This window comes from Myzus persicae, unplaced genomic scaffold (genome assembly GCF_001856785.1).
Source record: "Myzus persicae strain clone G006 unplaced genomic scaffold, MPER_G0061.0, whole genome shotgun sequence".
Lineage (NCBI taxonomy): Eukaryota > Metazoa > Arthropoda > Insecta > Hemiptera > Aphididae > Myzus > Myzus persicae.
Genome location: NW_019101158.1, coordinates 1 through 223,151, shown reverse-complemented (window position 1 = coordinate 223,151; position 223,151 = coordinate 1). Strand labels below are relative to the sequence as shown.

Sequence of the window (223,151 nt, the reverse complement as noted above, 5' to 3'; positions counted from 1 at the left end):
GCATGGGCGCCCGCAGGCAAATGAATTGTAAGAATCAAAAAAAAAAAATTATATAAAAATATAATAGAATATAAATTTAAAAAGAAAATTGGGAAGGGGTGCATGGGCGCCCGCGGCAATGAATTTTAAGAATCAAAATAAAAAAAAGTTATAAAAAAATATGATAGAATATAAATTTAAAAATAAAAATGGGAAGGGGTGCATGGACGCCCGCAGGAAAATGGATTTTAAGAATCAAATAAAAAAAATGTATGAAAAAATGTACATAAAAAACAAATATTAAAGACTGCAGTCTTCAATATCAGTGTTCCTAAACTCATAGCTTTATTGTCAATAATTAGATATTGAAACAATGAATTTTTATAAGGTACTAACTTGTCATCAAAATTTTAAAAATGGGTATAAAAAATTTAACTATAGTTAAATAATTGAAAAACAAAATTTGAAGGGGATTATGGGCGCTCGCGGGCAAATGAATTTTAAGAATTTAAAAAAAAATGTATGGAAAAATGAGCATTAAAAACAAATGTTGAAGACTGCTGTCTACAATATCAGTATTCCTAAGCTCATAGCTTTATTTACGATAGTTTGAACATAAAGCAATCAACTATAGTTAAATAATTGAAAAAAAAAATTTGAAGGGGATTATGGGCGGTCGCGGGCAAATGAATTTTAAGAATTTCAAAAAAAAATGTATGAAAAAATGTTCATTAAAAACAAATGTTGAAGACTGCTGTCTATAATATCTGCAGTATTTAAGTATACTAACCTAAACTCATAGCTTTATGCTATTTTATGCTGAATTATGGAAAAACGTGAAAAAATATGATCAGAGTTCTATTGACTTTACCTCAGTACAATAAAATAATGTGTTTATTGAATGAAGGTTATTATGGATACAAGGAATTAATGTTAAAGAGTTCTAAGGGCTCATTTACGTTAAAGCTATTTTTTACTTAAATAGTTTAATGTTTGAATTAAAATAATATTGTGTTTCAAACTTGTAACTAGCATACATTTTGAAAAAGTATACAAAAAATTCAAATATAGTAATATTTGTATTTTTGTTTTGGTCTTAATTAATAAGTTAGAAAAAATAGATTATTTGCAATGTGGAAAGAAGTCTGAAGAAAACATTTTGGGAATTCTAAGTCAATATGATTTTAATAAACTAAACCTTATATTAAATTAAAACTAATGAATAAATAAATACTGATGACCTCACAATAACTCCTCATACCGTCAACTCTCATTATTTCTGAAATAAGTTTTTGTTTTATTTTTTGATACATTAGAATTTTTAAATTAGGTTTTATAATTTGTTGTGATAGGCAAATCACTAATTAGTGTTGACTGTATTTAAGTTATTATTAATCATAAGTACTGGTACAACGCTAGCCGACTGGCTTTAAAACTGTGGATACAAATTATGATACTTAATTAGATTCTAATTTATCTTGGTAATATTTATATATTTTCTTTTATTGTTATGCTTATACAATATCGAATACCTTGGTAGTTAGTAGGAAAAGATCATTGCAATGCACTCGACCAGGGATGATAATAAACTACCACTAGCCTAATATCATCACCACAGCTTCAACTCTCCATAGCGCTTAGGCGTACTAACCTTTGTACGACTTATTTTAACCCTCTGTCTTAACAGCATAGTCGCGCGAGTTGGGCAGTATGGGGGGTGCTAGTTTAATCACCCCCGTTTGGCGCGCGACTAACAGAGGGTTAAGTGGGACCCTTAGAATAAAAAGATCCTAATTTTTTTTTTCTATTTTTGTGTCCGCCTATCAAGTTGAACCAACTTTTTTTGTTTAATTATTACAACTTGAAACAACTTGAAGCATACAGCATATGCGAAAGGCGATAAAGACTTTTATATGTGCATCAACTTGAAAGTATGATTGGATGTACATTTAAGAAGTAACTAGTTAGTATTAATATTTTATAAGCATGTGTTGGGCCCGTGTAACAAGTGCTCATCAATGTGAGCAGATCTCATTTAGCAATGAAAGTTTCAATATTAGAGTGATTATTTGGAATTAATTATAATTAATAATTATTATTTGGAATCAACGAAGATGAATGATAACTGCTTAACTAAAATTTGATATGTTTCACACTTGTAAGACGCATTTGAACAATTGGAGACCACACATTCAGATGAAGCGTCTTTCTGAAAGTAACATCTTTTTATTAACTATTTAAGCTTCATATGTTTTGTAGAAATTCTAGGAAGATGTCTAGATTTGAAGCAACTGAATAACGTATTGGAATAATTTTATTTTGAAATTCTTTGAGCATTATCTGGATGATAAACTTTCTCCCCTTCCACTGCAAATAACTTGCTAAAATAATCGTAATTTGTAGCGATTCTATAAACCATGCACTATATGGCTAACAGCATCTTTTGTAGGGGTCACGGTTGGATCCGAGTAACACGTGTTTATGTGGAGCTAGGATTCGTCACTAAACATCCAGGTGGTCACCCATCCGGATACTAGCTACGCCGGCCGATGATTGACACCCATTAGGGACTTCAGCCAAGCACTCCGCCACACCAAGCCCCAACTGCAGTCTTCTTATTTTGTATTAATTGTATATAAAGTATTATTTTTGTGTGCACATTTGATTGTAAATAAACCGCGCACTATGGCTAACACCATTTTTTGTAGGGGTCACTGTTGGGTTCGAGTAACACGTGTATATGTGGAGCTAGGATTCGTCACTATGCACCCAGGTGGTCACCCATCCGGATGCTAGCTACGCCGGCCGATGATTGACACCCATTTGGGACTTCAGCCAATCACCACACCACACCAAGCCCCAACTGTATCCTTAATATTTTGTATTAGTTATTTATATATATTATTATTTATAATATTATATTTCCTATTGCTACGTGAGAAATTGGCTTACGAATAGTGTTTCAACCACGCCACAGGAAAATGACATACAGATACTTTAACATAAACTATTACACAGCCACACAGGTAAAAGAGTATCCGTACCTACATATATTATACACCAATTACAGGTGTATTTTTTTTTTTTATTTAGATAATAATTGCAATACGTATTTTACTATTACTTTAATATAAGTTCACGTGATGATTTCATATAACTATTAAAAGAAATTATTGTAATCATTTAATACTATTATTGTCTTTCATTAATTTTGTGTATCAACTTCAGTAGGTCAAAAATCTATAATAATACTCCCCATCCAACAACAAAAAGTAAATTTGCCAATACTTGACATAAATTTAAATTACTAAGAGTCATACTTTACTAGAGAATTCGTCACCTCTCCAAATACTACTTTACTCCAAATATTAAAGATTTGAATTAGTTAAATACGTAAATATTACGATTAGTTGCTTCTAATCTTGTAACACCATGTTTATAGGGCCTAATCACAGTTTTTCTCTGATCTCAACAAATTACTAAAGGACTAGTTATTTCATTTCGTTTCTTAGAGTAATGTATAAATTGAATGTTATCATTCATCTATGTTAAATAATGTGCTGTGATTAATTTATTATTAGGTATCTAAAATCTTTTAACTTTTATTAAACATGTTACATGTTTATCGGACATATTTTGATATTATTTGTTATATACCATTATTTTTTATCCTTGACAATCGTTTTTTTAATAAAATATCATTTCAGTATACTAATTTTGTCTAATTTCTATCGAAAAGACAAATTTACAAAAATTTATACAAGGGTAAAAATTGCCTAATTATTATGAATGAAGTGTAACTAGGGTCATAAAAAAATTGTTGTTAAAGTTATTTTTTATGGCGTGATAAATTTAATGTAAGACAATATCATTATTTCATTATTTTTTTTTTATATTCTAAAGCAAAATATTTTTTGGAGTACTTATTTAGATTACAGTTATCAAATTTCGGACAAGTATGGGCAGGTTTTTTGGCAACAAGTTGCGTCAATCGTATCGGCGATAAGACCAGTAACACGAAGTTAAAAGTAATAATTAAAAATGATTTCTGTGTCGACGATTGCCTCACAGGGGCAGATTCACTGATGGAAGCAATATTGAATTGCGTGACGAATTAATATCAATTATGTGAGGTGGGGGATTCGAATTATCAAAATTTACTACGAACCACACGGATTTATCTCCGAATCAAAACAAAGATGAATTAAAGACCGTACCAATGGATAGAGAAAGCGTGAAAACTCTAGGTTTATACTGGGAACCGAATAAAAGTGATTACTACATGCGTACGTCGTACAAGTACCTAAGTAAAAACTGAAACAACAAAAAGACATATTCTTGTCAGCCTCGCAATGTTTGAATTTTTTTTGAAATGTATAAATTTAAATTTTTAAAAATTATGGTATATTGAGTGTATTATACCCATACTATTGATTAAAAGAAATACAGTCAGTGGAATCAACATAAACATATATCCCCTGAAATTGATAGCCGGTGGAATCAACAAATAAAAAAGCTTTTCGGAATCAATACAAACAAATATCGGGCGGAATCGATAGCCGGCGGAATTGATATTAAAACGGCGGAATCGATAAAACTCTGTTATTCGAGCCATTCGGCTTAGTAGGTCTGGTAATATTGGTGGGTAAAATATTGTTACAAAGTTTATGGCGTGAGAAAATCGGTTGGAACAGCCCAGTTCCACCACACATACAAGTACAGCGGGAAACGTACAATAATTGTCTAAACGAGCTCAATTCATTTAGTATACGTCGTTAGCTGGGCTCCGACAAGAAGAAATTAATAGAGATTACACGGATTTGCTGATACATCCACGAAAGCACAAGGTGCGTGTAAATATGTTACGAGCAATGTAAACCACGAATTTTTTTTTAACCAAAGAATATTATTTTTTATTATTATTACCTATTTATAGTATTGATTTTTTTTTAAAATAAAATATTAATATATTAAAATTAAAACAAAAAATTTTTAAAAAATATTAAAAAATTTTTTTTTATTTTAAAATCATTATTAATTTTAATCATTTATCATAATACAATAAACTATGAATTTTTTTAAACATTGTGTATAAACTTATTTTTGTTGTGGTACTGGCCTATATAAAAATCAAGTATAGAAAAGCAGACAGACTATGTAATTCTAAGTGCCATATGCTTCTAAAACTTGTTCAAATAAATACGTAAAATTATAAAAATAAAATGATGATACTTGTTATTTTTTATTTCTTTGTTTTTCCATCAAAATATTCGTATTATAGTACACGAATAAAAATAATAATGATTGTTTAAAAAAAAAAATTATACTATAAATATGTAATGATAATAATTTATAATAATAATAAATAATAATATTAGTTGGTTAAAAAAAATTCATGGTTTACATTTCCCGGGCAGGACCACATTGACTGGGCAATGTACACATTGTCGGGTATTCGACATTGTCCGTAACATGATATATATGCACACAACAGATACGGATGGCATCGTTAAATCGCAACAAGTAGGTGCTAATAACTTAAGTCTCGTATCGCGCCATTAAAGGTTATTTCAGTGCGTTACATGTTTCAAAGCACAGCCAAAAAATGAGTCGCTTGTAATAGGTAACTGCTCACGCTCCGAAGTAATTTATATATATATTTTTAATATTAATAGTAACAGCCATACTACATTTTAAATAAAAATACGTTAACTGGTTCAACTAAAGAACATTTTTTGTTATTAGATGTGTTACCATTTGAGTCTGTTTATAAGAAAATAATAATTGTATATATAATTAAAAAATTTGAATCATATCTGGATATTAATAAGGAAGAGAAAATAGAGATAAATTGATGTTAAAATGGAATATCCTAAAAAAAACGTTTGGTCAAAAATGCATTGATTATCTAGGTCCAAAAAATTATAACTTAATGCCAATAAATATAAAAAAGGACATATTCTTTACAGAAGGTAATCGTATTACTACAGGAATGAAAAAAAATTCATATTTGGTTATTTTCAATACTTTAATAAATTATAACGAAATATATTTTAACTTTGTAATGTAATATTAGTAAAAGTATTTTAATTGTATATATTGATTACTAAATTCTTGTAAGTTTTTTTTTCTACTTATAATTATGTTATATAACTCTCTACCACCATCACAAGCATGTGCTTAAAGGTGGTAGATAATTTTTGTTTTTCTTTAAATAAAAAAAATAAAAAAAACTAAAACATTGGGTTGGTTTTGACGCTAGGGTAAAAGAGATCAAAAACCTGACTAATGGTTTGACATGGAAATACGTCTTTTCTTATTTTTTTGTTCAACTTGATGACACTTTTGAGAGGATGTCTATGCACTATTTTTTGCTCTTTATGTCCCACGCGCAACAAAGCAAATTTATGTTTAGCAGAACCAACCATTATTAAAGTAACAATATATGGTTGGTTCCGATACATAAATTGCTTTGTTGTGCGTGGGATACAGAGAGCAAACAAACAGTGCTCTGACATCCTCTACCGATCTTTTTATTCTATCCCACAAGTAAAGGTTTTCAACCTATCACTAGGTAGTTTTTCAGCTGATTGGTCTAGTCGGCAGTCGCCTTTGCAATTCAAGAACCTTTCCTACGTATTCGACATTGTTAACCTAACTATTCTACCTCCACACTTCCTATTCTCCCTCCCTACAAGTCTCACTCTCTCTCTCTTCTACCCCCCCCCCATCCTCCTTCCCACCCACAGTCTTTCTCTCTCTCTCTATTCTCCCCTTTTTTCCATCTCACTACCCCTCACTCTCTCTCACACACACACAGTCTCTATAGTGCCTACAGGTCATCGTACCTGATAATAGGTGAAAATATTTAAATATTACAAAAATAAGTTTAAAACAAAAAAATAAAATAAATTTCATACCTGACCAATTTCCTAATTTTATTGATAGCCGGAATAGCGTTATATCAGTAGTTGCAATACAATTAAATTGAAAAGTTGGGGGCAATACAAACTCTGATCATTTGACAATATTAAACAATTCTACTGAAAAATAAAAAGTACATACCACATGTTTTCTACCATACAACCAAGTCTTTGAAACATTCACGTCAACACATTTCCCACTGCATAATAAGACATTGTATTCAAAATTGGCAAATTTTCACAGACGAATACCATCTCTAAAAAAAAGCAGCCTATATAGTAAAATGTTCAACAATATACGTATGAGCTATTTGTTATTAGAAATTACAGATATTATATAGCTAAAATAATCTCTTTACGTTTTAGCTTTTATCTTACCTATACTTGTTATTATGTGTTAATTTGGGTTTTAACTATTTTATTCAAGAACGTATAAGTTTTATACCTTACTAAAGTCATATTTTTTCATTAGGCATCACGGCAAATTAGTTATCTACTAGAACTCTACTGGTTCATTTTTATTTTAATAATAATACAATACACAGGGACTAGTTACCATTACTGATTAGCAAGTTTGTTTATTTTATTTCAATATTTTATAAATATCGTTTAAATCAATTATTTTTATTATTAATTAATGTAAAATATATTAATTCCTGAAATATTGTGTTTAAGAAAATAAATAATTATTGCAATAAATCAGAGTTAGATAATATGTTATGTCAGTACCTATATGTAAAAAATAATTTAGTATAATAATAACTGCAAGCCTGGGCTGGTTAATGAAAATTTTTAACTGAGTTAAGTTAAGTCGATTTGAAACATTTCAAAAAGTTTTAAGTTAATAGTTCTCCTAATTTTATTTTTAATTCAGTTAAGTTAAAATTGATTTGGAAACTTACAACTAACTTTTTTTTTTTAATGTACATTAATAGCCAGTTTTCTGGTTTTAGACCTCTGGTTTTGGTAGCATCATCAATAATAATAATTTTTACTATATTTATTATTTTATATTTTATAAACAAACTACGCAACTAGGACTTGATTAGAAGTAACTCTTTATTTAATAAATGTTTAGCAATAAAAATCAGTTAAGTTAAAAATGTTAAGATATTGAAAATTATATTTTAAAAAAGCTGGTATGTGGAGGTCACTCTGCTGTACATAAGGTTAAATTAGGTCACTGAAATGGATGGTGTTAAGTTTGAATTCAACGATAAAAAATCATTGTATACGAAAAACGATTCTGAGCGAAGACTGCCAGTCTATAATATTACTTTATAATTTAGTATATTCGATGATATTATTGTGATTAAAGTAATTTATTTTACTAGTAAGTATTAGTACTACACGTATTAGATTAAATTCATAAACAAAAAAGTACATTTGAAAAGTCATTGTGGGTATAAAATATAATAATATACTTTAAAAGTTTCAAGTACCCACGAATAATATTTTTAATTTACAACAAAATAACATAAATTATTATTCTTGGCAATTAAATCATTAATTTAGTTCACATTTGAACATAAAATATCTACGGTAATATTTTTTTTTGATTTTTTAATAACAGAATAACCTACTTGCTTGGAACTTTGTTTTGAATTTTTAACCCTAACCTAAAAATATGAATATTTCAAAAATCTTAAATTATAAAATTATTTGTACATTTTAAATGATATGAATTTTGTTAAAATTAACCCTACGATCAGGGAGTAGAAAAACGACGACGAAGAGCGGCGTTTGTATATTATTTGATCTCTCGTATTTTATGCATTTGCTCTCAGAAATAAAATAATATGTGTGTACATAGGGGCAGCATATTTTTCATGAAATTAAATGTTTTATTTAAAAAATAAATTTAAGCACCAAAAAAGTATGAAACTAAAATTAATTACTTTAAACATTGACGCTTTCGGGCTTCGGCAGAATTCCTGATATTGTGTGTGCACTGCGGAATAAATCAGATATACGACTGAACTTAAGTCTGAAAATATTGAGATTTATTATGAAAAAAAAACCGTACGGATCGCTTCATGTTCCTTGTTCATGTCTGCAGCTTTGCTAACTGAAATTTTAGATCGATTGCGTCTTTGCAACTACTTTGACAATCGCCACGGATTGCATTATAATTTATACTACGTCAATATGATAAAACCATAGATATATAGTATATTACAAAATTGTATATCAAGGAGGTCCATGCTTGAGATTTGATCATTAAGATAATGAAATGAGGTATGACAATAACCATTTTGGTTTATAAATTTAAATTACAACAATATATAAAGTACCTATGATTTTAATAATTAATTAAGGTGGTGTTTAAATATTCGAAACACAAGCATATTTTTTTATGAGTTATTAAATAAAAATCTTATTGTAAATAAATGTGATTACTACTTTTTAGATTTAACATAAAGTAATTCAGTGCCCAATGCATCACATTTACGGTACATCGACTATACCCACTATAGTTTGTGAAATTCCAAGTTAAATCTTTTCTCTGAATACAGAGAATGCTCTCTGAATGCTCGACAGGAGCACGAAATTAATAATTAATATTTTTTTGTATTAATTTTGAGTGCATTGGTTAGGTATATTTTAAGCTATTTGAGAATATTTAAAATTTCCTTATTTAATTTCCGATAGATATTCAATAACCAGCAGAGCGAACTTTCCCAGCTTTATAAAATAATTTGATGTTTGATGTACGACGGCGTTACTTTAATTCGCGGTTCGACCTCAAGCAGACGGCATAGTAATATTCATATATTTCTTAACATTTATATAAACTAAAAATAAAAATTGTTGAATTTTGCGGGACATAAGAAAATGTACTGTACTACTGTAGTATGACTAGTATGTAGGTACAATCCTATTTATATCTATTTAATTGTATAAATACGTTATTATTCTGCGACCTGGATATACCGTCGTGCTATAAGCGTATTTTTTTGTGTTGCGCGCTCGGGAACAAAAAATATGCCCCTACTTTACCCGGGTAGTAAATTGTCTGTGTTAATAAATTTTAATTTAAGACTAAAAAGTAAAATATGTAAGCCCCAAAAGAATAGGTAATCAAACTTACGTATGCTCCTCGTATATCGACTGTTCGGGGAGTATATAGCTGCAAGGACATATCTGGAGTCCAGACGCCATATCGAGGAACTTCTTTCTTCATCTAAATCCGAACTGAAAAAATCGAGATTTTTTATAAAAATTACTTGAGTAGAATGAAATATGTGAGCAAATGTTTATTGTTGCCTTACACATTTCTCTTTTGTTCAATGAAATTATTAGAATTGTGAATCGTCTCCGACGAGTGACGACGATCGGCTTTTGCCATAGATGATAGATATAATGTAATATGTTGTTATCAGTTTTCGAGTTTTTGAATTCTTTGGATGACACGATACATTTTTTTTTCAGATTCCGAAACATAATATTATTCGAAGTGTTTAAATCAAAACAATTCAGAACACAGAACTCTGCGTATAGGACATTTAGATACACTACTGTCGCGAGTTCATTTTTTTGTCCGGCATCTCACTATATTGTTTTTAGTCTTAACGGTTAAACTATAACTTAATATAAAACTCTAGAAGTGTCGAGACATGAAAAAAATTCAAAATTAGGCTTTGAAATTTACAGAAGTAATAAAAAAATGGATACTTTAATCGTGCCTATAATATTATCTCTGGGCTCCGCATTAATATGTTATCAGACAATATTATTCTATAATAGTATGCAGTATTTGCTCAAAAATTGTGTGATTATATTATACTACTACACTATAGTGTAATAAATAATGTAATATGTATACAGCTGTGTAGGTACCTAACTAAGGCTCTCACATAAAGGTAAGTGACGGGGGAAAAAACCTTATGACCTGCAAGGTTCGGGACTTATAACATTTGCATACTTTTTTTATTTATTGTAAAATGTAGCAGAGTGCGAAATAAATTCATACCAAATCTAAAATTTGAATGTGCATATTTTGCATACATATATCATTATACATTTTGCCGGAAATCGCTTATTTGTACGTTAGTGTGCTTAATTTGCATATTTTGGAAAATTTTTCGAAATTTCAACTTCACAAATTTCACCCCATCTAAAAAAAAATAGTAATGCAGCTTACTCGCAGTCTTATGTGCCTATTTGCTATATACAACTCACAACTCCTTATAATTTTCGTGGTTTGAAAGTGTGCCACCCGCCGTTGAAAAACGACTGTGTTTCAACTGTGCTACGTCGAAAACTTACCAAGTCCAATAATAATTTCTAAATCATCATTCATCATTCAGCAATCTCAATGACATGGAGTTTAGTTTGAAAGAATACAGTGAAGTAAAAAAACTAAAATGCACAGAACTAAACTGTTTGGAATTTTTAAATGTAACGAGAATTCTAGTAAATCATTTATTTATTGAAACAGATTTAATTACTGAATATCAAGAGGACTCATTGGCTGACCTGCAGTGTAGTCTGGCAATTGAAAATAACAGGTATTGTACCTATATAATTATTTCAAAATAATATATTATTTAATTAATTGTTTTAAATAATTTTTAGATATATATTATCCGTAGCAGTTTTTTATGGACATGATCATTATAATATAGCGTATGTAAGCCGTGTAAATAGATGGGAAGTGCACAAAGATTTGGCAAAAAAAATTAAAAGTGCCACTAGTTCAACAAAAATAAAACCACATATAATTTTATATGTGAAAGAGTAAAAAAAAAGAGATGTACATTGGTACAAAAGTCAACTATAGAAATAAGAGATGCGTTTGTTACAAGATAAATAAAAGTAATAAGAATCAATTATTAATTAAATCAATTTTATTTTTTTCAATTTTCCTTTTTCCAATAATTCTATTATAGTGATAATGACTCCAGGATCCGGCACCAAAATGAGAAAAAGTCCGCAAAGGATTGAAACAGTGGTGGCGAAAAATATTTTTGATGTATCGACCCGACGTTTTATAATAAATGACGAAAACCATGAACCACGATTTCTAACTTTAATAATTAAAAATGAATAAAGTAAATTTAAAATGAATAAAACATATTCTATTTATTAGCAAAACAAAATAAAAATTGTTATTAATTAATGTGAGCTCTTATTTGATGACCATGAGCTTATAATATTCAATAACCCATGTTATGTTCCTACAAATATAGAGTAAAAAGAATTAATAAATACATTTAAAAAAATAAATTATTTATTTATGTTTATTGTAATATTGCCATGTATTAAGGCTATAAGGGTATTAAACAATTATTCTATACTATATGTTATATGTATATTATAATGGACAGTTTATGTGAAAACAAATAGCAGGGTACATCATTGACATTTGTTTGATGTATTTAATAATCTATTTATATGACCGTCGATGAGCTTTCCTGTAACTATTTCACATTACATAGTTGCAGAATTATTTATACTGCATGAAAACCAGAAAAATTATGCTGATTTAAAACGTATGATATCTTAGTTATTTATTAACAAGATTATGAAATTAAAATATACCAATATGTTATTGATATTGTAGAAAAAAAGAGAATTATTAATTTATTTTATTTCATTTATCGGAAGTATGTTTATATGTACTTTAAAGTTTTGATTTATCGAGTATTGTAGGTTTATGTGCAGGGGGGTGTGGGTGGCTCTGCCCCCCACAACTCTGTGATGCATTCACAGATTTAGCGCCCTGCGTTTTAGAGGTCTAGTTGCGCCATTGTAAATAGATAACTTAGAAAACGATAGTTTCGTTGAAGAACCCATAGGTTCAGATACTGAACAAAATTTATAAACAGTTGAACAAGAAGTGATTTCACAAACAATAGTTACTGAAGATGCAGAAAATGAAAAATCTAGTAATAAACTATTATTTAAAAAATCAAGAACAAACCGAAAAATGTTACCTAGTGAAGGAGTGGTGGAACCGATATTGGAATTTCTAAAGACAAGAACTCAACCAAAAAAAAATAATGAGGATACACCTGAACTTTCTTTTTTTTAAAGTATTATTCCAGATTTTTTTAAATTAAATGATAAAATCAACGTCAATTCAAAAAAATTGTATTAAATACCATTGATCAGCTTCTCGACAGCCAAGAAACGTCGTATGAAATGCCAAGATACAATAATGCGCCCCATTCCAATATTATACCTCATTTATCATTTAAATGCAAATCATTAACCGCAGCAATTTAATGCGATTCAATACATTGCGAGTTCTCCAGATTTCTCCTCGTCGGATAGATCAAGTTCTTATATTTTGCATTAGGTATTACAGTTGATTTTTCATTATTATAAATTATCATTTTTATATTGTTAGAAATTTAGTATATTTAAGTATAACCTTATTAAGTATTAACTCATTTTATTATAATAATATTATAACAATAAAAAGTAATACGTTCAAGAGAATTCGCAAGTCTAAAAGAATTATTTTTATACTACCTGCTATTTTGAATTCTGAGAGGAGCGAAAAAATGAAAATGTAAAAAAAATTGGACAAGTGGGTACTGCTCTGCTATTCAGTAGTTGTCAAGCATGTCGTTGTAATGGTTATGTTATAATTTAATTCAACGATAAATCATCGTATAAGATTCAAAAAAATTTTTTATTAAAAACTCATCATTGTAAAATCAATACATTATTTCGCTATGCTCTGCTCAGAATCTAATATCTAATTATTTAGAATTTGTTATTAACTTACCTCAATGTCACCAATAATATCTCTTCTGGAGTGATACTTTTTCTGAAATTAGTATCGGGTTTTCGAATTCCATCGTTAAGTATTTCTAGAATATAATCAAACCATTCGTACTCATTCGTGTAAAATTTCTAAATGTACATTCGTCATTTCGAAGTTCATGAATAAAACATTTAATTGTATTATTTTCAGTTCGTTTCAAGTTCAAAGGATGAGCCCAAAGTTTTTTTTTATTTTCTTCCTGTTCAATTTCTCTTAAAAGAGACCATAAAATAGGAATAGCAACGTCCTCCTCGTTGGACGCCATTTTGACGACTACTTGATATACTTTGAATTGACTAACTATGTTTTATCTGAGCGACAACAATGCTTTATTATGACTAAAGCAAAATGACTAAATATGACTGAAATTTCTTCAGTCAATTTTGCTTTACCAGTGTGCGGTCACCCTTACTCTGACATTCTAGTGTATTAATGGCCACAATTACACGATATGATTAAATACTATTCGGTAAGTACGCCGTATAGTTTAATTTGGATTTTATATCAAACTAGATAGGTACAATTAGTTTGATCAAACACAAAGTATGAGCAGGACTTTAGTAGGTAGACAATATAATGTTAAGTTCGTACAATTTTATTTTATTATTTTTTTTTTTTATTAGAAATAAGGCTTCAACATCTTCAATGTTAAATAATTCTATAGTTCTATACCCTTTTTGACTTTTATAAAAAGTGTCCATCCAGTATCTTCTTTTTTTGAAGTTCTTGCTTCATCTTCATTCTCAGATGAGTAATTTTTTAAAAATTCATCGCACACGATAATATAATATGCTGCTGCATTACCAATTTGTTGTTGTTTGTCATCCATATTCCGTAAAAAATATAGATTTAAATAATAGTACGAGAGCATGGACGAGAAACAGACTAGGAATGGATCGGCAAACAATGCCGAGTTCTAGAGAAGTGCCGAGCCACGCGGCCGTGGGATTGTCGTGTGGCGTGTAGGCTCGGCTCGTCTCTTGGTTTGGTATATGAGCGAGCCACGAGCCGCGCAACGAGCCACGCGCCGTGGGATCCCGCCTTTATAAGTTATTCGAGCTGAATTTGAAGAAAGCGTTTTTATGTGTTTAAGCTTTCCTTTCAAATAAATTACAAACAACGTACGAATAAATGCTTACAAAAGTTATTTTAGCATCTATTCTGAACAGGTTGAGGTTAAACCAGAAACTATAATTATTGATTTTGAAATAGGAGTTGTAAATGCCATTAATCTAGTTTTTAGTCGAGTAAAAATTCAGGCCTGTTTTTTCCATCTGTTTCAGAGCGTAGGATGACAAATACAAAGTTAAGGATTATCCAAAGTTTATAAAAATAATTTATTAACAAGTTTCAAAACAATGTAAAATGGTAACTTCTTTAGCGTTTTGGCCAATTGAAGAAATACCTAATGAAATAGTTAATATCCATTTAACTTTTACTCAAGAACTATTTCCATAATTCCATTAATATCTTATTTTGATTCCACACATGTTAGCGGAAAGAATAGTTAATAGTACACCTAGATTCCCTCTTCAAATTTGGAATATCAGACACTAAACGATAAATAATCTACTGAGGACCAATAATTTTAGCGAAGGTTAGAACAGTTCATTCAATAAATTAGTTAGATCAGCTAATCTCAGTTTCTGGAGTGTTTTGCGATCTTTGCAACTGGATGAATGTGCTGGTAATTTAAACAAAAATATAAGAAAAAAAACCGAAATAAACTAAAAACAATTCACGAAGTCTGTACACAGCACGAAAATAAAATAATAACTAATACACAATTACTTCAAATAATTTGACATACTTTTAATTTTTAAATTGATATATTATTATGACTTATAATTAACAGTGAATTTTTAAAAAAATCACCAAGCCTGTAAATAGCACGAATTTATTATTATAAGTTACAACTATTATTATTATTTATATCTGTTAACTACTGGTGTTTTATAATAACAAATTAGGTATGTGAAATGTATAAATTGTTTTCTATCTGAAATAGTACAAACTGTCCGCGGTTTTAATATTTTCCAGGTGACCGTATAAAATGTCCTACAACCAGCCATTACAGATACTATGTACCTTAAATAATCCCTTTAAGTTATAGCTTTTAATTTTTATCTTACCTATACCTAGTTATTATGTGTTAATTTGTGTTTTAATTAATTTATTCAAGAATATATTAGTTTTATACCTTACGCAAGTCATATTTCTGCACTAAGCAAGTCAGTTGTAGTTGTCTATAACAGGGATTCTCAAACTGTGGTACGCGTACCCTTTAGTGGTACTCGAAATATTTTAGGGGTACGAGTCTGGCCAACAAACCAACAAGGAAAAAATTCTTTAAAAGTCTTTACATTTTTTTAATATATTTTTTAGTTTAGTAACTAAGAAAGGGGTACTCAAAAAAATGTATTTATAAAAAGGGGTACAGCGTGTTTACAAGAGTTTGAGAATCCCTGGTCTACTAGAACTCGGCTATTGATTCATTTTTATTTTAATAATATTATAATACACAAGGACTAATTACTATTACTGATTAGAAGGTGTGTTTATTTTATTTCAATAATTTATAAATATCGTACCAATTAATTATATATTAATTTTTGAAAATATTATGTGTTTGAGAAAATAAATAATTACTGCAATAAATTAGAGTTTGATGTGTAATGTACCTACGACCTATATGTAAAAAATAATTTAATTTAATAATAACTGCAAGCATGGGCAAGTCAATTACAAATTTTAACTGAGTTAAGTTGAGTTAAAATGTTTTAAGTTAATAGTTATCTAAATTTAATTTTAACTCAATCAAATAAAAAATTATACGGAAACTTACAATCAACTTTTTTTACATGTACATGAATAGCCAGATTTTTGGTTTCAAATAATAAAAAGTAAATTTTGATGTAATATTATCAATAATAATTGTTATTATATTTATATTAATTATTAATAAAAATTGAATTTATCTACGATATTTTTTTTTAGAGTTACATCAAAAACCAAAGTCGATTTTGTCAAAAACCAAGTTTCCGTAAAAATTCTCTTTTTTTTAAATTTTTTGGTTGTTTTTTGCCGCTTTTGAAAACTACTGAGATTTTTTTACTTTTGACAACTCAGAGTACCAAAAAGATGCACTCTTCTACCACAAAAGATGATGTTGAAGAAAATTGAAGCACTTTTACTATCCCAAAACTTGATGACGCACAAAAAATAAATTTAAAAAAAAATAAAAAAACACACATCATTGTAAAATCAATATATTCATCACTCCGCTCGGAATCTTAAAGAAGTTAAAAAGTTAAAATTAAATTAACTTTAACTTTTTACTTGTTCGCACCCAGTTTTGAAGAACAAATCATAAAGATATATCTATAGTCTATACGAGTATAAAGTATATTTTTCAGAAACGCGATTAAGGCGTTGTTAATGGATAAGGAGTTTAACATTAGGTGAACATTTTTTTTTTGGTATAAGTATAATATAATGTAATATAAATACATAATATAACAATGAAATATATATACATTACACTGAACTAATAGTGTCCTGTAACTTCAAACTTAGGATTTTAAAAAATGTACTATTATTAAATTAAAATTGTGTCTTATGAATTATCAGTTATAAGGTCTAGTTACGCCTACGCGTACCTAACATGCCTAACGCCCAAATCTACGGTATAATAATTGTAAATTATTTACTCAGATGAATTCCTGGGTGAAAATTTGATAATTTAAGCCGTTAGTATTCAGCAACGAATACTGTATACTCAACATTGTTTAATCGATTAAATCCAAATAATCTGACCATTATTATAATTGCATATTGTTAACAAAAGAGATGTCAATATCATGCTATTGAATGCGAATACATTACAATTTCTGTAGTTGTAAAAAAACTAAAATATTTTGCATTATGCAAAGTATAACATTAAATTTAATTGATCTCTATTAAATACAGTTTATTTATTTAATATATATATATATTTGTAGCTATATAATTAAGATGTAGGTACATGAATATATTAGCTAGGTAGGCTATTTTCAAACTCTACAACTTTCCTCTGAAATTCAATCATATATCTTTCATGGTAATGCAGAGTAAAGCGTTTGTAAGAAACGTTTTTGTTCAACCGTTTTTTTCCGGCTTACTGTGCAAATCTGTGAAAATCTTTTCATTTTTTGGGTTAATATATAGATTATAGGCTTTGACATTCACAAATAATGTGGCTTACTATTGGTACAAGAATTTTCAAAATCGGTACAGTAGATAATGAGTTTACCCCCTACAACCTCACAAACTCACAAACTTTACCTGCTTATAATAATAATATATAGTATAGATAACATTAAAAGTATGATAGATAAACTCTGATTTCACCAACATGTTGAACATACAAACAATAACTTATCAAAAACAAAATTGAATTTTTGAGATTTTAAACTAAAAAACCCTAAGTTTTTTACCAGAATTAACAAATTAAGTTAGACAGATTTATTTTGAAAGTTTATTATTTACTTATGTGGTTAATACTTATAACTTTTAAGATACGTATATTACTGATGTCAGATGTATTATCTACACCGTGGTAACAACACGAACTAAGATCCTTTTTCTATAATAACTAAGATATTATCTTAGTTCATGGTAACAACCATGATAAAAGCGATTATTTCTTATCTGTGTTTACAACTATTTAGTACAACTGCTTTGTCACAGAACATAACAATATTTGACAATTATTTTAAATATCAACAATAACATATTCAATAAAATAAATATGATTTCTAATATCTGTACTTACCTTGTTGTTGTTACATTCACTATTATTTAAGTTTTACTTTAGCTTAATAATTATTAACATATGATCACTAAACTAATGTATACTTATTACAGTATATAAATGTTATTTCAAGTATTTTTACGTTTCAAGTTCAAGTAAATATGGACGATCAAAACATTATGGAACTTGTAGAGAGCAGTGATGAGGAAAGTCCATCATTGACAAAAATAATGTCTGTTGAAGATATTCTTTTAGGCAAAGGCAGGCAAGAAAAATCGTTGGGCAACTTGGCCACTAAGTTTGCTGACCTTCTTCGAAACTCTCCGGATGGAGTAATGCATTTAAACAAAGTAATTGACTTGTTATTTTTTTGTTATCAAACTCAAAAATGAAAAAAAGAATGTAAAATGATTAGATTATGTAATACATTTTTCAAATCTAGTTTTTCTTTAAACACTCATACTAATTAAATAATAAACCACACTACCAATTTGGAGTTTTAAATTAACTATGTGCTCCTTTTAGGCCACTGCCATGCTTGCTGTTAAACAAAAGAGAAGAATTTATGATATTACAAATGTACTAGAAGGTATTGGTTTAATAGAAAAAAAGACCAAAAATCAAGTTAGATGGAGGTAAATAAATATTTTAATAGAATATATGGACTTTTTGAATAAAAATTGACTCTTATTCTTACATATTATTAAAATTATTATTTATTTATTAGGGGAGTTGAAACAAGTGAAGATGATAAGACTGCTGCAACCAGAACAAAACTTCAAGAAGAAATACAAACCTTAAAGTGGCAAGAAGATATTCTGGATAAGCAATTAGAGGTAAATAGTTTATTTTATGATAAACTTAAATTAACTTTTTGGGTTTATGCTTTTATACCCCTTTTAAAATAAAAATGCAAATTGATACAATTTCATCTCTTAATTTTTATGAAAAATTTAGGGCTATTTAAAACAACATCTTTAATTTGAGGTTGAAGATGAAAAATATTTCTGTTTACTTATTAGTTATTATTGAGTTATTTTTTTATTTTTATTTTGGATAATATTTAAAATTGTATACCTACATAAATGTAGCAACTAGCAACTTTCAAATTGTCCCACCTCAATGTTGTGGGTGGCCAAATTAAATCCATCTTAAGAAAAATCAAGACTATCCAAGGCAACACCCATCTGTCCCCCTCACCAAGTCAACCATCTGTACCCTTGCTGTGTAGAAAGGCCAGCATGGGAAGAGCATCTTGCTACTGGGGTTACTTTTTATGTTGAACAGAGTAGAGACCTATCTATTTGGGATTCTAGGTAACAAATTTATGTTCTAATTTAGATTGTACTAGTTTACAAATTAAGAATTTATCAATGTTCCATTTGATGATTAATAAAATATTACTATGAATTTCGTCATATCTTATATCAATACAAGTTAACAACTTGGTTAGGTTAGTTTACAACTTGCATAACAATAATAATTAAATCTTATGACATTATTGTTTATAATATTTTTGAATTAAATAATTTTAATTTTATTATGATTTTCAAATCATTGAATAAGGGAAAGATACAATTATATTATGTATTTATTCAGATCATTAAAGTTTACAATCATCAATATCAGGTATATAAGTCTTATAAAATAACAATAAATCTGATCCCACCCCATAGACTTGCTCTTCTAGGCGGCTGGACAGTAGTCGTAGAATTGTAATTGTCTGCAAGTAAAGTGAACTGTTTATTAATTATCTAGGGCATGATGATGACTAAACAAATTTATCAAAGTCAAGCCAATAACTAAAAATTAAAGCTCAAGAATTTATTAGTTAATTATATATAAAGTGCTGTTATATACTTATGTTTCTATAGCCTATGTTGATTCCTCCTCCCATTGTTTTTATTTAATACATGTTTAATTAAGTACTTATTTTATTATTTTCATACACTTAATAAATAATACCTAAGTAATATGCATATTAATTTTTGTTTCAGATTCTTAGTCGTGATTTTAAAGTGCTTAAGGAAGAAAAATCTTTTGCTCGTTACATGTATTTATTGAGCAGTGAAATCTCCAATAAACATGAAAAACGATCGGTTTTTACTGTACAACCTATGGAAGCACTTAGAGGAGCTAGCATTTCCATTCCAAGAACCAAATTTAATCGAAACTATAGTATTAAACCCTATGATAACAATATGCCCTTTAGAATAAATTTTAATTCTAAAACTGTACCAGTTATCATGAATCTTATTTCATTCAAAGCATTTGGTCAACTTGAGGTATATTTTTATATAGTTACTAGTTCCATATAAGATTTTTGGAAAAAAATTAATCTTTCACAAATTTAATATGTACATTAATAATTGTATGTTTAGAATAAACGATGTGTTTCGGAATCCATTAGTAAATTAAGAAAAATACCTCGCACTAATTATTCTGATGATGTAAAAACTAGTATTATACACAGTAAGTACTATTATTTAAAAAAAATTTTAATTTTGTAACTTTCCAAATTTCATCCAAGTGTTGCCACATCTACCTTCAAACTAGACAATGAGATTTAAAAGTATTATATTGAGTAGTGCATGACACATACCCACCTTTCAGCAGAATTTGTAATAAAGTAACTGGTAAATGAAAACTGAATGAATTTTAACAACCATTATCTTTCATTACTTCATTGGAAATTAAAATTACACATCCCGATTAGTGGCCAGCAAATGTTCAACAAATCTCCCCCCACCATAAAATATTACTTGTGCACTGTATAAAAAAATTTTAATTTTCAAACTATAGCAAATTCACTTTTTTCACTTTTTTTGAATTAGGAAATATTTTGCTCCTATGTTTTCAGTGGCTGAATAATGTATAATAATATAATCAATAGAGAATTACATGATTTAAAAAAAAAAAATTAGATTTAGTTCTGCTTGGTAGTATAGTTTAAACTAGGCAATATCTTTTATGTAATTGAATATTAGCTTTAGTATATGTATAATAAGACAAATACATACTATTAAAATACGAGGTTTAAATATATAAAATTTGAAAATGTATATTATTTTTAGATAATGAAGAATCTGACGATATGGAAGAAATTATTGTACTGAATAAAGAAGGTAAACAGGTGGAAAAAAATATTAGTAAGTAATCCCATATAGCATTATGATTATATACTTTAATTATTTTTTTTTTTTATGCGCAATTTTCTCTTTTTTTATGAGCATATTTTGATTATTTTAGCTTCTTTAATAGTTATAACTGTTTGCTTATAACTATATAACATGCTGAACAATTTAAATACTATTTTATTTTAAAATTACATGATACATAAAAAAGTTCTATATTTAGTACATTAATATTTATTTAATGAATTTTATTAAATGTCTGTAGCTTTTCTAAATATCTGTATAATATACAGATTATATTATAATCTATGACTTACTCTGCAATGTATGAAAATAGTTTAGTTTATCAGCTACCCACAGAAATATAACTTGAAGGGGGCAAACAAAAAATATTTTATCCTTCCATAGATAACATATATTAAGTATATCTTCTAAAGTGGGAGAGCACTGCTCCATCACGCCCTTTTCCCCTGCAGAAACCTTTGCACTGATCCATCAGAATCCATTAAAATTAATTTCAAGACCGTATTTACTTTTATTATTTTTCTTTTTATTGATCCTTAAGCCCGGCAACTATGGCCATTAGCAGTTTATAGGGTAATTGTGGTAGTGGTAGGGTTTGGTATGGTGGGTTTTTAACACATGTGTTTGTTTGGGCCAGAGTTTTTATTGGGCACCCTTAAGTTTTGGCCATGCCTGATTGGTGGATGGCGGCCTCTCTCCAGGCAGATCTCTGCCTAGAGAAAAGTACCGCCCATGTCCGAGGTTTAAACCGACAACGGTGCACTTTGCTACTAACGCCTTAATCCGCTCGGCCACTCCATCCCCCTTTTTTATTGTAGAAATTACTAATGAATACATAAGTTTTCAATTTTAAGCTGTATGCAAAGAATGCCAGTGTGTGATATATTATAATTATTTTTAATGAAAAAATATACTATTTATACGATTATTAAAAAGCTTCAAATACTTATTTTTATTTTGTAGATTGTGATACATTAGATGATAATGGAACTAAGTCCTATGCTAGAGGTATGGTATCAAATACGAATTTAATACTTTATTTTTATTTACACAAAATATAATTTATTTATAGTCATTATTTAAATTTATTTTAGTTTCTCCACGCTATGATCCAATCTTCAGGTTGAGCCCACCTCCATCAGTAAATACTTTTCCATGTTTAATTGACCCTTCTGAAGGTGCATTTGAAGCTTTCGATATTAAGCCCAAGTAATGAAAGTTAATATCTATTCAACAAATGTTTCCAAATATTGATTACATCACTTGAATGTTTTAATTAATATACCATGTTAATAAATTACCAAGATATTGTATTTTTAATTTAGTTGTGTATTTTATTTTGTATTATTGCTTTTCTTCATGTCTTATGTGATAATGAAAATAATACTAAAGGTACCTACTACTTTTATGACAGGCATCAAAAATATTTTTAAAGTGGCTTTCTAGCCGTTTTTAGTAGATTTCTATCATTTTTTTAGGATAAGTTATTTACTTATCTGCCTAATGGCTATTATAACTTATTGCTTATAATAATGGTTCCCAACACGGTTTACGCAAGATAAAGTAAATTTTTGTTCATTAAATAAGTAAAATACTAAATTTTTTTATTACAAAATTAATACATTATTTCATTATATTACATTATTGTTATTTCTTATAAGATGTGTGTTAGTATGTGAAGAAAAAGTTATAAAGAAAAACACAAACTAGCAAAATATTTAGGTGAGGGACATGGAAGAAGTGAATGGTTAGGAACTGCTAACTAATAATTTGGTCTACACACTATACAGTACCGCACAATAACCCACTGCAGCCTCAGAAACAATGTCTGTTTAAAAAAAATTATATTTTTTTATGTAAATAGATTTACATAGTAAGGTATATGTCCTAATGTCCTATGACACAAATAAAGATTTACCTTAAGGTTAAGAGGACGCCTCACTGTCATTTTTTGTCTACATACTACAAACGTACATGCCAAATCGTATGTTCATAGAAATACATTTTAGTAATTTCTTAAAATTGCAGTGAAATTACCTCTTATAAAATTTAAATGTAAGAATCTGGGGCATTTCGGAGGAATTTATTGATATTATTTTTAAGTAAATTATGATCATTTCAAAATGTACAAATAATTCTTAACCAATATTCATTTAATTTTGGAGAGGAAATTTTTTTTCTTTTTTTATTAGAACAAACAAGATTAAACCGTAATAAAAATATTTACAATAGGTAATATAGGGGGAGGGGAGTGCAAATATACAAGACTGGAAGACATGATGGTAGGGGGGTCCAAATAGTCCAATGACCCTCTTCATTATTCTAGGCTGTTTATTTTTTTTAAATGTTGAGGTCCATGGGCCAATTAAGCTTAAGACAGCGAGGAGGGTTATTAAGAAGTGTAATGTAGGATAGGTTTGAAATTAGGGGATTTGATTAGTTGAATGTGTTTTTGTGAAATTATGTATAATAGTGTGGGGCTAATAAATGAGTGGTTGGGATTTTGAGGTCAGAGTGAGGGAAGAGATTGCTGATGTACGAGGAGGCATTTATAATGCAGTTGAAAACGTTTGATAACAGAGAAATTCAGACTTACATAGACCTCAAAGCATAACCCTTAGCATGACTAAATTAAATTAGTCATGGACCTTACTTTATGTTCAATGCAATAATGTAAATGTATCATTAAATCATCACTGAGTGAACGGAAGAATTGAGATGTTGCACTCGAGTGATTCACTCAAAAAAATCTGAAGATAATTTTGTACCTATATTTCTCTCAGAAGTACATGTCAAATAATCCCTTAAATATTCTGATGTCTTGTGGAAATAACCAAATTTTTAATACACTATTTAAGTATCATTTAACACTGGTTGTTACATAATTTTCTCTAATATTATTTTGTTCAGATAACTCCACTCAGTCCCCCACTTAAAGGTTTTATATCTATGTAATCATTAATTTGTATAATTATTTTATTCCTTATTTCCTTGTATTGTACTACTCATATTGAAATACATATTTGAAAAATGTGTTAGTTGTCAAATATTACTATACTATTATTGTTATCGTTATTCTACACCTACTACCTACAATTGGCTACGGAATCACTAACTACAACAATTCACATAATTCAGAACTTGGTAGCAGCGATTGAATTGGGACAACCAATAGATAAGGCATGCAATTGTGCAAGTATAAAAAATAAAAACTTGTGTACCGAGGGGCCGAAGGGGTACGCTAAAATATTTTTTAAAAACTTGTAGTTCACTAGTCCGTCCCTTTATGACCTCATCCAATTGAAGCATTGCTTGGTAGAGGGCAGACTAAATAGATCATTAATAAATCAGTATTAAAACATTTTTCTGAAAGTATTATGACGTATACAATCAACTTCAATGTAATACACTAATACATAAAATAAACTGAATAAAGATGTAATGTATAAAAATAGTATTGCTATTTGACATTCGGTATCCATTTTGAAAAAAAAAATGTCAAAAAAATGATTACCAAGGTTACAAACCTACTAGTTTACCACTTACCAAGTACCAACGTATTTTTTATTCGATTATTTCAACTGATTTCGATACAGAAACATTTTAGAATTTTGCCAACAATCGAAATAATCGCTTACATCAAACAATCGAGAATTTCAAGCATTTTCTCTCGATTGTTCCCATCACCAGATATCGTTCATCGTTGCAGTTGCAGCTTTGAAGTTTGAATAATGTTAATTGTTGATAGAAGAATAGAAGATTTTAAGATTCTGTGTCTTGCCGCTGTTTCTGCGATTATTACTTAATACTTATTAGTTCAGTGATTTGTGAATTTTAGGGAGTAACGTAAGATAACATAAAGTAAACTTAATAATCAATAGAACTTATAGAACATAATTATTATACATTGTATTAATTAATAATAAAAATAAAAAGTGTGTCCGTGTCAAACATGAGTTTCAATTTCGGGACACCCAAAACCACAAATCAGCCTTCAATGTTTACGATGACTGCACCTGCCCCTTCGTGTAAGTTGATAGTTGATTATTAATTAGACTCAGTGGCGGCACATGGAAGTTTGTAAAACAAACTTCGTAGGTTGCTACTTTGCAAGGTAGGTAGATCTTTAAATGTTATTTGTGTTAATGTTAACTCCCCTCCTGATAATTGTTTATAATTTCAAGGAAATCCTAGTCAATCGTCCCCTGATAATTTTTACTTTTTAGCGATGGCAGATAATTGCCACTCAGTACGAGTACATTATGACAAGCATATAATAAAGTTATAACTACTTGAAATCGAGTTTCCCAAATTTGTGATTTCAACTTCTCCAAAAATAGGGAATGATATAAAAATATGGGAAAGTCGATTTCAAGTAGTCGGAATGACAAATTTAAATCTGTTTTTAGAATTCTTATCTCTTCATTTCATCAACTGTTTGGCAAAGGACATGTCTAAAGTCCTATGATGCTAGTGTGTTAGACGTCGACACAAAATCACGGAAATGAACCCCCTTAAATCTTTTTTTAGACTTGGATAAATCAAAATTTTCGAAAAAGTCATCTACTTAATAATTGACAGTTAAAAGTTTGGTTCTCATGTAATATAATGTATACATTTATATTTTCACGGGACACTCCTTTAGGCTTAAATGCTACAAAAAAGTCTCTATAATTTAATATTTGGGTCTTAAGTAAGAATGCCTAAAATCAGAATTTGAATAACACCTTTTAATTTGGCTAACATTTTGTCTAAAACAGGAGTTCAATAACTTAAAGTTGAGAAACAGGCATTGCTAGTTTAGTAAAATTAGTTGGTATTTAAATTGCAATAGCTGTTACTCCTTTATTACACGTATAGTGTGCAATATTATGTTTTGTTATTGCAATTGATTTATTAGCCAAGCTGTATTAAATAAATAATTAAAATTATTTTGGTATCTCGGCAGATAGCATCATAGGTTTTGCTTTATCAGCAACGCTTAATTTTCAAGCTTTTATTGTTTTTCACTAAGCATAACTTAACTGTTTTATTATTTAGGGGGATCAACTCAAGCTCCAGCTGGTTTTTCCTTAGGGAGTAATGCCCAACCAACTTCTACTGGTTTCTCATTAGGTGGTACCACACAAGCAACAACTGGTTTTTCATTAGGTAGTACCACACAAGCATCAACTGGTTTCTCGTTGGGTGTTACAAACCCACCATCTAGTGGCTTCTCTTTGGGAACAACTTCAGCAACTACTGGATTCTCATTAGCTACAACTCAAGCATCTAATGCTTTCTCATTGGGCACAAATCAAACATCAACTGCTTTCTCTTTGGGTGCAACTCCAACTGTTTCTACTGGTTTCTCATTAGCTAGTACCACCCAAGCATCTGCTGGTTTCTCAATGGGTACCACACAAGCATCTACTGGTTTTTCATTGACCACTACTCAAGCATCTGCTGCCTTACCACTGGCTACAGCTCAAGTATCAAATGCTTTCTCATTGGGGACAGCCCAAGCATCTACTGCTTTCTCTTTGGGTACAACTCCAGCAGTTTCTACCAGTTTCTCATTAGCTGGTACCACTCAAGCATCTACTGGTTTCTCAATGGGTACCACACAAGCATCTACTGGTTTTTCATTGACCACAACTCAAGCTTCTACTGGGTTCTCATTAGCCACAACAAAAGCATCAACAGGTTTCTCTTTGGGTACATCTACAGCAGTTCCTACTGGTTTCTCATTAGGTACAACAAGCAATACTGGATTTTCATTGAGCTCTTCTGGAACAACCACAGCCCAAGCTACTACAATACAAACAACTGCAGCAATTACTGCACAAGCTCCTCCTGTTACATCTCAGTATGTATAAAATTCAATATTTCAATTACAATTTACAGTAATAATAACAAAATACATTTCTATAACAGATCAGATAGTCAATCCAGTGCAGTTCAACCGACTAATTTCCAACAGCTTATTGATTTAATTAATAACTGGACTGTCAGTTTAGAAAATCAAGAAAAACAATTTCTTAATCAAGCAAATGAAATAACTGTTTGGGATAATATGTTAACAAATCAATCTACTAAAGTAATTTGTATAATAAATAATTAAAAATATTAATTAATCATAACAATTAATTTGTAGTTGGTAAAACTGTATGATATTCTGGAGCAAAAAGAAAAAGAACAGGTGGATATTGAAAATGAACTTGACTTCTTGTTATCCCAACAAAAAGAACTCGAAGATTGTTTAGTTCCACTAGAACAAGAATTACAATCTGCTGAAGTATTAAGTAGCTTGAATAATGAAAGAGAACCAATGTATGTCATTTAAAATGATTGGTATTACTATCATTTTTAGTTATTTTTAACCAAAACCTATTTTATTTAGATATAAAGCTGCTCAAGAAATCGATAACCAAGTAAAACAAATGTCTGGAGATATAAAAGAAATAGTAAACAATTTAAACAAAGCCAACTCCAAAAAAGATTCTGATGATGATGTAAGTATTATAATAAATTAATTAATATAAATAAAAAAATCACATGAAAAATATATTTGTACAATGATTGATTTAACTTTTGTTTCAGTTGGATACTATTTGTCGAATATTAAATTGTCATATGACAGCATTACAGTACATAGAGCACAATGCAGAAAATTTAAGTTCAATGGTATCTGAAGTGAATGAAGAACATTCCCGCTTCTTAACAGCTGCTAATGATAATTCTTTTATGTCTTTTAGAAAATAAATAATAATATTATAAAATCGATGTGATATTTTAATGAAATATTGCTTCAGTAAATTATCTTAATACATTGTTATGTGTAATCGTTAAACAGTAAAATATTATGTAAAATATGAAAGGATATAAACATGTATTAAATAAACATGAAATGTGTGTTTGTAATAACTAATAAAAAAGTGGCAAGTTATCATTTGTACTATTAGTATTTCGTATAATATAAATGCTTATGTAATGACTTAGATTTTTAACCAAATATTGGTGATATGATATACCTATCTTGAATTTATAGGTTCAAGGGGTACAATAGAACTTTTTGGATGTTTAGTCTAATTCATTTATCAATACACTTACATTATCTTGAACTGCATTTCCTATAGTAAAAATAGTATTGAAAGTATTCTAAATCAACACTTGAAGAATATTGATTGCAAATATTAAACATTAAATTGTTTTCTTATTTGTATCTATTGGGTGGACAATTCAATTGATACATTAAACATCTAAAATAAGACAAAAAAAAAACTATATAGTATTGTTGCTTGTGACAATTTCAAACACTAATTATAATGAGTTTTATTTCAAAGTAAAAATAGAAAAGTGCATACGTCGTGTATGCATGAGATGTATTAAGGTGCTCAGTAGTGGCACCAAACTTTAAAAAAAATATAGGGCAGTTGAAATCAAAATTCAACAGCCACAATTATTATGTCCAGTTGCGTGTAGCGTAGGGGAAAAGTTTTGCTCAGGCTACACCTTAAATATGGATGGGTGGGTATTAATTGAAGAAAAATAAAATATTTTATGTGTGGGTTAAATCAATTTAAGCACTATAAACTATACAAATTGAACATTTCATAAATTGACGTTACTGTATATTCATTTATAATTTGTCATATTTTTTTTTTTTTTCATTGAACTTAAGCCCAGCGACTAAGGCAATTAGCTGTTGTAGGGTTATGAACTGTAGTAGGGGTAAGGTTGGTACGGTAGATTGTTTTTATGATTGTTAGGGTTGTTACGGTAGGTAGCAAACACGTGTATGTGTGGCAAGGATTTTAACTACTACGAACCCGGGTGGTCACCAATCCGGTAGCTATAGTTGTGGCCGTTACTTACTCCCAGTCGCATTCTGCGACTGGTAGCAGCCAACGCGTCATGCCAAGCCACTGTCATAATTAAATAAATAAATAATAATAAATTTTGTCTTCTGTTATTTTATCATTCCAATTTTAACACAATAAAATTCACATCAAGAAAGAAATAAAAAAAAAGTTTTTTATAAATGAAATTATGTAGATAATAAAATTAAACAGTACATAATTACTGTATCAATATTATAATTATACCATTGCTATAGGGAGACCAGAACACAGCAGCAAATTGCATTAAAAAAATTAAATGTACAATTTTATTGTATACAAATATAGTAGCAGCTAGAAACTGCAGTCTATTCTAATTTTTAATATCATTAAATGAATAACTATTCAATTCATTGTAAACGATAATTCAGAGATCATTTGGAGATAGCTATTATAACTCATAAGTATTAACTATTTAGTATACAATTATATTAGAAGAAAAAAAATCGTGAGAGGAACATCAATGCTATTATTAAAGTCTTATCGAAATATCGAATCATTATTAACAAAAAAATTCAAATAGGTAATTAGAACCCCGCGAATAAAAATAAAAATTCAAATAATGGAAATGTTATTTTTTTATAATAGTTTTTAACTAACAAATTTTTTAATCATTATAATCCGCTTCAAAAAACGGCCAGACACCTTAGATGGCAGATAATAAGTAGCATGTTTCGAAAAACACATTATGTATTATTATACTGAATTTCTTTGGATTTACGGTCTTTCTGGTTCTAATTATGAGTCTCGATGACAACCAATTGGCAATTACATCGAAGTGTATTATTACATATTATTATACTAGCTGATCCCCTGCACTTTGTTGCTCGTTAAAAATACCAACTACATGAGACTCGATTGTGATAATGCGAGCAATACCTATATTAGGTTGATACCGAGTTGCGGTCGAGATTATAACAGGTAAAAAAAAAAATCCGAGTTGCGGTCGGGATCAAAACAGGTAAAATATCAAAATAAGTAAAAATCCTAGTTGCGGTAAAAAAAATATGATTAATAATTATTATGTTTTAAATATTGACGAAGTTCCATATTATTATGCTAAATACAAAAATGAAACGGTCAAAATTTTGGCAACATATTCCATGCTCAATTGTGTTGCTAAAAAAGGATACTGATATAGGTACTAAATACTGCTTCACCGTTGGATCGTGAAATTATTGACGTGAAAATTGGATAAGAGCATCGGATAATCGATAACCGGATACTGACCGCAATTAAGACGTTAATTTTAGCTTCAATATTATTAAGACCGCAATTCGTCTATTGCGACCGCAACTCGGACAATACCCTATATTATGCCTACCTACTGTGGATTGAGGACCCCGTTTGATGAGTACTTTATATGAATAATATGTTTTATTTTTATTTTGATCGCGGACACGCTGATGATGAGCGGCTATAGGTTCAATTCAGTCACCTTGGTAGGCAATGTGCGAAAATTCAATTGTATGCATGCTTAATGCTTATACCTGATCTGCCCAATACCCACTCCAGGCAACCCAATAAACAAAAAAAGCACCATTTTCTACTAAATATATTTATATTTCTCCTATAACCAATAGTAAACAAATATTTCCTTCGTAAATCTTAAGATCCCTGTTTAAGCAACTCCCTGGGTTGGACATGTCGGGTCCAATTATTGTTAATCTAAACCACCCAGGGCGTCACCCAAACGCATACAAAAAAAATTCATTCAAATCGGTCTAGCCGTTTAGGAGGAGTTCAGTGACATTTATATTTAAGAAAAATGTTTAGTTGTGGTGTATTAAGGGTATAGACTACGAAAAATCAATGAAAATACTGATAATAATTACGTGTATATGTTACGGGCAAAGTGGAAAATTCGGGCAATGTATACAATGCCCGGGCATTGTACACAGTGGCCGGGCATTGTATACAATGTCCGAGGTATATTGGGCAATGTAAATTGTGAAGTATTTATATAAATAATCTGCATAATATATTTTGTTAGATGATCCTGATAAACTAATATGAACTTATATTCGCCATCTGATTGTGTTTGCATGTCGATCAAGTCAATTTGATAGCGAGAATTCATTTCAGAAGATATGATTGGTTTTACAACCAACCCTTTTTTAGTTGTACTTCCCTTCTTTTTATACGATTCACAATTATTTAAGTATAACATTATTACATCTCTAGTTATATTTTTGTACTTTTTATTAATCTCTTGTTCCATTCTATTTCTACCTCTATGTCCAATTTACAAATGAACTTCATGTATAATATCATATAACTGAACATTATGCACATAATATTTTATTGCATTACCTTTAAACACATTTAAAATTTAATTAATTTAAAAAAAATTGTAATACTCTTATATAAATAACCATATAAACGAGTATAATTAAATTAGTATATAATATCATTGATTAAGTAAAATAATATTATGCAGATTATTTGTATAAATAGTAAATACTTCACAATTTACATTGCCCAATATACCTCGGACATTGTATACAATGCCCGGTCACTGTGTACAATGCCCGGGCATTGTATACATTGCCCGAATTTTCCACTTTGCCCGTAACATATATAAAATATATTATTATTATATTGTTTTAAATACTTGGGGTAAATCTAAAGGTGCAGTTGCCAGGCGCATAGTGCAGGCAAAATAATAGCATAAAGAAATATATCATTTGTGACATTGATGCAGAAGACCGTAGACGACAGATGACAAATGTGTACACTCAGTCTTCACTCTTCAGCCCTACAGTATATTTAAATTTTAAAGAAAAATGTAGATCAGAAAGTTTTATTTCAGTAATTGACCAATTGGTAGTATCATTAACCGTAATAATAGCTGCTTACGAAACAATTTGCCAACGTTTTGGTTTTTTAAATCAGTTTAAAATCTTAGAAACTTATCATCTACAATATGCTGCAAATTATCTTGTTAGCATTTACCCCAATAATTTCGAATCTACGATTGGTAATGAATTGATACAGTTCAGTTAATTTATCAAAATATATAAAGAAACACGTAAAGATAATGAGAAATGGGAAATATGTTTATATAGAATTGTCGAAAAAAAAATTTGCAGTATACATTTCCTAATGTAGAAGTAGTGCTGCTTATATATTTAGTTTTGATAGTGTCCAACTTTATAGAGGGACGATCATTTTCAAAAATGAAGTCAATAAAAACCTACTACGATATTCGATGACACAAAGTCGACTATCAGGCCTTGGCGCCTTGCACCGTTAAGCATCGAAATTGACAGTTACTTAGATCATTGAATTTTTCACAAATTGTTGAAAAATTTTGCAACGACAAAATCTCTCAGTTATTATGTGATAATAATAATTATTATTTAAGTTCTGTAAATTTATTTTGACAATTTACAGTATATATTTTAATCCAATATATGTAATTTACTATCTTTATTTTTTTATCACGACAAATCATTGTTCATTCCTAACCAAATTCTGGTTATTTGGAATTTTGGTTATTAAATTTATGTAATCGAAAAAAATATCTACTTTTAAGGGTGGGCCCAGGGCCCCAACATTCCTAAATCCGGCTTTATATGAGTGGTACCTATTGATAAATGAATTAAAAACTAGACATCCAAAACGTCCAGTTGTACTACTTAAATCTGTAAATATTAAATATAGGTAGAAGGCCATAGGTATATAATTTCGGCAATATTGGAAACAACACTATCGACAAAAACTGTTCAGAAATACGTAGAATAAATTAAATTATTGTCTAATCGGCATTCGGCAAATGCCTACCTACGAATATGAAACAATAGAACGGTTATTGTTACAAATTACAATAACAACACTTGGGTCATTAGTGGGTGAGTGGGTCTGCACATTTGATCCACCTGCTGCTAGCCTACCATGTTGTTTCCATACCCTAGGAGAGATTGTATTTATTCGCCATAGCATTAATCTACCATAACTTAGTTTAGGTCGCATCCTAAAATCGCAACTTGTATTTATAGTCTAGATCCCAGTATTTTGTATCGTAACTAATTTATCGGGTAGAGACTTTCGTGTTGTCCTCACACTTGTAAGTCTTAACCAATCCTTGATTTGGAGGGGGATGTAGCAACCCTTTAAAAAACAAATATTTTAGTGTACCCCTTCTGATTAATATTCTTATCAAAAAGGAGTTTAAATATTCGGGTACTCAATTTTTTTTACGTGAAACATCTTAAGTGGTGGGTGAGACACTGAGACGGACTGTTGGCGTGGCGAGAGGTGACTCGAGAATGCGCTGAAAGAACGCTCAAAACATCTAATGCCCATTTAAAAAAAAAAAAAAAATTTCTTAAAAAAAAACTGAATATTTTTTTTCGAATTAGGTACCCGGGCCATGATATTTATTTCATTTACCTATTAAACGGTCCTTTCAATTTTCATGCATATTTTCTATACAAAATAATTTCGACGTTTCACATCTGTCAGACGTCCTTTGACGGCTCACTTTTTTCTATCCCTCCTTTTATTTTTTTCCATATTTAAGTACTGATTTTAACCAGAATTAAACAAACATCAAACGACGAACGTAAAACCAAACGAGGTCCAGAACTATTTTTTTATACGTTGGTGAAAGATCCCTTTGTAATTTATAGAGTCAGGTGTGGGGTCACCTGGGAGGAGTATTTTGGTATTTAAGTATCGAACCATTCGAACCCAAAATCAAGTATTCAGGGAGTAAAGTACCTAACTGGTAAGTTGACAAAGGGCACTAATGGCTTTTTTAAATAATAAATCCACCTCGGTTTATACCTTATACCTTGGTATAAGTATTATCATCAGCTGATTCCCTTCGTAAAATAGATTAAACATATCGGTTACGTCATAGTATTGATTATGATTAGTGATATAATAAACCTTAGTGTTTGAATAATTTAATTACTGATCAAAATTTTAATGGATAATCAATTAGCTTAGAGTTCGTTTATATTGTTTGATTTACTCTTTTTTTGTTTTTTAATTTTTATTACTCGCTAAGATGGTCCAAGAATACCAATCGCCGGTGCGAGTTTACAAGTATCCATTTGAAATCGTAATGGCTGTAAGTACAACAGTGCATTGCAGTACACAAACCTGCACAAGAATTATAATTTTTAGAAAAAATACTTAAAAATTGTAAATTTGTTATTGAAAATCATTATGTTTTAATAATTTTTGATGTATTGTATTTTATTTTACTGTAATTGTTAAGTTATCATAGTCATATACTCAGTCATATATTAGTGGCTTTAATATAAAAATAAAAACATTTTTTCGATATAGGCATACGAAAGACGATTTCCGACATCTCCGTTAATACCGGTCTTCGTTGGAAGTGAAGTAACAGCCGACGTCACAACAAATGATGGTTCAGTTAGAACCACTGAAAGAAGATGTAAACTCGTTGTAGAAGCTCCATATCTATTAAAAAAGGTTTGCTATACTTAAAATGTGCTAATTAATATTCATGTACGTGTAATAACATTTCTTTTTTAGATTATCGGCGTAGATTATGTATATTTTATTCAGAAAAATGTGCTAGATTTGAGGGAACGTTGTTTAAATATTGAAGCAACAAATGAGACATTTTCAACTCGTGTAAATGTATTAGAAAAATGTCGTTACTATGTAAGTCAAATATATCAATATTCAATGTTATTATTGGCATATTATTTACTGCATAAATATATCAATTTAATGTAACAAATTAAATCAATTATTTAATACTAATAGATTTAACATTGAGGATGCAGTGTAGGTTATATCAATAAAAATTTAATATGTTATGTAATATGTATTCTTTTAATCTGAATTATTGTTGGACCATTTTAGATTCTGAGCGGACCAATGAATATAATAGTTTAACAATTATCTTTTGTATACCTAAAAAAATGATTCAATGTTAAGGGTAGATTCTGGTAGAAAATTTGATTTGGTTATTACTTAAGGGTCAAAAGTTTTTAATTCCTACAACTTTTCAAAAATAATTGTGAAACTAAAATATAGATATTTACTTATCTAGTTTTTGACACAGTATTTTGTTTTTTTGTTGAAGGTTAGTTATGAAGGTTATTAATGCTGTTAATGAAAACCAACCATTTAATTGTTTTCCGTATAATTTTATATTAATAAAATTGTAATAAATTGTTTTCTAAATTAACTTTTAATGATGTATAATATTGTATTTGTTAAAATATTATTACGTTGTATAAAATAATATTTATTATTTTATTTTAAATAAAATGACACATTAAAAAAAGCTATTGAATAAACTATTATAAATAGCCCATTAGATAGGTTTGAAGTATAAAATAATTTAATATGCACACTGATTGTCACAAATCTTGATAAATGATAAATAGTATGTGAGTTTAACAGTTCTTTGTATTTAAATAATTTTTTATGCTTTTATCCTGTGGCTTTATTTTTTTAATGTTAGTATTTAAAATTTAAGTAACTGAAATGTCAAAAGTACAGGGATCAAAACCTTTTTAATTTTCCAGTTTTATGAACAGTTTATGAAAAATTTAGTTTTGGTTTGGATTTTCTGATTGGTTGTTAAAAATCCTAAGTTTAGCTTCTGTGAATATGTTTTTGAATTCTTCGACCTTGATTTGGGTTTGAGAGTTTTTAGTTTTGGTAGAAATAACAGTGTTGAACAATAAAAAAACAAGATATTAACTTGTTTTGAACCCTGTACAATTATGTAAATATTTTAAGATGCATTATTTAAAATTAAAATGTCATATTTACATTTAGTGATTAAAATAGTTATAAATAACACATGCATACTTCATTTTATTTGCATGTTTATCAGGTTCATCCAGAAAACTCAGAATGGACATGTTATGAACAGAGTGCACTATTAGATATAAAATATTTTTTGGGTTTTGAGTCAACCATGGAAAAACTTGGAATGAAACAATACATACAGAATATTTCCAAGGGTAAAGAAATAATAGAATTTTATGTTGATGAATTAAAAAAAGATGGAATAACTGATATTCCGCGTTGGATACCTACTGGAGGTGATCAATCTTGGTTAGTCATATTTCATTTATTTACTCACTTCATAGTTTTATTTTTCCATTACAATAAAAATAAAGATAAGTAAACCAATATTTTTAACTGAAATTACTTTAAAAAAATTACCTGACTTTAATTGCATGCTTAAATAAAAAATAATATATATATTTTTTAACGCTTTGGTTTTATTGAAATTTCTTCTATTATTTTATTTTGTAAAATATGAATGAAATATTTATTTTTTGTTATAAATTCAAGTTTACATTCAACTTTGTCTCACATAAGAATAACCCTTGGACACTGTTTTCTGCGATCAGGGACAGAAATGGATGTGGTTTAAACTTGCCAAGTTCCGCACTCTCAATTTTAACAACTTTTAAGATTAACACTGTAAAATGGTTTTTAAGTAGTGGGCGATAGTCAAAATTAAAACCAAGTTATCGTGGGGTGTGGTCTAAATCTGATGAAAATCAGTCACTGCCTGTGGATACTATTATATAAGATAGTATTTATAATATTGTAATTCAAATTTGTTTTTATAGTGACTTGAATAACCAAGAAGAAAGTCCAATTGGTTTGAGTAAAGATAGTCCAACTACTGCAGGTAAAGTATATAAATTCATGTTTCTCATTCTGACAGTCATATTTTCTCGTAAACCATATTCTGTTTTCAGTATCAATCGATAAGAACGTGGTGGCACAATGTTTGTGCTTGAGTGTTCAGAATTTAAACCCTACTCTGTTATTTTTTCATATAATTCTCAATGCATTTTCCTGAATGGTGTACTCCTTCCAGTTATGTACACCATAACTCAGGGCCAACTTGAGGGAGAAACCAATTCATCCCTATTTTTTAATATACTGTATTACAATACAATTTAAAATCTTTACTAGAAATTAATTACCTTTCTCTAAAAATGTTTTATTAGCTTACAGTTTTTAAAATATTTTCATTAAAATCACATCTTAAATATTAATTTCAAATTGTTATAAATTAACCAATTACACTGGAAAATGTTGCCGAGTCAACATGCTGCTTATAATACAATTATTCTCTTATATTATATTGACATAGTTTTTGAATATTAATGTTGTATACTTTTCAGTGAATTTGTAATTAATATTTCCCATAGTAATATTCTGAACACCATGATTTTGTTATAGGCTATAATAATTATTGTCTCAATAGTTTTTTGCTTGAGCATACATTGTTTGAAGAAAAATAACTTGACCCAAAAAATAAAATATACATATATATATATAATATATACTTATTTAAGTAAAAAGTGTTTGATTAGTATTTCTTTTGTTTGTTAAAATAATGATTATTTGCATTATTCTATTATATATATCACTTAATGTTTAGATACTTTAAAAATTGTATTATAAAAGAAGTTTTCTTTAAGGTTTGTATACTATGTTCTATGTATTTTTAGATTCCCAGTCTAAAATATGGTTAGAAGATGAGTATATTAAAAGATACATTGGTGAATTGACACCATTACAAGAATCAAAATTAGTGCAATTCAAGAAACAATTGTCTCAACTACAAAAGTCTAAGGTAATTTTTTTATATTAGTTTGTATATTAAGTACATCCTTATTAAAAAATACATGTTTCTTTCTATTAAAATGGAGTTTTAGCATTTGCTCAAAGCAAGGGTTTTGCTTTTTATTGGAATACATTTTGAAATTTTAATTGTCCATTAATTTACTTTTGATTGTTTTTAAAATTAATAAATGTTTATACATTTTAACTGTTTTATAAATAATTATAATGAAAAAGACTACTTCGTAGTTTAAAATGTTGACTATCTTTAAATATACAGTTAACATTTTAAGTAAATTGTTTATTATTTTTTACATGCAACAACAATTATTTAATCATTAATTATTGTGGTTAAATCGATATTTTAAAATTTATATTTGTATACTGTCCAGAAGTATGACCATAATTTGAGAGTAGTTTCTATTTTATAGAAGTTTTTTTATACAAACTCAATGAAGTGAGAACCATAAAAATACATATGCAGTCAATACGTTTAGCGTTAACAAACTTTATTTATTATAATTTATAACAGTTCTATTAATCTTAGAAATGTGTGTGGGTATTTGTTTAAAAATATAAGGAAAAAAAACTTCTATTTTAAAAATAATATTGTTTCAGTTACCAAGTGATACTACATTATTGCGGTTTTTACGAGCTACCGATTTCAATATTGAAAAAGCTAGAGAAAATTTATCCCAATCACTTATATGGCGAAAAAAACATAATATTGACAATATATTATCAGAGCATGAGTTTCCTGATGCTATCAAAAAATATTTTCCTTGTGGTTGGCATCGCCATGACAAAGGTAAAATGTAAATTAATTAAATATTTTAAGCTCAAGTAATTATTTTTAGCTCTTAATGCATAATTATGCTGTTTTAGATTCTAAGTAAAGCAATCAATGATCTTAGTTTTAAAAAGTGTTTTTTAGAGTTGTTTGTATGGTTAAAGAATTACTGTATGAGTTGAATAACCCTATAAATTATATGGGAATTGAACCTGGCTGCCAGCTTATTAAAACATTTTATAAACTTAAACTAAAAAACCAATAGATTTAACATAATTGATGATATTATTTAAAAAATAATTTACATACGATTTTTAGTAATTATTTGACCTAGGATATATAAATTAATACTATAAACCTATTTAATCAAATATAGTTTTTATTAAAATTTTGAACTATTTCATTGGCCAAATGATTTATATTCTAATGAATTTGATTATTTTTACAATCATTGACAATTATAGATTCTGAGTGGAGAGATAAATGCATTGGTTTCACAATAACTTGTTTTTTGTGGGTTATCACGTTTTGAAGTAATAAGTATGTTACAAATGTCAGTGTTAAGAATGATTCATAGAAAAAGGAACTAGTTCGTACTTGATAATTTAAGAATAAAAGTATGAAATTCGCACTACTTTTGTAATAATTGGGGAAAACTAAAAACAAAAATATGAATAAACTGGAATATTTATGTAACACTGAATTTTGAAAAAATAAAAATAAATCTTTTCTTATAAATCAAAAATAAATAAATATTTTTCCTGAATAATTTTCTTTTTGTAAGTCAAAAAAGTTTAAAATTTAATACATGGCTTCCCATACGTTGTTCTCACAGTAATTTAAAATTATAAAAAACATAGCCAAAGTATTTTTTTGTAAGAGTTTGATATTCAAATTTGACGAAACATGCCAAAACAAGAAATTTACTAGTTATTTTACAGTTAAAAATGCATACAGTTTTAAATAATTTTATTAACTAAGACATAAAGAATTAAGGTAAGATTACTCGTAAGTTTTTTTGACGGGTTTTATGCAAAACTTTATTTTAAATAAAAAAAGAGTTTAATTTTAATTTTTTCTTTTATATATATATATTATAGAAGGACGTCCATTATATATATTACGTTTAGGTCAAATGGATGTGAAAGGTCTTCTTAAATCAGTTGGTGAAGATTGTCTTCTTAAACAAGTAAACTATAATTTTATTTTGAATAACTAATAAAATATCTTTATTTATTGTTCGTCAGATATTGTATTTAATACAATTAAGTTCATACTTTTATGTTATTAATCATAGTGAACTAATAATTCTACTATTTAATTTAAGATTATGAATTCAACAATTAAAAATACTTTTTTTATTTCTTGACATCATTTGTGTTAACCTTATATTATTATTTTGTGTTTAGGCTATGCATGTATGTGAAGAAGGTTTAAAATTAACAAAAGAAGCAACTCATACATCTGGCAAACCAATAACAACTTGGGGTTTATTAGTTGATTTAGAAGGGTTAAATATGAGACATTTGTGGAGACCTGGTGTTGGAGCATTGCTAAGAATTATTGAAATTGTAGAGTCTAATTATCCAGAGACACTTGGGCAAGTCCTTATAATTCGTGCACCAAGAGTATTTCCAGTTTTGTGGACTTTAGTGAGCACATTTATCAGTAAGAAAATTATTTATTAACTCTTATTACATAATCCTTACTATTATAAGTTAATACTAATTAAAATTTTTTAGATGAGACAACGCGTCAAAAGTTCCTATTTTATGGTGGTAATGATTATCAATCATCTGGTGGTCTCAATGAATTTCTTACCGAAGATAATGTGCCTGATTTTCTAGGTGGCCCCTGTAAAGTATGTTGTTTTTAACTTTGAAGTAATGGAGTTTACGTTTATGATATAAATAAACCTTGTACTATCAAAAATTAGGTTAAAATTCCTGAAGGTGGTTTTGTGCCCAAAAATTTGTATCTAAAAGAAGGAGAGTTAGAAAAAGAAGCATGTACGATTACTGAAGATAGTATATATCAGTCTGTTACACTGACTAAAGGACAGGTAATTTACACTTGTATTTACTTATATATATCTAAAGTAGATTCACCTAGCATGGTCACCCCCATTTTTCTTTTAATAATAACCTTATACAAATTCTAATTTTTGGAATTTTTATGTATATTAACCATATTTTCAAATACTTAGATTATTAATGTAATTTAAGTAGTGTTCTGTTACATACAAATAGTTATATTAGTTTATGAATTATATAACTATATCTACTAAAGATAATAGTCCTCGGTAGACGGTAATAGATTTAAAGATATTGTGCTATGATGATTTGAAAATTATAGTAATTAATTAAAATTATATAATTTATAAAAATTATCAGAATATAATATTTCATAAGTATTTGAAATTAGTTTTTTATACGAAACCTGGGTCATTTATTTAAACTTGTGATCCTACCTTATATTCAATTTAAGTCTTTTATTTTTACGTGCTTAGCCTTACAAACTTCATATTACCGATGACCTGTATTATATATATGTACACTAAATTAAAGTATAAGTGATCTCCCTTGCTCTAACCTTGTTCATCATGATTTAATTTAATTTTTTATGCTGGCTTAATAAAAAAAATAACAATGTTTTTTTTTTTTAAGAAAATTTACAATCTATATACAATTTATATAATAAGTAAATATGATGAACAATATTACAAGACATGAAAATCTTGAGGAAAGGGAGTGTCCAGTGACACTACTTCCAATTTAAACTTAGGGGGGAGGTAACATATTAAGTATCACTAGGCATTTTTTAATAAATCACGCGGCCATTTGCGTTTGAGGCGACGAGAGGGGTTATCAGGAATTGTACAAGAAGAAAGTTTAGATATGAGTGGGTTTGGATGGTTAAAGGTATTTTTATGAAATTTGTTATAATGATAAGAGGCAAGTGTGGATATTGATGGTATGTTGAGATCATCATGATCTCAACAATGTTTTTTTATATTTTTAATTTGTATAATTATAATTCTTGTATTAGGTATAATATATTATAGTATTATTGTTTTTAATACACTTTATTAAGTATAATTATTTTAAATCTTACCTAAAAGTTTAGTAATAGGTCAAATCACTCTAATATCAAAACTGCTATTGAAACTAGTGAACTAAAATTTGCCATGCCATACATGTATAAGACAGGAACAACAAATGTGTAGGCAGTGTTCTCTGAAACATCAGGGTCCATAAATTAGTGTTTATGTTTATTTTTACCCTAAAACCGTAGTATATGTTTAGACATTTTGAATAATGTAGAAATAAGTGTAATGTCTTAATATTGATTATCCTAACAATTTTGGCTACTGGCTGCATACATATATACACTTGTAAATCAGATTCAATATAATATCTCTGATTAAACAAATAAAAACATCAATATAAATATTTAGATGAAGAAGTACTTGAATATTTTCCGTTATCAATCTATAAGTTAGCTAAAAGATCATCATGAAATATCAATAAAATAATAATAATGTAAGTGTCAAGGAACATTTTTTTACTTAGGTAAATTATCCATAACAAATACCAAAGTTTGTATTACCACTAAATACTGCTTAAATAGTAGAAGCAAATGTAAGTATTTGAAAATATAGTCCTTAGATTCACTTGTAAATTCAAAAATCATAATTTGAATTATCACATTACTAAAGAATAAAGGTGATGTGGCATCATGCTTGTGAATCATCCTGTATAGATATACATATTATTTTTTTCTACTATACAATACTCGTATATTCTATATATGTATTATTGTTTAAGGCTCACGAAGTTTTTATTGATGTTGAGGAATCTAGTTCAGTAATAACATGGGATTTTGATGTTATGAGACAAGATATTAATTTTAATGTATTAAGATTACTAATTGAAATTCAGCCATCAACTCTTCTCAGTTGCGCTAGAGGTATTTATAACTATATGTTATGATATAATAATTCATATGTATTTTATTTGTTTCATTGTTTAATGACCAGTTATTATTTTAAATAAATTTAAAAAAGTTGATTATTAATGATGTTTTAGGTAATCTAAATGTTATAGAAAAGGGATGGAAAGAAGGAGAACATTATGAAAAAGTGGAACAGACCATATTATGTCATGATGGTGAGAGCGTTCAAGGATCTCATCTTACCACTAAACGTGGAACATATGTATTACAATGGTACTGGTCGTCAGATAGCTTGAATATTAGCTCAGGACATCACACTAAAGCTAAAATTATGTATTATTATGAAATGCTGAAATCTGCTGATTATCGGTAATTATAAATTAAATATGGAGTGGGAAATATTATAACTAAAACAATGTATTTTATGTTAATTATATTATGTATACATTAATAACCAAATTATATGATATTTTTATGAATATCTTAACCTGGTTTGATTGAATTTAACTAATTACTTGATATTACTTATTAGTTATTAGTTAATAACATTAATTTTTTTGTTAATATTTCACAGGGGTTCAATGTCAAGTTTGATGTCAGCTAATAGTAAATTTTCTTCTCTTAGTAATAGATAATTAAATAACCCTGTATTTTGTTTAATATGCAATTTTAATCGTTATATCTATGTAATTAAGAGTTTAAGACCATACTTTAGAAAAATGATTCATTGAATGGGATATTTGGTGTGTACAAAATTAATGAATATCCTCTTACTGTCTTTTAGTTTTTGTAATTACCTAAGGTTTTTAAATTAAACTTTTTCATATTTATTAGTTTTTTAATTTTGAATTACATTCTTTGTTACATTTACCAAGTTGTTATGAGTTCATAAATTCAATTTTTAACCTGTAAATACTTGGGGGCAAAATTATAAATCATCAATATTTAGAAATATTCAAATACCCTTAATAATTAATTTTAAATATTAATTTAATTTTTCATAACACATAAAAATCTATTGGATTTATTAAGAGAAATTTGTTATTTTTAGCATGGTCCTATGGATGTTTTAATTGCCTAATATAATCGTTATGTTCGTATTTAACTATATAACTATTTGTTAATATCATCACATAGTATATATTAAGTTTAGATTTTGTTATTTTTTTAGTAACTTTTTTGGTATGTTATGATCTGATAATTATTTGAACATTTAATGTACTATCTTTATGTTTCCTAAAATATCAACTTTTTCAGTTGGCTGTTTTAGTTAATTTTTCTTCTATTTTGATTATTATTTGTTGATTTTGTTTTTATTTTATTTTATTTTTGTATCTGTGATCAAAACATGTTTTATCTGTTTAAATTTAATAAAAATAATAAATTATTTAGGTTATGTAATTATTGTACACCATAATTTAACTAAATACATTTTAGATAAAATAATGTTTTCACTTTAATGATGTAACTCATGTCAATTGAATTTTTATGTGTCTTGATGGTACAAAATTAATATATCTAATAATAATTTGTTATTGGATTGTATGTCAGCAGTAATGCAGTATTTGTGTTTATTTGATATATAAATAAAATGTGCTGTGTGAATGGTATCATGAATTTCCACAACTTACAATATTTTTAAGTCTTATGAGTAGTGACAAACATAAAGTAATTAATCCTTACAAATACTTTGAATTTAATAAATATACTAGCTCTCCGATAATATATCCATGTACTCAAATTAAAGCTACATATTTTATTTATTCATGACTAACTAATTATAGACGGTTTTTACTTATGTCCAATATCTTATTGTAATCTCAATTAAGATGTATGTTATCAACTATCATAATTTACTCCATATAAATTAATTTAATGTATACATGAAATATTTATTTCTTTATTTTAAAATAATAATAATTGTGTGCAAAAATTAAAACTATACATTTTTTCTACTTAAACTGATAAATTTCTAGCAAAGCTTTTATTTTAATTTATAAAATACCAGTGCTCAAGTAAAGATATTTCAATTACCTTTTTGAATAATTTATTAAAAACAGGTGTTTTTACCACAGTGTATAAATAGTGTGATAATTTATTTATGTTGTACACAACCGTTAAATGTAATACTTATTACCCAACTTTTAAAAATATAATAAATACAATGTAGAAAATATTATATAACCATTTGTCTATACTAAAAAAAATTTTAATTATTTTAAAAGTTAATTGTTATTTGTTAAGAGAACAACATTACCGCATGTGTTATCTCTGTCTTGCAAACATACAACATAACAAAAATTTAAATAGAACCACTCAAGCTGTAGTCCAAGCTAAGCAATCAAATTTTTACATTATAACCAAGGGAAAATTTACTGTACAACATAATTTTTATTTTTTCAATATCACAAGTACAGGAAAAATTCTTATTGTTTAAAAATTGATTATTTCAAACTTGAATAACTTTTTTGGCATTTGTGATATCGAAAAAAATAAAAACCATGTTGCACAGTAAATTTTCTCCTCTTTTTAGTATTAATTACACAATTTGGTTGCTTAGCTAGGACTGCAGCTTGAGTGGTTCTATTTTGCGCAAAAACAGTTTTTGCTGTGTTGTAAGTTTTTAAGACGAAGACAACACATGCGGGCGTGGTGTCCTCTTATGATTATATATTATCGTATAATATCTTCTTATTTGAAATACAATGTAAGTATAATGTTCTCTTTTATAAATTTTAAAAAATTCATAAATATTCATGCTGGTATGATCTCGTTGTAGTAGTAATTAAAATGGAGCATTCATCTTAAAATTATGAGTTATTTTGTGAGATAGAATAGATTTTGGAGAGTTGGTGTATGACAACTTAATAGCATCATATTGTAATACATTTATTTCAATCAATAATTTAATAGGTAATTATATTATATTTATTATTGTTTATATACATATATACAATGTATTATTATTATTATTGTTGTTAATACATATATCTTATGTTTTATTATTATTATTATTACCAACGACAAATAAATTATACTATTATAAATAGTTTTTGAAAAATACTAGTAATTTACTTAAGCTTATTTAAATAAAAATGTTAATATATATAAATGTATTTATTATAGTTTTATTATCATTAACGTCCATGTCAATAAATACTCTCAGATTTGCATTATTATCTATAAATTACTGTTGTTTGTATGTACTGTTAAACATGTGTATCAAAAATTTGAGGTGCCTGAAAAAATATTTTATTTTTATACCATAGTTTCTATTGAATATTTTAAATGGTTCGTGTAGTCAAATATTTGATATTTGAAGAGAATAGGAAGTTTAAAAGTATTTTTAAAAAAAGATATAAACCTATTACCTATATGTGCACTTCAAAATAATAAAATATCATTCCGACCTATGCTAATTAATTAATTTTCTGTAAAATTTACTTTTATTGATTTTATTTGATGTGAATAATGCTTAGTATAGCTTAGAATACACCCATTAACCAATAAAATATAAATATAATACATTAAATAAGTCCACATAAAGTATCTTTTTTAGCAAAACATTTCTCATACATTTTTCTTTGTTGAGTTCATACCACAAGAAACCAACAGTTATTGATAAATTTGACAATTAAGTACAAGGTTCCTCATAAGTTTTTATTAGTGCAAAATAAAAAAAAATAGCTGACCAGTAAATTCACAATATTTTTTATGTGCGTATATAGGTAATTAAAATGTTGGCAACATTTGTCAAATTCACGAATATATACAGATTATTATAAGTTAGGAATTCATAAAAATATTTCTTCTTATACCAATCTGCGATTTGAAAATGTATTGCATGATTGAAATTTCCTCATACGTTTCAACTGCTTTAAGCAAAAAAAAAGGTTAACGGAAAGTTAAACTAATTTTTTATAAACGTTTGACGTTCTAAATTGTTTGATATTTGATATTTGCTTATAAATATTAAAAAATTATTTTAATGTAATTTTGTTCTAATTCAAAAACAAATTACCGTAGATACTTGAATTTCACCAAATATTTATTTTATCTTTTTGTGTACATGATAAAATGTTCAAAATATTTTGACTTGTTTTGAGCTATTTATAGTCTATAAACATTTTTAATTTTATTTTTTTAGGTTTTTTCTATAAATGTTTCAAAATCCTTGAACATTTATACAAGTTTCCTCGTAAGTTTTTATACTGGCAGTTGAAAAAATATACTAAAGATATTTTGACATGGTTTGTGCAATGTATTTTAAACTTATTTTAGAGTAACCAATATAACTAGTATTTTATAGGGGTGTATAACATCAAAATGAGCTGTGTAACCAATATTAGCTCTTAGGTACCTTTTGTAAAAATTTAAAATTAAATGTTAGAATTTATATTAACATTATTATAAAATATAACAATAAATAATATACAACAGGGTCAGGGGCCCGGGCCCAGGATTTATTTGCAAAACGCGATAGAGAAACTTTAATTCCGATAATCTGGTAATCGAAAAGAATATATTACCTGTTCTATTATACCTAATATGAGAAGAATGGAGAGCATAACTTCTTGCTTAAAAAATAGACTGCGAAGATAGAACAGAAAATCATTCGAAAAATTCTGTTGATCCAACTATTGGGGTTCACACACAAACAATTAAATGTTCATGGGGAGTATTAAAAACTAAAACCCTTCAAAAAATGCATGGAATATCAACTGAAATGTTGCCACGTCATTTAATTAAGGTATGATACCTTATACTTTTAACAAATGTACATTATTTTAATTTTTTATATACTAGAATAGTAGATATTAATAAATAATAATACCTATATAACTTTACCCGTCAATAACTTCATTTCCAATGAAGTGTCAAGTGGCTCCTGTCTAACAACCTCTCAAAGTCAGGGCCTGATTAAGGTTTTTGCCGCCCATAGGCTGAAATAAATTTACCTCCTAATTTACATAGGTATTGATATTTTACTAATATCTCAACGTACTTTTTGGGTCATAGGTCATACCAAAAAAAAATTTGACGCCCTAGGCTTTAGCGGTAATACGGCCCTGCAGTCAAAAATGAGTGTTATAAGTTAAAATCTGTTTCATAATAATTGTTACATACTGTATAGTATACGTTGTTTTCGATGGTTAACTCAGATTGGGGTCCAAATTCCACATGTTCTATAAATGAACTAACAGACACTTTTTCAATTTTTGCTTTAATAGTTTAATCTGCATTTTTTTTCTAACGGATATGGTCTTTCCAGAAGAGATGAGACTTCGAGAGTTAAGATGCATTCCAATGTGTTTAGCCAAATTTTTTTGATAGGTACAAATGAAAATAAAGATTTTCAAGTGGTTACCGCTTTGTTATGTTCATTACCAACCTAACCTAACCTAACCTAACCTAACCTAACCTAACCTATGAACTTCATAGTACATTAGCCATTAGGCGTGTTGTGTATAGCAGCGTATACAGTATAGCGTGTCTAAGATTTATCAGGGGGGGGGGATATAAAGATTTTGCATTGTGTACAAAATGTTGTCTCCGAGGAGGGGGATATGATCCCCCACAGTATATATGACTCGTAAATTGGTCACTGTTGTGGATGTGTTAAATTTGAATTCAATGATATAATGTCATTGTATACGAATAACGATTCTGAGCCAAGATGGTCCTTATTATTATAGTAAATATATTTTATAATATATTTATATTGCCACTAGAGTAATTAATTGTACTACTAATAGTAATACTCAGTAAGCTGAACTTCTGAACTAATTTTGAATAATATACATTAAATGTTTGAAATACCTAAGAAAAATATTTTTAAATTACAAACAAATAAATGTAAACATTATCTTTTGACCTTTTTTTACATACCTATCTAATTTAGTCCAAATTTAAATACCCATGAAAAAAATTTAATCCGTCTCGGCCCTCGGGACCTGACAGACGTTAAACATCGTAATTTATTGTTCTCGAAATATTATTATAAACCTTTTCCCCGCTACTAACTCACAATACATGGGTTCACCAGAGATTTCAAAAATTATAAGCCTGTGTATTATTTATTTGCTGTTGACACCTCTCCCTCCCCCACTACCACAAAAGATTTTGAAGTAAAAAAATCAAAGCTATTTTACTGCCCAAAAAAGTGAATTACGGACAGAAAAAAAAATGTAAAAACATTATAAAATCAATACATTCATTGCTCCGATAAAAATCTGAAAATCGTTTTGTCATAGCTGCAGGTACAGAAAATATATAATAACTCATAAGTAATTACTCTATACGTACCTTTTTTTCCCCCGTTCAAAAATCAGGAACAGGTGGAAACTGTTTATCACAATATTGCCACCCGTTTACGTATCGTTTATTCACCATCAGAATATAAGTTATACATAGGCGGGGGCCTCTAACCACCCGAAAAAGCTGGCCCTCGGCCCACAGAATAACAAGACTTTTACCCTACCCTACCCGTCCACGGTCCACCTTTGCCTGCCTGATGCGCTCTGCAACCTCCTTTTGCCACTCTATACGTACCTATAACACCATTTCAATTAGGTACGAGAATAATTTACACTTTTTTTAATTATGTACATAGGTAAATGGTAATTAGTAATTACTAATTACAGATAATCATAAGCCTTATCTCAATTAGATACGACTTATAGCTTTTTCGATCACGGATAGCTTAGGTAGGTAAGAGTTAAAATATACATTTTTTTATTTATTCAGGAATAAAGGATTTCAACAACTAGGTCATTACTCATTAACCTATGTTTACAGTATCACAATTTGTTACATTGTATCGTAATGTGCGAATTAGTCACTTAAAAATTAAAATTAGTATAGCAAAAATAAATTGTACAATGATATTGGGTTTGGGTATTTGAAAACTATTTGAATGGAATCTTAAATTTTAGATTTTGAAAATATATCCGATGGCTTTAAAGAAGAGATGAATCTGATTCTGTTGTGTTCACCGAGTACTGTTTGCATTGTGGTTGGATTGTTAAGGATGGATCTTGACTGAAGATTTCGGGCTGTGTAATATAATGTGTTTAATTGTTAGGTGTTTGTTGCATTGGACACACATGGGTAAATACCCATATACGTCTTCGTGCTTGATTAGACGGATGTGGGTAAGGTTGGTGGAGACATATACTAGTTGTGGACAAATAATTCCGATCAATATTATAATACAACAATTGTGGAAACGAATTTTGTTGTCATAACTCATAATTCTAATTGCGTAGGTACAGCATTTTTTTGAAATAAATACTACGTGAGTTGCGGTCACAAATATTTCACAATCTTTCACTTCGCTATGTGACAAAAACGGTAGCCAGAAAATTTTTTTTAAAAAGTTTCCCTTTTCAACTTCAATGCTATATACTTTAACTAAACCCAATGTGACTGTATTTTTGTATACCAACCCTGTACGAAATGGAACCGACATCCTTCTATTTTTCTCATTGGTCATATTAGACGAACAGTTGAGTGAATGATAGATTGCTTAGAATTAATATGAAGAATGTTTAGTAGTATTGGTGAACGTTTTTTCGAACACTCTAGTGCTGTTCAATGATCAGTAGCTACCAACTGATTTACCCACAACAAACAGAAAAAATAATGGTACGTAAATACTATTTTTGCACCATGAACTACGAATGGGTAATTGATGAAATAGAGGTATACCTATCATCCATTAAAACATTATCACAATTTTGAAAAAAATGTACGATGTCACTCTTACGAGCAGTGTGAATATTGTTTCGGATTAAATGTATATCCTTTGTGTCACTTATATTTCAATCATCTGGCGCACTCTCAGTAATGTAAATGCATATAATTTTGCAGGGACGTTCACATAGCGTTCTACCGCTCATTTGCGTTTGACACTATTGCATAGCTTCTGTCGCACAAGTAATTGTTTCTCAAAGGCCATGTGGCTATGTTCAAGTTTATTTTTTATTTGAACACCATGTGTTATGTGTATTACATTTTAGAAATGCATATACGATTTTTGTGTACACTCCTACCATCGAATTTCATTGCACATTATGCGATAATATATGGGAATTAAAACAGTTAATCACATGTAACTTTAAGTTTGTCACTATACATTTTTATACAAAAACGACAATTATTAAGCAAGCACGAGTAGGATTGTCGTTAAACTGATAAGACATATTTTTTGACAGCCGTCTTAAAAGCACCGGCTGCATCTAAGTGCTGATAAATATTCAGTCCAATAATGTCAATCGTCATTTATATATATATATCTATATATAAAACCGTAATTTCCCAACGTCCACAATCGTTGTATCAAAAATAATAATTGGATATTTGTCCGCAATTAATATGTTATATTTGTGTCCGCATTAGGTATGGTATACCTTTTTAGGTTTCGTCCGCAACTCCGCATGGTTTTGTCACTTTGTCCGCAATCAGGAAACAATTGGTGTGTCCGATTCTTGCCCTAGTAATTATGATGTCTTCTTGGTGGGATAGATTAGTGAGTGCATGCCACTTACTAATGCTTTTTTAAAATTTCTTTTAATTTGTTTGAGGCTGATATTGCGCCCGGAGAAGTTTGCCTTGTTTCAGCTGAATGTGTATTGTTTTTTTTAATATGTCCTGAAGGTAAGTGTGTTTACAATTTATAAATGTTTTAATCATGTATAATAATATAATAAAACTAAACTATGATGTACAAAAAAATTTACTTTTGCAGTATTTGGTGTCTTAATATTCGTATACAATATCAAACACATGTTTTCAATATCTACTCACAATTTTATGAATTAATTAAAAATTTGAACTGTTAACATAATTTTATGAATTTAACATATGATGATTTTTTTTTATTAAATGTTTCTGAACACAACAATTATTAATTTCATATCTGTCATGATTCATGATCATACTTACAATGTTATTATTTTAGGTTCTGAGAAGAGCAATGAACGTATTGATTTTACAATTGAATTTTTTTTTTGTCTGTTATCGCATTTTTTGGGGGGCAGTAAATCAGACTATGTTTATGGTATATCTGAGAATTTGGAAATTCAACACAAGATTCCCCAAAAGTTTTGCTTCATTTAACAAAAAAAAAAGTTTACAGGAAAGTCAAATACATTTTTTATGCAGAGCGTATCTGATGATAGACATTGGATATTCACCCATAAATCAACAAACTCTCATAGAACGATTTTCTTATTGTATTGTAGTTCAAAAACTATTAATCGAAGACGCTTTCTATTTTCATTAAATGCTTATTTTATCATTTTGTATACTTGATAAAAGTTATTTGGAGCTATTTATAAACATTTTCAATTTTTTTATAGGTACAATAAGGTACCTTATAAGTTGTTGTAATAGTAGTTCAGAAAAAATAAACATTCAAGATTTTATTGTTATAAGTACTAAATTCAAGTTTTAACAAAATTCATTAAAATTTTTCAAATTATTTTGTATTAAAAATATATAAAATGTTCTATTTTTATAACGAAGGATTGAACATTTAAAACAAGGATTATCATAAATATTTTATACTGTAATTAAAAAATCTAAAAAATATATAAAATTTTTTTTTTTATAGACATTTTAAGTTCAAATTTGGACAATATTTGGATATTTAAATAAAGAATAACGATTTAAATTATTTTGTTTTAATTTAAAAATATTATTTATGGGTACTTGAAACTTTTAAAATATATTATTTTATTTTATACACAGAATGACATTTTTGAAATACAATTTTTCAGCATTAAATATTTAATCTACAACTGTGGTACTATAAGTATGCCTATAACAATAAAATAAATAAAATAACTATTGCGCATGTTAACAAACACTGGTAAGTGTCCGCAATGTGAGATATTTGAAATAATTGATAGCATTCACCAAAATGATCGGTAAATGTCAACATACACCGATAACTGTCAACATTCACTGCCATGTGGTCATGCACCTTAACATATAGATACAACGATTTTATATAATTGAATTCGAATTTAACCCATCCGTTACAGAGACGCCTCTCTAGACACCTACTATGTATTTAGAGTGACTTCCCCGGTTTTTTTGTGGTACTTAATCGTCTTCTTATTTTATTTTTTTAATACAATATGAAGGAAAACTAATAGTCAACATTTTGATCAGTTTGGTCCGTGGTTCTTACGTATTTTATTTTCAATAATCGTAGATTCGTAGATACACAACATTTTTAATTTGGATACACATATTTATGTACATACCTAATACCTATATATAGTATATATATATACAGTTATACAGATATACAGTGTATGTATAGTAATGCCTGGCAGAGTTATAATTTTTAATTGATGTGGTAAACCTAAGTATATTTATCGGTGACAAGATAATTATATTTGTATGCGTTGCTGTACAATTTTCTATATATTTAATTTAATAAAACCACAACTATACCTTCCTATATTATGTATAGAATACATTTTTAAGAGCGGTAAAAATAACTTACAGTCCATGTTATAATGCCTTCAGACTTTTTTAGTGTAAAATGTCCTTGTTGATTAAAGTATTAAAAATTGATTAGATTCATGACTTACGAGTTACGGGCCATACAGCAAGACCACATAAATTAATCCATGAAATATCACACGGGATGATCCAACAAGTATTCTCACCCCCCTTTTTATCTTTAATAATGAAGATTTTCAAGATCTGATTTTTGGAATCTTTATATATGCTCAAAGACCATATCTTCATATTCTTGAGATTTTTCGTACCACTTAAGGAGTGTCCTGTGGCGATACAAACTTTTATTTTTCAAATGGGAACCCCACGTTTACTGAAAAATTATTTAGCAAATAATTTTTTTGAGAATTTTGATGTATTTAAATCAAAATTCGAATGAGTAGTTTTCAAGTTAGTGCTAAGGGTTTTGTGACATTTTGAGACATTTTGTGCTAAGGATAATATAATTTATAACTGCAGGGAAGAAGGATATGCTTACACAGTATAATGTTATCTATAGTCTATACACATAATATATAAAATAATACATCATTTTATATTTATTTAGACAAACACTTAGATAAATAGCAAGTAAAATCCTTCTCGATCTATAACTTATTTTTCTATAACTTATTTTTCTTATTCCATAATACGTAGAACTGTATAAGCCTATCCCTATTATGGACTATTATCCTTAGTATAAATTGTCCAATAACTATAGGAAACCACTCGTTCGAATTTTGATTTCAATACATCAAAATTCCCAAAAAAATTATCCGCTAAATAATTTATAGAAAAAAAGTGGGGTTCTAATTTGAAAAACAAAGGTTCGTATCGCCATTGCACACTCTTTAAGAGGCTCAAAAAATATCAAGAATATGAAAATATGGTCTTTGAGTATTTTTAAAGATTCCAAAAATCAGATTTTGAAAAACTTCATTATTAAAGAAAAAAAGGATGGTGCAGAGCATACTTGTTGGATCACCCTGTATAGCGGTATAGCTAGTATATATCAGGAGAAACGAACCTATGACACAAGTGCCAGAAATGGCATGTTGGCCAAATTTCAATAGCACGTCAAAACTTATTATAATATTTAACTTGATAAATTTTTTAATATTTCTTATGAATTTCATAAAACAAAACATAACAAATAAACTCATATAATAAGATGTATATAGTAATTATTGCTATTTTTTTTACTCACAATAAAAAGAGTTGTTTTTTTTTGGGAGGAGGGGGGGCAATTATATTTAAAAAATTTTATTTTTAAATGTTTTCACTGGATCCGAAAAAGGTTCGCCACTCCCGGTACATAAGTACGATGTTACATATTAGAGGGATCAATTTAAATAACAATTTATACATACCTACTATATTAAATTGTTCTTGCTATTATTATTATTTTTTTAATGACTTGGAGCAGTTGGAGCTTTATCATTCAAACCAACTCAAATGTATTTATAAATATGTTTAATAATTTTATATATTTTACATAGGTAATAGGATTGAGTATAGATAGGTTAGGTTAGGTTAGGTTACATTACTTAATGGTAATAGTCAACGGATATATGTTATATATATATATGTTGATGGATTTAATCTAAAATCTTAGAATAAGTCATACATGGTTTCAGACGCACAAGACGTTTAATGTCCTTGGAGTTATCTAATAATTGAATGACCAATGATTTGACATGGTGATCAAGCCTCCTCTCGTGTTTGCGAGCAAACCTTGGATTTCGTCTGCTATTGTTGGCAGTATATTATGGTGAATATCGTTGTTTGTCTGGAACCGGTAGGCTGCAGTAATGGTCCGAAGGGGCGATGTTTTGACTGTGTTGTTGTACATAGATGTTAGACTTACTGGTACAACCCCACACGCAGTTGCATGCTGTAAATTCAGATGGGTTTTATAATAACTACATTTAGTAGACGTTTGTTTTCGGCGGTTAACTCGGAGTGGGGTTTGACTAACCAATAAAGTTTTCGCATTTTTTTTCTAGCCTCGTTCTTATTAATTATAATTTTTTTTTAAATGTATTAATATTAAATGTATTATGCTATAATTTAAGAGTAAAAATAACTAAAAATCAAGAGAATCGGTGAAATTTATATACAATCATTCATTATAATTGATGTGCAGTGTGCACGTATACTATTTGCTAAGATTTTTCTTATTTTATAAATATTTTTGTTATAAACAGGACTCGGAACTTTATGCGCTAGAAAAATAATGAAATATGTGCACACATAAGCACTAAAAAAATGAAATAAGTATGCAATAGTATACAGTAGAATGTGAAGTTATTTTTAAAATAAATATATAAATATATAGGTATTTACATATTTTAATAAACCTAAAAAGTGAATAATTATTTTTTAATTAGATACCTATACATTTTTATTTTTGGTTTGTAGATTTTGTTAGTAGAGGTTGTTGTAGAAAAATTCTTCAATTGTTCACAGTTCTAAATATAAAAATATAAATCTAACAATTAATACAGCAAATATCAAATCATGTTATATTATGCATTTAAAATCGATTGTCGTTTCACAATATTTGCAAAACAATACTTTAGAATTAATACTGAAAACATTTCGACCAAATTCAGCCCCTAACGTATGTAAAGTAAACGACCACTAAGATGTTTTCTCTTTAGGCATATTAGGTTATTTTAAAATATCGATAGAAATTTGAATTACAATAATTATTACTCGGTAAGCGATCACTGTCGCGAATATGAGCACACTAAACACATACACATTTTATCAAACGATAGCTAAGCACTCAAATATTAATATAAGGTATAACCCGGTCGGTCATTAGGAAATACTAACTAGTAACAACTACCAAGTATCTACACAGTTCTTGGTAAAAATAAATCGTTTTAACGGGGTCGATAAATTGCAATCCATTTTTGGTATAATACCTATAATTCAAAATATAGACGAAATGTGGCGGCTCTTTATTTTAATTTTTTATAACTATGATTTACTAACATAATATGTATTTATATGCTTCAAATCTTTAAATATGCAAAATCATGTAAAATTATAGTCAAATATGCAAAAATATGCAAGATAAATTTTTGTTTTTAGATTGCATGTACTATGAAACGAATTTGTATCGAAACAGACTTTTAATATGCAGCTTCCTAAGGAATATGCAAATGCATACGGTTCCGAGACCTGGTTATAAATAATAGTGAGTTGTTATATCATAATAAATTCAAATGTGATATTTTTTTTTTGAGTAACTAAAATCATGTTTTCCAATTTCCAAGTACTGAAAATCTTTTTTTTATAACAGTGAAGCCTGTACTCTATATTGCACAAAGCCACAAAACGATGTACTGTACCGTTTACAATAATGATAATTTTGTTCATCATGTTTATAAATGGTTATTAAAATTTACACGATTCCGCATTTCCACAATTATGTATTGTTTCTTTATTTGTTTGTTCTCTATACCAGTAACTTAAAGTTACTAGAGGGCCAATTTTTAGAAAATTAAAATCTAGCGGACCACAGCATGGAAAGCAAAAAAAAAGGATTGTCATTCAAAATATACGTTTTAATTAGTATATATTTTGTTTATAATGTAATTTTAAAATGTAGCACGAGCCGTATATTTAAAAAAAACGCATCTTAAAATCAAACACTTATGTACACAATAAACTACAGAGATACTTTTATATGATTTGTTTTCTTAATTCTAGACATATTTTTATGTAAACACAATATAAACAGGAATATAAATTTTAACCTTGGATGCAAGTCGGCTTTTATAAGCATTCGTTGAATTTGTCACTAGTTTTTTGTATTTAGGTGCATAGAAAGCATGTCCTGAACTAAAGAAGTTGAAAATTATAAAATTAAACATTATACTTATATTAGTTATGTTTGTACTATATATTTCAATTCAGGTGAAACATAAAATGATTAAAAGGTAGATTTATCTAGTGTTTGTCTATTTCGACGAATTTGGGACACTACCCGTATAATATACGCATATCATCTCTGACCTACTGCTATATCTCATGCTCCTATAGCTGTGTAACTGATCTAGGGTTTATTCTTAGTAATGTTCTTGATCCACATTGAGGCGTTGAGCATATTTGTTGAAAGGCTTTTAAAAGTTTGGGGTTTGTATTAAGATTATATAGAGAATTTCGGTTAGGCTTAGGTGTTTTATTATGCACTTGCGTTCGCCCTATTGTTATTTGTTGAATATGGTGCTGATATTTGGAATCCTCATGACATCAATGACTCACTTAGACTTGAAAGGATTCAGCTTACATTTTTGAAGTACGCTAGTTTTAGATTGAATATTCCTTGTGAACCCCATAACTATTTACCTGTTGCATCTCAACTTGGTCTGGTTTCGCTGGCTGTAGCCCATTTGCGCTCTAGATTAGCCCATTTGCTCCCATTTTGCACGCAACATTGCCGTCAATTATCTTTAAGATCGTTTAAATAGTAAAATTGTACGTAAAATCAAAATTAATAATCATTAATCATTAAAAGTAATCGTTTTAAAAATAATGATAAATATACATATATACATGACAGTATACATCTAAGTATTATTTATATTGCATTAAATTATTAATTTCAAATAGTTAAATTTTTAAGTAAAATCAAAATAATTAATAAATACAATTACAATACTACACAAATATATCTAATTTTTTATTATATATTAGTCAATAATACAAAATTTAAGTAAGTTTAAACCTTCTTCCGTTTCCGGATCATGGATATAACTCTTTAATTTCGCATAACTTCGTTTTTGAATTATTGGTTTTGCCATATGCACCACAGGTTTTTCTTACACAACGCCAACTTATTTCTCCAGAAACAAGGTTTCTACTCACTTGATATTTAAAATAACAAAAAACTAAACAAAGTTTTAGATTAGCATGGGAAACGATCAAATATTACTTTAGATTTAGTTTCACGCCAATATACTCAATAAATGGCAACGTTGCACGATTTTCACCTTATCTGAATCGAGAGCATATGGGCTATGATTTGGGGCGCAAATAGGCTACGATAAATGGGTTGCACCGGTTTCGCTGGCTGAGCGTAGAAGTATCTCGGGCATTAAGTTCTTGAATAGTTTGTTACAAGGTAACATATAGACTCTCTTGATTTGCTTTCCTTAATTTGTTTTAGGGTACCTCAACGACACTCCCGATCTGTTGATCCTTTTTATGTTCCTTTTGCATTCACTAATCATCCTTAAAATTAACCAATTGCACGTATGATGTCAAATGTAAATGTCGACACTTCGTGTTTTTTATACCTATAAATTACTGTCTAGCCATTAATTTAAATATTTAAATCATAAACTGTACAATCAATGTGTATATAATATTATGTAATATGTTTAATGTGTATATATGTTAAAGGGTTTATTCCGTATAGGAATATTTAATAAAAATAAAATAAAATAATATACATCAATTGCGCCGGTAGAAAAAAAAATGCATCAATTGCGCCATTAAAAATAAAATTAAAATATCAAAAAAATAAAATACGAAAACCGTTTTAGTTTGTTTAATTTTTATAACTATATGACTGCTGCACTGTCTCGAATAACACATCATCATTTATACTATATATTTAGTCTTTACTCGTACATAAATTTGTTTTCTCTTATACAGTTATACATCGACCGTATATTAATTTTAATTTTTCGTTATCACGGAGTTTATGTTTAGTGAAAAGAGTACTAGTGGTTGATTATTGCCAATCTTAAATTTAATATATTATATTTTATTATTTTTATTTTGTGTATTTAAATGATGACTAGTTGACTGACTTCCACTTCAACGAGCACTAAGCGCTAACGGGCATTTTAAATTTTAACCAAGCCTACTTTAAAGTTGGCAGCCCGAAACCTGTAAATCTGCGAAAGAAAATGTTGTAATTTGACAGGAATCAATTCTGCTTAACTTAATAAAATTCTTTTTTAAACGGGAACCTTAAAATAGCCGGACTCCTATACTCCAGGTCCTACTGTCCCCTCCCCCTCAAATCACGTGAACCCGGGATATACCACATAATCATGATTATACACATATATATACCTATTCCAAATCAAACGGTTCATATATGTGAAAAAATTTAAATATAAAATCTATAAACTAATAATTATTTTTTGTTTAACACAATGACAATTAATCGCATATTATTGGTTTGGTATTATAAATATTAAGTACCTACTTATCAAATTATAATTATTAATTATCATGATCGAAATGATCTGAAATGCTTGATGAGCTAATATTAATAGTAATAAGACATAAGTTTTAAGTACCCGACAATTAGTGTGTAGCCGCCTCCAAGGTATAGTATACCTTGAATATTACCCAAATTAGATGACAGATATTCGGGCATTCATTTCAATACATTTATAATATTACTACTATTTAATATTCATTCATCATTATTCATTAGGTATACCCACGGCATACGTAGCTTGATCATTCAAAACGCGGCTAAATAATAAACAAACTCGTTTGTTCCATGATTCCGTTGAGCTGTCGCCGGCAGAGGAGGCCGACGACCATCTTGTTTAGGCTTTGAAAAAAAAAACACTTGCGCCCGCGCCCTCTCGTCTATCGGCACCGTGGTCTCGGTACGAGATGACAAGGTACAATAGCGGCGGACACCCGCTGTGGCGCGGCCGTCGCTAATCGCTTATCGCTATCGTCAGCCTCGCGGCCGCAAGCCGGCATGCATGCCTGCAACTTACTATATTATAGTTACTGGCTCGCTCGATAACGAGTAACGTTACGCACAATGACGTCACGTGACGGCCGCGATTCGCGCGCATCCAACGGCAAGCCGTACCTTTGCTCGTAACACGTCGTGCATTGTCGGCGGCGGCCGGCACCGTCGGCTCGGCGGGCCAGCAGCCACCGCCGACCGCCATCCAGCCAGTGGAGTACAACGACAGAGAAGGTGAACATCAGGCAGGAGTTTGCGTTGGGGTAATTTTTTTCCATCTTTAACATCATAGTTCGGGCCGCCGTCGTCTTAACAACTAAATGGCGGAACAAGTCGGCGAGAGAAGGACGGAACGGCCACCGCAGAAGCCCGTGGCCCAAAAGCCGGTCATATGTGAGTAAGCCACCGCGCGCACGCTCTCCGCAGGGGGGTCAGTCGTCCCACTCACAACGGTCGTCGTCGCCATTGACGATTAGGAGGCGGCACGTACAATTCACGTGCTTTGTCCCAAGCGCGCTTAATGTCGCCACGGCGATTGTCGCAGGACGCGTTTTTTCGCCAGACGCGAAATCGTCATCCTTCGTCACGTCCCGTCCCCCTCCCCCCTTGGCATCGGAAATGAGCGTCCCGGGATGATTGTTGTTTGTTTTTGTTTGTTGTCTTCTCGCCGCCCGCCGACGCGCCGAGACTGCCAGTGTGCGCGTTGCGTCCACATCCCCGCGCGATCGGAAGCGTCGAAAGTGACTTCGGGCAAGTCTGAAATCAATGTAAGTCTACGTCCGGTTTTTGTTGTCGTTTACGTTTTATATCATTATATCGTTCCCACGCGCATCGGCATCGTGTCCACCAAACCACCCACACCTCGATCCAGACACTGTCGCTGCTATCACCGCCGATCGTGTTATTAATGGTGTTCGCCGCTCTGATCGACAGATAAAAGCTTACATCATTTCTGTTGTAAATGTACACAGTCGTTACTGGCTGTGCTTATTATATCCTTTTACCTTTGTTGTTGTTATGGGTTGTTTTGTTGATAATAATGATGATGATGGTGATGATAATAATAATAATAATAATAATAATAAATAATAAATTGCCCCTACAACAATACCCTCTTCTCGGAAACTGATAATGCAGTCAAGAGTATTTATAGCAGGATCGCTCGTTATTATGACGGATTGTCGACGGGTCTAAAAGTGTATCGTCCGTAAATAAATGCGCATATTTTTATTCACCCCCCCCCCCCCATTCATGAATTATTAACCTCCGTTACCAATGTCGTATTTACGACAAATTTTATGCTACTAATCGGGAGTCGCGCGGTTGTAGAAAAGGCGCATCGAGCTCTTACATTTACCCTTTTTTTGTTTAGCCGTGAAAGTCACCGGCGTAGTCAAGTGGTTCAACGTCAAAAGCGGTTATGGTTTTATCAATCGGTAAGTGCTATTTGGATTGTTGGTATTAAAATTAAATGAAATATATTATGCATTGTTATGCTTACTACATATTATGTATCAGTTTAATCTTTATATTCACACATATTTTTGTTGAGCTATTTCTAATTTCTAAAATTTTTCATATTGTTATTAGTAATTTGCAATTTCACTTAAAATTGTATAGTTATTAAACAGTAGAATAGTATACTACAACAATCATAAATATAAAAGGTATTTAATTACCATTAAACTTAAATATTTTTTTATATTTTTATTATTGTGAAATTGTTTGTTTATCAAACTTATAAAATCAATCTCTAAATTAAATTTACACCCAATCTTAACTTTTATCTACCTTTTCATTAAATGTTAATGTCAAATACATTTAATAATTGTCTATGTTATGTTGTTTTAGTAATGATACAAAAGAAGATATATTTGTCCACCAGGTAATAACATATATATAAATATTTATTATTATTTTATTATTTAAAAAAAAAACTAAAAATTTACACAAAATATATTGAAGTTACACTTATATGTATCAATATATAATCTTAAACATCTAAGAAATCTTTTATACATTTATACCTAATTAAGATTTATTATAATATCAGTATACAAGTGTATCTGAATGATTTGAAAAATAAACTAGGGTAAGCAATTGTCAAATCCTCCATTTACCCCTTAATGTATTAAATAACAAACTAAATGATACATCAAACCTAATCTCAATCCGTGTAATTTATTCAAATTCTATTTATTTTTAAAACATTCAAATTGCAATTTTATAAGTATTTACAATACTTACATAATACTTACACTAATTAAATATTGTGAAAACTATAAAATATAATAATTACGTGATACTAAATTATATTTAGTTCTTATATAACAAAGTACTATAACATTAAAAGTTGTTTTAAACAATACAGAATTTATGTTGTATCTGTTAAAATACATTTTTAATAAAAAAAAAAATTTTATTTGGTCAAAGTATTGAGGGTATTTTGATTTTAGTTATCTACCAACTATTTATTGGTACCAGGTATAAATTCTATTTTTTAAGTTTTAATGGTGTCTATCTGATATTATTTAAATTAACTTTGAAGTATAAGTATAAATATTTTTTTTATATACATACTCTTATTTCAGTCTGCTATAATCAAGAACAATCCAAAAAAAATTGTACGCAGTGTTGGTGATGGTGAAACCGTAGAATTTGACGTTGTTGAAGGTGAAAAAGGTCATGAAGCAGCAAATGTTACTGGTCCAGATGGAGAAGCTGTTAAAGGATCTCCTTATGCTGCTGAAAGAAGGAGAAACAACTATCGCCAGTGGTTCTATGGACGCCGTCCTAATACCCGTGGCAGAAATGGTGGCCAACCTCCAAGAGATGGTAGTCCAAGTGGTGGTATGTATTGATGTTATCTTTTATTTATTTAATAATTCTATATTTATATGTTTTTTATAACATATTCTGTAGGAGACAAGGAAGAAGTTGAAAATGAAGTAGGAGAACAACCAAGACGTTACCAACGCCAACCGCGTCAACAGAATTGGTATAACAGCTATCGGGGAAATCGAAGAGGTCCACCACCAAATAGAGGAGAAGGTGGTGATTACAATGTAAGAATTATTTTTAAGATTTTAATAATTTATAAAATATTAATTATTTCTATTTAAAATAGACAATTTTATTATTAATTTTCGCAGTACATAGTTTCAGTTGAGTTACGATCTTAAAATTATAAAATTATTTTAGCACATAATATATTCAGCTTCTATTAGGATTTAATAGATTAATACCTAATATATTACATAAGTGTCTGAAATTAAAAAAATTGCATTTATTGTGTATTTTAGGGTGGAGATAACTATGGATATGATAGTTCACCTCCGGGTAGAGGCAGAGGTCGTGGAATGGGTGCTCCCAGACGTTTCTTTAGACGAGGCAGTGGTTTTAGAGGGAGTCGTGGAACAGGAGGTCCACCTCGAAGACCATATCAAGATGAAAATCAGGTATAAATATGATGTGATAGTATTGAAGAATTTTTAATTCATTAATTATTTATTATATTATTAGGACAACGAATATAACCAAAGTGATGAAAATGGAGCAAATAGACCCCGTCCTCGCTACCGCCGCCGCAATAATCGTTCTAGAGCAAGAAGTGATGGTCCTCCAAGAGCCAACAGCCAAAGTGACACCGAATCCAAACAAAAAGTAATATTAACATAATTTTATGTCCAAATATTATAGAATGCTTGAGATCAATAGTATAATTAAAGTATGGATTACTTAAAAAAATTTATTCAGACCATAATATTATAATGTGAGGTACCAAAAGTGGTTTTGCCTGTAACAATAGGCATAGGTATGGGTGGGTATATTGTGAAATAAAAAATAAAAATATGTGCATTGGGGCCTCTTAAATTTGCTTGTCATGCACATAATTGTTTCGAAGAAGATTATTTTTGTTAATGTGGGTTGGTTTAATTACTTAAAATAAAATTTTATAGGTATTTCAAAATCCATCAGTGCCCCTAATTTTAATGAAAACTTGTTATTAGATATTATACATTTACATTTACATCTCTTTTATACTTGTGCTTACATTATGCAAACTGATATTGTAAATTTATTTTTGTTTTTGTTTTCAGAATTTTGGAGGTGAAACGTTGGAACTGGATGAAAGTAGCCATGCTTAAACATCAGATTATGTTGCAAACAGTATATTTATCATAGAATCTTGTTTTAATTTTCTCTTACGCATTTGTGTTTTTCATGTATCTAATCTCGGACGTTTTATTTGTTCCACTCGCCACGATTATGACTCTAACAAGTTCTACAATAATCAATTTGGTTTTTTTGATTGCCTACATCTTTTGATATGTATTAACTCTTCTATTACAATCCAAACAAGACCTGGATTGTCGGTTATCTTGCTTGATCTTGATCTGTAAATCATACATCTTTAAAGTATATTGCATGATAATTTTTCCTATTTACTTTTTTTTTTTATAATTATTACAAAGAAAAAAATAATTTTTTTTATGAAACATAAATGTGTTGAATACAATAAAAATATTGAATAATACTATATTTTAGACAAGCAATGTGTGCATGAGTAAATGGAGGAAAAACGAAATATATATTTGTATAATTTCGTATATATTAGAATTGTTTTATTACTATGTCAAACCTTATTATTTAATCTAAAAATTAAGTTAAGACAAAAAAAAAGAGGTACATGTAATTTATTACCTTGAACTTAAATCATTTTTGTACTACAGTACACATATCAATTTATTAAATTATTTTCATACTAGTTATCAAACATTTGTAATGTGTTTGAAAAATAATTAGCAAAGGCAATATTTTAGATTTAGAATAAAATATATCTGTATATTTCGATATATAAATATATATTTATAAATTATTATACATTTTGTCAAACTAAGATATAATTTTCATACTAGTTAAAAGTTTTTTTTAACATTTTATACAAAAGTTGTTTTAATATCCTAAATAATATAGTAAGATCGGTAAACCAGTACCTGTATTTTACTGTTTCGAAATGGAACTGACGCTACGTTTTAGAACAAACATTTTAGTATTGAATTTTATCTTACTTAAATGTGGAGGTGAGATTTTTATTTATTAAATTTGGTGGTTATTTGGCAATATTAAATTAAAAAGAGTGAATACAATATTTAGTCATGGATAATATTTGTATGCCAAAAGTTTTATTTTATACACTCATCACTTGTGTCAACCTAAGCCCCGTTTGCAATTCATGATAATATTTAAATAATTGTCAGTTTGGTATTTACAAATTTTTTTTTATTTAGTTTATTTTAGTAACAGATACTGAGGAAACGTGTATTCATTTTATTAACTGGTTTTTGTTACAAATTGTTTTTAAAATTTGATGTATCACTCATATTTGAAATTGATACTTAATAGTTTAATTATTTATAAAATCATACGATCTTGGCTAGAAGCGATAAAAGTTATATAAGACTACTGATCCACATTTAATTTGTTCAGATTTTTTATTTTTAGAAAGAATATAAAACAAAATTTTCTTCACGGATAAAAATTAATTTGTTTTCAAAATAATTGTGAAACATAGACAAAAGAAAAATTGGTGTTTTACTTGAAAACATTGTAAAGTATATCCAGTTTCTCATATATTTTGTCTGTTTTTGTGCTGTTCAATGACATTTGAAATTGTCTTGATTTCTTCGAGTTATGTTAATAAATCGAACACAGCCAAAATGCTTGACAATTATACAATTATTCTTTCGCCATTGCGTACTTTTATAATTATTGTACTAAGTTATATTCCTATTGACTATAATGTATTATTTTCAAGATATTTGGTCTAAGTCTAATGATAAGTCAACTGCTCTTATTGAAAGTTTAAACTACAGTACGTGGAAAAACTAAATGACAATAATACAATGTTGATTTTAATGATACTAAAGGGTGAAAAGGTGGGCAAGTGGGTACTGCTGTAGTGCTGTACAATATACTATCGAGTGGGTCACTAATAGATGTGTTAAATTTGAGTTCAATGCTATACGTCTTGCAAGACACGATTCTAAACGAAGATTGTCAGCCTATATTAAGTGTATTTTATTCAGTGGTATACTAATTGGGAGAGAGGGTTTTGGGATAAATCCTTTCCCCAAGAAATAAAAATTCCAGTTTTGAAATGTTAAGAATGAAAAATATACACGTCATGAAAATTTTTTAATGTGTAAAAAATAAAGTAGTTGTCAATTATTATGACTTGGAATCACAAAAATATACATTTTTCGCCCGTGGAGGTTATACTAACAAATAAACGTTTAATATTTACCTAAAAACTACTTTTGTATAGGTAGGTAATAAATATTGTAAATCATTATTAGTAAATTGTCTGTGCAGTGGTCCGTGGATGTGTTTTTGAGAGTGTCTATTTTTGTAATCGTATACTGGCGTCATCGAAATATTATTTCAATTTATAACTGTATTCTCTATTCAGTTAAGGATATTTTGTTCTTTCTGCAATATCAGGACTATCATTTATAGGTATTTACATTTTAAAATTTATACATTAGAAATTGTAAAAAATGGCCGAATATCTCGTCTTTTCCTACTGTTTTATTGTTTATAATTGAATGAATAATTAATTATAATTCTGCAATCTGCATTAATATATTGTAATTCAATATAGAACTTATTGGTGTTATGTTTTATATCTAATTACCTATAGTTACTTAATATATACATATATAATATTTACAAATTCTATAATTTGTTTAAGTAACTGCCCCGAGAAAGTACGAATAATTTAATAGGACTACTGAAATGGAAGATATTTAAGGTATTATATTAATTATTCATATTTACCTACTAGGTACCTGTATATCGTATAATTCAATATACTATACCACGTTCCTATATTCACTATCTAAATTTTCACATTTTATATTATGTAACAATAACATGTGATCTATATACCTAATATTATATACATACGGTAGTTATGTTGAATATTGATAACTTTTTATATAATTTCGCGGAAGCAATGCGAAAGCAGTTTCCGTGGCGTCGTAGGTTCAAAACCGAAAAAAAGAAAAAAAAGCTTTTTATATAATTTACCCTAGGCACGTGATCAATTTTATAACAATAGATAAGTGTCAACAACTTTAAACTGAACAAATATCTCATTGAGAGTTTTTGTAAGTACTAAATTTTATTTCAAATAGGTAAATTAAAATCATCCAAATAGGTTAAAAATACCTTTCTATTTATATCATATATTGATGAATACCTATAGTCATATCCCCATACATATTAGTTGTTGGTATTTGTGGTATAGGTATTAGGTACTCACTACTCATGGTGGAAATCAGGAAATCCTTATAAATTATAATTCAGGAGAAGTCCAACAATATGAATGGACAACAAAAAGGCCGTCTGTGTTTCGGGGGCTAAGCTTTTGGGAAGATTATTATATACGATTAGATGCGATGAATTATCAAAAAGCTAGATACCTACCTCACCTACATAATACTTACAATAGCTATAGGTTACTAAACTATGTCTTAATAAATCTCGAGTAGGTATAATATAAATCATAACTTATATATAATGTTTGGCAATTTTAGCAATTATTAAATAATGCTTATTTATAAATTATTTAAAGAATCACAAAAATAAATTTCTCATACCACTTGGCACTCAGAACCTAAAATCAAATAATATGTATACAGCTGAAACCTACTCAATAAAATCTTAAGATAAATAATACGTCAAGATTCCAGATATCCAATCGTCTAAAATATAAAAATATATACTCTGATACGTATGTTTCATTCCTGTATATATTATGTGGGTACTTTTATAAATTAGATACAATGTCTATTATAAAAAAAGAAGATTAATTTTGTTCGCGTAAAGTGGATTGTTTGATGTGAATAAAAAAACGTTATTCTTTCATCACTCTCAAACTACCAACTATACAATTTATTATTCACCACAGGCCACACAACCAATAAAAGTCGACAAAAAAATATATATGTAGACTTTTAGTTAAAAGTTACCAACTATTATAAATACACATTATATTTTTAAATACAATTTTGACTTTAATGCAGAATGCAGAATGATATAATATAATATTTTATAGGCTTTTGCTTTATGTATAGATTAGGTACCTACCCGGGAATCAACTCGTACGCAGCCAACTAAACAGGATTTACAAAAATGACGGATTAAAAAAATATATATAATTTTAACTTTTGATTTTGGTGCTAAAATAATTATGTTAGGTACCGGTACCCACTATTAGATAATATAGTCCGGGGAAATTTTTGGAAGGTTCTTACAAATTCTACGAACTTCAGTAGTCGTATCATGTATGGTTTATACACCAATTTAAAACATAATGTTGTAACATCATGTACACGTTGCTTCACTGGATAGATGAGTGAAAATATAATCATTATTATTAGACTTTGACTTCTTATGGGTTATGCAGTGGCACCATTTTAATTTTTAACATTGAATGGATTCTACACAAAATTATCCATCTTATAGCACTCCAGGGGCCAGGGCACCCCTTTTTCCAGGGCGCTGTCGGGTATTCAGCTACCTAGTCAATAAATAAAAGTTAAACAATTTAATTTGTAATTAAAATATTTTACTCATAAACCTGACCCAATCTTCCCCCCTCCTTACCACCAAACTACTATCGAAAATTATTTTTTTTTAAATACCTATATAGGTATATTCAGTTGATTTTTTATAATAAAATAATAATAAATATATTCAAGTGATTTTTGAAGGACAATTTTGGCAATTTTCAACAAGTCTTAGGTTATTTAAAAGTGAGCCTTGCTTCTTATGACCTATTTTTAATAAATAATAATATATCTCTTTAACTATTTTTTTGTACATAATATTATTATGATTATTTTATTTTATTGCCACTGATCCCTCCACCAGTCACTCTTAAAAAACTGTTTTGTATACGATGTATATGAATTGATAGGTAGGTATTTTGTAATATTGTAATCAATTTTAATGATACAATTTATTATTAGGTAATATTAAATATTTTATAAAATATCATTTTAACATGATTGTTTAAACAATATTAAGTTCGTTCCACTTCGAATTAATAAATACTTGTGGAACTTATATAAGTGTCTATTCTCTAAACATTATGACTATAATACGTGTATCTTACAATCCTTTTTCCTTACTATAAAATGTATATTTATTAAGAGAGGTATATTAGGTATATATATATATATATATATCACAATGATATAATATATACAATATACACTCCGACATTCGTAGCCATCAGTCATCACTCATCATTAAAATAATAAATTATAACTGTAAATTCAATACATAACATTATAGTATTGTCTACCTACTGAGAACAAGACATTAAAACATATTGGTTTTTTTTTAATTTTGGATATTCGAGTTTAAGAATACAAATAACTCTCACATTTTAAATAAATTAATACGTTTGATGTAGTTTTGTTGATCTGTTTTTTATTTTATTAAAAAAAAAACATCAAACATTGATAAACCATATAGAATGAATACCTAAATAACTAGCTAATAAGTAATAGTACACAAATTACACAGTATACTTAATTATAATAATATTGTCTACAATAAAATACATACTCGTACATTACAAATTTTCAACATACTTACGTAGGTATACCGGCTGCGGTATACTCTAATATTATACCTATTATATTGTACAGCATCGAATAAATAGATACTAACATAACTATGCCTATCTAATATTTAAAATCAACATAAATAAATACATGACACATATTTATTAGCATTCAGTATTCACTTAATATTTTTTTATATGACACACTAGTAATTTATGTATATATTGTGCCTGTTGCAAACTTACAACATATTCTATAGTTTATTTGTTATAATATGATTAACGTTATTATTACTAACAATTTATGTAATAAAAAAATGTATAATAATACTGACTTTGGCGAGGTTAGTTACGTTTTATCTATACAACACAAGACATTGTTTTAAATATTTATAGTTATTTACCTATTCTAATTTACAAACTTTGTACGAGTAATTTAATTTTAGTTTTTGTATACCTACGCACATATGATCCGAAGATCATGATGTTGACAAATCGCTTTAAACACAGGTGTAAGAATATTAATGTTTCTATATTACGTATATTTTTTTACAAAACAAACGCAGTAAACAAATAGTTGAACAATTGGCGAATAATATTTCTATTGCTGTCATATGTAGGTAGGTAAAGTTAAACAGAAAATAAAAAATGATAACTGTTACTATATTTTGTTATAAAAAATAACTACACACAACGGAGTCGTAAGTACTTATATATAGGTATCTAATGTATAGATAGGATAATAGAATTTTTCACATATTTATTAAAATAATTATCATGAAATTACGTATAATTAGATAGGTTAGGTATACTTGGTGATTTTCTACATTGGTATACATTGTAGGTAATGTAATAATTTCTACATCATATGTTTTTTCATTAACAAAGTAAAATACAATAATGAACATTGGTACCTATATATTAATTTAAAGTAACTTGTAGATCCACAAAATAGTGTTTGTTTATTTATTTATTTTTGTTTATCGCTTTATATATAGATACTAGATAGAGAAATTAAATTAAAAGTTGTTGGTAAATCAACTAAAATTTAGACCCGTCTAATGTTGTTTGATCTGATAAATAGTTATGCCATATTCTGCAGTATGTCTAGAGATCAGTTCTTACTGTTTTATTTTTTTTTATAGGAAATATTAATTTATTATTCATACCATCTATATAGCAAGTTCCAGGGATAATATTAATTGTTCACACATTGGAAATGTATGTATAAAAAAGAAACCGCACACACACAACAGGTCATTTGTAAACGTAATTTAATATACGTGTCATGTAACACAATCCGTACTTGCAAATATTATGAGGATTGGCGTATTTTTGAATACACACATATGGCAGTGATTGATGAAGTTATTCAATATTTTTCCATCAGTTGTTCCAAATATACTCTTCTTATTTGTAAATGACCTACCACGTAAGTATACCTAAGATACCGACGGTTGAAATGTTCGATTGTCGTTGATTACATTCCAAGGCAAGTCAACAGATAAAAATACACAAATCGTGGTTGTATAGCAAAAACATAAACTTATTAATATAAACCTATAAATATAGGTACAAATGTAAAATACGATGTACGAAAAAAAAGTAAGTATATAATAGATACAAGAAACTATGCGCGACAATATGTGTAATGTGTATTGACCTCGGTTGCTACAATATTATAATGATCATAATCTAAATATGTCTAATGTACCTACTATACATACATAATTTAGCCATCTCAATGGAACCATGAATCGTGCTTATATCTATGACATAATTTAGCAGTATAAGAATAAGAATTATGGCTGATCGCATGCAGTGCCTAGGTGGCTAGGTACCTATATAGGTACAACAGTACACCGTACATAATACACGGCTAAACCTATATACATATTTATGACTACAACAACGTTTGCCAGCAAGGTATAGAGTGTAATAGTGGGAAATAAGTTGCTCTGCAGAGTTCTCTACACAAGAATAAAAACTCTTATAATTTATTTATAAATAATATGTACGTATATATAGGTTAATTATATACAAATGCGAAGTGTTCAATACGTAAGATTGTTCCTGATGTAAGCTTTCTTCCTATTTTCGTGTCTGTGGCACTTGCCCCACCACGTTTTTTTCGTGCACACCCGCACACGTTTCAGTACGAAACATTTTGTCTGCACCACGTTGAAGAACAGCTTGCCGATCAGGTTCGCGGATCCGGTACCGATCGTTTTCAAACACGACCGAAACCTGTAATACATTCGTTATTAGTCACTAGCGAGTATAGAGCACAATCATTATTATCGAATAGGTAGTAAGGTTTTTTTTCACATCCAAATCATAATTATAATACAAAACTGTTATACGGTTATGCGAGTTATCTACTGTAAAGGCATATCATCTATCTACGTTATACTCGTATACATTATAGTATGAAAGTGGGTTGTAGGTACCGACTTTAACGAGGGAAAAATGTCGTCATCAAAATGTGTGAATTGAATATGGGTAAAAGAAACAATCAAAGTGATTATTATGTGAGAAGGTTTCTCGATGGTAATCAAAAGGGTTATTACTTCAATTGAGATGATTTACAGCTCTCAAGACGATTTCGATGACTGTAGATTTTCCGACATTGACGAGTGTGTTGCTTATATATTATATAGCAGGCAATAGGTACGGTACTATTATACCAGTATACTACTATATAGTCACATCTATAATCTATTATACTATTATGTAATACTAATCAGTAATAAATAATAATGTATACAGTGCTGTCCGCGATATCATGCGGGGGGTGTAGGTTTATTGTTCATGATGAGTGGGGAGAGTGGGAAACAAATGAACGCGACTTGCTGCACTGCTGCGGACCTGACAAGGAAGTCGTCTGCAAGAGCTTCCTCGGCGAACGGATATACCCTTTAAATATCACGGTGGTTAGAGATATATGGATATATGACATATTATTTTATGATTATGATTCAAAGTGGGTCACTGCAGAAACGTTCTACCAGAGTGTGTAAAGTAAAAGTCTAAAGTAATTCTACTATTCTAGATCGTTCTAAAGAACTAAGAAGCTTTTATTGGGGTTGTTGTAATAATTTCAAGCGAGTGTCTTGAACACCAGATTTATGTAATATACTAATATACTATTGTAGTATTGTAATAATTTATAACTGTGATAAATGATACTGCAGTATACTCCATCTACCGCCAACCACTTATTAGTCATCAACATGATAAATTGAATTCAAAATAGTCGATTTTTTTCCCGATTTCAGAGGCGAGGTCAACACATTTTTATTATAAACCATAGAAATTGTTTTATGCGTCACAGTCGTGTTGTCTGCACCGCGTCATAATGTGCAATCAAACTCGCGGTGTCCAGCGATCGCGAGGTGTTGAACTCTGGCAGGCGGTGCTATTCCAAAGCGCGAATCATCATCCACCCATTACCCTTCTCACTGGCAGCTGTATACACACTTACAACAAACACTCGAGCTTTATAATTATTGTTTTTTTTTTTTTGTTTTTTAATTACAGTTAAAAAATACGCATTACACACAAATATATATCACGACTTGTAGATAGAGGTACACGTACAAGACTGAGGCCACTTTCCGGGTTTCACATATTATGTATTGTACATATATATTATAATACCTATGCGTTCGAACGATCGAGCCATTCGAGGTTTTCTTGCAGTATATCGTGAGTACTCAACCAACATCATATACGACGAGTTCAAGGTTCGACAGCAATGGTCTTCGTAGCAGCAATATAATACCTATAGGTACCTGCTATAACGCTACAAACTCCACTCATCTATACCGATATATATATTTGCGTGTACACTTTTCCACACACTTGTGGTATGTCTGCGACGTTTATTGTGCACGTACCTGTACGCATATTACTTACGCAGGGGCCAGGGAGGTATCTATCTGTACGAATACCATACGATATTGGCATTGTCCATGTCAAGACATGACGAAATCGCTATATATTTATGGTAGTCGGACATTCGGGCGCCATCATAATATACACAAACACAATAAAGTCCTGACGCGTGAACAGCGCTGCAATAATAATATAATGATATTATGTATCGTCCGTCATTATTATATTATATAGGCACGTAATATTTATACGATATAGGTGCGAAAATAATACCACTGAACAATTCGATAGGTAATATTACGTTTTACAATATGACCGTATTACGTGTTCAGTCGCGTACATCGATGTAGTCGTATCGATTCGATTTTTTGTACGGGTCGTGTTCGATTTGAACTTTAGACGGTATAATAATTTATTATTATATTATATGATCTAAGGACTAAGATGTGAACGCAGACGGAATAATATCGAGTGTTATTCACATACAATTTTATTATAGTTATCACGCTGTTATACAAATTTTACAACATTGAAAATCGTACCACGCTGCTATTATTATTACATTATATACCTACTTACCGAATTCAACGCAAGGTTTAACGGTCGACCAGATTATATATTTTTAAATGTGTTGGAAGATTCCCGAATATTCTATATTATATACATCATTTTAGGTCCGAATCAGCGAGGCTTTAAAACAAGTTTAGACGATTTAATTGATTTGTTTTATCTGACCGCTGGCAGACGTCGTCGCGAGCTTAGTTTTTTCTACCACCATATAGTATAATGATTGGTGAAGATTATTTTTGTTAAACCAACAGCTATTTACACTTTTCGCAACAACAATCGAATCCACTGATTGTTTTCTTTATTAAGAGGGATTTCTTTAATTCTTTTAAGTTCAATAAAACACTAAAACTTTATTTGAAATTTGAGATAATTGAATTTGCAATACACATCTAGGTATACATTATGTACATATCCGATATACATACATGATACATCGTAATATACGCTATCAGTATAACTAGAATAAACAACTGCAGCAGGTGGCCAATTTGTTTGACATCCACTACCAGGCGGCACAGAACGAAATATCCAAATTTCATTTGATTTTGAAGCGAACGCGTTTAATTATTTACTATTGTATAGGTACATCATGCATGCATATAATACAGGCATATTATGACAGTTATTTTAATTGCATTGTAACAGTTTGAGAGTTGACTCAAATAAAATATCAGGTAAAATTTAACCTTGGCGTGTATTCACCAATGTGTATAGTAAATGATAAAAATATTTTGATTGGACAAAATGGCTTACAAGTATATGATGATGCATTTACGAAAAACTGTTTTCATTTAGCCATATATTATAGTCCGTGTAGCCTATAATTAATTATTGTTTATCCGAATATAACAGGAAATGGGCGTAGTCTTAAATTTGAACGAAGCAACTTCATTAAGAATACATAACTAATAGTAGGTAGGTACCTTACATTATAACTATGCATATAGAAATTATATTTTATCGGACTATAAGGGAAATGTAAATGAACTGGTAAAAAATGAAATGCATAAATTCATATTAACTTGGATATACTTGTAAAACAAAGTCAACCAGTTTAAAAAATTGATAAAAAATTACTGTACATTAAAAAAAAAAAAATATTTCATTGGTTTGATAGAAACTGCAGGTCAAGTCGTTTGCATTCCTTTTTCAGTCTATAGACATTGTAACTCTGATGATTTTTTTAATTTTCTGAGAAAAAGATCTTCATGCGTATGTTAAATGTTTGATGTCATTATCAAACGTGGTTTTCTATACGTATATAAATTTGACTTAAACAATTTTGTGTTTGACACTACCATCTATATAGCAAGGTATCTACTGTATTTGCAGTTGCGTGTGAAACTAAATAGACATCCGTGTAACCTAACGTTAGTTTTTTATAGTAATCATAATAATTGTACATAGGTACTTATTACTATTTTTCGTGAACTAACCACTACAAGGTTATGCTATGTTATATCGCTGTCTAAAATTGTTAGCAATACGAGTTTATATTTCAAACACACTTTACACTTAATATGTAATGTTATATTTCGCACAAATCTCTATGAAATAAGTGTATAACGTAGGTAATTGACGACTCGATATTGCCCAAGGTTAGGTATCCTTAGTTTTATAAAAAATATTTGTGGTTATTTAAAAAAAAAAAATATAGATTCAGAAAATTTTTTCGATAAATTCGTACGAAATACAAATGTTACATACTATTAACCATACATATTGTACAGTATATATACTCAATGATAATGTTACGTGCATATATGATAATTTTACCACATGTACCTATTTATACATTTATCTATAAAAAGTAATTAGTTACTTTAATACATTTAACTATAATCATTTTAAATTACTGTTGTATTATATAGAATTAAAAAAATAAAATTTGAGAGACAGCTAGAGAGTATTCTATATAGAGCGCTGCAAGTGCGTTGTACACTTGTATCGACATACTATTTTCAATAAAATAGGTAATTATAATTATCAGCTGTACCTATACCTATTAATCTATATTCTATAATCGAAGAATATATGATAAACTGATACATCATATTATGATCGAGAAAGGAGAGTTCGTGACTCGTTTAATACAATTGTTATTTGTTTGACATCGAATACAAATGAAAATCGAAAAACTTTTTACAATTATTGTAACGACATCTATAGGTACAACCAAGGCCGGATTTAGAACAAGTGCCGCCCTAGGCCCTTTGAAATATGCCGCTCCTACCCCAAGAAAAACAATTTTGTAATTATTTCTAATAAATTTATTTCATTTTAAAGAAATTAGGTCAATAGTCATTATAAACGAAACAAATAATAATTATAAATCCTAATTAGGCATTATCAGTATACATTTTTAATCTTAATCTTAAAATAATCTTAATAATCTTTAATCTTATACTTACCTCTTTAGTAATACTTAATAGTTAAACTTATACCTAATCATAACCTATGTTATCTATAACATTTTACTAACTTATATTATTATGTACCTAGGTATCTTATCTTTATAGCTTACATTACGAGAAAATTGATTTCGTGTTAATGATATTTTCAGTGTCATGCGCCCGTATATTTTACACACAGATTCTAAAAAAAATTCACATATATTTCATTCATTTATATGATTTTTTTTATTTCTTACAAAATTTGCCGCCCCAAAAAAATTGCCAGCCTAGGCGTAAATACGGCCCTGGGTACAACTAACATATTATTTGGAAACAGTGAATAATTTTAAAACGGTTGTGTAACTGCATTACAATCTTGAAAAGGCTAAAAATAAATAATTTATTAAATTTGTGCTCATAAATATTATTAGGTACAGTATAAAGCCAATAAATTCCTACTAATTTAAGTTAGGTTTATTTTACGACATTTACATCCAGTGCGATTATATTATTTTAAAATTATATTGTACAACGCGTACCTATAAGTTATAATCTACATGTAGAGTGGCACCGAGTTATTCTTTTAACAGTAAACAAAGTATTTAATATTCTAATCTAGAATTTATGAACGTATTGAAGATGGTAACACATTTATATGTATTTTTGTGTCTCAGGACAGTATTTATAGCAGAAAAAATGCTTTGATCTTCTACTTCGAGTGTGGATTCTGGAAAAACATTTTTTTATAAGTGTTTGAAGTTCAAATATTGCAAAATTCACCATAACCACGTGCATACGCTAGTTATTTTGTAGCTTAAATTGTATAAAATGTTCAATTTTTATACTTAAGGCCTTCCAATAGTGGAAAAAAATTATAAAATAATATTTATATTAAAAATCTGCGACAAATACAATTTTTATTTAAAGTAGATACTTAATTAAAATTATATTTGAAAACTGTGAAAGACAAATTTGAAATTATTCAGCTATATATTTACCTATTTTATTATGGAAACGTGTATTTTTATATAGTAATATAGTATTATAGTTTACATAGGCGAAACTCAGGCCAGTCAGTCCATGGCCTTATCTATACTGACTAAATAACATACTGATTTTATACAATTTAAAACCTTATTTGTAATTAGAACTTTTTTCAGATTTATCATTTAGCTTGTGCTAATACAATTTTCTAGTTTCACCTATATTAGTTTGGTGGTATTTGATATAATACTTATCTAACTTCGATAGTCACCTGCATTTTTAATTCATAGCAATAATATTACACAAGCATTCTGTGGACTGTGATAATTAGGTATCAATAAATTATGTTAAGTAGTCTAATAATCTCAATACTCATTAAATTACTGTAACTCGTAGTTGGAACAAATTTTCGGGAGGGATTTAAAACCAAATCTTGTATTTTCATAATATAAAAAAACTAACTTATAAAATGTATGTATTATAATATATATCTAAATAAGGTTTTTTATGCATAACATATCTATTACAGTATTATATGATAATTAGATTGATTTCAATTTATCTATGTATGCTCAAAAGAGTTAGACCTGCAAGTCTTATTTGGTTTGACGGGTTTCATAAATTATTTTTTAATCTTTCTAAGGTAGAAGATGTGAGTTCTAGTATTGAAGTTGAAACTGATAACTGGCAATGTAGCTAATAATTTCAAAAGAAAATATAATATATTTAGAAAAAATTCAGAATATTAGATTAAGTAGGTATATGCTTAAGGTTGAATGGCCGAATTCGGGTTATAATACGGGTCTACTAAGTTATCGTCATCCGATGATAAATCGTTTGTGTCATATTTACTATAAATGTATGCAAATGTCAACAAAATTATAACATACTTGCCCATATATGCCTAACAAGATTAAATATTTATATGTGTATAATTTAAAAAATTTAACAATCCAAACGTAATATAGGTGCAAATATTAAATTAAAAGGGAAACATGATAAGTTAAATTTTAAAATCATATTTCAATAACTATAAAAAGTTTTTGTTGTGGGGTGGGGTGGCAGAACCCCCAGAACCCCCCTCAAATACGGTCTTGAGCGTAGGCGCAGTATATATACTTTATACATCGTATATGTATTGTACAATTTTACGTCGTACCTATATGTATTATACATTTATACATTAAGTATAGATTATAATACGCATACAATATACATAATATACATACAACATACATAAGTCTTATTGTCGTAACAAGTTTTAGTGAATAGCTATTTGGAAACATGAAACTAACACTATATAGGTGTACAGAAAAAAAAAAACTGTTAACTTTCAATATTCCAACAACAATATTAATGAATGCAAAATGTACATTTAGTAAAATAAGTTAACAATACAACTAAATTTTTAACAAAATATCAACACTTACAATATGGTATTCAAGGTTCAAATTATATTTAAATAATATATTATATTCAATCAAACAATTTTTTTAGTAAATAGGAATACATGAAATAATTAAGAACATTACATTAATAAGCTATATGGTAACGAATAGGTACTTCCTTTGATTTTCAATTACATAATATCAATCATCTATAGTTAGAAGTCCCAATAACTTGCATTATTTCAATAATCTATTATAACATTATGTTTTATTCTTTACAAAAACTGCATAATATATAAAGTATGATTGTACAAACGTCAAACACTTATTGGTGCATAGTTGATCCAGGTGACCAGGTATAATATTATTTACACCAAGTTTAATCTTGTTTGTTATTATGAGACAGACCTTATTAAATATTTCGACATTTACATAATATTCAATAATAACGAGTTATGAAGTTATAAGTTACAAAGAAAATTTGTTGAATTACTGTAAATGTAGAGGTTTTACTAATGTTTTTTGATCTCAAACGCGCGGTCGGACAAGTCACGATAACTGTGTTGTGGGAAATAGTGTTATCTAAACAGAATAAATCATAATAAGATACTCATAATAATTAAACAGTTGATTTATGTTCTAATTAAAATAAAATAAATCAAAGAGTCCTACATTTCGTTGGTTTGTTTGAAATTCTATTGCTGTTACCAGTTATGTATTTTAATTTCTACGTGACCTTAGTTTCAATCTTACAAATCAACTAAACTGGTATGAATGTTTTGACAGTATCATTCGTATACAATAATATACATACTATAATATGCATACAATTCGATTTATTGGACAGGTTTTTTTCTTCATAGATTCGAACGTTATTCTACGTATGGATATCACGTATTAATGTATTATAGATATATTGAACTTGTCATGATGTGTTTAATTTTTACGAGTGTCTATGAATCGTTAAACAATAGGCATCTACGAATATGAGTTCATTATTATTATCGAAGCAATAGAATAAATGAAATTTATCGTGTCGAAGCACTCGCATCGTCTGCTTTGTACGCGAAAGCGTTCAATCAAAATATCGCTTTCGAAGTATTTAAATAGAAGAAAATATTACGTCTCTATAACACCTGTTTACATTAGCGTAAGTCATTTAATCGTTATATATTATGTACCATACGTCTACACAGCCCATGTCTACTTTTGATTAATATTACTTTTATTTTAATGACATTTCTCCAAACAACGTTTTATGCGTATGTGTATAATAATATATTATGTTATAGTAGGTACCTAGGTATTGGAATTGTCTGGATGCTGTCTTTACTTTTACCCATCATAAATAGAACCACAGAGATCATATATTATAGAGACCATGTCGAAGGTATATAAAAGTATACGTCTGTAAAGTGTACCTATACTACCTATAACATATTTAACAAATATAGAATAACATACATATACATTATATGCACTTTTTATTACTTTATTTTTATTCTTGTTACGTTCAAAAACGCTTGTCTTGTTGTAGTATATATAGATTTAGAAATGATAACGTTTTATTATTTCATTCAACACCTTTATTTTATGAAACTTGTCCAGTTGTCTATAATTGTATATGTTTTATAGCCTATGGAAGTTTTTTTACACACACATATCATTATATGAACTCAAATAAATTGGTTCGTTTTGTTTAGTTTTTTAACTTTTAAATATATCCCAGTCCAATTATGAACATACACATTTAGTTATTCAAATAACCATAAAATGTTAATTCTTTACTTCCAATGTTCTTACGCAGGAATGCATTCATCCGTGTTATATAGATGGAAAAAAGGTTGGTCAAACGAGGTTCAGTAAACTGTTACTTCTGAAATGTTGATACAATTGTTTAATTTAGTTTGTACTTTTTTTTAAATTTAACCACTTTGAATTTGAAATCCATTTTAAATTATCTACTTAAAATGTTACTACAAGACAATATAAACGTGTAAAAAGATATGTGTGTATTTAAAATAATTATTAATTGTTGAAACTGATCAATAAAATATAATATAGTACAAATAATTTCGAACTTAATATATTTTCTAGACAGGAAATTAATTATTCAGGATATGTCTGTAATTAAGTAATGAGTAATGGCTAATGTTTTTTGTATAGAAATTTAATTATAATATAGTTCCTAATAACTATAGGTTATATAAGTATTTAAATACAAAAAACTTATAAATTAATTATGATATATTGCTATTACTCAAAAAATGTGCGTATTTAAATTCTAAATCAAGTCTAACTACTATATATTATAATAGTCAGAGGTACAATTCTATTCGAGGAATAAAGACGCCATTTCAAGGCCAAATCCATCTAGAGAAAAAATAAATCTGGTGACAATAAAAATCATTTTATTCTAAAAAAAGACAATTTAGTGTAATGGCGTTCCACTGCAAAGTGGGCGGTCAGCAGCGGTGCTGATATTAATTTATCTCGAATCTTAAATGTGGTAAATTTTATATTTGCAAATCACAAAATGAGTCGCAGAGGACGGTCACACGACGGCGCCATAATAATTATTATATTACTGTGACGCGATGCGTGCATGAAATAAATTCCACCAAAAAGAAATGCATACACGCGTACATAATATTATTCAAATGAAGACTTCGTGTCAGTTTTACGATCTATCCGTTCGGACAACCCGCTGGCTTCCGATATTTCGCACGTGTATCCACCATAATAATCCTCGACCGGCATACACGCACATGGCGCATTTACGGTTTACCATATAGACATATTATACGTCTAACTGTCCAAGTATTATATTATGCACTTCGATATTCTGTATAGGTGGCGGCGATTGAGTACCACAATATTTATGGGCATCGATGTTGTAAGGTATAACACAAACTTCTTTTACGATCCCGAACGTATAATTATGCGTATGTGTGTATAATAAGGATGCCCTTTCGACACTGCAGGATATAGATTAGGTACTGCAGACACCACTCTATACGTTTATATCGTTGGATCCAGTGACGAGCTTAATGAGTTTTTGAAAATATTTAGTTTATGACGTTAAAAAAAAAAACAAACCCGGAACGAGACGCTCGTGGAAGTGTCGCGCACGTTGTCTGTTGATCATCGTCGTTTGTGTGTTTTCCGACCAGATCTCGAGAACATTTAAATTGGGCACTTGGGCTATTTATCGGTGGACCTTTATGGTACCATAGCCCGGTGCCGCGGCTGGTATTAATATGCATATATATGTGTATATAAGCACCGCGGCTGCAGATAATCTCTTGTATTTTATTTTTATCGGTTTCAGACATCATCAAACATAGGTATGGGTATAGGTATATATGTATATATATAGGCATGGGGTTATACACCAACGTATTTGTTTGTTGTATTTTTTCTTCGACTTAACGAGCCAACATTTATCGGAGGGATGGGTTCATAAATCGAGTTTCAATTAAAACGAGAATATACGAAGTGTCGTTTTGTATATTATACTATACGTGAAAATGACGTGTGTATATAAACTGTAATGTAATTTATGTACAATAGTCGTATACTCGTATATAAATCGATTAAAATATATATGCCATAATAGACGAGTAACGACAGCGGGATATCGATTTTACGCTCGTTTTATTGAATTTTATATAAAATAGGCTAATAGCTCTGAACACTATAAAATTCTAATTTACGGGCAGCCGATCAATAAAATAACGATGCCAATAATATAATACATTAGCGTTGTCTTTCCATACGGTGTAGGTTTTAATATTTACGTTAGATATAGCTGTGTTGCAATGATAAGTATATATTTTAAATTACGCTTCTTTGTAATTTAATTGTTTTTCGTGTGCTATAAAAGTGTAGTAAAAGGAAAGTTTTCCACAAACTTCCAAATGTTATGTCCCCCGTGTAACATGTTGACTTTTTTTTACACAGAGTGCATAATACATGTTTATTATGTTTATGTCTTATCGTGGTTTATACAAAAGAAGGATATTGGTTCTGAAATATATTTTTCTAATCCTTCGTTTTTGTTTTCTTTGATACACCTACTTATATATTGTAATCGACTTTCAACTGCAGTTCAAGACATTATATACTTAGCAGTTTAATACGACATTACGACCTATACCTCGTCATCCGGCTATTGTCATGGTGTAATTTACTGATTATTATTGATGCTTTTTGGTGATTGTAAGTACCTACCTATATAGTATACTCATACTGTTACGTTGACTATATCTAATATTGTTAATTTAAAAATAATTACTAGGCAATTAGGTAGGTATACCGTATGCACTGGATTATAAATATTTTTGTAGACGTTCGGCAGGTATAATTAGAAAAAACGATATGATAATAATATTCTTAAATTATAATGACTGAAGCCTAAGGAGTTTGGTCTCGTTAAGTAAAACACTTGATTTCATGGATCCCTTGATATTTTTTCTATCGAATATATTCATAGAAAACAATGATTTTATAATCAACCTGATTGAGATACAAAACATTTAATTGTTTCGATATTTTATAATTTATTGCAAGGTTATAATATAATAGACATCTATTAAGACGTATTATGAATTAACTGCATTTTACGCGAATATCATTTGGTCCAAACATTATATAGGCTATTATGATGAATGATTCTACATTATAATATTATATAACCATATTCAAGCAGATAACTAACTTGTATCTCAACACATCTTTTTTTAAAGTATATTGTTTCTATAATTATTTTTGTTAATTAGGTTTGACATTGGTTGGAATTATACGACGACAATTAATACGCAAATATGTAATACAATATATCTTAGTTTTGGAATATTAATTTATTATTGATATATATTAATATACTATAGTAGTATAAGTCCGACCCCTTGGCAAATAGATATTTTGGCCTTTGGGGTTATTTTTTCCACCCGCCATCATACATTGAAAAAATCTACACTGTCATCATAACACTCTATATTACACATAATATAGTCACTATAGACGTCATATATATTAACCCCGACTCCCGAGAGACGTCGCCACGTTACGATTAAGTTCTTGGATCAGTCGACAATATTATTAGATTATCGAACCCACACGCTGAAACACATTTTTATGTACTCGGAGGACTACAATAATTATTAATACTTATATGTATATATTATAGTGTCCAAATTGAAGGGTGAACTTCCAGTGGGTATTTATGACGAAGGATGAGCATATGGTGAGTAGGTACGATGAGTATCAGATATACCGCACTACGGCAATGCCTTAATAATGACGGTTATGATATGTTACATTTAATGGTATTTAGTATCTACCATTTAATGATGCATTTTTGAAATTTATAAGAATTATTTTTCCTTATATATCTATGGATAGAATCAAAAAATTGTAAAAAATTAAATTACATGAATACACATATACTACATAAATCACAATCAGACTTACGAAATTGCTTTATATTCAAAACAATTTACTTCAGATTAAATTTTTTTTTCCATCAGTATTAAAAAATTTAAAAAAAGTTATACCATACGTGTAAATAAATTATATAAAATGTGATTAAATATTAATTGATGTATAAAAAAAAATATTGATTAGAACAAGAGTTATTTCATTTGACAGGCCTTTCTATTACACTCAGCAGGTATATAGTATACTCGTACGTATAGGTACTATCTTTAGTAATCGCAAATGCTTCTATTTCTATTTTCCTCTTTTTAGATATAATTTTTTTTTTTACTTTTTAGTACGCAATATTTGAAGTGTGTCAGTATGATCAAAATGTGTCGTGTCTTGGAATGAATTTGTTAAACCATCAGTAAAAGTTAATAAATATTCAACAAATGTTCTACACAAATTTAAAATGCATAAACATAGACTTCTATCATAACCAATTTAAAAAAAAATACAAGTCATATTAAGGGGGTTGGGCGATACCTTTTATTAATCCTCCTTAGTCATCTCAATAGCCGATGTAAATTTTGAATATTAAATACGTCCCCCTTCGGTTATAAAAACACAAAAGACTTCATCGGGGTTTTGGCATTGAGAGAAAACACGGATTTCTATCGTATCTTTACAGTCCATTGATCCAAACTTGGCGATGCCCGGTAGGACAATTCTGCATTGTCTGTATATCTCGTGAATGATGACCTGTCCAATACTTTAAGCCACATAAAAATATTATCGATCTATCCATGCACAATATATGTTACATGTATACATTTTTTATGCTAAAAATATAAATAATATTTTCCTAAATATAAAGATATTCATACGGTAAGAACAAAATTATCACCGTTAGGTTACGTATATAGCGATATAGGTAATATACAAATATTATGAGCTACTATAAGGTCTATAACTATAATATTGTGACAATATCCTATACACACGATAAATTCAAATAGGTATATCGAATATCATCACCTTGTTGTAACTTTATAATATTATGGTAAATGGATGTATATGTTTACATATAAGTTATTTTATATAAAACATAATAGGTACCCAGGTATCTATTTTATTTTACTTAAAATATTGTTTACTGTTTAAATTCAATATTCATATACGTATTGAATACTTTTGTCATAACGCATAAATGTATGTTTTTTTAGAGGTACTGCAATCATGTAAATAGAGTTTCATTAACAAAACTTAATTTGTTTAAAATTTAAATATAACGTAATATAATAATTAATAATTATTTAAAAAATATACCTACCTATTTACAATTTACAGGTAAAATTAAAAATAGCGATATAGAAATAGGATTTGTGCGCGTGCGTGAAATCTACAATAGACTATAATACGTTTTGTGGTTTGTATTATGCATGTGACACTTCATAAAAATACAGAAAAATTACTTAAAAAATACAACACTTTGTATACAGATATGAGCTCTATGACTCAATATTATATAATCGTACCTTTAAAGGTATAGACGAACGTAGGTATAGGAAAAGTAAAAAATAGAAAAGTAATAACATCATTATAGCGGGAATATTTTTTCATGTTCTACATTTTTACTGTTTAATAGGAAGTGATTACTTTTTTTTATCTATTTAAACGACGAAAAGCCCGCACTCTTTGACGATGTGCAGGCATCAATTATAAATACGATTTCGATGAAATGAAAATATTTATTGTACACGTAGATATAGGGCTATAATAATTTTTGTAAGTGTCTACTACCTAATAAATACTGAGAGGAGGGTAAGAAAAGAAGTACATTTAAATTAAATTTAGAAAACGGGCCCCACGAGACCGTAGCTAATGGGACAGATTCATTTGTACCTACGAGTATTTTATTTTTATTTTTTATTTGAAGACACTAAATCATTTCATCTACCATTTCATGTAATATATAATAATAACAACATAAAAACAGTTAAAATATTGTTGACTAACGAATATGTATAAAATAATATACTACGTTTCAATGCAGCATATAATTCTTCATATTATCATTTAAATATAATACAATATAATATTAAAAGTAAAAATAAAGAGATGAAACAATTTAATACTATGATAAATTATAATATATAATAATTAAGAAATTACATGTAAAAATGTTGTATCACAATCAAATAATTCAAATAATGTTATTAAATGTCGTAAGAATGTGATTTCAAATTAACCTTGAGTAGTTAAGTACTCACTTGGATATTCTCCTCACAGTTCGTTTTATTTTTGAATAAATGCCAAATTATTACGCTATTGGAAGCTAACACTAGAAATACACAAGTGTTCATAATATTCATAGTATTTTTTTTTTATCGATACCTACCCATTCAATAAAATCTAAACTATACATTTTAAATATATATTTCCTGTTAAATTTTTAGAAATTAAAATAAATAAAATATAATGTTTTGTTTTATCCTGATTAGATTTGTTATCTTTTCTTAAATTAAATTATGTAAATATGTAGGTACTTATATCTGTATATACGTGATTTTCAACAATTAAAAATGTTACAATTGTTGAACAATAACAATCAGAGAGAAACTAATTTACCTGTATTATTATAGTAGGCGCTTATTAAAAGTGTTTTTATCTACACATAATACCACTGATCGGTGATTGCTAATTGCTATACATTATAGTATAATAGTATTATAGCCTATAATATGATGATTGATGACAATGTGACGAAATTCATAAGAAATATATTATTATACAAAATATATTTAGTAAAAATAATTAATAATATGCATATTATTATGTAATTATTTGTTTATGCATTTTGGTTCTACATTTTTAGTTTTATAATGACAGTTATTTTTTGTAAGTTATATACATTTATATGTCGGTAGGTTCCAAGATTAGTAAGATTATTACAACGCGTGTGCTATCAACAAATTCTAATTTTCCCATTTCAATTGAATTATTCGAAGTGATTCACGTGACTGCTTCAACCTGCAGAGTGCAGGTGTAATGACTAATGCGTTTATACGTACATATAATATAATATAGTATTATAAATATAAGCCGAAATTTGCCGAATAACAATATATATGTTTATAGTGTTGCATATTATGTTTTATCGATTTAAATTTAAACGTATACGTATGTATGTATGTATGTATATATTAATGTATGTATGGGTCAAGTTAGTATCATGCTAAACACTTAAATACTTGAAACAATGTTCATCGTAAAATATACTAATTACTTATTATTAGTTTTTACCTATAACAGTAATTATATTCAACAACTTCTTTGTACATTATACATGTGTGGAAATCAAAAGTAATGTTATCAATTTAAAAAATAAATTAAATAAGACAGTTTTTCATTTACCTAATTTAGAAGTGCAGATAAAATGTTTAATGTAATTACTTTTCGAAAATCGTCAAACAATAATACATGAATTAATTGTTAAACTGATAGGCTAATATACACATATTGTTCAAGTACATGATGAAAATAGTTATTATATACTTTAAATAAGATTTTTCTAATTTTGTTCGATGCCCAACGGGCTCAGAAATGATAATATTACATTATAGAAATATATATCACAGCGACACCTACGCTTTTTAAAAAACCGGTTAATCCATTATTATAAAAATATAATAATTTATGTTAACTTCACCGTAGATTATTCGATTATGGTTTTTAGCATATTGTCTAAAATGGTATTAAATTTTCTTTCTATTAACAGATACAGATGGGCCTAAGGTTAACCCCGTGTAATACGATGAAACATCAAAGATGTGACCGACAAAGACGCATTATTTATTTTTTGGTAAATAAATAGAGAAAAAAATTAATGTTTGTTCTTAAACACGACAGTCAATTAGGCTTCTTTTGAATTGAATCACGAATGTCCAACAAGTCAACAAATATTGAAGTGGTCTGAAACAGTGGGTAGACTGAACAACAACGTCAACATTGTTATCATCACCTTAAACATGCTTCCCCAGTGGAAATCATCTCACATTATGTAAACATGCCTACGTAAAAAAATGTGAATGTTTTTAATAATACGAGTTCGTTAATAATTTGCAAGTGTTTTCAAATATAGCAGTTTGATTTTAAAATACTACCGGTAAACCTGAATGATTTAAAAAGTATATATTAAAACGCTATACATTAAACACTCAATTAAAATAAACTTGTACAATTAATACTTCATTGAGTGAATAATGATTAACGGTTTAATTAAAATCAATTAATATTTTATGAACATTTTTATTAGTTGAACAATTTTCTTCTGACATAATTATAATTAGCAATCTATATGGTATCTTAATAAAAATAATTTGCTAAAACCACTGAATTATGATTTATGTTTGAATTGAAATGGTCAAAATAATTATTTATTTAATTAAATATAAAAAATAAATATAGAACAATGTAATTGCGAATTCTTAAACAGCAATTTATATTATATATGTATAAAAGAATTATTCATTCACAGCAAAAAAAAATTAATTCGCATTGGTTACCCAATAAAGGTTTGGTATATAGCCCTTTCGCTCATAATGTATCTGAGTATACATTGTGTGGTAATAATGGTCCAATAATTTACAATTTTGTAAAATATTTATTTATTTTAAAAAGTGTATTAATACATATAAATTTTTAAAAAAATGTACCTACTTATTTTAACTATTTTCTAATAAATAATAATTTACTATTTTATCATGTACAATTTGATTTCTAAGTTTATTCATTTTTTTCATTAAAAATGTTAACCTTAAAATTCATTTTTATTTTACAGTAGATATATATGTACATTGCACTCAATACTTTTATAAAATTATTAATTATTATTAAGAGGGTGTCAGCGCAATATTTATTTTATATCTCAGATAAATATGCAACATAGATAAAATATTCATGTAACATTGTTTTTTTTTATGATTTTTGAGTAAATGTAGAGTAAAATCACCATAAAACCACAAAAATCTATAAATCGTAGAGGATAATATTTTTGAGGGTTTAACATATTTCGGTTTTATATTTTATTATAATTTTTCTAAAAGAAAAAAGTAATTTAAATGGATACTAAATTGTTTTGAGACAATATTTAGACAAATCGATATATAACCTCAAAAATAGTATTATCCATATCATTTTTAAAATGAGTCATTTTACTCTAAAATAACTCATAAAAACATTTAAAAAAAAATGTTTTTCATTGAATGCATGTTGTCTATGTTGGCATGGACCAGAGAGAGAAAACAAATTGTGAGCTGAAATCCTCTAAGTCTCCAAATCTTAAATCGTTATTACTTAAGGCTATAGCCTATATATATAAATAGGGTAAACACAATACAATGTATTTACATTTTCGGCACAAATGGGCAAGGCCTCGTCAAACAAATAAAATATAATTAGGTAGGTACGGTTAAAAAAAGGTTTCGACAATATTATTGTATCATATTGATATTTTTCAAATAAATATTTCCTGTGTGAAACATGTCATACATTGAAATACCAAGAAAATGTATGTAAAATATAGGTACCTATAATATGTATTACAAAAGTTTATAGTGCATTGTATAATAATTATACAATCGTAAATCTTAATAATATAATAAATGGGTACGTTTGTTATGTAAACTGTTTTTGTTCGACAATATACTCAACCATGGAACTGATGGAATAGTGGACTCAGAGCAAGTGTTTGATTGTCCATTATGTATATTGGATAGATTTACATTAGTATCTGTGTAGATATCAAACATAAACAATTGCACTATAAGTTTCATTTTTCAACACACAACACGTAATATTAAGCAAATCAAAAAATAATAAATACCATAAAATATATATAATATAAGTATTTATATATGAATACTAGTATAATTTTTAGTTAAAGGCACTATTGTTAGAAGATAGGTATCAGGTATATGCAATTAACGCTAACGCAGTATGGTGTTTTTGAAGAAAATATTTCAAAGGGGTGAAATATGTGATAAACCAATTAGGTACGACCATTGCGGTGCGTAGGTATGTCAATTATTAATTGTCCACACCTGTTATAAAGAATAATTAATTTTATGCTTTGATAATAATCGTTTATGGGTCATTAATATTGATCGTTGACGTATGTATTGATGTATATAATAAAATATAGACAAAGTGTTATAGATATACCTGCGGTCGCACGAGCAGTGCATGAGCGTGTTCAGCCTCCAGTTGAACAGACCGTATTTACTTTGCAAAGCGCCTATCCACATTGGACAAGACGTGTCGTGAATCCTGCAACATCGATCCGCTCCACCGAACCCGTCGAGTTGTCTGTACGACTTCGCTGAACGTCCTTTCCCACACCATTTTGTACCAGGAACTCTCAACACGGACAGCAGATCTCTCTTTCGCCGTTTGCTGAAATCACGAGAAGAAAAAAATTATATATTTATATCTATTATAATAAATTAATATGTGCAATTGTAATAATAAATTATGTCATGCGTTAAGTCCGCGGTATTACGATTAGAGACGTTTCACGCGATTACAAACAAACATTGAAGAAAATAATATATCAAAAATGACGTTTACTGTTTAGCTATTATGAAAACCGTCTTTACTTGCATGCGTATTAGTGTCTTACGTTATGATTGTAAGAATGCTAAGGTAATAATAATATAATATAATATAATATCAGTCAAAGTGATTAGGGGCCGGAAATTGGAGACTTAAAAATGTTTAAGTATAAAATTATTTTGTATGGTTTTCCATATTTTTCCAATGCAACGATTTTTAAGTTTAAATACCTCTTACTTATTCAATGGGTAAAATTATTTTACATATTCAATTGGGAGGGCGTCAGCAGTGATAAAAAAAACTGATTCACTAAAAACACACAATGAAATCAAAATGTTGAGTAGGTATACATATCGTATATGGGATGTAAATGTATAATCTATTTTATTACACCAATTAAACGGGTTATTTCGCCATAGATATTAGAGAAAAAACACTGAACAACTTTAAAGTGACCTAATCTAACTGGATAGTGGATCGTATAAAGAGTGGTATACCTATTAAGTACAACCCAAAAGTAAATATTTAAAAAAAAATTATAACGAAATTGGAATAAAAGCTTCAATGGGTGTAGATACCTAACACCTATATATTCTGTACAACTGAGGACAAAATAAATTTTAAAACTAATGAATGCGCTAAATAATAATATTAATAATGTAAATTTACTGACCCGTCTTTACCGACGACGTCAGTGATGCTCTCATGTTGCTGCTGATGGTATTCGTTCGCAAGTCTTCTTCTCGTTTTCTTATGGTTTTTATGACAAGCTTTTTTCAAATGTTTGAAATTTACCATGGAGGCATATTCTTTAGTCAAAGACCCCACTGTGTGGTTCTTGCCTTGCTCCTCATTCCAAAACTCCCGAACGAAATGTGTGGCCGTCTCAGGTTCCTTGACGTACTCACAGTCGAAGAGCGTCATTCCTGTGCCGTATATCATTTGCATGAAATGCACTCCGTCTGTGACTTGGTGCAACATCAACTCTTCCCTGCAAACGAAAGCAATAAATAATAAATATTTTATTTGTATGGGTTTTAATTGTTTTTATTACACTTGTGTACTAACATAAAATCGGACTTATCCCAACTCGCGCACGTGCAGGACACAATATATTACTTAACCTATGGTCGTGTCAAGTACCTACAGATAGTTATGTTCAAGTGAAATTCAATCGTATGTTGTACGCTTGTACCGTTAACGAATGTCGAGTGTCTATAAATTAAAGTATCGGTCGTAACGTTTTTACTCGGCAGACTCCTGCAATGACGAACAGATTTATACAGTATTACTCACACATTTTGGAAACTATTATTTTATCTCGCTCGATATAAAATTGTACAGACGGAAACACAAAGTTGAAGACGAATTCAGATACTATTATAATTTATAACCATAAATATTACAGTGTATGCGACGCATGTAATATCCGATGGACGATATAGTATTATTATAACTGTATTTGTTTACCATAATAATGCTTATCAAGTTCATATTTGTATGATTACTATTTAGTTGTCCAACCGCGGGCAATGGGATCGTACGATAAATATCTGAGATTACTGATTACGTAAATTCGATGATTGGATCTCAGAAACACGAATATCTAGGCGCTTCGGGGTTTTTATAGCATAAGATGTAATGCCGCGGAAAACGTGTAGTATAGGTATTATATGTTAACGAGTTGAGTACCAATGTGCTCTCTATAATATGACGTGTATAATATGTTCAATAGTATATTCCTAATAAATATAATTAACACCTTTAAAGAAATTATTGTTTGTTTAAAAAAAATCTTAAAACTATTTTTTAAATTATTATGTGAAGTTAAAATTATGGTTTGTGGGCTACTTTTCCTAACCATTATTTTAAGGTCGCAAATTCTTAATTTATAATAAGCCAGTAATCAGTATCATCAATTTTCAAAAATAAGTTGTGGTAAATATTAAATTCTAACTGTCATAAACATTTTTATAGGTACCTACACACGTATAACAAATTATATAGTATGAACATTTGCTAAAACACATAAAATATCATATTATTGGCCATACAGAAAGATAAGGTTAACGTGGGGGGGATTTTATTAAATTTGTTTCGATTAAAACGAATTAAGTACTACAGATTCTAGAGAGAAATCTTATAGTGTTCAGGTTTTCTCACGCCAGCACTGGCAGTGCATGACCAGTAAAGTTTCTGAAAGAACAAGTAAACGACAGAAATGGTTAAGATGGTATACATGGTACTTGAGTTGTCATTTACAGATCTAAGTTTTATGAGTCGAAGATATTGAGCAGTCTAAAATGTACACCAAAAAGTCAATGTATATCGGAAGTGGTTTTTGTTCGTGACGTTTAGATTGACTTTTGATTATTAAGTATTAACCATTCCAAATGGTGTCCAACCATCAATCATTTAAATGTTAACACTATATTTTGTTATTGTGTAAGAGGTATAATAAAGAGCGAATTTTTTTTTTTACTGGCTCGGTCATTATATTTATAATATATAATAATTAAATTCATACACGGTATACCACAGAATACTTGAGAAAAAAACAATTTTTGAGTATAACATATTTTAAATTTAGACTTAACGAACTAAATAACTTATAACTAAGTAACAAAAATTGACTTGATCACTCAGAGGTCAAAATTCTTGTATGTATAGTCAGTAATTTTTTTTTATTTAATAATCATAATGTAAACAACTTTAATAAATAGAAAGTACTGAGTAATATTAGTATGTGTTTAAAATTAATGAGCCAATAGTTTTTGTGGAGTTTTACATGACGTTTAGGAAAACTTGTCAGGCACTTAAGATATCAAGTAAAAAATTATTTCGGTCGAGCACCAATTGTAGTACTCCGTTCATCACAGCTCAAGTATATTTAATTTAATCATTATTCAGTGAAAAACGGTTTTCGCAAAAAATCTAATGTTTTGAAACACTGAAATGTATAACAATAAACAAAATTATTACTTACTATTTATAGAATATGATATACCACTTATATTAAAGATTAGTTTGGTTATTTAGAAGACAAATGGAATACAAAACGTGACACTGACACATATTGTGTACACGTGAGTATGCGACGATGAAGATTTTTTTTTAATGACACTACGACAAGAATTTTTGAAAGTTCCTTCAGAGTTTTTAATTTTATTCATATCAAATTTATACAACCACTAAATATAATACATAGGTAGGCGTTTTTATTGGCAAAAAAAGGAATATAACAATAAATCGTATTCATTGAAAATGAAATAAAAGACTTAAATTGTTTATTTTGTATACATATATAGGTATATAAGTGAAACTAAAATATTAATATTCTGATGGCTAATGATTTTTATTTTTTACCGTTTAGTGTTTACGGAATTCAACGAAATCTTAAAACGCGTTTACAATGATAGTTCTATGATCATAAAGTGTATGTATACAAATAGCCTATATAATAATATTATCGTAGCGCGTAGGATGTCATTCCGCATTTAAACAAAAAAAATAAATAAATAAAAATAAAAATCCTGTGTGAAAATAACGGTCGAATAAAAAATACCTAAAGAATATCTAATAATATTATTTTAATCCTTATATCGATGACGCCAGCACGTCTATATACACGTGTATTGTGACGTAGTCGTTCCACAACCGTTGCAGGATCTGCGTCGGTGTACCTATTTACAGTCGTCAGTCGGTATGATATATATATATATATATATATATATATATATATATATATATGTAGTATGTATTGTATAATAATATGTATACGCGTGCCGCTTATTGTTATTTAACGCGGGGCACGCACAACTTACAAGCGTATTATAGTTTACTTGACGACGATATATTTAATAGTTTTGTGCGTGGTGTACACCGCCATGACATCAAGTGACTATATTATTATTGTTCATGGTATACAATGGAAAATACTATAACATAATATATTATATACCATGTATGTTACAATATGAACGGCACTTATTATTAAAAAAAGCAAAGTGTGTTCCGACCAAAAGTTGAACTCCTAAACTCCTTAAAAAACAAAGTGGTTTTTGTTTTATTACTATTATTCTACGAAAGTATTAATACGATTTTGCAAAAATAATAATAATAATATAATAAAACAATTTGTACCAGAAGAGGTACACTTCATAAAATGGACGTTGATATCACTTATATATTAAGGCTTCATAATTTTTTCGAGATCATCAAATTAATCATAACATTTTGAACTGGTTTTAACACAAGGAAAAATACTATTTGTCTATTAACACTGTTATTAATTCTAATTTCTAACTATACATTTTGAGCAATACATCGATTGGGATAAATTAGATACATCATTAAAGTTGCTTCTAACGTTTTATGCTTTTATTAACGATTAAAATTAAATGTACATCATTAACTTTTTGACCGATATACATGTATAATATTAAAAAGAAACATTTTAATTTTTAATGTTATCTTAATTAAAAAGCATTTATACACATATTTTTTTTCCAAATAAAATGAATACTTTTTCACAACTCATATCAGATATGACAGTATTGATACACTACCGTAAATAGTAGTCAGTAACTACGTATATGGGGACAAAATACATTTTTATATTTGATATGACGCCGTCGTTTTCCTGCATAGTGCCAACTATGTTATTTTTCTGTATCTAAAAATTATTTATTTATTCCTATATGGCTATATATTATGTATTAATATGTGACGCGTATCACGTTATAAAATGTCTAATGAAATATATGCAAGCAGTGTTATCGCAAAAGAAACAAAAAAAAATCGACTATACTACTACGAGTATATTATACATTTTATTCGATGTTCATTTTTCTGATTTCTAGAAGACGAAAAGTGCGCTGTCAGCTATGTATGAAAATTACATAATACATGGAAGGCAATCGTTGGTGTATAGGCAGGTACTTTAGTACTTATCTAAAAAGAATTCCACGTACAAGTATTATAATATTTAAATTACATAACTATCGGGTGGACACGGGACTTTTTTAAGGGTGGAAGCAACTAGTTACAGTATATATAAGAATATCATGCATTCGTATACCCTTCCATCCCAAGCAAAATAATTTTTATTTTTGTAAAAAAGGATTTTGAGAGATATGTTCAAATGGGGAGAAGGGAGTTTATGACATATTGGCATATCACGTACTTACGCAGTAGTGTAGCCTAAATGACTAAATATAGACATCACAATCAACTATAGCGGCAATGATGACGGTAGCGTTAACGTCTTATCATTCGACGACTTATCACTTATTTAACCGAAATCCTGGGATATGCAGAATATAAGCTAACTGCAACGCAGCGTTATAAATCACCATAAACACATTACAGTATTATACTCACGTATATTAATTATGTTTGAAACGATAGTGTAGACGTGTAGTTCTTTATGCAAATCGAGTGGTAGAGACGTACATGGAGTCCCGAGAAACTTCCATTACTGCTTAACGTCATCGTCCCCTGCACTGCAGTGGTACATTCGTGATTAATCGCGGCGAAGGGGGTGAGTTTGTTATTGTTATTTTTTTTTTTTATCTTTTACACATTATATTAATCGGGTGGTGACGACAAAGGCAAAGCGTTAAAGACAGAGCATGAAACCCGAAAAGTCGCGTCCGCCCCCTTGTCTCGAGATTAATTACACGCGCACACGTCGTCCGGCCATTTATATGTACAGGATATATCACCTTTAAACGAGTGTCGCGAGCGCGTGTGTATATAAATCGACGGTCGGAAAACCGCAAAACATTAAGCCGCGGAGACCGAACAATGGCCGTCCGCAGCCGTCGTTTATATATTTATACGCCGAGGGTTCGAATAAATCGGGAAACAAAAAATATAATAATAAGACCTGCAATCAACAGTATGTACGCATATACTAATTTAATAGGACACATATTATGTGTTTAATAGGTTTAGAGTCTAGAAAATCGGAATCGTAAACTTATAGATAAATTATGTATAAACCTATATACACGTACTAAACACAAAATAACCGTAAATAACCGTTTTTGTGTGTCGGGACGAGTATTGGTAGGAGGCGACGCAGTACAGCGTATATACGGTCAGACCTGGCCGAGAAATGAAACGAAAAAAAAAAGCAAAGACCTCCAAAAGCGATAATATACAGAAATGGCTGCTATCAATTACGTGGCTGTTGACGGTTCAATGGAAACAACAATTAGATCAGACACACCGCGCGCACACATACACACACACACACACACACACACACACACACACACACACACACACACACACACACACACACACACACACACACATATACATACCATATATACACCAATATATGTATATAAGTGTGTGTACAATAGAAACCGACGATACTCGCATGTATAATATACGTTTAAGCGGGTGAATGTCAAGTGTGTGTGTGTGTGCTTGGCGGGGGTGTGCGGTCGAATTCTTCGTACAGGGGAGGGTGTCGGGAACTGCATTGTGTCCCTGCGGAGTTTATTATAAGAGAAGAGAGCGGCGAACCCGGTCATACATATATTATACACGGCGACACGTCACTTCACGCGCCCTCCTCCTGTGCTCTGGGTTGTATTGTACATTTATATATATACGTAATAATATGGACACGCGGGAGTTCGATTTTACACAGTGACTTTCGGATAAAATTTACTCCGGTTATATTATGTACTAATCACCGCGGTTGCGGTGGATCACCCCATGTGAGTATATACCACTGAGGCCGTTAGCCGCACAGACCCCACCGCCGCTGCCGCAGAGCAATTACTCCATATGATAAATAGACGCTGCCAGGGGGTGTGCAGGGTATACGTGTGGCTGTGTCCCTTTATCCAAGGAAAAAAAATCAAAAGTATCAACTATGAGATATCAATGACAGATAATAGATTAATTTTTGCGATTTCTGCGAAAATGTATATAATATGTTTAACCGTATGTATTTTTATAATAACATTAGGTTATCAATACGGTGTTATTTTGATGCATTGATTTGCCGATCAACAGTTTCATTGCAATATAATATGAAAATATAAAGCAGGCATTGCATATACTTATGAAGGTTCAATTTTTTTTGTATGGAAGTCCCCTCCCTCTTTTCGTAGACCATTTTTTATTATAAGCAATAGGACATGAAAACTGTGAAGATATGAGATGACGAAGAGCGTCTCCTCCATTATGGTTGTTTGTTGTTACACCTACACCATTAGAAGAGTGCGTACCATATAGCAGGTATCTTTTTTATATTTTAAAACTTTTTTAATATTATATCCATAATCAATAGGTAGAGCAAAGAGGGTGAGGGGATTATGAATTTCAAAAAAAATTTCACCTTAGATTTATGAGTAAAATTTAGGTGATGACGTATGTTTACGTACAGTACGCAATACATGAGACACGTACATGACGTTAATAGTATACTGTATAAAATATGCAACAATGTATTAAGTTTAATTCTTACAAAAAAATCACTTATTGGTGAGTGATGGGTTTCAAATCAAAACTCCTCCCCTTACTGGTTTCAGCACTGTATTTAATACATAAACTTGCTATGTAGTCTGAAAAAGATATTATATTTAAGGTACAGAGTATACGGACAAATCGGTGACCATAAATCATCACTGCTCCTAAGTGGTCGCTGGATAAATGGAATTGTAAACACATTTTCAATGTGGTAAAGACTTAGACGCATTCAAAGTTCAAACGCATATTCACAGCGAGTTTAACGAAAGTACTTGAACTAACGAAAATTACACAAAAATAGCGCACATGTATATACTAAATAAACTAACTGTACATACACTAAATAATTATACACTTTTACGTACTTAATGTTTTTTTAACAAAATTGATCTGATGTTAAATACATTTTTGACTAACGGATATACTGCTATATTTATTATAATCATGATATAACAAATATTAATATCATCCCTTTTAACCTGAAAATAAATTTTTGTCCTAATTCATCATAGAAATATCGCTCTCCCAACTCGATCCACACCTAAGTTAATAAAAAAAAATGTAAACAATTGTTGTCACAATTTCCGGAATTACACATGATGCAGTCCCTAAATTGTATACACTTTGATTTTTGTTCAGTCATATAGTTGGGACTTGGGGAGTTCCTATATAAAAACCAAATATTTCAAACGATGCATCTATGTTACCGCGAGCAAACATTAGTATTTAAGTTGTTAAAATATCTCCAATTTTCTAATTGTACCATAATATATACAATATTAATGTAATTTACATTTCTTATAATTTATAGTTAAGCATTTTATTTTGAATGCTAGGCGGCAATACCTGATATATCGGTAGGTACCTACTCAAAAAATAGCGATAGGGCGGTCACCTCTTAGAGTGTACGATACTAACCATACTATAGCTAATAAGATTATATTGAAGTAAAAAAAAATAAAAAAGATTTATAGCAAATAATAAATGCAGCCGAGGTTTTATGGTAGACATAACTGTGGTCCACAATACAATAGAAATACTCTGCTATAAGCCGATATAGATTCTGTAATTTCCTTCATCTCCCAAAACAACACAAAACGAAACTTGAAAACTATTCCCACATAGGTAGTCAACATTTGTCTTATCTTCAACCTACAAGGCTACAGCTTTCAAGACTATATTTGACTAAAATACTTTACGTTTTGCACCACCATAAATTAAAGCCAGCAATTTGCTCCATTGAACTAACTGATAAAGCAGGAATTATCACGATGAACCACATTGATCAGTATTAAGAAATTATTGAGAATCGGACCCCACTTCGAGCGTGGAGAAAAACTTTCCCAAGCTACTGTAGTTTTCATTAATATGACTTGCCAACGGTAAATATCGTCGTTACCAGCTGGCGAATTAAATAAACCATTGCTATTATTGTATACATTATTATGGTAGGTAGGTATACTGGCTAGTGGGTAACTGCAATAATATCCGTCGTCAGTCATAGTTAGTGTGAGGAAAACGCGGTCGTTGCTGCCTCAGCAAATATTTCTTAGCTCGGAGCCACACGTGGCCGGCGTTTGCATAGCCGCAGAGGTCTAAAATGTTATAAATTTATAATCCTTAATTTGCAAACAAATGATAAAAATATTAAAAACTCATTATTAACAACCTCTAATACCTATATCATAATATGAATGTATGATATAAATTATAAATGTACCTATTGTCTAATGTCTTATAGAAATAGAATAAGTCCAGGCCCCGGTTATAAAACCGGTAACCTTGTGTCAATTCTCAATTATGAACCGGTACCTAAACCAAAATGTTTCATATATTAACCAAACCAAAACCCGAACAAAATTTTCAAAGTTCAATTTTTTCGATTATATGTATATTTTTATTTATAAGTAAGATGATCAAAGAAATTATAGGTACTATTTGTGCCGCGTTTTCAATATTATTTAATTTTATATTTTTCCCAAGATGATTTTATACTATTTATATCAAATAACATTAAAAATCATATTAGTTTAGCGAGTTTAGGATAAAATCCCTAGTTATACGAGCTATTTTTCAAGGTTGTGAGGTACCTAAATTAGTATTATAAAAATAACTGATTATTCTATTATAGTCTGTAGATTATATTATTATAGTTGGACAATACTGATACTGATCACCGAGTACTATCCAAAAATACCTATTCAAACGAAATTATTGATAAACAACGAATTCAAAATAAAAACTAATTCGAAATTATTGATAAACAACGAACTCAAAACAAAAACGATGTCGAAATTATTTTATAAATAGATGGCCTTATTTTCCTCATCATGGTTAGTGGACTATGAAAGGAGTGCTAAATGGTAGATCTGACCATCTGGGTATCGTGAGAGGCCGAGAGCCTTTCGTATTTGCATCGTCTGGTATGCTGTGTTATTAAAATATAATATTATTGTGATTTTACATACATATTAGTTATTCCTAATTAAGTATTGCTTACCTAGTGTAATTTAATAATATAATAATTACTGTGATTGCCATAAACAAGATTCATTAACTTAAAGACACACTCGCCACGCACCCCAAGTACGGTGAGTGGTGACTACTGTAACTACATTCTACGACCTATTAAACTTAAAATTTAAAAAATATTTATTTGTAGCTGGTTAAAACCGGTATTAAACTCAACCTTAACCGCAACCTAAATTTCAAGTTTATTAGATTTAGGATTAAAACCTAAATGAAACCGAAACCGAAAAAACATAAAGGTTATAATCCCCAAATAAAACTACTATTGTCGAATAATATTTGGGAGGCTAGTAATTTCTAACTAAGTGCCTAACCCACACCCCTTGTGTGCCTACACGAGTCTATAAATGCATGGCTAGAACCTCTAAAATATTTTTTAACCGGGGACTCAATATTGGGATTGTGGCACTGGCATTATTATGACAATGCATACAAGTATCAGAAGGTATACGATGTTTTCGCAATGCATTATAAACGCGTTAATAACGTGTATTGAATTCAGATTAGTTCTTATAATTCTAATGTGACGATAGAATAAAACGTATAAACCATATTATAAAATTACACAATTACGATCACAATTCACAAACATTCCAGACGCATGTGTAGACCGTATAGGTATTTACTAGGTATTTAACCGGAAATAACCTACAGGTATCGCCGATATTTTCTTCGGAAGAGTCTTTTCTATGTTATAACTTCTTTCTATATTACATCATTTGACTCGTGTTGCTTGTAATTTTTTATACTATTTTATTTTATGATTATGATCTATAGAATAGAAACTTTATAATCGATTTCTCTTTGTACTCTTAGACCCTAAATATAATATAATATAATGTCAATATAATACCTGCCGACTGTTAGGGCTACATCAGTACATCCGAATACACCTATATAATATTATAGTGTTACCTATACTTTTTTACTAAAATTGTTGTTCAAACAAACATAATACCGCATCGTGCAAATTATTACACGATATCAAACAGCCAAAGTTTAAATCAATATTTATTATTTTTAATTTTAACTCGACGGTAGCCGGTAAAGTATAAGATATTACGCTACCTACTCAATGAAAAACGGAACGCAGACTGCTTACGTGCAGCGTATAGTAATATTACTAGTATATTGAAATAATGATCAAGATGAATTATAAGATCGTGACTCATGGTGATTTTAGTATAGTATAAGTATAATAACAAGAAATACATAAATGTATATAATAGTTACCTATAGAAGTCTGAAATGTATGTACATTTTAATTTATATCGCAATTACAACGGAAATACGGATTAAATATTATATTGATTTAGCGTTGTAAGGTTATTAAATCGTTGCGTGTTGACGGTAGATCGACACATATCCACATAGATATATACTATATAGTGTACACCGTATATACTATATGTATTAAATATGATAATTTGAGAGCAGAGCAACAAATAATTATAAATAATAAATATCATAGTACGATAAATTAACACCGATAAATATAGATAATAAAATTAAATAAATTAATATAAATGTAAAATTAACACAGTAATAATATTAATGAGACAATAATAATTCAAATTATTTGATATATTATGTTCGTTATAGTTCATATTATAATGCAAATCCGAGTTCTCCATCTACTTTTCCACTTCTTTTTTCGCCAAGTGGATATTTTTAATGTTGCGTTTGAAATGTTGAATGTAAAAACTACAAAGTGGACACTCATTTGTCAGGTGGTTGTGTAGTCATCTGTGATTTTTAGTCACAGTCACATGTTTCAGAATCGGCGTTCACCGATTTAAATACCATATTAATGTATACTTTATTCAAGACCGGTTCTAATATGGATTAGTGTTTAAACTATATACGATGTATATGATCTGAGGTTTAGTGTTATACGCTTATGCCCAAATTTTCCTTAGAAGCTCAAATCATGTTATTTAGCAGTTGAGATAGTTGTCACTTATCAGTTTTTGGCCATCCGGATTAACTATTATCCTGCAATCTTATTCCCATCTAGAACTTATATCAACATTATCTTCATGGGATGTAACTCGTAAATCTGAAGTCAGTTATCTAAACCACCCGACTCCATTCATACCAACCTGGCCAAATCAAAAAATATACAACGTCTTAATGTGTATACCGCGCATACCGTTTTTTTTTTGTATTATTTGTATTATTTATATTATAGAACCCTGAATGTGAGAACATAGCTATTAACTACAGAGAGGACATATTACGGTATATAAGATCGACTTTAAAATTGTATCTTTATAAATGAGTAATGACTGTATAATGGCAATTGGCGACAAAGAATGGTTGTTGACAATCTGCCCAACTATTTGAACGAACCAGCAGATCAAATTATGCCTACATCGTTCTAACTGCCTATAAATATAAGGCGTACATATAACATGACATTATATGCACATACATAGACACATGGCGAATGTGTTTTTTGTATGTAAATGGTAATATAGTTACCTATGCTATATTCAAATACCTACAAAGTACAAGTACACACACGTATAGGTATGTATTACCTGCCTACATATTATAGTATTAAAATACATGTGTTGTTTACTCTGTGTTTGCTTATATTAACTTAGATCAAGTAATATTATTTACTGCAGTTGTTGACTATACTATACAGTAGAACAGTGAATATAAAACCGTAATGCCGTTGAAATTTTATAATTTACTCGAATTTGTGTTTAAATATTTATGCATAGATATGCATAAACAATGTAAATTGTAAGGTGTCATTGTATTCTGATTTCTCATATAATATGGTTTTTGGAAGTCTTTGGAATTTTTCTTTAGATTTTGCATACACTTATTTATATCCGCTATGAATAAATAAATAAATATATATTTACCCGTTAAGGGTGGTGTGCGATGTGTGGATTAAAAAGATAAATATATATACGCCTACATCTTTGTATAAAGACGATTTAAAGCACGGATGCAGCTGCAGAGTTCGGCGAAGATATAAAATTGCATGTTATAAGTTTATATATACCTATACAAACTACGGACAGGTCGATGGAAATAATATATAATATAAGTAAATAAGTTATGGAGCTTATAGTCGTAACGCGAGCCTGCGATCAAGTGACGACTGGCGGCGTCGATCCGGCAATATATAAACCGATTAAAAATGCGCTTTTAATAAACTGTGAGAACCGACAGACGCAGAAGCGCCGCGTTTCTCGATTACGTATGCCACGGCGTTTTGGGCGCGAATAATATTATAATGCGAGTTCCTTGTACACCAGTTTGACATCTGCTACGATTTACACACGTCGGTGCGGCGGCGACCTGCTGGCCCGCGTGCTGGCTCGCTGATGTATTATTTAAAGCTCCAAAGCTCCTTCCCACCGCGCGTCCACCAGCTGATGACACCGCCACCACCGACGATTTTAATCCGAAGCCCATAACCAGCATGATTTTGAGTTGCATCAACGAGATATCGATATATATATATATATATGCCTGTATAGGCGTACTAGACCGTGAGTTTTACGTAATTTTTTTTCTCAACTTTTTGAAATGTAGGTTTTCGCATTAATACATTTCATTATTTATTTATCGTAAATAAAACGACAAACGCGAGTTCAAAGCCAAATAGTGAGCTGTTACCGTCTGAACGCGTGTTATAAAAATTAAAAACATACCTACCTATGTATATAACACTATTATAGCGCATGCATCGTGCAGCAGCATTGTTACATACATTTAATATTAATATACGCATACCACATGCGTATAGATTTCAATAACTGCAGAGTTATGCAAATTTTTCGTAGTGTTTTATTTAACATTTTTGAGTTTTCGACAACGCATTAGTTTTTGTATATTTATTATACTCGAATGCTATTACACTATATAAATAAATAAATTACCCTCCATAGCTATACATACCATTCTATAGTTATACGAGTACATAGGTATACCCATAGTTATTTTCATATTTGCATAAATATTAAAACTAGTAATCATTTATTATTATTATTATTATTATATTATAATATTTTATTTTATATATTCAGAAAAATTATTTCATTTCGCCGCTTGACCTGCAGCAACAGAGAAAATAATCGTTTTACTTTTTTTCTATCATTGAACATAACTATACTATAATAATAGAGTATCTGTAATAATAACTGTGAGTGTAAGTCGAGGAAAGTAGTTAAAATCATGTTTTGTTTACAATTAAGTGCTTATGTATCTAGAGATATAATTTAACACAATCCTCAGTCACTTTTCAAACGCATTTCTTATAAAGACTTAAAAACTATTGTATTGTAATATATATTTAGATATAATTAATTAATTAAATATTCAGTATTTTTTTTAGAATTTTTTTGATATAGTATAATATGGATGATGTCATTTTAAATAATCGACTACCTATAGTGAAGTATGAACACCAATAATGACGTAACCCAAACTAATCGAAACGATCACAATATTTATTTGTGGCAAAGTGAATGTTCAGTGAATTTATAAATAAAAGTTCTTACTTCAAACTAAAAAAGAAAAATTGTTCTAGAAAGCGAGTAGGTTGGTAACAAGAGTTTAAAAAAATATCGTCTAGTACTTAATAACATTGTTTATAATACGTATATTATCTAATTTGGTATTTACTAAATATGAAATCGGACAACGTTTGTATTGTGTATAATATAATATGTAAACTCCACCTCAGCTATTGTACCTATATAATGCCTATATAATGTTACATATTATAATATGTGGCCTACAGTATACGAAGAACAATGTACAATGTAATATTATAGAAAAAATATGTGCATCGTGACGAACCTGTGGAACACAAACACAATATATTTTATACACTCAGAACATATACTGAATGAACGAATGCAAAAATCGGTCGAGTTTTAATGACGTATGTTCTCACGAATTCAGAGAATCGCGGAGTTTTGTTGGTCATATTTTCAATTCTACTCTATATGCGCAATTTTTTTCTGATTCAACAAAACACGAACAGCTAACATAATTTGCACACACGTGTGTGTATATATAATGTAGGTAATAGGTATACAGCGTTTAAGCTTTGCCAAAAACAATGTGGGTCAAGTTTTATACAAACAAATGTTATAATAAAAAATTAAATTGTTGTATAATAAAATTATGTAGGTATAACAGAACAGAATGTTACCCTTGATGACTTGATAGTTTGTAGAGCTTAGATTTTATTATGCTATTAAATAGCGTATGTAATTTTTTATAAGTGAATACGAAAAAATTAATTTTGTTTCGTATTATAATTGGATAGGGAACTAGGGAACCTACATATGCGATTTATTAACATAATCATAATACTCTCATTACCAGCTCTCACTGAGTTACCGTTGAAACACTTCCCTTTTGAGTAAATACCTATACAGGTACAATTATTATTTTCAACAAAATTTAAATCCAAGAACAAATTGACTTACATTAAGCTGTTTATAAATTTATGTCTAAGACTACATTATACACTATTACAATGTTTAGACTACTTTATGCATTTATAATTTGATTTATATGTAGGTAGGCGTTATTATTATTTCTTAAAATATGACTGTATCATCAAGGCCATTAACCTATATTAACATAAATACTTAGATAATAATTTCAATCAAACAACGTACCTAATATTGTTTGCCTCGATATATATTTTTAAATATTATAGGTAGATATATAATATACATTATTTTCTAAAATAATTTAACTGGGAATGGTTTTTAATTTCTAAGCACTCTACAAGTGCATGCGGTCTACAGAGATGCTGTATGGTAGACTAGTTACTGTTGTATAGCAGATATGTACATTGTACTATATTATAATGGATACATGATAGAAAATTTAAAAATTTGATACCACTCTAAAATGAAGTGAAAAACATTTAAGAGGTTTTCAACTTCAAGTGACCTTGTGCTACCCTATCCGCCCTAACCTTAATAAGTGAATGGTCTTTTTCAATGTAGTATACCCTCAGTACATACTACTTCCGGATACAAACGTAATCCATACACAATACTCATGCTTATAGAGCACGTGAAATACTGTAAAATATTTAATGTAGTTAAACTTTTTATAAATCCAACATTTGTCTGATAATTAGGTACGTATTATAATTAATATAATATTTTGATATAATTCTTTGGACACAGAAAATAGACACGCATATTAATAATAAATATTAATAAATAATAATACTCACAGATTTGATTAGTATTTAATACAATATGTTTGAATTGTGTTACCAATTTATTGCCGAGTAGGAACTACAGCAATTAAACTGTTTATATCTATTCTTATATTCCGAATAAAAAGAGCAGTTTAATTCATTTTTTTGACGAAAATTCCATAAAATCATCTACCATACAATAAATTTTAAATAATCCGTGGTCTTTAAAATTGAAATTCTAATCAGTCGATAAATAAACAAATAAAATATAATATTAACAAGTATAAATGAACAAAAACGACACGTTTTGAAGTAATAATTGTTGATCTATATAAAAATATGACAGAAATAACTGTATTTTAAAGTTTTTAAACATATATAATACGTACACGTTGAAACCAGGTGGAAAAATAGTTATACTTTATTCTAAAGATTCTGGTTTTGAAATGTCCATTAAACTTTCTGCACTTGGACCACTTTTGTTTATAGGTAATCAATAAAGTGCACATCGAAGTGTGATGATTTGTGGGTTTGTGGGCGTGAAAAGTGCGGTTATGGCAAGCTGTTATGATGTGTCGTTTCGGTATGGGTACTTTAAATAGTATATAGAATATTATGATATATTTATATACATAGTATTTTCTTAAAAGTCAAACGTGGAATAAAGAATATTCAAGGAGATGAACTAGTGTACAGCAAAGAAAATATATATAATTAATAATTATCTCTGTTTTTTCGTACGCAGCTGTAGGTTGCAGCAGTATAGACAAACAACTATAAACGCCATGATGCTAGCTCGATTTTTTTCACCAGCATTCATTAAGTATTTTGGTAATTTTTTATTTCAGTAAAATTATAGACAGGTATTGAATAATATGTCTGTGTTTTGTGATATCTAACAACGTTGTGTATAATGATGTGGTTATTTACGAAACGTATTTTAGATTTGAATTGACTTTACAATGACATGTCACATGTAGTGTTGTACCTATTATTTTAACATGTCTTTTCAGTGTACAAGACGGCACTCGAAAAGCATTCTAAATTATATAGGAGCAAATACAAAAAACCGGTCGTTTTGTAACTTTTTAATAGAATAATAACAACAAGATAATATAACTGAATCACTAAGGCCAACACTATTTTCCTGCACTAGGATACAAGTAAAGCTAACTATAACTAAAAACAAAATAAATAATATCATACAAATTACATCATTCTTTCTTCCTCATATACATTATAGGTTTGATTTAAATCGTTTTGATCACAAGATCCACACTACTGACACTCATAGATTCCACAAATTATTAATACAAATGTTATACCTATATAACATACATGTATACAAGACTCATAAAATATAACTCTTTAATCGGTCCGTCATCACCCCACTCCCGCTATAGGTCCAAAAGAACTCGATCTTGTATACCTATATGGCTATATCTATGAATATTGGACCTATAGGCTATAGGCCGAATAATTAGTCTTTGATGTCGTTCGTCTACACAGGAGATGTGTATCTTCCGATGACAGCGCTTCACACCTTTAGATATATAGTTAATGATGTAAACATTTACGAGTTTATAATGACCACCCGGGGTAAATCCGATCGTGTCCGACTATTGTTTCCCCACCGTCCGCGTGTATATAGCAGCAACACCAGAGCCCGCCCGTTTGTTATAAAAATTCATATGGCGTATCTATGTAGCCTTAGTGTTGTTTAAAATAAAAAAGAAACAATTTAAATTAATACGCGACGCGTATATTATGTACACATACGCGTCGGACCTCGTTCAGATCCGCATGCTTATAGTATATACAATACGCAAGCATAATATATATGCATATACATAGTTAGGAATAAATACAATATACTAACAATAATATAATGAACGCGTATCGACGACAAAGAATGTCCCAGCCGCCCTGCAGCTATGCACCGCAGCAGTATAAATCACTTCGTCGTAGCCCTGTGCAGCGGTGGCGTCTTCGGTGTCGGCATCCCCCTTTCACGTCAATATAGGCCGAACACGTCAAGGTAAACATTAGAATAAACAAGGGAAGAAAACCACATTTCGGGTTTTTTTTTTTATTTTCGTCTAAAAAGGTCCGTACAGCGCGAGTCGTTTAAGACGATATATGTACAGCTAGGCCGCGGTACCTGCGTAATATGTGTGTACCTATGTATTTTTTTTTCCAAATCGATTCTTTGTGGTTTTATTTCATTGTCCGTGTATTTTGCGCCTCGTCATCCGACCGCCGTCGCAGGGAGATGTTTATCACGCGTATGATACTATAACCGCTGTCGCCGTGTCGCGTATACATATTACGATCTAACATGTATTCTCCAAAACAGATAATAATATAATATATAATATACACCCCTGCAAACGTAACGGAAAGGTCCGACTCGTCGGGGCGCCCACACGCGGAGAAGACTCCTATATATACCTCATACATTATCGTACAGACGTACTGTGTATATTTTTATTTGACATTTCGCAGCGCCGCGCGCCGTAAGTATAATACAATATTATAGTCTCTCGCACCTGCAGCAGGTAAACCGCGGTGTTTACCGCGGGGAATGCGATGTTCTTAAACGTTTGAAGACTTGAACCCAGGATTTTCAACGGTATAGCCGACTTCTCGCGGTTAAAAACCAAGTACGTGTATTATATAACTTAACATGCACATAATATACAACATACAATACGCCCACACCACCAAAACGCTATTCATGATAATATAAATATAATATGTATATACAATACATTTATATGTGGGCCATGTCGAACAACAGACTGACCGGCGCTAAACGCAGCTCTCTCTCCCTACCCGCGTAGTACATCTGCTATATATAATACAGTATGTGTAGTGTGTACGCACATGACGTCCGAACGTTGTATGGAGTCAATGTATATATATTGTTAAGCGTATTTTTAAATCGAAACGAAAAGAATTTTACGCTCACGATAAATCGACGCGTAGTAGTAGATATAAGGTACAATATAAAGATTACCCACACGCGTGATGTAACGGCTGTGATCTTTTTAGCGCGAGTTGTTTTTCGACGGCCTTCGTCTATATTTTTATCTTGGAGCTTGAATATATACTTATCTGCGCTGGCACCTGATTGCAGGGTTTGATTTTTCTGCAAAATTCACACCACGAACGGTAAAAAACACCTACCGAATGTACGATGCGCACATTGTATAACATTTACGTTAGGTACGCTTATTCGTTTAAAATTTTTATAACAAAAATATATGCTCAAAAATTGAAATTCAATCAAAACCGGTTCACATGTACTGTATTTATTAACCGGTTGGAAGATCGAAATAAAACAGTACATAATATATTAGATAAAAAAACCACAACGTCCAGACACAGCTAGTGTGTCATTGATGAATGAGCAAGAGTTTCTCGATTCTTTACAAATAATTACGTATAATATACCAAATAAACTCATATACGTCTACATACACCGGGGTTTTTACTTACAAGCTTTTCAACGGCACCCACCGAAATAGTATTTTTTACAAATACCTACGCCAAATTGTATTATTATTTATTATACATGCTCACATTGTTTTTAAAAATTAATTTTATTGCTGTATCGAGCAGTCAGAAACAAAAAATGAAATTTACGTTAACTGCTAAGTTGGATGAATATTATATGATGTACCAGCTATATATTAAGTTCTGAGGGGGATGTATAATATGCCATACACTATACAGTGTACCCAATTAATAGACAAAAGGTACCTATCAACTTTAAATAGATTTTAAAAATATTAAACTACATATGCCGGGTTGCATGAAAAAATTATTAATTTAACGGCCCAATAAAATTTAATGGGCCGCTAAACCATGTTTAAGGGGTTATTAGCTCACTATTGATTCGTTAAATGTTTAGTGATTGTTCATGCAACCCGGCATTATCGTGTTAAAAAAAATTCTTAGTTTCAAAGAATTATTTGTTTTCTATTTTAAAAGTAGAACTCTGCAGTATTATCATTGAATTTAGCAATATTGTGTTAAAATTATAGAGATTATATTACAGTCAATAGTAATTTGGGTTTAATTGTATCAAAATACTATAAATTAACTACAATTTAATTAAACCTTAATTTAAGCATTGTAATATATGTATCAGATGCAATGATGTATAAAGTTAAGTTACTATCAGACCAATGGCCATAGTTGCGGAGGTTTTATTTTTTATTATCAGAAAAAAAATTTCAGATACCTACCATAGACGTACAACTTAGAACAGGAATTCTATATATAGCTATATTTTTGAGTTTTTGACATTACTTAATTTTTTACAATTGGTATTAAATGGGTGGTATTTTGTATTATAAAATTCCTATTCATAACTTAAGAGAACAACGATGTTAATTCCAATTATAAATCATAATATTTATGAAATAACCTGTATGTCTTTTTTAAGATTTTTAAGATTTTTTATAAAAACAACATTGTTTAAACTTATAGATTAACTTTAAGTTTGATTTTAAGATTAATTCATTAATAAAAAAGTAAAAATTTCTTGCAAAATTAAATAAAGGATTAACGACAAAAAAATTGAATAAATGCGTATATTTAAACAGAAATATGTAATTTGTATTATATTAATATCGAGTCTTATTTAAAAAATGGTGTACTAAGCAAAAAAGGTTAGCTCGTGTCCTAAAATAAATATTATACGGCTAATAACTATTTTCAAAATTAATACCTTTAATATCTTTAATATAATATGATAACTGACTGATTTTAAGATATTTCTTTTTTATTTTGAAATCGATTTATACCAAAATACATAATAATGTGTAACCTAGACTTTGAGGGCATATTTATAAAACTGGTTTGGCAATGTACTATGAAACTTTTTTTCATCACATGGCCATTTAAGCAGCTAGTCGTGTCGACTGTCGTGCAGAATGCAGAGTGCTTAAAAATACAACGATGATATAGTTATGTGTTGCATTTATATGATCGATATTTTTTTCACTTCAGACATTTCTACTTTTAAGCCAACTAAACGGTAATAAAACAAGTATAATTTAATTAAAAAAAAATACTTTTGAAAAAATACAATAAAATATCAAACAAAAGTAATATAAATAATATATTTTACAATAAGTTACAATAGAAAACTAAATCAAGAATACCGTTATAATTTATAGCTGCGGCGGTGTATATAATATATATAAAAGCGTATATAATGTAAATTATAATGTAAGTGTAGGTACCTACTAAGTACTAACCTAATTAAAAGAGAAGAACAATTCAAAATTGGTATGAAAACCAAATGAAAACGTCTTAAGCATAAGACTATAACTATGGCATTCAATTAAAATAGTATTTTGCACTTTACATAGTCTGAAATTCTACTACATTAGTGCTTCAAATCTTTAACAAAAAATAGTTTTGACTTATTTTTCAAATTTTGCAGTCTTGTCAGTCTATATTGCATTATTTTGTTGCACTAACTTTAAACAACAATAGGTAAGCTATTTTATATGGTATGAAACTCGTGAACACCATTTAGGTACAATGATAGATGCCTACATCGTAATTAATAGCACAATGTCATAAAGCAGATAGGTTGTAATTCGATACATGACGATGCGATAAAAATGTAGGAAGTTACGAAAGTTAACTTTGTTCGTAAAAGGGCAAGTGTTAGGTTGCCCAGTATATAGGTACCAGGTACCTATACTGATTTAAATATTATAATATTGAGTGTTCGTTACCCGGTATCTGGTGAAGTGAACGAGGTCCGTTTAGCCGTCACGTTACCGGCGCTCACGCGAATCTCGACTTCGCCGTCCGGTAGCACGTCGGCGGACACGGTGTCCGCATAGGCGCCAGACATCGACGACACGGCCGCCACGACGGCGACCACGACGGCGACTGCGACTGCAACGGGTCTGCGGCTCATGCCATCCGGTTGCGCTGCGGACGCGGACACTGCGACTCCGAAACGGCCGACCGACGGTGGCACGAGCAAATCCTCTCGCGGGAGCGAAAAAGTGGCCACCGCGACGAAAACCGGCAGCGTCCCACTAGAACGAACGACAACAATAACGGATAATAATTGTAATTAAATGTCACTCCCGATTTGGAGAGGAGGAGAAAGAGAGAAAGAGAGACGATCGAGTTGTGTTGGATGCGGTTTCGTGTACGAGTTGTAAAATATGCGAAGCAAAAAAATTATTGCGACGACAATCTCGGCGGTAAAACGTGCGCGGCGATTGTGCGGTCGGACACACGTGCGTATAGCGAATGGTTCGTGCGTCGACCGGCTAACTAACGACGGTGCCGGTGGTGCCGCGCGAACAGAAACCGCCACTCCTGATGTCACTCTTTTGGTCGTCGTCGGTGGCGGCGTGCACAAGACGTCCCGGCAGACACGCCTACCACCATGCGCCGCTTCTATACGTATATTATACGCTATGCTGCGTTGCTGTGTATCATATCAGTTCACTATACTCAACAGTAAACCTATAAATTTGTTGTTCATGACATTGTTTTAGTTGTTACTATTGCAGTTAGCCACTACTATTCGCTACTGCAAGCGATGTGTGTCGAGTGCCATAAAAATAAGTGCAGCAGTCAGTGGGGCAACTAGACCGCATTTCCGGAAGGAAGGCGGTTTATATATTATGTACATTTTTTTGTATATAATGTACCGGGAAATTCACCAAGCGTTATGTTTCTTCCGTTTTTTCTTTAATAGGTAATGTATTTGTTCAAATTGTTTTTTTGAATTTTTTGAATTTTCTATGGACAATTTTTTTTTTAATTCTTAATTTTTTTTGTTCTCCGATACTCTTAAGGAGTACCTATACTGTGTCCATAACAACTTCTATTTTCAAATAATAATATTTTTTTCTACTGTAGGTTTAATGTTATATTAAGCAGATCATTTTTCTGAAAGTCAAACGAGTAGTTTCTCAATTGTTTAAGTGTTTATGCTCATGATAATATAAAAATATAAAATAAATATAATATTGAATCTTGGATTTATTATACTTGAGTCTTTGACCATTTTTAAAAATTATTTATGCTGATAAATTCTCTTAATATCATATATATATATAATTAATTAATATCTTGAAAATTCGTAATCGTAGAACAATATTATAGTACCTACTTAAAGTTAAATAATTCAAAAACTACTGGTACGAATTTTCAATAAAATTATCTACTAAATAATTTACAGTAGAAAAGGATAGTTCTCGTTTAATTCTATTTAAGAAAAAAAATGTATATTTAGCTACATCTAAATAACTGAAAAACAAAATAGCATTATATCTAATCTGCGCCACACATTGTTGGATTTCACATGATAAATGTACCAAACTCACATAAAATATACTTGATATTTATGACATATATGATGACATTTCGTTATTCATCATTTGCCTTTTTGCAGAAGTACTAATACAATTTACATGTATATTCCCTAATAATGAATCGTTCGGAAATTTTTGTATCTATATGCCCTATATGCTATGTCTTATGATATAATATGCAACTGTGTGTCTGGCGTTTGCAATCACACCGGTAGACGTCATCGTTTCGTCAGGACGATAACATTTTTTTTATGTGGATGCTACTCGAGTTAAATTAATAATATTCACACTTTAAAATAAGTTATGTAGACGCTTTTTTTTGCTTTCATTTTTTGCGTTTAATTTATATGCGTATTTTTATCGTCATTTTTTTTATTGCACTACTAGGTACTTGTTTTATATAAAAAAAATTTAACGATAGTAAAGTATTTGTCTTAACCCTTTTGCAGGTTAGGTTATTATATTGTCTATTGTATATCTCGCTTTGGTTGGTAGAACGCATTTATACTTCTACTAAAATAACAATAATCATGTTATATGTACCTATTGTACCTATATATCATTTATTTTATTATTGTACATTAATTATTGGTAACGTGTGGTTTTTACTAATATGTTTAAGTGATCTTAGTTTTGTAGAAAACTGTTATAAAATATTTTATAATATTCATCTTAAACTGAACAATAGGTTAACGTGGCACTTACTTTAAATCAGATATCAGAATTGGACTGAAGTAATAGAGCATGCACTGATCACCATAAAATATAACATTATATTATCGGCATCAAAACATATTTTGGTTTATATATTTTGTAAAGTTATACACTTATTAGTTATTACACTTTACCTTGATATTCTCATGCATTTTACCAAAAGTATTCATTTTAATACAAAATAAATAATAATCAAAATAAGTAATATTCATGACCATTGACCATAAGGGTAATGTATTAGCATTTGGTTTTAACATGAATAACTTGTACTGTTCAACGTTTATTACACATTTCGTACGTTTGTATAGTAGGTAGGTGTATACCCATATACGTAGAAGAGAGGCTCGGGGGCGTATATTTTAAACGTAGAATAATAACCTCCCTAGTCCCTGCCTCCCTTAAAAACGATTGGCCACAGATCAGCCCACTTAAATATTAAAATAGTTCTGGCGCCACAACATTTTATTTGATAATCTTCGTAATATTTTGATGCTGAAAAGGGAAAAAAATATTTGTTTAATTTCAGAGACTGTTGAAGGTAAATAATAAAATAAATACAGGGTAATTCACCAACCATGCTCATCCAATTTTTCCTTTAATAATTCAGTTATTTAAAATCTAATTTTGGAAATCTTAAAGACCATATATATATTTGAGTATAGTTTTGAGTACTGCATATTGCATAAAATATTTGAATTTACTAAAAATATATGTTTTCGGATTTTCTGCATTGGCTTAATACTTCTAAATTGTGCAATCTCTATAGTATGGTGTATTAGTCATGACACGGCTATAGCTAAACCTACTCACTCAAGAAATGTATACATAAAACCCAATGTATATAGTATGGTATTAGTCATATTATATATTAATAAGTAATAACTCATTGATTTTATAACATAATTATACTTAGTATTTGTACTAAACTATTAGCTATTTCGCCTATTTGAATTCAAATTGAATTTAAAAATCGATTTAGTGATTTCGTGTAATATATTATGTAATGTAAAATATCTATATTAAAACTAATTACAAACTTTGTGATGTTTCTGTAATTTGAATGTATTCAATTTTGTAATTTAATCGTAATACATAGATTTAAAACCATCAGCAAGCATATTAGGTAGGAACAATAAATGTCTATAAAAACCAGAATACATTCGAATTTATTTTTAAATGAATTCGAAAAAAAGCATTTGGCTTGTAGAAATATTTCACAACCACTCCTACAAAAAAATAACAATTTTTTTAAATATTTAGTAGATAAATACGAAATTATTTCGAATTTGTACGACTCTCTCAACATTTTAGCAAAATCCATTTTAACCGAATAAAATTTTTTTTTTAATATTTGGCATTTCACTGCAGCACTTCCAAAAACTAAAAATAACTTTTTGCATATTTTTTTATTATAATTTATATGACCTCTTGCGAAATTCTTATAAAATCCTATTTGGTCGATTAGAACAGCTAACGAGGAACTCTGTACCTACTATATTTTCGATGATATTCTATACACTGAAAGTTGAGTTAAATTAATGTTTAAATTTTTCCAAAAATTATCTATATTGAAAATTGAACCAATTCAGTATACTTAATTACGGCTCATGTTTAACATGCTATAAAATGTTTGAGTGAATTTAAAAATAATACGTTTATAATAAGTACACATAGACAATAGGTATTTTCTACTATGTATACTTATAGTTATTATCATTGATTTTATAAAATATAATATTATCTCCGTAGTTACGATATGAGTTATTAGTTAACAACTTTACAGAAAATATATAATGCTATAGACCAGAATATAACAATGATTTTTATTCATAAGATATTTTAATCTTCTTTATTCAATTTATACATTTATATTAATAGTGTACTACACATGTTAACGCGATAATATGTATAAATATAAATATATAAATACATTATACATATTTGTACATAATAATTTTAATTTTACTGTGACGACTAACCAATAAATCGCAATATTATTATCGCCACCATATAGTCACATAGCAGTAGTAGGTAAATATATTATACGCGTACAATACGATCGTATAACTATAAGGCTTAAAATATAATTGTAATGGGTGTTTGCTGAACTATGCCAATTTAAAAGTTGCCAACAAGTTAAAAGGCGTTATGTAAAATCTAAAACGTGGCATATAAATATATCATAAAACATGACTTTCTCTAAGTTATATATTAAGTCGTATAAAAAACTATTCAGTCCTAAATCGTATTGGCACACTAAAACAATAATATCATATTCGTGTTTACATCATAGATTTATTTTCATTTGAACAGTACATTATTAAGTATTTGGTATGTTAACATTTAATTAATTTTTTTTAATGTTAACAACATAATCATCAATTTTCAATAATATTCATCATTACATGCATATATTATATTCCTTGAGTTCTTATGCATGCGTGCACATTTTTCATTCATTAGCTGTAAGATTGATATTTATGATGTCAAATAATTCAAATTAACTAACCAGTACAGCACAGACTACTACTACGTAAGTTACATATTTATATGTAATGTTGGCATGTATTGTTTTGTTTTTATATGTGAACAAAAGTATAAATATAAAAAAAAAATCTATTTTTTAATATATTAATTAATTTGGATTTTTACTTGATAAGTATGCAGTAATAATTCACCACTCACCAGGAAACATATTTTGCACCTTTTGTAGAATGTATACGATTTGTGCTCAGTATACCTATATATGTATAATATATTAAATGTTTATATGGTCTGGGGAATATTATATAACAAATCCATTCATTAATCATTGTCCAAGTAATTATATCTTTAGTGTGATATTGTAGGTAGTATAATATATTTAGTATTTGAAGTTTGTTGTTTGGACGCAAAATTATACCCACTGTTCAAAAAGTTTTATACCTACATGGAAACATTTTCATCATTTAAAATCTAATAAATGTAAAAATACAGGTACTGAAAACTTGTTACAATATTACAATTTACAACACTATTGTATGCTAATATTTTAACCACATATTCCTGTTGAAATTAGTAAACCTTGAATTAAAGTTAGCTGGCCGCTGGCGGGTACCTACCAATAATATATCTTTTATAGCAATATTATTTTTAAATAATTCTTAAAATAATTTAGTTATTTATTAAACAAAATTATTCTAGATAAAAATGTGATGGTTTAATGTAATTTAATATAATTTTATACATTATTAAATACATAAAACCAATTGTAAGAGTAATTCATTTTTCCAATTGAGTTAAACATAAATGTATAGAATTATAAGTGTTTAATAATTTAAAATACAGTGGAACCTTGATAATTCAAAATTTATGGGAAACGAAATTTTCTTCGATGTTTTTGCTAAGAAGTTTTTAAAATGTGATTATTTCGGTACTTACTAGACGGTCTAGACGTATAACAATAAAGTAATTTAATTTATTTTCACAACATAGAATTTAAATATATGTTTGTATAATATATTCTACATTCAGAATAATTAATTTTTACTTATGAAATGGCGATATTTTTAAGGTAAGAATATTATTAGTGCCCCACTTAGGCTTATAGTGTAATTTTGCAGCTAGTTGTGTGTATTTAACATTTACAAAAATATACACAATCATAAAATGCTCATTAGTCATTACTCATTACTATCGTTTTAATTTTTTTTTAACTTGAAATTAAAAAATCATAAGTCAGACCCTACATAATATTCTTATCTTTAAATTCTATGATAAATCTACTATCAGTAGATTAAAAACAACTGAGTAAAATTAAATGTTCTGGACGTACAATTTGGTATGTTATTACTTATTTGGTATGTGTGCTATGGTATTGTGATTTGTGGGCCGTGGGGAGACAACAAATGAGTTCCCTAAGATACCTAGTCAGTGGTTTGTTGGTAGTGTTTTGTTCGATATTTTAATATTGATGGGAGTTTTGAGTTTTTTTAATTGAGTTATTTTACGAGTTTATAGCTCACTTCCAAATTAAAATAAACAAAGGAAAACATTACCAACAAACCACAGAATATGTTGTTATTTGCTATAAGTGTGATTGTAGATAAATTCGTTTTCATAACTAAGCTAAATTATAACTGCTTTTCGTAAATTCGTCCTCTTAAGAGTTAAAAGATAGGTATGTAGTATGTTATTTCTTAAATGTATGGAATATCTGGAATGATTGAATGATTCATTTAAATGGAATTGAAGGATGATTCATAATAAATATAATCATTTACATACAGTTATAATAAATTATTATCTTATAACATGAATGTTGCTGTGCTGACTACTAATCACGGCTATAGATATGAATGGTTGCGCGACGGCATATAGCGTGTTGCAGAAGAAAACGGCGTTATATGTTCTTATCAAAAACCTCTAGATTACTAGCGCTTTTAGCGGAATTTGTGGTGTACCATTAAGTTGTCATATTATTTTTCAAATCCCGGGTTTTTTTTCAAATAAAAGTTGGTTCATACATAAATATATTTATATATTATGTACCTATTATAATATACATTTATTTGATTACATTTAACCTATTTTGTGTGAATATTAATATTTAATGCAGTCTAATTACTATTAAATATTATATAGGTGTATAATAATAGTTGTTTTATTAAATACAAAATATTAATAATTACCTACCTATTAACTGTTATTACTAATCACAAAATCAATAACTTTATAATCTCTGTGTCCTGCTATAAGTCATATTATGTACTATGTACAATGTAGTATGTGTGGGCACCCGCACCCAGCACACTGCACAGTTCCAGTGCACAATTCCAGAGTACGTTGCAATTTGCATAGAGGTGTGTAGTTCATGAACTATTTGATTCAAAGAGTTGAATATCAAAGATGAGCTGAATGAGTTAAATCAGAGTGAGCCAAATCGGCAACTCACATGACTTTGACTAGTGTTCCACAGTTAATTTCAAATAATTCAGAATTGACACAAATTAATTTACAATTCTACGAAAAATGACTTATGCATATTGTATCTTATAGTATAATGATATTCATATGAAACTTTGCGAGAGCTATGATTTAATATGATTTAGTGCCTCGGTGGAACTATATACTATATAGCCATAATTATAGGTATATATAGGTATATTATAGGTAATTGAGAATCGTTAAAAGAATTGAGAATTGAGATTAGTAATTCAACTCATTCAAGACGTGAAGTGAAGGTGAACCGAGTTGATTGATTAGGTAGACTATAAGTTCCGCTGAAAGCGCTAGCAGTCACGAGGTTTTTGATAAGAACATTGCACGGTCAAAAAATTTTCATCGTCGTGCAACCATAGTATCTATAGCCGTGCTACTAATACGCTCTAAAAGAGACTGTGTGTTATCTTTAAAATACTATCAATAACCATAGACCTCAGTTATATATGGTCTACGTACTGCATGATTTCTAAATCTATTAGAGTTGTGAGTAGAGTGGTTTTTATTTACCCATATTTTTGTGGTGTCAAATTAAAGCATAAGCCGTACATCAATAATTAAAATTGTAGATTTATTTTTCCCTGATACCACTGCATTATCATAAAAACAACAAATTGTTCAAGATCTAAGAATATACTTTAGTATGCACTCTCATGCGTCAATAAATTGAAGTCTTAACACTTTGGTAAAATCTTCAATTAGATTCAACAACTCCTAATAGAATAATTAATAGTATGCCTTTAAACTAATATTCAGTTTTTTAATATCCTCAGTATATTAAAGGGTACCCTATTTTAATACATTTTTAAGTCTTACATATAGGTAACAGCTAGATACAGTCGATCCTGTATCAACTAAAAACTCTAATATCTTAGCACTTACTTGTATCTTATTTAACATAAAAAGATTTAACTGAATTAAAACTTTTCTAGTTTATATTAATTATCTAATTTACTTAAAATTAAGTCTACACCATCCAAATTTATATTATAAACACGTTCAGTTTTATTTGTAAACATTTTCTTAAGATGGCCAATCTTTGAACAATTAGAACATGAATATGTTTTATACTTACAACTTGTTTTTGAATGACTAAAAACTCCACCACCGTATCATACCAATCTGTTATTCTTTTTTAACCACATTTGATTCTGCCTTGAAATGACTATGTGATGCCGATTTCTCTTTAGACTTTGCGTGTTTGTGGTTTTTCTTCTTTATCATCTTTTGAAAATTAATTTCTTAACGAAGTTTAGTGAAATCATTACTAGCTGACTTAATGTGTATTATGACCCCCGATAGGATATTTTAAGTTCATGGTTTTGTTAGGACTTAGGGGGGCTGTAGCCCCCCAAGAATTTTAACCGTAGGTAGTTGCGCCTATGTATCTTCCCAATTATAGTTAATTAGAGTATATAATAGAGCTTGTACCCAGTGTTGGGTAGTAACGTAACTTAAATTTCAAATTACTGTAACGCAATTACTTGTTCAGTAACGCAGCAGTAAATTTATTGCATTTTACTTAAGGTAACGCAATTGTAAAATAAATACTTTTTAAAAGTAATTACTACGAAGTTAGTTTTTTATTAGCTTTTTGCGCATACTGCATACAATTATAGATCAACGGTTATAAGGAATACCAATTATTCAGTAAGATTTAAATAATACAATGTTATCTAAATTAGATGCTACAGGGTAGCCTCCAATATAAAGGCTGTAATTAGATTTAGGACTTCTTCTGAGTTTGAATTAAGAATAGAAGCACAAACAACTTATTTACCACATTGTTACAATAAAGTTTTAAATGTATTACAATTTACAAAAAGAAGCCGATAGGATATTCCAGAAAAATTAAAAATTAAAAATCAATTATATCCATTCCTATAAATTATAATAGTTAATAATATTATTGAACATTCCAAGAATTAATGTTATTATTTTATTAGGCGAAAAAAAAGAGTTCGATTTAAAAATAAAGATGAAGTATGATTTATGACTTATGATTAAACTACCTGCCTACTTATATGGCTATATACCAGGGATGGCAAATCCATGGCATGTGAAAAGATTTTAAGGGCACTCTAAAAATTAAAATATTTTTACTATATTACAATAGGTAAAAATTATTTTGAGCATACTGCTTTTATCGGTCAATATGAGTTCTCTAGTTCTCTCTTTACTGCTTTACCAAGTTTAATGAATTTGAATAAAAAGTGATGTAAAGTGATAAAAATAACTCTAGGTAACTCAAATGTAATTTAGATAAAAATATTTGAAGTAACCAGTAACGTAATTTTATTACTTTTAAAAAGTAATTTACCAAACACTGCTTGTATATACCTACTTTACCAAATTATCTTTGTCGCCATAATGTACCTTGTAAGCATTTTGGATCATTTTATATCATTGGATTTAAATATAACACACCCATTAGGGTGACCCACACGGCCATACAACATCTATTGTGCAGCAAAGCAGTACTCACCTCACTTTCCCACTTTTTTATTCATTTTTTAGTGATTCAGTTCCCTGCCATTTTTTGAACAGACAAACTTTATCACAATCTTTTCAACAACTTTAAACAACTATTAATACTGTAGTCTACAGACTGTTCCACTATCATTTTAATAATTTATCTATCATTTGCATTCACTGTATCAATCACCTTAACAATTTCCATATTACCCAGTTATTATATTGTATTATTAATTGAATTGGTTTAAATGAAAGTTGTTTTAAGTTACACATGTATTACTAAATTGTAATAACGCAAATTGAGTTACCCATGTCAAACAAGTTTCATTACAAAGTATCAGTGGTTTTAAGTATATTTCCATTAATACAATGCAAGGAAAACATTTAATTAATTGTATTAGTTTGGTAATGATTTTTGTAGTAGAAAGAGGCGAGAACATTTATTTGTTTCTATTTGTATTCTAATCTTATTGATTGGAATATTTTATTTTATTTCTCACTAAAATAATCTTCTGATTCGGAGAAATAATTTACTTAACTATTGGTTTTGAATCGATAAGTTAATAATAAAAAACAATTATTAAATATTAAATAAATGTATCAGTATAATTGAATTAATAATATTTTATTTTTATAGCATAGCAGTAATATCTATTCAAAGTGTTTTACAATATATATATATATATTTTTTAAATTTATATCATAATATTAAATAAAATTTGTATACAATAATAATTTCAGTAAAATTAAATAAACATTTTAATTCATTAAGTTGAATATAATAACAGTTAAGGAGGCAAATTATATAAATGAAAAATTATAAATATTGGCTAAAAATATTTCATAAACTACAAATATATATATACGATTTAGACATTGAAGTAATATCATCAAATAAACTAGTACAAATAATTTTGGGAATATTATTAGAATACAATGACAAATTAATTAATATGAGATATTGGTATTTTTTTTATGCAACTGAAGAAAACCTATTAAAATACCGAGATGTCAACAAACTAAAGACGACAGATAATAAAAAATAAAAATACACATAAAATAAATAAAATGTATATTATATAACCACATATACAAACCTTGGTACAACTTCTTTTTAGTTCATTGTTTTAATAAATTCAATCGCGGCACAAAACTGTATCCACCAATAATGTTCTTCGCCTTCCAAACGATCACCATAAAAGCTATTTATATACTGAACAGTAGATAACAATGATGGGGGATTTGCCTAAAAGAAACAAAAGGTACCATACATTTTAAAAATACCTAGGTATTAATTAATAATTTTAACTGTTAATTACTTTAATAAGAACATAAACTAGGACTGGTACTATATCATCCGCAGCTGGATGCAAATTGCCATGTTCACCGGCCATTGACATCAGATTTAAAAGGGTTGTAGTGCATCGAAAAACACATTGCAATTTGTCTTTTGGTGTCTTGTACGCCGAAATTGCTGAAATCTCGGCTTGAGCAGAAGGCCAAGGGCATTCAAAATGAAATTCCTAAAACAATTCAGTGTATTTTTAATTTTACTAATTGTTTTTTAAAATAAAAGACTACATACTTTAGGAATACGTAAATCATTGTGCGTAGGGACTAAATTCTTTGACAAATTAGACATATGCTCTCGTAAAACTCTAAAATTACATAATTGAACATTGATCTTAAATATTTACTGAAATAATAATAAAAATAGTAATAAAATTTAAAAATTTAATTTCTCTTACTGATCCCTATAAAAATCTGCATCACCATTAGGGTACATTGCTAATGTGTATACTCTACTAATAATTGCTCGTTCAATTGTTAATTTTGCATCATCAATTTGATCATAGCTGGCACCTATAAACATTTAATAGCAAAGTTGGTATTTAGACATTATCAATAAAATCATTATGAAGTTTAATATTTGCACAATAATACACAAGTAGAAATAAGTAAAAAAAGCAGGTAAGTAGGTTAGGCTCAGCTGTACATCAGGCGTCTAAAGAATCACCATACATTTTAATGGATGTGTTAAATTTGAATTAAATAATTACTGTACACAAAAACAGATTCTGAGAGAAGACGATCAGCCTATAACATAACTAAGTACATTTTATGATATTATTGCGATTAAAGTAATTTATTTTACTTATTAATATTTGCCAAAATAAATTGCATCTAAAAATGTCATTGTATACAAATATAATAATGTATACTAAAAGTCTCAAGTACCTACGAATAATATTTTTAAATTATAACAAGATACCTAAAATCATTATTCTTGGTTTTAATAAGTAATTTTGTCCAAATTTGTACTTAAAATGCTTTTAAAAAATAACTGTATTTTTATATTTTTAGATTTTTGGCTACAGTAAGAACATTTATGAAATTCCTTGTTTTACATTACCAATTTATAGCTATAATTATTGAATATTTTATAAATGTTGATAACATTTGAACTTAATATACTTATAAAAAAAAACTGTGCATATGGATCTTCAATATTTATCAACTTCTATTATAACAACTTAAAAACATTGTATTAAATGTTCAAGCTTTCTGACCCAACAAATACAATTTTAATATTATTTAAGTTATAGCATAAAAAACTAAAAAAATTAAAAATTTCATATGTTTATAAATAACTCAAAATGAGTCAAAATATTTTGATAAATTTCATCATGTATAGAAAATTATAAAATAAACATTTGATGCAAAATACCTACAGTTAATAACAACAAAATAATTTTAATATAATAAATTGTAAGAGGATTTGTTAAATTATAAGGGTTTTGTTAATATTTTAATTTTAGACGCTCATAAAAAATGAAAGTTGACCTCAGCTCAACTTTTTTTAAATTTCCATAAACAATTTATCAGGAATGTTGTATTACATTTTCATGTCTTTTGAGCTAACAGACATATTTTTATCAACAATAATTTAAAAAAAAACGAATGAACTAGAAATTGTATCCCTATAAATAACTCAAAAAGCATCGCAATATTTTAAAAATTGTAGGTATAGTGCATAGAAATTGCTAATATAAACATTAAGTGAGCATTTTGTTTAGCTATGATTAGTTTTTAGAAATAAACTAAAAAGAAAACATCGATTTTTTTTCAAAACCTAGTTTTGCATAAGAATCTTTGTTTTTCCTTAAAAGGACACTACACTGACATTTGTTGTCTTCCTCCTACAAGTTTATAACATAGGACATTTTAAGTTCAGCAGATCGAGTTTAGCTAAGTTAATTGGTACAATTAGAGTAAATTGTTTTCTTATACAATTTAAATGTGACATTATTATTCAGGGCATCTCATGGGCTTTTTATTTTATCTATTTTAATTTTAAAGTGAGTTATAAGTATTTTAAAATTGTAAATTGTTTATACATTTGAAAATAATTATAACTGGCTTTAAAACTAGCCTCAGATAATAATCTCACCTTTAAATTTTATGAGAGGTCAATTCACTCTAATTTTTAAACTAATAGAGCTAAACATGATCTACTGAGCGTACAATTTGCTATGTTACGCACTTTTAAAACAGAAACAACAAATATCAGTATAGCATCCTTTTAATTGTTTGTTTGTTTTTTTCTGATGCTTTTGAACACTTTTGGGAATTTTTACTTTTTTCCCCTAAAGTACCAACTAGATGCACTTTCCAACCAGAAAAAATGATGTCGAAGAAAATCAAAGCAATTTTTCAATCCCAAAAAGTGATGACAAATACATTCATTGCTTCGCTCATAATCTAATCTTATTGACAGTTTAATAGACTAAATAAATAGATTACTTTTCCAAATATTGTTGCGTTTCATTTCAATTTCAAGTGTTGACAAAAAACTATTAAGATGTTGATTTTTTTCGTCAGCTAACTTGCTTTGTTCAAATTCATCAATAAATTCCAAAATCAATTGATTGTTTTGTTCTAGAAATATCTGCACGCATTTTGTAATCAAAAATTGATGGCACACTTCACGATCACATTTGATTTGTTCCAATAGTCTTATAACAAATTCATAAAAGTGAGAAACAATTACATACATATTCAACAATAGAATTTAATGTTCAAGGTACCTGTTTAACTGGGCTATACTAGTTAATAATGTTTTTCTACACTTCACAAGATATGTAATATAGGGCGCTCTAGATTTATAGTCCTCTTTCAATGCACCAATTAATTTTTGACAACTAATAAATAATATATAAAGTAGTAATTAAGTACTATAAATTAAGACCTGTGCATTTTTAAAACAATATTTTTTTTCTATGTCTTACCTGTGTGTATCAAACATCTTCATACACCTGATTGTTTCGTGAAGTCTAGCTGATATAAAATGATCGTTAAGATTGGTAGCTTCTGCCAGTTGGTATTGTAATAAGCCAACAACTTCATTATCCTTATCTCGCCACGTATTTAACTATTCAAAACAATCAATTTATGCAATTATTTATCAATTGAATTGAAGTCTTAATCGAATGTACTGTTTATATTATTATAATTTTACCATAGGTTTAGATTCGGTTTCATTACACCAGGGGACATATTGTATGTCAACGGTACTCAACACAAGTCGCAATTTCTTTTTGGCATCATCAAATGAATATTTTTCAAAATCAATATTTTGGTTTAACTCTAACATAGAATCTTCATCGTTCTTTGAAGTTCCTGATTTTTGACTAGAATTCTTTTCATTTGTACTCAATATATTGCTAGGTTTTTTACGGTACTTGGCTAATATATCTTCGGAAGATTCTGTTTGATGGTAAATAAAATTAAAAATTAAATGATCAAAATTAGTAAATATTTGATAAAGAACAAAATCAAATTATATCACAGATAAATAAAGCTAAAAATAATAATAAACTAACCATCAAGAAGAAGATTTTCAGATAAATTATTATTCAACATTAATTCATTTCCACTACTATTACTACAGCCTTGTAATGGATCATAGCTATAAATAATAACAATATCAGTACTCTCTTTATAGTTTTTATTATAATATATTATGAAATTTACCCTAATTCATCATTTCTGTACCATTTTCCTCGTCGATTTTTAAAAGAAATCTTGAAATTTTTGAAAAACCCTTTTTTATTTTTACTATCGTCTTCATATCCTTCTCTATCACCACGTTCTGCTGTTTTATCAAAACTAATACTTTTTGTGATTAAATTTCCACTATTTCCCATTTTAGTATTAATTGGCACAGTATTGATATTAGTTTTCATTGTTACAACTGAACCATTCATTAACATAGGTTTGGGTTTTGCTCCCAGACTGCTGCCACTGCTACTACTAGTAGATGCTAAACTACAGGAACTCATATGCAAGCCCATATTTGTATCACCATCATCAACTGAAGCCTATGACCAGTAATCAAAATATCAGTATATTATAAACAATTTTTAAAATAGGATTTACTTCTTGACTAGATAATGGCTGTAGTCTATGAGAGAGTTTGGGTGGTCCAGTAGGTGTTTGTTCACAAGAAGTGGACACCATAGAAAATGCAGATCTAGATACATTTAAACCTGTTTCGATTCTAGTTGATGGGACATCATCAGGAGAACCAATAAATTTATTAGTATTTGATTCAGCACTACTGTCAGACACTTTTCGTCTTTGCGCTCTATTGTTAAACGACGAAGCATTTTCAGACCGTAAGATACTCTCTTGTTGTATTTCTGCTATAGGTCTAAATACATTTGGTGCTAGAAATACATATGAAAATTAATTTAATAAATTATAACAGTTAATTTAACTATTAAAGTATGAAATAATAAATGTTAATGTATAATAAATGTATTCAAAATGATTTAATAAAAAAATATTTAAACTTCAACTTTACAGTAATGATAATTTGAAGAATCATCAGCTCCATCCATATCTCCTCGGCTTTCTAACTCATATCTTAACATATCGTCAGATCTAAAATTACAACCAAATATGATAAATTTTAAAATCAATAAAATTACTTATGTGCATAATCATAAAATGAAAATACATCTGAATCAGATCTAAAAAAAAACAATTAAGTAAAAACTAAAATAATGAAGTTATCTTTACCTTGCAACACTAGCTGTATCGTCAGTATCAACTTCAGCCAATCGATCAGTGTCAGAAGCAAAAACATCTGTACTCCAGGCTTCAGACGCAGTTTCATTAATATCCAATATCTAATTTAAATTATTCCATAGTTAGTAATCAAGTTAGAAAACAAAAAACACTTAAAATGTATAAAAACTATTAACTTGTTGATTATTAGGAATGGCTTGTGATTGTGGTAGTGGTGGAAGTTGAACACTAATTTGAGATCTATCAGACTGATCGAGTATTTCATTATCACTTGCTAAAACATCCATACTCCACGTGTCTGATACCATGGATGATGTGGTTTCATCACGTCCCATCCCTTAATATTTGTAAAAGTAAAATACCATCAAGATCAAAATTTAATATTTATTGTTTAATTTTCTCGATCTAAATCATTGAGTAAAAATGCTTAACAGTATAATTTTTTTTAAATTTAAATTTAGTATTATAAAAACTACTGAAAGCACATCCTTCAAGGAATAATACTTAATTAAAGTATTATGATTTATGCCATAGTCATATATTAATCTATATTTTGATCTATAATAAGGAACATTTTTTTATAGAATATGTTTCTGTTCTTTTTAAATGTTATGAGTTTATGACTTATGACTTTGAACATGTGTTCTTCATATTGTAACTCCAATAAAATATCATACTTAGAAAATAATTAAAAAGTATTCAACAAAATATGTTTACCTTGCATCTTAGATTTTATTTCAAATTTGCCAAATTTATCATCTAGATCAAATTTACATTGCTTTGCTGATGGATTTATACGAGCAGATGGTGTTGGAGGACCATTAGCTATATCTTCATTTTCTGTAACTTGTGACGACGGTGTATCACGCCCTAATTAATTAAAATAATATAGCTTAACATTTTTAGCATGAAATTATAAACAAAATTAACCTGATATATTCGGTGTTCCTCGTCCTGATACATTTGCAGAAATCATGTCTGATAAATTATCATTTTGATCCTGGTCAAGTTCCACAGATGACGGAACACTATGGTTTGATGCAGCCTCAGAAACAACTTCTAAATAATCACTAGTATTTCCAGTGTCCACTTTAAAGTGAAATAAAAAATAAGAAAAATTTTATATTTAGTTGTTATAAAATAAATGTTGTTTTAATGATACTGAAATTTGTTAGTGAATTGATATTTATTAATTCTTACCAATAGAACCTTCATGGGATACAGAATGTAGAGGTTTTTCTTTTTTCTTTACAATTTCATAAAGTTTATTGTTTTGCTCGCCATCTTCTTCGAGGTTTGATTTTTCAATTTCTAAAACCTTATGCTCAGGTAATAAGCCAATGCCCGAGTTAAATGTATTCTCAAATGGAACAATGAGTACTTTTTGATCAAAATCTTTTTTAAATTTGTCATCATCGTCATTCAAACCTTCTGAATTGGAAAAATTTAAAATATTTGTGTTTGGTAAAACCTTTCCGAGAGACGAAGCAGCTAAAATATGAAAAAATAATATTTATTTATTCATCAATAATAATAACCATTTATATAATTTTAAAAAATCAAATAATATTGGCTTAACCACTAAAACCTTTAGGGCTGTGATGTGAGATATTAAGAAAATACAACAATACTAATAAGTATAATAAAAGTAACAGTATTATCAAAGAAATAAAATAAGAATAAATATTAGGTATAACATTTTTTTTTTAAATTATAAAAATAAATTGAAATTGTATACACATTTTAAGAAATACAAACAATGAATACAACTAGTGGCAGACTAGGCCACAGGGAAGCCAGGCAAATTTTCGGTGGGCCTCAATTCATATTTAAATGTACAAGTATATTTTGCTTTATACAAAAAAATTTACATCTATTGTTATTTGTTTACGAATTACAACCAAATAAGAAAATCGTTTGATGAGAAATCATTGATTTACAGGTGAATATCCAATGTTGTAAAAATTAATATTAAATAAAAAAATTAATTTAACTCCCAGTTGGAAAACCTTTTTGTTGTTTTTATAAATAGAAAAACTTAAGAGCAGTATCGTGCAAGGGCAGTGCAACTGGTGCACCTGCACAGCGCCCCCTGAAAGTGGAGTTCACTCCAGAAAAGTAAATAGTCACCAAAAAAAAACATATATAATTTGGTAAAAAACTGATTTTGAGTAATAATTTCCATTTTTCCTAAGACACATCCAAAATTAGATTCACTTTTCCACCAGAAAAGGTACTGAAGTTGACTATTTATTATTAATTAGTTTGATTATTTATCGTGCACAAAGACACAAAAAAAAGAAAAGAACACACAACATAGTAAAATCAATGCATTCATCCCTCTGTACAAATCTAAAATTCAGTTCAATATGTTGGAGAATTTTGGATAGAAAAATTAAATGTTAAATTAAAAGTGACGTTGATAGGTGACCTTAAGTATATTGTCGATTTTTTCTTCCAGTCTGGATAAAACCGATTGAAAATTGTCTCCATTTTAGGTTCAATAATAGCAATAAAATTATTATTGCTAATTATATAGCTAATATTAATTAAGTCATTATTTTGAATTTAATCTTTATAGATATTAGTATAACGCTTGGTAACTTTAGCTTAAAAGATAATTAAAAGTAACATTTAGTTTATTAGTATGTAAACAGTAAGTACATTAATTAATTAAAATATATATGTATTTATTTATTTTTAGAATTAACATGTTTTTTACAGAGTATTTGTATAGTTTTACGCATATTTACAGTGACGTATATAATATACTATGTATACACAAAGCATAAAAAGTGTAAAATAAATTTCTTACCAGTTTTACTAAGAATCCCAAGCTTTTTCTGTTCGATGGGTAATTGAAATTTATCATTTGAATTATTATCAGGCCACATTATAGGCATATTCATTAATAAATCAGCCAATTCTTTTTTATCTGACTCGCTCAATGTTCCATCATTTGAAACCACATTTAGGAAATTTACCTATAAATTAAATTTTTAGTGCTTATAGGTTATAGTAATAGCTGCCTTGTAATGCTTACAAAAGTTTGAAGTTCGTCTTCGGTAAATAAAGCAACGGATCTAATTAAGTTTTCCAGTTTAACATTAGAATTAATAGTTAGATTTTCATCATTCAAAGAATTTCGTGATGATGTTTTTAATAGAGCTTCCATCAAGCTAGAAATGCAATCCTTATTGAAGTGTCGGTACAAATCTTGAAGTTTATTATCAATTGGCTCATATTTGCACATAGCCAACATTTGAATTATATTGGCTACTTGAATAAGATTATAACGTGCAATTTGAGTAATATCAGCATCAGTAATTCCATGTGGTTCGGGGTTTACGATTGCTGGACAAATAAAATATGTAAAAACTAGATTTACACAGATACCATAAATCTAAAATAAAATATAATTACATTAGAAATTATACATCTAAGTTAAATTATAAAATATAAAATATATAATACTTGTTTTTCAGTCAAAGTACTTCCAGCAGTTAATAATGTATGAATTTGCCTCACAAGCCAACACACTGAACTCGGAAAACAGTAAAGACTTTCATTGAGACTATTTATAAATTTTGAAGCAATTGCAACCAGTTGTTCCACAATAGATTTTCTATAGTTTTGCAATTTTAAATTATATTCTGAACTTTCTTCAAGATTGCATGTTCTGAGATGAGAAAATCTAAAATTTTAAATTAATACAACATGTAAATATAAAAAATAGATATTAAAAGCCTAATTGTTTAGTTACATAATTAAATTTAAAAATTAAATTACAATAAACCATTATAGATGTACATGTTACTAAAATATAATTTTTATTTCTTAAATATATTGATATGTATACCGTACTCTAGGAAAACAAATTTTTTTTTATTTATCAATATATTTGTTCATATGCAGCATTAGTATTAGATATTATTGTAAGTTAATAACTTAAGCTGTTGAAGTTGTACCAATAATAAAACATGTAGACATATACAGGGTAGTACATTTTACGAAAGAAACTCATTACTCAAAAAGTATTAATGTTTTTGAAAATATTTTTTTTACATGGTTTCAAGTCATTTGAAAACAAATTTTTTTTTCTGGGTATCTTGATAAGAAAACATTGAAATCAGGATGATCAATATATGAGTTGTAAGTATTTAAAGCTTAGATAAGCAGAGTAATCGAACAATATCTTGTAGGGTGACAGCGTACCAATCATTAATTTTTATGTATTAAAAAATTATTGTTTTAACATTTATAAGTATACATACGATCTTTCAACATAATTACAATAAGTATATGAGAGTTAATATATGTTGACAATGAATGCTTGAGGGGAGTAGTTACTCAGCAGTAACACTCAACGAGATAATTTGTTAGAGTGTGATTTAAAACATAGAAGGGTGGGTTAGTAAATAAACAAAGTGATATGGATTGGGACATTTGCATTTTGTAAATATTTGATTTTTTTGCAATTCCTCATAATCGAATACCATAGCCCATAGGCCTAAATTGGTTTCAGATTTTGCATGCATAAGCTGGCGACAAAGGGGTTGTCATTAGAAGTCAAAACGATTTTAGAAGCAAATTCGGCTACTAAGGTATAAGGGCATATATACTTAAGAGAATTGGGGACGAAATAGCACCTTTAGGTACACCTGCTTCGGTATATGAACACGATACTAGTTAAGCAATTTAGGCATGTTGTTTATATTGTTGGTGAAAAAAAAGCAGTTAAAATGTAAAATAATTAAATTTAAGTTTTTTTTTTACTGGTAACCTAAGTTTTAATATGGATATACTATGGAATACGTTTTCAAAATGTACAAGTAAATTAAATGTCAATAATCCAATGTCAATATATTTTATTTGTAAATCAAGTTAATGATTTATTTACCTTAGTTGAGCTTTATCTGGGTCAATATCTAGGTACTTTTCCTCGTCTTTTAACAACTGCATAATGGGATCATGAAAGGCAGCAGTCAAAAATAATTTTGCGGAAAACAAACTTCCGTGGAATGCAGAATACAATCTTGAAAAAGCGCATGATCCGTGACTTAATACCCTAAAATATTTAGGCATTTATTTTTATTTTTTAATTTTTAATTTTCATCTAACAATGGATACACAATATACACATTATATGATTGTATACATTATATATTCTACTTTATCAAAAAGGCAAACCTGCGAGGGTTATCTGCAGGTATTAATTGTAACACAGCCAAATGTCTGAGTAATTTTAATATTAAGACATTATCCTCGGCCATCAGACAGGATCCAAATACACCAGATAAAGTGCAATTCACAATCTCTGGCATTTTGTTGGTAAATAATCGGTCTCCAGCAGCTAAACAGCTTGCTAGTAATTTTGGATTTTTACGCAATTTTTGCACTAGAACACCAAACCCTTGTGCATTCTACAAACAAAATGTATTAATTAATTAATTAAATTACTGTAAAAACACAGACTTACATCATAACCAATTGATTCATGCACTTCAACAAAATGTGCATCGTCCAGGTGTTGAGAGGTTTCACAACAATCAGCGGGAGTACAATCTGGATTTGACAAGACTAATTTGTTGAGATTTATTCGCTGTTGAGTTGTTATCCACGCTTCTTGGGCCAATCTATTTGACACACTAATTACCTATTGATAAAAAATATTTTTCAATTAAAAATCAAAAAAAATTGTTCATAATAGGTCGGTTACATGATTAAATAAAACGTAACAACATAAGACCTAAAATAATAAAACTTAATTAATAAGACTTGCAAGAGTAAATATTTGAACAACATTACAGTAATTTATAAACATTCACCTGCTCATTCAGTGTTTGCAAATTGTTTAACTCGTACTGAGTGAAGAGTCGTTCTTGTCGCATGTGCGTGGCCAATTCCATCAAGTCTTGCAATAAAGTTTGATCTTCCATAATTACTCTAGTTTTTTATTCATATAACAGAAATACATACTTAATTAATTAATTTCAATGGTCAGCTAATTGTGCTGTCTATCAAAGGAAATTATCACAATTGGTGGTGGTCTTATTTTGAAAACTTTAATTCAGCAAGAAATAATCGCAAATTGTAATCGCAATCAGCAGCTAACGATTAATGAAGGGAGGTTAGTAAAAGGTTTTAAAACGTTTTATTAATTATTTTGAATTACATAGTGTTAAACATCAAACATATGTGTTAGTTTAGTGTCATTTTTCGTTTTATCGTTATTTTAATGATTATTATTACTTTTTCTATTATTTCTTGGTCACGAATTGCAGACAATTAAAACATTATTATTTCACAACAACAGGTACCCAATTATAATCATTCCGATCAATCGGAAAACAATTATGAAAATAATAATAATAAATAATTGGTCCTGATGTTGTTCATAAAACAATTCTTCTTCGACTTGCGGTGGCCGGTTTGTACTGCATGATAGTTTGTGGTCGTTTTCGATTTAACACTGCAATTTGCAAATGAAAACGAAAGTGTGTAATTAAATGTAATGTAATTTAATAAATAAGCTAAATATAATAAAATGATGTACAAGCAGACGATAACGACGCACTCCGAGTGCGACTCTGACAACTGATATTTTACAGAACTGATAACGAAGAGTAACAAAAAAATCAAACACGTTTAAATCATAATGTAGCGGAAGTAGGACGGAAAATGCAATACCGTTGCCTGTACTTGAAAATTTGAAACACTTCTTTCTTTAAGTTCTACAGGCTACATAATATGCAGCTGCTTCTGCTGCTAGAACTTACTACTATAATTGTGAAGGATGCAGATAACGAGCGATACGATTACTATTGTTGTTGGACGGACGATTAAAGTTGTTGTTGTAAAAATAATGAATGGACTACGCATCGCGCTATCTATGCTATAGTAGTAAAGTTAAAACGGACGGGTTATGCGATTCCGTGGCCTCGTCTTCTAGTGATGGTTTTCCGCAAATCCTGAAATACTTAAAAACAGCGATTCACCCGCTCTTTATAATTTATAATAAATAAACGCATATTAAAATGAAGTGACGAAGAGTCGTCGTCTTTATAAATAAGATTTTAATTGCCCACAACATCTAGGCCGTGCTCAGAACAAATTTTTAGGATGGCGAGGGGTTTGATCCCTTTTATGTATGGCCTTGAACTCCATATATTATAATTTATAAGTGAATATTTAGAAGTTCCGAATTCGGGGTGAAAAAATTCACTCCATTTTTATAATATCTAAACATAGGAGCGCGTATTGCGTAGATAAATTACAGCACAAGAAAATGAAATGTACAGTATTTTTTCATAGAATCACTTTGGCTAGTGGTTCTAGTTGTTTACACAGTAAAAGTTACGTACACTGAAGACAGTTAAAACTTAAAACTAGTGCAGGCAGTTGTAGACGAAATCCGTAATCAGATCAAGCATTTTAAAGGGGTTTTATGTAGGCAATATCAACAAGTTTTAAATGTAGCATGCAAAATGTAAGTTCTTCATAAGTTCTTATTACAACACACATCATTGTAAAATCAATACACTCATGGCTCAGCCCAGAATCTAAAATCTAATAATTAATAACTTTATTCTTTAATATTATTGTAATAGGTACCTACCTATAATAATATTATAATTAATGCAATATTTCTAATTGTACTTACGCACATATTGCATTAATCACAATATTAAGGTCTATTTAGAATAGATACCAGGTATGCAGTTTCAACTTTGTACACTATTTTATTAATTGGTCTAAAATGTATAAATGGAATTCAATGTTACATATCAAACAACTCAAATTATATATTTTTGCAATAATAAGTGTACTAGGTACATTAAAATTTCAGTAGTCTTTATAAATAGGTACCTATAAACATTATCATCAAGGCAAGTCAAAGGGGTTTTGAATATGGAATTGTTGGCGCAAACGTGCTGTTCACCCAATTTATTTAATTTAATAGGGAGGAAGGGGTCAAACATTTGGTATCTGCTGACCATTACGTATAATTACTATAGATGAAATGCATCAAGTATTATTGACAAGGGTAACTAATAATGATTAATGTTGAAAATTTAAATTCATTCATTTATAGATTAACGGTTCCTTTTATCATGAATTCCAGAAAAAGTTTCTCCCTTTTAGAAGGATGATGGACCGTACACACCACTAATCATATTTCTTTCAAACTGCCCCTGTAATAAGCTTTACTGCAACTAATCCTGCAAAATGAGTTTGTTTAATTAAATACAACTGAGTGCATTTTATAAACATTTTAATAAACTAAAAAAAAAAAAAAAATAGTAGAGTTTATTTATTATTTATTAATTAAATTAAAATAACAATTAATAAATATCATTTTTTACTATTATGTAAGAAATAATAAAACATTCATAAAAATTGTTAACATTTTATCAGTTTATTGCATTCTTAATTTTGGATTTCATGAAACATCAGTGCATATTTGATTACAGCTATCTTTTTCTGAAAATTAACACAATAACAAAATATTAGATATTGATAATTTAAATGATATACAATACATTTAAAGTGTCATAATAATTTATATTCAATAAGATTGTAAGTTAAAAATGTAACTATCATTTTGATTATTTGTAATGTATGCTATAAGCATGTTAGTTTATACAAATTCTAAAAAATATCAAAAATGTTATAAAATGCTAGAATTCCATGTGTTTCAATAAGAAAAAAATTAATTAATACTGTTTAAAATTGTATAAATTGTTAAATGAAACAGTTTTAAGTAAAGATTTAAACCTGGATTAATGGTTATCATTGCCTCTTGTTAAATGGATAAATTATCATACAACTTGTATTATTTTACTAAATATAAAAATTAAAAACCTTCTTTATGACGAGATAATTTTTTCTTTGTCTTAATTAATATCCGATGACCAAGACAATCAGCAATTTCCAAATAGCATTTACTTCGACAACACTTTTTACAAAGTTTATACTCACATTTTAAGCCCTTTACAGTAAATATAAAATTAATAACAATATAATAAATAATTAATCAATATATTTAATTAGGGTTAGACATAATTTAAAAGTACACTTAAATAACTGTAGAGGTACCTTTGGATTTCGACATCCAGAACATAATTCTTCAAGTATTCTTTGACACCTGATTTCTTTGTTTTTTAATTTACTTAACTGTTTTAATTTTTTTTTTGACAATTTTAGTGGGTCAATACAGTCTTCATCATCAATACCTCTCTTTAGATTCTATTTGAATAAATAATTTTTGAAAGGAAATTAATATATATTTTGTTTAACAATGGAATCCCTTACTTCTTTTTCATCTGTTTTTGATTTATTTACTTCTTCGTTTGTTTCAAGTTCAACTGAATTACTTTTTTGCATTACACGGACCATGGGTTGACACAGCCAAGGCGGCAAAGTTAAGTTATAATCTAAAATTATATTAGAAAACTGTCAGGATGTAATTTGTTTACAAAATTTAAGTGATTCAATTTGTATACCATTTTGATTGTTGTTCCATGGTAATTCGCCCACGTGATATGGTAAATACTTTACTTTTAATTGCATAATGGCGTTTCTAAAATCGTTACGGTTTTGACCTTTTGCTAATATATCTCTAATTGATTCATTTTCAGGGAGACTGAATCTGGAATTAAAAAATATAATATAATTATTACCACATTATAATTAAAAAAAACAAAGATTTATTCACATACAAGTGGTAGCAAAGTTTAAATAAGTGACCTCTTGTATTTGAAAGTGGACAAGGATATTGTTGGCTAAGATCTAAGTACTCAAGTGCTGGTTCCCAAACAGGAGGTGATTGATTGTCAAAAATGTATGGATTATGAAGGTGTCCTTCAGCAGACATAACTCCTTCACACAAAGTTTCCTTTAAGCATCTTTCAATATCTTGATGTATAAGAATGTTGCCATTGGCTAAGACAGGAATTGTTACATTTTCCCTATAAAAAAAACATAATAATTTAATTTTTAAGTTTTTTAACCAAGTGAAACATTTTGAACCACATTTTAGAAAAAAAAATTGAAGTCTAAGCTGGTAGTCTAACTTTTTAATAACCAAAGTTTTCAAACAATTATTTTAATATGTAATTAAATCAAAATATTGACAAATGTTTTTTAACTTACTTAACAGCTTTTATTTGACTCCAATCAGCTATTCCTGTTAACCGTCCTTTTTGATCCCTAGTCCGACCATGAACTGATAACATTTGACAACCTGCTTCTTCCAACATTTTAGCATATGATATAGTTTTTGTTAAATCTTCAAAAATACGTATTTTACATGACACTGGTACTTTAAGATTGTCTCGCAATGTTTTAACTGAAATTCAAACATGTTTAAATAACAATGTAAAAACATGTTTTGTATTTAGTTGGGTTGGATATTTAGCATATCACAATCATATTAATATTATTAATAAGTAAAAAATAATAGAACTTACTTACCAATTTCAAATATAAGTTTCCATTCATCTTGAAGAAAAGAACCATAAAATCCACGCTTAGCAATGGCTTGTGGACAACCCAAGTTTAGATCTATTACATCACAACTATCTTCAACTAATTTCCCAGCTTCTAGTATTACTTTTGGATCATTACCACAAAACTGATAAAACAAAGGGAATATTTGCAAAAAAATAGCTTATGTAGACACCACTCTCGCATGGGTTGTTTCCACATACAATGACAAATGACAATGTATAACATAATATTTGGCAGAAATAATATTTTGTTACCCTTAATATTAGAGTGAATTGACCTATCATCAATCTAAAAATATATGAGGAAAAAACATTAACTGTGTATGTACGTTAGTTTTTGAGATACGTTAATTTTTAAGTGAGTTATATGAGCATTTTTATGGTAATATTTTATATAATAACAACTCATATTTTGCTTAAAATTGAAAAATTGTAAAAAATCAATATTCTTCTTTTGAAGTTAAATAAAAGGTCGCCTTAATAATATTTAAGTGTAAAACATAAAGTTGGTTCTCCCAAATACTAATTTGATTTGTTGTATAATTTTATTATAAGATGGAGACAATCCAAGCAGAGTGGCCCTTTTAATATTATGTTTTTATAGTTGTACCTGAACAACTAAAGGCCGGTCTTCAGGGCAAGTAGTAAAAAATTCTTTCCGATATTTACGATCTTGAACAAAATTCTGACTGTGTAACATAGGTGCAAAACATAATTGAACACCGTGCTTACGTGATAACATCCGCCAAGGTAGTTCACTCTGTTCAACCATAGGGGCTAGTACATACTTTGGTTTTCCAAGCCTTTCCCAGACATTTTCTCTTGACTCCATGGTACCAATTAATTATACCTAAAAACTAATTTAACTGTAAAATTATTCTATTAACAATTAAGTAATTGAATGAAAATATTATAATTTCAAAGGATATATAAAATAACAATTTGATGTTCATCTTATATTTTCTGTTTTACCTATCAATTATCATATAAGGTTATTAAATAATGAATAGTATTATTTGAACATTTATTTGTGTTTATTTATATCAAGAAAATGTTGATAGGTATATGCTATAGAGTATATAAGTAATATATTTATTTTGCATTAATAATGTACACTTATTACAATAAGTTTTTATCATTAAGGGTGTTAGTACCACTTTTTATAATTTTCAGCAATTTTATAAAAATTTGAAAATTATATTTTATATTTTAGTTGCTATATTAGTTATTATACTTTTCCACTCATCCATAGCCCGATAAATATTTGGATAGGGAAGTGGTTGATACGGTGTATTAAATCCACAAAAATGACTACACAGGAAAAACTCCCAAGCTTCATCTTCATCTTCATTGATAATTTATTTTTTATCACTTTTTGGGGTGGGATCAAAGTCCAAAATTTTAATTTTACTTTAAATAGTGCAAGAAAAATATGTTTGAAAAATAAAAATGTTGTGTATTACAAATGCATATTATTTTAGCTTCTATAATTATAATTTTGGAAATTGTAAAAAAAAATATTATAAATTCTACAAGCCATGAGAGTTTTTCTTGTGTTCTTACTAAAAACACACCGGAATCGACGTCCTTAATGGGCATATGCAAACAAATTATAGAGCATTTTATCTTAATTGAAAACTTGACAACCCAGCATACAGTACAGTAGGTGTCTTCAATTTTAAAAAATGTAAATAAGTACCTATTGTATCTAATAAAACACAGGTGTATTTATTGACATTTAAATAGATACTGCAATCCAAATAATCGAAAATAAATTAAAACCATAACTTATATGGACACCATTTTTATTATTCAAAAATAAATAAACACAATATTTGATAATACAATATTATATTTATATAGTATTTATGTATAGTATATATGTATCAAAAACAACATGATAGGTAAATATTACTTGACTTTTAAATATTTAAATAGGAATCTATTAGGTATGTTTACGAACAAACAAGTGATAAAAATTCTAACCATAAGAAAAATATTCATTAATATTACAAATAATACTTTTAATTAAAATTTAAACGAATTTAACTCATACAAATTTATAATAAAAGTACAAAAAAAGTATGATTTTAGATGTTATATAATTTCACGAGAAATGTCAAGTTCATTAACACATTTTCATCAATAAAAAGAAAACAAATCCATTGAATAAATAAATAAAATATACAATTTTCATTTTTCTCATTAGAAGGTATTGAAAATGGCATTGGGAGAGAATTAATAGGTAAAACATTTTTTATTTTAGGCAATGAAATAATATACGATCGAGAGTTGAATGTAGTAAATTTGTATGGTTTGGACTATAATTATCACAAATTCGTAATTACGTAATATACTGTTTAACCCTTTCTTCCTTCCTACGCAAGGCTACATTTTATTGTGTACATAGAAAAATGTTTTAAGTTATTGATACATTATTACACTGTTAGTAATTATTAGTTATTAGACTACAAATTACAATATCTTGATAATAGTAATAATTAAGAAATTTTAAATAAAAATGTTCCCGGTATAAATAGTTTTAATAAAACAGACATATTAAGATATTTTACTCTCTAACATGTTCTTTAGATTTTAAATTAAGATGTAATAGACTTACAGTGGATTTTTCCATTTTTTTAAAACATACATATTACATAATAATTGTAGAGATGGTATAAAATTGAACATATTAAATATATATATATGTAATATATTGAACATATAACACCAACTAAGGATTTTTCGATATAATTAACCACTGTACAGTAAACATCATATACCATGAAAAAATATATTTAATTTTTCACAAATTTCAAGAACACATTATTTGCTAATAAAATTTAAAACTAAACCATGACACTTCAAACATTTGGTTTTCACAAAAAAACTGGTATAAACAATGTTTTCTAAATATATTAAAATTTTAAATGAATTTATAAAAATGGAAAAGTATTAAAATATTAATATAGTACAACAAGAAAAGACGACATATATTAGGTACCTATGTATCACATAATAATGACTATTAAAATATCGCGTGTGCGCAAACATCATTATTCCTTTAAATATGGGTTGAAATTATTTGTTAAGATTTTTGGAAACTCCAATCACTTGTGACATTAAAAATATATTGATAATTGGAGGTCATTAGTCATATAGGGAGGTATAAGAATTTGAATTTTGAGTATAATGTTTATTATAATAATATAATATACTAAGTAGGTACCTGAAGTTAAATAGGTATCTATAAAGTAAAAACGACCAAATCCAAATTATTTTTAATACGATTATTTGAGGTTTTGCACATTTACTTATACATATACGTATAACATAGATTACATATAAACTGCCTTCCCCAAGCTATAAAATGCCAAAGGTTAAAAAAAATGAGGTTAAGCACTCAAGCCAAATTAAAAACTCTAAAATTCCGCTTATTTAGGTGATATGTCATAACTCATGTCTAAAATATTGTTCAACAAAAACGATATAATTAAATACAATATTCTTACTTATGAAACAAGTTTCCATAACGTATAGATACCAACAGTAAGGATTAATGTAAAAATTAATATATGTTATAAACTTAAAAACTTCATACAGTAAAAAGTACCTAAAAAAATGTATAAGGTATTATGGTAGTATAGTATAAGTATATTATAAGGAAATAAAAAATATGAAAACAAATGTTTTTGTCAAAAATGTTATTTAGTGACTTGTGGCATTTTAGCTTATCGAGGCAGTATAGTTTTTGTTATTCGTTCGTATTAAATCACATAGGTACCACATAATATACTATACACGGATATTCAGAAGAACTTTCCGACTGCACCACTTAGCAGAAAGATAGCAGAAAAATCAGTGAACGGACACCACGATAGTCGTTGATTCGCTCGTAAATCGCGGAGACCCGACTTAAGTCGTTTCAGGTCAAACCACTGAACTGAATATAATGTATTCAGTTCAGTGGGTCAGGCACGGTTAAAGGGTTGTACAATTATATAATATTATTGTTTACATTTTTTGTTTTTGATTACCAAACGCCATCGTTCATAAAATATTTTGTCCGTCTATCAGCAGGTGATAAAATTGAAATGCGAATTGCGCGCGTCCACACATCACGTGGGTCGTAGGAGAGAAAGGGTTGGATATGGAAAACCCACACAAACATAAATCACGCGCTTTTAGAAGTGCTGTGTGGGGAGGAAGACGGTGGTGACGACGACGACAGCCAACTGCACGGCCTGGTCTGCGGGTAACGGTTTTTCAGTTGTGGCGTCGACGGATTTGACAGTCCCGACTCGTGAATCGGCGACAGGTTGGACGACGATTTCGAGTGTTTTATCTGCCCGTTTCCGCTGCCCACCTTGCGCCGCTTGGTTTTTGAAGGCTGTTGTTCGACGAATGCCAACACCTGGCCTAGCTCCTTGAGCGTGATCTTTTGCATCTGACGGTGGCCGGCCGCGTGTGGCAGGGCCGGAAGTGAGCCCGAGTTGAATGATTTCCACTCGTCAACAACCAACGATAACTGACCATTGTCGGTGGGTATGACACGGTTCCGGCGGACAGCAAACGGCGATGGGGGAACCTTGACGTGGTGTGCGGTTGCGGCGGCGACAGCTGTTCGACCAAATACTGGCTCGGGTTTTTGGAAGCAGCAGCAGAACCCTTTTCGGCGTTTGCCCAAAACGAAGAACCGTGCGCCATCGCCCCGGATCCTGTTCTTCTCCAGACAATACCGGCACTTTGGTTGTGTGTTCTGCTGCTCGCGGTCCTCCGGTCTTGCCTGGTCCAAGTCCTTCGGATTCAGCAGTCTACTGGAACCACTGCGACCGTACGATTCCACCGTCTCAACGGTCATATCGTCGTGGTTATCGGCGTCTTGGTTGTTCCGGCCCGCGCCGTTAAGGTTTGAGTGGATGCCGCATGACGGCCGCTTGTGCCGGCCTGCGGTCACCGCACCGTAACAACACGCTGAAGCGTACACTTTGGCCATAACGGACTTCCTGGCAGCAGCGTTCTTGCAGGAACCCGAAGACATCGCGGCGTGATTGTCGGATAGGGACGACGACGACGATAACGCAGCTGCGCCGTTCCTGGAATCGAACTCTGGATATCGCCTGTAGTTTCGGATATACTCGTACGTGGTGATTCCCAGCGCGGATATGTACACGTGGAACACGCACAGGTGCAGTAGCAGTACCATGGCGACCAGGGCCAATGCGCACTGGGCAGATGCGACAGCCACAAACACGTTCCGATCCACCGAAAGTCGACTGACGCTGAACAACTGGTTTACCTGGATGGTTTGATTGCTGCCGAACATCGGTCGAAGGTAGTGTTCGACGTGTACCGGGTCCGCGTTGTAGATGACCAGCTCAGCGGACGAAACCAGCACGATCACCAAGCATGCGAGCACAGCCGACACGACGCTCACGATGAACGCTACGTAGTTTCTAGCACCGATACAGTGGTTAAGCCACTTGCAATGGTGGTCAAACTTCTCCACGCACTTATTGCACGATCCGCAGTGCTTGGTCCTGTGGCCGGACGTGTATATATTACACAGGTGACACTTGCCGTTCTCGATAACGTGCGCGTGTTTGGTCTTGTCCAGCTCAGGGACGGACTTCCGCAGCGATTCTCCGTTCTCCCCGAGAGCACGGAGCTGTGGGTCTGCGGGATCGATGAGCAGCGCAGCCACGTGCGACACGACATGTAAGAAGAACAGGCTGCCCAGGACGAACAGCGCGACTGGTTAGATGTCAGGCCCGAGGCCAGGCAATAGGACACCGAATGAACAGGCACCGAACAAAGCCAGCACCAGCCAACCGGCCACTTGCTGCGGGTGCCACGGCATCTGGAGTCCGTGGACCCGCCGCTGTTTCCTCCTTGTCTCGCTGTGACACGGTGTCATGGTCCGCTGCGCATCGCACAATCCCGACGCTCAACGGCGACACTAGCACGAGCACCACCACAACCAATGGCGGCGATGGTGAAACGATTGAGTAATGACTGTGAGTGAGCTTCCAGTCGGTGTTTAACGTCGTCAATCTAGTCGGTGTACAATAACGCGGTAACATAAACAGTAGTGACGACAAAACACTCGGGACGGATGACGCATGGCGGACGTCGGCGGACGACAGCGGGACGATTGGTACTGGCGAGGGAGACGCGACGGCGGGCGCGAAACGACAGAGGAATGTGCGCGTCGGCACCACCCGCGTCTAACGGAGTTAGCGGTTCCCCTTCGAGCGTGCCGCGTCACGCCGTATCGATTAGTTTACAGTCACCCTCGCTCATCCACGCCACATTAACCACTGCCACCGACCGCGTGCGATGAGAACCGAAGCTTTCTTTTGAACGTCGGCTCGTTATGACGCGTTCACAGCCTTACTGCACATACCACAACCTACTCTGAAAACCTATTTCTGCCTGCGAATAATCAATCAATCAACGACGATTGGTAGACGGTGTAAGTATATTGCGCCATATTATACTCGCTTAGACGTCCGAGGAATAAAGAGAAGAAAAAAATTTTTTTAACGCCATTCGAATTGTCTAATGAGTGTACAATAATGCAGTGGCGCGCCGCCAGTGTACTACTTTCGAAGTGGACGATATTAATAAATTACGCGCGACGCCGAACAAAACTTGTATAGAGTGCAGGAAACGAGTGTTGACTTCCTGACACTTCATAGACGGAATACAAAAAGACCTACAATATTTTTTTTTGCTTTCAAGCAAATCAAGTCATCGATATAACCATTAACCCATATAAATCTCATACATGCAATATTAATACCTGATGGGTTAGGTCAGTTTTAATAAGATATTCAGTTCATAAAACAGTTACGGACGTCAGAGTTGAAAACTGCGCTTGATTATGAATAAACTTTGCGTTTAGTTTTATACTTTATATTAAATATTCGTTCGAATGAAAACTAAACAAAAAATTAATGTAATGAGCAGTTAGATTTAATGCTAACCAACAAATTAAAATTAAATTGTTTTATACTCTATTCGTTTTTAATTTATTATTTATTGACTTAGACAAACATTACAAAACCTAAGATAGATCATCCCACATTTTACAAGATATTTATAATTTCAACACTTGGATCTAATTGGGTAGGTGTTTTTTAGCTCAAAGTTCCAACTGTTTACTACTGTAAGGAAGACATAAGTCATATGAAGTCCTAATCAGATTACCTTCATACATCAGCCTAATTATCATCTTCAATTATACAGATACATGTTAACTTATACAACTTTAAATTGACTATCAGCCTTAAGAGCAACATATTAATAATATACATGACAGGTTTAAAGAAAATTGTTTTGTTTTGTGTTCACAGGTACTACTTATCCTACAATAAATGTATCTATAGTTTCTAAGCCACTATTTAATAATCACCTATTTGTTACATAAAATAAAGTTTTATCGCTTTATTTAAATTGCTTTGAATTAATAACAAATAAGTACAATGACATTCGCTAACTGAGTAGGTAATACGAAAAACTAAATTGCCACTGGTTAAGATAACAAAAATCACAAATCTTCAAGATCATAATGATTAAACTCTACTTTGTGTTTAATGCCGTTAATAACATTTTTAGAGCTACTTATATTATGAATTATACTTTTTAGATAAATAAAATATAGGTAGATACATAATGTTATTGTTCATATTTTGATTTTGACATACATACCTATAGCTTGCTAATAGTCATGGACCTTCTGAAAACATTAATTTAAAATAATAAAAAATAACTTTTAAGTTTCAAATAACTTAGTATATCAACAATATTGTTTTAATTTCATTACATAAAAGAACTCACACATTTCAAGTAGGTACTATAGTCTATAAGCATCAACTATCAAGTAGTAAGTTGCACACGATTACATTAACATGAAGTTTCGACTTAATATATATAATCACTTATAGGAATCGTATCTGATAAGTGATTATAGTGATAAACTGATAACAGAAACGTGTATTTTAAACCCAGGGGTTCAAAACATGCAAATTACTGAAAATTGAAATTATTAAAAATTATAATTTAATGCGTTGACAGTATAATATTATGTAAGAAGACCACGATTTAACCATAACCATGATGAAGATTAGCAATGACTAATTATTTTAAGTAATTTATCAGAATAAGAGACCGAACTCGTACGGATACCGCCGCCCACATGGGAAAAAACGTCACGTAAAGTAATGAGTAGTACAATTAAGCGGACACAGGCTGCGCTTCGGTCGTAAAGATTATTACTCCAACCTGCGTAGTAATGTAGAATAGGGATTATTAGTGGTTTTTTACGTTTTTTGTAAAATATATTCATTATTTTGAACTATGGCCCGGTATATATTTTGTTGTTTGAACAATTATCCATTCATACATGTGCATATATGTAATGTGTATACTTCATAAATATTTTATTATTGTGTAAATAATTAAATTAAACAATTCGTTAATACTTTATATAGTTATATTTTATACATCTGTGTTCATAGTAAGTCTGAGCCCGATATTAATCGATACACCATAAACATGAGTTCTAGAACAATAGTTTTGTACCAATAAGCATAGGCAAAACTTAAGTTAAAATTCTTTGAGAGGGGCCACAGCCCACCTAACAAAACTATTAATTTAAAATAATCCACAGGGGGCTTATATCTTAATCAATAAGGGATATTTTTGGGCCCCCATTCTTTCTAGTTGCGGTACTGCGAGTATGTATCGTTAGAACCAAATTTGTTTCTAAACAGTGTTGAATGTTTATGAAATATACACATGTGTACAATGTACATGTATAAATACACGTTTAATTTGACAAGGTATAACATTTAAAAAGACTCATGCCTCAAAACACAATACATATATTTTTTCAAAAATGTAGAAGACATGAATAATCTCTATATATTAAGATTTTTCGTAATAGGACATCATCAATAGTTCAGTATAAAAAAGATACTATTATAATAAATTATACACTCATCCACGCAAATTTGAATAAAAAAAAATTAAAAAATTCTAAAGCAAGCAATTGCATTAGGTAAATGTCGTCCACCAAGTCACTGGTACATTACGCTTATAGTTAGGTATGTACGTTAAATAAATACGTTAAATATATAAAACATACACAGTATTAAAAACATAAATAACAAATACTTATAATAGATATTCAGTAGCGTAGGTATTTAGGTTTTATTCCTCCTTTAACAGACACTTCCCAATGCGCCGTCTTTTCATCCCATCCCTCAGCAAAAATGTATACGAATATATACATATAAGCTTATAAAATGAATATGAGTACACAATATGTTATAATATTTTATAATTTTATAAATTATTGTCTATAAAACAGATGTATAATTAACTAAAGTATACTTTATATCTTTTTTTGTAATTTACAAATCAAAATACTACAAATTATAATTTTTTGTTTCGAAAATAAAATTAATAAATAGTCAAAAATGAAAGTACATGGTAGATGTGAAATTCGCTTCAATATTGGAAAAATGCTGGTACAAAAGTGGTAAGCTATATAATACACATCAGCAAGAGTATCTTCTCGTTTTAATACACTGTGTGTATATTTAGAATAGAAATGCATTTAATTCCGTTGTTTGAATATTCTGAATGAGATTTAAAATGTATACCAAAAATCGGTTGAAAAGGGATTTTTCGATATCACCCTGGTAACATTATTATAATTTAACATTTTTTTTTTTTTTTTTTTTTTTTTTTGAGACACTGAAAGAAGTAGGCTTATAGATTACCATAAATTGGTTACCCACACATATAGTCTATATAATGGATATCAATGATATCATGAGCCTAGCGTTGTTTCTCAAATTAATTTTCTAGGCAATCAATAGACATATAAAAATACAAGTATATAATAATCAGTTTTCTAAGAAAAAACATTATAGTTTCGATAAAAATATATAGTCGAAAAATCAAACCAAATTATTATATTGTTTTTTAGAATGGGATTTTACTGAATAACAATGTACAAAAATGGAAACATTGCTTTGATACCTGATTGAAGTATGAGGCCACAATTTGCTGTTCTTAAAATGTTTCCGTTCTATGAGCCCGTGCCAATACGGCTGTACCTAATAATATGCACTATGCATGCACCCATGTAAATTCTTAAATAGCATGTTAAAACCTAGTTTAAACTAGATTGTTTTAAAATAAAAACTTTATGAAAAAGAAGAAAAGTTACCTACTACTTTGTTCGTACAAACAGATAAAAATCTGAAAAGTAATATTATTGTTATAAAAAAACGAACATGCAATCAAATATGTTTACAAATTATTAGAAGCCCCTTAACGTAGATATACAATCTAATACCCATTACCTATTGATATTTTAGGGTGTAAGTGTGTTATCTAAGGTATAAAATATAATTAAACCATAAACGGCCTAAACAGTAAATCGTTAAGGTACACTAATAAAGTCATTCTTTCCAAACTTTGAAAAAATATTTTTAATAAAGTTGTTTATAAACTTAATTACAGGTGTGTACCTATAATTCAATAATTGAATATAGAAATCTGCATACAAAGTATATTTTAAATTATATTTATTTATATCTTAAGTAATATGCATAATTTTCTTATACTCATATACGACTTGTGAGTATTATATTGCCCCAAAACAATTAATAATATAAAGAGTAATTATTTAATTTTCTAATGTTTATTAAAATATTAGAGTACATAATATAATAAATAATAATAATAATAATGGTGTCTTTCTATATTATGTAGGTACCAATATGTGTAGCTTACATTTAATAATCATTGATGTTAATGACATTTTATATTTTATATTTTATAGTATAGATAGGTACATACAAGTATACAATATTCACAATTCAATTATAATATATTAAAACTATTTTAACGTAGAATTAGATATTCGGAAAATCTAAGAATGTCAATAACTTCAATGAAATTATATTAAATATTTTATGAGTAGGTAACAAATTTGTTAAATATCTATTTATGTTATATATGTTTATTTATATTATAAATTAGAAATGTAGGTATAGCAAGTAAACAGAAAATTAGAATATCATCAATTTAATTTTGTACTTCTTGAAAATATAAAACATAAACTTACCTACAACTATTAATCTATAATATATTATAGAAATGTATTATATAATTATATAGTAAGTGTATAATATTGACTAGTAAAAAAAAAAAATAATAATACGCATCCAATTTAAAATATAAGAAAAATGCTGTTGTAAAATATTAACTTTTAAGATTAGGTATTTATTAAATTTAAATAATTATTTTAACTGTACCTAAATATTATAGTGTATATTATTACTATAGCTGAAATTACGTAATGCGCAGTTGAGCATTATCTATATGTTTCCTTCGATTTGTATATGCACCAAAGATATAGTTTTACATTAACAAATATCAATGTAAAACGTATCATTATTAAAATATATCTTTAAAAGATCGGTTATTTTGTTTATAACAAAGTGTATGGAACTTTTAAAATTATATAAACATTTATTATACTATTAATAAAACGTTTAAGATACTATTATAGTGTGTAATTACTGATCAGAATTAGTTGAAGTGTTTTGTTTAAATTGATCATCATCATTAGTAGTGGCACACTGAAGTCCTCTCGAATAACCCATTTGGAACGCTTTCCTTTCCAATCCTTTGGCTAAGCCTTCTTGATAAGCTCTTTCTTCGATTTTCTTGAGGTAGTCCAACAACCCACCCACTCCGGATGGGGATGGTTGAATATTTGATGTAACTGTTTCCGATGTCCTTGGGTTAAATTTTATTTTATACTTTCTGTTACTATACATTTTTGACGGTCTGTCGTTTTTAGTTGATAAAATGTCTTCAACAGAAAACCTCTTGAAGTGCAAAACTAGCTCTGACCTAAGTGTATGAGGACACATATCTATAGGAACTACACGAAGTGGAAGAAATGGATCGGAATCTATTGGTTTTTGCCAATATCTGACTACCGAAGAAAAATCTAGCAGATTTTTCAAAGGCAATTTGTGATTAGAGCAAACGTAAATTAAATTTATAGCTTCTTTAAATTTACGCAGAGTCCTGACCAATCCAGTACCTTTTCAAAAAACAATGTACATAATATAGTGTTATAATTTTTAATTAAATATATTCATAGTAATATTAATATTATCCAAAATATTTGTTTCACTTACTGACTCCAGTTAAAGGCGGATCCATTATCACAGTTACGTTACACCCTTTGAGTTTGTTAAGAACAGAGTCCAAAATATCTTCCGTTCTACCAGCTATAAATTCACAATTGACTATTCCATTTATTTCAGCATTTCTTTTTGCGTCCATTATATTCGCCTTAATTAGTTCGATGCCCACAACTTGTTTACATTTCTATATAATTAAAAATACAAAATATAGTTCTGAGTTAATTTCACTAATCATATACGAATAAACGATGTGATAAATCATAATATTTTTTTGACTACCTAATGGTATAATCTATATATATAAGAATCTAACTTGATTTTGGAGACGAAGGAAACCGGTTTTGAACCCTCATAATAATAATAATAATAATTAACTAAATACCAATTATTTTCATATATTCATCGATAACGATGTCTGTTTCTTTTTTTTTTTTAAATTTTATAATCGTTGTATTATTTGTATAGCCAAAAAATAGTCTTATGTTTTTAAATTAAATTATAAAAAAATAATTTCTTCCGGAGGAAGTCCGGGCATCTAGTTTGACTGCATCTTACTTGCGACCCAAACAAAAATGTGGTTGCTGATGGGCCGTTAACAGACAAATCAAACTAATGTGTGCTTTTATATATAATATTAATATATATATAATATGTAAATAAATAAGTTATTATTATATTACACTATTTTTAAAATTTTTATTTTAAAATATTTATAACCTGTATACACGTAAGACAATACGTGAAAGTTATAAAAGTTTACAATACATTTTATCTTATGTGAAGGGAGGAACGGGGGGGGGGGGAGTGAAAAAAGATGATTAAAGATAGGAAAATAAAAATAAAAAATCATCATTGTAAAATTAATTAGTCACATTCATCGCTCCATTCAGAATCTAAAATATAGATGAATAAAATAAGAAGTTAAGTGTTTTTAATTTATTGCTGTGTTGCCCATTATTGGGCAATATTTCCTTTCAAATAATAAAGTACATAAATATTGACCTATTTATTATATTATTTATATAACATGTAGGTAAGTGGAGACCATTTTATTGTACAGTAGGAGTCGGGGTCACTGTAATGGACGTGTTAAATTTGAACTCAATTATGAATAAATTATGATATTGTATACGAAAAATGATTCTGAGCGAAGACAGCATGTAAGCTAAAGGGCAAATTAGTAGATAAGTATCTTTTAGAATATAAGTTAGCCTAGGATATTTATATTATACTAACTGCATTGCCGTCAGTAATTTATTTTATTATTAGTTTTATGGTACTTAGGTTTTTAAATGTTGTCGAGAACATTGCATTTGCATACCAGCTATACTATAATGTTTTTAATTACGTACTAAATTTTTTGTTCCTTGAACTACTCATGTAGAACCTGTTGTATTCAATTTTTGTCAAGTCTTTTGAAAATTGAACATTTTATACATGTTTAACGACAAAATAATTTGCAAAATTTGAACTTTAAAGACTATTATAAAAAGGTCATATCTAAGTACCTTTAATAATTTTTAATAATTATAGTAGATACTTGCAAGGAACCTAGAATTGAATTTTTAAGTTTTTTGACAAAGATAACATTTTCTTATCGATAATTATAGAAAAAACACAAAAAAAAACTTGAAAATATCGCATGCATATAAATAGCTCAAAAAGAGTCATATATTTTAAAAGTTATATCATGGATGTGTAGAAACTAGAAGATGATAAAATAAACATTTGGTGAAAATTTAAAATACTTATCTGCGTTTATCTTTTGATTTACAACAAAATATCTAACATCGATTAAGGGAAAATAGTTCATTTACTGGTGAACATCCAATGTCGAAAAAATTTGAACTTCAAACCGTCATAAAAATTACTGTGATATTCCAGTGAATTTTATTTTTGTTATAGGGTAAAAGCTTATGAAGAATAAATTCTTAAATCTTAGATATAAAAAGGAAAATGTTTATGAATTTCTAAGTATAAAATAAGCTATACATTTTTATGTTTTTTTCTGACTTCAAATGCCCATAAAAAAATATAGTAAAAATAAAGTACACACAATTTTAATTTTTAATAATTATTATATTAACTTTGTTTGCATTTGGAATCTAAGTATAGTATACAGCAACTTTTTCATGTCATATTTTTTATGTTATGTATGCATTTTTAGGTATAAAATAAGGAATTAAACGCTGATCACATGATTTAATACGGTCTTGTCACTGAGTATAATATGTATAATTACTCGTCTACAATTTAATCTGGGACAAATGAGTTTAATTATGAATTAATCAATTTACCTTGGCTAATGTGAGTGCTAAGCATCCAGACCCACAGAACAAATCCAGAACTGTAGTATTTTCGTTCACATCGGCTAGATCAGCAACCACTTTACACAATTCTTCAGCGCCCAAACTATTCAAACGAAAATATGTGGCTGGAGAGATTTCTAACGATAAGTTTAATAACTTTTCTACAATGTACTTTTGTCCCCACAATAATTCAGCTTCAATCGTGGTACCGATACAATCAGCTAGGGTCCTGAAAACACACACAAACACACACATATATATAATATATAATAACAATCGAAGTTCAAAACAAATGTAAATAAATGAAATGTTAATAAATTATATTATATTCTAAAGTGTCATTAATTTTCACAAAAAATAAAATTTGAATTCAATTCATTTTCTAATAAGTATTCTTTATTTTTTTTTAGTATGAATAATATACGTTAAGTACGTCTGAACTCACTTTTCTCCATGCACTTGAAAATATAACGACACTACGTTTTCGGTTATGTCTTTTTTAGACCATTCTGATATGGAACATTTAATATTAGACAATTGTTCAGTGTCTAGTAGATGCTGGTTGATAACTATCGACACCATTACTTCTCCGTCTTCATTCATACGAATTATCATATTACGCCATATTCGCCAATCTTGTGAATGATTTTTCACGAAATCTTCGAATTTCTAAATTAAACACAATCGAATTTAAAAACGCTACCATGTATGGCTATATTTTAATACATTTGTTGGCTGTATAGTAAAATAAATTTTACACCGTTAAACACAATAAGTGATTGATTCAGAAAATAGGAAAGGTCTTTTAATAAGTTATTAGATTAGGTAATGAAAAATTAGTTGTAATGAATCTGAACATACCGAAAGCGGATATAATTATATATTTATATCTGTTCGATTATTATCTAATTTCAGATCGTGAATTCAAAAATAACGTAAAAAAAATGGTCAATATAATATATATTGTCAATATTATTATTATTGCTACACACCTTCGCTAACGTGATCATTGGCATCGGCAAATTTCTCAGACAATCCGGTGGACCGACATAGTGGATTCCGTCCATCGAATCTTTCACTCTCAGCCCGACGGCCACTGAATCACTGTCGGGATTAATTCCTGTATACATTTTAAACCCAGTCCAGTGGGTATTACTGTATAATACAAACCCATTCCTTTGGGCTATTTATCGCGGGCTGCAGCTACAGTGTCCCGTCGGTCTGTTGTGTACAAAGACCGACTTCAAAATAATAATATAATTCAGGTGCTCCCCATTATTTAACTTTGTGTTTGTGTAGATCATTGTGCGCGCGTCTAATTAAACGGTTCTTACTCACCTACGCTCCACTCGCATTTGTTGCGATACCGGTCGACTTTTTTCGACGGTATTATCGGCGAAAGCTCAAACGCCAAATCGCTATTCAGTTGCCGTTTGCGCGTCGCACACCATTCCGCGAGGGGCGGTTGTTTGCGTTGAATTATCGTCCCAAACCGTTGAAACAATATTCTCGCTTCTTCGCTCTTTTTCCTCAACTGTTTTGAACCGAATCGCCAATTAGTTACATACAAACCGTTGTACCCATACACGAATTCAATTAAATTAAACATTCATTAGGCTTAAATAAATAGATAATAGTGTGTTAAATACGAGATAAGTGCGATAGTACATACCGATTACAATAAATTATTTTTAAACATTATAGTACGAGATAAATAAGTGTATGGTGTATACAGGATGATTCACCAAGTATGCTTAGTGCTCACCCCATTTTTTTCTTCAATAATGTAGTCAGTAGTTACTCACTATCTTTTTTTTCAAGTTTTTAAATATTGAGATTGTTGTATTACTTAAGGAGTATCCAGGATACTGTATCCTGTAAAAAACTTCTATTTTCAAATGAGATACCCTCCCTCCCATTTTATACTACAAATTATTTAGCAGATAATCTTTCTGAAAGTTTTGACTATCAAAATCAATTACGAAAGAGTAGGTTTTAAATTATTTTACATTGTGAAGTATGGAATAAGGATAATAGGTCCATGACACCGAGTTGAGAACATATGGTGGATGCAGTGATTTAAAATTTTTAGGAATTGATATTAATCTATCCACATTCATAATTTTTTTGTAAAAATGGTCCAAGAATAGTAAATATTACATCTAATATTACATTTATTTTATATTTTTTAGGACTATCACCATTAGTATTAACTTTTTAACAACCGAGAAATTATTCGTTTGAATTTTAATTTTGATACGTCAAAACTTTCAGAAAAATGATCTGCTTAATGATTCACGGTAAAAAAGGTGGTTGAAAAATTTAAGTTTCTATATCACGGGACACGCCTCATAAAATACAAACAATTCAAGAATTTGAAAAATATATTATGTTCTTTAAATATTTAAAGTTTTCAAAAATCAGAATTTGAACAAATTTAAGCTCTTATAAAAGGAAAATGTAGGGGTGTACATGCTTACTGAATCATCCAATGTAACAAATATAGCACTAGTAAGTATTATAATAATACTATTATCGTATTTTAAAACCATTATTAATTTAACTACTGTGGTACACTCGTATAAATAATTTAGTTTATACCTAATTGTTTTGTACTCACTTGTTCTTCATATTCAATACTATGATAAGGAATTGTGGACATCAAAACCTGTTCACTAAGTGGAATATCTAGTCTAGGTCTTTTAGCTACAGGGTTTCCTTCTACGTATGTTAAATTCATGTTGGTTTTAGGCGTATCGGCCGTAACTAACTATATAAATGATAAATATGTATTGATTTTTTTTATTAAAAGTCAAAAAATATGATCAAGTACTAACCGTACTGATCAAAGAACGTCCTTTCCAGTTATATTTTTTTAATAGTCTTAGAGCAACAGCTTGTTCGGATTCGGTTGGAAACGTGAGGTATAGCCATGCGTTACCTTTTTTACTGTATCTAGCGTGTATGCAGTTTAATCTTAACTCCTCGTTGATCATTTTCAAAAATTCTTGTAGCAATGGATCCTAATAACAACAATTTAACTATAATATTACACGTTTATAAGAAAATATTTGAAGTAATGAAGTTTAACATTAGAAAAATATATTACAGTATACACTTAACTCAAATTATACTTAAAATAAGTCACATATTTAAATTATATAAAGAATGCGTTTTTAAGTAAACCAAGTACTCGGTATCTCTTTTTGAACACGGTATTAGTCCATAGGCACTAATAGTGTTTGATAATTGAGGGGGTTGAAGATTTTGACGTAGAGATAAAAATGTTCGCATATACCTACTTATTCCAACGTGGTGTTAAATCCTCAGGTTTTTTCTTAGGTTAGGTTAAAATTATATTAAATCAAGCCATATTTTGAAGAAACGTTGTTTCAATAATTCGAGTGATGATAATTGTCTAGTGTGCATACTAATTAATATATGGTAATAAGTGTGATGGAACTTTGTTTAGTTGATTTAAATCTTTAATATTCTATAAAAATGGTTCAGACTTATTCATTGCGCGGAACACAGTTATATACAGTAATAGCTTAAATATGTTTGGAAGCGACATACTTCCTAATGTTTATAATTAATCAAAATTGTATTATCAAATCGAAAAGATATTGATCCCTTTTGATCATCATTGTAAATATTTTTGAGTTTTCACCTTTTTTATTGAAAAACTTAAATTTTGAATTATCAATGCAATATCCACCACAGACCACAGCTTAAGAACCACTGATTAATAGCGTGCGAAATAATCAGTTATTACATTTTATACTCTATGAATCTATGGTATGTGGTCATGTGGGTATCATCTACTTTTAAATAAATACATTTTACATAAATAGTAATTTATATAGTCTGTTTACTTATTCATTATGAATAAAGTTGTTACTTATTTTAATTTTAAGATGACAATTACCTATGCAAATAATGTGTGTTAAAACTAGAGTATCTAAATATTAGAGCGGGCAGGTACCTACTTCAGTGCTCTATAGTAGTCTTAATCATTTTTACAAATTGTACATACATATCAAATATTTTTTTTATAATTTATACACCTATTTATTATATTATATATTATTTATAAATATGAATAGGTACTTTATAATTTAAATTAATATTCGTAAAAATAATTATCAAAATTTAATCAAGTGGGCTATTCGTAAAGTAATTATTATTGTTTGATTAATTACAATAATTAATTTACCTATCAATAATCTTATATAATATAATATGTAAAAAAAAATAATTACTTACCATTAACGAATAAAATCTAGGGAGACCGCTGACTTTTATTTTATACCGTAATTTATCGGAATTCACAGGTGTTGCAAAATTCATTTTAAATTTAGTAATTACTAATTTATGAACTAAGTGATTAATGTACAACGCACAAGTTTACGGTTAACTGTTTCGTTCGTAATGCTCCATGTATCGCTACTGAATGATTAATAAATTAAATCATTGCTTTGTTGGAATAATAGACTCTATGACCCCTCTACATTGATAAAAACAAAACAAAACGTGTTTAAAAAGAAAGATAAGATAGATATGTTTAGGTACTTAATTTTGTTGGTATAATCTTATTTAAATTAAAGGTGAAAGATGAAAAATTCCATGTAAAAGTTGTAAAAAACATTAATGCAATGCATACAATAGTTTATAAGATTTTAAATAGTAAATGGCTTAACGATTAAACAGCCTTGATCTTAGATTTATCATTTTACATAATATGGGAAATAATTTAAGACTGCAGTCCAATAAAAATATGTTTATTAGAGAAATTGGAATAGTATTATTATTGTACGTTTATTACGTTCATATACTTCCCAGTTTTCTTTTGGCTTGCGAGTTACTGCAGTGTAATAGGGTTATACAATTTGATACATTAAAAACGATTGCCTAACTGTTGAGTGTTATTTGTTATTTGAATAGAAGTACAATTTTATTATTGTTTTATAGTAATACCAAGTATAAAATAAAATGTTTTGAGTTGGTAATATTTTTTATAATATTAATATTTACTATTTAAAATGTATTGTTTCGCTTTCAAACTAAATATTTCATTTAAATTAAATACTATATTTCGTAAACAAAAATAGTAGGGATAAGTAGTCAAATATTTAGACTTTTCAATATCATTGAAACTGAAACTATTAATCATAAGCTTGTCGGTCTGTTTACAAATGTTGTAATTTTAAGCATTCTAAAGGTCTAAAAATAGTACTGTGTAACATTTTAAGATCAAAAGAATATCTCAAATTAATTTCCAATGCAATATATTAATAAAAAGTTTAATAAATCTATGAAATGCGCAAGTACGTACAACAAATAATATACATACAATAAATATTCTTTTAGAGAGTATTTATTAATGTATTCATTTTTTTTAGTAATGGAACGAGTCTGAACTTGTTTTTAATACTACAAAAACTGAAATCAAAATGAGTAGATACTTACGAATAAAAATGTATTCAAGAAAATATATAGATAAAGAATATCCAAAGTATAGACAAAACAGTAGACAATCCTGTTGCTTACTATACATAATATCACTATTAAATAATACATATTATGGTTTATAGAATAAAATATATTAATAATTCCCACTTGCACTATATGTAGTTACTATGTTTACAAATAAATAGTACTCTTTAATTACGTGGTAGACAATTAAACGTGGAACCTTAATAGTTGCTCTAAATATTATCAAAGGTCATAAAGTGTTTTCCGTGTAGATTTTATACATTTATGAAACTAAAATTATAATACTATGTATCATAATATAAATTCTGCAATAATGTCAATAGATGTCTATACAAAAATTAATTTGTAGGTATTAATGCATTATAGAAATCTGGTATTAAAATCGTTAAGTCGTATACGGAATATAAAGTCTTAATTGCCTACCTGCCTATTTGTTATTGTTGTTAATATAATGTATTGAGAATTTACTATGATAAAGGTAAATTTAATTATGATATTAAGTAGTATATTTAATATACAAAAAAATTTAAGGAGTTGTTTTTTTTACTAAACATCAAAAAAATTAAAAATCTTTAATTGGATTTAAACTTTAATTTAAACGGAGCTACCCGTCAGCTTCGTTTAAATCCACTAATTTAGTATATCTCTTTAAAAAACATTAAAAAACACAAAAACCATTTTGATGTCCCTTAAAAGTTTTAAAGAGACACAATAATTATAGAAAGTAAAATAATATCGACCAATATTAGTTTCAAAATCAATAAGCACACATATTATATGTTAAGCTTTAATTTATTATTAGGCTTATGTCATTGTAAATAATACATTTTTTACGAATATTGGTGACTGAAATACAATAGTTCCACAGAATTTAATGGTACAGCTAAAAATATGATTTAACTCTACCCAACATTTCTAATACAAATTTTTCTGTATAGGTTCTGCAATGTTGAGAATAATTTGTTTATTTTCTTATTTCAGAGTAGTGCATAAAACAATTACATAGCAGTGAAATAATATATAATAAAATTAGACATGGTTTGTAATAACTATATTAAGTATAGAAATATTAATATTTTGATAGTAATACTTTGTACAAAATATATATACATTACTGCACTAATAGTTTCTCCATTTAATCTCAAATAAGTAAATACCTAAATAATATGGAATACATAATTATTTACGTGTCTCATTATATTTAAATGACATATTGTACATGTATGATATGCCTCTGTAATGAACCAAGATGGTATGAGGATACCTTTATAGAAATACTAATAGTCTATTAATGTGTTGTACTGTTTTAAATTTTAGTTATCGTGAGTATAAATTTATTGTAACATTTAACTGTTGAAGCCTAGTACGTTTGTCATTATAGTATAGGTACTAGTATCAAGGTATGACCTAGACGATAGGGTCAAAGGTTTTGAAACGTATTAATTCAATAACTGAGGACATTATTTTAGTACAAAGGACATGTCTTTCTGTTTTACATAAACAGTGGTAATAAAACTTTCGTAAATAAACTGTGACCAGTACGACCGCTTATTAAAATTTAACTTAAAAAATATTTTCTTTTAATAGTTATCACTTATCATATAACCCATAAATTAAGAGATAAATAGATATTTAATATTTGTGGGATAGACGATAGTATAGTAATAGGTAACTAATAAATGATAACCTATATTAAAAATAGTGTAATAATTTAAATACAATGTAGATAAAAATATAAAATACATTATACAAAAATGTTATATTACATTTATAAAAACTTATTTACGTAATCATTCGTCAGACTGAAAATCAAATAATATATAGTTAATTAGATTCGATAAGAAATAATGTGTTACAGACTTACATATTATATACATCATTGATCGATATTATTGGATGTTAAATATTACAATTTTATGAAATTTTCATACGTAGTGGGTGGGGTTGGAGACATGTACTTGTGGCGGTACGAACTTTTTTATCAGTAAATTTCAGTTCCTTCACTAAAATATTTTATTTGCTCAGTTAATCCGAGGAGGGAGAATTGCCTCGAAGATCCTATACAACATAACATTTCATGTCCAATTTTCAAAAACCGCCAATTCTTATAACATTTCAATAGATATAGAATTTTATAATTAAATAAATACTGCGCTATTATTAACAAATAGTGTATTTTTTAATAGCTTTTATCTTTTAACATTTATTTATTATGCTATACACATTGTTTTGTTACATATTTAAATATATTATGTCTTTTGGAGCAGTAAAAATTCTTCAATATTCAACCTTGATGGTGGTTTCTAAGCAGGCTTGAAGTTTTCACCAAATAATTATGTTGGCATTTTATAGATATGATAATTTTCAAAAATATTTTGTATCATTTTGTACTGTTAATAGACATTTAAAATAGGTTTTACTACTTTTTCGATATGATATGTGTTTTAGAGGAAAATGCTTGAAAATGTTATAACAAGGTTTTCCGTAAATCGTTATTAATATTCAATCTAAAAATATCAAACGCATATATTCACAACTTTTTTAAAATTAATTAGGTAGTACACTTTCTTTTGTTATATATTTTAAATAATAATAAGTGTATTTATTTATACCTTGCGAATTAAATGTATTATATTTTGCTTTCCAATAATTATTGTTTTTAAATATTTTTTTACCACTACAAGAATGTAATTAAAAATAAATTTAAATAAAATGGTGGACATTTCAAATATATTTAAATAGCTCAACAATATATAATATTATATCAAGTTTATTAAAAAACTGAAAATTTCTTGTCTCTACTGGTAGTTATTCGTTTTTTAATTAAAGCAAGATATAAACAACTCTGTTATTAAGTAATTAATAATTTTTTTTTTTTGTATTTTAATATTTGTCAATTAAAAGTCATTATTTAGAACTGAAACTACTAAAGAAAAAATAACTAGATCGAATTCCCCGAAAATACCCTGAACTTGAAAAACCCTGAATTTTTCTGATAACAAACGTGATAAAAACACTTAATTTTTAATAAAACACAATTTTGTAAAATTAATGGGTACATTCATAGCATTGCTCAGAATCTAATAAAGTTAGTTACATCTGCTCATAGAATGAAATAATTGTCTCATTATTCACCCTAATGTATTGTCCACGACTCCATAATATGTGAATTACGTGTTGTTGTTTTTTGTTGCTATGGTAATTACACCTACAACAAATTTAATCCATGCTATTATGGTAGGATTGTAGTTAGTAGATAACATATGTTTTTGATCAAAATCCTATAATGTCTTAAGAATTATTATACAAGTATCAAATTTAAATTAATTTTTTTTTTAATATGTCAGACATTCGGCAAATCTTCATTATGAAAACAGCAGGTATATTATTATATTTATGTTTATATAAGTGTGACATTGTGTTGTGTGTATATAGTACCTAGGTACCCATTTTTAATAAATATAGGTATACATTAAATGTTATTCATTTACAGGAAACTTCTTTGGGCTTGAAACATTTGATGAAAATATTATTTTAAAATCGGGTACTGAACACTTAAACGCTTTCTTAAACTCATCTAATTGTTGCACATTATACATAAAAAATACAGACCCTGAAACACTTGAAGCAAATGACAAAATCGTAAGTAAAAAAATAATATTCAATAGTTGTGATAACGTATAGTATAGACTATAAACTATAGGTTTACAAGTATACAAAAGTATATATAATAATTATTTAGTTTTTAACAACTTCAATGACAATGGCAATGACAAGTGACAACGATATTATACACCTGTTATAAATATTTATCACAATTTTATTTGTTATTTATAGGTTTTTCAAAAAAATCAGAATAGCAAAGTAATAGTATTTTATAAAACACGATCTGAGAGTATAACAGAAGATAATTTACACTCTATTATATGCGTGTATTCGATGTTAGATTCTCCAACAGAAGCACTATATCATAGTTTACATTACATATACACACCTTCACTTTTAAAAGTAAATAATATAATAATATTTATAAGTTATATATACATAGACAATACCTAACGTATATTTACATATGCTATATTTGTAAACGAAATTTTCTGAAAATTCTTATAAACACGAATAGAAATGTAATAATTATTTGTTATAATTATTTATAGGATACTGAATCAGAAATAAAACTCGATCCGAAACTACAATGCCTGATTTCAGACCTAGAAATGGGATTGAAAACTACTATTTTAAAGTCATCACTTCATCGGTCAAATAATTCAATAGAACCGCATTTAGGAGGTAATTATTATACAAATACTTAAATTATGTAGGTACATTACAACGAGAAATATTGAAACAATTTAAAATTGTTTTCGTAGCTATTCTTGACATTGAAGATGAAGCTGACTATTGGTGTGTTGTACAAAAACATACAAAAAATAAAAAAGAATCGATCGCAGCTGAAAAAATATGTTCATTATTTTCACCTATAACAAAACAATTAAAGTATATTATATTATTTTTTATATTAAATAGATATATTTTGTGTACATAATAATATAATACTATCGCATTACATAATCCTACTTTACCATTTTTTTTTAGAGAATCTTCTATCCAGGATATGGAGGAATGTTTAGAAAACATACACAATTGTCTCGATGATATATGGAAAATCGAAGAAATTAAATATCCTCAAACAAGAATGGAACATTTATTTGAAGTTATCGGAAACGGTATGATAAAACTAATTCAAAAAACAACAAGTGATATGAATATATGGAATGGAGATCATAATGAAAATATCGATGTGTTAAAAATGTGTATGAAAACCTGTAACAAATGGATTAAAACGTGTGAACAATTGACCATGTTGTATTGGCCTAATTACACTTATCATAAATGGATTGGTCCAACATTTTTGCCGAAAAACTTAATAACATTTTCAAATCATATTAAAGAAGTTAGTCTTAAACCTAATTATGAGTAATCTCGTTTTAATTTATTATTTATTTTAGATAATATCAATTTTATGTGTAAATAACCAAATGATAAAATTATTGACTGCCTACGAGCAAGAAAAATTAAGAACTGCAGACAATTTAAAATCATTTATCGGTAAAAATTAAAAACTTCTATTTTAGTGAATTTGGTATCGTTATTGCCTACTATATATTATTTATTGATAACGTATATACTAAAATAGTTATTAATATTGAATGTATAGAATTCAATGACGTAAGTCAGTTAAATACTTACACAAAAGAGAAATGGGAAGCTGCTGTGGAAAAATTTGAACAAAAATTGCAACCAGCTGAAGATTTAATTGCTGGGAAACTTCGAAATTTGATTAATAGTAAAAAATCAAACACCGTAGAAGTAATAACAATTAATAATATTATTACATATTTGTATGGTATATTTTAATTATCGAAACGTTATTATTAATTTTTAAATAGCTAATACATGAGTTTATTCGCTATCAAGAAATAATAGAACGGCCAAAAATGTATGTTCAACTTAAAGGAGAATTGGAAAATTTCCTGAATTGCTTAAAACAAATTATCAGTGTAATTGGAGATAATGTCGACGGAGAACAAAAAATGAATGTACTAGAACTAGCAGGTTTAGAACCAATTGTACAAAGTTTATACTCATTGAAACAGCAGGAAGCTAAGGTATAACTCTAAATACCTACTCACGAACTTTGAAACTATAGTGTTGGAAAATGCCTTTCTATTTGATAAATACATTTTTATATCTAATATAAAATTCATTTCAGTTAAATGATATCGAAAAAATAAGCGATCGTATACTAGCTAATTTAAATGATTATCAACAACTCAAAGACACATTAACAGTTCAAAAGAAAATGATTAACAACATGGTTACAGAGACCTATGGTAATTGGGTAAAAGATAGAAGATCAGCAGTCATTAACAAAAGTTTTAGGTATAAAACACTTCAACTATTTAAAAGTTTTAAAGTTACGGCCAATATTTATTACAGTATTACATCTACCTATGTAAGTAGGTAATTTAATAATTATGGGCGTATTTCTAAAAAAAATGAAGAAACTTAGGAAAACCATTTTATTTTATTGAATTTGTGTCTAATTAAAGCTTTACTAATCGTAATATGCTTAGGTACTTAGTTGTGCTAGATTGGTACTAAGGGTATACCAATGAATTGTATGTAAGTTTCATGTAATAATAAATTAACAAACCTAGGCCTTCGCCATTGACTCAACCAATCACAGATGTGGATTTGTATGACAATGTTTTTCTAATTACTTGAAAATGTTAATTTTATGAAGATTACATGAATAGGTATAAGAAAGTGTATTTATTCACATTCTTTGAAGAAGAAATTCATAAATGTTGAATAGTATTATAGGTAGGTATGTATTGTTCACCTATGACATTAATTTGGTAGTCTATAAATATAAGAAATAAAGATAGTATACCTAAATATTGTCTTGAATAAAAAATAAGTATTTGTACCTTGTAGGTCAAGGTTTGTTATATTGGGTTAAATAATTATTTCTAATTCGTTTGTACAAAAAAAAAATAGTAAAACTGTGGTCAAGCGCTTACCTAGCAAGTGTTGTACACTTCTGCTGCAATATTGTAAGAGTTAAACATTTTCATACAAGCCACAGTAAATTTAAACAATTTAGTAGTATCTATTGCTCTTTTATTATTGGTTTTATAATACAAGATAAATAGAAACAGGAAAAAGGTTGCGCTGCTCGCTGTTTAGCTTCCATAATATTGTTAAAAGAAATAATAAATTATATCGAGAATAGAATAGATAGCATTGATTACCGGAGAACCGTTGGTAGTCATAGTCATGATAACCCGAATACAGATTGTACCTTATTTTACACACATTTTCTGACTTACTCAATTGCGTGATTACATTTTATGAAGATAAAAAAAACAATATAACATACATTATTTACATTATATACAATATACATACATATTATATTTTATTTTATTATTAAATGTTCATGAACTATGCATATTGCCCACAATGAATTGGACATTATATATAATATGGGCTCGAAAATTGTATTTAAAATTAAAATATAGAAAATATAGTCGATAGGTAGAAAATATTTTACTAATTATAACTAATTTGTATTTAATATGTGTTAAGGTGGTCTATATGATTATTGACTATTGTCAATCTAGCACAAAATAATAATTTATTATTAGTACCTAATAAATAAAAATATAATTCTAAAATTAGCTTATGATTGAAGGTTAAATTCTGATGATCCTGTGATTTACTTTCAATCCAATAAACTGATGAAAGTCAATTTTAATCCAGATATAGAATTACTAATTAGAGAAGTAAAAATGTTAAAAATTCTTGGCTATAATATTCCATCGGAGATAGAAAATGTGTCGGATATGGGAAGCAAGTTTATACGGCAAGCAAAATCTCTCGAACAAGTATGAAATTAAAATATTTATTCAACTTTATTTGGTGTATGATTGGTTCATTATAACTATTAAAATATGATCCATACTTTAGATAGCTTCGTTTCATAATACAATAGGAGATCGAATGATCTCTTCTCAAAGACCTATGATGTTGTCATCAGCAATTGAGTTGTTAAATCTTGTTAAACAGCAACAAAATGTGACATGGACCGATATCCATTCTGTTGATATTTATATACTTGAAATGCGAAAACTAATAGAGAAAATATCACTTGAAAATCAAACGTTAGCTAATTATCACCAATCCATATCCAATAAGGTAAACAAGATAATAAAATATTAGTAAAACATCCAATTAACCATTTCATTGTAATCATATAAAAAATAAAATGTATTTTATGTTACTAACATATTTTAGATTATAAATCTTATGAGCATAGATGTTTTGCAAGAACAACAACAATGGAAGGTCGGTTTAAAAAGCATCAGAGACATTGTGAGACAAGTCGAGGAAAAAGTAATATAAAGTTTAAATTTATAAATTATATTTTGTATAAAAAAGAATAATATATCTGAGTAATATCGGTCGTTTTTTCAAAAGTTCTCCAACTGTGAAGCATGGAAAACACACTTGGATTTTCAAATATACAAAGCCTTAAACCTTAGATATCAAATAGGACTAGAAGCTCTTAATCAACATTTGCCAGATTTTAGAATAGAAATTGTGTACAGGTATAATTTATTGTATAAAGGATATGAAAATTTAAATTAAACATTTTTAAATACATTTATTTTTTATTAGGCAAAGACAGTTAAAGTTTAACCCTCCAATAGAAGAGATACGAATGAAGTATTTTTCTCTACTGAAAAAGTTTATATCAGTACCAATTGGTTTTCGAGGTATAGTGGATTCGTCTGTTTCAATATTTGCATCCATTGTAGACCGGTATGTAAAAATGATTATTATTTTTTTATATTATTTAACCATTTTAATAATGTATTATTTTTATTTTTATAAGTAATGCATCTAAATTTACTAAGTTGTTCTCAAGAGCCGAAAAGTTATTTGAGAGATTAGAAAATATTTTAAAAGAATGGGAAAATAGAGTTTCACTAGGGTCAATAGACATTGAGAAAATGATTCAAGAAAATATTAAAACGGCACACGACTGGGAAAACAATTTTAGATCCTCCAAGTCGTGGGGTCAACAGATAGCTAAATTAAACTGGTGAATTATATATATTATAATATATTATAAAAAAATTACTTTTACAATAAACGTTAAAATGAATTATTTATCTAACTATTTAATATTGTAGCGCTGAGTTAAATGTTGAGTGCTTTATTGTTAGCACTGCAGCAGTGCGATTAGAATTGGAGACACACAATCGTCGATATTGGGATACAATGTCTACTTTACTGCATTCGTCGATTTTATTTGACATTGCTAGGTTGAACAAATTTATTGAAGAATCTATGAATATGCTTCAACAACAAACTTCGTCCGCAAAACAAGTGAACAATAATCATAAAAAAATAGTTGACGCGTCATACGAAGTAAAATCTTTGTAAAAAATATTTATCCGAAAATTTAAATCACTTACATTTTTTTATATTTAGATGAATCTTATAGTCTTGGAAATTATAAAAAAACAAAAGGTTTTATCAAATTGGACAAATGAAAAAGTAGATAAAATGAATCAGGCCTTATCCAATTGGGAAAACTTTAAAAATATGCTAGAAAATCATCAAATGGTTATGAAACAGCAGATAGATGCAATGAAAAGTAATTTAACTGCGGAAATGCAAACCATTTTAAACATGTTTGAAACATTCCATTCGAAGTGGCAACAATATAGACCAAAAGGTTTTGAAGACGATAATAGCTCCAAACTGAAAAAAGTTGTTGAATTTTTAAAAGATAGTCGTGCTGAATGGAATATGCTAAAAGAACAGAAAGAAAAAATAGTGTATGATTATCAAGCAATTGTTAACTATATATAATTCAAGACAATTTTTTTGTTGTATAGAAATGACTGCAAAGATGCTTACATTGATATACCGGACTTCAGTTCATATGATTCTATCGAAAAGGATTTGTTACATTCTGAAAACATATGGGGCCTCTACGATGAATTTAATTCAGGTTAAAAATATGTCCATCATAAAAAAATATAGAATATATTAAAACATGGTGGTAAAAATATAATTTCAGATTTACAAATCATTGGCCAAGAAAAATGGATTGAGTTTCGTGGTAAAGCTTATAAAAAATGTATGGATTTTATTTTAAAATGGCAAGAGAAAATTAAAGAAACGACTACATCTCCGTTAACAATTAAAATACACAATGAATTAGAAACCTTAAAAGTAATTGATCACATGATTTATTTAATGTTTAAATTAATATTGTAGACTGTGTTGTAAAAATATGTTGTTTTTAGGTCTTTTCGCTTTGCATTAAATATGTTCAGGGAGAAACCTTTACAGAGAAACATTGGATCGAAATGTTTTCATTAATTGGAATTCCGTATAAGCATATTGAACAATTGAAATTTGAAGATTTTATTTTAGTAAAAGATAAAATCAAAGAAAAACTAACTAGTTTACAGGTAAAAAAAAAAACTAATACTTAAAACATAGATTTCTAAAAATATAGATGTATGTTTGAAGGAATTAAATACTAAAGCAACTAATGAAATTACAATCAGACAAGCACTATCTGAATTAGATGTATGGGAATTTGAAACACATTTCTCTACTATAAACTATGTGGACTCTAAAGGCCACAATATTCGGATCATCAACGATTTTAAAACTATATTCAGCTCGGTAAGATGAATGTTTTTATATAAAAACAAATGCGTTTAGTATTTTGCAATAAAAATAATAAAAATACTACCCATGATAAAGAAGTACAGTGTACATATTTTCATGAAATAATTATCTTGCTATACCAAACTGTTATGTATTTTGTTTGGATATAGATCGGAGAGAAACAATGTTTATTACAGTCAATTAAAAATACTTCAAACGATGAACAATTTCTAGACAAGTCTAATGTGTGGGAAGGTAAATTAATGGAACTTGATGCATACCTAAGACAATTTTCCCATATACAAAGAAAGTGAGTTAGGTCGACATAGGTTTAGATTAAAACATTATTAAAAGTAGTAAATAAATATTAATATACATCACTAATTTTGGCAGATGGCTATACTTAGACCCAATATTTGGTAGTGGCGCATTGAAAATCGACAAAGAAGTAAAATTAAGATTTGATAGAGTGGATAGAGATTTTAAATACATATTGCAGCAATCTTTGGATTCGAAAGTCTTACAGTTTTTGAAAATAAATAACATAAAAAATTTGTTAGAATCCATGCTTAATTTATTAGCAACAACAAAAAAGAGTTTAAACGATTTTCTAGAGGTAAAAAAATGTGTACATACTTATTTATTTTAATAATTATAAATATTCTGAATTGTATGTTATAATACTATTCAATGGTAATAAATTGTTATTTGATATTATTATAAAAAGGATAAGCGAAAGAATTTTCCAAGATTTTACTTTCTCAGTGATGAAGATCTATTAGAAATGATCGGACAAACAAAAAAAGTATCTGTAGTACAAGCTCATCTTAAAAAATTATTTAGTGGGGTACAAACTGTACATTTCAATTCGTCTGGAAATATAATAGCGATAGAATCACCTCAAAATGAAATAGTAAACCTCGACAAGCCGGTTCAAGTTTCCAATCAAATTGAGGTATTATGAAACTTTTTTTTAATGGACGTTTATATCGTACTATATTTAAATAGGTAAATACTTTAGTGGTTGGACTAGGTAGATTTTTATTAAAAACTAAAATTACACAGTGTTGCTATTCAAATCTAAATGTAAAAATTTTGGTTTAAAATGTTTGATTTAATTTATCAATTTTTTTGTGTCCAACTAAAAAAAAAATTTAAAAAAAGTTTTTCTATGTAAAATAATTTTTTTAAACTTCATTGGCTTACCTAATTAAGTTATTAATGTCCTAATATAATTAATTGTTCACAGGAATGGCTTAAATCGCTTGTTCAAGAAATAACTAATACGTTGAAAACATGTTTTTTGAACTGTCTAAAAGAACTAGACCCTTTGAAATATCCGTCACAGATTTTATGTATGGTTAATGAAGTCCTTTTCAGTTCAAGATGCGAAGACGCAATAAAAAAACAACAATTACAGCAATTACAAAAGTCTCTAAAAGTAACCGAATAATATTTAAAAATAATATTAATAAGTTAATTAATACTACTCTTATTTCGACATTTCGAATCAATAGTAGGTATATAATCCATACGAACTATAATCAGTAAAATCACAATATTATATAAGGATTACAATTTTTAATAAATTGTATTTCTTCATTAATATTATTTAAAAGTTGTCTTAAATTAAATAAAAAATAAAATTTTAAACAATTTCAGAATCAACTAGGTACTTATACAGCATTAAATGTCGAAAGTACTGTAAGAGGAGAAAATGTGCTACACTTAAAAATAAAGGGTCTAATTTTAGACACAATACATCATATTAGTGTAGTAGACGAACTTATTAACTTGCGAGTGACATCTATCCACGATTGGGAGTGGCAAAGAAGAATAAGGTTAGGTTATAATTGTTTATACTAATTTATGAAATAATACGAATTAATAAATAAATTGCGCCAAAGGTTTTATTCACATTCTGATGGTGAAATAAGTATTAGAATGGTGGATTCGGAATTCACGTATTCGTACGAATATCAAGGAATATCGCCTAAACTGGTTCACACGCCACTCACAGACAACTGTTATCTAACACTCACTCAAGTATATTATATTATATTAAGCATTAAACGCACCTGTTGAGGCTATAGCCGGTTATTGATCTAATGAATGACAATGTTCTTCTTATCATCAGGCAATGAGTATGGGATTTGGAGGAAATCCATATGGACCCGCTGGAACCGGAAAAACAGAATCCATCAAAGCGCTCGGATATTTATTTGGCCGACAAGTGCTGGTTTTTAACTGCGATGAAGGCATAGATATCAGATCGTTAACACGCATATTAATCGGTTTGGCAAGATGTGGAGCTTGGGGATGTTTTGACGAATTTAACCGCCTAGAAGATTCTACACTGTCAATGATCTCAACAAGAATACACCCAATACAAGAAGCGATTAAAAACAAAGAAACTAGCTTCGTATTGGAAAATCAGAAGGTTTGACATTTAAGTTATCGCAGTATAATTTATTTTATTAAATCCATCTAAGAAATTATTAAATCTGGTTTCTTCAAATGGTATAATTACGATTGTCAGTGGAAAAGTATGTACCTATGTGACTATTTCTAAATATCTTAAATACTTATTACAACTGATAAATTTAATCTAAAAAATGCTACTTATTCATATACTACATATTATATATACTATTTAATATAAGGAGATATTATATAGATATAGATACAAATTATACATGACGAATTCAATGTTGATTAAAAATTTTTGAAAAAACTTGAATAAATTATTACAATTACCTACTTTAATAACTAGGTACTTAATAGTATCTGAGTAGATAATTTATTATTTTATATTTAGTAGTTATAAGGGCATACATGATATTTTTTGGGAATATTCATATGTTGTTTATAGAGTTTTTAAGATAGTAAACATCTTTATCCTATTCATCACAATATTTTAAACTCTAGTTATCTATACAACATAGTTTTCCGACTATCACAACAATATTATATATATATTATAAGTTTATAAAACAAAGGTTAGGTAGTAGGTAAATATTATAAAATTAGACAGTAGGTCATATATTTTGCTTAATGATTTAAAAATAATATATTTCAGATTGATTTGAATTTGAACGCGGGAATATTTGTAACATTAAATCCAGCAGGACAAGGTTATGGCGGTAGAAATAAATTACCCGACAATCTCAAGCAACTTTTCAGACCTGTAATTATGAGTAAACCAGACCAAACATTAATAGCTAACGTAACTCTTCACGCCGAAGGATTTAAACACCCTCAAACGCTAGCTAAAAAACTCGTAGAAACCTTTGATTCTGCCAAGTAAAGTTTTATTGAAGAAATATACAATAGTTTAAGTTAGATACAACTATATATTTAACGACTATAAAATTATTTCCATTAGGCAATTGTTGAGTGATCAGCAACATTATGATTGGGGTCTTCGAGCTTTGAAGACGGTAATTGGTTTTTGCGGTACTATCTTGAAGGCTTCAGCGGTGACTTTAAAATCGCTTTCAGAAGAATGTTCAGTGGCCGTACAGGCGTTGGAATTGAACACTATTTCAAAACTAACGTTTGATGATTGCGTACTTTTCAAATCGCTTATATCAAACATATTTCCTGAAGTAAAAGTTACTAACAGCACTCAAATATATGATACATTGGTTCAGAAAATAAGGAAAGCAGCCGAAGATATGGAATTACAAATCAATCCAAGACAAGTAAATTTTTGAAAATACAGCCGTTTAACAAGATCTAAGTGAGTTAAATGTACAATATAATTTATTTAGGAACAAAAATGTATTGAACTTTACGAACAATTACAACAACGCATGGGAGTAGTGGTAATGGGTCCACCGTCGACCGGAAAAACAACAATAATTCAACTATTGTCACGCGTAATGACATTTAAAAGCTTTATAGATTTTCGAACAGTCTTAAATGAGTATTTGTATTTTTCAGGCCTTAACCACTAACAACAATATAAAAATACATAAAATAAACCCAAAAGCTCAATCACGATCTCAATTATTAGGAAAAGTAGATTTGGATACTCGTCAGTGGATCGATGGCATAATCAGCAAAGCTGCTCAACAAGCATATTCAGAGAATCCCGGTAAAAACAATATTTATCTATGTGCAATAATAATAATAATAAAAATCGGGCAAGTGGGTATACATAAGGTGTCTAGATGTCTATTAGGTCACTGAATGGATATGTTAAATTCGAATTCAATGATGTAAAATCATTGTATGCTAAAAATGATTCTGAGAGAGGTCTGTCAGCCTATAATATTACTAAGTATATTGTATGATATCATTGTGATAAAGTAATTTGTTTTAATATTAGGCATTAATAAATTAACTAGACGATAGATACTTATCGTGTACACAGTACACAAACACTTACACACACAAAATAAAATAAAAATGATAAAAAAAAATAATACTTACAAATCACAGTAAAAAAACAAATGATAGTGTGATTTATAAAATGATAAACTAATGTTTAACCTACTCTAATTTAAGATATTAAAGAGCGATAATGTCTAAACTCAAAAATTTGTAAACATTTTTGTATTAACAAAGAAATATTTTTTAATACTGTCAATATTAGCCAATTAAAAAAATTAATAGGCTTATACCGAAATAAATTTTTGTTTTACCATCAAAAATAGACAAACTATAACTGCAGTGTTTGCCTTTTAATAAAATAATCATAGTAAATAAATAAGTACTCAATTAGTTATTAAAATTTATTCCTTGGTTTTTTTCACACAAATTAAAATAGCTTTTAAAACATTACAATTTAATGATTACATATTATTAATTATGTTTGATAACTATTGATTTAAGATGTTTTTTATAGATATTATTTCTTGGATAATATTTGATGGAGATGTAGACCCCGAATGGATAGAATCGCTCAATTCAGTCTTAGATGATAATAGATTATTGACATTACCATCTGGTTGGAGAATTCAATTTGGGAACAATATAAATTTTATTTTTGAAACTCATTCTCTTAGACATGCATCTCCCGCGACTGTATCGAGAATGGGTATAATTCTTCTCAGGTAATAAAAATAAAATAAAAATTGACATTCCTACACCAAAAAAGTATTATTAATGTTGTTTATAACTATTCCTTATGTACTGCAGTGAAGAAGACACTAGTACAAAAAATGTAATTGATTCTTGGATTAATAAATTTTCTAATAGTAATATAGTAAAAGATTACGAAATTCAATTTTATAAAGGTAAAAATATAAATTTAAAAATAGTTCTATGAATATAGAATAAATAATATTGAATATTTCAAAGCTCTGAAATGGCTGGAAATTAACGGACAAGCTGTCTGTCCATGTTCGGCGATATCAACAGTAAAAAATGTCTTACATCTTTCAACCGACGTTAAATCGAAATCCCATTTCATCATATGTCTAATTAACGGATTAGGGGCAAATTTAATTTCATCGCATAGAGATAAATTTACACAAATGGTAAAATGTATACAATAAAAAAAAAACTAAATAAGATCTATAATATGGTGTTTATAAAAGGTTTTTGAAATGTTTGGAGAGTATGTGCCGGAAATAAATGACGCAAAATATTATTGTTATAACGAAATAAGAGATAATGTAGAAGCTTACAATTTACTAGATACGGAAAATTCGAATTTATTTGGAAACAAAATTGGTGATTTAATTGAAACTCCTAGAATAGCAAACGCTTCTGATATCTTAGTCAAATGGATACAACATAGTACATCAATTTTTGTTGTTGGACCATCGGCATCGGGTAAAAGGTATAATAGTTCGTTAAAATGATATCACTAGGTACAATATACGACTTAATCTTTTTATTTTTTCAGCAAAACTATTTTTAAATCTACCAATCTTTTAAGAGGAATTGAATGCGTCACAATCCATTGTAGTGCTCATACTTCACCGGAACAGATTTTATTAAAAATGTCACAGGTAATAAAATAAAATTACAAACCTATATATTGATGAATTGGACTCGTATATATAGTCATATAGAAGAACTTCACTCTTAACTCACCTCTCGATCATCCCTACTCCAGTTAAATATGCTATTATAGACAGTATTTATATTAATGATGGTCTACATTTCTATATGAGAAAAAATTTAATTTTAAATTTTAGATAAAAATATATTCTTTCTCTGAAATATTTAAAAGGAAAGTTTCACTATTTTGTTAATTTTAACATCAGAAGTTCACTTATGATAGTTAATATTTATTTAATATACGTACCATATTGTTTTCAAGGTATGTGTGGTAGTTTCTAACAACAAAGGTAGGATTTATCGGCCAAGAAATTCGGAAAGGTTAATTTTGCATCTCAAAAATTTAAATCACGTCAAACCAGATAAATGGGGTTCAATTCATCTAGCTGCATTTATACAACAAGTGAGTGTAACATTTTTAACAACAATAATTATAAATTTTTTATATACATTTTACTCATTTTAGTGATTTTAAAAGGAAAAATAATTAATTATGTCTACATTCGTTGTATATGCAAATTAAATATGTTTTAGTTAATTTTTTTTGGAGGATTTTATGAGCCCGCTACTTTGGAATGGATGGGAATTGACTCTAATATTGTAATAATTAATAGTTTAACTTCAATAGACGGCATTAACCCAAGGCTGGTATCAGCTAGTAACATTTTACATATTGAGTAAATAAAAACAAATTAAAACTATTATATTTTGTTAAAATGATAATACATTTTCAAACTTTGATATTTTATAGAGCACCCCAAAATCATGAACTTCAAAAGATTTGTTTAGAATACGTAAGCACAATGGTAAAAGACAATTCAGAAATAATAACTAATGCAATAGTAGATATATTAGTGAAGGTATTTATTACATCGGTTATCGGTTTAGTCGATACCTGTTACAATAAAGTTCATTAAATATTTAAATATAGGTAACAATGTTATATTTATAATATTTCTAGACTAGAGAAACGCTTACATCAGTACAGACACCTCATTATACATTTACAAATCATATTTTAGTGGAATTATGTCAGAATCTAAGCCGATACCAAATTAAAGATGGAAATAATGCAGCTCAAGTAATAAACAAAAAGTTTTTGATCCCTTCAATATTAATAAAACCATATTTCAGGTTTTGTTTTTCGAAGCAAATCGCATTTTTAATGATCGACTAGTGACGTATGAAGATAAGTCAAAATTCGAAGGAATAATTCATAAGATTTATGCAGATCTTCGTTTGAATTTAAAATATGAAGGTGATCGTATAGTAACACACATGTATTAACATTTATACATAATATTATTAGACGAGTTCTAATTTGAATGTATTTTCATCGCTTTAAATAAGTAAATTGTTCAATTAAGTTTTGTTAAATATTAACCTCATTATAAAATAAATAGTTAAAAATATTATTGGTAGTTTAATAAACAATAACAATTCATTTTTAAATTTTAATAACTAGGGCTTGACAATTTTATACAAGGTTCATAGTATAAATGATATAGTGGCTCTTACAAAAACCTAACAATTTCAAAAAAAGTTCTGCATAATTTGTTCAATATTACAATTTAAAATCATATCAACATTGGATGTATAATAAAAAATAATGATTTTAGTTACTTTGTTAAAACTTACAAAATATTATTCTTGGATAATAGAGGTATGCGGTTATTTTTTGGCAAAAACTAACGTATAAGAAATGATAAATAAATTGCCTACTAATAATAATATAAATATAATATAATAAGATATCCTAATTCCTAAGAAATATAGGCTAACAGATCACTTCTACATAAAATTATTTTTCATGCACAATGATTTACCATTGAATATTATTTTAACACATCCATTACAATGATATACTCCATGACAGGTTACCTCCTTTTGAACTTACTACACAGCTGAGTGACTTATCCAGCATTTTTAAAATATGAAAACAAATTTTCATATAAATTATTATTTTAAATAAAACCTTTTGCTTTTTTTATTTACTGTTTAATATTTATTGTGAAATATTGTTGATTCTTCTGACGAGTTACCATAATATATTTCAATAATTCAATATGCCTGCTATTTATTATTGAGGTAAAACAAATAGAAATGTTAATAAAAAAATAAAATCCTTAAAATATAATTCTAAAGATTAAAAAAATATTATTTAAATACCGCCTGATTTTCGAAAATAATTAGTGGTTTAGTCACTTTGGTACAAAGTATAGCAAAAGCATAATATATAATATTAATGTACATTACAATTTTAATAATGCACCTCTATATTCCTATGTTAAATGGTTGTGAAATTACTAATTAGTAACTAATATTCCGTCGCCTCACAAATATAATATATAAATATGTTTTAGATGTTGTTTATATATGCGAAAGAAAAATTGATCCAAAACATATTGGTTTACTTTCGAAAGTTTACGTAGAAGAATGGAAAAAAATAATTGAAAAATGTATTGTCACAAATGGTATTCCAAATCTATAATTTGCTTATCAATTTAAAATATGCAATTTTGAATGAATATTCTTTATGTGCTTAAATTCCATTCAGAAACCACGAATCAGGAAGTTGAATTGAATACAGAATTACTATACCTTATAACAGCCTATTGTGAAAGGGTTTTGACAAACCCAAGAGGTTGTATGTTATTGGTAGGACGATTGGGAATAGGACGAAACTTGGCCGTACGAATCGTAGCATCCAGACATAACGCAACAGTCGTGTCACCTAAGATACGACCAGTTTTTAATTTGAATGCATTTAAAAATGACCTCAAAACGGTAAAACATGAAGATTTTATAATACGAATATTTCTTACTTAAAAAAATAAAAAATAATTGTATTCAAAACAGATAATGCAAACATGTGGAATAGATAACGAAGAGGTTTATTATGTTGTCGAAGAATATCACATTGTAAACAATGAAGTACTGGATATCGTAAGTTGTTTAATAGTGTCCGGCGAAGTGATGGGGCTCTATCAAAATGAAGAATTAGAATCGTTATGTGCTCCTCTCAAAGATCAAATGTCTCAACAGAATTTCGACGGAACATCTATCAATTTTTTTACACAAAGTATGTCAATATTAGTAGTATGATAAAATAAAATCTCCAATAAAATGTGTTAATATATTAATAAAGCACATCATTGTCAAATTTCAACTGTAATGTATTCACTTGATTTCAGGAGTAAAGAATAATTTACACGTTGTGATGATTTTGGATTCAGAAAGTGAATTTTTCAACAATTGTTTAGAAAACAGCCCTGCAGTGCTAGACCACAGTCACGTTATATGGCTTGATAGATGGGATGAAAAAACTATTCAAATAATACCGGAGCTGATTTTCAAAAAGTTGTTTCTGAAACCATACAATTAATATCAATATTTATTAGTCGAACATAAATTTCAGAAATAAAATAATGGACGATTTTCCAAATATTAAAGAACATATTTCGTACTTTGCCAGTATTCATCAAGAAGCCGAAGCCTGGATGAATACTTGCCCAAGACGTTACTTATCATTTATACAAACATTTAGTGTCTTACTAACGAACAAACATGAATCAATTAATAGAAGAATGGCCCATTTAAAAGTAATGTAAATTTAGTGCATTTTTAAAAAGTTTATATGTTTAATAATATCCAATCTAAGAATTTTATATTGTTTAGTAGTTTGTTCAAATGTTGAGTATGTATGTTAGATTGAAAAAATATAAAATTTTTAACTTAAAACCATTCTCGGTAAATATTTTTTTACGTGAAAACGAAATAGACTGAAATAGTGAAATGTAGTGAAAATAAGAACAAAATAAATTAACTTAACTCGCTTTTTAAAATAAAAAATGAATTCGTACATTTCATGTTAATTCAAAAGAAATTCTATAAGTTAGTAGTTAAATTATGAAAATCCAAAAATAACTAGTTACGTTAAAAAAGTTAAAATTAAATTAACTTCTTAAATTACCTACTTGAACTTTAATTTTTTTACTCATTGATGACCAGTCTTGCTAAATTTCAAATAACAGAGTACCCATAGTCATAAAGTATAATCATTTTGTATTTAATGTAAGAAAATATTATAAATTAATAAATGTGATACATGATTTTTAATTTATGTGTAATAATAATATTTAAAAAATATTATTATCATAAACTAAATACATACTACCTATTATTATTATCGTTATTACTTTTGCTAATATTTATAATTTTGTTAAAACCTGTTTGTAAACTAAATTGTCCTTTATGTGCATTAATTAACTATTATTATTAAATTTTCTAAAGGCTGGATTGTCTAAGTTAATCGATGCCAGAAACATCGTGGCAAAATTGAAATCTGACGCTGGAGCTCAAGAAACGAAACTAGCGGAAAAACAAGAAAAGGCAAATCAAGCCTTGAATATGATATCTAGAACCATGCAAGGAGCTAATACGAAAAAAGAGCAAATGGAAAGTCTTCGAAAAGAATTTCAAATAAAAAACGATGTTTTAAACCAAAGGTAATATCTATAATATAATATTATAAATAAATAAGAAACTTCGATGATTCGTGTTTGAAGGTTTAAAAAATGTATGTATTATCAAAATTAACTAATATAAAACAAATTTAGTGAAAATATTAAGTCTGCTGCAATTGAATAAATAGGTAGGTATTCGAAAAAATTAACTCGTATACATGTCAATCGGAATTTATTGTCATCAAAGTTTTTACATATATACACGATGACCACGATTATGTTGTGAAACGTGATGGAATAATAATTTTAGGAAAAAAGAAATCGATCAAGAACTAGCGCAAGTGGAACCATTGATTGAAGAGTCTCAGGCAGCCGTAAGCAATATAAAATCGGAAGCGCTAACGGAGATTCGATCACTTCGAGCCCCGCCAGAAGTGATAAGGGACATACTAGAGGGCGTGCTCCGGCTTATGGGCATACAGGACACATCATGGAACAGCATGAAAACATTCCTGGCAAAGAGGGGCGTCAAGGAGGACATACGGTTTTTCGACGCACGTAGGATTTCGGAGGCCAACAGGGACTCAGTGGAGAAGCTTTTAAAGTCAAAACGTGATTCGTTTGACTCAAAAAACGCGAAGAGGGCGTCGGCGGCGGCAGCTCCTCTGGCTTCGTGGGTGGTAGCCAATGTCGAGTACTCTCACATACTTCACAAAATAAGACCATTGGAAACCGAACACGCGTCGTTGAAATCGTAATTATTTAATTTATATAACAATATCATGCGTTACTGAGTCACGCTTTGCAGTTGGCGAGAAATCTTAAATTTCCATGTACGGTTATGCAAAACGTTTATGTTTGATACAGAAAATTGCAAAAAGCTGAAGAGCAAATAGAACTTTTAAGTGATGGATTGGACAATGTCGATAAAAACGTGTCAGAATTAAGAGAGCAGTTAACTGTCAATACTAAAGAAGCGGCAGAAATCGAATTAAACATCAACAAAGAGAAAAAAACAATAGAAGCAGCCCAAAAACTTGTCGAAAAATTGGATGAAGAATTTTCGAGATGGGGTTTACAGGTAGATATTTGTATGTAATTGGTATAACAATTACATATACTATCAAATTAAGATTATTGGTATGTACTTTAATAAAGCTTGTAATGCGCATTATAGATTTATTAAATTTGAATATTAAACGCCTATACACATTACACAATATACATTGTTGTACAATAAAATACTTATTTACATATTACAATTAAATAATATATTTATATTATAATATAATATAGATAGCCAGATAGGTGATTTCAATATTTTCATTTATTATTGTACATCGTCCAAATTCAATCAATATAATTATATCAAATTTTTATCAAACACTCAATACATAATTTATTATGCACTCATAAATTATGTACAAAAGAAAATGCTTTATAAAGTTATAAATATTATATATAGTGCCATAGTGGAAGTTACATACTAATATACTATACTTATCATATAGATCATAATTTGTATTCGTCTAACTATTAAACTGTTAAGAATCGTAAATGATTTCAGTATAATCGAGAATTAACTGTTTTAATCATTGTGTCTATAATAATTATTAATTAACTTAACCTGATATTAGTTTTTATATTTCGTCTCATTATTCACAACGGTAAAATAGCTTTTCATTTTCTTTATAGACCGTTATCAAATTCCGGAAATTTTTTCACTTTTGATAATATTATAATGAAACATTGGTGTTTTGACCTTAGATAATTATTATGTACTGATAATTATTGAGTCAAACAAACACATTGTTTTGTGGCATACTTTATGTAGGTATAGGTGCCTATAAATAAAAAATGAAAAAAATCAGTATTATGATGCAATAAATAAAAATATGAAGAATATTCTTCACTCACACTATAAACTATATAGGCTATATTATGTATAAATATAACAAATATTCAAATACATTAAATCAAAATTCAAAGTAAATTACAACTTTTAAGTATTTATCATAGGTAAATGAATTGTCGTTAAGCTTAGAAAACCTGTTACTCAACACACTTCTTGCGTCAGCGTTTGTGACATATTTATCGGAATGTTCAGATAGTATTCGCAATGAGAAAATTGAAAAATGGAAATACGAACTAAAATCAAACGAATTCACATTTTCTAAATTCATGGAATCTGAATGTCAGATACTGCAGTGGATTACTGAAGGTTTGCCTTCTGACGAAACATCGCATCAAAATGCCATAATACTCAAACAGGTAAACAATATACTCACTCTAATTACCCATATGGCCATATATTTTGTAATACTTATTTTTAATATAATATTTATTTCAAAACATGTTTGTAATAGATTAAGAGCCTTCAGATTTCGGTAAGTTGATGCAATATGCTCATACACCTACTACAGTGGAACTTCCATACAACGAACTTCCATTTAACGAATTCTTTTTGAGAACCAAGACTTTCATTGTTGAATACACTTAAATTTATCTCCAAATAACAAATCTGATGTTTCTATACAACGAAATAATTATTCGATTAAAACTGGTTTTTATAAATGTTGTCACTATCAAATTTTAAACATAGTTCTAAAATTATACCTGAACAATGAATCCGATAAAGATAAGACACCGAAGTTAGGCAAACTTATTAATTTTATTGCAGTATTTTAAAACTTAATGGTAGGTATAGAAACTTTTTACGAAAAAAGAACAATTTGTAAAAATAATAAGGAAACAAAACTCTCGAATTATTTCTTTTGAATTATAAAATTAAAAACTATATTAAACTGTAATATTATATTTGATGTTGTGTTTTACATAACATATACAACATAGAAGTACATTCATACGTGCAATCAATTTTTTTAAAAAAGTTGAAAAAAATACGTAATTCTATTTAAGGAATTCCTCCATATTACGAATTTATTTTGCTGCTTATTCGACTTCGTTATATATAAGTTTCACTGTATAAGAATTACAGACATAGTATGTACTAATGTGAGGATTGGACTCGTATAGGCCAAATTTTACCCGTTGATCATTGACCCCAATAACAACATCATGGAGTGGTTAAAATTAAAATTACCGGTTAATTCAACAGAATTTACGCCGTTTGAAAACCCAAAATTGTACTCAAGTTTAGAATTAGCTGTTCGGTGAGTGTTATAAATTATATTTTATACATATCTTATACCGTATTATCTTATGGCTTATAATATAATTTTAAAAAACATTACATTTTTTTTTAAGTTTTGGTAAAACAATAGTAATATATAACGTAAGCAAAATCGATCCTATACTCGTACCAGTATTGAGAAGTGACTTTAAAATTGAAGGTAATTTTATACAATACTCGACGATTGTAATATCACTTATTATAATATTAACGAATGAATATGGATACTTAGGGAGCAGAAAAATGGTCCAAATTGCAGATCGACTGGTAGATTATAATGAGAACTTCCAATTATACTTATTCAGCAATACCACTGACTTGACCTTGTCCTCAGACCAATCTGTTCTATTAACTATTGTTAACTTTACTCTTAATCACATTGGACTCACTGAACAGGTAAGTACCTACTAAATAAGCATATTTTTTTAATTACACAAATAATTTTTTATTTTGAAATTTAATTCAATTTCTATAGCTTTTACGACACGCACTGAAAGTGCAAAATCCTAGATTAGACTCGATGCACTTGGAACTGTTGCACACAGAAGAAGAGTTGAAATCGAAACTGCATGTACTACAAGAGAACGTGCTGAAGGACTTGGCTAGCGCACAAGGGAATATACTCGAAAATCAAGTAAAATTATTTTTTTGTAATTTAAAAAATCATAGACGTGATGACGTTACAATATTTTTGTACATTGCATTAATATATGCAATTATTTAGGAACTCCTTAATTCGTTAGACAGTATAAAGACTAACAGCACTGAAATATCAAAATCCCTCGATGAATCCTTAAAAGTCCAGAGTAAATTAGAGTTCGAATGTCAAGTGTACAAGCCGTTTTCCAGTTACGCTTCAAAAATATATTTCGCGCTGAAAGATTTGTTCGTCTTTAACCGTTTTTGTCAAATATCGATGGCCACATTTGTCAAACTATTTCAGTCTACACTAAAAGTAAAATAACTAACTGTGAAATGATTTTAGTTATACTATAAAATTACTTTTACTGTTTATACGATCTAGGAATCTACCGGAGTTACAAACCAAGAGAAACGACTATTGCACACGGTATATTATTATGTTTCGAGATCGCTTTTCAAAGATCAACGATTGACATTCGCCACATATTTGTCATATAAATTGAATCCTAACGATTTCAGCTCAAATGTTAGTATTTATAATTATATTTACGTTTTACAAAATTAGTTTATTTAACTGAACGAGATCAATTAATTTGTGAAATCAGGAATGGGAATTGTTCATCGGAAAAAAAACGACAAATATCGACGAAGGGTTGAATTATAAAGATAATATTCCAAAATGGATTAACGACAACAGAGCTTTTGATGTGTACATGTTAAAAGTAAATGTTATTTATATCATGCATATTAGCGCATCCCCCCTTCCTTCCACCACACAACATAACATTGGCTTTTTATAGATATAGATAATATTTTGGTTGTTTGTAAATTGTAATGAATTAAATTGTTTCTTATATTTTTTCAATATTTTTTAACTTAGTTATCTTATAGTCATAGTTTATTATAAGTAATGTTTGTATGGTAGCAAATGTTTATAGTTAAATAGTGAATTTTAAATAAGACAAAGTAAGATTTTTTATATATTAACTAAAAGAAATTTTGTATTATAATAATATTTTATATCCTTACATTATTGCATCATTATTATTTTTAATTTTTTAATAATTTATAAATAGCACATGAGTACATGACTACATAATTTTTTATTTCTATCAAAATAATTATTTCCTACATTTTCAAATGATTTTTTACTCCCCCTTAGTCTTTGTCATTACTCACTACAACCAGAGTCCAGCCACATAGGGATGACTTCTATAATTTAACATTATTATATTTTATGACAGATTAAAATTGTTTACCTATGTTTAATTTGAAATTTAAATTTAAACTAAAATGTACAATATCCTCATGTCAGGAATCGGTACCAGAACTTTACGAAAAGCTTCAACTCGATAATCAAAGCATTTGGAAGGACTTTGTCGGAACAACAAATTCCAGTATTCCGAATTTGATAAAAATGTCAAATTTTCAACAAGTATTAATAACACAAGCACTGAAACCCGATAGATTGCATAAAGCCTTGAAAGAGTTTTCACTCAATCAACTAAGTACATTACGATCGTTTTAATTTACAATTGGAATTTAATAATTTGTACCTATTTCTGTCGTTTTAGAGCTGACCGACTTATCGCCGTCGACGTTAAGCCTATCTAAATTGGTCGGAGAAAACACAGAACCGGTGATGATAATAACGTCCATTGGATCCGACCCATCCGACGAGTTGAGGATGTTGGCTAAACAAATAACTCACGAAAATTGTATAGAAATAGCTATAGGCGAAGACCGGAGGGAAGTTGAGTCACTGCAGGAACTATGCAAACAGCCGAAATGGGTCGTTTTGAAAAACATACACCTGAGTTCGGAGTCCCTTCTCACAGAGCTGGAAAAACGGTTAAAGTCATTAGAGAACGTACACGAGAAGTTCGCGGTGTGGATGACCACAGAGCCCAACGAAAAAATTCAACATTCATTCGTTGTGTCGTGCGTTAAAGTCGCGTATGAAGCACCGCACGGCGTCAAGAAGAACATGAGACGGGCCTACGACATTTGGAAGAGCGAGCACGTGGTGTGGAAATCTTTGGACGAAATGAGATCTGTTTACGCTTTAGCCTGGTTCCATTCCATAGTGTTAGAGCGTAGGACATACATACCGCAAGGGTGGTCGGAATATTACGAGTTCAACGATTCGGATTTAACAGCAACCCTGAAAGTCTTACAGAAATCAATACATCGTGGTAATTACTAACACATTTTATTAATCGCTTATTCCAATATTGCTTATAATTATATTTTTTACCTAAGAGCTAAGAGGACGTCGTATTCGCATGCGTTATTGTCTCCGTCATACTAACACATAATACCTATGTCAAAATATACGTCCAGCAGTTACAATTTTGTGTTGTTGGCTTAATTATTAAAGTGAATTGACTTATTATCAAACTTAAATGTAAGAACATTATCTGCGTTGTATCGTTGGTTTTTTACGATATTTTCATTTTTAAGTGAGTTACGAGTATGTAAAATACCGTAAAACGATAAAACACAGATAATTTTCTTATACTTCTGTTTGATAATAGGTCAATTCACTATTTCACTTTAATATTTAAGCTATGGTATTTTTAATATAATATTTATAACTGATGCTAATAGGAAATAGCTATAACAATATAAAATTGAAACTGCTGGACGTTCGTGTTGGTATATATTATATAATCAAGTGCGTTACTGCTTTAGTAAGACGGAAACAACATAATATGCTGGTATGACGTCCTTTGACCTTTTCAGTAGCATGGGCGTATAATATAAAACCATATAATATAATAATCTAAAAAAAATAAAAACCTAAATAATAACCTTATATAAATAATGTGATGAAGTTTATAATTTTAATCAATCGATAGGTATATCTACAGATGTGTACATACGATATGTCTTAGCTCTTAATCTTATATGTCATAGCCCATAGGTCGATTACCAAGACAAATTAAATTTTTTGAAATCATTTTTAAAATATGAAATAAGTATAAAAATACATTATTTCTATACCTATTAAAATGTTTTTCAATAAACTATGCATATGAAACAATACAAATATAACATGCATATTCATATTTAAATGGGAAAATAACATTAAATCTTTATTATCTTACATTTAAGATTTTTATTTTGACTTTTCCTCAAATTTTAGGTATGGGCGACCATGGGTATAGGTATAGTAATAGATGTATACTAGAATTATTATTTCATTTACGTAGAATTACAATTATTTTAAAGTGGCAGCAAGAAAAGTCAATTCAATTTCATACTTCACAACTCCCACTATACTATCTTTTTTGTGTACCAGGAGCATCTGTTACTAGCCACTGTAGTTATAAAAACGTACAAAATTTACAATATGGAATTAATTATTTTTCATACTTGCGTGTAAATATTCTTTTGAATCGGTAGAACACAGTTCAACAAGATGGGCATACATTCACGGACTATGTGAAAAGGCTATCTACGGCGGCCGGATCACAAATGTACAAGACATAGCTATCCTCACAACATATTTGCGATGTGTGTTCACATCGGACAATGTCAATTGGAAGGACGGAATACCTGGAATCGTTGATTTAAATTCCGGTGACGCAAAGGTATATAAATCGTAGATCTGAAGCGTTGCTACTTGCTGGTATCTGTAGCAGCAGTTAAAACAAAACTAAACTACCTATCTATTAATCTTATCAAAAGTTGCATGTAACTATTGATATTTATAAAATTAAAATTATCTTTAGTAGTAAGTATATATCTGTTTTATCACAGTCCATATTCATTTTACCCCGTAATAACACAACGATCAAGGCGGAAAGCCAGCCTCAAAAATCTTCTTTTTACTGTATACACATTACAGATAGAGATTATTGTCTTTGAAGGATAATCACATAAAAATATTTACCGTAATCTAAACATTATTACACATGTTATAGGTAAACACAACAATATTTATCATGTGTAATTTTTAGATTTTTTCAAACCTTTTCATACAAATTGAAACAATTCTTTCAAGTAATAAAAGAACACAAATTGTGTAACTAAATGATATTATAGAATTAATTTGTAATATTAAATAAGCGACTAACGAGTTTAATCCGATGAGGGTAAATTATTAAAATTTGTTTTCACAAATAGGATGTCGAGAACGCATTGAGAAGCGTCCCGGAACAAGACACTCCGAAACTGTTGGACTTGCCGGAAAACGTAGATAGGTCTTGGCAGAAGAAACAGAGCACCGAAACAATATCACAGTTGCGACGTGAGCAAAACATTACATACCGAACTTAAAATAATGGAAATAAATAATTGTTTGAATTTAAAAATAATACAATAACCATTGACTTGTCACCTTTATGTCAGGCCCACGAGGACCAATACATTTTTAAAAAATTACTATTATTTTGAAATTAAATAGTGAACTCCGATGTAGCTATGATGTGATACGCACAATAACTGTAGCACCTATACAAAAGCTATGTAGGCATAATATAGCTACAACTATACATGTTATTGTAATAATTTAAACTTTACCACCGTCCAGGCTTCAAATATATCTTACAATTAATAAAGGTAGGTATTTACTTTGTTTTTTTTTAAGGAAGCCCACATTAAGCACCTCTTTTAAATCTGTTTTACAGAATTATGAAGTGTACTCAAAGACCATATTTTTTGTATAATACTTAGTTTTTTTCCTCTAATTTAACGGAATAACTGTAAATCAGTGAATTTAACCAGATACCTATCAACATTTAAAAAAAAGTATATTTATTAATTTACATAAATTTCACATTAATATGAATTTAAACAAACGAGTATTCATAAAATAGAATGCATAATATTAGTCCAAGCATAGAAACGGGGTGGTGATAAAATGCTTATAAAATACCCTGTTTGTATAATACTGTTTCGTACAATATAGAATACATACATAACAGTGGCGTAGCCATGAGGGAGGCTGAGGGGGCTGCAGCCCCCCCCCCCGAAATGTTAATAAAATTTAAAAATTATTGTAATGGTCTATGGTATTCGATCAAAAACTAAACCACTGCTGTGTAAAAAATTGATCAGCTCCCCCCCCCCCGAAAAAAAATTCTGACTACGCCACTGTTACATAATGTATACACTGTATAAAGGAGTCAGCATTGGCCGAATCGGAACGAAACTACACATAAGAGGCGACTGGCATTTGGATGTTCAACCCATTCTGGACCTATGGAAGGCTTTGAACAAGGGCGTCAACCTATCTGAGTTTCCGACGAGCAGAAGTGATGACAGTAACCCACGGCCGGTGGACGCGTTTTTTTGCCAAGAACTTAACTTCGCGGTCCGACTGGTTAGAAACGTGCATAAGACCTTAGCCGCGGTAAACCAGACGATTCGCAGCAACACGAGGCCCTCGACCACGGTGTCAGATACAGTGTTACATCTTATTAGACTCCAAGTATGATATATTATTGCCTTGCCCAAAGGATCAGATCTAAAGGGTGGACACAGTGGCGAAACGGACGTGGAGAAACAGTAGCTTCTCATTTTTTTTTTAATTGGTAGTAGGTACTTACTTAGGAGTGAGTGGGTGGGTGCTCAATATAAAAGTGAAAAACAATTACTAAATAATAATTACAGTGGGCAAATAGCATAGTACAATTGTGTTTATTATAAATTGTGGTGGGTCAATTTTAGGTGACTATGGGTTATTTTTGGTTCTTTTCGCCACTGGATGGGCAGATAGTTAGATACATCGTATAACCACCGTCCGCCAGTCGACGTGGTTACTTAGGTTATACTCTTACACTGTCATTTACTCATTTAGTAACTCATGGTACACCACGAATAGGTAAACTTATAAGAGTTACACCTTAAAAATATTTGGAAAAGGCAACAATTATAAACAGGACGCACTCAGGATATCCCCGTAAATTGTGTTGCATTTTAAACGTTGTATGTAAATTACGGCCCGGGTATTTTTGTATACATAGGTAAATAATTGAGTAAATTATTAAAAAATCGATCACCTGTTAAAACTTTTTAGTTTTTTAGTATAATCTTAATGTCTGTTTTAGTCTATCTGCTGCATTACAGGTTTCGAGTGTATATAGTCATTGAGTAGGTCATTCTAATGATGAATATAATGTTAAATTTTAATTCAATGATAAATTATCTCATACCTACGAAAAACGATTCTGTGCGAGTATGATAACTATTATATTAGCACATTTTATTTCTAAAGATATTTTTAAAATATATAAAGGGCAAATATTTATTTACGTATGTGTAAGAGTAATTAGTATAGGACTGTGAATTTGTGACAAATGCATTAATTTAAGCTTACTAAACTAAAATATACCTAAATGCAAAGTTTATATTAGGTATTCCAGGTACCAACATATACTAATGAGTTAAATTTTAAAATATTTTTTAAACATTTTCTCATACGTTTGGTTTTTTGGACATTTTCGGGTAATTTTTAAGTACTTTTTTCTACTTAATCTAACCTTTATAATTTAAAATTATTACATTTTCAAGCCTTAAATGTTTGTAAATTTTTAACTAGGTACAACTGATTTTTGTGATTTGGGTGAATTAGGTTTAGGTAAATAAAAATTTTAATTTAAACACTATTATAAAAAAAAAATGTATACTTAAAAACAAAAATTGTATCATAGACCATAGTATGCAAAATAGTTGCTTGAAAAATGATATTTGATAAAAATTTAAAGTATTTTACGACAATTTATTTTTTAACTGGGTAACTTCAACAAAAAAAACAAAATAGATAACACTTGATCCGTGCTTTGTCAATCTCACCAGTTATAACTTATAATACCTACCTTATGCGATTCTCAATAAAGATAATAATAATTATTATTATTATGGTAATAATTTATATTGTAATATATGCTATCAAATCATTTTTTTAGACGCCCAAAATGTGGATGGACCAATGGAATGGTCCTAACGATCCGGTAGCGTATGTCAGAACCGTCGTGGCCAGAACTATGTGCGTGAAAAAAATTAGCGTTTCAGCTGACAAATTGTCGCAGAAAATCGACCTTGATGAATTATTTCACCCCAGAACGTTCCTGATCGCACTAAAACAACAAACAGCTAAGTATGTACATTTAACATTGGTAGGTACATTATAGTACAAACTAGTCAACTTCTAACTACTAAGTATTTATAGGTACTATAAAGTGCAATGTATTGTAAAGGTATGTTTACCTAAGTAAGCAGATAGGTACTATCATGGGCGCCCATAGGTAACATTTTAGGGGGGGTCAAAATAAAAAATTTCGGTAATAAGGTAATATTTATTGAGCTACAATTTCATAATATTTTTTTCCAGGGGGGGGGGTTATTTTCCTTTTTTTTCCCCCCCCCCAATGGGCGCTATAATACTACTATAATACCATATAAGAATGTTCATTTAAAAAATAATAGAGTAAGTAGATGTCGCTCCGCTGCACATTAGGTGTCTAGGACGTCGCTGTAATGAATGGCATTACATTTGAATTCAATGATATCATATCATTGAATACGAAAAACGATTCTGAGCGGAGACGGTATGTTAGTCTAGGGCATTTTATATTGTTTTTACTTATTATTAATATGGTAGCCGGTAAGTTGAATTAATATTATTCTTAAATTATCAGTGATACTGAAAAAATATTAATGTACTAATGTAAAATAGGGCTGCTTGGAACCGAATTACAACAAAATGATAAATATTATTCTTTGTGTTGATATGCAATCTTGTCCGAATTTGAACTTAAAATATCTGTACAAAATAACTGTATTTAAATTTCTTAGATTTTTCAGTTACGGAAAATACTTCTGAAGTGGAACCTTGTTTTTCAATCCTTAGCCATAAAAATTGAAAATGTTATAAATATTGTCAAAATTTGAACATTAAATGCTTATAATAAAAAATCGTGAACATGTATTTTTAATACTTTTCAACTGCTATTGTAACAATCAATCAAGTCTTGTATTAAATTTTCATGCTTTCTAACCCAACCAATACAATTGTATTAACGTTTATGAGAAAAAAAAATGGAAAATGTCCGTCAAACTTAAAACTAGTCAAAATATTTTGAAAAATTTATCAAGTATATGAATTGATAAAATAAACATATGGTATAAATGTCAAGTATCTACAGATATTTGATCGGACAGTCAATCAGGAATCTTTTGATTATGTATAATTATATAAATATATAGTACATCTTTCTTATATATTTTGGTGTAATTGTGTACCTTACTTTATTAACAAAACTTCAATTTGATTTAGACAATATGAAATACCAATGGATAGTCTCATACTCGACTGTTCTCTGTCAACTAATGGATTGAAAGGTTCCAAAATCCACACAACAATATCAAACTTGATTATAGAAGGTGCTAGACTTAATCACAACACACTCGTTGAAAATACAGCTGATTCGCCATCTGTAGCTATCATTGACGATATCAAGCTTGCATGGATTCCACAGGTTTGGTGAAAAAGCATAGAAATAAAATTTAAAAAATATTTGTGCAAACAATTTTTAGTCTTTACACCATGCGTATTCAACTAAATATAACAAACTAAAGCTTTTGTTTAGTTGTTAGAATTATACTTTTTCCTTTTTTTAGGAACATACAAAGTACACGAAAAATTCTGATTTACCAATAGCATTATATGAGACACAATTCAGGGATAATTTAATATCATTGCTACCAATGGCAATACCATTTAATGAACAAAAAAAATGGATTTTAGCTGGAGTAACATTGTTTCTGAGAACACATTAATTTTAAGAAGACTCCGAATTTAATACCTATATTGTAAAACAACTTTATACATTAATTAGCTTGAAAAATTAATCTGTACCAACATATTGGTAACCATACAATAAGACTATGCAACAGTTTGTTGTTACTACTGTTCAACTTATATATACTTTGATAATTAATATTGTATAAGCACAAACTTGAAATAAAATTTAAAATATATTCTTTATCAATTATTTTTTATGCACAATGACAAGCAGAGTACACAACATAAATACACACAAAATAATCAATTTAATATTTCACAACAATGTTTTTTATTCATTATTTACTCTAAATATTACAATATTAATTTAATTATTAATATATAATATATAACTTATAAATATATAGATATGCTAAAATTTTTGTAAATTGTGTAATACATTACACGGTAAATAGTAAATTCAAAATATCCTCATATTCAGACCAACAAGAATGAGATAAATTACACATCAACTTAAATAAGATGACTTTGAACTCCAATAAGTTGGCTAAAAAAATATACATTCAATTTGTATTCAAAGCATTTTTTTTTAAAAAAAAAAAAGATAAAAATTCTCACCCATTTTTTTTTTATTTTCACTTTCTTCTCTAAAACAGTTTAAAGTAGTGCAAAATAAAACTTCAATGTATATACAAAACGTTACTGCGCAACACCTTTGTAACCCAGAATTATAACTATTCTGCATTGAGAAAGAAAAAAATGCATAAATAGAAAGTAGTCTAACTGAAAACTTTTACTAAACCATTCACAAATATTGAATATACATTTTAACAATTATACATTGGTAATATGACAGACAAGGGAAAGCTATAATGTAATGTTAACATTTTACGTTAAGTTGTCAATAGGGGGATTCAATAAAACGTTACAAAGTAACAGGTAATTCAATATGGAAAACATAATTTTGTATTGCCTAATATTTGATATATTATAAATCATTAATTTAAACAAATGTTTTCACTATAATACCCATGGATTTTTTTTTTAAATGTTATTAAATATATTTGAGATACAAATTAAGTTATACAAAACAAATTGATCAATATTTTTAATTTAGTTCAATAATATTTTACATACAAAAATATGTATACTATATCAATATACATTTACAAAGATGAAATTCGTTTACAAAATGTTCATAATTTTGTTATTTAAATATAATTAGCAGTCTAGACTTTCAATACTTAGTTGTGTATAAATAGTACACAACTTGTAGCATTGTTGTTATTCATAAAATAAAGTAAAAATTACAATTTAAAAATATAACCTTAACTTGATTGTAAATAATAAATTGTATTACAATATTGAAACAAATTCATAATTTATAGAATATATCATGAAAAAGCATACATTTTCTATTAAACAATTAAAAAAAAAAAAAAAAATTATTAACTTTAGATTTTACTATGGATTGTGGCTTTACATGTTGCGCAGTTAAGTCATATATAAAATTAATTTAACATTTTTAATCTTGTCAATGTTCAAAATATTACTGTTTCAAGAAAAATAAAGAAAAATGAAAAATGTAGGAACTGACTCATATTCAGGTCTTAAATATGCCAACTATAAAATAATAATGATTAAAATTTTATCATGCTAACACCCATTAATAAAATACGGAATTAGGATTTTATGCATGTATATTTATATATATATTTTTTTAAGTTTCTCTGAGAATCAATCATGTAGCATACCGTTTGGTCCACAGCCTAGCAATTCTGTCATGCTCTTCGCGGTTTTGTAGATACTGTGTAGCAATACTACCGACTAGAGGGTCCGCTAAAAGTGTAATTCATAAACAAACAATTATTTTAATTATTAAGGATTAAATATAACACAAGTTACTTAAAGCAATTAGATTAGAGTGTTAATATAATATATTTGTTACCTTAAATTATTCTTTAAACAATTAATTAAAACAGTAAGACAGTCAATATTGACCTTAGAAATATTGCTACTAACATTAGGTATCTAACCATTTTAAAAATGTAATTTTGTTTTCAAATTACTTTATTTGTCTTTTAGAATATTCATTTTATATTCATTGTTAATTTAAAACATAATAAATAATAATGTAAAAATATATTATAAGCCTTTACCTGGATTACAATCAGTCAATAAGGAACAAATTGATAACAGCACCTTAGAGATAGTTAATGCAGGAGACCAATTGTCTTTAAGTATATCCAAGCAAATGACACCCTGAGAGTTAATATTACAATGATATATGCGAGTCCTGAATGTTACCTAAAGATTGATAACAGTTATAATTAGTTTCTCATATCATTATCTTAGATGAAAAATATAAATTGTTTATTACATACTTTAGGAGGCTTAAATGGATACTCGGGTGTGAAATGAATGTCTAAGAAGAAAACTCCTCCTTCATACACAGAACCTGGAGGACCTAAAATTGTGCTGACCCATTCAAATACATTATCTCCTTTTGGTCCAGCACTGAAAAATGAATGAAATTCTTATATTTTCAAATTAACCTTACAAAGGAACAAATAAATCAAATATATTTAATTTTCAAAAAGCTGACAAGAGATTATGAATACAGATTAGGGATGGCTTATCTGCAGTTATATACTTTTTATGTCTAAATTGCTTTTTGAAAATTAATTTTTTTCCTCTATAATTGATTCTAAGCTTTAATGATCAAAACATAGAATTTTAAACAATATTAATAGTGACAAACAACTGTGGAAAAATGTATTTTATTAAATTTAATAGTTGAAATGGATTACTGCACAAGTGTTAATTAAAAAAAAATTTAATTCCATACTATTTTGTACAATTAATATCAAAAATCCAATATATATATAAAAAATGGGTGAGTTATTCTGGCCCATAGCAGATTTCAAACGAATGTGGTAAATTAATCATTACATCCAAACCACGTTCTGAGCAGAGATGATGTATCAGTCTCGTGATTTTGACAAATTGTGTAATGTATGTTCAACATTTTCTAATTGCTATAAGTACTACTTAGGAATCCCAATTTTTTTTTAATTACCATTTTATTCTTTTTTTGTCAGTTAAATTTTTTTTCAATATTCATACAAAACGGACCTTATATATAGCTCAAAAAGACCAGAATACATTTTTTAAAAATGATAACATAAATATTTGATAAAAACTAAAAATTTCTTTAGTGATTAGTAAAGTAATATAGCTAATGGCCATAGTTGCCGGGCAATAACAAAACTAATTTTGTATAAATATTCCTGCTTTGCTATGTGAAGGGTTCAATTATATTAGTCAAAAGTAGAATTATTTTTCATTAAGAATATTCATTTGAATCAATAAAACATAACATTTATTAATTTACCTGCAATTGGGTGGAGGATCCAATGTAATTTCAGCTAGTTCTTTTTGAATCCTAGAAAATATGAATAGGTACGATGTATTATTTTATGACATACATATTTCATTAATTATGTTCAAAATCTATAAATATTAATGTAGTTACAATAATTAATATTATATAAATACTACAACCCCAAAACTCCCATAAATGTAAGCCAGCCTTCTGTAAGACACAAAAACCGAAAATGATGTAATTCAGTACACGTCAATAATAATCAAAAAGTTAATTATTCTAAAATAAAGTACCTAGGTATAACATCATCATGCGAAAATCTGTGCAATATAATATCCAATTATAAACATTTAATACTTATGCCTACATACATTTCTTCGATAATTTCTTACTCATGGTTATAGGTTACTAAAAGAATATAGAACATTCATTTAAAAATAAAATTGCCAAATTATATACTAGGAAACACAATGTGTCTGCAGAAGTTGATGTTTAAATACTTATTCTCACTGTTTTACTTTTTAACTGGGTATTTTAGAATTAAGGTTTTAATAACATGATTCTAATTAGAAGATTAGCTAACAACAATAACAATTAAAACATCTGATAGTGCATTTATTTACGATATAGGTACCTATAAGGAAAAAATGTGATGAGATTGATGTTTGGGCATTAATATTTTGAATTAACTGAAAATAAATAGGTAGTAACGTCAACCCTAATCTTTTATACAATTATACTTGTAAAATTAAAAAAATTAAACATTAATTTTATTTGTATTAAACACTAATTATTTAAGTACAGTTTTAGTAGTCAACTATTTGGTTTAATTAAAATTTTCTTAATATTTATCCATGGTAAATGTGTGTTATCGATTATTTGATAAGTACCTAAGTATTACACAAATAATAATAATAATATATTTTTGAATTGTTTGGTTTGTCAATTATTGGCGTACAATGGAAAATACTTTAAAAACTGTAGGTAAAAATGTATTATAAACAACCTACCTAAAGAATACTTTAAAACATTCTATATTAGTGTTTTTTAATTAATAATTATAAAGCAGAAAGGTAGGCACGCAAAATGAGCAAATTTTGTCCAACAAAACAGTAACAGCACAGCCAGATTTTCTGAGGGAAAGTCTATACCTAATGTAGATAATATTAGATAATATATTCTTTTTTTGTACCTTCATTTTTTTGGTACCTTAATATTATTATGTTATTATATTAATACAATTTAACGATTTACATAAACAACTACTCAATAAGTACAATTCAAGTGGGGGGGCACAGGTTACACCACCGAGGCAGATGCATAAATGTAAAACAATTTGAACAGAATAAAAACTCACCTCTTAGTCGAAGTGCTAAGAGATTTTGACATCTTTGGATTCGGTTTCACTTCCTTGGTGGTTTCGCCACCTATGGACGGCGAGGACGGTGGAGTCGCTTGTACGGCTGCAACTGCAGGTAACGTCGCAGTCACACCTCTGCGGCCAGAATTGTTAGGACTACGAGGGGTAGGAGTAGTAGACATTATCAACAAGGGCTAGTGGCCACTGGCAACCTGCAGACACAAGAAAAAGTTGCACATGAAATAGGTAATTTCAACGGTCAATAGCTATAGCGGTCGCATACTTCAAATACTTGCGACGGCCAACCTCTAAACTCGGGGAGGGAATGATGTAAATTTGTTCAGTCTTAAGACATTGAGTACAACTAACAATGGCGGCTGTCTGTCGGAGCAGCCAGCAAGCGGCGTCAGCGTTTAGGAGTTGATAATGGACGGACGTAAGAGACGTGCGAGCGACGGATGGAAAAGAGCCTTTGCATGCGGTGGCGGTGACTTCGCAAACGCAAACTGCACGTCGTAGAATAACAGCGCTTAGGCAAACACCTACGAAACGTACCGGGATTGACGACGTGTGGCTATAGCACGAAATGCGGTCCTTTTTTCCCGGGTGCAGCGCGTTAAACGCTCAAAAAGGCTTTGAGACGTGAGTGCACGGCGTTAAAAATGCACAACAACGGTGGCGGCACGACGGGCGAACAAAGGAAAACACCGAAATAACAATCATGCATCGAGTTTTCGAAAACGATAGTGGTTCCAAAAATGGTGTCTGCGTACCGGCGAATATTACAGTTGTCAGATTCATTTGCCGGTCCGTGTGCGTGCGTGCATACTTATTTTTTTTTCATGTCATCGTTATCACTGAATCGAGCATGCGCACGGCGTGTGCGTTCGTTGTTGTGCCACACCGAAAATACAGCACTGCTGCTCTTCAGGCCTCACTGCCTCAGCGCCCAGAAATCAGAATCAACTACTTACTATCAAAGTACCAACGGCATCCACCATTCAGGCATTTAGCCCTTGTCACTAAGCGTTACATCGGCAATATCATAATAAATTATTTGGGTTAATTAAATTTAAATATTTAATGTTAATAATTAAGTAGGTATTGTAATATTGACTATTAAATTGTTTTGAAAAATCGTGAATTTAAGTGACTCGATATCATAGACCTATTAAAATATCAGCAAATTGTATAGTATATAAATTATTAAAAGATAAATAATATATACTATATTGTTTAAATGTGTTTTCTGAAAATTAAATTGTGTGACTTACCAAATATTAAGATGAATAATGATTTGCTTGAAGATAACAAAAACAAATTGTATTGAACATTTGTATAGTATAATAGATAAATTATATTCTATTTCACCCTTTGATATAAGATATATAAACTATGTTTAATGCCAATGATTCAACCAGACTTAAAAACAGTTCATACCTATAACCTACCTACTTTTGATTTTACTATCCTTGTCAAATGTCCTACCACAAGTTACGACCCATAAGTATAAGTCACAAAAAACAAATAGGACAATATCAGCTGTATAGGTACTGTAGTTTCTCAATAATACAAAACATTTATTCCAACATATTTTGGAACAAAATATGTTTTTTTGAAAAAATAAAATTGAATAAAATTTTTTGGAACAAGTAATAATTAGAAGATTTTTTATGGAAACATGGGCGTTGGAACAAACAATCTTAGTGGAATCTGTAGCTTACTTGTGTGGTGAGTGGGCAACAAAGACAATTCCCCCACCGCCACAAAAATGTTTTTTTGGTTGTATGTTTGTTTTCAATTTTCATTCTTCTACATTATAAGTTACACATTTTTCTTCTATAGTTACATCACTTATCAAATTCAATAATTGAAATATTGATTACTGAAATGAGACTCGTAGTAATCTTCGACCATTTAAACTAGTATTAACCATATAAACTACTTAGATTATATGGTCGAAGGTTGTAATTCACAGACCACAGAACATACACAGGTAGTTAGTAGATAATTATATATTATAGATCAATAGATCGGTGTTATAATCCGTGATATATCTTCTGTATTTCTGTCCCTATAATCTGTAACCAATGGGTATGGTGAGTGGTGACTATTAAAATAAATAAAAAAAAAAAATTTGATTTTCATTACTAAAATCCAAAGTCACGTGTCTCTATAAATTGTATTATTATTAATAAAAATAGTTTATGAATCTATAAAGATCAAACAAAGAAACATTCATTTTTTATAATATATAAATAGATTATATAATTAAAATTATATTTAGAAAAAAACTATTTCATACATTTTATAATGGCTGTATTACCTGGGGGCCAGGAGTAAATGAAACAGAAATGGAAATCTACCTGTGGTGTATTTACTTTTTACCTACTTAGTAAGTAATAAGTAACTTTTTCTTACACCAATTGCAAGCAATAATAAACAAATATGTGGTTATGACTTTAATATTATTAACAACATTATATTATTAAAAAAAGGGTATTATAGCATAATAATCACAATTCCAACATTTTCAACTGATATATTTTATATTTCTTAGTTTTCACTTTTCAATAGGTGTAGTAGATTCTGTCCGAAACATTTCCTTGAAAATGAATCATGGAAACAAATGAGGATGAACATGAATAGAAAGAAATGCATTCTTGCACGATTCAATCAAGTTCGTTCAAAGCAATTTACTTTTAATGCCTATAAAGAAAAAGGATAATTTAAAATGTATTGCGCAAGACATGTATATTACATATTATATGATATTATATACATATCCAGTACTCACAAAAATATAGGAAGTTATTTGAATATTTTATACCAAATCTATAATACTTTCTTTCCACAATTTATTTCACAGAATAATGATGTACTCCTAAATTAATTGGTAATATAACAGAAAATAATAAGTTACATAATTGATTTGACGTGATAACAAATTAAGAAGAGTTAAATATATATTTTTAAGGTATTGTAATGCTAATGCATTATTATTAAGCTATTGACTTCATACATTTGTTATAATAATCTATAAATATTATTACATATTATTAAAACGTAATAGGAAAAAAATAAGAGTAAGTAATAAAACAAATAAATATTTTTCATCAATATATTTAATATCTAAAATAATATGAAAAAAACTGTCTTTATAAAAATTCTAAAAGTAAAATATATTACTTTATGAGAATAAGATATCAATAAAAATGGATAATAACTTAACATAATACAATTTATAAATATAAGTAGTAAGGGAAAGTGAACTATTTATTAAATTTTTTTTTTTTATTGTAACAAAAATGTAAAAATTATACCAAATAATATAATATGAAATAATATATCATTCCATGAATACTTAATACTGTATATTTGTATACAATATTACAATTTGAATTATTAAATTCAAATTATTGATTACAATTTTATATACCATACATGTTCTGATATCTGAATAATTGGGTTTTCAAGTGTTTACTTAATGTAAAGCACAATGGCAATTAATAATAGACAATAGTTTAAGTTTTAAATTAACAAGTATGATGAACAAATTGTATTAAAATTAAACAATAAATCAATACAGAAGACAACTGAAAATCATAGCTCACTAGATCATTGTAAACATTAATAATTATTAAATATAATATCTAGTATTATATCAGATAAACTAAACACATGATACTTTATAAATGAAAGAAATAAAAATATTAGGAGAAATTATATAAACTGATATTAATAGTACATATTCTTCATGTAGCTCTATTAATAACTAAAAACTTAAATGATAATTATCTTTAAACTGTTTCATATTCTTTGTGTAAAGAACACTTGCGGCAACATGCTAAAAATACAGCAAAAAGCTAAAACAAAAAAATTTGCATGAGTTAATTTTAATTTATCAAATTATGATTCTGTTTTAACATACCTGAATTAAAGCAAATCCAATTGCTGTCCATATTATTATTTCACTATTTTCCTCTAGAATGTTTTCAAACTTTTTGAAGCAACCGTCTTTGTATGATTCAATATCTGTGCAAAATCCGTCTAACGGTATGGCATAACAACAAGATGTAGGCAGTTTATTGCTATGTGTAACTGGTTCCCAATCTTTTGGTCCATAAATTCCACAACATTCAATCTAAAAACGAGAATTAGACGATTCAATTTTGATTAGGCTGGGTGATATTACACAGAGTTTAATAGGTAATATAGATAGCTATTATTTACATCAGACTGTATCAAATTCCAAGTTTGCGTGGAGGCTTCATAACCAGTTTTATTGTATCCAGAAATTGTATGGTTCATCTGATTTAACGCATACCCCTTGATTTCACTGCCATTGTAATACACGAAACCAGATAAAATAAGTTCTCCAATCAAGACGATTGTAAGCAGTACGGAAAACTATAAGAGTTGTAACGCAAGTTATTTTAAAGCAGAAAATAATATATTAAGGAATACAGTTTGAAGAATAAGCATACCAGTGTCAAAAGCCATCCAATGTCTCTGAGCACACCACATAGACCGATTATGGAGATAATTAACAATCCAATACCAATGGCCAAAAGTATTTGAGGTGTGGTGATGAGTTCAGTACTTATGAAATTCGACCATTTGTATAGTTTGTGATTGATAATGAACGCAATCGACAGAATGCCAACGCTGGAGATCTGCAATTAGCGTGGAATACATCATTAATACAAGTGTCACATAATACCGTGTGTCCGTGTCTCATATGAGAAAAAAGTGAATAATCGTACATTTCCCAACCAATATTCTCACAATCATCATGATTGTATCAATATACTTACAAGACACAACAGGTTGAACAAGTACAAAATGTACTTGCCCAAAAACGTGCAGATGGACATAATTTTGGCGGTAACGTCAATAGATACGAAGCAACGACTGGCGAGTGGCGAGCAAATGACAATATGATATATTAGTTATTATTAACGATTACCGCTTGTATGCGAATATTGTCGTGAATCGTGACCACGGTGATATAACAAAGACGACGAGTAGTCACAACCGGAGAGTGCGCACACCGATCAACTCGAAACTAAGCAGTTAGCAGACTGATCGATAGACCAAAAGCACCTTTCAACATAATACAAGACAAAAAGTGGGAACTACTATGACAGTATGATACCATTGTTCCACACTCCCGCTCCCACAGCTGATGACTCCAACGACTCACGTTATCAGTTATTATCTCATATCTGGTGAATCGTTTGGCATGTATATGATATTTATTTATTTAGATAGATATATCGGTAACTAAATGAGTAAGAAAAGTTCGTACTTGTAGTTCGTAGAGTTCGTACTTTAGAATTTAGATCATGCACTATTGCACTAATGTATGTGTATAAATAAATATAATCAAGATTAATTTGCATGTACTCCTACGCGGCTACACTACTCCACTCTGCTCATCTTAACTTGTAATACATAATATAACGCATAAATCAATTGTCCAAGGTTCAACTTTTACACATCGGAGTACCTACCCAAAAAAATATTTTACTTGAAAATAATGAGTTAAAAATGTACGTTGTAATTAATAATAGTAAAAATAAATTTTTTTTTAGAAAAACGTTTTTTATTGATGATTTAAAGTTATAAAGAGAAATATTTTACGCTTTAAATATTAGTTTTTTACGTTATGCATCACTTGGTGATACATAAAGGTACCTATATAACACGAAGTAGCCATATAAAATAAGACATGTGAGTTTAAATGTGATATTTTAATATTAGTTTATATATTTAAAGACCAAACTTTTGGCACTAAATTCAGCTTTCTAAGATAACTTGTTATGAAGATACAATAAGTTAAGCTTCAATTTTGGTCCAAATGTGGCATTTCTTCCATTACGTTTTCATACATTCATTTTTACAGAAATTATTGAACTATATAGGGGGAGGGACAGTAATACACTATAGTTCAAAGTTTGTTACATTTTTAATAATAATATTTTAAGTTATAGGCTTTTTTATAATTAATATTTAATAAAAATGACTTTAATAATATTTAGTATTTATGAACTACTTTTGATGTGCCATGTGCAATACAATACCTACTATTATGTGTACATTGTTATATTATTTATGAAATAATTTTTATGTTTAATACATTTTGTATGTTTTGATGACTAAGATGACTATATTACTTATATAAAAAGTTATTACTTACGTTTTATACATTTACACAGGCCAATTGGAGCCAATTAGTAGTTATACTAATTTATGACATGATCAATTGTTATATACAAAGCGCACCATGTCTTGTGCCTACTTAATATTTATAGGTATACTCTTCAATCTTTAAAAGTGTTTACTAATTCATAAAAATATGTAACTCCCTGCCAGCCATAATTTACATATTTGTTTAATACATAACTCCTATAAGGCCTCTTTTAAAATTCAAACTGTATATTACTATCTCTGAAAAATAATACTGAACAAGTCAGTAATAAATAATGATTAATCAATAATTGTTTATTCGCACTTAGATATTAATGCGCATGCAATTATTCATATTATATACCTACACACTCACAATTCCTCAAGGAAGATAAAGAATACGATTAAAACATCTGTAAATACTAAATTATACAAATGTGATTATAAACGTACAAATCGAAAAATTATACAATTTTACAAGACGTGATTGTAGGTTTATTTATTTAAAAATACAAGTATACAATTATAAAAGATAATATTATACCTATGCATTGTATAGCTTATTGCCTATTACTAAATGAGACTATAGTGCGAAAAATAAATAGGTACAAATATGTACGATAGGTAAATTGTTTCAATATTTTACAAACTTAAATTATATATAATATATATATTATATTGGTAGTTGGTACCAATAACTATCATTATATTTTCTCATACTCTTCATGGACAACAGAACACTTGAAATAAAATGCTAAAAATACGGCAAATATCTGAAATCAAAAATTTGTAAATAATAAATTATGATATTGATCTGCAGTTTTCGTGAGTCACAACGAAATCCTACATAGGTACTCACTACTCAGGTACAAAATATTATTTATTTTGAAGAAATGTAAAAATGCACTAGTGCGATCAGTAATATAATATGGTCCTGCAGAGACGGTTCCAGAAACTTGGTTGGTGGAGAGGGCTATATGTTATAATTTTCGAACAACTTTCGATAGTGTAATACATTTTTTTTTTGGTTATTATGTTTTTATAAATATACAATTTTTTAGAAATACTATCTTGGGGTGGGGCTAGGCTCCCCTGATGTTACTAGTTACTACTGATCTAACAATTGTGGATAGTTCTATAATGTCAGTATAATATATATTATTCAATATTATTCCTATACATACCTGAACCAAAGCAAATCCTACAGCAAACCAAAATATTATTCGGCTATTTTGCTGAAGATTGGTCTTGAACTTTTGAAAGCAGCCGATTGTGTACGAATTGATTTCCGTGCAAGATTGATCTATTTGAACGGCGTAACAACAAGACGCAGGCAGTCCACCGCTGAGCGAAACCAGCTTCCAATCTTTCGGTCCTTCAATTCCGCAACATTCGATCTGAATGATAATTATTATATTATATGGAATACGAACTAAATGCAGTGAACAATAATATCAGTAGATAGTCTTTATACAGATCACCTTATTGTGTAATTTCTAATATCATGTGTTTAGTGAATATATGTAATTTCATCCAAAGCTGCACGTTAACATTTTTCTCAGGGGGAGGAGTGTCCATGATTTAAATAGTTAAGTGTTCACATAACGCATATCATCTAAATCCAAGGTCCCCCGAGGGTGGCCTTAGTTTTGAGCCTTTGGCAATAGTTAATGCGATGTTTCATTTGTCAATCAATAATTAATATTTATGCAATTCTTTAGTTTCTTAATACATATAAAGCATACACATATATGTAATAAAAAGTGTTGGACAATATTTATCATATATTTCAATGTTTTAAAAATATATATTCTAGTTATTTTTTTAGAAATATAATACATTTTTAGCATACTTATTCGTTGATTTTTTCTTACAAACATTATTTTTAAAAATCATCAAGACAAAATAAAATTCAAATCGTTAATTAGTTTACCACAGTAATTTTAAAATATAGGTACTTAATAAATATTAATATCCTCTTTTTCGGTGGAATACGATTATTGGGGAGGAACGGACTAGTAAAAGCTTTAGTGAGTAGTTTTATTAATATTTAATATTTATGCTACGTATGTTTCATGCATTTTTAGTCCATAAGAACATTTCATTCATATTATTGTTCTAAGTATATTCAAATAAACCTTAATTTTACTTATTAAAATGTATTATCATTGTTAAGTCATTAAACGTACATTAGATTGTAATACATTCCAGGACTGTCTAGTGGCTTCATGTCCGGTTTTATTGTACTCGCTGATTGTGTACTCCATTCGTTTCAGTGCATATTGTTCCATGTCACTACGCATATGGTAAACAACACCACCCAACAGAAATTCTCCGACTAAGAGGATTGCGAGCAGTAAAGATACCTATAATAATAATAATAATAATAATAATATATTACATTGTTATGCACAAAATGACACACCGGCAATTATAAACACTATGCCTAAAGCATTTAAAAGTTAATACATATTATTGTGTAATTTGTATAATGTATGCACTTGTCACTTATACAGCTACTGGCTTGGCTACTAGCCACTATATGGTATCTAAGTATCTTCATGTTTGTTCATACATATTTTATACCCTCTCGTTTACTGTTTAATCACCTTAATTTTATTGTACTGTATAGTATATATAATAGATTATAATATTATAAATTAAGTAATGACTTCTTTACCAACCTTTTGACAAAACTCAGAAACCTCGAGACCTATAATTTAAATACCTAGAATTAAAATAAGAAATTTAACTTTAAAAATATTTACATAAATTTGCTTTTTATTTTGGCTGGAACTCATGCATTTTTAATGGGACATTTTACATAGTACATACCTATAGAAATATAGCTCCCATTTAAGTTTGATAATAAATCAATTCACTCTAAAACTAAAGCTAACAACAGAAGGTTGGTTCTGTGGTTCTGCTGAAGGTAAATTTGCTGTTGCTCGTTGATGAGAGGCAGTAAACAAATAGTACACTAATATTTCTTAATATTTTTGAACTGCATAATTTTTAAAGCCTGGGCACATGATCTATATATTAATAGAGTATAGACTCTGTAAAGTTTATAGTATACCTAATAGGTCTATTACGATTTACGGAAATATACACTTGAGACTCCACAGATCTCTTAACAGTATTGTGTATGATCATTGAATAAAATAGTTTTGTAATATTTCTTGTTAGGATTACCAGCAACCTGCAAACTTACGACCAATATGGAATTTAGCCGAATCGATGGTTTTCAATACTTTAGGGTCTGGAGCCCGGGCTCCTAGGTCAGTGCTTAATCCGGGCCTCACCACGACTCACGAGTAAGTCGTATGTGACAATACAAAATATTAACATGGTGAAATTATCATTTGAAATGTATTTAAATATACATTTTGTCAATACTGTGGATCAACACTAATTTAATATTGGACCTTACTATGTTGATTCTAGATATTTCAAAATCCTGTGAGACTATTCATCCTAACTATTATAATGTTGCCTACCTATTTTGTTTACATTATAAAATGAGATCACATTTTGTAAGTGGTATTATTATGAAGTGAAAACACTGAAAACACATTCAAATGTTTATGCAATCAATTATTTATCTATAGTTCCACCATTAATAATATAATTGATTATGAATACTATTATAATACTATAATAGTATATTTAATGAGTGATAGTAGTTACATACAAAATAATGTTATTATAATTGAAAAAACCTGGGTTATTATTTTTAATTCACACAATTATTATATAATTTATGTATGTATACCTACCATTGTCTTAATTTTGGTAACTTTTTTTAATTTGTGATACGTCCAAGTAATATTGTAGGTACCAGAAAATAAACTATATTTAATCAATTGAAAAATTACTTTGAACAAAATAACTTATTATATTGATAAAATATGGTGGCAAATGGATATTAAATTACACAATTTAGGTTTTATGTAATGATGGGTTTAAATACAATATTATTGATGAATACTGTGTTGCGTTCTGGTCAACATACATTTCATATTTTTTATTTGATGTGCGTTAATTTACCCCGGTATCCCCTACATACTACATATAGGCAAGAGCTGCCACTGATTGTCTTCATTAATTTATAATAAATTAACTTATTTGAAAATATTTTACTAAAATTATTAAAGTGTGACTAATTAATTCCATGACAAGTTAGTTTAATAGTAATTAAAAATTAATTTTGCATTTTATTAATTTATTTTTTGTTGCCAATTATCATAACAAAATTAGTCCAGCAGCTGTGTAGGTATTTTAGTGTTTAGGTTACAGGATAGATTACAGAAATACCTACCAGAATTAATCGATATTTGATGTTCTTGAGAGTAGCGTACACACAGACGACGGCAATGACTAGTAATGTGAGACCGACAGCCGTCAGTACTTGAGGCAATGAGGTCAGTTCCGAATCAACAAACTCTGACCATTTGTACAGCTTTCTGTCAATAAAGTACGCGATCCACAAAATACCGACGCCTGATATCTGCATTCCAGGAACGTGAAACAAGGCCCATAGTATTAATAATAACATGAATAATTATGAAAAATATGGTATAATTATACTTATTATATTATGTAGCTATAAGAAAGGTTAAACACAAAGGGCGCTTATAAATTGCACCCATATTGAGCAGGCAGTAAAAATACTATAGTAAATTGAGCCCGGGATTTTTTGGTTTCTAAAATAGGTTTAATAACTTGCACCCATAGTATCTAACTGATCTCGAATTACCCTCGACATCTATTAAAAAATTTTTAAATACTGTTATTCATTTATTGTTGCGAATAAGCCCAACGTGTATCGCTTAAGAGGATGCTACCCACGCGTTTGTTGTTCCGTCTTACCAACTTACGACATAGCAAATTTTTGTTTACTAGTTTTAATAGTGTAGGTACCGTTAGTTTTGATAGTAGAGTGACTTTAAGTATTATCAAACTTTTAAGTAAAAACATTATGTATGCTTAAGGGTCAGCGGATTTTCGATATTTTCATTTTCAAGCAAGATAAGAGTATGTGAAATAATACAAATCACAAAGGCACATATCTCGCTTGAAAATCAAAATATCTAAAAATCAGCCGACTCTTATGCTTTATGCATAGATAATGCTCTTACATACAACTTTGATAATAGGTCGATTCACTCTAATATTAAAACTAACAGCAAACTATTGAAACTAGTGAACCATAATTATTCAATAATACAATGGAAACACAGTGACGAGAGCTGAATTTGTGCAGATAATGTCTCATTCTTATACTAATATATAACTCATAATTATATTACTAATAACTCTATATTATATAATTACCTTGCTTTTTGTTATTATTTACTGCATAAATTAATGTAACAAAGAATATTTAAAACAACTTATTAATCCCACATTATTTTATTAAAAATTAATTTTTCCATTATTATTAACTAATTTATTTATTTCAAGCAAACCAAAAAATCATTTTTGGAGGGCGAGGACAGTGATATTCGGCTCCTCGTGGTGTCCGTCCTCTGGCTTATGCTAAATGACTATATAATTGACTAAATAATTCTATTGGGCTCAAATTTACTACATAGAAATTTGTTCCTGAAAAATACCGGGCGTAATTTACGTTTGTCCATCACAAATATGTATTAATGTATTGTAATATAAAATCATTGCATGGCTGTACTCTGCAGAGTGCAGACCGCATTGCTAAAATGTTCGTAAATCGCTATATTATAATATTTATAATATAATACTATACTATTATGGCAATATATTATAGCCAATTTCTAAGAATAAACCTTAAGATACTCACAAAACAAAATAGATTGAAAAACTGGAATACGAACTTGCTCAGAAATGTGCTGATAGACATTTTTGATTTCTATCCGACATACGATAATAAATAAGTATGAATAGGTACTAAAAAAAACAAATTAGATAATAATTTTAGGCTTTTGCAGCTTATGCACCGACGCATCGTTCAAGAATAAGAAGAAACGGAGACGACACGAAAACGTTAGGTAATAGCTACGACAAAACACAAATAGCTACATATAAAGATTAAAGACAACAACAATATAAATTACCCATAATAAAGGCGATGATTCAGACAAACAATAGTTCAAAGTTCAGATTATCAATAATCAACAATAAATATTAAATATAGCCTTTAGTTAATAAATCCGGGAATTGGGAGAGGTAGATTATGAATATACTATTAATGAAGGGGCAATAATATTAAGTGTCAATGACCAATGTTATTAATAACATTTTTAAGTTTTTTGACTAAGGGTGACCGCACACTGGTAAAGCAGATTATATCAAAATTATGCCAAATATTATTTATTTATACTAAATTGTCTACAATATAAAGGTAATTATACATTATATATTATTATTTATTATATATTATACATTATACACTATATCTACAAGTACTGAAATACGTAATTTGGCATTGAAAACATTTATTTTGTTTTTTGTTTTTATTTTTAAGTAATAATTTGTGAAAAAAATATAAATATCTATAAAATTTGTACAAACTAAATATTTTAACTATAATATAATAGTTCAAAATATGTTTAAGCAACTTAAAAAACTTATTTGAAGCATTATTTTACTTACTTTAATCTAGGATTTCCACATAAAGTTTTTCGAGCAGTGGAAATTCAAAAAATGATAAGTGTCACATTGCATTGCAGAATTCTTTAATATCTATGATTGCAGATTATTTTATTCAATAGGATTATAAAATGTCGATTGAGCATGAAATGAACATCGAAAATTTAATATCATTAGTCCAAGAACGTCAGTCTCTTTATGATTACAAAAACAAAAATTATAGCAACAGAAACATACAGTAACAATTATGGACAGAAATATCGGATATTCTAAAAATACCAGGTCTTTATATTTTTATTATAATATTATGTTATTATTACATTTATTATATTTTTTTATTTTCTACTCTACATAAATCACGATAGTAATAATAATATAATAATAAAGTAGGTACTTAAAATAGTTATTAATTTATCAATTCTTTATTATTTAATAATTTTATTATACAGTGTATTTATTTGGCCACGATACAGAACCTTTATTTAAATTAAAATATTCTGTAAATTTATTTCGAAGTGATATTGCTGCTGCGGAAGATCTATTATTAGAAGATCTAATTCTACTGATATCTTCTTCAAATATTTCATTCTGTTCTTGAGAATTTATAAATTCTTGAATATCAATACAATGTTGCTCTCTCATCATAATTAAGTTATGTAATACATAAATAGCTTTTACGATTTGGGTAGCTTTTTCTGGGCCAACCACAATTTTGTTTTCCAACACTTTAAATTTCTTAACCATAATTCCGAATTCGCATTCTACTATTCGTCTTGCCCGCGACTGTCGATAGTTCAAAATACGTTTTTCGTTTATTAAGTTCCAACGCGGAAAAGGTCTTATCAGGCATGGTAATAATGATTAATGGGTATGCTTCATCCCCAACAAACACAAAAGGATATTCTTCATTGATGTCATTATGAAATTTTCTTGGTGGTGGAAATGAAATTCATTGTGTAGTAACATTTAAAAAAAATAGATTCTTTAAATATTCCACTGTCACTACACCAGCCATAATCCCCGACATCAATTGTTATAAATTTTGCGTGAGCATCAACCACTGCTTGAACTTGAAGCACAATTGAGTGAAACCCTTTATAAATAAAATACTCGGAACCAGCACATGGTGGACATTGAATAGCAATGTGTTTACCATCAATTGCTCCTGTACAATTAGGAAAATTCCAAATTGTATTGAACTAATTTGAAATTTTAATAAAGTCTTCTTCTCTATGTGTTGACCCATGGCGCCGCCCATGTGCGTGAAGTTGGCCCCAACAACATGACCAATTTTTTTGAAAGTTATGTTATCATTTTGCAAATAATTTGCAAATAAATTACCCACACAGTATGAAAAATATAAGATGGGGGGGGGGGCAACTTCACGCTACGCCCCCTTTTGAGCTACGAATTGAAATATGCTGCTAATATTTTGCAAATGCCGCTAATTTATTAATAATTTCCAGTACAAAAATCATACCAATCATTGGTGTTTATACATAGGAATAGTTTATAGTATAATTTAAAATTATAGTATGTAATACACAATTATTGAAATATACTGCTTACAGAAGTATTTTACAGAATATATCGGGCTACTATTGTCTATTTAATATAAGTTTAATATAGAATAATTGTTTCTTACCCTCATAGTCTTAATATATGGTAATATTACAATAAACATAAATTAATAATTAATTTTTTTAAATGTATTTAATAATTCTTTTTACACTTTATTTGTAGGAACATAACATGGGTTATTGAATATTATAAGCTCATGGTCATCAAATAAGAGCTCACACTAATTAATAACAATTTTTATTTTGTTTTGCTAATAAATAGATTATGTTTTTCAGATCTTCAAATTTTATTCATTTTAAATTTACTTTATTAATTTTTAATTACTAAAGTTAGAAATCGTGGTTCACGGTTCTCGTCATTTATTATAAAACGTCGGGTCGATACATCAAAAATATTTTTCGCCACCACTGTTTCAATCCTTTGCGGACTTTTTCTCATTTTGGTGCCGGATCCTGGAGTCATTGTCACTATAATAGAATTATTGGAAAAAGGAAAATTGAAAAAAATAAAATTGATTTAATTAATCATTGATTCTTATTACTTTTATTTATCTTGTAACAAACGCATCTCTTATTTCTATAGTTGACTTTTGTACCAATGTACATCTCTTTTTTTTTACTCTTTCACATATAAAATTACATGTGGTTTTATTTTTGTTGAACTAGTGGTACTTTTAATTTTTTTTGCCAAATCTTTGTGCACTTCCCATATATTTACACGGCTTACATACGCTATATAATGATCATGTCCATAAAAAACTGCTACGGATAATATTTATCTAAAAATTATTTAAAACAATTAATTAAATAATATATTATTTTGAATTGCCAGACTACACTGCAAGTCAGCCAATGAGTACTCTTGATATTCAGTAATTTAATCTGTTTCAATAAATAAATGATTTCCTAGAATTCTCGTTACATTTAAAAATCCCAAACAGTTTAGTTCTGTGCATTTAGTTTTTTACTTCACTGTATTCTTTCAAACTAAACTCCATATCATTGAGATTGCTGAATGATTTTTAAATTATTATTGGACATGGTATAGTTTTTGACGTAGCACAGTTGAAACACAGTCGTTTTTCAACGGCGGATGGCACACTTTCAAACCACGAAAATTATAAGGAGTTGTGAGTTGTATATAGCAAATAGGTACATAAGACTGCGAGTAAGCTGCATTACTATTTTCTTTTTTAGATCGGGTGAAATTTGTGAAGTTGAAATTTCGAAAATTTTTCCAAAATATGCAAATTAAGCACAATAACGTAAAAATAAGCGATTTCCGGTAAAATGTATGAACTATGCAAAATATGCACATTCAGATTTTGGATTTGGTATGAATTTATTTCGCACTCTGCTACATTTTACAATAAATAAAAAAAGTATGCAAATCCTATAAGTCCCGAACCTTGGTCATAAGGTTTTTTCCCCCGTCACTTACCTTTATGTGAGAGCCTTAGTTAGGTACCTACACGGTTGTATATTATATATTACATTATTTATTACACTATAGTGTAGTAGTATAATATAATCACACAATTTTTTAGCAAATACTGCACACTATTATAGAATAATATTGTTTGATGACATATTAATGCCGAGCCCAGAGAGAATATTATATTCACGATTAAAGTATCCATTTTGTTATTACTTCTGTAAATTTCAAAGCCTAATTTTGAATTTTTTCATGTCTCGACACTTCTAGAGTTTTATATTAAGTTATAGTTTAACCGTTAAGACTAAAAACAATATAGTGAGATGCCGGACAAAAAAATGAACTCGCGACAGTAGTGTAGCTAAATGACCTATACGCAGAGTTCCGTGTTCTGAATTGTATAGATTTAAACACTCCGAATAATATTAAGTTTCGGAATCTGAAATAAAAAATGTATCGGGTCATCTAAAAAATTCAAAAACTCGAAAACTGATAACAACATATTATATTATAATATCTATCATCTATGGCAAAAGCCGATCGTCGTCACTCGTCGGAGACGATTCACAATTTCTAATAATTTCGTTGAACAAAAGAGAAATGTGTAAGGCAACAATAAACATTTGCTCACATATCTCATTTTACTCAAGTAATTTTTATAAAAAATCTTGATTTTTTCAGTCCGGGTTTAGATGAAGAAAGAAGTTCCTCGATATGGCGTCTGCACTCAAGATATGGCCTTTCAGCTATATATTACCCGAAGAGTCGATGTATACGTAAGTTTGATTACCTATTCTTTTGGGGCTTACATATTTTACTTTTTAGTCTCAAAATTAAAATTTATTGCCACAGACAATTTGCTACCCGGGTAAAGTAGGGGCATATTTTTTGTTCCCGAGAGCTCAACACAAAAAAATACGCTTATAGCACAAACGACGACGGCATATCCAAGTCGCAGAATAATAACATATTTATACAATTAAATAGATATAAATAGTGTTCTACACACTAGTCGTACGTACTACAGTAGTACAGTACACGGGAGTTCCTATGTCCCGCAAAATTCAACAATTTTTATTTCTAATTTATATAAATTTGAGTAAGATATAAATATCACTATTCCGTCTGCTTGTGGTCGAACCGCAAATTAAAGTGACGCCGTCGTACATCAAACATCAAATTATTTTATAAAGCTGGGAAAGTCGCTCTGCTGATTATTGAATATCTATCGAAAATTAAGTAAAGAAATTTTAAATTTTAAATAATCTCGAATAGCTTAAAATGTACCTAACCAATGCACTCTAAAATAATACATAAAATATTAAATATTAATTTCGTGCTCGACAGTATTCAGAGAAAAGATTTAACTTGGAATTTTACAAACTATAGTTGGTATAGTCGGTATACGGTAAATGAGTGATGCATTGGGCACCTACCTTTATGTTAAATCTAAAAAGTAATAATCACATTTATTTACAATAAGATTTGTATTTAATAACTCATAAAAAAATATGCTTGTGCTTCGAATATTTAAACACCACCTTAATTAATTATTAAATTAAAAATTAAAATAGTAGGTACTTTATACATTGTTGTAATTTAAATTTTAAAATTATAAACTATTTTGATTATTGTTATACCTCATTTCATTATCTTAATGATCAAATCTCAAGCACGGACCTCCTTGATATACAATTTTGTAATATACTATATATCTATGGTTTTATCATATTGACGTAGTATAAATTATAATGCAATCCGTGGCGATTGTCGAAGTAGTTGCAAAGACGCAATCGATCTAAAATTTCAGTTAGCAAAGCTGCAGACATGAATAAGAAACATGAAGCGATCCGTACGGTTTTTTTTTCATAATAAATCTCAATATTTTCAGACTTAAGTTCAGTTGTATATCTGCATGATTTATTCCGCAGCGCACACACAATATCAGGAATTCTGCCGAAGCCCTAAAGCGTCTATTTTTAAAGTAATTAATTTTTGTTTTATACTTTTTTGGTGCTTAAATTTATTTTTTAAATAAAAATTTAATTTCATGAAAAATATGCTACCCCTATGTAGACACATATTTTATTTCTGAGAGCAAATGCATAAAATCGGGAGATCAAATAATATAAAAACGCCTCTCGTCGTCGTCGTTTTTTTGCTCCCTGATTGTTGGGTAATTTTATAATTATAACCTATTTTTAAGTACCTACTTGAAATAGACATTTATTATACGGTTTAATTTAGAAATACCCGTTATAAGTGATTACTCATAAGACACAATTTTAATTTATAACTTATAATTTTTTTTTAATCCAAAGCTAGCAGTTACAGGACGTCAGGACACTATTAATTTAGTGTTATATATATTTCTTTGTTCTATTATATATTAATATTACATTATATTATAGTTGTATCTAAAAAACAAAAATGTTCACAGAGTGGTAAAATCACTATCCTAACCAGTAATTAACTCGCACGAGTGATTATGAAAAATATTATACTTTTATACTAGTATTGGTATCTTTATATAATATAGTAAATAGTAATGAAATAAATAGATAAATTGTTCAATTAAAAAAAAAAGATATCTCTCATTACTTTTATTTATCTTGTAACAAACGCATCTCTTATTATTGCTATAGTTGACTTTTGTACCAATGTACGTATCTTATTTTTTTACTCTTTCACATATAAAATTACATGTGGTTTTATTTTTATTGAACTAGGGGTACTTTTAATTTTTTTTGCCAAATCATTGTGCACTTCTCGTCTATTTAGGTACACGTCGTACATACGCTACATAATGATCATGTCCATAAGAATTTATTTTACAATTTATTTTTTTATTTTTTTTGTTTCTGTCATTACGTTATTTTGGGAGAGTATAAGTGCTTAGATTTTCTTCAACAAGCATCTTTTCTGGTAGAAATGTGAATAGTATCGGTACAAAATTCTCAATAGTTTTCAAAAGCGGCAGGAAAAACAAACAAAAAATTAAGGAAAAAAGCGAATTTTTACGGAAACTCGGTTTTCAACCATATCTATTTTGGATTTTGATGTAACTCTCGAACAAAAAAAAAAAAAAATACCGTAGATATACATGAAATTTTTACTGAATATTTATTACCGCGTTTTCTATAAACCATGCAATTTTGATATTTAATTTTTATAAGCATTTGAATTTTGAATTTTGTCGAAATAAGTAAAAGTCACGAAAATGTACAAAATATTTTGAGTTAGAAATTCATAAAAATGTTTCGTTTTATATCTAAGTTTTTAAAACTTAATACAAGATTCTTTATAAGTTTGTCCGTCTTTATCAAAAAAAAAAATTCTACCGGAAAGTCGCATTAAATTTTTATAAAATTTGAAGTTGAAATTTTGACAACATTGGATATTCATTCCATTTCTCATATAGTGATTTTTACTTATTTTATTATAATGGAAAAACCAGTAATTGCAGATATTTGAAATTCACGTCATTTGCTTATATTTTCAATTCATATAATACTTCATACAATTTTCAAATTATTTTGACTCAGTTTGAGCTGTTTACACACAATTTGAATTTTGAATTTTTTTAGTTCATTTAGTTTTTTTTTCTATAATTGTTAATAAAATTGTATTTGTTGGGCAAAAAAGTTTGAAAATTCAATAAAATTCTCCTGATAGATATTTACAATATTAGTTTAAAAATATTTAAAATACATAGGCACGACTTTTGTAATGAGCATTTAAAGTTTAAATTTTAACAAAATTCGCATCATTAAAAATTTTTGAAATATTCAACTTTTGTAGGTTAGGGTTGAAAATTCAAAACAAAGTTCCAAGCAAGTAGGTTATTCTGTTATTAAAAAATCAAAAAAATATTATCACAGATTTTTTATGTTGAAATGTGAATTAAATTAAGGATTAAATTGCCAAGAATAATGATTTATGTTATTTTGTTGTAAATTAAAAATATTATTCATGGGTACTTGAAACTTTTAAAGTATATTATTATATTTTATACCCACAATGACTTTTCAAATGTACTTTTTTTTTTAATGAATTTAATCTACATTTTTAACTTAACTGATTTTTATTGCTAAACATTTATTAAATAACGAGTTACTTTTAATCAAGTCCTAGTTGCGTAGTTTATTTATAAAAAATTAAATAATAAATAAAGTAAAAATTATTATTATTGATGATGCTACTAAAACCAGAGGTCTACAACCAGAAAACTGGCTATTAATGTACATTAAAAAAAGAAAAAGTTAGTTGTAAGTTTCCAAATCAATTTTAACTTAACTGAATTAAAAATAAAACTAGGAGAACTATTAACTTAAAACTTTTTGAAATGTTTCACATCGACTTAACTTAACTCAGTTAAATATTTTCATTAACTAGCCCAGGCTTGCAGTTATTATTATACTAAATTATTTTTTACATATAGGTACTCTCATAACATATTATCTAACTCTAATTTATTGCAATAATAATTTATTTTTTTTAACACAATATTTCAGGAATTAGTATATTATAAATTAATTAATAATAAAAAAAATTGATTTGAACGATATTTATAAAATATTGAAATAAAATAAACACACTTGCTAATCAGTAATGGTAACTAGTCCCTGTGCATTGAAATATTATTAAAATAAAAATGAAACAGTAGCAGAGTTCTAGTAGATAACTAACTTGCCGTGCCTATATAGTGAAGAAACATGACTTTCGTAAGGTATAAAACTTATACGTTTTTGAATAAAATAGTTAAGACACAAATTAACACATAATAACAAGTATAGGTAAGATAAAAGCTAAAACTTAAAGAGATTATTTTAGCTTTATAATATCTGTAATTTCTAATAACAAATAGCTCATACGTATATTGTTGAACATTTTACTATACAGGCTGCTTTTTTTTTCAGAGATGGTATTCGTCTGTGAAAATTTGCCAATTTTGAATACAATGTCATATTATGCAGTGGGAAATGTGTTGACGTGAATGTTTCAAAGACTTGGTTATAAGGCAGAAAACATGTGGTATGTACTTTTTATTTTTCAGTAAATTTATTTAATATTGTCAAATGATCAGAGTTTGTATTGCCCCCAACTCTTCAATTTAATTGTTCTGCAACTACTGGTATAACGCTATTCCGGCTATCAATAAAATTAGGAAATTGGTCAGGTATGAAATTTATTTTATTTTTTGTTTTAAATTTTTTTTTGTAATATTTAAATATTTTCACCGATTATCAGGTACGATGACCTGTAGGCACTATAGAGACTGTGTGTGTGTGCGTGAGAGAGAGTGAGGGGTAGTGAGATGGAAAAAAGGGGGGAATAGAGAGAGAGAGAGAGAGAGAGAGAGAGAGAGAGAAAGAGAGAAATGGGAGGGAGAAAGACTGAGGGTGAAAAGGGGGATGGGGGTAGAAGGGAGAGAGAGTGAGATTTGTAGGGAGGGAGAATAGGAAGTGTGGAGGTAGAGTAGTTAGGTTAACAATGTCGAATACGTAGGAAAGGTTCTTGAATTGCAAAGGCGACTAGACCAATCAGTTGAAAAACTACCTAGTGATAGGTTGAAAACCTTGACTTATGGGATATAATAAAAAGATTGGTAGAGGATTTCAGAGCACTATTTGTTTGCTCCCTGTATCCCACGCATAACAAAGCAATTAATGTATCGGAACCAACCATATATTGTTACTTTAATAATGGTTGGTTCTGCTAAACATAAATTTGCTTTGTTGCGCGTGGGACATAAAGAGCAAAAAATAGTGCGTAGACATCCTCTCAAAAGTGTCATCAAGTTGAACAAAAAAATATGAAAAGACGTATTTCTATGTCAAACCATGGGTTTTTGATCTCTTTTACCCTAGCGTCAGAACCAACCCAATGTAGTATGTTGTTACTATTAATATTAAAAAAATATATATAAACTACAACATATTATAATTTATAATAATTCTAAAATTAAAAATTAAAAATCAAGTTGAAAGTCTAAAGTTATCAAGTCAAAAATCTGTAGAATTTTGACAGTTGACATGAACTGTGATTGAAATATTAAATACGGAAGTATGAGTATATATTGAGTAATTGTAATATATTTCTTATATGCATTTTTAGTTTTTATGAGGGGGTGTACTGCTAATGGGAAAATGTTTTTGCACTACTCCGTTCATATAATTTTAAATACCATCGTATAACAAATGAACTACTTGTCCGAAATTTGATTACTATAATCTCCATAAGTATTCCAAAAAATATTTTGCTTTAGAATATAAAAAAAAAAAATAATGAAACAATGATATTGTCTTACATTAAATTTATCACGCCATATAAAATAACTTTAACAACAATTTTTTTTCATTTTGTGACCCTAGTTACACTTCATTCATAATAATTAGGCAATTTTTACCCTTGTAATAATTTTGTGTAAATTTGTTTTTTCAATATAGAAATTAGACAAAAATAGTATATTGAAATGATATTTTATTAAAAAAACGTCCGTCAAAGATAAAAAATAATGATATATAAAAAATAATATCAAAATATGTTCGATAAACATGTAACATGTTTAATAAAAAGTAAAAGATTTTATATATCCTAATAATAAATTAATCACAGCACATTGTTTAACTTAGATGAATGATAACATTCTATTTATACATTGCTCTAAGAAATTAAATTAAATAATTAGCCCTATAGTAATTTGTTGAGATCAGAGAAAAACTGTGGTTAGGCCCTATAGAAATGGTGTTACAAGATTAGAAGCAACTAATTGTAATATTTACGTATTTAACTAAATACGTATAAGGTTAAAAAAATAAACCTGAAATTGGTGTATAATAGATGTAGGTAAGGATACTCTTTTACCTGTGTAATAATTTATGTTAAAGTATCTATATGTCATTTTCCTTTGACATGGTTGAAACACTATTCGTAAGCCAATACCTGACGTAGCAATAGAAAATATAATAATATAAATAATAATTATGTATTAATAACTAATACAAAATAATAAGAAATACTGTTGGGGCTTGGTGTGGCGCGGTGATTGGCTGAAGTCCCTAATGAGTATCAATCATCGGCCGGCGTAGCTAGCATCCGGATGGGTGACCATCTGGGTGTTTAGTGACGAATCCTAGCTCCACATACACACTTGTTACTCGAACGCAACCGTGACCCCTACAAAAGATGCTGTTAGCCATAGTGCACGGTTTATTTACAATCAAATTGGCATACAGAATAATATGTAATATACAATTAATACAAAATAAAAAGAGTGCAGTTGGGGCTTGGTGTGGCGCAGTGATTGGCTGAAGTCCTTAATGGGTGTCAATCATCGGCCGTCGTAGCTAGCATCCGGATGGGTGACCACCTGGGTGTTTAGTGACGAATCCTAGCTCCACATATACATGTATTACTTAAACACAACAGTGACCCATACAAAAAATGCTAATTGACATAGTTTCCGATGCTTTAGACAAAAAAAAAATCCAAATTGTTTATATTAATAAAACAAATAGATTTAATAGAATCGTTGAAGATTACGATTATTTTAGTCGGTTATTGGCAGTGGAAGGGGTTAGGTTAGGTTATTAGTTATTATAATGTATCATCCAGATAATGCTCAAAGAATTTCTAATTAAAATTATTTCAATACGTTATTCAGTTGCTTCAAATCTATACATCTTCCTAGAATTTTTACAAAACATATGAAGCTTAAATAATTAATAAAAATATGTTGCTTTAAGAAAGACGTTCACCTGAATGCGTGGTCTCCAATTGTTCAAATGCGTCTTACAAGTATGAAACATATCAAATTTTAGTTAAGCAGTTATCATTCATCTTCGTTGATTCCAAATAATAATTATTAATTATAATTAATTGCAAATAATCTCTCTAATATTGAAACTTTCATTGCTAAATGAGATCTGCTCACATTGATGAGTACTTGATACAGGGGAGGCTAACACATGCTTATAAAATATTAATACTAACTAGTTACTTCTTAAACGTACATCCAATCACACTTTCAAGTTGAAGCACATATAAAAGTCTTTATCGCCTTTCGCATATTATATTGTATGCTTCAAGTTGTTTGAAGTTGTAATTATTAAACAAAAAAAGTTCAACTTAATATTCAAATTCATTGAACGAAAATCATACTCCAAACAATTAGTTCAATAAACAATGATTTTTTTGAAACCACTTACTATATTTCAAAGTTCATAAAATGTGAATAACAAAAAATCAACTTAAATAAGATATAAATTTAAAAAACGTTAAAGGGAGCATGGGCGCTCGCAGGCAAATGCATTTTAAGAATCATAAAAAAAAAAAAAAAAAGTTCAACTTGATAAGCGGACACAAAAATAGAAAACCAAATAATGATCTTTTTATTCTAAGGGTCCCACTTAACCCTCTGTCAGTCGCGCGCCAAACGGGGGTGATTAAACTAGCACCCCCCACACTGCCCAACTCGCGCGACTATGCTGTTAAGACAGATGGTTAAATAAGTCATAAAAAGGTTAGTACGCCTAAGGGCTATGGATAGTTGAAGCTGTGGTGATGATAGTAGGCTAGTGGTAGTATATTATCATCCCTGGTCGAGTGCGTCGTAATGATCTTTTTCTACTAACTACCAAGGTATTCGATATTGTATAAGCATAACAATAAAAGAAAATATTTAAATATTACCAAGATAAATTAGAACCTAATTAGCTATCATAATTTGAATACATAGTTTTAAAGCCAGTCGGCTAGCGTTGTACCAGTACTTATATATTTAATAATATTGTCAACACTAATTAGTGATTTGTCTATCACAAAAACTTATAAAAACTGATTTAAAAATTCTAATGTATCAAAAAATATAACAAAATCTTCATTAAGAAATAATGAGAGTTGACGGTATGAGGCGTTATCGTGAGATTTTCAGTATTAATTTATTCATTAGTTTTGACTTAAAATATGGTTTAGTGTATTAAAATTATACTGTCTTAGAATTCCAAATATGTTTTCTTATCACTTCTTTCCACATTGCACTTAATCTATTTTTTCCAACAGCTTTACTAAGAACAAAAAAAAAAAAAAATATTATTATATTTAAATTTTTTGTATACTTTTTCAAAATGTATGCTAGTTACAGTTTGAAAAACAATATAATTTTAATTCAAACATTAAACTATTTAAGTCAAAAATAAAAAGAGCACTTAGACCTCTATCACTTTAATTTTTTGTATCCATATTAACTTTCAATCAATTAACACATTATTTTATTGTGCTAAGGGAAAGTCGATAGAACTCTGATCATATTTTTTCACATATTTTACTGATATTGTAGACTGCAATCTTTAATATTTGTTTTTAATGTACATTTTTTCATAAATTTTTTTAATTTTGATTCTTACAATTCATTTGCCGATGGGCGCCCATGGCAACCTACCCTTTTTTATTTTTAAATTTAAATCCTATCATATTATTTTATAATTTTTTTTATTTTGATTATTAAAACTCATTTGCCTGCGGGTGCAAATACCCCTTCAAATTTTTTTTTTAAATTTTACTCTAGTTCAATTTTTCAAAAACATTTTGTAAATTTTGATAACAAGTTAGTGAGTTATAAAAATTCATTGTTTCGTTATCTAATAATTGAAAATAATGCTATGAGTTTAGGTATATTGATATTGTAGACTGCAGTCTTTAATATTTGTTTTTAATGTAAATTTTTTTATTTTGATACTTAAAATTCATTTGCCCCTGCGGGTGCCCACGACCCCCTTCCAATTTTTATTTTTAAATTTAAATCCAATACAATTTTTTTT

General features: G+C 28.9%; 13 protein-coding genes across 23 annotated transcripts; 5 read left to right on the top strand and 8 right to left on the bottom strand.

Annotated features, from left to right (window-relative positions):
- The first annotated feature begins 18,337 nt into the window (after positions 1–18,337).
- Positions 18,338–22,950, top strand: LOC111027998 (transcription factor E2F5-like). Its single transcript, XM_022306521.1, has 8 exons — positions 18,338–18,822; positions 18,998–19,107; positions 19,200–19,308; positions 20,470–20,757; positions 20,854–20,944; positions 21,547–21,621; positions 22,594–22,638; positions 22,725–22,950. Exons 1-8 carry the CDS (start codon positions 18,634–18,636, stop codon positions 22,841–22,843), a joined length of 1,026 nt encoding a protein of 341 aa, XP_022162213.1. The 5' UTR covers positions 18,338–18,633; the 3' UTR covers positions 22,844–22,950.
- A 2,331-nt stretch (positions 22,951–25,281) lies between these two features.
- LOC111027997 (nuclear pore glycoprotein p62) lies at positions 25,282–28,592 on the top strand. Its single transcript, XM_022306520.1, has 6 exons — positions 25,282–25,658; positions 26,671–27,478; positions 27,547–27,709; positions 27,767–27,942; positions 28,013–28,124; positions 28,213–28,592. Exons 1-6 carry the CDS (start codon positions 25,583–25,585, stop codon positions 28,372–28,374), a joined length of 1,497 nt encoding a protein of 498 aa, XP_022162212.1. The 5' UTR covers positions 25,282–25,582; the 3' UTR covers positions 28,375–28,592.
- Positions 28,593–34,389: 5,797 nt separating this feature from the next.
- On the top strand, positions 34,390–44,158 carry LOC111028001 (SEC14-like protein 1). Its single transcript, XM_022306523.1, has 14 exons — positions 34,390–34,590; positions 34,812–34,961; positions 35,025–35,156; positions 36,346–36,569; positions 37,097–37,158; positions 37,991–38,115; positions 38,721–38,910; positions 39,993–40,081; positions 40,302–40,560; positions 40,635–40,753; positions 40,829–40,954; positions 42,720–42,861; positions 42,981–43,215; positions 43,421–44,158. The coding sequence occupies exons 1-14, from the start codon at positions 34,528–34,530 to the stop codon at positions 43,479–43,481; spliced, it is 1,977 nt and encodes a 658-aa protein (XP_022162215.1). The 5' UTR covers positions 34,390–34,527; the 3' UTR covers positions 43,482–44,158.
- Positions 44,159–60,291: 16,133 nt separating this feature from the next.
- LOC111028002 (nuclease-sensitive element-binding protein 1) lies at positions 60,292–64,717 on the top strand. Its single transcript, XM_022306524.1, has 8 exons — positions 60,292–60,496; positions 61,476–61,539; positions 61,955–61,988; positions 62,695–62,953; positions 63,026–63,168; positions 63,406–63,561; positions 63,626–63,766; positions 64,204–64,717. Exons 1-8 carry the CDS (start codon positions 60,424–60,426, stop codon positions 64,249–64,251), a joined length of 918 nt encoding a protein of 305 aa, XP_022162216.1. The 5' UTR covers positions 60,292–60,423; the 3' UTR covers positions 64,252–64,717.
- Positions 64,718–69,587: 4,870 nt separating this feature from the next.
- On the bottom strand, positions 69,588–113,542 carry LOC111028014. Its single transcript, XM_022306545.1, has 4 exons — positions 112,993–113,542; positions 91,685–92,002; positions 90,622–90,852; positions 69,588–71,990 (listed from the first exon to the last, which is right to left on the bottom strand). Exons 1-4 carry the CDS (start codon positions 113,178–113,180, stop codon positions 71,798–71,800), a joined length of 930 nt encoding a protein of 309 aa, XP_022162237.1. The 5' UTR covers positions 113,181–113,542; the 3' UTR covers positions 69,588–71,797.
- Positions 113,543–123,655: 10,113 nt separating this feature from the next.
- On the bottom strand, positions 123,656–135,683 carry LOC111028013 (GTPase-activating protein and VPS9 domain-containing protein 1). 6 transcript variants are annotated; one of them, XM_022306542.1, is made up of 26 exons: positions 135,550–135,683; positions 135,112–135,331; positions 134,688–134,805; positions 134,339–134,515; positions 134,050–134,282; positions 133,760–133,927; positions 132,334–132,553; positions 131,903–132,262; positions 131,675–131,843; positions 130,060–130,350; positions 129,790–129,948; positions 129,577–129,729; positions 129,036–129,196; positions 128,851–128,960; positions 128,633–128,712; positions 128,206–128,495; positions 127,801–128,147; positions 127,650–127,735; positions 127,286–127,533; positions 127,056–127,198; positions 126,855–126,968; positions 126,571–126,782; positions 124,515–124,629; positions 124,352–124,424; positions 124,086–124,289; positions 123,881–124,012 (listed from the first exon to the last, which is right to left on the bottom strand). In XM_022306542.1, the coding sequence occupies exons 3-26, from the start codon at positions 134,796–134,798 to the stop codon at positions 123,881–123,883; spliced, it is 4,356 nt and encodes a 1,451-aa protein (XP_022162234.1). In that variant the 5' UTR covers positions 134,799–134,805; positions 135,112–135,331; positions 135,550–135,683. The 6 variants fall into 6 exon arrangements, with proteins under 6 accessions (XP_022162235.1, XP_022162230.1, XP_022162236.1 ...); XM_022306540.1 differs by having other exon boundaries at positions 135,416–135,679; XM_022306543.1 differs by lacking the exons at positions 135,112–135,331; positions 135,550–135,683 and adding an exon at positions 123,656–123,785 and having other exon boundaries at positions 123,864–124,012; positions 134,688–134,798.
- A 1,525-nt stretch (positions 135,684–137,208) lies between these two features.
- On the bottom strand, positions 137,209–147,336 carry LOC111027992 (tRNA-dihydrouridine(16/17) synthase [NAD(P)(+)]-like). 5 transcript variants are annotated; one of them, XM_022306512.1, is made up of 11 exons: positions 147,213–147,335; positions 147,084–147,111; positions 139,981–140,227; positions 139,336–139,495; positions 139,015–139,210; positions 138,582–138,830; positions 138,366–138,511; positions 138,175–138,296; positions 137,959–138,108; positions 137,725–137,851; positions 137,209–137,343 (listed from the first exon to the last, which is right to left on the bottom strand). In XM_022306512.1, exons 3-11 carry the CDS (start codon positions 140,200–140,202, stop codon positions 137,303–137,305), a joined length of 1,413 nt encoding a protein of 470 aa, XP_022162204.1. In that variant the 5' UTR covers positions 140,203–140,227; positions 147,084–147,111; positions 147,213–147,335; the 3' UTR covers positions 137,209–137,302. The 5 variants fall into 5 exon arrangements, with proteins under 5 accessions (XP_022162204.1, XP_022162203.1, XP_022162205.1 ...); XM_022306511.1 differs by having other exon boundaries at positions 139,981–140,220; XM_022306513.1 differs by having other exon boundaries at positions 139,981–140,236; positions 147,084–147,336.
- On the bottom strand, positions 142,000–147,057 carry LOC111027991. Its single transcript, XM_022306508.1, is given in 1 exon segment — positions 142,000–147,057. A coding segment is annotated over 1 exon segment (1,743 nt). The 5' UTR covers positions 145,288–147,057; the 3' UTR covers positions 142,000–143,544.
- Positions 147,337–150,786: 3,450 nt separating the features above from the next.
- LOC111028015 (tRNA (uracil(54)-C(5))-methyltransferase homolog) lies at positions 150,787–158,385 on the bottom strand. Its single transcript, XM_022306546.1, has 9 exons — positions 158,188–158,385; positions 156,759–156,944; positions 156,542–156,691; positions 155,260–155,455; positions 154,914–155,041; positions 154,367–154,590; positions 153,910–154,150; positions 151,604–151,796; positions 150,787–151,506 (listed from the first exon to the last, which is right to left on the bottom strand). Exons 1-9 carry the CDS (start codon positions 158,269–158,271, stop codon positions 150,971–150,973), a joined length of 1,938 nt encoding a protein of 645 aa, XP_022162238.1. The 5' UTR covers positions 158,272–158,385; the 3' UTR covers positions 150,787–150,970.
- Positions 158,386–162,677: 4,292 nt separating this feature from the next.
- On the top strand, positions 162,678–193,508 carry LOC111027996 (cytoplasmic dynein 2 heavy chain 1). Its single transcript, XM_022306519.1, has 68 exons — positions 162,678–162,797; positions 162,911–163,059; positions 163,255–163,425; positions 163,575–163,707; positions 163,788–163,914; positions 164,014–164,371; positions 164,427–164,526; positions 164,636–164,787; positions 164,868–165,086; positions 165,191–165,360; positions 166,679–166,871; positions 166,954–167,181; positions 167,281–167,379; positions 167,464–167,594; positions 167,665–167,808; positions 167,882–168,091; positions 168,183–168,420; positions 168,484–168,833; positions 168,894–169,009; positions 169,079–169,233; positions 169,308–169,475; positions 169,537–169,695; positions 169,851–169,990; positions 170,074–170,296; positions 170,408–170,635; positions 170,930–171,121; positions 171,343–171,521; positions 171,588–171,726; positions 171,818–172,120; positions 172,760–172,983; positions 173,066–173,384; positions 173,454–173,561; positions 173,626–173,779; positions 174,533–174,740; positions 174,826–174,923; positions 174,988–175,166; positions 175,227–175,471; positions 175,538–175,643; positions 175,958–176,098; positions 176,230–176,372; positions 176,447–176,555; positions 176,657–176,776; positions 176,830–176,953; positions 178,059–178,169; positions 178,253–178,482; positions 178,555–178,777; positions 178,890–179,055; positions 179,114–179,297; positions 179,989–180,203; positions 180,472–180,915; positions 181,029–181,242; positions 182,181–182,432; positions 182,528–182,548; positions 183,198–183,334; positions 183,429–183,514; positions 183,587–183,750; positions 183,830–183,988; positions 184,079–184,309; positions 184,379–184,522; positions 184,602–184,718; positions 185,312–185,504; positions 185,571–186,191; positions 187,405–187,592; positions 188,128–188,251; positions 189,126–189,433; positions 190,911–191,101; positions 192,281–192,482; positions 192,625–193,508. The coding sequence occupies exons 1-68, from the start codon at positions 162,758–162,760 to the stop codon at positions 192,781–192,783; spliced, it is 12,576 nt and encodes a 4,191-aa protein (XP_022162211.1). The 5' UTR covers positions 162,678–162,757; the 3' UTR covers positions 192,784–193,508.
- An 832-nt stretch (positions 193,509–194,340) lies between these two features.
- Positions 194,341–198,268, bottom strand: LOC111028016 (ubiquitin-conjugating enzyme E2-24 kDa). 2 transcript variants are annotated; one of them, XM_022306548.1, is made up of 6 exons: positions 198,049–198,268; positions 197,491–197,705; positions 196,143–196,193; positions 195,133–195,265; positions 194,908–195,055; positions 194,341–194,587 (listed from the first exon to the last, which is right to left on the bottom strand). In XM_022306548.1, the coding sequence occupies exons 2-6, from the start codon at positions 197,673–197,675 to the stop codon at positions 194,490–194,492; spliced, it is 615 nt and encodes a 204-aa protein (XP_022162240.1). In that variant the 5' UTR covers positions 197,676–197,705; positions 198,049–198,268; the 3' UTR covers positions 194,341–194,489. The 2 variants fall into 2 exon arrangements, with proteins under 2 accessions (XP_022162240.1, XP_022162239.1); XM_022306547.1 differs by having other exon boundaries at positions 197,777–198,266.
- A 2,748-nt stretch (positions 198,269–201,016) lies between these two features.
- LOC111028021 (23 kDa integral membrane protein-like) lies at positions 201,017–202,645 on the bottom strand. The gene is made up of 5 exons (XM_022306551.1): positions 202,311–202,645; positions 201,981–202,169; positions 201,727–201,903; positions 201,425–201,637; positions 201,017–201,359 (listed from the first exon to the last, which is right to left on the bottom strand). The coding sequence occupies exons 1-5, from the start codon at positions 202,368–202,370 to the stop codon at positions 201,294–201,296; spliced, it is 705 nt and encodes a 234-aa protein (XP_022162243.1). The 5' UTR covers positions 202,371–202,645; the 3' UTR covers positions 201,017–201,293.
- Positions 202,646–204,169: 1,524 nt separating this feature from the next.
- On the bottom strand, positions 204,170–209,759 carry LOC111028027 (tetraspanin-6-like). The gene is made up of 5 exons (XM_022306556.1): positions 209,507–209,759; positions 208,007–208,195; positions 205,875–206,051; positions 204,870–205,082; positions 204,170–204,458 (listed from the first exon to the last, which is right to left on the bottom strand). The coding sequence occupies exons 1-5, from the start codon at positions 209,564–209,566 to the stop codon at positions 204,390–204,392; spliced, it is 708 nt and encodes a 235-aa protein (XP_022162248.1). The 5' UTR covers positions 209,567–209,759; the 3' UTR covers positions 204,170–204,389.
- Positions 209,760–223,151: the final 13,392 nt, after the last annotated feature.

Excerpts from the sequence above, each read along its gene's own strand:
- LOC111027998 (XM_022306521.1), top strand. The coding sequence starts at position 18,634 with ATGGACGATCAAAACATTATGGAACTTGTAGAGAGCAGTGATGAGGAA. Across the intron at positions 19,108-19,199 it reads AAAAATCAAGTTAGATGGAG|GGGAGTTGAAACAAGTGAAG; the intron begins GTAAATAAATAT and ends TTTATTTATTAG. Across the intron at positions 19,309-20,469 it reads TTCTGGATAAGCAATTAGAG|ATTCTTAGTCGTGATTTTAA; the intron begins GTAAATAGTTTA and ends TTTTTGTTTCAG.
- LOC111027997 (XM_022306520.1), top strand. The coding sequence starts at position 25,583 with ATGAGTTTCAATTTCGGGACACCCAAAACCACAAATCAGCCTTCAATG. Across the intron at positions 27,943-28,012 it reads AATAATGAAAGAGAACCAAT|ATATAAAGCTGCTCAAGAAA; the intron begins GTATGTCATTTA and ends TATTTTATTTAG. Across the intron at positions 28,125-28,212 it reads AAAAAGATTCTGATGATGAT|TTGGATACTATTTGTCGAAT; the intron begins GTAAGTATTATA and ends CTTTTGTTTCAG.
- LOC111028001 (XM_022306523.1), top strand. The coding sequence starts at position 34,528 with ATGGTCCAAGAATACCAATCGCCGGTGCGAGTTTACAAGTATCCATTT. Across the intron at positions 40,082-40,301 it reads AAGATTGTCTTCTTAAACAA|GCTATGCATGTATGTGAAGA; the intron begins GTAAACTATAAT and ends TTTTGTGTTTAG. Across the intron at positions 43,216-43,420 it reads CTGAAATCTGCTGATTATCG|GGGTTCAATGTCAAGTTTGA; the intron begins GTAATTATAAAT and ends AATATTTCACAG.
- LOC111028002 (XM_022306524.1), top strand. The coding sequence starts at position 60,424 with ATGGCGGAACAAGTCGGCGAGAGAAGGACGGAACGGCCACCGCAGAAG. Across the intron at positions 60,497-61,475 it reads GGCCCAAAAGCCGGTCATAT|CCGTGAAAGTCACCGGCGTA; the intron begins GTGAGTAAGCCA and ends TTTTTTGTTTAG. Across the intron at positions 62,954-63,025 it reads AGATGGTAGTCCAAGTGGTG|GAGACAAGGAAGAAGTTGAA; the intron begins GTATGTATTGAT and ends CATATTCTGTAG.
- LOC111028014 (XM_022306545.1), bottom strand. The coding sequence starts at position 113,180 with ATGAGCCGCAGACCCGTTGCAGTCGCAGTCGCCGTCGTGGTCGCCGTC. Across the intron at positions 92,003-112,992 it reads TTCACTTCACCAGATACCGG|GGAAGAGTTGATGTTGCACC; the intron begins GTAACGAACACT and ends TTTCGTTTGCAG. Across the intron at positions 90,853-91,684 it reads GACGTCGTCGGTAAAGACGG|CAAACGGCGAAAGAGAGATC; the intron begins GTCAGTAAATTT and ends TCGTGATTTCAG.
- LOC111028013 (XM_022306542.1), bottom strand. The coding sequence starts at position 134,798 with ATGGAAGATCAAACTTTATTGCAAGACTTGATGGAATTGGCCACGCAC. Across the intron at positions 134,283-134,338 it reads ATGAATCAATTGGTTATGAT|AATGCACAAGGGTTTGGTGT; the intron begins GTAAGTCTGTGT and ends TTTTGTTTGTAG. Across the intron at positions 129,949-130,059 it reads ATCCCATGAAGGTTCTATTG|TGGACACTGGAAATACTAGT; the intron begins GTAAGAATTAAT and ends TTCACTTTAAAG.
- LOC111027992 (XM_022306513.1), bottom strand. The coding sequence starts at position 140,202 with ATGGAGTCAAGAGAAAATGTCTGGGAAAGGCTTGGAAAACCAAAGTAT. Across the intron at positions 137,852-137,958 it reads CTGGATGTCGAAATCCAAAG|GGCTTAAAATGTGAGTATAA; the intron begins GTACCTCTACAG and ends TTTACTGTAAAG. Across the intron at positions 137,344-137,724 it reads ATTATCTCGTCATAAAGAAG|AAAAAGATAGCTGTAATCAA; the intron begins GTTTTTAATTTT and ends GTTAATTTTCAG.
- LOC111028015 (XM_022306546.1), bottom strand. The coding sequence starts at position 158,271 with ATGAATTTTGCAACACCTGTGAATTCCGATAAATTACGGTATAAAATA. Across the intron at positions 156,945-158,187 it reads CTAGATTTTATTCGTTAATG|GATCCATTGCTACAAGAATT; the intron begins GTAAGTAATTAT and ends TGTTGTTATTAG. Across the intron at positions 154,151-154,366 it reads TTTCAAGTGCATGGAGAAAA|GACCCTAGCTGATTGTATCG; the intron begins GTGAGTTCAGAC and ends GTGTGTTTTCAG.
- LOC111027996 (XM_022306519.1), top strand. The coding sequence starts at position 162,758 with ATGTCAGACATTCGGCAAATCTTCATTATGAAAACAGCAG. Across the intron at positions 168,092-168,182 it reads CAGATAGCTAAATTAAACTG|CGCTGAGTTAAATGTTGAGT; the intron begins GTGAATTATATA and ends TTAATATTGTAG. Across the intron at positions 185,505-185,570 it reads GTTTTCACTCAATCAACTAA|AGCTGACCGACTTATCGCCG; the intron begins GTACATTACGAT and ends CTGTCGTTTTAG.
- LOC111028016 (XM_022306548.1), bottom strand. The coding sequence starts at position 197,675 with ATGTCTACTACTCCTACCCCTCGTAGTCCTAACAATTCTGGCCGCAGA. Across the intron at positions 195,266-196,142 it reads GATCCTCCACCCAATTGCAG|TGCTGGACCAAAAGGAGATA; the intron begins GTAAATTAATAA and ends TTCATTTTTCAG. Across the intron at positions 194,588-194,907 it reads ATTGACTGATTGTAATCCAG|CGGACCCTCTAGTCGGTAGT; the intron begins GTAAAGGCTTAT and ends TTACACTTTTAG.
- LOC111028021 (XM_022306551.1), bottom strand. The coding sequence starts at position 202,370 with ATGTCCATCTGCACGTTTTTGGGCAAGTACATTTTGTACTTGTTCAAC. Across the intron at positions 201,904-201,980 it reads TTGGATGGCTTTTGACACTG|TTTTCCGTACTGCTTACAAT; the intron begins GTATGCTTATTC and ends CAACTCTTATAG. Across the intron at positions 201,360-201,424 it reads TTGGATTTGCTTTAATTCAG|CTTTTTGCTGTATTTTTAGC; the intron begins GTATGTTAAAAC and ends TTTTTGTTTTAG.
- LOC111028027 (XM_022306556.1), bottom strand. The coding sequence starts at position 209,566 with ATGTCTATCAGCACATTTCTGAGCAAGTTCGTATTCCAGTTTTTCAAT. Across the intron at positions 208,196-209,506 it reads TTTTCAATCTATTTTGTTTT|ATATCAGGCGTCGGTATTTT; the intron begins GTGAGTATCTTA and ends CCTGGAATGCAG. Across the intron at positions 204,459-204,869 it reads TAGGATTTGCTTTGGTTCAG|ATATTTGCCGTATTTTTAGC; the intron begins GTATGTATAGGA and ends TTTTGATTTCAG.